At 42.3% G+C, this 267,779-nt stretch overlaps 2 protein-coding genes and 1 long non-coding RNA gene across 4 annotated transcripts; all 3 read left to right on the top strand.

The window, feature by feature from the left end:
* The first annotated feature begins 6,328 nt into the window (after positions 1–6,328).
* CERS3 (ceramide synthase 3) lies at positions 6,329–44,881 on the top strand. Its single transcript, XM_027793977.2, has 10 exons — positions 6,329–7,785; positions 9,348–9,465; positions 11,551–11,669; positions 15,415–15,472; positions 16,349–16,399; positions 17,642–17,734; positions 18,023–18,151; positions 19,889–19,995; positions 21,419–21,575; positions 37,770–44,881. Exons 1-10 carry the CDS (start codon positions 7,493–7,495, stop codon positions 37,899–37,901), a joined length of 1,257 nt encoding a protein of 418 aa, XP_027649778.1. The 5' UTR covers positions 6,329–7,492; the 3' UTR covers positions 37,902–44,881.
* Positions 44,882–56,026: 11,145 nt separating this feature from the next.
* Positions 56,027–248,994, top strand: ADAMTS17 (ADAM metallopeptidase with thrombospondin type 1 motif 17). The gene is made up of 23 exons (XM_055792598.1): positions 56,027–56,193; positions 56,857–57,218; positions 67,327–67,492; positions 83,633–83,805; positions 95,085–95,168; positions 95,770–95,927; positions 102,158–102,201; positions 131,410–131,515; positions 152,179–152,319; positions 153,403–153,553; positions 167,877–167,978; positions 169,684–169,829; positions 174,893–175,059; positions 177,706–177,833; positions 188,220–188,340; positions 196,354–196,434; positions 202,142–202,299; positions 206,216–206,375; positions 208,384–208,519; positions 221,390–221,594; positions 225,195–225,347; positions 241,099–241,276; positions 244,475–248,994. The coding sequence occupies exons 1-23, from the start codon at positions 56,124–56,126 to the stop codon at positions 244,624–244,626; spliced, it is 3,342 nt and encodes a 1,113-aa protein (XP_055648573.1). The 5' UTR covers positions 56,027–56,123; the 3' UTR covers positions 244,627–248,994.
* A 1,812-nt stretch (positions 248,995–250,806) lies between these two features.
* LOC129783657 (uncharacterized) lies at positions 250,807–262,965 on the top strand. Of its 2 annotated transcripts, XR_008745433.1 has the most exons (6): positions 250,807–251,136; positions 251,316–251,426; positions 251,842–252,033; positions 252,637–252,894; positions 253,137–257,534; positions 258,486–262,965. It is a non-coding gene; the product is annotated as an uncharacterized LOC129783657 (long non-coding RNA). The 2 variants fall into 2 exon arrangements; XR_008745432.1 differs by having other exon boundaries at positions 251,842–252,894.
* The last annotated feature ends 4,814 nt before the right edge of the window (positions 262,966–267,779 follow it).

Here is a 267,779-nt window from a genome sequence, read left to right as displayed (position 1 = left end):
GCTTGCTTTTTTTTTTTTTTTTCAAAGAACCATTTTTTTTTTTACCTCAAAATTATTGCAGATATTTGAGTTATTTCATAGGTCTTTATTCAACTTTATCAACATTATGGGGTTTTACAGCTTAACAGCAGACAGTTTGCACTGTAACTGTACAGTGTGAGAACGGTATTTCACTTTCCTCAGCTCCCTGCGATCAGCCAAAACTATTTTAGCTGCTCAAAAATAATTTACCTTTAAGTAGAGAGAGCATAGTAACTTTCACCCAGAAAATGAATTATTTCAAACAGGTCTGGTTCTTCGCTGCCTCTCCCCTCCCTGAGAACAGGGGAAAACTATAAAACTCACTTGCTACCTTAATTGAGATTTATTCAAAGTGCTATTTTAGCCTGGTACAATATCGTAACAGAGTTACAAGGTAATGTGATAGAATAGTAAAAGAAGTAAAATACTCTAATTGCCCTATAACTGCGCACTTAAACTGTTTATAGTTGAGATTTGTACAAGCTAGGGAGTAAATTTGAAGTTAAAGGTCTCATAGCAATCTTAATTCAGCTTTTTTATGTGTGTGGAGTATTTCAGTGTTTCATCATAAGAGCCTCTTAAGTCCAACAGCTCTTTTATTCTGTGCTGCCACTGGTTATATGTGTAGGCTTGGTAAGATGTCATTCACACTGTGGCTTAGGTTATGTGGAATTTAGCTGGAATCATGTTCTCACAAACAAGATGAGTAAAGACAAGATACAAAGAGATGGCAGCATCAATCCAATGTCCTTCATCCAGTTCTTTCCCCCACAAAACATAGTTTAAATCCTTCATACCAATTGGGCGTGAAACACTGCTTGATTAAATGGAGAAAGCAGTGCCAAGAAGTAGGAACAAGCAATGTCTCCAACTGCAGATACCTGCAACAAACAACTGATGCCTGAATGAATGAGTTTGTGTGCAAGAAAACAGTGGTCAGGGTTGCCCTTACTGCCTTAAGGATTAAAAAAATTTTTAGCATTAAAAATTATCAGCGGAGAAGGTAATCTGGTGTAACATCCTGTGATTTCTCAAACTTGCAAGTTGCAAGTATGTCCAGAAGATGTATAAAGCAGCTGTTATACATTTGGAAGTCTGTATGGCACAGTATCAACTGTCAACACTTGCACGAATACTAACCCATTAACAAGTTAGGGTTTGTACATGTGGGCTTTGGGGGATTTTATTAAACTCACTTTTCTGTAGTATTGGGATATTATATTTTTTTTTAACGGTATCTCTTACCTAGTGCTTCTGCTATCCTCAGTAGGAAAAAGACTGCATAACTTTGTCGCTAAAAGTGTAGGTCCTGTATTTTTTTACCTGTTTCGTGGTGGTGATTGCAGTTTGGATTCTTTAAACGATGTGCTATCTGTTCTTAGCAGAACACAAATCTGCTGCTGAAACTTGTGTGTTAACTGTTGCATGTGTTGCTTAGTCTTAAGCAAAAACAAGAACAAAACCTGGTGGTGGTGGATCTGTTCTTCCTTTAGTCTTTTAAACCACTGTGGTTTAATGTTGATGAACAGCCTGGAACAGCTTTGCTATCTCTCTTGATACCTTGATTCTTCTCAATAGTCATTGCACCAGTTTTACCAGTTCTACCAAATGGTGAGAGAAATGGGAGAATTAACTTATTCTTGCTCTTTGCTGATTTCATTCTTCCCATGTTACACCTCTGAAGTCACACTGAGTAGACAGTCTAATAAGATGCTTGGAGAAATTAAGGCTTCTTTCACTTACATGTTTGTGTTAGTGATCCACTGGATTTTCTAATTTATTCAGTACATAAGGATAGGAAATACTCCTAACACATCCTTCAAACCTGGATATCACCTTCTCTTAGTTCTTATTTTGGAAATGTGATTTTTGCAAGCAAGAGCTTTTGTGCAGAGAGCACAATCAAAGCTTTGGCTCTGTTGTTTTATTCATTCCCCAGACTGCAGCAGCCAGAAATTCCACTTCAAAGCAGCTCCTGAATTTGTAGCCACGTAGCTTTTGTCAAACCAAAATTTGGCCTTTTTGGCTTAACAGTATTAAAAATGTGATTTTTATTTTATTTATCTAATGAATCAAGGATTCAAGGAGCAGGGCTTTGAAAGAAACTTCACACTGGTACTTCCCAGCTGTGTAGGGTTACCTTTAATTATAAAGGATGCAGTACCTGAGGTAATCATTCCTGATTTTCCTGTTTTGCACTAGCCCGTATAAAACTAGATTAGGCTACAGAGGAGATCCTTCCTTAGCAATTGATTAGATTTCTTTACTTGGAGTATTTAATTTTCAAGAAGCAGGGGAACTTTCCCATTTTCTAAGATATCTGTATTTTATTGTTAGACTGACTTTTAGGCCCTTCTAGAGCAAGGGCAATGATTCCAGTTTTGTCAATGAAAATAATATTGGTGATGCTGGTGTATGGATAGGAATCTGGGAAGAAGCAGGGCTTTTTTCCCCTCTAGGTTGGGCAGAATGTGGGTCACTCAACTGTTGGCATTTCTCACTCCTCCTTGCTTAGTGCTGTTACAAGCTGTAAGAAGGAAAAAGTTCTGAGCTCAGCACTCGTAGCAATAGGAGGTTCAGGCTGGGTAGACTTTCAAGTTTCTTGTTAGAGCTGGTCCCAAATCAGGACAAGCTGGGCCTTTGCATCCACTGCCAATTCTTTGGAAACAGTGTGTGTGAGGGGAGAATAACAACTTGTGACAGTTCATGCAAACTAAAAAGATCAGCCGCCTTTGAAATCCAGTATCTACAGCCTGATCCCAGCACTGGAACTGGTTGCCACCACTTGTGGTTATACTGGAACATGTCCCTTTGTATGGTAACGAACTCCTGACAAAACTAAGTGTCCTCTAGTTTTAAGCTGATGTACTAGGGAAATGAACCTGGGTCCCAAGGACTGCAGTCATAGCACTTCTCAGAGGTGAAGTTCTCTGCAGCATAAAATGAGCCTGTTGCAAAATACTCCACTCACCCAAGTGATAAGAAGCTGGCTCTCCTGTTTCCCGCCCAGATTTCAGGCACTGTATGAGGAAATGCCTGTCTACCTCACCATCACTGCTCATAGTCCCTGGGTGGCAGAAGGGACAGCTGAAAGACTTCTACCTATTTGTTAGTCCCCTCCACAAGAGAACATGTGGTGGATGCCTTCCCTTTCTCCACTCACACTATGGACACTTGGAAGAGGTGTTCCCAGTGTAAGATTGTATGGCTGAAGGGTTACTGGCCTTCCTAACCTGTTAGGATTTAACAAGCTGCCAAAAATCTTTGTGTTAAACCCCAAACTAATCAGTATAGAAAACATCAGTTAAAATATGTGCAAGCACTCAAGGTTGGTCTACACGTAATATGCCGGAACAATAGCCCTAGTGGGAGCAAACCCCTTTCTCCAGAAAAAGTGGTATGCAAACAATAATAGGAACATTTTCCCCCCTATGGCACTGGCAACGTGCCTTTAACCTGATGTGATCTGAAAGCAGAGTTTGCTCTCTGGCCATTCAATCTCTGCCTGGTGAATTGACACAGATGCGGGATGAAGGGTTCTGAGAAGTTGCTCTGCCACAGTTGTCCCAGGCAGCTGGTAATCGGAAGGAGGAGAGATTGGCAAATGGCAGGTATGTTTTTTTTCTAACAGACAAAGCTTGCTGGAGACAAATGACCTTTGTGCTTTCTGTCTGTCTCCTTTTCTCCATCCTCTGGCCTCTTCTTTCACAATTTGCACAACCATTGTTCAGGGTCAAAAGGATTCAAAGTAAATAATTTAGAATGAAGTGGTCAAGTCATCATGTGGAGAAGGCTGATAATGAGGGTAAGCATTCAGGACTGTGGTTGCTGTAGATATGGTGAGTAAACCATAGAGCTGGATTATTAGTATTGGTGATGCTGTAGGAGCATCGAAATAATCTTTTTGACAGAGGGGATGGGATAATGCATGTATCTTTAAAAGTGTAATTGAGTTCCAATACTAATTTTAATTAAGGTTTCTAGGAAGTAGCAAGTATGTATTTGTGGAGAAGGGGATGATAAATCCAGCACTGAGCTATTCCCAGTTAATTTGCCTTGAGTGGTGCTTCCTGAGATGGAGATTTCTGTCAGGTATCAGCTTCCTTATCATACAGAAAACAAAATAGGTGTGAGTTTCATGGGATATTTCTCAGCAAGCTGAAAGGGCCACAGCTTGTTTGTAGTACAGGAGAAGAGAACCATGCTTGTATATAATGTATGTGACAATATGGTATTTATGGAGTTCCTATATGTTTCAGGATCTCCATGATTGAAGGAGGGATAAAACTACTTAATCGCACAGCCACAACTGTCAGCCATTTAAGAGCAAGAGGGCAGAAAAAGAAACTAAAATGCTCAGGTGTGCTTGGAAGGACTTTCTCACGTTCCAGGTACTCCAGGAAATCTCATGATGAGAACTGAAGATGAAGGGAGGCAGGAAAACAGCCCAACTACTTAAACAGCTGCTATTATTAAGATGGAAATCTCCAAGGCTGCCTGGGGAATGCCCTGATTTGCTGTGGTGAAAATAGTTGGATGTAGGGTGAACGTCCAGTTTAAGGGTAATGAAACATAAGAATAGGCTGCAAACAGCTGTGGAGTGTCATCAACAGTTTTCCAAGAATTACTTGGACAATGTTCATCTGGGTTGATCTAATCCCCTGTGTGCCAGGCAAGACCTGGTACAGATATGGGGATTACAGAAGTTTCAGAGAACCCATCTTCCTATGAGCTTTTGGTGTGGTTTTGGAAGGATTTCTACTGATATCTGTGGCACCAAATCCCAGAATTCCCTTAAATTTTAAGAATAAGCATGTGCATATGAGCTTAGTTTAGTAGGGATGTATTAACTAGTTTAAGACCTGAAAAGGTAGTCATACAGTAAAGCATCCACGTGTGGAAGGAAAGCCTGAACTTGTGGGATCCCAAGAATCCAGTATGATAATGTAGACTACTGGGTTTTTCTAGGCTTTAAGTGTTTTCGGTGCACACTCAGTCATGACCTATCTCCCTGTAATCCAGTTAGTGCTTTCTGCTGTGTTACAATAGACTGGCCTGTTTTTATTACAGTTACAGTTTGTGATAGTTTGCAACGCACAGTCCAGTTTAAAAATACAGATATACTAGGAAGCAGAACTCTGTAATGAGTCTCGCCCCTGGTCTTCGAGGGCAGTTTGTCTGCGAGTCTTTCAGTCTGACCTAAAATGTCATGTTTCAAAGCCCTGCTTCATTATCATGGCGCCTGCTAGCTGTAGTTAAGGGTCTGTTAGCAGCCCCATTATAAATCCCTACTTCCAGGAGTTTATAATTCAGCAGTAAAAAATTGCTCTAGGCTGAAACTTGGCATATAAACCCTCAGCGCTGGAACAATTGTGATTTCCCCCTCTATTTTTGCATTTGCCTGTACATGCACAATTCATTCAGTAGGTTTTTACTGTCCCCTTTCGGCATTTAAAAAGATTAAATGGCTAGGTTATTAATATTTCAATACTGGCTACTGTGCTAGGCCAGTAAATGGATTCACAGTGTCTGTTAATCCAGCACTGTTTGATGGATACGAGTCACTGTTTCATGAGCCTGCTGCAAGGCTTCAGCTTGGTGGAAAGAGCCCAGTGTGGATCACAGCGATAGTTCGGTTAGCTGTCGATTTAAAGTGGGCTTCAGAGCCAGCCAAGTCCGAATCTGGAAAGCCGGCTTGAGTGCAGTAAGCACCGTGTCCTGATCCAGCATGGGTCGAAAGTACGTGTGGCCCCTGCTCAAATATGGAGCAACATGAAAGGGTCTGAACTACTGTTTGTCCTCAGCATGATTTGATCTTATCACTTGATCCTGTACGAATATATCGCTTGAGATCTTCCAGTGGGGCATCTAACGCTATGAGGAGGCTTGCCTGAAATTCTCCCAGCTCAACTGTTTCTTCATTGAAACTAAGTTCAGTGAAATCAGCTATTTCCTTGTATTTCTTTCTGGTTTACAGGAAATTTTAGTATGGAAAAAGTTATTTAAATTTATTATTCCTAGAAATTTTAGAAAAATTACTTATTTCAGCCTTATGGAATACATTTTAGTAACTTATAATATAAAAATAGAATAAAAATAGTTTTATAGGATATATAACATGTTTGTACTGCAAAGTCCCTTACAACTAAATGAGGGATAACAGAAATTTCCATATATATAATGTAGAATGGAAAGGTTAAAAATAAGACTTTTACATGAGTGAAATATTTTTGTGTAAGTGAGATTATTTTTTTTCCTTCAAGGACTAATTTTCGACATTTTGTTCTGATCTAGGATTTGGCCACAGTTAAATTACAGTGTTTTGTGTGAACCCCAAAAAATGCTTTCTGTGCATTGTGCATGATTTTTATACTTGGTCCTATCCAGAGGTGTTTGCAAAATCAGGATCAAGGTATATATTGCTATTAGCATATTAAACAGCAGTAATTCACCAGCAAAATGTCTTCATTATTACAGGACCAAGTCACCCCCTGGACTTCCTCGTTTCTTTTCTGCTCTTCCACCAACTTATATTTAATTTATGAAAGCAGCCTAGGGAAGATCAGTTCTTTTCAGTATCTTTTTTGTATCAGTACGGTAGATTATAAATGATCATTGCAAAAGATTTGACTGGGTACTGAGCAGTCTAGTGTAAATGACTGAAAAGAGACAGCAGATTACCTCCCCCTGCTGCAGATTTCAAAGGTCCTGCATTGGTTTATGCCAGCTCAAAATGTAGCTCATTATTATATCTTCTGCTGGATCATAATCCCACCTGCAGTGCTCTAAACCAAGAGGTTTTCAGCTTCCTGTAAGTACCACCTGCTCCCCCCCTGTCCTTTTTTTTTTTTTTTTTTTCATTCCCTGAGAAAACTGTCTTTGCTGATTTTAGTGTGGGGACACCTGAGCATCTCTACAGTGCTTGCAGGTTCTCTGTGGAGTGCTTCTGTTGAACCCACAATACCAGTGCAACTCATGAAGGCCAGGACAGAATAACAGAATGGTCAGTGCTGGAAGGGCCTTCTGGAGATCATCCAGTCCCACGCCTGCTACAGCAGGTTCCCCTGGAGCAGGTTGCACAGAGTCATGTCCAGGCGTTTGGAATGTCTCCAGGGAAGGAGTCTCCACAGCCTCTCTGGGCAGCCTGTCCCAATGCTCCGTCACCCTCAAAGCAAAGTTTTTCCTCATATTCAGAAGGAACTTCTTGTGTTTCAGTTTGTGCCTGTTGCCCCTGGTCCTGTTGCCTGGCACCACTGAAAAGAGCCTGGCCCTATCCTCTTGCCGCTCACCCTGAAGATATTTGTAGACATTGATAAAATCCTTCTCAGTCTTCTCTTCCCCAGGCTGAACAGGCCCAGTGCTCCCAGCCTTTCATGATATGGGCGATGCTCTAGTCTCCTCATCATCTTTGTAGTAGCCCTTGCTTGTTCTTGTGGGACCTGAGCCTCTGCTTGTACCTTATCTTTAGGAAATGTCCGGCCACTTGGGAACCTCTGTTCCACACAAGTGTTCACTGGTTTATTCCATGCGTTTTCTTTTTAATGTGTCAGAAATAATTTTTATTTATCTCTATTTGCTCAGCATGGCACACGTATTACAGACGCTCAACAGCTGGTTCTGGTGGGAGAATATCTGGATGCCTGTTAATGTCACCTGGGCACATTTTGTAGACCGTGATGGACTTGTCTTTCCAAAACCACATCAATTATATGCCACAATACCATACGCTTTTGTACTGCTGATTATCCGATTCTTAAGTGAAAGGTAAGAAACACAAATGCAATTTCATGCTAACGTTAATCCTCATTAATGCTAAAAGTTTTTGAAAAATAAGCTATCTTTAGATCAATGTTCTTATGTATTATAAAGGAGGATTACTTAATGGTTTGCTAGAAAGATCTAGTGCAGATAATATGGCAGGTGAAAAAAATTGGGAAATATTTTCATTATTAGTAGCACGTGGCTGTGGTCTGATCTAGAAGGAAAATATTTTAATCTAGCTTTTCTAGAACAGCATTTTCATAACTCTAATTATCTCCCTTTGCTGGAGATACAATTAATACAAAACCATTTGTGTTTCCTTTTGCTTTTTCTCCTTTGGTGGAAGGGCAGAGGCGTTTGTCCTCCAAACCAAACCCCTCCTTTTGTTTGGTCCTCCACTGGCACATGTGTATGAGGCTGATAAATCCTAGGTGTGTAGCTGTAGCAAAACTAGGCAGACTGGAGGGACCTCAGTTTCGTGTGAACTTTTTATGCAGATCTAGTAACTCTGATTCCTTTTCATTCTCACTTTGGCACTGAAAGATGGATTGCTTCTGCAGCTGGAATCTTATGGGACAGGCAGAGGTTGGCTCCGCAGAAGAAAGCCACAAATATATCAAGATTTGCAGTCCTTTGATTTATTTATTTGTGCCTTTTTTGCTTGACTTCTTTTTTTTTTTTTTTTTCCCTCTAAAGAATGTGATTAGTAGTTTTTTATAATTATTTCAGGACAGAATGAGGAAATTTGGAATGTCATAAGTTGGACAGACTTAAAACAGAACCAGATAAGATCATTCATGTTAAAGATCAAAAGTAATTTGGATCATATGTTTATAACCATTCACAGTGTCTCCTGAGTAAATGCTTGCCCAGCTGTGTCTCACTGTGCTGCTATTGGAAATTGCTTGTGTGAATAATTAGCCCGCACATCTGGCCTGCAATGAATCTGCCCATGAATGAGGAAAACTGACCGCTGCTATGAGTAATAGAGAATCAATTACTGATATCAGCAGGAATGAGAGGGGCTTTTTCAGAAAAGCCTGCCCAAGTAGAAGAGCTAAACATTTGTTATATTCTGCAACAATTTGTATTGGCAAACAGAAGAGAAAGAGGCTTCTCTTTCTGGGGGAGTTGTTGTGCGCCACAAGGTAGAGGCTGCAAACTGAATGGTGGTGGTAGCCCTGTGCTAGGTGACTATCTGCCACTAGGAGAAAGTATCCCAGTAGAAATCTTTCGGCTCACATGAAGAGAGCATCTGTACTTGTTTCACTCTCCCTTAACTCTGAAAAACGTAAGGATGCAAAAATCAGCACCTTTCCTTTAGTTTTATAGGATTTCATGACCATAAACTTGAGTGCTTGGGTCTGCTTTTTTGCTAAACCACTAATATGCTATGGTTCTTTCTAGGATTAGCTAGGGGGAGATTTCTCTGTCTCACAGTGCACTGTCATATCCCATGGCAGATTAAATTGCTTCAGGTTTATTTTCTTCAAATCCTGGCTTGAGAATAGCTAAGGTCATGTAACTGTTGTATTTTAAAAGTTTTTCATGGTATGTCTTTTCAGATATGTTGCTAGACCTCTAGCAAAAGCCTTAGGTATAAAGAATGTAAGACGTGTGAAGCCACAGCCTAATCCTGTTTTAGAGAGTTATTTCCGGGAGTGCTCGAAACATCCATCCCAAGTAAGGATTCTCATTCATTTAAACTAGTTTTGGTTTTGGAAAATCCCAAGTCTTACTGTTTCAATCAGCTATCAGCAATGACATCATGGGATGAGTGCCAGCTGATTGACAGATGAGTTAATTTATTTGGGGTTTTGTTGCTTTTCTGCTGACAAGGGTATATGGCTTCCAAAACAGAAAATATGTTTAAGATGTTTAATTTTCTGGCATGCTGGTCTAGGCTAGACTGTTGTTAATATTTCCAGTGAAGATCAGTGTTCCATCCTTAACTCATTGTGCCTGGAGAAAACATCAGCTAGCTGACATCTGTTGTTGGAAAGTGATATCATATTTATTGCAAGCAATAATATTGTAACGCTGGCATGGAAGCCCTTTGTTCTGTTATGTTGCTCTGTTCTTAATCCAGGCTTATGTGAGAAAGAAAAGCAATCTTCCTATTACCTTGTTTTTTGTTTTTAAAGTTGAACAAGAAAAAAATAATAGCCCGTGTTTACCATCTCAAAAAATGAGGCAGCTTGCCTTGTTGGTGGGAAAAAGGTACTTTGCTGTGAATGCAGCTTCAGAAAGCTCACTTACCTAACTACAGTTACCAAACAATTGCAATGTTCCTACGCTGTTTCTGAGAAGAAATATGTGCTTTCTAGTAATGAGGGATTTTGATAATTATTGATACGTAGAACTTTGCTTTCTATCCCTAACTCTGCTATTCTCTTACTGTGTCTTTTGCCTGATATCATCAGGAATAGATGTATTGGTGTTCACATACGAGCTCTTCTCTACCTGGGCAAGTATCCCAATCTCTGTTCGTATCTTCCTTCTGCATGAGTACAGTTTGACGCTTAATCTGGGAAAGGAAGCCCAGCATTTTTATACTCATCACTACATCGGAAAGATTCAGGCCGCCTCCTTTAGGTGTCCAGCTTGGGAACAAGTGTGTCTGAGAAAGCATGCAGAGGCCTGGCTGGGGATTGAGGGCATCTAGGCTCCGTTGTCTGTCAAAAACAAACAAACAAACAAAAAAAAAAATCAGCATTCCTGCATGGCAAGTAGAGAGCTCCCCAGCCAGAAGGATAGGCTGAACACAGAGTCTGCTTGCACCCTGCCCTCCCCAGCAGCTGAGGTGCCTTTGCTCACATACCAGAGCTTTCTCTGAGGGTATGAGACAAACTGAACTGAACTTACCTTGGTGGAGGCCACGCTGCTGCTAACCACTATTTGCATGCTAGCCTCGAAGGGAAAGAACTTCTCCAGGGATGAGTCAAACACTACCTCTCTTCCTGCAGCAGCCCCAGTGGAGGTCAGCCCGCACCTTCCACACCTGGGGATGGAGGAGAGGGAGGAAGCCTACAGGCTGCTGCACCTGGAGCACTGAGCACCCAGAAATGCAGGAGTCCCCTGCCTTGTGCTTGGCACATGAGTGGCTGCATGACAGAACCGCTTTGCCGTCAGAGGACACATAAAGCAGAGACACCTGACTGTCGCATTTGAAGGGCTAGATGCATATCCAGGCAGTGCTCTAGCCCTGAATTATTTTCAGGTGTCAGAAGGAGGCAGTCTGGATTTTGCTCAGTAAGATTAGTTGACTTGCCCTGTACCACAGAAGTACATTGGATTTGAGACTAGAGCTCAGGTCACCTTAATTCCAGCCCCTTGTCTAGCCTGGGAGACTCATTTAAATGTAGACAAATATAATTAGGTGAAGTATTAGATACAGTGTCTATGTGTATTGGTACATGGCACTTGCCCCTCCAACCCTCTTTCTTAGCAGTAGAGTTGTGTCTTTGAAACTATCTGAAGCCAGCAGAGTAGATGGACAAGTACACAGATCCTCAAACCGTGCTAGTTTCACGCCAGCATTATTTATATAAATTTAGTGACTTGAAAACCCAGGGTTTCTGTGAGTGTCAGTCAAAAATTAAACGAGGAAGCCTGCAAGGTAAACCCCCCTAGATAGCTAATATTAATAATATTTTTAAATGAGGACCTTGGACCTTGCAACAATGGGAAGCTGATCTGTGAACTGCAAAATAAATGAAAATGACATTGGATTGCATCTTGTTGCTAACACTGTTCCATTTTTTGCAGTCAGAGATTCAAGGCCTTGCCAAAAAGTGCAACTGTACTGTACGTTTGGTGGAAAAGTGGTTTAGGAGACGGCGAAACCTTGAGATCCCAACAGTGCTTCGGAAATTCCAGGAAGCTTTGTAAGAAAAGAGAATACTTTTGATTATTATGGGGTTTACTGTTTTGAAAAAAATTATTGAAGTCCTTAGGTGCCTTTGAAGGGGGACTGATTTCCAGAAAGCTGGGTCTGTCTGATGAGGGTTTTGGTTTGTGCGTACACAAATTGAAAGGACCTAGTAGCATTTCTCAAAATGGTGTGACTTTAAAAGATTAGATTAACAGTTTCTCTTGAAAAGGAACCCTTAAAAATATTGTACAATTTTCTTCATTGTGTAATAATGGACTTATTTTTAGTATCCTGTTACATAGTGCTTAATGAAAACATTCAGAGAACAGGAAAATATTTTTCAGTCTGCCAATAACCACAGGGGAACAAAAATGCTTACTCACTTTGTTTATGTATGTATCCATGCTGTCAATTTGGGATGCTATTGTGTGTGAAGAAGTCTGTTCAAGAGCAGGAGTCATGGCTTCATAACTAAATGATAGGTGTCACAGCTTGAACATGGGGTACTGTGCAAAACATGAGCTCAAATAGGCTGATGAGAGTGAGCGATTTCAAGTGATAACAATGAATATGTAAAAAGTTTCAAAACCTCTTGCATATGATTGACAACTGGAAAAGCACTGAAGCATCTGATTTTTCACAAACGTGCATGAACTTTCCCATACCTGAACATTTTACTATTTAACTGTTCCTGTGTTATCCAAAGTCTCCTACAAATTGTAAAGTCCCCAAACAGGCATGGGTTTGCTCATCCCTTCTGGACACTGAAATTAACTGTACCATTGTAAACAATTTTCCTAATGTCCTGTGTATTTGAATTTTGCCTACCATGCTTACATTGGCAAAAATTCACATGATTATAATATTTAACCTCTTTTTTGTGGATTAGCTTAAGGAGTGAGGGTTAAAAGTACAGCTACAAAGCTCAAAGTTGAGTACTTTGTCAGGATTATTTTTGTCAAGCTTATTTTCAGTGTGAATAAATGTGATGATTTGATGTCTTCTGTTGGGCATAAATCCAGTTGATAGACATAGATGTGTCTCTCTGAAGCCTGGCTGAGTTGAGTGAACTTTCCTGGCAAACCGGCATCGATGGTTTATTTCTGCCGTTGTTCTGTTGATCAGTTAATTTTGTTTTACAAGTGACAATAAGATTTCCTGCTATTGATAGAAGACCTGCCTGCCATGGATGCATATCTCTAGTAATACACAGCTAAAGGCTGAAATTAAAACTTGCTTGGCAGCTTGAGTGAAAATGAAGCAAACAGGTTTCTCTTGTGCAATTTTGTGAACCTTGCTCTGCTCTTTGTCAGTGAATTTAATTGGATATAATTCTCAAGGCAAAAGATGAGGAAGAGAGTTATTCCATGCTAGTAGTCAGTGTTATGAACATTATGAAACTTCTGAAAGGCTGCAATCTCCAGGATCACTTTTCTGAATCACAAGGAAATCTGATGAGCCAGACCTAAACCATACTTAAGCTATTAATGTTCCCAATTAAGCAACGCTGAGGTTTGGAAAGCCCTTTGCCTGAAACCTTCCCTGCCTTAAAAGACTTGCCAGCCTTTAACTTCACTTACTAAATTCTCTGCGTTAGACTCAGCTGAAGAGAAAAGGCTCCTGAAGTTAAATCAGAAAATCCCTTTGCGTAGCTGTTGTTCAGTGCTTTCCCTGGTGGCCAGGTTCAGAGCTTAAAAGGCACTTGGGTAAAATTTGGTGAATTTGGATGAGGTTTACTTCAGGTTTTGTTTGCTGAATTCATAAAGAAGTTTGGCTAAATGCAGAATGAGGTAGTACTCTGGCAGTCTTGCACATATAATGAGTTCATCTGAAGCACTGCGTGTTTATTGCCAGGTGTGTTCAATGTGTATTTGTAGGACTGGGGAGTAGTAGCAGTCATTAGGTGCCCTGTGCTTGGAATCCAATTCAGAAAACTGCTTACACTTTTCAATCAACACAGAATCAGTCCCACTATATCCACTGGACTACTTGCACCTCCCTTCCTTGAAACAAGAGGCGTGAGGGCAGAATCAGCCCCCGTGTAAAGTCTGTCCCATGCCACACTGGTGTTTCTCCTACCATCTCTTGCCTAACTCTGAGCCAGGTGTTACTTGTGGGTTCCACTCTCCCCTTCCATTTGCTTTCTTCATTTCCACCTTATACCTTTGAATCAGTGGATGTTCCAAAGTGTTATTTTCAAATCACCTGAGGAAAGATGCTTTAAAGTTGAAAAGTACAACAATTGTTTATTAACTGTGTATCAAGTGCCAATTTTAAAATTGTTTTCTTGATTTCCTTCACAGGCATGAGACATACTGTCCTGTCTAGCCTCTGCTATTCCATGTCCTTATCTTTGGTTTGTTTGTTACTCTGGTAAAACACTGGCTCAGTCTTTGAACGTCTCCTTCTTTCACATGGCAGATCAGCCTCCAAGTAACATGGGGCTTGGAGAGGAGGGGCTGCTTTTACCAGACAGGTTCTTATCATCTTCTCTTATATGGCACTTCATTAATGTCTGCCAGAGACCACAATCTCACTTTTGTACATCTCTCAATCCATTACTATAGTGGGGGTTTTTGAGACACTCTCTCTTCCTTTTTAGCAAGTTTAGGTTTTCTGGGAGGCTGGCTGCTGCTGTTCTCGGGGATGCCTCTTGTTCTATAGAATTTTCTCACTGGGTTTGGGGCCATGTGCCTGTCCCTGTGATCATGACCTTTCTTAGCATGTGAAGTCTCACGGTGTTTTGCTACTGATCTTGAAGAGCTGCTCTGGGAAAGGTCAGGCTTGTTCCTGCCAAGGGGAAGAGCAATGGAAAACTTCTTCCTTTCCACCTGTAGAGGTGGGAGTGGGAAATCTCTGGCTGAGTCTCCAGCCGCACCCAGTCCCAGGGACAATACCTCCCACACAGGCTCCAGAGTCATTACAACGCTGATTGCTGGCTCCAAATCACAGCATTCTGCTCTGACATATATGAGCAACAACATAGTTCACAAAGATACGCGAGACCTTTTTTCCCTTTGCTGACCTACCAGATTGGTGGTGAAAACCTGACCATTTTGTCTGCCTTGACGGTTATCCTTTAAGACGCAAAAAGCTTAGATTGGGCTAAATGCTGGCAAACCTAGTCAAAGATTGAGGTTTATAGTTAATTCAGATCTCTGTACTAAGACATAAACTAATCCAATAGTTGTTAAAGTTTCATAGGTCTCCTCTGTTTTCAACAATAAGTATTAAGAGACATCAAAAGAAATTAACCCAGCAATTGAAACAAGTCTGTGCTGGAGCTTACAGTGTTTGATCACATTGGGAAGTATATGCCATGTGGCTGAAAGACCTTCTGTAGTCACGGAACTGAGCGATGTTCTTAGCCTAGTGTGAATATTGTAGAGGAACTGATAAGGCAGGAAAGGTTGATGTTATCAAACATTAATTTTTAGGGTATTTACTATGGTTGCTGTGACTGTTCTTTTGATCAGCTCATGCCTGGCTGGAAAATTACTGCTGTAACCACAACCAAGATATCTGTATTGTGAAAATGTAAAATAAGCTACTACTTTAGCAATTACTGAAAGCCCAAGTATTTAATTATTAATAAATTCAGATATTGTTAATATGTAACAACCCATAACATAGAGTTTGAAGGCACATTTATGTGAAGATTGCCTGTGATATACAATGATTTGCAGTAATTCTGGCTCAGGACAAAATCTATAAAAAAATTCATGCTTTGTTCTTATTGTTTCATTTTAATTTTGCAGCTGGCGATTTTCATTCTATCTTACATCCTCCATTGCTGGATTTATATTTCTGTATGATGTAAGTTAATTCTTTGAAGGATTGATATTCTTATATTTTTAACAAAATAAGGACTGATTTCTAGATCTTTTTGAAACCACTGGTTTCAGTGGCTCTTTGAGTTCAGATCTTTTATGTACATAATCTAGATGATAGGCTGCGATATGCACTGAGGTTTTCCTTAATTTTTTAATTATCTTTTGAACTTCTATGGTAATTTGAGTAATCAGTATTTTTAGGGCAAGTTTTAAGAAGTCACACAGATGGTTTTACAGCATGCCTTGTTAACACCTACAAATGCATCACACAGCCATGTTTTTTCTCAAAGGAGGCCATAAACCTTTTCTGCCGGCACTTTGGGGGCCACAACAATGGTGTATTTCATGGCTATTTACTGAGGTGTTGCTGCTGAGTCAGAAGTTGGGAAGAACAGAGAGAGTGCTGTTTGTAACTATATGAACACTGCCTGGGGTGTCATTAATGCTTCTCCTGAGCAGCAGAACAATTCTCAGCGTGTCTACGTTCATCTGGCTCTTCTCCCCAAACACTGTTTATCATCATGAACCAGTGGTGTGTGTGGCTGGTAAACACAGCAAAATCTAATCACTGTGGCAACATATCTTGAGTAATTGTGGTAATAAAACACACACCCACTGCTTTGGATGATGAAACGATGAACTGGAACGTTTCAGGTGTCCTGAAAAGAAGCCAAAAAGCTGGGACCAATATAATAAATCTGAGATGTAAGATCCCTTTAGAAATTGGTGGAGAACAGTTATCAAGCCTATAGCTTCTTAGCCTGGTCCACTTAGAGAAATTTTAAGTATCGAAGATTTTGAGTTAAGATGACTTACTGTTGTTCAGCTGCTAAATCTCTGAATCATCTGTCTTCCCCAGAAACCTTGGTTTTACGACATATGGCAGACGTGGGTTGGCTACCCATTTCAGGTGAGCCTTTTGGCACTGGGCCATTGCCCTTGGGGCATTCCGGGTATTTCCCCATTGGAAGGGGTAATCCATAGGAGCCCTTCTCCCTCCCAGCAACAGGCACCACCTAGAGAGGTGTGGCACCAAAGCCTCTTGCCCTTCTTCCCTACCTCCTGCTGAGCTGCAGGACTTCTCCATGATCTGCCTCTGCTGCAACTCAGCCCTCCAGCCAGACCACTATTATTTTCACCTATCCCAGGTTACTCCTGCGCACAGCAGATGCTACCTGTGTTACAGGTTTCAGTGCAGAACCCCGAAGGTTGTGCCAGGCCTGACGATGCTTGATGCGATGACGAGGCGCTGCAGAACAGCATTACACAGAGGGTTGTGCTGAGCAGCCCGAGTGCTGTGTGCTGCTGGGCCCTATTGCTCAGTGGCACGGGTGGAGGGAGAGCTGCACTGGTTTGGTTTGGCATAATGCGAGTCCCTGCTCTGGGGATCTCTGCTCAGTACTCTGGTTGTTACCAAGGGTCACGAGGCTTTTGTTTCTTCCTAAAATAGTTTACTAACAGTCCCATAACAAATGACGCCAAGCAAGCTGCCTTCTGCCCACCTGCCAGTGGTTTTTGCGTGCCCCTCCCCTCCTATTTTTATAAATCTTTGGCCATCACACTGCCTTCTTATACCTGCCCTAGTCAGGGGCCAAGAATAAAAAGAATCCTGCCTCCTGGCTGGGTTTTCCCTGCTCCTCTTATTCATGGGACCTGATAACCAAGCCTACTGCCTGCCTGCTGGGAAACCAATTTAAACCAAGGGAGCAGCCAAGCTCAGCATCTAGCTCTAAGCAGATGCATAGGATGTTAGCATAAATAGCTGACATTTTATTCATGGAATGTGTGAATGTTTGATATGTTAATTGTTCACCAAAATGGAGGACTTCGTTTATTTGCAGTTGTTTGTAATTAAATGCAGAAGTAGTCTGCATGTAGTTCTCTGACAAAAACATGGAAAAAAGCACGCTGAAATTCAGAGGTGGGGGAGGAACTGCAGAAACTGGGAGTTTAGTCTGAGTAAAGGTTCGAGTATTTGGCTCCCAGAAGATATTTCTTAATGAAGCCCAGAACGGGGATTTAGTTTAGTTTAATTTCTTAAGCAAGACTCAGCAGAGGAGCAAAAGAAGTGAGGAAAGGAAAAAAGAAGTAATTTTAGTTGGCATTCGCTTTTTGCTATTCTAAGAATTAACTGTGTTTTTCTTCATTCCAGACTCTGCTGCCATCCCAATATTGGTACTACATGTCTGAGATTAGTTTTTACTGGTCTCTCTTATTTACACTTGGGATTGACAACAAAAGGAAGGCAAGTGGTCCTGGTTGGTGCTAGAGCCTGGGCTTGGGTGAGGCGGAGGGGGATGTGCCGAAGCGATTTGGTGCAGCCACACGAGGGCAGCAGGAGCCCGTCCCTGGCACACCCGCCCCGCGCCCCGCAGCCACGCTCCTGCCTGCCGGGGCAGCTCGGTGTGCGACAGCTCTTGCTTGTCACTTCATGCATTCAGAGACTCTCAAGGGCTATACTACTTGCTTGGCTCTACCTTTTTTTTTTTTTTTTTTTTTTTCCCTAATTGTTTTGGTTTTCCCCTCTCCACAGGATTTTCTGGCTCATGTCGTTCATCACTTGGCAGCCATTGGGTTGATGAGTGGCTCTTGGTGTGGCAATTACGTGCGTCTTGGAACACTGGTGATGTTTGTGCATGATACTGCAGATTTCTGGCTTGAGGTAACCCTGCCCTTCACTTCTTTTTTTGCCTTTTTTTTTTTTTTTTTTTTTTGTCTTGGGTGTTTTGGTTGGTGTGGTGTTCTGGGGGGTTTTTTTCACTGTTGCCCAGGTTATGTTCAGTGATGTTTTAATCTTTTTGCCACAAGTTTCATACGATCCCTCCCTATCCCCACAGAACAGGACTTCACAGATTCATAAATTCTAAGACAAAAAAAAATGCTTCTAGATAATTTAAGCTGATGCTCTGTTACAGAATCCATTATGAGAAAAGGCAGAAGAGAAGTTTTCAAGTGCAGAACGGGGACTGGAAATACAGCTGCCTCCATGGATTATACTTGTTTCACTGTTAGAATTAGACCAAGTTGGCTAGCCTGTGAACAGCTTGTCATGATACCAATTCTCAAGCAAATTTAGCAGCCAGAATTTTGGCTACTTCTCCAAACTGGCTTAATTTTGTCAGCATTCACACCCCTGTGTTTGACCCAAGGGATAAATCTACACTATAAAGTTCTGGCTGGAGACACTCAAGCTGTGCCTGTACATGATATCACAGGTATCTACTGGCAGAAGAAAAGGTTCTTCCCCTGGATTGAAGGGGAAGTTCCTTCCCTGAACTAAGTATCAATGGTTAGAAATGTTTAACATTACATGTCCTATTCTGCACACAGTACTGTGGTCATAGAGACTTGCTGCTGGGTTTCGGGGAAGACAAACACATGCTGTGTTTTCTTCAGTAGTTATCCTGAGTTTCTAACACCAAGATTGAGAGTGTAGTTTCATCACCTGTTTCGGTGGTAGTGCCAGAGTGAGCAGCCCTTGTAGGCTGTTGTCTGCCGCTGTTTATTTCTGCTCTTGATACTCTATCCATTGTACTGGAACAACTGGTTGTGGGGTCATGCGGTTGGGATTGGTCCAGATTAAATGTTTACACACGGGGTTGGTTTTTTTCTGGGTTACTTTTAACCCTGAACTGATTGGCGGTCCAACTACAATCAGTTGAGCTGACAACCGGTAGGGCAGCACTCAGATGGAAGCTGAAATTGCGTACCAGAATAACTTAAATCAGCCCTGCCACTCAAAAAAAATCCCCCAAAGTTCATCAAACTGCTGTTTAAAACTTAGGCTCAGCACCTGAAGCTTTGTTTGCTGTTGAACAACTGCTTCATTCAACAGTGTCCAGGGTGATTCCTAAATGAAGCATGTTCAGCTAGGGGAGAAGCAGGAATTATAATCTTTATTAGTGGGATAGAGACCAATGCTAGGATATCCACCGCTCTAAAAGGAGAAAAAAGAAGCTGAATTAGGCACAGAGAAGGGTCAGTAACATGCATGCACCAGACTGCCTGTGTATAAGGAGTCGCCGCCGCTCCTGAGCGCACAGGTGTGCCTAGCAGCTTCACTTCGATTCAGCCTGTTTTGAGTCTGGTAGAAGAATGAGGGATTACCTCTGTTGTCAAGAGCACTTTGTGTTTTCATGACACATTTTGATTGGAGAGCTGTTCTTTAGGCCTTTGATGCAGAGTCCTGTCCTTTAAGATGAAAGGAGAAATATAAACAAAGAATCTGTTTTGATACTGCTTTATTAGGTATCAGTAAAATGATTGCTCTACCTGTCAAACAGGGAGGAAATTTTCTTCCTGCGTAGGTGGAAGATGAGTCTTTATTTATGAAAATGCAGAAGGGAACTCTATTTCAGAGAATATTTGTAACGTCTTTAATGTTTTTTATTCAATGCAGGCAGCCAAAATGTTTAACTACGCTCACTGGGAGAAAACCTGCAATGTGCTCTTTATCATCTTTTCTATCGCATTCTTCATCACAAGAATCATCCTGTTCCCCTTCTGGTAAGTGATATTTAATGTAGTCACAGGCTTTTATTTCATTCCCATTTCCTTTGAGAGGTTAGTATTGCTTGTGATGGGAAAAGGAAAGGAATGGATTGTACTTTAAAGAACAGAAGCAGAACTTATTGTTGGCTACTAAAGGCCAGTGAGAAGAGTTGACAAAACCTGTCATTTTCTTTAAAAATTTAAGTAAAAATAATTTTAAATGAGCTTCTTGAAAATATGCTAACATAGAGGCATTTATGTATTATTTCACTTACTTTTGTCAATTGTAGTTAAGCGCTATGAGTCCTGCATTTTTAAGGGGATTGAGCTACATAACTAGGAGAAATATTTTCCTTTCATTCCATCCCTCCTGCTCTATCTACAGAGTACAGGGTAATTCCTATATGATGGTAGTTAATTTTTTGTAGAGCCTTCTTTTTGCTACTTAGTTCTTGGGCAGTGCCTCTCCTCACTCTCTTACACGAAGAGCATTCAGAAAAGTTAAGGTAAAGCAACTAATTTATGAAGTCATTGCAAATAAATCATAATTTGCTAAATATATTGTAATATATTTAATGTTTATTATTCAATGCAGTCAGCCGAAATGTTTAATTGCATGATTTTGGAGTGCTGAGATTTAATCTGCTTTGGAGTATCCACACAGGTGCTTAGTGTGCTTAATGCTTAATATGTTTAGCTTTTTAAAAGTGTTTAATGTGTTTCGCATTCACCGTTTTGTTGACTTGCTCTAGTTTGCCTTCATGCGCTTCCCTGCATGTGGACAAACCCTTAGAGACTCAGGCTGGTTAAATTAATAGTTCTGAACATTGATCAACACAAGGGTTTAATTTCCTGTGCTATTTTCTTTCAGAAATGCTGATGTCTTTTACTTTATTGTTATTTTTTTATTAACTACACAAGTGATCTCCAATCATTTTGCTTCATTGAGTTTCTTGTTCCTGAGCTTGGAAGCAAAACATGATGAGATTAAAGGGACTCAAAAAGCCCCAAATATAATATAAAGTAGTGAAGTTTGAAGATGGACAAAACATATGTTAATTAACAAAAAGCCCTGTTGCAAAGCCTGTAGGATTTTCTTTGGAGTGTGGATTTCAGATTAGAAACAATTTGCATTAAAAAAAAATGACATAGACAAGCTCTGAGTTGCATGGTATCTAGACCACACAGAGAAAAAATGGGATTTTTTTTCTAACCTTATTTAGATTACTTTCATGCAAGACTCTAATTTCTCATCGGAAGTCTAAATTTCAATAGAGATGCATATCTAGTTAAGACAGGACTTGTCTTAATCTGTCACCTTTGCAGAGCTTTTTAGTGTTTTGTGAAAATAATAAATTTTGAATGTGAAATTAGAAGTAGTTATAAATAGCATCGAGTAGATATCTTGCATCATTACAGTGACCTTTATTTTTTTTAGGATTCTTCGTGCCACACTGTATCAGCCTACATACTACTCCACAACTCCTGTCATAGCATATTTTTTATTCAATGGGCAGCTATTGATCCTTCAAGGCTTACACTTGTATTGGGGTTATTTAATTTTCAAGATTTTGAGAAGGTTCATTTGTTTAAAGGTAAGCAGTTTTGCTTCTGCAGGAAGATGTGTGAAGCATCAAACAGATGCTAATAACTTCGATAGATTTACTTAGATTTTCTTAATGTTTTCATGAACTTCCATGTCAGCATTTTCAATAGGGATCTACAAAGTATAGAGATGTTTAAATGTGCTTGCTACCTGTCGTTGTCACGCCAAAGGTCATAGGTCAGAATATCAAAACTTCAGCTAGAACATTTTTTTTTTTTGCCTGTGTCTGATGTTTTGCTTGATAGTAAATGAGAAATGAGCTGTCCCAAAAACTGAAGCCCTAAGATGGTGTGGAACTCTAGAAATTCCTGTGTTTCGAGTGAAAGCTGCCTTTTCTCACTGGACTTTGTAGGCACATACCAAAAAAGGAGAGGAGAGGTGAGTGATGAGATCTTTAAATACTCTAGAAAGCTTGTAGTCCAAGTTCTTCAGGGTTGTCTAAATGTGAGTTCAGCTATACTTGAACGCTGGTTGTTTTGGATTAAGAAAACCATATGAAGCTGATCTGGAATTGTATTATGACACAATGAAATACTGTCATGCTCAACTGAAACAGTGAGACAGTGTAAGTCTGGTGCTGCCATCATCTGCTTTTACCTTGTAGAGAAAACTCATGTGGGAAAAAGCTATAAAGAAAACTGCCATTTAGGTCGTGTTTGGCTGAAGTAGTAACATTTTCACAAGGTCTTTTGTCATGAAGTGTGCAGTGTGGTGTAAATAAAACATTTAGCAAAAAGCATTTAGAAAAGGACTTTGGAGAATGTCTCTCTAGATTTGGCATGAGCATTGACAGGTATATTTTGCTAGTTAAGGTGAAACAAGTTGTGCTATTGAAAAATGGTATTTATTTTGAGGTCAAGATGCAAAAACTTAATTGAGCTGACTCTGTCCTTTTATCTGAGGCAGTTAATGCTGTGAAGCATCTCAACGAAATAGAAATATTCCTTTCTACCTGTATTTAATTATGGTTTGATAACAGAAACCATGCTATGTTTTTTGGATTATTGGATTCCTTCAAAGCTTATGCAAATAGACAGCTGGATATCTTAGAGAGACCCAATATCTTTCCTAGAAGAAAACTGCAGTTACAAACTCAACCCTTGTTAGACAGCAAACAGCTGTACATAAGGGACAAATCTGCAGAAAAAATGGTTTGTGGCATTCTGAACTAAAACGTGCTTCTATGTTCCCTTAAACACTGAAAAACTTGTATTTCTTGCATGTCAGTTACCTCCGTTAGATTAATTACAAAACTAGTTCTGGCCTGGCTTATTGAGCGTTAAAGTGGTTACTTGTAGTTTTCTTTTTTGAGTTTGGCCTTGTCTCTGTGCTGTTCTCACACAACTCTTCTGATGAAATCAAGAGGGACATCCCTCTGCCTTGCAGCCGGGGAACAGAAAAGCTTTGGCATAGTTCTGCATCCACATTGCTTGAGGTTATGAGAGCACAGTGCAAGAAAGTCTGTAGATACAGTGGTGAAGAGGACATTACTAGGCCAGCTATATAAGGCCATCCTGCCCTGCCTGCTTATATGCCTTTGTAAGGGGCAGAAATGTTTTATTTTGAGATAAGAGGATTTTTTGTATTAGTCATTGCTAAAAAATGGGAAAGCATCAAGCCTTCATCTCTACCGTGGATTTTTGATTCCTTATACAGCTCTCTAAGAAGATGGTTTCCAAATAACATTTTTACAGTGGTAGCAGCAGCAGCCCTAGCCCTTTTCAGTCTGTATGACTTCAGCTGGCTTGCATGTGCAGCCTGTTTTCCATAGCGGTGGCAAACTTGGCTGTGAAAGCAGCCAGTGCCTCCAAAGCTGTAAAGGCAAGGTCGAAAAGAGCGGTGTTTGCAAGGCAGCATTTTTATACCCACATATTTGTTATAGACATACTCCACACAAATAGCTGTTGCTATTTTAGTGGAATACCAGTGAGCCATCATCCTTGTGTTAGAAGGGGTTTGTTTCTCTGCCCAAGGCTTTGAAGTTTTCATTCACAAAACAGGCAATTTTTTACATTTTTCTTGAAGCGACGGTTAGCTACTTCAGATGGAAAAATTAAGTCATGATGTAACTGGGAATAGGGATTGATGTTGTTGTTTAACTGAAGGAAGCTCTGAGCATAGAAAGGGTGTAAAGAATTTTCTTTATTGCCCTCTGTGCCTTGAGCCGCCTTGGGTTATCGGGGTCACCAGTGAAAACCAGTACAGTGCAGCCGTTAACAGCTCCTAGCATCCGTCCCAGGCCAGGTGTCTCCTCTGACTGTATCTTTCTGGACCATGTCATCACCCTGTGAGAGTGTCAGTGGGCTTGGATGTATTTATTCTCAATGAGAAGTGCTGTTGTCCCTTATTGAAGGACAGGTATAAAGGACTTGTCTTGGTAAGACATGCAAGGTGGAACTCTGGGGGGGTGATGTAAACAGGAGGGCCCAAGGCTCCAGGATGCCACATACCCGCCAAGCCCCCTTTGGTGTTATTCAAAGGGCCATGCAGAGCTGTGTCACGTCTTGCTTAGAACTGTGGGTCTGGATTCGACACTCCTCTCTGGACTCTGGCAGGAGGCTTTATAAAAAGCAGGAATCCGTACAGAAGTGACACTAAGTACTGCAGCCTCATGAGCTTCTTCCATGCTTTACACTTCCCTGCAGGAAGACATGGCTTTTGTCTGAGACTGTCGGGTCAGAAGCTTTTCATCTTGGATGTCACCTCCCCTCTGCACTAATGAAGGGGACAGTTACCCTCAGTCCTCTGGGATAACTGCTCCACTGACTGACTTGCTTCAGCAAAAAAGAACTTGGACTAAAAACCTTGCAGTTTCTCTCCTCCCAAATACTGCAGCCAGAGGTTAATAAAAATGAGGAAAAAGGAAAGAAGGGGAGGATATGATCTTGCTGTGTCCCTCTGTGTCCTGTTTTCTCAGGCATGGGAGTCTCTGGCACCGAAGCTGGTAGCATGGAGCAGCATTGCTCTCCAGGCTCACGGGACTTGTGCTACCTTTCCCCCAGCCCATTCCTCCAGAAATGCCTTAATAAGGGGGAACCCTGCATGGACAAACTAAGCTGCACTCAGCTACTTTGCATTGAGAAGATTTTTATTTTCAATGGGGATAAACTTGAGGGGACAGGAGTACTAAATTTTTCAAAGCAAAGATTGTTCTTACATCTGGAAAATATGAAAAGAATATCCCAAAAGGAACCCGAACGTCCTTTGTCATATGGCATTTTGTGACCCTGTGTATGAGTAAGATGCACATGCAAGAAAAGCCCTTCAGGGTCAGACCTGTAGCCATGTATCTTAGATCAGTTCTGCTGTGAGAGGAAGGACATTTTTCAGTGTAATTTCTTTTCAAGTTAGGTCAGGCAATTGCAATGTTCGCTGCTGGCTGCCATCTTGATATCCAAGGCCTTTTGTTGCCTTGGAAACTCCGTGTGTTTCTGTAATATTGTTCAATTACATGGTTAAATTACCCACTTGTATCAAGTTTCAAGCACCACTGAAACATGTCTAGTCATCATGTCTGCACATATGAGAATATTTTAGGAAAATTGAAAAAACATATAGAGAAGTATGTACATATGCACCGATTTAAAATATCTCGCCAGGAAAATCCCATGGAGATTAAACATTTTATTTCCAAGGTCAGAAAAAGGGAGCGAATGACAGCAGCTTATAGCCACATTATTATGGCAAATTAAGATGTAAAATATATGTTAAAATCATTACACACTGAGTTAAAGTTTTGAGACTTCAGTGCTTTACATCTTGAAAAATATGTGTGAGTTTGTAGGAAATGGGCATGGTGTCCACATGACTCAGATACTTCAGGGCTGATGCAAAGTCCATCAATGGCAGAAGGTAACGGCAGGTTTTTAACAGACTGTAATATGACCAGAAATGTGTTTTCTTTCTCTTTTAATTCTTTTGTCTCTGTCAGGCTGCCTTCAAGTAAGGTAATGAGCTGCTTACTAACAGTCACTATTATTCAGGAGTCATCAGCTGCAGTTTTTTGATTCACTGTGGTTCTTAGCTTTTCCTGAAGCAGAAAAGACCTTGCAGTGCCGTAGAGCAGGCTTTTGGACTTGTCACTCTAAAGAAAATTAGCTGGTGCCACCTATGTATTCTTCAATATTCCTTTGGTGTTTTGTACTCAGTAAACAGGCTTTGTAAAGATTTTGGTTGGGTGTATCCTTGTCCGTGGTTTGTTCGTTCCTTACTTGGTCCAAATTCCCAAGGGAACAGTGAGAGTTGGCATTCAAAGAATGATTAATGACAGAGTAAGGGTAGCTGAAAACAATAAGAAAATACTATTTTGGGGTTGAAATGAGAGCTGTGAAATACTTGTTATGATATTTTTGCTGTTTCCAGCAATCAATCTTCTACTTCAGCATTTTGTTCTGACTGATGATTGCTCTTGTACTGAGAAATCTCTGCCAGTTCAAGTTAACTTTCTTTCCTTCGTTCTCTCTTATACACTGACGCTGGGATGCCAGTAGAGGCCTTGCCATGAAAAGCGCGTAGCCATATAAAGAGTCCTTAAATCGGTTACTCCCTTTTCTGTATCAAAAGAGGATACATGACTAAAACTGTATCCCTAAAAGCGTGCCCGTGGACTAGAATACTTGATGTGTTTTCATATTAATGTGTAGGCAAGGCCTGGAAGTCCTTTGGAACACAGGCATAGCCTGCCTTTATAAAACATGCCCTCGCTACTTATACTGAAGAATAATGATTTTTTTTACACCTGCAGAGGTGCTGGTCTGTGTTACTTTCTATCTTTCTTTCAGTGACTTTATCTCTTCAGAGACTTGCTATAACCCTTTGTGTAAGTTTTCAGATTAAGTTATACAGTTCCCATTGCTACCTGCTCCTGACAGATGCCTTTAGCTGCGTTAGTCTGAGGCTATTCAGACTTGCCTCAGCTTCTTCAGAACCTTCCTTCCCTGGGATACATTTGTGATTTTTCCTCTTAGTTTTTGTGCTTGATCTGTTTGCATCAAACAAGTCATATTTTTAGTAAATAAGTATTGTAAGTAAATATGATTAATATATATATATATAAAGAAATCTTGTATTTATTTTGTAACCACATGGGTCTGGGGAGTATGGGCTTTCAGTGCAGAACTTGAGCGAGAATTTTCTTGCTCACAAAACACAGGCCTACAGCACGTTCTTCAAAGCAATGGGTATTTTTTGGTTTGTAGGTCCTTAAACATTTCCCCATAGAAGTACAGACTTCTGTGTGACAATTCTAAGGCCCTAGCACTTGCTTGCTTTGCTTTCCTTAGTTACTTATAGAATTAAATCTATGTCCTTTAGAATTAGACCATGAATCCACAGTGCTTAAAATCTGCTGGTTTTCCTTTATTAAAACGGAGTTACTCTTCAGCCGGTGTTCACCCAGGATGCTGTGACTGCGAACGCTTCACTGTTCTGGCAGCTGAGGCAGCACTGACTTTCTCATTGAACTCTGCAATAACTCGAGATATCTAATCCTAATCAGAAATCTTATTCTTAAAACTATAGATAGGAACAAAAAGCTCTGTATAACATGAAAGTATAATGGCCTCTAAAGAGATTACATTTTAAATCTCTTTTGTGGCAAATAGATTTGGATCCAGTGCTCGTGCTTGAGCTGTGTGCTGTTCAGTGTGCACTAGACACACCATAGGTGAGCTGAGCCTGATTGCTCCCAGGTAACAAACTCTGACTCTTAACTGGAGCTGCAAAAGGCCGTCACATGACCCTAATCATGCACAACAGTGCTGTGCTTCCATAGACCATGCAATTACTGGGATGTGAAAATGAAGCATGAAATGTATAGTTGGTTTTGGCATGTACAGCAGTTCATTGGACTCCTAAAAAGGCAGATTTTCAGCTGATTTTTTTTTTTCTTCTTTCCAAAGCAGTAAAAAAGTTATGTTCAGGACATTTACAATCAGAAAATGAAATTTAATAGAATTAACACATTCAGTGAGAAGTCATTCATTTCAGAAAAATGCTGTTCAACAGGAGTTAAGCAGAGGACAGGGTTTGGTTTCCCAAACTAGAGGCATGTAAGTTTTTTGTTTTCTTTTACATAACATGTTTTGTTAAGCCTGTACTGCACCAATGGCTATCAGGGTGCTGATAAAACAGACCGAGAGGTGTATTTGCCTGAATTCCATGTACTTGTTTTAAAAGCAGTTATGTATTTTAGAGGATAATGATAATCTAGTTAGTTACAATTTCATGACTCTGTGGGACTGGGAAGTTGTGGAAAAGCTTTCACTGGAGATTTTGTGGTTACTTTCTGAACTGGGAAGGGCCAGTACACACTCATGTCCTGCTTCAGAGTTCGAGTTTCTGAGTGAAGGTTTAGCACAAACACAGGATGGATTGAACTAGATTAGTAGGGGTTGCCTTTTCCCCATTTTAAAGAAAAATGGGTTATGGAGAAGTTGAATTTGTTGGTTCTTAACAGATAAATATTTATAGCAGGTTTTCTCATGAAGATAGCTTATTAGGGGAAACTAAATAGGACCAATGAAAGTTTTCCCTCTTAGAGATGAAAACCAGTCTATCTGGGAACCTTCCCAGTTGATTCAAATTATTGCCTTTGGGACATGAGCTTTTTAATAGCCTGGAGATGGGAGCTAGCCAGCCAGGTCAGCAGCGTGAAGGCTCATGCCCTAGTAAAGGGAAATTACTTCCTGTTATGACTTTCTTTCATCTGCATATTTCCCATTCTGCTACAGCAATCTAGTTAAGCCCAAAGCCTGGCTACATGTCTCGCTTCAGGCTGCCAAATTCAGTTGAGGGAGGAGGGGTGAGAGGCAGGCAGAAGAAAGCATAAAAGGGTCCGAGGTGCTGGCTGGTATTTACAATGATAGGCAAAAAGGAGAAAAGCCGCTGTGGGCACGCTGTGGAGCTCTGGAGTCCTACCCTTACTGCAGATGTGAAGTCAAAGCTGACCTCAGAAATGTGTATTGTCCAAGTGTGTAGCCCAGCAGGGCCTGTGAAGGACGAAAAGCCACCAGTTGTTCTCTACTGCACAAATGTTACGTGCCAGTCCAAGAGCACTGCCTGGTCTCCTTGGCCTCAACTAGTTAGTTTTCCTGGCACTGGGAGCTAAAAGGCAGATTGCTAGTTAAATTTCACTTTTTACTCCAGATTATAGAAGGGGTTAGCAGCTGGGCAATGGCTTCCAGCAAGGTATGTTACACTATACCCTAAAATATACATCTCGGATTTCAAAACAGTGACAGTGTTCTTTGCTGGAATTTTGATTTTTTTTTTAAATCATTTTTTTAAAATAAACTCACTTAGAATGCTGAGAATTCCACACCACCTTTCACTTTATTATATAAAAATCAGGTAAAGTTTAAAAAACTGAAGTTAAGGACTGTTATGACCATTGTGGAGGAATGAACTAATAAGAAACCGAAGAAAATATTTTCTGGGCATTTCATTGGAATAGATGGGTTTGTGAATGCATGCTGGGGTGGCAGTGAGGACAAAGGACCCTTCCACAGACCTGTTATGCACACACAAGACTATGCAAGAGCAGACTCAATCCTCTGGCCATAGCCCAATAAATTGGGGGTGTGGATGCTCCCTTTGCCTCTCCGATCTTAGCTGTGCCGTGAAGAGGCTGTGCAGGTCCCTTACGTGCTGCAGTAAAAGCCTGCTGTTCCCAAAGCTGCTGACTTTGACTTCGGTAGAAGCTGCAGATGACCGCTGCCTCTAAGAACAGAAAACTGAAGCTATATGTAATTCTGAAAGCAAAGCCTCCTGCCCTGGCCAGTTCAGCAAAGTCTGCGGTGTTGATACAGGGCCAGGTTCTCAGCTGGTATAAATGAGCACGGCTCGACTTGAAGTCAATGCGATTGTGTTAGTTTTCACCAGCAATGGATCTGGCCAAACAAGCACCCCTGCCCCTCTCTCTGCATGTGTGTCTGGCACAGGCCAACTCTACTTCTAGTAAATCCCTGATCTAAATGACTCTTTTTATGTGGAAGTTCCTAATGCAGATGGAAGACAAACGGTAAAGTTTTTGCTTTGCTGTTCACAGAAGGGCAGTTGCTGACAGTTTTTCTGACTTCCCTTGTTAACTGCTCATATCTTTTAATTTTGTAGCAGGACATTTATGAAATAAATGTTCCATTGGTTGCTAGTTTTACATGTATGCACCTATATAAAATCTATACATATATATAGTGTGCATATGTATTTATTTTTTCAATTGCCAAAAATGAATTCACAGAGCAAATCCTAGGCCTTCTACAGAACTTTTGGTGCCTTCATTTACTATTTTTAATATATGCTGCAGAGGTTTGAATTGTGACTTTGTTATGAGGTGAGTAATTCTCATACTGTCAGAGGGGTTCGCAGTACTGCAATCTGCTGAATCGATTAAAAAAAAAAAGCTTGAAATAAATCTAGTTAATGATAGATTAATATCAATTGAGAACGGAAATTGTCCTATCTTATATTTAAAGGAAATGTTTTCCCTAGGAGTACTCTATAATCCTTATTACATGTGAAGAAGGGAAGAAATCTTGAAAGGAGCAGTCTCTCCCCTGTAACACAATTCTAACAACTTTTGACTGGGCACAGCACACTGCAGAGTTCACACCATCAGAGAGCAAACCAACCAACCTCATCAGTCTATCAGTCGAGTCAGGCGGTGATGGGTGTGAAGCGTGTGAGGGTAGGATTTGTCCTGTGTAACTTAAGCTGTGTCTAGGTCAAGTTCAAGGATCCCCGTGTAGTCAGTGGAGGACGAATGGTGTCTCCAGTGAGCAATATTCTGTGTCCAGTGTTCTCACCCCAGCAGCGGTGGGGCAGCTCACGCTCTGGGAAGAGCCATTTCTCGTTCTGTTGGTTATAAAGCAGCCCCAGAGAACAGTCTCTGAACAGATACCTGACTTGCAGCATGCTGAACTTTAGTGAAGAAAAGCCACCACCAAGTGCTTAAGCACACAAGTCTCAAAGACTTCCAATGCTATTTAAGAAAGCGTGCTCATTAGGTACTACTTAAAGTATTTTATATCCAGCCTCAATATATCAGGGTGTTTATAGATACAACGTTGAAATTATTTTAGGTATTGTGATGTGAATGTCAAGTGAAAAGACATTACTTGTTAGGTATGTGACTTGAAAATTGGATTGATAATGTTTAAATAGAAGTAACCTTTAGATACATCACAAAAGGAATGGAATGCCTCCTAACAATGAAAATAGAGAAATGAGCACCTTAATGGACACGTTGGGTAGAAGTGCCTGTCATTTATGTGGTTGTACACTTTGTGGTTTCAGGTTAGTCTAATAGTGCTATAAGGCTTCTGTAGGAATATTCTTTAGCAGCTGTGTTATTTCAAAACATTCATCCTAAGTGCAGTATCATACCTCACTGAGAAAAGTGCAAGTGTCTGATCAGCTGTTTTGTTGCCAAAAAATCGTTTATAAGGTATAAAAGTGCATGTTCTGATAAAAGTTCATACCACTGAACTCCTTGGCTTAATGCAAGTTCTGTCTTAGGGTAAAAAAAAGTTCACTATAGAGAACAGCATCAAATGCCTATTATATTGTTCTTTGTTTCCTTGCCAACTGTGGATTTAAAATTGGAAGAATTCAAAAAGCAGTGGGACATTATGACTCACTCAGTACCTCCTGGGCTTTTGACATTATCGTAAAGCCACATACACTTGAGTGCAAGGTTTAGTTAGTGGATTTCAATAACACAGCTAGCAGACTTTATTGAAACCACAGAGTACCTGATTAACTGTAAACAAAGATTTATTTCTTCTGAACAGCCAGGGTATTATAGCCCCAGTTACAGGTGTGTTATGCTGAGTGACAACACAGGTGATATTTTTTTGAGGTTGAATTTATTCCCTCAATCAAAATCATGGACATGTTATAATAGTAACATCTAGTTTTATGAGACTGTTCTTTTCACTATTTGTGGGGTTAGTGTAACTTTTCTTTTAATCTGTTTTTCATACGTCGTCTTTGAGTTCTCTCTGAAAACTCAGTGGAAAGCTTGGGGAACGGGTATTACATAGAATAGAGAGATTAAATAAGAGGAGTTTTGGCCACAAGATGTCAAACACAATTAACCTAGAAAGTCTGCATCTTCATTTAAAAACTGCAGAAAAGAGTCCAACAGTGCATCTTCCATGGAAGACCAACATTATTTATGTTGCCTAGTGTGTATAAGCCGAAAAGGGAAATATATTTTCCAATAAAATCTTCCAGGCTGGAAATACAGAACAGTATGCCCGAATCCAAATGTATATTGCTTAGTCTCCACAGGAAAGTAAAGATGTATTAAGCCATATGTCAGCTGAGTTGAATTATTGATGTTGAATTAAACATGTTGAACACAGAGATTCATCAACTTTATAGTATTATTTGTTAGAAGAGTACCCGCTTCTATCTATTTGGACTGACTTTTTATTATCTCTCTTGTTTGTTATCTCTTTTATTTGAGTCAGTGGTTGCTGACCTGACTAACAGCTTTCATCTTTGTACTGCAAGCTGTTTCCATATGTGCAGGTGCTGTCAAATTTATTGTCTTTACACTGAAAAATCAAGATCTAGTCAATATGTTTGTAGATACTTAAATGAAAATATTCTTAATTCTACCTTAAGATAGAAGATTTAGGACATTCTGATTTTCATATAAGATACATTTTCAAATATTTATTCTTATCCTAACTTAAATCAGAAAATGTCTAAATTGTAGCAAATCAGAAAACACATAATTAAAATTCCAGAATCAGCTGTGAATTGCTTTTCTGTATCCATACCTGGTAGCAGAAATCCAGTTAACTGTGTGGACATAAATTATGCTTAACCCAGAAGATAGGTTGGTTTTAGTCTTGTCCAGGCAAGAGCAAAACTGAAATCTCCTTATGCTGCTGAGAAGCCTTGAGTCAGTGTTGATCCCACTGGATGAGTTAGGTCTGGTGTATCTCCCACCCACACACGGACACAGTGACACCAGTGAGAAAGAGCTTGAATGATACAGACCGATATTGCCCACTTTTGCCTGTGCTAAGGCACAGCAAGCCTGTGCCGTCCTCTCTTTCAGCTGGACATCTGAAAAAGCAAACAAGCCTCCCCCCACCACTGTACTCCCAACCTTACACCATGAATTTATGAAGCAGACCCTACACTATTGCCTTCATAATGCCAACCGAAGTTATGGTATGCCTCTTAAAAATTATGTGCCTTTATCAGGGTGAACCAGAGAGAAGCTGCATTGGAAGCAGATTCATGAAAAAAAAAATGTAGCAACTGAACTTCACTGCGGAAATGTCTTCAGCTCAGATATCTCTCAGCCATTTTCTTTTTCTCCATGCTGCCCCAGTAGCTATTTCTGTTTTGGAGCATGTCATTATAGTAACGATTTACGTTTTGAGACCTTGACTTGACAACCTGCAGTAAGCCGCATTGACCCAACGATCCATTTGCTATCAAGTGCCTTTCCCTTTCTGAGAAAGCTGAAGGCATGCTGCTAAGGCTTCCTCGCTGTTTATAGGATCAATCCACACTGCCACACTGCTACAATTATTTTTGCTTTTTTTTTTTTTTTTTTTAATATGGCTTGACATTGTCTTTTCCTCTGCTCTTGCACTTCCCACTTCTAACTACTGTGTATCAGATATGAAGCCATGGCTGCATTGCGACCTCAACATGCACATGGACGAAGATGCCATGTACCCAGTAAAGGGGAGCAGGAGAGATGGGTGGTGTCTGCCCGGTCCCGCTTCTCCACCAGTGAGCTTCAGATTGTATCGCCAGCATGTAGAAACAGGAAACCCACTTCCATCTGTCTTCCAGCATAGCCGTGTCCTTCTCCCGATGCTCTCATCAGCTGCAGCAGAAAGAGTGCAGCGCCAAGAACTTGACTAGAGGGAAGTGATTTCTGAGTGCTTTATTGAGAGACAAACTTGCACAATTTGGAGTAAATTCTCTTTTACTTTAGCTGGAGATTTGAATGATGTTTTTTTGCTTACAAGAGGCTGGGAAGCGACCTAGGAAGCTTGCTCATCTCTTAATTTCAAGAAATCTTTTTCCTTGGTGATGTCTCTTGAAGAGCCTTTACTGTTCATGTAATAAGATGTGGTGCTAGTGACTTGAATGATACATGCTCTAACAGCAGTGAAATGCAAGAAGCCAAAACTACCTTAACAAATACGGTTCATTTAACTAAAAGAGGCAGACTGAGCAGCAGGTGGAAGGGTTAAACAAAAGGAAAAAAGATTATAAAAGTTTGCGGCTTTGGCTTCACTATAAATGGCTCTCTTGCAGACTTTATAGCATTAGTGTTGCTTCTCATAAACCTTGAAACCATTCATCCGTTTAGAAAGATTAAATTGGTTAGTCATCCAGAACATAAAATATACACATCCATTTTTGTCTGTTACCCTAAACCATCTGAAGTATAATAAATGCAGTTGATGCCATTAAACCAAAGCAGTGAGTATTAATGACTGCCTCAGTTGTGGTATTTACAGTTTGCCAGCTCTTGTGTTTCTGATAGTAAATTCATCTGTTGTTGCTCAGGGACAGTAAGAGCAGAGTCTTTGAGTTGGAAAACGCAACTATAATATATGATGTGAGGGGCTCAGAGAAAACATCTTGGTATTAAAGCGGGGAAAATCCAAGAAATGTTACTTTTTTTTTTTGTTAGTCTTATGAGGTCAAAGTTAAGATGCACAAACTTTGCTTACGATATCTTAATATATTTATAATGGTCGCTTAAACATTTTGCAAAGACAGGTTTGTTTGTTTTTCTAGTTACAGATGAAGCTATGGCTATTTAAAGTTCTCTTCTGTCACTTAAGCTAGACAAAAATGGCCAGACTCATCTAAATCAAGAACTTGTAGAGGCACTTGGTCAGGAAGCAGGTTTATGATTAAAAAGACAATACAAATTTAGGTTTGATTTAGCAGCATTTTTTCCTGATTAATATTAGAATTTCGAAAGTAGTCCTGTTTCCCAAAATTCAGCAAATTTGCAACGGTTGCTTCATAATACAAAGAAATTTAATTCCCGCTGCTTTGAAATCTGTAAGACATTATCTCAAACGCAGGGATTTCCTGTGTGCCGGAAAAAAACATTTACATGGTTTTTAATTGCTACATACAGTGCCTTTAATCGCAGCATCCAGCTTGACAGCATCAAAACTGGGAAGCGAATCCTATCAAGAGTTTCCAGTTCCATGCTGAAAATGCCAGCTCATTCCTATAGGAAATTAAAAAACGCCCAGGAATCAATGTCACTTATCAGCTATCGTTGAAAGCAAAGCAGAATGCCAGCAATTCTTAAGCATGTGTTTGAGTACCGGCAACTTCTGTGGATGACAATGAGGTACCCAAAATGAAATACGCACTTAGGGGCTTTACTGGCTTAGGCCCCTCCATGAAGCACAAACACGCTCCTCCCACGTCACTCCCCATGTTTGCAGCTTCAGCCAGGGGCTGCTCAGGAAGACGAGGGTATTCCTAGTGAGTCTAGCAGGTTCTGCATCAGACACCGTACATAGGTTTAGTTTGCTTTTTTTTTTTTTCTTTCCCCCCCCTGAAATATTTCTGGCAGCAAAACAGTAACACGCCTCTCCGCACACCCTCAATGTTTGTCTTTTACTGCAAATACAAACTGCAAAACTACCAGGAGTGAGAGAGGTGATCTGAAAGAGGCAGAACCTCATAAATTGTTTGTGTGGGAAAGGCTGTCTTTCCTTTTCTCTAACTGATGGCGTGCCAAGTTTATCTTACAGTTTTTACAGTAAGATTTGTTTGTTTTGATACCCTTTGTATGTTGTTAGGGAAAAGGCAAAAGAAAATCTCCAGGAAGTTTATAGTTTCTGATGAGATGGAGTTTAGGCTCTAATTTTCTTTTTAGTTCTATACATTTTACTCGAAGCGTAATATATAAAGGGATATGAGATTGCAACTGGATGAGTTATTACTAAGCTGTCATTTATTTTCTGTGTATGAATTTGGCGCTTCAGAAAGACCTCAGACCAGCAGGCTAAGAAAGTGAAGTTGTTAGCTCATTCTGAGAGCAGATACAGGATGGGCAGGAACAGCACTGGTTTCTCCTTTCTGCATCTTATCTCTGACTTCGGCACATCAATCTTGGAGCAGGAAGAACATGCAGTCTCTGCCTTTTTAGCTGAGATCCAGAAAGATGACAAAGAGAACAGATTTATCCATGATGGAGTGGTCTCTGGTGTGACTGTACAGGCAGCAGATTGTGCAAGGGCTAACGTGCCTGCCAGCTCCAGCCCACGGCTCTGGAGGCAACGTACTCTGTTAGGAAGGGAAGCCTCAGGGCTCCCTCAGCAGATGGTCCTGCAGGCCAAACACCCCTGCACTACGAATAGACGCCGCGACACCTGCAGTCCTCAACTGAACATTGACAACACTGGCTGTTAAATTTTGGGAGTTCCAGTTAACAAACTAGATACCCTGGTGCTAAGGGGTAAATTGTCAGCCACGGTGTGAGGGCCCAGGTTTTGATCCTCAGCTACGGGGAAACTCCTGGTTTTAAGTGAAAGGTGGTCTATTAAATCATGCGATGCTGGAGAGGGAATAGCTATTGCCCATCTCCTCTGACACAAGAACTAGAGGGCATCAGGTGATTCTATCAGGTGGTATCAGGTCTACCAGTCACCTTCCAAGTAACTGGAAGAGACAACCAGTGGCAGCTGCCATTCACACAGGAAACTGCTGGAAATGGGAAAAGTTTCTTAGGTGCCTGGTTTGATCTCGTTTCCGTTCTCAGCCACTGCTTAGGTAGAAGGAATTTAACTACAGCATCCTACCCTGAGTCTGCAGAGCAGGTCATCGGTTGGTATGGCAAGTCCTTCTAGGGAGGCAGGCACTGCTCTTGTAAGCTTGTTGCACTGAAAGGGACATAGAGGTGTTTGGTTTTAATGTGAAAGCCTCGATTGTTTGAACCAAACTTCTGAACACATCGTAGGGTCTTGGGTTATGGTAGCAGTTGAGAAATAGGAGACTAACGGTGCATTTACGTGCCATGACAAATAGCACAGAATTGTCTTCTCTCTCCCTAACCTTTGCTGTGAAATACTGGGTAGACGCAATGTCTTTTCTCTGTGTGGTGGAAATATTCATTAGTGAGTGTTATGTTTGACTGTCTGGGGATGAAGCATGGTTGCCAATTGTTAGAAGATGTTCCTATAGAGCTGGGAAGGGATTTTTGTAAGGGATTTTATCTGTCTCATTGACGCCCTTTCGTCCCTGGTAATGGACCAGCCATCCCGTCCTCCCTGATAGTTCCCTCAGCAGGATGATATACCCAAGATGTATATGATAGCTGTATAGACACAGCCTCCTCTTTGCAAATGTTGGTGTTATGTATACACCATCAGGCAGCGGAGAATATTTTCGGGTCAGTAAGTCTCTTTAAGCAAAGTTGATAGCAGGAGATGCTGGCACGACTATTCACTGTTTAGTTTACACCTGTCAGAAGCAGGCAGCCTCTCAACTTCTATGTTTGGGCAACTGTATTCATCATACTTAGCTTTTATACAATATTCTTTTCATCTTCCCTGCACTTCACAACTCTTAATTAATCCCACAGCACCTGGGGATTACTAGTAACACTTTACAAGGGAAAGCAGAAACAAGCAATAAGAGGTCAAATGACTGGGCCAAGGTCCTGGACGAAATTTTGTCTAAAGAACATTAGGTTCTGCAAAATTAAAGTGTTGTGAACTGGTCTGTCCTTGGATGTCAGCCTCCATTCTGGGGGGAGGAGGAGTTTCCTGGGACATTTTTGATATTATCTAGTATATTTAGTTTTCCTTACATTTGTTCCCTTTAGCGCTTTTATTTGCTGAGGCAGATGGAAGACAGGGGTGTTTTGTCTTCAGAGGAGGATGGGGAATTTCCAAGAAGGGAGGACGTCTCATGTTCTGGAACTTAAGTGCGCCATCTTTTCGTTTTGCAGCTACAAATGGGGGCACCTGGCTAAATAAATTAATTGGTTATTTTTTCAAGGTCATTGTAAAGATCCAGATACCTATTTCTCTAACAGTAAAAGCCTTGTCTGGCATCTGTAGGGGCTTTTGAAAGGTCGGCACTGATAACAGCAATCTGGTAACTTATCTGACAGTAAATACTGCAAGTACAGAATATGCTCACAGTGCTTTCTTCTCCCTAGGACTTGAAAGATGAACGGAGCGATGAAGAGGAGGAGGATTCTGTAACAGATAATGAAGAGGAGTCCACAAAGAATGGCAACAAGAACAGCTGTGGGTCAAGCAAACATCTCCTAAACAGCAGTCACCAGTAGCCCCTTACTGCCTTGTCTCCTGCAGTGATTTCTGCTCTGTTTTTAACTCAACCTACAGGACAGGATTTAAGTCAAAAGGCTTGTGAGAGACTGTGATTGATTTATTGTTGGCTACTGGACCTGGAAAAATGCCCAGTTTAGAAGGGAGGGGAAAATTGCATAACAAGACAAAATGTGTTAATGGCCCATTTTCTGAATTGTTGCTAAGTGTTTGGAAAATCATTTGGACAAACTGACTGATAGTGCTCAACAAGGTCAAAGCTCAGGAGCATCCCATTGATTCCTAATGTCTGTCAATCTGCTATAAGATATATTTCACCAAACAGTTTAATTCATAGATGTTTTGTGGGTTAAATTAGTGAAATTACCTACTTACCTAGGTAGGTAGGTAGCATGAACTCCATTAGGAACCAAAATTACCCAAGGTGGGAAAAATTTGACAGTGGTGTATCGTGACTAGCATTTTAGTCTTTATTTTTCGTTTAAACCCTCATCAGAATGGCTATTTTTTGAGTTAGATTTCATTTCCTGGAGGCCAGTGGGAGCTAACGTGGAGGAATTCACATTACTTGCCTGTGAAGAGCTGGCTTCACTGCAAAAATAAAGTCTTTCTCCAAAATATGCTGTGTGATAGGCAGCTCAGATACTGTGTTCTTCTAAGATTTACCTGTCAAAGAAGTCACTGTTTAAACAGCAAAACTCAGCCCTGCTTCTCCACTGAGCTCCGGGTTCACAAATTACTTTCATCTCAGTCATTTTGGCCCACTGTTAGAACAGAAGGTGCAGCGGGGAGGGAAGACAGTCAATGAAAATTCGGTCTTCGCACAGGTTTTTTGCACTTCTTATTTGTCTTCAAAACCGCTGAACACTCCCTGCTCCTGACCCATCTACAGCCCAGAAGATTAAAAAGAAATCTCATCCATTCCCTTCCTGTGGGGATTGATGACTGTCTTCTCAGGAGTGAGTCTGATAAATTCTGTTTCAGGGTTCCTGTGTGTTCACTGCATGTATCTGGGCGTTGGGGGAGCATGGAACTGGCAAGCGCTGTCACGTTGTCTGTGCTGCGTATTCATTTGAAAGCAGGATCTGTGTTCCCATCTCTGTTCTTTTTGAAAACCAGGAATCACATCGGCTAGAGCCAAAATTGGATGTATGTGACTTAGGCCACGTACCATTGTTTATGCTGTAAGAAGTGGAGAAACAGTGGATATTTGATCAGCTTCTCTTACCAAAAGTGCCTCTATGCAAAGTTTGTTCTAAGGCTATTGCAGAGTGCAGCAGTGGTTTTAGTCCTGGGACTTTCCAGGAGAGCCTGGGCCTTTTAAACAGGGTGGTACCAGTCTCATTTCCAGATGCATTAGCTCACAAGGTCATAAATGATTTGTGTAATAAGTTTTAGAGGTCAGTGGCTTTCCATGTGGTTCTACGGTAGCTGAGATCATCTGGTGAACTAAACCCAGTAGCTTGATAGAGACCAGGGGGACCACTGCTTGAGCAGCCTTGGTGCAGAGCTTTGGGTTTGGAAAAGCTCTTTTCCCCTTAAGGCTGCTCAGGCAGGAACTTGGTGACCTACGGGAAGCACTGCATGACTGACTTGTTTTCTCAAGATTTCCGTGGCAAAGGGGGATATAATTCAGTGACTGAAGCATTTGAAAGAACGGGAAATGTTTGGGATCTCAGATATGAAGAAAGAAGTGTTTTCTGTGCAGTTACAAGAAACTTGAGGAGTGCTTTGTTACAGGGGCTGGTAGCATGGAAATCCCTATGTATGGTCTGTTGAACTAGGCTGTGTTTAACTTTTTACTTATATTTTGGACCACGTAATACCCCAAACGTTTATGTTTACCACAAAGAGAATTAAGAAAGGATCATGGCCTACAGCTTCTGAAAAGGACGGGAGGTGCGCGGTAGTGGAATGGAACCCCTGAACCAGAGCTTGTAGTTAACTTGTGCTGCTTGGGCTGAGCAGGCAGAATTCCCTCCGTAGTTGTTGTATAGCAGCGTGCTTCCTTACATAGCTGTGGAGAATACCTTAAATACTGCGCTGTGGGTTTATTGGAAGTGTAAGTACTTATTACATCATCTAAAGCAACTGGTGAGTTTGGCAGGGTCACGGTTGTTTATTGGGGCCTGTTTATGACCTACATGAAAAGAACTGGCCCTTCCTAACAAAATGTAGAAACCCGACGTCTTGGAGGCTTTACACTCCCTTTGAGGGCAGTGGAGACAATGATGTTTTCTTCAAGACATAACAGGGTTTTGGGAGATGGCCAGAGTATTATCATTTAATTTTGGTGCCAGAAAGCTTTCCTGCTATGACTAGGAAAGGAATTCAGGAAAGGAAACACGAAGAATGATGTTGTCACAGGAGTGAGCCTCTGAACAACTACCGAGTTTTAAACTGGAATTTATAGTCTCGTTGAGGCCAAATCCTGCCCTTCCTACTTGGACAAGTCTCCCACTGAAGCCAATTAACTCTATTGGAGTCCTGCCTAGGAAAAATTTTGGACTGCAGTTATCCAACCTAATTACAAGACCTGTTGTTTTAAATTGATGTGAAACCAGGGTCTTACAGGAAGAGTAAAAGGTAGATCAAGACGTTCAAACATAGAATATTGAGGCAAATTTTGGACAGGTACAGAAGAATATGGATGAAAATAACATCCTGAAGGTGAAGATTAAGTCTAAGCACAGTAAACAACCGAATAACTACATGACGTTGCATAACTACATAACTACAATGAATAACTACATGATGGAAGGCCCTTCCAGGGGATGACTGTCATGGCCAACCAAAGTGATGAGACCTAAAATTTCTGAACGCAAACCACTAGGCACTGGGGATTAATGCCCACAGCACAGAAAGAAGGGGAACAGACTGTTACAGTGGGACTGGACACGTGTCCTGTGTTAACATCAGATTTGTCGTTCCTGAAGGTACACACATTTCATTTGCCACTTTTTGCTGGTAGAAACCCAGAAACCAGAAGCTGAGGTCATGGGGAACACAATTCATGCCAAAGCATTTGATGTCATGGTGCTTCAAGATTTTTCAGTCTATTCAATGCCCTTAACATTTTTAAAATCTTATTGTGAAAAGAGTCTCAAAATGCAAGTGCAGAACAATTATGCATATGGCACAGACAACAGGCTTTAATACGTTAATTTTACCATTTCACAAAACGAGTCCTGGTTTAATGATTTGACACTGCGCATCTGGCTTTGCTACGTCACTTTGACCATGCCAAAATATTTATGATAGAATTAGACGGAAAATTAAATTTTAGTCCGTTAGGTTCAGCAGAAGCTCTTCTGTTCCATTAAATTTCTCTGAATTTTGTTCAGGTATTCCTGTCCACATATACTGTGCTGGCTCTGTACTTGGTTACTACATAGATTTACCAGTCTACTCTGGATTTGATTCACAGATCTCCTTTACTCCACAGAACTCATGTTGTCAATTTGTACTGTCGGGTACAATTATCTTTGCTTGTTCTTAATGCCACTGAATTTGTCTGGTCAGTTACGCTACACACTAAGTAAATATTTTTTAAAAACAGGTATCTATGTAAGGATTTCCTTGTTTTCCCTGCCTTGCAGTGACCTCCTCTTGCCTTCCCATTCCCTCTCAGCTTTCCAGTGAGGGCCCATTCAGGAACTAATTCCTTAACTCTGTCAAGTTTTTCCCTTCCCTGGAGAAGGCTGGATGACCCACACCCTTCTTAAAGAAGTAACAGCGATTGCTGTAAATGAACTTGGTTTTTCCTGGGTAATTCATGAATGGAGAGGAAGCAAAATGAGTGGGTGCGCCATCCATCATTGTATTATTCAAGACTTATCCTTTGACTAAGGTACTTGAAAGTTGAACTACTGGAAAGTAGGAACTACTCGCTCTAGAATGCTGACACATTTTTTTGTCTGTACTCGGTTGGTTTTTGTTGTGCATATTAGGGCTGCTTCTGAAGTTAGGTGTATTTGGGGAATGACAGAATAATATGCAAATACAGATATAATTATTTTTTTCCCAGGAGTGCTTATGTTTATACATAGACTGAGGGGCTATTGCCCTGTTAGATTTCCGTGGGATTGCTACCTAAATGGCTCATCACTTGAGGCAACTCAGGCATGGATCTGAAGTTGGCAAAAGCAGGGAAGCTTTTCTAAAAACAAGGGAGCTGTGCTGATTTGTGTCAGCTGAAAAGCTGTTCCATATTTCTTATTCTTTCCATTTCTGCCTCCCTAGTTGGGAAGATCACAGAGGTTCTGACTTGCCATCTATTCCCATAGGCAAACAAACACAAGGGAAGGTGTTTCAGCCCAAATAATGAACTGTAGAAGAATACTTTGGTTTTATTATCTGAATTCATTTTTTTAAGCTTATGAGTAAGAATAAAGTAGATGGAAAACAAATTGAACAGGGATATGTGAGTTTTGGCTACAAACAACTTGCAAACTGTGAAGATTTTTAAAAAAATAAAATCTTGCTGATTTAGAAAGAAAAACACCATCTCCACAGGCACTTCCCCCAGCTGTGGGTTTGAAGAACAACAGATAACCAGCGGGCAGAAATGAAAGTCCGTGCTGAGAATTAAGAACGTAGCCTGGTTGTGAAAACGCCGAAGAGAGCTGGTTTGATGGCTGTTAGCTGCCCGAGAGCTGGGCAGCCTTTCTGTACCAAGCAGCAGATGAGCCAGGAACGTACCTCTGAGCTGATTTCATTGGTCATGTTCAAATTCACTGAAAATGTCTGTTCCTTTTTTCCCGTCAGCTTTGTAGGCTCCCTTCTGCTCTGTCTGTGCCATATGGAGCCAGGGGTTTGTTTCTTGCCTATAGAGTTTGAGCTTTGGCTGCCCAAGGTGTGGACCTTGAGGAGGTTAATGCCTCTGACTCGTCACAGGTCGCACAGGACATCTATATTCCCACTGAGAATGTGATTTCTGCTTATGAAATTTATTAAATCTATCTGATGCCCACAGCTTAGAGACTGAGAGTAACCAATGTGTGTCAGAGAGCAAGGTGGCACCGTGAGTGACCAGCGTCAGAGAGAGGAAGCTGACGTCTCCTGCACAGAGCTTCATGAGTAAGAAGAAGAAAAGTCAGCAGAGGGTTTGGCCAACTTGTCGCACAGGTTTTTCTTACAGATGTAGGTGTGAAAAACTCATTTAAAGGCTGTTTTCTCCAGCTTTTTAGTGGGGAGTGTTTTCTCTTACTCCGTCTTCATATTTCCGCATGAAGCTACTTGGTTTATAGAAGTTGCCAAAGTCAGAGCAGCCATCGCTCACTTCTGAGAGCAGCCAGCACCGAAAGGTAGAGAGGTGGATACCGAACCAACAGCCCAGGGTAATCCCTCTCCCACTCCGGTACAAGGCAGAGGTAGGTTTGTACTCTGAAACATGTTTTGGGGGAGGAGGGGTGTTAACCGTGAACATTTTCAGCTCTAGATGTTCTTGCTGCTCCTGCGCACAACAATCAGCTGCTCAGTGCTGCAGGGGTTGGGCACACCTTGAGTGAGGAACTTACTTCAACCTTAGGTTCATTTCTTTGAATTCCCATTGTCCAGCTCGTGTTTGGGTTTGGGTCACCTGCGTTGCTGCTTAAGGCTAATTAGCAGAGATTTCTCCGTGCCCTGTCTTTGCTCCAACCTGTAGTAGCAGCAGTGCTTGCAGGTACTCCTAAGGTAACTCACTTGCCTACTGAAGTGTAAGCTATATCACGCATGAGAGGGGAAGCTTCACAAAGTACTGGGATATAATGGGGGAGAGGGGAAATAAGTGCCCAGAAAACTAGGACTCCTGCAGGAAAACCCCCATGGTTTTATTCTGTCCTGTCATCCATGTGTGTTAAGGTCTTAAGCAGCAGAGAGGAGGTAAAGCTCTGGCATTGATCCTTCGTCGAAGAATGGGATTCCCAGTTGAGGATGCGGAGATGATCAAAGCAATGTAATCTTCACCCTAGCTGACTACAGAGAACTTGAAGTAGGGCTCTGAGAGTTTATTTAACTAAAGTACCCTCTGTGGGATTACTTGAAGTTCCTAGCTTAATAGAAAACGAGGCTGAAAGCACAGGTCTAAGCTTCAACATACAACTCTTCAAATACAAAGTCATAACAACCCATGTAGGATAATGTTGTTGATGTTCCAATAGTCTGAAGATTTATGAAAATATCTTCTATTTACTCAGCTGGAAAGGGCCCTGTTCTTCTGGAGTTTTGTTACCCCATAAAGCATTCAGAGGAGACCCCATAATCATTTCAAAGTCAGAAACATTAAGTGGAATAACAAGTATAAACCCTATCCACAGTAACTTTGAAGTGCAAGAAGCATGTCCTTGTAGCCATAGAATATTACTCTCCTTTGAGCCAGGGTGGGAAGAAACAGCTCCCAGGCAGTTGTTTCAGGTGGTGAAAAGTCCATACTTTTCCTACCACAAAAGAAGCTGGTCTAACTAATAGAGTTGAGCAGTGAAACAGATGATTAGATTTCCACTGAAATTCCCAGGAGCATTTCCCATGGTGCTGATGAGAACTGGATCCAGACCTCAAGCGACCAGCTAAAGTGGTGAGGGCAGCCTGGCACTGCATTCTCCAGCCACCAGGAGCAGGGCACAGCCCTGGGCAAAATCCTCCCCAGGCAAGGAGATCTGTCTGCAGGACACTCGCCTCAGCACAGCTCTGCCTTTGCCCCTGCCCAGGCTGGGCATGTATCTCCTGAATGACATCCCTGGGAAGGCAATCCCTCCACTTTCAAGCCAGAAGCTTCGCTTTCAGCAAGCAGTCTGCTGCCTGTCCTTGGTGCTGTTCGAAACCTCAGCAAAGACTGGGATGCTGAAGCCTGTGATCCAAAGCCAAACTTACCATGAAGAGGCAAACGGCGAGCTGTGGTTACCGCGACCACCTTCATGTGTGAGTGTGTGAGAAGGCAGCTGAGCCAGAGGAGGAAAGGGAGCGGAGAGAAAAACTGGAGGAAAATGGCTGGGGCAACACAGCAGCAGCTTGAAGACAGAACTGACATCACCAAGAATCACAAAGCAAAGCAGGAACAAGGCTAGGAAGAAAAAAGAGCCCCAAGAGAAGAACGAGGAAGAAAAAGATGGTAGTTCAGTAACGCTGGGGGTCAGCCCTTCCCAAGCAGCAGAGGCCAGCTTTGCCTGGACTCTGAGATGAACTCTGTAGCCAGGACAACTCCTTTTCCCCGAGCACCAGCGGTTTCGGATTGAGCCCAGCCGATGAGTTCCCAAGGCAGGAGCAAAGGCAGCAGGATCTGGGAAACACTCCTTTAGAAAGTTCCCAGCATGTGAGTGAGGGGCCAGGGAGGGACTCAGCTGGGGCTGGGCCAGGCTAGCCACAAGTGGAGGCCAGCAGACCCGTAGCTGTGGCAATGACCCCACGTTGTACACAGGAGCAGCAAGAACATCTAGGGCCGAAACTGTTCACTGGTTCACCTCCAGTTGCTGGGTGAGCCTGACTCCCACTTGAATCTCAGCTTTGGTTTTGTGCTTTTCCCGGCTGACTGAGATTCCCCGAGAGCCCTAGAAGAGCTCCTAGAAGATCTGTGTGTTTGCCTTCTACAGCGAAGAGCTGGAGAAAGCTGCTGAAAGGCTTTTCTAGTGCTAACACGTGCGGGTGAGTTTCTTGGTTATGTCATGGGCTGCAGACAATGCAGGAGAAGTCCCAGTATTTCAGGAGAAGAATCTGTGGGAAGCAGGAGCTAAATCTTACCAGGCTGTGCTAAGTCTTCCCAGGCTATGCAAATCCTGCCTAGTTCCTTTGCTATTTCCTTTAGACGAATTATTCAGCAACCAAAGAAGGTTTCATACATTTCCCTAGTGCAAGGAACAGTGAGGTCAGATAGCAGTTGTATGTTTGAAGCTTTTTCCCCCTTTGAATCCTTTGGATCCTGCAAGGATGGCACTTGAGGGATCAGGGAGCAGGACACTAGCAACAGCCCCTTTTGCCTGAAGTGAGGACTGTCCCGTGACCCATACCGTACTGCAGGGCACGCACAGCTTTTATTGAACTTAGACATTGCCCCTCACATCCACTTTTGCACAGCAGTTTCCCCTCCTGTGCCCAGTTGTGATTCTGTTCTGACAAAAAATCCAGGCAAGTGGGAAGCTGGGACGCTTACCCCTTCCCCTGCCCCGGCACGCACGGCTGACACCAGGGGAATTGTAAACCGGCACCGTTGCGTCTCTGCACTGTGGATTGCAAATACGGCTGCTCCATCTCTTGTGAGCAATGATATTCCTTTTTTATCATTGAGCAACTTATCCAAAACCAATGTCAGAGCTTAGCCAGAGCTTGTGAGGTCAGTCCTGCATCCCCAGGGGTCCGCGGGGCCGTGGAGCTGCCAGCCTGCTACTGAGGATCCTTGTTCTGGTCCATGGAAGGGCCATGCTCCTTTCACTGGACGTTAGTGAGAGGAGGACAAATTCCTGCGCTGTAACACAAGGCTGAGAACAGAGAAAACCCAAAGTTTCTCCATTTTATGCATCAGAGAGGGTTTTACTGCCTGCCGAGGGATCGGTGATGCTCTGTGCCGCTGCGCTGCCAGGGTGAGAGGCGCAGCAGGCAGCGGTGCCGGTCCGCGGGCCCGGGGCGATGCCCGGCCTGGGGCAGCACGTGTGCCCGGGCCCGGCCCGGCGGGGCCCTGCGGGAAGCCCCCGCAGCACCGGGAAACCTCCAGCGCCTCCGCCAGGGAGCGGCCCGCGGGTACCGGTCCCCTGGCTATGGCCGCAAGGGGCCGCCAGGCGGCAGTAGCAGGACACGGCTGCCTGCTCGGGCACGGCTCCGTGGAGCGTTCCTGTCCGTCTTTCTGCCCTTCAAAACAAAGAGAGTGTTGAAGACTGGGGTGCAGAAGTGTTTCTTGCAACTGGTAATTTCCACTTGGTGGGTCTCTATCCGTGAAACAAGCGCCTGGTGTGTCGCCGGTGAAGAAGCACTACATGTGCTCCTGGGAGCGGGTGTTCGGTACCGGTGCAGAGGACCAGGGCTCGCATCTACCTGGGTGTCACCAGTGACCCCTTTCCCGGAGGTGCTGCGCTCTCCTGGTGACTCCCCTGGCACCAGAGCTGTGCCGGGGGAATCTGGGGCAAGGGGTGGGTAAGAACAGATGTTAAATCTGCTCTGACTCTGCTTTACTGCTTTTACTTTTTTTGTATTGTCTATTTAAGATACATATTTGTCAAGCCACAGGGTCTGCCACTGCTAGTAAGTGAAGCCCCGTTCTCACCTAGATCTTCAATGCCCATAATGCAAATAGGGATGATAAAACTCTCGGAATAAGGAGGGTTACGCTGCCATCCCACCTTATCTCCACCCCAAGCGTATGAGGTGCCCTGTGTTTTGCACATTGCCAATGGTAAAGCAAAGCTCTAAGGGTAGAAGGGTTTGGGCCAGGCTCAGTGTGTGCATGTGCAAGGGTGGGAGTGGTGGGACATCACCTCCCAAACACAAAAGGAGAAGGAAACTGAGGAGCAGTTGCATCTCGAACTCTTTAAATCCAACAGGGGCTGAGCATCATGGCCAAAGCAACCCAAGGATTTGGGAATGCCAAGAAATGGATTTGTGTAAGAAAAAAGCCCTGTGAGCATGCGCTGGGAGGACACCCTATGCCACGTGCTAACCCTAGCTATGTTCAGCCTGCCTGCCTGGTGCTGTTATCAAGGGAGGATGGGGGGCTCCCTGATGACAGCTTGTCCCCAGAACACAGTCCATCACCGTGCTGCTGAGTAGGTCCACCAGAGAGAGGAGGAACGCCTGTGCTAGTGGGCTGAGGGCTGAGCAGCCCACCTTACATCACCTGGCAACTTCCAACCCTCCAACGACTGCAAGGGCAGGAGGATGAATTAATTGGGTGCTGGCTGTGTGCTGGAAAAGAGAGGTACGAGGCAAACTGCTCAGTGAACGGGGGCTACATCACCCTGGCGGTACAAAGTTCAGGGCAACAGACTGAGCTTTGGGGGTTTTGCACTCCAAGAACCTTGCCCTGAAACACCTCCAAAGCCACCACAGTGCTCTGGCAGGAGGCACCACTGAAAAGCGCTCCCTATGGAAAGCTGCTCTCAGACTTCTGTAATGCAAATGAGTAGCGGTCACTGCAGCCCCAGGTTGAAGCACTTACTAAGCAGCTCTAAATGCTGGACAAACTGAGCTTTTTATAAATGCAGAGCACAGAGACAATTAAGACCAAAATCTAACAGTTCTAGGGGTTTTCCCCCAAAGGACATCGCAGGGTCTGGGGGTGGTGGGCAGTGCATACCTCCTCCTCGTTACTGCTGCTGTGGCTGGTTCCTGCTGGGAGGAAATTTTGGGCTTGGGCTCCATGAAAAGTACGCCAAGGAACCCAGTGGCTCCATAGCTATGTAAACCCTGGCTGAAATGGCCCAGTGAGCCAAGCAAACAGCCTGCGCACTCCCACACTCTCCTCGAGCATCAGCAGGAAAAAGGGATCTGTTGGGCTAAACAAGCTCCTTTAATCCCATTTGGCACAACCCTCATGGTCAGGCTGCGCTCAGCTATAACTGTGTAGAGAGCTCGGAACTGATTTGCTTTGATAGTGGGATGAAGTGTTTCCTTGAGCTCCATGCATGGCTGTAGATGAACAGGAGGCGCTCGGAAGCTGCAGACTGGGTGGCAGCCCCTGCGGTTCCCATCTGACCCCCGCTCTTCCCCAGGTTTCTCTTTCAGAGCCAGGAGGCAGCTGGATTTGACTTGACTGTCCCAGCAGAGATGAAAGCTTCAAGGTTGCCTGTTGGCACTCGCGGCGCATGGGGTTCGCCACGGGCTGGTACCCAGCTGTTGGCACAGTTTCCTGCATCACAGCTCACAGATGGTGCCGGTGGGACTCCTTACTGCCAGCAGGTTAACTGAAACGCATCTCCTCTCGCTCCTTGTGGGTGTCCAGCCCAGAAAGCCTGAAAGCAGGCAGTTATGAGTCCTAGAGTGACGCTAATATTTTGCTTTTATGAACAAATACTTGCAACCAAGCCAAAGTCAATTGCCAGCTCTGTTGGGAGAAAGGATCTAGCATCAGAGGAGGATCCCGATTCTGTTCTTGGTTCACTGTACGACCTTGCAAATAATGACAATATTGGCCCCAAATGGACTGGGATGAGGTATTGGTGGCTGTTGTTGATTAAAGAGCAGGATGTGTTTCAGACTCCAGAAGGGTTGCTCCCTCCAGACCTCGCGCTGGCCCTCCATCTGGCCAGTTCTTACCTTGTGACTCTGAGCAGACTTTGCTGACGTGGGCAGCTGGGTTTCCTTGCTGGCTGTGGAGGAAAAGGCAGCCCTTGCTGTCACTTAGAAAAGCGTGACTTGCGCAACCTGTCATTAAAGTGCACAGCATTACAGATGTGGCCGTGCAACAGTCACAGCACATGCTGCCTGCCCTGCTCCTTTGTCCCCTGAGAACAATGACACTTTTGCTGCTTCAGGTCAGCTTGGGCATCTAAAATGCAGGACTCTTTCCCCAGGTAGGTGCTCCAAGCGACTCTGAGGTTAGACAACTAACATAGACAGGCAACATCAGTTGACCGCATGTCCCAGGTTTGCATCTCCAGGCTGTGGAGTTCATACTAAAAGGCTGTGGGACAGCATGGGCTGGAGGCTCATTGCTCCCAGCTTCCTCCCCGCTGAGGGTGTTTGTCATCCTGGGACAGCACTGGGGAATTTGCTGACTCAACTGGGGGTGATGGGGAGGGAGCATAAAGACTGAGTGGTCCAGAGCGGGTAACTGCAAAGCAGCCAGAACTGGGGAGAAGGCTAGCAAAACTGCTTTGTTAATTTTTAAAAGCTCCAGGCAGTCAGGGGGTCTGGGCTGTGAACTCTGCCCTGCTTCTGACAGCAGCGTTACAGTAACGCTTCTGCACAGCTCTGCATCTAAAATGGGAGCAACCAGGAAAATCTGCGCAAACTTGAGTGAAGGATTGGTCCTGTGGGGAAAAGTAACTCTGAATGCTGTTGCATTGTTGGTCCTATTGCTGCTGCTGGATAAAAGGTGGAGGGTTTTGATCGATGAACTTGTCTAGTAGTTCAAACGGTTTGACAGAGCTTGGAGGGCAGCTTGGGAGCAGCTTGAATCTGAGACAAATGAAGAAGGGTTAGACAACAGAAGTCCAGAGCAACGATTACCTGAGCACATGGGCTTGGGCCTGTTTCACTTCCAGAAGAGCAAAAAAAAGGTCTTTTTAAAGGTCTGCTTTACAGACCCAAGCTGGGGGGCCAGCGAGGCTTGGCCGGGGGGCACAGTCCTTCCTCAGCTTTGTGCCACCATCCAGTGGTGCTCGTGCTGGAGGATAGCCCTTCCCACCTCGGCGCGTCCCCCCCAGCTCATGGCCCTGCAGCTCTGGTGGGCCGTAAGGAGGGGCACGGCAGCCCTGCAGCGCCTGGCTGGGGGCCCCCTCACCGGGAATGGTAGAGGGCCTTGCTGGCTGGAGGAGAGCAGGCTCCTGTGCCATGGCCCACCTCAGAGCCCCCGCCACAGCGCCTGGTGAGGGCCCCTGACCCCCGGCAATCCCTGCTCCTGGGGATATTGAGTTTTCTGTTTGCTTTGCAAGTGTAATTGGCCAAGACGCTGTGAAGGGAGGAGAGAGTGCTCAAGGGAGAGGTGTTAAAGAAATAGGAAAACATTATTAAGAGTGTTTTAAGTCGGCAGTTTCCCTTATTAGTACTTTCATGATGGAAAGAAGCCACTTTAAATCTGTGTAGTTGCAGTGGGCCACCATGTCCAGGCTCCTGTAGACACCCATGCAGACGGCTGTGCTGTCTTGTGCATCCCCTCGGCATCACCTCTGTCTCTCTTCCAAGCCCCACACCACCTTCTTGGCTTGTAAATCCCCTCCCTGGACTTCTTGTAAGTAATATGCAGAAAAGGAGAAGCCTTATGTGAAATACTTGGTTTTGGCACAGGGGAAATCCTCATCCAAGGCAGGTGTTGGATACAGAGGGAGATGCTCGAGAGGAGATGGGGAACACCAGATGTGGGGTATGACCAGCTGAAGGGTAGTGTCAGAGGCAGAGGGAGGTGGTGCCTGCATGAAGGCCTTTGCTATTGTCAGCTCCAAGCATTCAGAACATCTGCCTCCACACCAAAAAAGAAATCAATGGCACCATTTTTTTTGGAGAAAGGATTATTTTAAACAATTCTATGGGAACTACTTTATTTGCTTCCGGGCAATAAGCCTCTAGGCTTCTTGAAGCTCACATTTCCCAGCCTGTCATGGGGTCAAACACAGAGCGATAGGGTTAAATGAGAAATCAGTCTTGTGATTGCAAGAGCCAAGGCCTGGAAAGAAAAAACCCAAACAAACCATAAAACAGAACAAAAGAAAGTGCCAGCTATTCCCAGGTTCCTGATAACATCATCAGAGGTGGCAACACTGGACTTCATAAAAAGCCTCACTGAACTTTAGGGTCAGCCTCAAACAACGACAGCTCTTTCCTTTGTCCATTTGTTCCTGCATGCCTGGGGAGTGACGTGTGGCTGATTATTATTGCCTGGGTGATGGCTATCTATGCACAGCTCCCAGATACCAAGCAGACCCTGGACTAGCCTTGTCTGTGTTTAAAAATCCCAGCAAGGTCTGGATGGAGTTGGTGGTACACTTAACATTTCTGATCTCTCTACACGAAGTGCTGCCTGCACTGGAGGGAGTGGACTCTCCCGGCACCCTGAAGCTGTGTTACTCAATTGGAAGCATGTTCTTTTGTGTTCCTGGCTTTTCTCACCCACAGTGGCATGTGTGCAACGTCATTTTCTGCTCCTGACAGCATTGCACCGTGATCCCTCCAAACATCTGTGCCAAGGCAGCAAGATACCCTGGGAGGTTTGTACAGAATGTAGTTGCATCGGTGTGGGAATGTAGCCAGAACTCCGCTGTCACAGGGGCAGATGTGAAGCGACCTGGGATTTCAGGAGTCCATTCCTCAGCTCCTATCCTACAGGAGTATTTTTCTTCTCTTTTCTCTGTATTCCATGGGAATAGGATGTTTTTCCCCATTGCAGCCGGGTGAAGCTGTGAGGCCCCTGCAGGCAGGCAGAGGGGAAGTGTTTGTGGGGGGAGATGTCTAGGGAACATCTCACGCGATGCACTCACTGTGTGAAACAGACCCATCTCAAAGAAAGCAAACTCCCTCTGACAAAAGGGAATCCTTGTCTGCTCGTGAATAAAGCTTCCTGCTGGAAGAAAGGGATAGGTCTCCTGCTATGAGGAGGTGACCATGATAGGTCTCCACTTACCTTAACTGAAGCAGGCTGCATGCTCCCTTGAGGACACAGGTGTCAGTGGCTTGGCTCTGTCCCTGGACACTTCCAGTGTCACAGTTGGGTTTTTTTCTGCTCCTGATCCCCAGGAACTCATGAACACACTGTCCATTTTCAACCAGACCTGACAGAGATGTCCCAGAGGGAGTTTTTCTCTCACAGGCTCGGGAGAATTCAGAGTGCTGGAAGGGTAAACCTCAGGAGTGCCTCTGCTGGGGCCTGCCTCCACAGTACTAGACACTGGAGACTCCACATGGAATCACAGAATCAGTTAGGTTGGAAGATCGAGGCCAACCGTAAGAAGTGAATCCAACACGGAGCAGTGCAGCCTTAAACACGCTTTATCCAGGGAATAAGCTTTAATTGAACCTCTGGCTCACTGTGAAGAACTGATCTGTAGGAAACCCACTGCTGGCACCTATAAAACTACTTGTATTTATTTGGTTGATTGTTTTAAATTACAAAAGAGCTTTTCTTGGTCCCTACTTATCGTTAAACCCTCTCTGGCTTCTTTGCAGGGGCATTTGCATGGGTAACAGCAGCATCCACCAGGTCTGTGCCCAACCAGCCTGACCAAACCCTGCAGCATTAGGGCAGGCGCAGCCTGCAGCAGGGAAGGAAATCCTGGCTGCCCAAAGACCACAGCCAGGCGAGGAGCTGTGGGGAAGGCATCGGAGTGTCCCGGGCAGGAGAGCATCACCCATGAGGTCTGGATTGTCTGCTTAGGACCAGGACAGGAAGGGTTTGGAGAAGGGTGGCTGGAGAGAAGGGAGAAGGCTGAGTAATGGCCAAGTTAACCCTTCACATGCTGGCATTTTCCAGGCGGCGAGCCAAATGACTGCTTGGGAAGATGTATATAACACATGTCTGCAGTCTCCGAAGGGTTATTAACTGTGCAATAATGGCCATGAAACTTGGCTTCCTCGATGTACACTTAAAATTGCAAAAAAATAAAACATGAGTTTCAGAGGGGGAGAAGGCTTGTCTCCTAGAAACTGCAGGGCCATATCCACTCTCTGTGATGGTGAGAGGAGGAGAAACACCCCCTGCACGCATGGGCTGGGGGCAGGGGAGAAATGCAATCACCACAACAGGACCACAGCCCCCTCCTGCCCCATGCCTTATCCTTATCAGTAACAATTTCAAGGCATTTCTGAAAAGCCCATGTTGTTAAATTAATAAAGAAAGTCTGTGTCTCACTGGAGCTTTGGGATTTGGATTCAATAAAAACACTGCTGCTCCTAAGACGGTTTCCTCTTTTATTGTGTGGGTACCTCTGCAGGGGCTTGTCCCTTGCTCTGGCTCCAGTCCTGGCCAACACCAAGGCCTGTCTGTGACGTTGCCCCTGTCATGGGGTGTTGCAGCCTCTTGGGCCCCTGCCCAGATGCTCTGCAGTCTGCGATGCTCAGCAGGGACTAGTCCTACCCCAATGCAGTCTGTGCTGGCCAGTCCAGGCATTGAGCGAGTCCTTCCATGCAGTAAGTTACAGACTCTTTATTAGTGCCCCTCTTCCCCCACACTATTAAATATATTCTTTCTCTGGTTTTTTTTTAAATTATTATTATTATTTAATATTTTTTTTGGGCAAAGGACTTTGGAAGGTGGGAGAAAGGTTCTACTAAAAAGTTAAGCAAATCAAGCCCCCCTGTTAAACCCGTTTGAAGGAAGAGATGAGGCACCAGCTTTGGTCCCTTAGCAATGAAGACGGCTGGTGGTCTGGGTTTAAACACGGCTGTTCAAGGCTCAGGCCAGATTTGACAGCTCACAAATCAAATTGCCTCTTGGTTCTCGGGAGTGGAGGATTGCCACGGATGGAAGAGCTGTGGGGGAACTGCTGCCCAGAGCTGCTGTGCCAGCCGGGGCCCTGGCCTTGGAGGGAGGCACTCGACTTTTGGTTCATAGCAGGTCAGGAGAGAAATTCAGGCTCTGAGGTTTTGTTTCAACCGTGTTATGTTACACTATTGACATACAGCAAAGCAGTCCTAAACTGAGTTTTCATCTTACTTGAATGGGTTCTGGGTCGGTACTTTTGTTTTGGTAACTTACTTCTTGTTAGAGAGCAGACTGAACCTTGAAAGAGACAGGAAAACACTGAGCTATTAAATCTCACCTGATCTCATGTTAAGAAAGTGAATTTGAGCCATGGGTCTTGGCTTCACTCAGATTTCGTCTGCTGGGAGCTGGTTGTAGGTCCTCGGTTTCGCTCTTGCTGCTGACCGCTGGTAACGTCCTCCAAGTGCCACTGCACTGGAGAGATGAGGAACTTCCCTGAGACCACAGTAGGAGACAGGACATCTGCGTGCACTCATGCCCATCTGGTGCTCCAGATGCCCTGCGCAGGGCAGGTCTTTCGGAGGTGCTACACCAGCCCGCTGTGTGCTGCAGGGTACCCCCTGATGCCTGGGAAAAGCACAGCCAGCGAGGTGAAGAGCTGGAGGCAGCTCTAAGATTCTGGCTCTCAAACAGCCTCTCTACTTGTGACAGGAGCAGACCTCAAAGCAAACATGGTTCTTGTCACCTGTCTAACGCCTGAAAGAAAGAAAACGGTGTTAATCCACTCATCTCCCTTACCAGCCCTTTTCTTAGCTCTACCCCTGTTGCCTGGCCTCGCAGGAGTGAGCATCCAAATCTAATTCCCCTTGCTCGTGGCTCAGAGCTGTTACCACTGTCAGTACAGCTACGGACAATTCTTGTGTAAGTGCTGCGCTGAGATCTGCCAGAGTCATTTGCACTCTTTTATGGGTCTTCCTTTGAATTCTTCTACAATTTCAGGAACAAAGTTGCAGATTTTTGCAGAAGGTTAAACTCTAGGACACTGCTCTGCTGGGCCACAGCAGTCCAAAGCTGCTAACATGTTGGGTCTTTACTGCTTTCCACCATGCAGCCATGCCAGGAGCACAGGATCCGATCCAAAGCCCACCGAATGCAGCGGAAATCTTTCTACTCTTGGAAATTGCCCTTCTGCTTCCAACAGCCCCTGGACAAGCCTGACTTCTCCTGACCCCTGGGCAGCCGAGGACACACAGGACGTGGTCCAGCTACTGGGGGGGAGGCAGCGCTTGTGGCTGCAGGATCTCAGCGCAAAGGGGAATTGGTTGCACCTGGGTCAGGATGAGAGCGTCCTCCGTACATGGAGTGGGAAAGGGAGCTGGCGGGGAGCTTCTTCCTCCTCTTCCTCTCCCAAACAGCCCCCTTAACTGGCTTGAACAGCCCGTCCTCCCTGCTTCAGATTAGTGCTTGCCCCCCCTCTTGTCCACTGCTGTAAAAATCAATTTTTATATCTCCTGAGCTTTATGCACTTGTTTCCATCCATGTGATGAGCGCTTCCAGGAGTACATAAGCTCACTGCCTGAATCTTGGTGCACTCATACATTGCCCACTTCATTTTTTTCCTGGTCTTCCCGGTCCTGGGATCAGTACTTCAGATGGTGGTGGGAAAGGCTGCGGGAGATGAAGGACTGGGTGGCTTTTGCTGTAGCTGCGTCCAAATTGTTGAAGCGGTGAAGCAAAGGATACGCAGCAAGCATGGCGGAGGGGATGGCCAGGCGGCTGCTTTTTGTCAGAGCTTCCGTGCCCCTCGCTGGGCCATCGCTCCCGGCTCCGGGGTCGTCCACCCGTGCTGCCGGGCGGGGAGAACGGGCGGCGGCGGCGCGCGGGGCAGGAGAGGGCGCCCCCTGCCGGCCGCCCCCTCCCACGTGTAGCCCTCCCCGCGCAGCCCGGCCCTCCGCCCAGCGCGTCCAGCTGGCAGCCAATAGGGGAGCGCGGGGCGCGGCCCGCGGGGTGCCCGCGCCAATGGGAGCGCGGGGCCGCGGGGAGGGGCGTGGCCGGGCGCCCACCACGCCGGGTCTGTCGGCGGCGCTGATTACTTTTTCCGAGGGCGGGGAGGGCTCAGTCCGGCCCGGGCTCCCGCCGCCGCCGCCGCCTCCGCTTCGCGCTGGGCCCCCGCCGCTGCCATAAAATGTTTGACGGTTGGCTCCTGCCTCTCGTGTTTCCCTGCCTGCTGCTTTGGGGACTGGACGCCGGCACAGGTAGCGCTTCCCTCCCCGGGCTCCCCGCGCCGGCGTCCCCTTCCCCGGCGGCGCTGACAGCCCTGGCCGCGGGTCCGGCGGGGCGGGCGGTGGGCGCCGGCCGCGGGCGGCAGCGTGCAGGCGCAGACCGCAGGGCATGCACCGGATCCCCTGCGTGGCCGCAGTCCCAGTCTGCAGGATGAATTGCTTCAGGCTTTTGTATTTTCTTTTCCTGTCCTCTCGCTGCTGCTGCTGTAACGTTTCATGTGGAAAGCTGCTGACTGTCCTTGGCTGCGGCTTCGGCTTGCTCTGCTTTTCCCCTTCTCCCTGCAGAATTTTATTGGGGTTGGTGAAATGCGATGCTTGTGTCTGAGCTATATATTTTTTTTTAATGATACAAGTAGCTCTAGCGTTCGCGTGATTCCTCTCTTCCCTGCACATTTTTGCCTCTATGTGTACGTGTATATATATGGAGGGAGAGAAATAAACCCCTTTCCTCCGCCGGCTCCATTGTCTCCGTATCCTGTTCAGTTTCTGCGCTGAAACGCGAGCGCCGGGCTGTCCGCGCCCCGGCGGGACGGGGCGTCCCCGCGGGGAGGGGGGTGCCGGCGGGGCACAAAGCCCCCGGCCGCCCCGTCGGGCCGCGGGTGCGAGCGCCTGAGCCTCTCTCCTTCTCGCCTGCAGCTGGCGGAGCGGAGCTGGAAGTGGTGATCCCGGAGCGAGTGGCGCTGGAGAAGATCCACCTGCTGCCGCCCGCCGTGCGAGGGGATCGCGGCGGCCCCCGGCGCCGGCGGGCGCTGCCGCGGCAGCGGACGGCGGCGGAGGCCCTGCTGCTCCGCCTGCCCACCGCCGGCGCCGAGCTCTACCTGCACCTCCGTCGCGACCTGCGCTTCCTCGCCCGGGGCTTCGTGGTGGAGCAGCGGCGCGGGGAGGCGCGGCGGGCGCCCGGCCCCCGGCGGCCCCCGGCGGAGCGGCTCTGCTTCTACACGGGACACGTGCTGAACCGCAGCGACTCCTTCGCCTCCCTCAGCACCTGCGCCGGGCTGGTACTGCCCCCCCGCCCCGCCTCCCCTCAGCGCGGGCAGCCGACCCCCGGCCTCCCCGCCCCGGGCCGCGGCCAGCCCTTCCGCAGCCCCCGAGGCTTTTTCTGCCAGCCCCGGCCGCTGCCCGGCCCCTGCCCCGCCAAGGCGGGAAGCGGCCGTCGGGCCGTGCCCGCCCCTCCCCTCCCCTCCCCTGGGCGCCCCGCCGCCCGTTGTCACGGCCGTGCCCTCGCCTCCCCGTGCCCCGGCGAGCGTGCCTGCTGTCCCCGGGAGGACCTTCCTGCCAGCCCCGGCCCGGGCGCTGGGAGCTGCCCCAGCCGCCCTGCCCCGCGGGGGCGGGAAGCGGCCGTAGAGCGGCGCCTCACCTGGCCGCGGTGCAGCTCCCGCCCGCGCCTGCTCCTCCGTGGTCCTGCCCGGCCCCTCGCCCCCCGGCCCCGGCGAGCAGTGCCGCTGGGCCGCGGTGGGTTTTCTGTCAGCCCCGGCTGCCCGCTGTGGGAGCTGCCCGGGCCTCAGCCAGGCTGGAGGGGCCGAGGGCCTGAGGCACAGCATTTCAGCTCTGGGTGGGCAGCCGGGCTGGCAGGTGCTGCAGAGGGGCGTCCCAGCTGACAGACCCCTGTCTTGTCACTACTTCCTTCCTCTGTGCTGGCTGGTGGGTCCGGCTGTGGGGAGTTTGGTCATCTGCCTGCCCGGCTCGCCCATCCAGCCGCTGTCCCTGGCCTCAGCACAGCGGGCTCCTCCACCGGCCCTTTCCACCCAGCTCAAGCGATCAGTGTTGGCGTGTGAAGGTGTCTGTGGTGCAGGGATGTCTGGCACCCGCATGGGTGGAGGAACTGTCCCGCTTGGGGATGCTTTTCCCACCTCAGGTGTCCAGGTTTCTCTGCCTGAGGCTGTAGCGTTTGCAGGTGGCTCCGCAGGGCCTGTGTTCTCTGCTAGGTGTCTGGGTAAGAAGCGGCGAGGTGTGGGACAGCCTTGCTATTTCTCAGTGGTGAAGACTGAGATGCTTAAGGTGATGGCTGCATTGTAAATCTTGCCTATAGTTTGAAAGTTCTTAAGAAAGTTACTGGGGCGTTGAGCATAGCTTCCCAGTACAGGGCCCTGGGATGCGTGCTTAAATTCTCGGTACGGACCTGTTGATGGACATTTAGTCTTAAACTATGTAGTAAGAAGCCTGTCATGTGCTTTGCACTTGGGGCTTGGCCCTTCATCATTCCCGGGCCATATGAGGGCGCTGTGCCTCGTGTTTAAAAAAAAAAAAAAAAAAAAAAAAAAAAAGGCTCTGAGGTGCTGAGTGCTTGAGTGGCGCTGTAAATTGAGCTGTATACCACTGAGGGCTTTCTCAGAGTTTAAAACTGTTATCTCTAGTTCGACCTTTAAATCACTACCGGCTCTGTGCTTTTGTCACCAGGCACATTTTGTTAATCCCGTTCATGAAGTGCTGGGCTTCCAAAGCTACCTACTCCAGCACATCTGAAAAGAACAAAAAGGCAGAGAAGAAACCTTTTTAAAAAGAGGAATGTAGTTACAGGCACAATATTAACTGCCTGAGATCAGGGAATGGAGGAGGGGGAATGAAAAAGATTGGCGATATTCCCAGTAGAAAAGTTGGAAAAGAAGCAAGACTAGTTAGTCTTTGTTCATTACTCTGCAAATACGAGCTGCAATGTAGCAGTATCTGTGTGTATCGTATGAATTCTAAGGAACAACTACATTGACATAATGGAGCTAGATGCACTTGGGATCAAAAAGTGGTCAATGTCAAAGCTGCTCGTTTGTGGCACCTTTTGAGGACCAAAGCCCATGCTGCCGCGTGTTAAGTGGCGGTGTTGGTAAAGCTCTGCCTTTGCCTGTGGATCTAGTCCTGGGAGTGCTGAGAGTGGTGTGGGCAGATGTGTTGGGAGATATGTTTCTGCATGTTGGAATACTCCTCTCCTATTAGAGGAATCCATTCATTTACTCTTCATTCAAATAGTCACCAGGAGTGGAAAAAGGGCTAAAAACAGGTGCATACAAATGAGTTAAGGTTTATAATACCCTTGTGGACTGAAAACTAAAGAACAGAAAACTTAAGTGTCTTTAAGATGAACCTAAACTTAAGATGAAACTCAGTAACTTTTGAAATGGTTTCATTAAATTGATCTACATCACCATGTAGATAGACCTTCTTAGTCTAGCTAAATGGACCTTTTGACTTCTTAACTGTTCTTAAACGTGAAACGTAACAGATTTTAGGCTGCCTTCAGTGTTTACGCAGCCTTTTGCAGTGGCCACACTAAATCAGCATACCTGTAGCGAAAGCTATGCAATTTAGCGGTAAGAAGTTTTCTGGGCTCAGAGGAATTAAGAATTTGCCTCAAATTACCTAGGAAGTCTTGAATCTGCCATGAGCAGAACTGAGGTCAGGTGACTAGAGGCCAAATTTTTTGCCTCCTAGTCTGGCAATTTAAAATACTAAGACTATCACTACAGTGGGTGTTGAATTTTCCCATTGCTTCCTTAAGCCCCGTTTGCAGCAGAAAGAATAAGGCTTTGTCCTCATCAGCAGCACAGCCTCACAGGTGGGGATATGGACAGGGCCTGCGTGTCGGGCTAGAAGAAAGACCTTGGTAGCAGAAACCTTGCAGTCTGTTTATCCTGGCATTTGTCTCTTGAGCAGTGCTAGTGCTGCAGTGGGAGATTTCCTGAAATATCCAGTGTGGGAGCGCTTGTTGGACTTGAGCTGGATGATCAAGACATCTCATTCAGAAAAGCTGCTTGCTAAAAAGTAGAGTAGGTAGTAATACTGTATACAGATCTCCAGCTGGCTCAAACTTTGTTGCAATCATATTCCTCAACCATGCCATAAATCACACAAAAAGTGATATAAAATGATCAGGGCAAATGGAGTTCTAATAAAACAAAATCTCTGACACAGTGGCATGAAAACTGAGCTACAACCAGACTGAGCAATTGCTTCCTGGTAATGATATCAGATTCCCAGTGCAGCGTCTAAAGGTTGTGTTTTGTTTTTTAAACTCTGCTCGCAGATGCTGCTGTTAACCAGCATGTGGTCTGCTGTAGTTTCCTGCTACAGCTTGCAATTGCATCAAGAAGGGTGGTTGTGCTCTCGTAGCTACATCAGCCCATAGCACATTTACGTCTGGTGTACCTAAGGTCTTATCTGCACAGTTAAAGTACTGCATGTGAGGATACTCCAACCCTCCTGTTCCTCTTGACAGCCTGGGAATTGCAGTGTAGACAAGAGGTAATATGTTCCTGAAAAGCGCTACCGTTTTCAACTTGGCAGGACTGTATCCTGTCTAGGGAATGCAGTTGTGTAAACACTTGGATTCTGACCACGCTGCAGGACTGAACTGTCCTTTCCTGGTGCTGGGGAGACACAGGCAGGAGCAAAGTTCTGCAACTCATTTGACCAGCACTAGAAGACAGTAGGCAATATAGGAATTTGCCTCTTTTTTGGAAAGTTCCAGCTTTGTAAGGCCACAGGGTGTGTTACCTTTAGTTGTGTAGTGCACTAAGGCCTCTGCTTCAAAGTTTGAGATCAATTCCTAGATGACATGTGTTAGGTCTCCAGCAAGGAAATTTGTGTTTGCTTGATATATCTCAGAACTACTCACCCATTGCATTCAGGTGTGATTTCACAGTCAGGTTTTGACTGTTGCTCTCAGTGTGCTGTCCTCACCCTCTCTAGCAGAGCAGTGTTACCTTCTGTAGAGCTTTTTCAATTGAAGCCTGGAAAGCACCATGTATTTGTGGTGATTACAATGATGCTTTTTCTGAGTCCTAGCAGGGCTTATCAGTCCTGCAGACAAGATAAGAGAGCTAGGCAGGGTCCTGTGCCCTTTGGGAAGACTTCTTCCCCAGCTGTACGTTGCAGAATGCTGCCTCAAGCTATGTGCAAAATGTGGGGTTCCCAAAGACTTAATTTGATGTACTAATGTTTTACCATTTTTTTTTTTTTAATTTTTTTTTACATGCTGAAGTGCTGGACTGCTTTGCAGTTGGTTGGACTGCCACGTCAGTACCTTACAACTGATGAAGGCTTTTCATATTTCTTGTACCTGAATTTCTGAAACAGTTACAGTTTTAAGAAGGTCACAGGTTCATGTTAAAATGAACGTTAGGTTTTGACTTAAAAATGAGCTTGAAAACTCCTGTCTGAAACCACATTGGAAAGCTGAAAATCACTGGGATGCATTTAGAGGCAGAGGTTTAATTCTAAGTAACTTCTCTTCCATTTTGAAATCTAGAATCTGATTCTGGGTTCAGGACTGCTCTTTGGCCTGTCTCTACTTGAAAGTGGATTGTCACTCTCAGTTCAGATAAGAAAAGAGGTTGTGGCTCCCTCCTGTTCAGCTTGTTCATATAACTCTTTCACACCACATTTTTGTCATCTTTGAACTCAGCAAGGCTTCCTTATGCAGACCAGATTGGTGGAAGTGGATGATGCACATTACAAGGGCTCATGGAATAAGAACAGTGATTTTTCTCTTTATAGGATAGAGTAGCTGAAGCTACACCTTGAGAAACGCACACTGGAATTTGGGAAACCTTAAATATTTTGCAGTATTGTCTCATACAATCTACGTAGAGAAGAAGAAGGCTTCTTTTCTTCCAGACTTCATGTATGTTTGCCTCATGTTTGTTAAGTCTCATGCAACTCCTGGTAGGCAAATCTTCCAGCTTGTTAAAATATTTCTGAATGGTGGCTCTTCAGTCTGGTGTGTCACCTTCACTTGGTACCATCCACAAACTTTGTGAGAGCATAGATGTAGACAAGCTTTGGCAAATACAGGCAAGGAGAGATGGTAGAGCATCGATCTGGAGTTCATGTCAGCCAGGTGTTTCCTTTTCTCTGGAAGGCTGGGCAGAGATGCTCTAAGTCTGCTGGAGGTGATAAGGGAAAATGCTGATTATTATGAAGTCATGACTGTGCATTTGAGTACTAAACAGGGTTAAATGCCAGAAATGTATTTCCCAGTTAACTGCAATACCTGGGAAATTGTGCCCCTGCTATTGCCCACGTTGCTGTTCACCAGCGATGTTGTAGGACCAGATGAAAGCACTGTTTGGATGCATTGCTCCTTCTAGGGACTCTGAATGCCCACTGATTTCCCAGCGGGAGTAAGTGCCTACACAGAAACTGGATGTCTCGCTGTGGGTTTGGATCCAATATAGAAGGCCAGTCAGGGCAAAGAGAAGTGAGTAGGTTGGACTGCAGCCCCCAGGGAACAAGCAATAACTCACAGGACTCCTAGTGAAACTGCAAATCTGCTCTGCTCTTGGGAGGAAAAGGAAGAAGAATATAGAAGATGCCACGGCCTGTTGGTTTTAAGCCTGGCTGCTTATCAAGTGGAGAGTGAGTGATAAAGATGAGCACTTCCACTGGTGGTTTGTCCTGTTTCTTAGGTACTTTAGATTGGTGAATTTTCACCTAGGAGGTGTTTGCTTTTCTTCATTGGCTGTAGAGGGAGATGATGCTTGGTTTAGAGCTCGGTCTAGATGCTTGGTCTAAAGCTCGGTGAGCTCAATCCCTGTCCAGTGGTAGTGAGTGTTTTCTGTGTACAGCGGCATGGTGCTGCCCTTCAGGTGACTGAAGAGCCTCTGCTGTTACGGGAACCAGTGCAGTGCAGGCATGCTAAGATTGTAAGATGATACGATTTCCCCTGAGGAAACCTTCAGCTCTGCTGAATTCTCTTGTCTGGGAGAGGAGCTGTCTGGCGTGTGTCCATAGCTGGTCCACGGGCTGAAAAGTAAAACCTCTTAGAATAACCATGCTGGGTTTCTCTGTGCTGGGTTTTTCTTTCCCCTTCCACAGTGGACAAAAGGGAGAGCACGTTGTGGTTTACTTGTTTAGCAGACTCGGAGGCTAGAGCAGGCTGGAACAGAGGTGCAGTCAGACATTCCTGGTTATGATCTGTTCTCATAACTGAGTGTAAACCTGAAATGACGCTGGAGCAAGACCTAATTTAAAGCTTTTGTTTTAAAATTGATTGAATTGCACTGGTAAGAAATAACTAACTGAAAGCCGAAGCATGGTTAATAAGGACAGGACTAAAAGCCATGTGAAGTTTACTAAATTGTGTTTGTGGTGTTTGTTGTTCTTCACTTTAAATATTAACTTTTAACTTTAAGGAAATAGTTAAACTAAGATTTACAGCATAACAATTGAGAAACTGAGAAGCGGTTGGAATTTGTCAGATGTTTAAAACTGTTCTCTTTTGTGCGTGTTCATATGTATGTAACTAATGAACACATAGGAGCAAAAGAAAAATCTGTTAAAGATTCAGCATTTCACAGGTCTCATTCAAAGATGTTGTGAAAATAAAAAGGGCTGGAAAAACAGTGTAACTATTGGAGAGTATTAACGCGTGGGAAGGTCCAGCACCACGAGCAGAGAACATTGAAGATTTGGATTTCTGTCCTGAGTTAGCCCTCGAGCTGCTGTAGCTCCACCAGTACTGCCAGGGGACAGAGGCAGAACAGTGAAGCAGGACGATATGATTACAAACGCTGTTTAAGTGCCAGCATTAACAGTCTCATTACTACCATTGTAATTTCAGTGATATAGTATGAGGACTTTCCTCCTTTCCCTGCTATCATTTAGCCTGAGAAAAGCCCTAGTGGGAAGGAATATAGTGTGTAGAAGAAGAGTGAACTACTGGTAGTGCAAGAGTAGGTTAGAGGGTGAGCGGATTGCTTGAGTGACAAATGTATGTATAAAACTAAGAGTAAGAGCATGTGAGAATATTTTGGTGGTTTGGATAACAGGGCCTTTTTTTGCTAGGGAGCAATGTTGAGCTGACTTCTAAATTAAGGATATTTCATATCCTTAATATGAAAGATATAGCCACTGTTAAGCACAGTGGTGAGTGGGGCTGTAGTGGGAAGTGTGGATTATTGTTTGGTTTAATCAACTTGTCAGTTGGGTTGCCTGCCTTTCCTGTTAGCTGAGCTGTGTGATTCTGTCAGCTATACGGTTCAGTCATACTAACTATAAAATCCAGGCTGGATTAGCAATGTAGATGACGATCAACTTCTACGCCCTTCTGAATTTCTGGGCTCCTGGTGATTCCTGTGTCTCGGGTGCTCTGGGATGGTGAGGCTGGGCAGCGGCTGCTTTCCTGGACACTAAGCAATACTGGGGTCTGGCACAATGGCAGGTCCTGTTTGTACAGGCTCTCCCAGTGGAAGAAGGATGAGAGGGAGTATCCCAGCTTTTGATATGTATCTCCCCAGGCAAACATGAATTGGCAGATCCAAAGCATTTTATTTAATTGGAATGATTTCCAGAGATGTGGGGAAAACAGCTCTGACAGTTGCGTGGTCTTCTGTTTTACTTCTTTATCTTCAAAATCCAGCTTTCTGCAGGCCCTGAACATTAATAGGGACTAGAGAAGAAAAGCACAGAGTGTTTGTCTAGTACTGATGTCTGATATCTCATGCTGAGATTAGAACAGTATAGTATCTGGTAGTTGGAGGATTTGAGGGAGGCAACATGAGGAATGCATTTCTTGTGGAAAAAGCAAAATAAGGACCAGAGTATTCAAGTTACCAGGTCCAAAAGATCTCATGCGGGAACACAGGTTTGAGGACTCTTTAGAACCCAACTGGCAAGTTTGGGGAAAATTTTAACTCCCTAGGAATACTTTACAGGCCCAATCCTGCAAATCCTTCCTGCTTGAAACTCTGCTTGCCTTGTCAGATTAAACTTGAGATGGCGTCTTAACCTATTCCAGGGTGAAGACGCACGCCTCTTTCCCTCTGTAGGTTTCACAATTCCAAAGCAAATGTGAAACATAAGTCCTTTCCAATGGTTTAAATTATTTTCACACTTGATGCCAGAAAGTTGGGATAATGTCGGGTGGTGATGAAACTGACTTCTTCTTACATATTTTTGGCACCAACAAAAATGGTTGGCAGTCTTTCAGGAGCTCTGGTGTGGCTTTTAGTACCATGGCACCAGATTTACAACCCTTCTTCTAAATAATTAAAACCTATATTAAAAAAGGGGGCTGGGGCTACCTCCCAGCTGGAAGATTGGAACAAGGAGGGGAAGTAGTGGAGAACATCGTAAAGGAGGCTGGAAGAATAAGTCACTAGAGCTTTTGCTGTCTCTGAAACAATTCTGACAAAGCCCAACTTGTAATTTAAATGACGAGGCAGCCCTTTTGGAAACTCCTGGGCAGAGTGGGTCTTGTAAATTGGTATGCATTCTGTAGGGCCAAGAAATAATGTCAATTTTTCTTCATAAATGGGAGCCCTTCTGTGAGGTGTCAAGGCATTTTATACTTAATCAGTGACCTAGCCCCAAGGGCATGGTCTCTTTTGAAAAACCTCAAAAGAGGCGTCTCTTGTCTGTTTAGAGACAGGGGACTAATTGTTACCACTGTGCTTTGCAGCCATGGCAAATAGAAACACTGATTATTTTTTTTCTTTTTTTCTTTTTTTCCCCCCCAAGTGCACTTTTGAAATTAGTGACCCTTTCTTAGAGATCCTGGTTTCCCCTGAATGTTCTTTAGTTAGTACGGCTGTCAAAAGGAGAGCTCTCATTTCTGTTAGCAGAAATTCTTCTTGCTGGAAGTACTAGGCCAGAGGGATTTCCTGGGTGTACGTGAGGACTGAGTTTGGCAGGGAGGTGTGGAAACGTACAATATACAGTATGTATGTAATGTATATTATAAATCATATTAGTACAGTCAGCTGTTGAATATATAGTATTTGCATGTACGTGCAGAGCATTTGTTTGGATGGTTGCCTGGCTGGCACAGAATAGGAGGGGGGGAAGCAAAAAAATGTCTGGTCTCCCTTTATATATGTATATAGGATGGGTGTTACAGACATGCAACCTAGCAGGAGGACCCCTTTGTCTGCTACTTTACCTATGAAGTGTACCATAGGCACAATCTGATGCCTCCTGGCAGGCCAGATGAGATGAGGCCTTTTGTTTCTAGCAGGAGAAGTTGGATCAGACCTAGAGGGTTCCCTCGGGACAGGGGGGTATATGGCAAAAAGCTGCATTTCGAGACTTCTAATTGCAATAGAAATAATCATTGGATTAATATAATGAAAAGTAAGAAACCCTCATGGTACATATTCACTTTCTCCCATGATTATAATCTCAGTGTTGATTAAACCTGGAGGCTTTGTTAAGTTTTAAGGTGATACCTTTACTTTCACTCTCTTCTTCTTATGCCAGAGACGGAGTGGAAAAAGCATAACGGAAATAAAAACTCTGGGTTGCAAGCAGAGGAGGGCTCTCCCGGGGCAGAAGCTGCCTTCCAAAGATGTTCTTGCCAGCCCTGGTGTAAGGTCTGGACTTGGTGCAAGAAAGGCAGGGGTTTAGTGCTCTGACCTGCAGCCTATGGAGTCTACTGTTATTTAGACAGGGTCTTTGCCTTCCTTATATTACTTATTCCAGGGATGGTGGAAAAGCTCGTGACGGGGAAGGTACAATAGCCCGTTCCCAGCTCGACCTCTGAAACTCAACCCATGGCTTTCAGGGAGAACAGTGCTTACTGTGTGGCCTCTATTGTAGTCAAGAAGAGGTATTCAGTCCCTGTACAAAAAAACATGGGTGGCTCTGCAACTCCAATTCACTCAGTGTTGTCTGCAAGGGTGATACACATAGGCAATCTCCTGTTTGCAGGCAATCTCACCTTTTTGCTCTGCTGAGATAGTAAATGCCTTTTAATAACAATGCAATTCTAGCTGGCAATTAGGAAGGTGATTATGAAAGAATTTCTGTTAATAGGATTTATTTGTCCTCAAGTGAGCTGAGTGTCTCATAAGACACATGTATCTATGCTTCCAGCTAGAGTGGTGCTCTAGCTGGAGGGAGAGAAAGAAAGGAAAGGAAAGGTGTTGACAAGAACCCCTACCTTTTCTTTGTACATGTACAGCGCACAATGTTTCTTAATAGTGCTCAGTGATAAGTATGAGAAGCAGCTGAAGTTCTTTAGTCAGTATTATGCGGGCTGAACGCTATCATGATCACTTTTCATTTCCTCACCCTGTAAATAATGATTGCAGTGAAATGATCTAGGTTCAGACTGGGTTGATAGACAAGGTTAGGATACCAAACTGATGGGGTTATTTTCTTCTCTTTTGTGAACAGGCTGGCTATATCCAAATTGGATCAGAGCACATGCTAATACAACCAGTGAATACATCAGAGACCTCATTTAGTGGAAAAGAACACTTCATCAGGCGTAGACGATCCACAAAATCAAGCTACCCCATGAAGTCGCACATTCCTGATGAGCACTGCAAGGTTGTAGCAGGTGAGCTTGAAGTGGCTCAAGAGAACAGCCATGAGTATGCAATTATATTTTTAACCGTTGTTCTGCCAGATATGTCTGTATTTTGTAATGCAAATATTCGGCAGCTGGAGATAGTGAAAAATGGCTTACTTTAATCAATCCTTTTGCTACCTGAAGCAGGAGTCCACATCACAAATGTAAAAATTGTTAAGACATGTGCTGTAACATTCAATTTGTGAGAGGATAAACTTTTAAATGGGTCAGAGTAAACTTCTGCCTTAACCATGTGATATGGCCACTGGTCAGGAAGGTATTCACAATGTTTTTAGCCAAGGCCCAGATTTTGAAACTGAAGTCAGTGGTGACTGGTGCTCTTTCACCTCACTTTTCAGCTAGAGTTGTGCCAAGTAGGCATGGATAGAATGGTGATCCTTGCATTTTAGAACACTGAAAGTGTCCCTTCAGATACTTTTGTATAATTTAATCAGAAGTGTCATCTGTGGAGTCCAGCTCCAAGGACCCAGCTCATAACAGGATGAAAAGGTACCTGGAGTGGGGAAGAAATGCACAGTTTCTCTTGTAAAACAACTTATTTTGTTTTTCATCTTCTCACATGTCATCATTTTTACTTCTGTCTAGCAGAGCACACAATCCATAATAAGAGTATATCAGGGTACGTGGTCAAATGGGCAGACTTTGTATTATTTTTTTTTATTGCTTTTGTATGGGATTATGTGCATTTGAAACTGCCAGACGTAGCTCAGCAAGGTAATTTTTTTAACTAGGAACTGGATTTTGCTTTTTCTTTCTGCTATTTGACTTGTCAGGCTTAAGCTCTAGCTATCATGCTATAGGGCTTTTTGTTTCTTTGAGTTGCAACTTTTAAGTTGTTTGCTTAAGGCTTTGTGAGATTAATTAAACTTTTATTTCCTCTTGCCTTGTGTTAGAGGGAATGAGCTCATAAAGATTGCAAAGAAACTTTTAGGGTCTTTGGCTTTCCTTGGAGATCTGTGAACCCAGACTTAAGGTCTGGGAGTCCAAAATGTGATAGCAGCTCATACAGACATCTAGGCTAGACTGGATACTGAAGGAGCTACGACTGTGACAGAAGGGATCTTGTGTGAGTTAGGTGGTGGAGTGCTTGAGCAGTTTTTGTCTGCCATCCTGTTACGCTGGCTGTGGGTACAGTAGCAGCTGAAATGCAGACGTGCCTGTGTGTGTGAAGCTATTCTAGACCAAACAACAACCTCACTAGCAATTCCTAGCACTTTTCTGCTTAAATAGTTCAGCAATATGTAGTATATTGTTTCAGTGGGGTTTCTGTAGTATAACAAGAGTTGGGAGGTGAACCAGCTTCCCGTGAAATGGCAGTGATTTAGTTTTTAATTGTGTGTCTGGCAGTTAATAGTAGACATTCTCTAATGCTCTGGATTCAGTTTCCAGTGTCATGCTGACACACCTTGCCAGTGTTGGGATCCTGGGCTTAAATCCTATGGGTCTCCACAGGTGGTATGAGGTGCTGGTGGCATGTTCCAAACTACCAGTCTTCAGTTGCGACTCAGTGTGACAATATTAAAGTTGTTTTTTAAATTAAAAAAAAAAAGTGATGGTTGTGGATCTGATTTAAGCCCAAGAGTTTCCATTGGAATGGGAGACTAATAGTAAGGAGATCCAGTTCTTCGGTGATGGTCCTCCTGCCAATATTTTTCTCTTGTCTTTCACCTTTCTCCAGTCAAGGCATCACAGAAGGTCAGTAGCTTTACTACATTTTTGCACTTAAGTGTGTGTGCCTGTGAGCTGTTGCAAACCTTGCTGGTGTTCTAATGCTTAGCAGCTGAAACCCTGAAAAGATGCAGCTGTCTCACACCCTTTTCATTTGGGTGGATTTTTTTGTTGTTTGGTGTGAATAAAAAAACAGCTGCTGATATTATTTCCTACTATTTTTCAAGGGAAAATGGCTAACTATTCACTGAACATATCCTGTCTTCTCTGATTTTTAAAGCCAAACACACAGATTGTCAGCTAGTATAAACTGGTCTAGTTTTTGGCTTCTTTGGAGCAATTGAATTTTATCCTTTCTGGAAGTCTCTCTGGGCGGGTTGCATGGAGGGTATTTTTTATGAACTCTGCAAAACCTCTTCTTTAGGTTTCAGTGTGCCTGTATATTCTGTTCCTTTTATTCCTCTTCTGCCCCATTACCCCACCAATATTCCAGGAGCTTCTGCCTTCTACTAGATGGACTGCATACCAAGCGGAGGCAGTGGGTCAAGGCATCTGTGCTGTCTTCTTCTGGGGTGCCAAAGGGACAAAATGGCAAGCAGGACTGGCAGGTTTAATGGGTACATGAGTAAGCCTCTTTGGTATGGGAACAGTTGAGTGGTCAGGAGCAAGTGCTGTTGTTGGATATAAAGGGACAGGGCTGCAGCAGGAGGCACAAAAGGCTTCCTTGTTGGGAACAGCACTGGGAGCAGATGTCTGAATGGACTGACTGGAATAGGCAGCCATGAACTTAAAGTTTGCCTGCATCTCTCAGGTTTTGTTTCTCTCTCTTTTTTTTTTTTTTTTTATTTAACCAAGCCTGTGTACCAGCAGAGATGACGTGTGCTTGTTCATAAGGTTGCCTCCTAGCTGGCACTGCTCGTTGGTAAATCTTGTAGCCAGACCTTTATTTTCTCTTGTGTGAGTTGAGCTCTTAGTAGTTCAGCAGGTTTATCATTCTCATGGGTTCAGTGTAAGCCAATCTTCTTTTGATTCTCTGAGTATGGAATCTTGGTTCTGGTTAGCGTTACAGATCCCCTACATCTCCTTTTAGAGGAAACATCAGAATTCAGCACCGCTCTGATTTCCTAGCCAAGTACTGTAGGTGCTGCAGCACTGGGTTCATAGAAAATGCATTACAAAATTCTTACGCTGTAAAGTAAGACAGCCATTAGTTACAAGCTGGATTGAACCCAAATCAGTCCAGGAAATCTGCCTCATCCTTTTGCCACTGAACCTTTTGACCTTCTGTCTAGGGGCAGGGTGCTGCCTGTCCTTGGCAGAACTGAAATTCCCTCCCTGAGAGGAAGGGCTAAGGGAAATGAAATTGGGGAGATACTGAGTAATTATATGGGATCACAAACGGGAAGAGGAGATGGGTGAGTACCATGGCATCAGAACTGTAAAAATATGACAGTAGAAGGCAATACTGAAAAAAAGTTTCTAGTAGCAGCTACGACTTCTTGCAGTTTTCTGGGGTCCCACTATATGCTGCTCCTCTCTTTGTCCAAAAGGGAATATGGATAGTCCCCATGGTTGCTGGGATCCTCCCTGCAAGCTCTGTCTTCCTCAGGTTGCCCCAGAGGTGACTGACAGGCAGGTCCTGAGCTTGGGGGACCTCATGGCATGGGCTAGGTGGACCCTTGGTCTGATGTGATGTGATTGAACTTAACTCTATGTGTCAGCAAGATTAATTACGTATCTGTTAGATTTCTGATCCACAGACAGTCTGAGGAGCTAGAGTTTCCTACTGCAAGCAAAGTCATTGAAGTTCTTTGTATTTGTTGAGCTAAGAGCACACATGTTCACACATACACATATATGCACACACTACTACCATAGCTCAGCTTGTGCAAAGGTGGTGGCCAGGCCACATGGGCTGAGCGTGTGTCTGAGTTCTGAGGCAGAGGGGATTGACAGTCTGATAAAAAATTTATTTAAGGCTATGGATCTTGTTCTGTGACTGGGGTTTTTTTGCCTGCCTGATGCTAATTGAGGGGCTAAGCATGGGCTGGATGTGGGGAGAGCATGGGCTGTTGCATGTGACCAGGATACCCCCAGCACGTAGATGAGGAAATTCGGGGACTCTGTGATTCCCTGCCCTGCCCTGGGATCACACAGGAGTTTGTGAAACAGCGGGGAACAGATTTTTGTATCCCTCGGGTGCTGATTTTTTGTGTTGACCGCAGGCTGGCTATGCTGAAAAGGGAGCAAAGCACCGGACTGCTGAACAGCGGAGAGTGCTACTTGCTCGTGCAAACAGTCACTGCTTCAAGTAGCCGTGTCGTAAAATAATGAAATGGCTCATGGGTTTTGCCACTTAAAGGCAGACTCCTGAATGTTTTTCATTGTTGCGGGAAAGAAATGTAAGTCATGGCTGTTAATAGGCTTAGCACGTTAACGACCTAATTGACTCCTGTCTGGTTTGGATTAACTTTTGTGCACAAAGAGTTTAGAAACAAAATAATTAATCCTCTCTGACACACAAAAGGTCCATTCCTAATGAAATTGTGTGGAAATGATGATCTAGGGGCACGCTTCCAGAGTTTCTCCTGGGAAAAGGTCTCTTTACTATGGTACTCACCAGTGTCAGCGGACTGAGGGACTGATCAGATTTGTACTAGAGGCTGTTTTTCACTTGCTTGTAATTTGGCTCACCCCGGCTAAAACTTGGCAGGAAAGAATGGAGGTTGTAAATACGGGGTAAATATTCACATGCTAGACATTTTAGATACACATCCTGTATTGTGGAACAACATAGACAGAGAAATACATGTCTGTGTAAATACAATATAAAAAGAGTATTTTTCAAAGCCACAGCATTGCCATGCTTGAGCATTTTCCAGTCCTTTGCTGTTCTTGTATGTTCTGAACTGACAAGAATCACCTCTAAAGATGCCTTCTCCTTAAAATTTCATAATTTAGTGGTACCTGGCATGATCTGGGTTTACTTGGGATTCAAATAAAGCACGAAGCATCAGATGCTGAATTTTTAATGTTAGTTAATGATCATGTCATAAGAATTTAAACGGGGCTAAATTGTTCAATGGTAAATTTATACAGGCATCAATGGACCTGTGACATATGAACTTAATTGATTGTAAAAAAAGATACACAGTGATGTAATGACTTGTGTGTGTATTTGTAGGGGGAGGAGGAAAGCATTTTAGGAAAGCAAAATGAACTTAATCAGAAAGTGGCATGTGTCAGTGCTACCAAGGGGACAGAGAGCATAGCTTTCCAAGGGCATTCCTCTTGTGTTCCACCCAGAAGTGTGGTATTTTACTCGCAAACCCCAGCCATGGGAGAGGGCAACTGAGCTGAATGGTTCCTTGAAGCTAGGTAATGCTAGCAGTCTGGTTTGATAAGAAGTTGTTAAAACCTCTAAAACAACTCCTTTAAGTGGTATAATTTGTCCTACAGCATGCAAAATTATTTTTAGAGCTGCAGGAGAACTTTGTGGGAGCCAAATTTCTCCTGGAATAATCTGTATAAGAGGATTAATCTGGCCGTAGTCAGGAATGGGAAATTACTTAGGGTCTTGCATGACTGGATCTTTGAGATTTGAATTTGAAAGTGCCTACTAATGGGTTAAAAAAAAATCCCGGATCTGTGGATTCAAGGCTGATGTTTTAATTCCTTTGTTTAAATTCTGAAGTGCTCCAGCAGCAAAGGATGGATCCCATCACCTTAGGCCAGGTGCTATTGTTAGTCATATGATATGTGTATACGTATTATTTTTATCACCTGTCATCCAGCAGGAGAAAGAGTTCAAGTCACAATGCACGTTTCTGCTCAGGCATGAACATGAGCCCCTGTGAGGCAAACAGAAAACCTATTAAAAGGTTTCCAGGTGCATATGCTGTGAGGGTGAAGGGAGGAAAGGTTGGGTTTCATTTTCTCTGAAGCATGCCGTCATTAGGAACACGGGAAATAGCTTCACACCAGTGATGTGAAACACTTCTTTGGTTTTCATCTCTAGACACTGGGCTACATCTGGGGTACAAACCTGCTATCATATACACTGTTCTGATTTTAAAAAACAAGTTTGACTTTGTTGTCAAAGGTCCTAGACTTTCTTTCTGGACTTTCTGGAGAGAGAATGGAGTCATAGGGAGTTTTGTTTGTAGGTTTTAATATATATCAGTCAGAATTTCTGTACAGATAAGCCAGATGGGGTGAGAGAGAGATCTCTTTTAATGTATCATACATAATTTTTGCAGTGCTCTCAGATTTGGCCTAGACCTCCATGAATAGACTCTCTAATTTGTTTGTGGGGACAGGAGGTAGCTACAGGGCTAATCTGTGTTTCGGCAGTTATCTGTGGTTCCCACCAATCTCTGACTGCAGAGGAAGAGCTTATGGCAGAGACGAAATAGGCAGACCAGAGGGGACTATGGGGGAACTCTACCTTCTCCTTTATAACTCCCTGTAGCTAAGAATGGGAGTAAAAAAATACCTGAGATGGGGCTTCTTTCATTTCCCTGTCTCTCTGTGACCTTGTAATATATACAACAAAGCTGTTTCCACCTGACAATATCCACACACTCAGCTGCAGTAAATGGATATAGTTATGTTAACTATCATGGAACATAATTTGCTGAGATCTGGTCACATATTTTGTATGTTTCCTATGCCATCAAAGTCTATAGATGGGAAAAAAAAATCAGGTTTTCTTGATGAAACTATCAGTGTTAAAACCAGAATCAAACAATGATACGAAAGCATAGGAATCTCCTCTAACCATGTCATAAAACTTTCTATTTCTTTGGGAAAAGTAAGTTCTGTTATAACTTTTCCAAAGGTCTCCAGTGATGTATTAAAGTCCCCTTACATAGAAGGGATTTGATATAAAATACAGTCCAGGAGCATGAGAGAGAGCAGCTTGTCTTTGGAGGGAAGGTTGTTATTTCATGTTTATGATATAGACCTCATAAATTACTCTTAAATGTGGGTTTGCTCTAAACCCTTTTGTCAGTTTAAATGAACCAGTTTTCGTTTAATGCTAATGTGCTGCATGGAGTGAAGCATATGGTGAAAAAACAGGAAGATCAACATTTTAATCCACAAAAAATGCATTGCTTCTCTGTTTTAACAATTGATCTAAGCTGGTAATAATTTAAACAAGTGCTAGTATGCAGGTATCAAATGTAGGGAACACTTCCCTTAACAGGTATAAATCCTAAACACATGTTACTGCTATGTTGCATTTCCCCATCTTTAATCATTGTCTCTTAGCTGTGTTTTCTCTGCAGGTTTGACTTGGCCTGAAATAGCAGTTGTTAAGGCCAAAAAATGTGCACTAAAAATAGAGAGATGTACTGCAACCTGTATTAGTCCATATTAGGAAGCATCTGTTGAAGAATTAAAGCAAGGATTTCAGCAATGGGCTATGCAGAAGATGTAATGTGATTAAGTGTTTGCAAGCATTGAAGTATTCCCCGTATCAGAAATTCAGCACTTCACCCATGGGAGTGTGTCTCACTTGTGTGGATAAATCCCTTGGTTTTTCCAGGTCCCTGGTCTTCCAAACGGGGAGTCTGGATTTCCCCTGTAAGTGTGTGATTGTTTCCTTATGTCTGATAAACAGCAGCCTATTGGAGCAGTCTACCATTCAGAAGTGTCCTTTTCCATCACATGTGGCAAGTGGAGTTTTATTGCCAGTCTGTTCTGGATGGAGCCATCAGCATGAGGTCAGCATGGATAATGTGGAGCAGGAAGGACTCCAGTTTCTTCTTCCTCTACTGTCAAGGTGCAAAAGAGACATGAAGAGGACATGGCAGATACGCATAGTGTATAGATTTCTTCCCCTTTCAGAGCAGCTGCACGCAGTAGAGCTGTACTGCTTCTTCACTTGGTTCCTTGTAAAACTTAATGCTAGTTTCCACTGGAACATATTGAAGTCTAAACTGGCAGGTGGTAATGAGCTAGGCTGCCTAGTGTACACTGTCCTTGTCTCAGGATGTTCACAGGAATTCTGGTGGTTGTTCTGACTAGAAAGGCAGACAGGTGGCTCCAAGGAAACTAAGGTACATTGCTTACCTTGTAACTGTCTTTGTGTTCTCTGTATTATCATAAATCATAGATGAGGGTTGGAGCCAAGAGTTGGGAATTGGGACTCTGGTCTCAGTTCCTAATGTAGATCCCTTGGGATCTTACCTGTAGAAGTTACCAAGTGTTGGGCCACCTACATGTTTGTGTGGCCAAGATGGGAAAATTTTGGGGCAGGTTTTGCCTCTGTTCAAAAGCTCTAAGTTTCCTAAGTGATAGATGTCCCAAACTGTGAACCCAAGACTGAGGGCACAGAAAATTAGAGGTCATTTAGACTATAACCTCTAACTCTCAAGCAGTTTCTTTATTTACAGATTAGGGCTACTAACTCTGAGCTGGGGATGGTATCGAGAGCCTTTAGATCTGAAAGTTGTATAGATCTGAAAGTTGTATAAACTGACGGTTTCTTTCTCAGCTCATCTGTTCCCTGAGTAGTTTGACATATTTGTATACATTAGGCATTGAAAGTAACTGTTACACTACTTTTTACTTCACTTTGACTTGCTGAGCCAACACTGTTAAGGAAGATGAACCTGTATTCTTTACTGGTTTTTGCAAATCGCCAGAAGTAAATTGCTCAGCTTTCGAGGAGGTCTGTGCCACCTCTCTCAAGGTATAGGTGTAATGATGAGGCCAGACCATAGGTGGGGAGCCCCTGGTTTGGAGAGTCCCTGAGCTCTTCCAACCTCAGAAGTGACTGGAGTTGAGGTGCCAAAGCTCAGGACAGGTTGGTAAGGCTGGCAGTTGTAAAAACATTCTTTGGAAAGTAAGCACGTTCACTGCAGACTTATTAAAATAAAATAAACCTGGAGGCCAGTGATGCCATTTTTCACAGTATAACTTCAGCCAGGCATTTTGTACTCTCCAAAGCCCTGATTTGTGATTGATCTTAGATCTGCTGAGTTTGTGATCAAAACTGAGGAGCCAGAGTTCAAAGTCTTACGTACATGATGCCTTATCACTAGGACCTAATTATATTTGTGTTACAGGATCTTCCCCCATGGCCCCAAGCAAGTTGGGACCTTTGTGCATCTGTCACAAACAAAGGAAATCAATTCAGCTTCAGAGAATTTACAGCTAGTAACAGGGAAAATCAAATACAGGATGAGAAACCGAGGTACAGAAGCTAAGAGGGAGTGACAGAGCAGGTATTGCCATTCCCACTTTAATAGTCTTACCATTAAGTCATGTTTACTGTGCCTGCTTTCTGTACCATTAAATTGTCTTACCTGACTGTCTTGCATGAGTGGGTCCTTGTTTCTAGCTGGATGGAAAGCCTACAGTAAAGGTGTCCTTTTAAAAGGAGATGAGCACACATAGTTCAGGAGGTGGCAATCTTTGAAATCCTGCTGACAAATTGAACCAGTGAGTGGACAGAGATCATAATGCTTATCTTGTGCTGTCTTACAAGCCTGCCATTAAAGACAAAGTCTTGATGTGTTATGTTGATGACTGAGTATGTTTTGCAGAATAAGGTTTTAACTGATGTGTCCAAGCTACAGACTAACTTGGATAAAAATCCTTGCAATAAAATTTCTGTGGTGTTTTAAGATCCAGCCCAGAGTTCATGACTTCTGTCTCAAATTCTTGTTTGCTGCTGTGCCAGACAAATAGTCATGAACTTGTGATTTGTTATGAAAGTGACCATGTTAAAAAAAAAAACAAACAACAAAAAAACAAACACAAAACCAAACCAAAACAAAAACCCCCAACACCTTTGGGAGATGGATTAGGGAACTTTGGACCATTCTGCTATGAAATGATTTTTTTCCTACCAGTTGAAAAAACTAGTCTGCCATGCTAGTCAGAAAGAGGAGGCTCATAACCCTTTTGTAGAACAAGGCATTAAGAATGAGAGGACAGCTTTAGGTCTGTAATCAGCTGGGATTTGAATGAGCAAGCATTTTAATTCCTGAACTTCAGACTACCCACTGGCATCAGCTAGCTGTGGTAAATCTGAAATTCCAAGCTTTTAATGGAGGTATAAAAGACCAGTGAACAGGGACAATTTTATGCTGTGTCCTGACAGAGGTGAAGGGGGGCTCCATGTTCTCATGGCTGGAAATAGATTGGGGGGTGCTGGCTGTGGCAGCAACTCCAATAGTGTCTGCTTTTCTTTGTTTCCTTCTTCAATCCTTGCTTGTGTCTATTCTGAGATGCCATAGGAAAGGTGTCAAGGAAGCAACTGTGTGGAGCAAGGGCCCTGGAGGTGAAGTGTGGGGTTGTGTGTTTTTTTTGTTGTTGTATTTTTTTTTTTCCTCCTTTAGGAGATCAGTGTTTTGAAAAGAACCTCTGTTGTTGTATGGATGGAAACTGCAGCTGCAAGGTAACCAATACACAGAACTTTGGGTGTAAAGCCCAAAGGAGGCAGTGAAGGGATGTTTCTGGTGGTGTCCATGAATTTTGAACTGGCCCCCTTTATGTGCCTGTGGTGATCTCACAGCTCTGAGCTGTCCCAAGATCTATGGTTGCTCTTTTAGCTCAGGCATGTTAGCACATATTCTTCAGTGGGATGACTTCTGCAGCAAACGTGTTGTCATCCTGGAAGTCTCAGATCTCTAAGCCTGTTCAAGTTTGTCTTGCTTCTAAACAGGAGCAACTTGATCCCGAGGCCAAGCAGACAAGGTTGCTGACTTGTACAAGGGCATCCACTGTGCTGATGCTGTGCAGTCAGTCTTTTGAACAAACTGTTCAATGAATGGTTTGGAAGCAGCCCTGCTGTCAGATCTAAACATGAGGAGTAGATTGATTTAACTGTAGAGTATTTTTCTAGGTGTGTTTTTAAATGATAAACTTCCCTGTGTTTCAGCCTACCACCCCTTGATCTTAAAAGGAAGTCTGCCTGTACTCTGTTTAGGTTTTGCTTTTGCTCTGGTTCTGGGATGTAAATGCTGCTGCTGACTTCCACTTTCTGTTTCCCTTCCTTCCTGGCTCCACCATACACCTTGCCTTCTTGATTCAAAATGAAATCAAGTCATTATGCTAGATTTAAAAATTTATTTGAAATTAGTGCAGTGTCTAGATTAAATAGTGATGCTCAAGAGACATAGATGCAGTGTCATGATCTTTTAAACATGGGATTGATAGACTTTTGAGAGGTGTTTGTATCCTGCTACCAGTACCAGAGAAACTTTGTGGCATCCTGTCCCTCTGATAATTCAGCAAACTTGCCCTTCCTTGGACTGACGTGGTTTTAGGTTAACTAGCAAGCATATACCCCAAGTACTTCCTTTCTTTAATTTCTAGGCTTGGTTTGTGTGCAGGATCTCCTTTTGCTTTCTCTCTATTTTGATTTGTGAAAGTGATGATTTTTACTTCTAAGTGAAACTAATAAAACCTGCCTAATGTGAGTATCAGTGAAAGATTCTCTAGAAGCTCCTGGGCCATAGGGAGAACTAATGTTAGTTGTTTGCTCCACTTGCATACTCTCTCCTCCTTTTTGTGCTGCTGAAGTAACAGCATAAAGGAAAACAGAGCTAGCTCTCCACGTCTCCATGTGAGGGTATATAGGGATGTTAAAGGGGTCGTGGGTGGAGGGGAGTTAGCAGCAGGCTTCCTAGGGAAGAACTGGAGAGGATTTTTAAGGCAACAATAGGAAAAAAACTAGGGAGAAATCTGGCCTTGCAGAAAGGACTCTGCTATTTTACTTTCATTTGTGGCTTTTGTTGAACTGCATCCAGAAACTTTCAGTAGATTTAACTAGAATGAGGTAGCTAAAATTACAAAGGGAAAGATTAGGGAGAAAAAAAAGGTTGAAGGCTATAGGAGAAGTTGCTTTTCAGATGAGTCTGGGAAATAGTGTTGGAAGAGAGGTAGGAGGAGCAGGAAAGGACTCTGCAGTTACAGCAAGAATGTGCCAAAACCCAGACAGTGCTAGACAGGGCTTTTGGTGTGTAATAGGAAAAGGTCATTTGGGGCGGTTGCTTTGGAATTGTACATCTGCTGGGTTGCCATAAAAAGCACTGAACATAAGGAGTTTTCTACTGAGGCTTCAGAAGAGCTCTGTTATGCTTCTGATCACAGTAGGGACTATGGGTTTTTGCCATTCTGAGGAAGATTTCAAAGACTACTGGACTGCAGAATGTGATATGATCATGTTGTTTTGCAGCCAAGGAAAGGTAAGACCCTGTAGATAAAAAACAGCTAATGAGCTTGTGAAATGTTACATCCGTTTTACACTGAGGATCTGGGAGTGTATCGCTCTTCTCCTATTACCTAACAGTCCTGAATTTTGTGGTACTTTTGCCCAGATAGACTATGTAACACACTGTCAAAGTGACTGGCAAAAGAATAATGTCCCTTGTGCCTAGTCACCCATAGCATATATGTGCTGTGTTGTAGATTGACTGTTTCAGCTCATATTTCACATGAAATTCTCTGACCTCTTAAGCGGGGAACACCTGACTCCTAAAATAGTGTGCAGCTTGGTTATGTGTGCTCCCCACAATGTAAACTCCTCTGGCAGGCTCCTGCCCGTGTTTTATGGCCTCTTATGCTTTCACGCTAACACTTAACATCTGCACCACAAAATTTGTAACATCAGTTTGTTCAAATAAAGAATCCTCCAAGCATTGTTTTAATGGCTGATGTTTATTTTAGTTTGGGGTTTCGTGTACTTGTGGAGGGATTCTCTGCCCGTAGTCCATAAATCATGCGGGGCAGGAGTGAGACTTCTCCATGCTGGCTTGTTTCTGAAAGTGAGGCTCTAGACATCGGGCTTTTTGGTACCTCCATAAAGTTGACTCACCTCAGGTATGAGTTGCAGATGCATTTAGTGAGGATTTTTACTATTGGCTTTGGATCTTTTCCTCCTCCTTTTCATCAAGTGTCTGTGATATGGGATGTGTGTATTTCTTTGTTCTGTTTGTGATGGTTCATCCGTGCAAATGATAGTTGTTTTCTCCATGTGCTTGATCATGCTGGAAAATTGCTTGCATGTCTGGTAGGCAGAAAGATGCAAATAGAGACCAATGAACTTAGTCCTTTGCAAGGACAAAAAGGACAGAAAGGATAAAGAAAAGTTATCCTGTAAAGGAGCTACAAACTTAAAAAGGGGAAGAAAAGGAGTAAAAAAAGGGGGCACACACACTCGTTCTTCTGTTCAAGTAGCTTGTGCTGCTTTGCCTTACGCCTTCTGTAGTGTATCATCGGTGACCACCTGAGCTCTTTGTAGGATCCCTTGAGTCCATTACGTGTTACCTGTTTTAAGTGCTTGGACAATGTGAGGGAGAGGATAAGAGTAAGAGCCCAGATTCTCTACGTCAGGTCATTTTGGCTGTGTTTCTAGGCAAGCCTGTGGGGTGGTAGTTTTCCACACACAACCTCTAATCCCTACCACCCAGTGGAAAGCAGCCAATCCACAGTTTCAAGTAGAACTCATGGAGGAACAGAGGCCAGAGGCTTTTTGTGAACCAAAGACTACCCAGCAATTTGCCAGGAGTCCCTTTACACTGCTGCTCTCCAGAAATCACACCTTTCAGAGTTCTGTACAGCTGCTTTCTGCAAAGAGGTGCTGAATGGAATTGGCGAAGCCCCGCCAATTCCTTCATCTGCCTCTGGAGGAGGGAGCACGCCAGGCAATCCCATGGCAAATGACCATGGCATGACCTCTTCTCCCTGGAGTGCAAGCTACAGTGTAGCTTAGTGGGTTCCTCCTCTGACACAAGTGGCGGCTTTTCCACCAAAAAGGAGATTTTTGAAGTGAAAACCGAGTACTCTGAATTTATTTTCTTCCACTTAAGCCTTTTTAGACAGCTCATTCAATGCCAGGCCTGGGCTTATTTGAGTCTAGGCTTAGTCCCCCCTAAAGAGCAACTTCTTTAGAGGTAGATTTACCCCAGCTGAAAACTTCCTATGTATTAGGGAATTATCAAAATAAGAATTTGATGGGGAAGTGCTGTTATTTCCGGGAAGGTTCTGACTGCAAGCAGCAAGACCCAAAAGGTCAATGCTCTTGCTGGAATAATTTGCCGCCTTTTCCTTTTTCTCTGCTTTCATCTCTGGTATTTAAATGATAACCTTGTAAGTACTGCAGCTATAGATGCATGGCTATGCAGAAGGAGGGATGGGTAGATGAATGGAATGAAATGAACAAACAAACAAACATGGGAGCTTTTTCACAGATATTTGGTGAAGTCATCTTCATTTCATAGTTGGCAAATTGAAGGTGCATTCATCTTTCCATCTCTGTGGTATAGCCACTCCATTTTGTTTTATTGCCTTTCTAAAGTACTTAGAGCAGGGGATCTCTGTGTTTCTGTGGCAGCTTTGTCATGATTGCATACTCTTCTGTAGCTGTCCTGCAGTCCATGTGAAAACAAACCTTGAAACTTGGCTGTTTTCATCTTTGCTACTGGCACGTAGCTTCCATTATTTATGAGCACCCCAAGTTTTCATTTTTTGCTTGTCTATGGGCTCCTGTCTATCTTGTTAGACCCAGGGGGGTATTTCCAAACCCTTTTAAAAAAAGATTCAAATCAAGTTTCATGGTTGTTTTCTCAATTTAAAATACATACCAAGTGTTGACAGTTGATGCCTTGGGCAGAAAAGCATGTGTAGAGCTCTACTGGATGACTGCTAGACCACTCAGAATAGGGGTATGGGATGGACATGTGTAAATGTGCATATTGACAAGACAGAAAATGTATGAATGAGCAGAAGGCAGGGAATACATTTCAGGTGGACTTTGAGGGTCTTACAGCTGATGGAATTTATTACCCTCAATACAAGAGGGTCAATCAAAGGAAACTGATGATCTGGGTGTGAGTGCATTTACCAGGCTGGGAAAGAGGGGAAATTCAAGCTGAATTATGTAAGGGAGCTGGTAAACAGGCTGTGGAAGAACAGACTCGGTGAACACTGACTCAGATCTGCCTGCTGCAGAATGGTGCTGTGCTAAGAGAGGGTCTCAAGTTAGATCTACAGAAAATTAAGAAGTGATTCTCTGCTCTGGAAAATGTGTAGTTTGACACGAGGTATTTGTCTGATCATCTGTTACGGTCTATCCTGTGTCACTTTTGTTTTGAATGTTACGTTTATGCTGTTTCAGGACTTGTGTGTTCTGCTCCCTTTTTCATTGGAAGAAATCAGCATTAATACCAATGTTAATATCCATAGCATATTGCAGGGTAAGCACTAAGCAGATGTAATTTCAGTGAGTCTTGGCAGTTTGTTTCTTATTGCAAAATAAATTTGACTTTAATGACTTCATTTGCTTTTCTTTCATTTTACAATTGAAAACATGAATACATTTTTTGTGACTGCAATGAAGTGAGTAGATTCAATTTCAGATCTGAACTTAATCTCTCTTGTTCACGCCTCAGCTGCTTTGCACATCTGCCTTTGAGCTGTGAAACACGTTTTACCTTTCAGTTCAGAAGAAGACAAATTCCTAATACATTAGTTCCTTAGTTTGGAGGAAAGAAGGTTTTAATTTTTATGTTCTGTGTTTTAATTTTTGTGTTAATGGTAGCTGACCACCGCTTCACTTTCTAGTGCTTAGAATGGGTCATTTTCATGGGTTCTTGTAACTTAATTTCATGAGTGATCAGTTGGTCTAAGGAGTCCCCTGCTTTTGGTACATGTACCACAATAAAGAGGCATGTGAGCTCTGTACATAGGTGGTCAGTGACTGCAGCTGCTGGTGCTGGTGCTCATGCCAATAGCAATAAATGAGCAAAGAAAGCTTGAGAAGGTCTTATCTAGCCTGACCTTCTGCACTTCTGGGTTTCATCCAGAGACTTCTGCAGTTGGCTAATGATGCATGTTCCAAAACAATCTGACTTAATTTAAAAATTTTGAGACTCTGTCTTGTGTTCTGTTACATTGCTCTAGTAGTGCTGGTAGCAAGCAAAAATGCAACTGACGGAAATATTGAGTCCAGGAATATCTTACAACTTCCCTGGCTAATGAGCACTTGGAGAGTCTAGAGTGTACACTGCATCCCAATGCACGATCTTGTATGCTAAAGTTCTCTTCAACAGATTTTTTCCTTAATTAGCACTTGTTCCATTATAGTGGAATGTTACCCCTTTCACAAGCAAGATTTCCAGTTTCTGAAATTTTTGCAAAAGCGTGACTTCTTGGTTTGAATTACAGTTAATCTTTTTCTTTTCTGGACTTTTCTTTTCCCATCCTCTTTCTTATTTGCATGTAATCTGGTGGTCTCATACAGATCTGCACACTGAGGTACAGATATACTTGTGAAGGAACCCCTCTTGGTTGCTGCTTTTTATCAGCAAAGAACACTTTAATTAAAGGTCATTGCAATTTGAAAGTGCACAAGAGTGTGTTGAAAAGAGTATGAATGCTTTATTATGATCTATCAGCCTTAATAAGCATTTTGATTTTTAGAAAAGAAGAGACAAAAGAAAATGAAATCAACCAGTGACTGGAGGGAGAGAAGAAATGCCATTCGGCTTACCAACGAGTACACAGTAGAAACCCTGGTGGTGGCAGATGCTGATATGGTCCAATACCACGGTGCAGAGGCTGCCCAAAGGTTCATCCTCACAGTTATGAACATGGTAAGTAGGCACTTTACTCTCAAAAGAAGAAGCAGGAGCAAACAGATCATATCCAGGGTAGGTTAAAGCTGACTTCCTTGACAGCAGAAATGGGTAACTGTTTTGACCTTGAGGTATGAGGAAAGGTTTTGGTTTACTTGTGTTACGTGCCTCTTCTCCTCCATCTGTGCAATTCCCTGTATTTGCCTAAGAACATCACAATAAATAAAAAAAAATTGAAATTGAAATGACAAGTTTTCAGTTAAGAAATATTCCATAATTTTTCAGGAGTGGTGTTTTCTACCATATTTTTTGTACTGCTATGGTTTATCTTGGAAAAGAGTATCCCAGAGTAGATAGATGGTCTTCTCTGACATGATTTTTCTTGGGTTTCTAAAGATTTCCATGGCACACCTGTTTCATAAGAGGTATTTCTCTGTGGGTCATTGTCATAGTGGGCAGTCAAAGTGTTATTGAAGACAGCAGTCATATTGATTTCCAGCAGAAAACCTGGCTTTAAGTCAGTTAGAAACACCTTTTATCTCTGGTTTTTACATAATGAACATGGCTTCCTCCCTTGCTATAGAAAACATGGCAAATACCATCAAACTGCCTGCTAATCCCCTTCTCTTTACCCCGGGACCTCTTGTGCTACATGAAGTGGCGCTGATCATACCTCTGAACAGTTGATGGAATTGGGCTTTAGAAGCATTCTAGAGTTCTGCAGAGAATCTGCCAGGAGTGAGGAGAGCCATTTGAAATTGCAAGATCATATGAAGTGTGGGTGTTAATTTGTTAGCTGTCCTAGTATTTAAGCCTTCTGTCTCAGTTGATAAGGGAACACAAAGCCTCTCACAATGAATGCTTGCTCACTTGTTGGCAGTGACAATTAAGAGATAATGGCTGAATTGGATGCAGACACTGAAAACTCTGCTCAGAGATGGCACGATTCCTTCCAGAAGCACAAGGAAGCCTTAGAGGAAGATTGTGTTCCTCTGCCCATACTACTATAACATCCAGGAACAGTTTGTTTTCCTGACTACTGCTCTGTTGTTCGTGAGCAGCAAATTGGCTTGGAAAAAAATAGCAGTTCTAAACAGTAATTAACTGGTCATGCTTCCCAGTGAAGAGCCAAGAGATGGATTCTCAATGTGTAATCCGGCTATGGGGCAACAGCTTTTTAAAAGGCCTGGTATTCCTTTATCAAGCACTGGTATGAGGGAGCTCTACTGTAGTGCAATGCTTTGCTGATTAAGCAGGGAGTTTGTTTAATTAGTCTTTTCTATGTCCCTTCCTCTACCTTTTATTTTGCCTTCTAGCATGCTGTGACAGTAGTCACTTAATAAGGCTTCATTGTGTCTCTACATTTATTTGGATTGGTTTGTAGGAAATGTCTTCTTGCAACAAAATCCATTTATGTCACCATAACTTCAGGGTCTACTTACTGGCTTTCTTGCATTTAAGGATGTGTTTACTGGGGGCACAAGAGCCTTATTCTTCTCATAGCCATGATCCAACTTTAAATTCACGTACCAGTTTTGCAGTGAGCAGCCAGAACATAAGTTGAGCTCTGAACAAATTTGCTTCTCAAGTCACTTTTTGAATTAACAGAAATGCATATTCAGATGTAATGTATGTGTCAAGGCTGAGTTTCTTCCTTATGTCAGATACTTTGGACCTTGAGAGGGGTGATGGATGCTTTTTGCTTGCAGTGGCAGCCCAGGGGCCCTCCTAAAATCTGTTCCGCACTGACTTATCAGTGAGATAATAAAAATTGTGCCATTGTACCCCATAGTTCTGCTAGGGCTGGGACAGGGCATTATGGCTGTGAGAGCTTTTAAAACATGTGCCTTGATGATCCTCATGGCAAAAGGTTAATTATTTCAGTGTAGTCATTAGTGCTTCTCTGTGTTGTGTAGCTTTATCAGCCTGTGAAGATTATTAAGACTGAGTACGCTGATAGACCAAATCCTAAACAAATGATGGCTATGAATACTGTTCTCTGTCCAGGCTGAGGAGTACTGCAAGGATATCTCAGCAATATCTTGCCAGCAATATCTTGCCAGGTGTGAATATATGTGTGTGGAGAGGTGCCGATAGATGGGTTGGGTTCTCTAAACCCATTTACTGAACAAATATTGAAGCTTAGTTTCCAATGGATTTGGCTGATGGACTTTTAAGCTAGGTTCTGATGCTGTAGTGTGAGCTCACCCCTTTATTAGACACTAGAGAGTGCACATGGAAAGAGGACTTTGGCTGAGGAACACATTTATCTGACATCTCCTAAGGTGCAAAGTCCAGCTGAAATGTTTCCCACTGTTAAGTCATTGCTCCTAGGGGCTCACCCATGTGGTTTTTCTGATGTCTGATAGGATTTGAATTTATGTTTCAGCTTTTCAACCTTCAGAGGAGCACTGACAGAGTCTCTCTCCTTTGTCTGGCCACCTACATTTCCACACTTGCAGGAACATAATATCTTTCAGGCCTCTACCTTCCTGAGGAAACTGGTTGTGAGTGGCTGGCAAGATCAGAAGATACCAAGGAATAATAATAGGCAAACATATAGATGGCATCATTTCATAAATCTTTTATTCTGAGGCTATAAAACAGGTGAGATTCAAGGAAATTAAAGGATATTTTAACATTCCATTTGCCATAATGAAAGCTGATTTTCATCCCAGCAAAAGAGGCTGAAGAATGATTCAGAAAAAGTATTTCAGGAAGAGAGATAGGATGGTCATGGGGTTTAGGTAGGCCTTAGCTGAACTCTTCACTCAGCCACTCTTTGGTAGTGCCTGAACCAGCCACGGTGAATCTTTGCATGGTAGTTTCTCATCTGTAAAACCATGGTGTGAGGAATAGCACAGCCCTAAGTCCTTTACATCCTTCTCTGGTGCAGGATATGTTGTGCTCTATGTAGCCAAGCAAATGAAGGCCTCCTGGCTGCTTGGAGTCTTTCTTTCCTGCCTGCCTCGATACAACTTCTGTCAGCCTTCTGTGACTGTTAATTGGGGGACAGGATTTGCCCTGTGATATTAGCCAATGCTTATTCAGCTATACTGCAGCATGGCAGGCTGCCTTTAAAAGAAACCAGAATGTTAATTTTGGCTTGGATGCTTGCATTTAAGCAAATAGAATATTACTAGTCAGGGGTATATTAACTTAACTCCTCTCTGTAAGCCATTACGTTTACTGTCAAACCACAAAACAAGCATTAAGAGGTCTTATTAATGCATTTTATATTTATAGACATTTTAAATAAAGTGATCTGCCTTAAAGTATTTAATATCTATTTATGTTACAAGAATTTTTGAAGGGAAAAAAGTCAGCATTACAAAATACTGTTTTATTGCTCCTTTGGTAAATGAGAATCTTAGGGGGAAAAAAACCCACCACCCTGCTCTAGAATAACAGCTAAGAAACACGGCAAACCCCTTTTGAAACTCAGGAATAATAGGTAGTTCTTCATATAGCAAATGCTGTGTTCTTAATTCGGTATTCTGTAGTTCTGACCATCCTGATCAGAGAATAGATTCACGTTAAAAGTACTTGTTTTTTCTGAATGTCAAATAGACGTGCAAACTCTTCTGTTTACTAAAGTAATATTTGAAGTTGTAAGACAGATTTTTCCAAGATCATGAAATTTCCCTCTAAGGTACTCTGTAATGTATGAGTAGGAACAAGCATGGCTTCAGGGCTTTGAGTTGACTTAATTTTAAGTCACCACCTCTAAAATAAAATCTTTTCTTGTTTTCTGACAAGGGACTTGATTCAGTATGATATTCCTGATGGTTTTGTGATAATGTTAAAAAAATAAGCCGATAAAGAAGTTGTCACCATGTACTTCTGCAGCCTTAGTGAGGCAGTGAGTTTGTAGGCATGCTGGATGTAAGGACATGGACAGGGAGAGATACCAGCGGAATTATAGAAATGCAAACCCAGCTACTTAAATATAGGTGCTGATTTGTTTTTCTAAGTTAAACTCCCTTCTTACTGAGCTTTTATAGGGTGTTGCAGCATTTGCATTTCAGTTCTTGTCTCTTCTTTGCATCTTTTGGCTTGAGTGCATCTTGCATCCATGCCCTTCTTCGGTAGCTGCCAGTCTTTAGAACTTCCTCTAAATTCCAAAACAAAGTGCCTTTGTGGGAAAACATGCTTATTTTGCTCACTCATTCTTAGTCTGCATCTGGCAACTATAATTTCTCATTGCGTTTCACCCATGTGGGGGCTGTTTGGATGAATGTTCTGTTTCTTATGAAGTCCTGTGTTGCTCTTGCGACACTTCATGGCTTCATCTAAACTGAACTTCAGGTTTCTCAGCCAGCAGCTAGAAGATCGAAGCACTGGCTTTCTCTTTTCCTATCCCCTGTGTTTTTGTGTATCTGCTTACAAGAGCTGCCATTTTGGGCTTGGTTCAGGAGCAGGTTCTGAAGCATAAGGCATACACTGCGTTCTTGAAGGAGTTTTATACTTTTGTTTCCTCTTGTGTTTTGTTTTCGTCAAGAGAAATGGCCAGTAAGACAAAAAGGAGAATCTCTGTCCTTTTAGACAGGCAAACTGCACTGGCCTCTACTGTAGCTTGTCTTCATGACTTATGCTTTCAGCTTCCTGGAGAAAATGGATTCAAATGATTCTGAAGCATATGATAAATGAGGTGTGAGACCCTTTGGGAAGTTCTGTCCATGTACATAGTGTTTTTAATGATGAGGAGTGATTGGTTTCAGTTAGTACCTAAACAGCATGTTGCGAATGTTGGCTCCTTGCAGTTGTGCAGAGCTTATTTGCAAACCAAGTCCCACTCAGACTGACGCTCTGAGCATTTACGACAGAGATAACTGAATTTCAAAGACCACAACAGAGGAATTTAAAAGCTGCTTTCTGTGGGTTTGAAAACCTTAAAAAAGACTTGGGTTTTTTTCCTCCCCTATGTGCGGTTTTGGGAGTCTTGGTATTGTGGTTTGATTTTGATGTTGCCTTTTTATGAGAGAATGCATGCAGGGGTAAGTTACTGTACTATGTGTTAGTTCTTCTGCAGCTGTTGCTAAGCCACGCGATTAGTGCAGAAGCTCTTTGCAGGAGCAAGCAGTAACTTGATGTTAGTGATCTTTTGGATGTCATCAAGAGGGAAAATTTTTATGCTGTTCTTTAGGAAAATTACTGGTTTACTCTCTGAAGCCTTACTTTACACCCTGCAGATTGTTTTGCATTTTGGATTTCCCCTTTGAGAGTTTTTTAGATGTTAAAGTAGTAGATTAAATCATTTTATCATGCATGCATTGATGGATTTATGTCTCTGTGCTCTTGGGGGCTGGCACAGAAAGGCTCCGGAGCTGCCACTGATAATCGGCTCCCTTACCCTAATTCGGAATTTTCATGGTGGGAACAGGGATGTAAGGGAAAAGGATATAAGTATTTGATCACTGTCTACAGATTTCTTTTTTTGTTCTAGCAGCCCCAGAAGAAAGAGTTATGTCAACTGTATCTTGTAAAAAGCCATGAATATGTTCTTTTTCATAATGTTTAATGTGGTAATTTGAAAGCTTGGCTTTAGATAGGTGTTAGAAATCCTATAGCACTTTTCAAAACAAGTGAAAGACAACCTCAGTAACCTGACTAATGCTTCTGCTGCCCAAATGTCATCCAGCAGCCAAGCCAATGGGGAAGCTCTTGCTTGAGTGCAGTGTTAGGAAAGAAAAAAGTCAATTTACCCTCAGGGCTGCTGTTCTGAACTCCAAAACATCTGAAATGCACACGTCTCCCTCCCACTGTCCACCTGCAGAGGAAACTCTTGAGAATTGAAAAAAATTAAACTGATGTAGTTTAGTTCCTCTCTTAGCCTGATTCCATGTCTAGGTTGTGCTTTATGCATGCTGGGGCAGGCCTGGACAGCTCATGCTAAAGCTGCATTTATTCTGTCCCTTCCATGTCAAAGCTATAAGGAGAAAGAAAGGCAGGAGGAATGCAAACAGGAGGAGGAGAAGGATGGTTCAGGCTCCAAGCTTTTCTGTTTTCTCTAGGGCATTCTGTGCGTGCAGTAAAGCTCTGTCAGGGAAATGCAGGTGAAGGAGGGAGATGTCAGAGATAGGCTTTATTCTTTTTCTTGTTCCTCTGTGCTTCCCCTTTCATTTTTCTGTCTGTTGTGTATGACTTTACCATACCTATTTCTGCTTCCAGAGCTCACACTCTCTACTTTTGATGACTTCTCACAGAATGGAAGTCAATACAGTGTAGTTGACCTGCAAAAAGGCAACCAATTATCATGACCGTCAGCCACATTGACAACTTCTGACAACTTTTCACATCCCTCAGCCTTTTTCCTCCCCTTCAGCCTAGAGACCAAGAACCTCCATTGCTCTTCCAGCTAAGCTGCTTTCTGACGCTGCGGATGTCCTAAAACAGTAACCTTTGCATTTTGTTCCACAACAGTGTGTTAGTGGGTTTCATGCAGCTGATGCTTGTGTCCAGCTGCCTTATTTTATTAAAAAGGTTCTGAAATACCCCAAAGATTTTTGCTTTTCCCCTGTTGGAAGTGGTCACAGCACCCTCAAGGGTGTGATGTGATTGCAGACTTGAGGGAGGGTGGCCCATGGTATTGCGAGTGGGAGGGGAGGTGTCTGTGAGTCAGTCTTTCTATTAACACATGCTGTCCATGCTGCGGGAAATCTTGAGAACATCTGCGCTAGGAAGTCCCGTTCCTCCTCCCCGGTACCATTTATTTCGGGCACCTCATGCAGCACTGTTAGCTCACGTGGCAGCGATAGCCAGTCGGACATGGTATCTGACAGCTTTGACACGCCAAGCCTGAGGGTGGTGGTTTGCTTGTAGGCTGGGTGAGAAGGGCAGAAGTGGTTGCTGCTCTAATGGAATCGGATTCCTAGCAGGAAAGACCTGTGGATTTGAATTCTTTTATTATAAAGATACCTGGATTCCGTGATAATGCTTCCTTTGGGCACAGCCTGCCATGCACAGGCTGGTTTAACACTGGCTGTGTGCTGCCAAAATGGCTGTGGATAACCTGTAACTCGGTCTCACATTTTTCCATCAAGTCATTTAAGGTCTGGTTGTCTTCTCACTGGGGTTCCTTCTAGCCTTAAAGACTGTGATTTGAGGCAGTTTGGGGTTTCATTTAACAGGAGAGCGCAGTGGCAGTGGGGGGCTGCGGGGGCCTCTCTGAGGAGACCTGCGCAGCTGCCCTGTCGGACACAGCCGGTTCCAGCCGGTTCTGTGGTGGCGCCACCACAGCACACAGCGCAGCCTGTCAGGAAGGCTGTTGGCGCCTCTGTGAAAACATATTCAAGAAAGGGCAAAAGGCTGCACAGGCAGTGAGGAAAATTGTGGGAGGAAAAACCAATGCGAGCACCCAGGTCAGAGCAGGAAGAGATGCTCGTGGAGAGACCGTGGTGGGGCAGGTGGCTGTTCCCTGAAGAACATTGCGGCCTGTGGAGAGGAGCCTGCACTGGAGCAGGTTCTCCCTGACAGGAGCTGCGGCCCATGGAGAGGACCAGTGCTGCAGCAGGGGGAAAGTGTGAGGAGGAAGGAGCAGCAGAGAGGAGCTGTTACGGACTCACCACAGCCCCCATTCCCCATCACCCTGCATGGCTCAGGCTAAGGGGGAAGGAGCTAGAGGAGTCAGGAGTAGAGGACTGAAGTTGAGCCTAGGAAAAAGTGGTGAAATGAGGTGAAGGGAAGGCGTTGTTTTAATTTGTCATTGTTTCTCTCTATGCATATTATTTTAATTGGCAATAAATCAGATTTTCCTCAGATTTTCCCTAAGTCAAGCGTGTTTTGCCCGTGATGGTACTTGGTAAGTGATCTCCCTCTTTTTTTTTTTATCTTGTCCCACGAGCTTTTTCCCCTTCTTTTGTCCCCCTGTCCTGTTGAGGAAGGGTTGTGAGAGAGCAGCTGGGTGGGGTCTGCCAGGCATCTAGTCAGAGGAGCTCCAGTGCCGTGTGGCTGGTTGCCTCTCAAGCTCAGACTCTGTGTCTCCATTTCACAGCCCTATGCCTGGGCTAAATGCAAGGGCAAGTCACTTGTGCAGAGCTGTCTTGCACTCTTTTAACTGAGAAGGTCTTCTCAGTATAGTGATGAGAGTATACATCCTGTACTCAGTCAGTTAATGAATAAGAACTGTTTGGGTGGTGATATTTGCTTGTGCGGACCAATTTGCAGGCACACTTGTAGGTCTGTTTTCTTGCTAAATTGCCTGCAGATGTTAGCTTATTTTGAAAGACAAGTTTATTTGTGGGTGGGTTGTGAACAGTTCCCAGCTAACATCTATGTAGATGTTTCTGTATAAAACTTTACAGAGGGCTTTTTGCTAACAGGAAAAGAAACAGAAAAATCAGTGAAGGCAGATGAAGCTGAACATGTGTCTCCACTCTTCAGCATGATTCGTGAAGGAAGATTAGAAATGGTGCCTGTGATATTTTGACAGTGTCTGCAGTTCCAGTGCTGGGCCATCTTAAATCATAGTGCTAATGTCTTCTTCAGCTGAACTTCTGATCACACTTTAAATCCTGAGAAACAGTGCAGAGTTATATGAAACAAACAAAAAAAATTACTGTTCCTCTGGCAACTGTCTATCCATCTCTGAGAAAAATATTTGAAACTTCTTTAGGAAATTACCCAAACATGTGGGTATTGTTAGCTATCATACTTTCTTGCCTTTTGCCATTAACAAATTGTCTACCTAGAGGTCCACTCTTGTAGTTGAAACAACTCATAAGCATAACCAGAATATGCACTGCTGTTTTTTCTTGCACCACATTTTCAAAATTCAGCACGGTGTCTATCCTAAAACATCAAGAGAAACACTTCTTGCTAATACACCTGGATTTGTGCCATAGCAGCAATAATCAGTAACCTGTCATTATCAGAGTCTGGTAGGACAGCGCTGTGGTGTCAGGCAGGTTACAGTATGTTTTACCTGTACACACATTAAAGTACTGATTGCAGTGCGAAGGAACCAGTCGGACTGCGTTGAAGCAAGCATCTCCCTTTTAATCCGGTCACATCTCATGGACTGAAAAGTGTCATTCAGCCTCTGAGGCAGTCGGAGTGGGGGATGGAAGCACAGCTAGCTGGAGCAGATCTTTGATGAGAAGAGGCCTGTCTCTTCTCTAGGTGGGTTGTATTTGATGCTTTAGTTGTGCTGAAGTAGAACAGTCACTTGTACCAGTCAGGCTTATTTAGCAGAGGGAAAGGTTATTGTTCCTACTAGGCAACAAAAACTACCATCAGTCTGGGGCTTCTTTGGGCTCCATTTAAGAAAATAAGCAAACAAAGCTTGAATAAACAAGCAAAGTAAAGCCTCTTTCATGCCTATTGTCTTTCTGGTTTAGTATCCAGTTGCTGCTGCTGCTAGCTAGGTTGAACTCTTCTGAGATCACTGATGAATGCAAATTCAAATGTAGTCAGTTATCCTTAAGACAAGAGAGCATAAAAGAAAAGGAAGAAAGGCTAACAGCCTTCAAAATGACATGCTAAATTCCCCAGCAGCTCATTCTTGCTATGCAAGTTTTGCCAGTGAATACTGCCTTTTGAAGTCAGTGGTGTCTGGATCTCTCTGTGCTGGGTCTGGAGGCAGACAGCTCATCAGCTGGGACGGAAAGGCAAGCACCATCATCCATTAGGCTTAATGATAAGAACCTGTTTGCTGTACTCTCATTTTATGTGTAGAAACTTCATGGGATGGTCAGAGCTAGCAGTGAGATAGGCAAATCAAAGGCATCCATCACAGACAAATGTTTGTTAGCCTCTGTAGTGGTACATGAGATATTGACTTGATCAGCATGATGCCCCATTGACCCTCTCAGTCCAGTCTCCATTTTCACATAGGTCAACTGTCAGAGCCCTTCTCTGCAAATGTCAAGTTTATCCTTCCAGGACTGTAGTAAGAGGCCTTAGCTACTCTAACAACATACCCCCGAGCTAAGCAAATAGTACCAGCACTTGTATGCATTTGTATACCAGCCGCAGGGAAGAGAAATGGCTTATTGTGCTCATACTGAAGTTCAGTGGGTCAAATACTGAGTAGCGTCTGTCTTGCAGTCTGTGCCTAAATTATAGGAAACATTTACGTGTGTGCTTAAATACAACCCCAAACACTAAAGAGCTTAAGAACACTCTTACACTGAGCACATTCCTGAGTATTTGCACAAATAGGAAAAATACCAAGTGTTGAAAACATAATAATCAAAATGTGTTCATGTCTTGGGTTTGTTGTAAGAAGTTAGCTGAGCCTGTGTGATATTTCTAGCCAAACGAGCTGTGAGTAAGGAATATAGCTTACCTGGGGCCAAATCCTGCCTCCCGTTAGTCAAGAGTGTCTCTTCAGTGGTCTTGATTCTATTTTTTTGACTGAGTAGGGAAGACAATATTCATCCAAAGGTGGTTATTCAATGTTTTACATCTTTTTAAAATAAACCCCTCTCTTAATTTTTTTTGCTGTAGTCTAGTTAAAGTGTGTGTACACTGAGAAATGGGTGGAATAAAATTGTGGCATCAATTAAGATCTTATGTTCTAACCTATAAAAGTGAGGTGAAGTATCTGAGCTGGAATGCAAAATCTGGAGAAAGTAGTAAGGTAGTTTCCGGTGCTATTTTTGTATTTCCTGAGGCTTGTGTCATTATGTGCTCCCTTATTACTATTCTCTTATATAAGATATGAAAATAACAGAGGGAAATTGCTTTTCCATTCTATTTCCTGAAGTCTAAAACACACCATTATTTCATCTTGCATTCAGATATCTCTGATATTTAAAAGCTGAAGATCCATATTAGTTGGATCCTTCATAACGTATGTCCATGTTCTTGAGACTTCGGTTTATGTTTAGAGTTTCTTTGGAATATTTCTTTCTTTCCCTTTGTTGCTCCTTTGTTATTTCTCTTGTTTATTCCAGCTAAAGGTATTTTTCTTTCTGTAATTAGTTTGTGTATTTTTTGTTTTGTTTGGTTTTTTTTTTTTAAGTGTGTTGTCTCTGAATACTGAATTCTGCTCAGATTCATCTGTGACAAATTGGTCAGATGATGAAGCCCAGTGCAGTAGGGTAGAGGCAAACCTACACTGGTTTTGCAAGTGTTTAGCTACACTGTAGTATGTGGAACTGTTAGAGTGGTAGCTCTAGAGAGTAACTCTTAAAAATGCTTTATTTTATTGAGTGTAGTGGCACAACCCATTTGGGTTTGGTTTGGGTTAGTTTTTTGAAGGACAAATGTCTAATCAGTTATCTCCTTCAACTGTTACTAGGTCTTGATATTTTTACTGATACATTGTGGATGTTTTCTTTGCATTTTGACAGGTGTACAACATGTTCCAACATCAAAGTCTTGGAATTAAAGTCAGCATACGAGTGACCAAACTAGTCCTGCTTCGCAACCGTCCTGTGAGTTCTAACTCATTTTTACACTGCTGCTATAATTCTACTGTGGTAGTCTCACAGGCAGAGCAGGATCCCTGTGCTATAGTAGGATGGGGAAATGGGGTATGTCTGGCCATATGATCACAGATTTTAAGTAGTACCTGCCACACTTCACCAGGCAGTATTAAAGATGGGAAGTACAGAGGGCTGTGGGACTGAAAGGAGCTACAGTACTTTTATCCTTCCTAGTAAATCTTTGTCTGCTCATAGTTGTGAGCCAGTCTCAGGAGTTAACAGTTACAAAGATTAAAAATTACATGGCTCTGGTATGAAATATGTAACTTCCAGACTTATGAGGCTTTTAGAATGTAGTGCTGTTTCAGAAGCTTGTGACTGCTGCCAGCTGATGAAGTTTGTTCTGTAGATCAAATGGCAGAAATCAGTGTGGAATTCAGGGTCCCTAGTTCACCTGCTCAGATGAAGCTGGTTTCACACTTCTTGTTTTATCACATCTGTATCTTTGAGCCTCTGATTTTCATCAGAGGTCTAATGCTTTGTTTAAAGGCTGGGACTGATTTTTCTTCTTTTATATCTATCTTTTTTTTTTTTTTTCCCCCAAAAAAAGGCGAAGTTGTCTATTGGGCATCATGGGGAGAGGTCTCTGGAGAGCTTTTGTCAATGGCAAAATGAAGAGTATGGTGGGGCAAAATACCTTGGTAACAACCAGGTTCCTGGCGCAAGGGATGACACCCCACCTGTGGATGCTGCTGTTTTTGTAACCAGGTATAGTAAGGTCTGGTTTATCAGTTTACTTCAACCAATAATGGCCCATAGACAATGATGGGGTTTTCTGGTCTGGCAGTAATCTAAGAAAAAGTGATGATGATGATACATTTGCTACCTACATGCTGTTCAGATGGTTCAGATGCCTCAGATGCAAGTGATTTGTCTTGTTTCTGTGTATACTTAACAAGGTTGTGCAAAAACCTCTCTCCTCTTGAACCAGAGCATTGTTGTAGTCGTGGTCACTATAGCACATTGTAGTTGGGATACAGTCAAGACATGGCCATAGCACAGGTGATATTTTCTCACACCAGCTGGTATAAGTGGAAAAAAGAGATGAGATTTTGGATCATAAGCCCTTCTTCCTGGAAGAAAGAAGCTGTGGAATTGAGAACACAGCTGAGAACAAGTGCTCTGTGCGTAACTAGGTATGAGTCAACTGAACAGTCTGAGAGGAGCCTGGAGTGTGTTAGTAGTGTGGAGGTGATAAGGAAGTTGCCTCCTAAATAAAGTGAGAGATGAATACCATAAACTGAATTAATTCTCTCTCTCTTTCCCCTAGGAAATAACAACTTCAACACTCTTCCTCTATCACAACTGAGATAGATGAGGGGTGTAATTGTGAAGTTGTTTGTATGTTTGAAAACTGCTGCATTTATTTCAGGCGTGAAACAATCTGTGTATGAATACCTAAGGAAAATTCCTTGCCGCCTGCAGCTCTGTACCTATTGGTGTATCAATCACATCAGGGTATGGCCCAAATAAAGTAAGCAAAAAGGGTGTTGTCCCTAGTAACCTATATTCTTTTATCCTCTAACTTCACTACCTGAGCTCAACAATACAATGCCAGTCCCACGTTCCGTTACTATAAATTAAATTCAGTTACCATAAATTTTGAGTAGCAAATCTATGGTCTTTTAAGTTGTTTGCATACTTTAAGATGTAAATGAAGAATATATCGTTATAGAAATGATCTCTGAATAATTAAAGTGAGCACAAAAATATAGTGCAAGATAGATGCTGTATGTGCTAGAAAAACACTGCTTCCTACCCACTTCTTCCCCAGTTTGAGGGAGGAAATGTCTGTACTGCTGTTCAGTATTACTCACCTCTTTCACCCTTTTTTCTCTGCCAACAATGTAAGTAGAAATACATGTTTTTGCATAAGCTGCCATTCTGATTCTAATAATCTATTAACAGTCACATTGCAAACTATCCATGGGATTTTGGTGAGTGTTCAGTAAAATAGCTGGTGAGCAGGGCGTGGGGCCAACAAAGTTCCTAAGAATGCACCTTCACAGACATGCATGCAGTTCTCCTAAATCCTTCTCTCTCCTCTGTATTCAGTGTAGTCCAACCAAGCACTTGAGCAGATACTTAACATTTTAGACAGGGTGAATAGTTCCTTTGAAGTCAACGGGCCGCACATCCTGGTTATAGTTAAGCATGTGCTTCATTGGATGAGGGCCTAAATAAATAACTAACATATTTGTTAAACTCATCTGGGCATCCAGTTGTCCTGCATGACAAGTGAGGCATACAGAATCTCTTCTGATGTGCTCTAAGCATGGGGCAGAAGGAATGAGCAGAGCATTTCATCTGTGCAGTCTCTCTACAGCTTATAAAATTGAATGTGTGATGTCAGGCTAAATGTGTTGAACTAGGACATCTGAAGAAGAACTGGAGAAAGAATTTGGAGGAAGGATTGTTCAATAGATTCGCAGGGTTTTGCAGTCGGAATAGCTGGAGAAGTACAGGTTTGGTTGGGTTAGAAACCAGATTCAGATTTTGTGAGAAAGTTCAGTCCAGAGAGCACACTGCTGTACATAAGAGCAGTATTTTTCCTGTCTGATAGGCCAGCAGTGTGCAGTTGTAGTCTTTTTTCCTTCCTTCTTGCTGTGTCTTGCAGCCTTAACCCATCCTGCTTCTGCTGCATAGAGGATGCTGCTTTGCTTGGAAGACTTCTGGCCCAGCAGCCTGATTCCTGCGTCAGGGAAATGAGGTTTTCTACTCTTGGCTTTGGAAGTGTGTGTGTGTGTGTCCCTGGACCCTCCCCAGACTGTACAGATGGACCAGTGGTAGAGGATATGGGAGCAACAGCATGTCCAGCACAAGCAATAGCGCCAGAAAAAGCAGAAGCTGAATTTTCAGCAGCTGCAGATGTTTTGGGACTAGAAACGGATTCTTTGGGGTCAGCCTCTGAAGAAATCCCTCTGGTTCCAATCTGGCTGTGTTCATTTGAAACACCAGGGTACACTTGCCTTTTGAAACTTCACCTCTAACTGATATTCCTCATAATACTCATTTGTATGCAAAAGTAGATTACCTAGGTGGCAAATATCCCTCCTGTGGGATTTTAGTATTATCTACCTGATTGAGTTCCAGGTAAGAGGCATACTATATCTGTGAAATCAGATGTACCATTGTCCAGCTCTGTAAGTAAATGAGACGGTAGGAATAATCTGATGTAGGCTTGAAGGTCTGAGCATAGTTTTGTGGTCTCTATAATCATCAGACTTCTGTTGTTCACATTCTGGTTTTGAACTTGCAGAAATTCAGATCTCTGGCATGTATGGATAACGCACTTCATATTTTCACGGGCAGCTGACCAGAATAACTTCTGTCTGCAGAATCTGTATCTTAGTGATCTTAGAAGCATGTCTCATTTGAAACACATTCCCCGTCTTGTTCTTCTGTCTTTTGCATGTCGGAGGAAATCTTCAGGCATACTGATGTTCTCCCCATCTCCTGGCTGTAGGTGTTTGGGTCATTTACCATACCAGGTGATGTGTTAGCAGAGCGAAGAATGACACAACACTGATAGGAACAGAATTCAGAGCTGTCATTAAGCAAAGACTTCTTTTTTTCCCGACTTACTGGTGTAGTAATTCCATTTGCAGCTGGCTCCTCCCGCCCATATTTCTTCAGCATCCCCATTAAATGGGCAAATGAAGCAATGCAATGTGCCTCAAGGAAACTGGGCGCATAGTGCTACTAAATGTATGTATGGATATGGAAAGTTTTTTTTGGCAGGTTTTTGAATGTACCAGTTTCCTCTGTCCTTTAGCTTTATGACTCTGCAGGGTTAAACTGGTCAGAAGATGTCATTTGAAGGATGCTGGGAAGTGGCCATTAAACAGCATACTTCTTATTCATGTTGCACAGTTCAACTACTGTCCTCCTTTCTTACAGGAAGGACTTGAATTGCAGAATGTAGCTTAGCACAGTTAGGTATTTTTTTCCAGTTCGTGTGAGCCAGATGGAAGAGTGACTGTAGGAGGAGTTCTGAGCTCTTCTTTTCTGGCTATTTTTATTGAACAAAACAACTGACTTGTTGTCATTTTTTTTAGAAGAATTGTTTAAGTCTGCTAATGGAGACACTCTACACGGTACCGCAAGTGATAACGATTGTGAATTTCACAGTTCCCTAGAAGATGAGAACACATGTCCTGCTTGATTCAGGCAAGGGCTAGATTTGAAGAGTAAAATTACTTCACAGCTACAGGGTGTGATTTCAATATATTATCCAAGACTTCATGTGATAAGGTCAGATCTTGGATTTGAACTGCTCCTCCTGGAGTAAGTTTTATTCCAACATAGCTCTATAAAAGATTCTGCTAACAAAACTGTGTCTCTGTGATAAGAGACCTCTGCACATGCAATGAATATGAAGATACCTTTTTTTATATCCTTGGAATATCATTATAGAATCATTCATGTCAACTTCAAAACATAGATGCAGTCAAGCTCAAAAATGCACCAGAGAGACTTGTGATTGAAACCTTTTTAAAAGCAGATCAGTTTCAGAGCCATGATGGGGCCATCTTACCTCACTGGTGTGACTGATGCACAGCTGAGACAGATCTTTCTAAATGGCTTTTCAGTCTTTGGCTCTCCTCTGATTGCCAGGAAAGGACTGCAGAAGTTTCAGTGTACAGGGTTTGTGATGGGGTGGCTGTTTGCCTTAGGAAGAAGACTGAGTCCCACCAAGCTCATTTGTGACTAAAGGTTTTGATGTGCTTTTCTGTTTGGCCACAGATTTTTGAGGTAAAATGTTTACAGTAGGTACAGATGACTTAAAGCCTAGCATTTTGGTACAAGATCTCTGAGTAGAAGGATGGTATTTCTTTGTTTATGACAATTTAAAAGATGGGCTGAGGAGGTTTCATGCTTGCAGACCCACATGCGGTGAATTGGGCAGCTATGTTCAGTTCTTGCTGACCTGTTTCAAGTCCTTCCCTGACCAGACAGCGTCACAGCACTCTTTACAGACAAGGATTGTTCTACCTCTGTAGGAGAGTCTGAAAGTTGTGTTGGATCATTTACAAGACCATTTATTTCATGCCGTGGTGGTAATTTCTCCAGGGAGCTGCCTGAAAGTGCCAGACACCTTTCAGTGTAGAACAGTGCAAGGAGCAAAATTGCTTTGCTTTGTTTGCAGAGCTGGCCAGCCCCTGAAGAAAGATGCTTTTCTAACAGTGGCCTCCTGCCATCTACTAATAGTTCAGCTATCTGTTGTCACAAGAAAAGCATCTGTGTGATTTACCAGTTTATATAACATAATAAGTCCTTAAATAAACCTCCATCAAGTTGGCTCTGGGAACTCAAGCAAGCACGCTTGTGCCAGCTCCATCAGGAGACTGCCATTAGTCTTCTTTGGAAAGGCTGGAATGCCAAGGTGTCGAGACACAGTAAGGCTGCAGTGAAAAATGAAAGCTGGGGCTGGTGTGTGGTCGTAGCTTCCGACTTTGTTTTGTTCCTGTCTGATTTTTTAACACTTTGATGGTTGTTACGTTTTTTCTGCACTGAAGCATGGTTAGTTTTCAACGTCTGTTTAACAAGAGCTGGTAATAGCTCTTGTTTCTCTCCTTCCAAGCCCTTGACAGCTTCATTTGTGTCTTTCAAAGGAGTTTGGTGTGAAGGATTTGGGTTCATCAGCCACAGTCCTGGGCCTTAAATCCCATTTCCTATAAACCCTAGCTTTGTATTTTTCTTCAAGAAAAAAGTATTTTAAATCTTTCTCTAATATTTTCTTTTTCTGTTTATCTTTCTCTAAGTATTTTTAATCTTCCCCCTGCCAAACTCTTAAACTCAAAATCCTACTGGGGACTCAGGCATTTCAAATGATACACTCCAAATGTACTCTTAAGATTCTCTCACTAGCCTCCCCACAGGGTGAGGAAAACCATAATGATAGAGATTATGGTTGCTCAGCTTCCCTTGTGTTAAGGAACTTCTGAAATGTTTTAGCACGTGTGATGCTTTTCTCCAGCTCCTCTTCATAGCGGATTGCATTGGATAGAGGTCTGGTGAAGATATCTCCTAAAAGTTTAGGTCTAAGTGCTTACTGAAATGTATTCAAACCATTATTTTTCCTCCCACGCTTGTTTTTCTGTCATGAGGAATCTCATTTACAAAATCTTCTTGCATGAAATGTCATCCCTTAGATGGTTTCTGTTTAGTACAGCTCCATGAATCCCTAGTTGATTTGTGGGTGCCAGTGGCATATGTAGTATCTTTTCCAGTCTTGATGAGATTTTGGGAGGCTGAATGAGATGTGGGGGAGTAACAGAGACCCAATTAAGTCTCTTTAACCTCTCTGTGTTAGATTCAAATTATAAAATGGCAAATCTGACTGTAATAAGTTTAGATGAAGCAAATTCACCTAGCTGTTAACCTGACAAGTCCTGAAATTCTCTCTTCTTCCTTGTCAACATCTATCTCTGTTTAGTCCTGCTTCTTTTTTGTCCTTTTCTATTCTAGAAAAAAAACTGAAGAACTGAGACTTTCTGGGTGTACATGATCAGTTCTGTGTCTCCAGGCAGTGTCCCCATATATCTCCTCCTACCACTTTTGATGGTGCTGATGCATCACAGGGTGTCTGCTCCTTTTTGTTAGTCTCTTGTGAAAATAAGAGGTTCAGTTTTAATCCAGTTGCTGAAGTCTGACACCATAGAGTGAGGCAGTACTATTTTATGTGCTAAATCTTAGGTCTATTAAATTGGACCGTAGTATATAGAGCTGATTCACATAATTGCTTGTAATCTTGCAGTAGTAATCAATGCTGCTATCTGTGTTGTCATCATGTAGACTGCACAGCAGTTTTTTTTTAAAAAAAAACAACCAAACCTCAACACCCATGATAGGTGAGTCATTCATCACTGCTTTTTCCCAGCCTAAAGTCTCGAGGCACAGGATACGTTTCACTTCTCTTCTGTTTTTCTTTCTAGGACAGATTTCTGCGTACACAAAGACGAGCCTTGTGACACTGTGGGTAAGTCAAAGAAGTAGGAGAGAGTATTTTGATAGCCAGCTCTATGCTAAGAGGAGCTTTCTGGGCAATCTTTCATACTCTGGTTTGCTGTAATGTTGCTTTTACTATTCTGTATAACTCTGTAATGCAAATATGGTTTAGTTGAGGAGGGTATGAACTACAAATAAGCCATTAAATATTAACCCCTTCTAGGCACTGGAGGTCTCTGAGTTCAGGAAGTAATCTTAAGTATTTCTAGTGCTTTGGATCGGATGTAGAATTAGACAAATGGAGGTTAAGAAACTCTTTTGGTGGGTCTGTGTAATGCTATTTTCAGTGCTCTCTCACCTAAAAAAAAGAATTTGCTAAGTAATGAATGTATTTCCCATTGTAAGAATCTGTGTAACGCTCCTAGATCAAACTGGCACTCAGACACCAGAGAAGAATACCTCATTGTAGGAAAGCCAAGTTAAATCTTCTTTTCTACCTCCTACTCCTCCTACTTCCTAACCACCTTTAATCTTATCCAAACCCTGGATACACAGGGTCCTTACATCCCACACATTAAATACTTTGTTTGTTTATTTATTTATTTAGCTGAGGTAGCAGTAACTTTCACTGTATCTGTTCTCCTGGTATTATTTTTTTTTAATCACCACAGCAGCAGCAGTGTTTGGAGGCATAGCTCAACATTTGGAGGCAAGCTCTATGATGATTGCATGATTTTTTTAGACTTGCCTCAATTTCAAGTGGCCCCTTACCCTACATTCTATGTAAACTTGGAATGGATCTTGATTTTCTGCTGATCTTACACTCCAGTGTTCACTGCAGTATCAGAGAGACGCTTGCAGACCTAGGGGTTGCTGTGCTGGCAATAGCAGGTGATGAAAAGCATAGGGAAAAGTGCCTTCAGCAGGAGCTCTGAAACTATCTACAGAAGTCTCATGTCAGAATGCAGGCTCTTCCCTCTCTGTGTTGTGAAGACTGACCAGGTGAAAGGAGGACATACACAGCTGAAAAATACACACATTTTCTTTTCAAGCATGAGCAAGAACTGGCCTCTACATCCAAGTTTTCTTTCCACTTGAAATCCCTCACAATGCATTTATTCTGTGTCCAATGGAAAACATGCTTCCACACATGAAGGTTTTTATACTGTGTATCTGCATCTGGAGATGGCTGTGGTAAGATACAATAAAGAAGTAAAACAAACAAAAATCCAAAACCAAAACTGAACAAAAAGAGAAGCTGATGGAAGACACATGCTGACTAAGGTCAGATCTCTTTTCATTTTTAAAGATAGTATTGCTGAATATATCTATTCAGGGAATTATATTACGATAGACAGCATGACTAAGGAAATATTTTAATGACTTCTTTTCTGTTCTTACAATACCCAAGTACTTTCTTGTGCTTGTACTGTGACTTGCTGCTGGCTGTGGCTGCACTGGAGAAAGTGGAAGATCAGAGCAATAAAGACTAAAATAATTTGTTACTCTTTCCAGCATAGTTTTTCCAAGACATTTAGAAGGTGTGTGTTCCTGGGACAAAACCAGTCTGGCCACTATGCTTTCTTCAATCCTACTTTTCCTTCCTTCTCCACTGACAGTTTCATTATGTGGCAGCAAAGCACTAGCATCTTCGCTTACACATTTTCTATGCCCCACTGTTCCTGTTGTCTGAATTCGGAGGCAGTGTGCCTTATCCTTGAGTACAGATGAAATCCTCCATCATATGATATGATCTTTTCTTAAATACTGTTGAAATAAGCAAATATTTTGATAACATCAGTTTTCAAGCATTGTTGCCTGTACCCAAATTGGTGAGTTACTGCAGTCGTTTCAGATCATCTACAATTTAGGCCCTTGTCTTTGTGTTGTGTATACTGGCAGCATATTTTGAAAGTTTTCTTCAAAACCATAAACCGAGGAACTATTCTGGTAGGGCTGCAATGTGAATGAAGTCTGCCCAAGTTATACTGCACTCTGATATCTCATCTGTCCCCGTCTTGAGAAATACTTCTTATGCTTAGTGGCTGGAGGTAGAGCCTGAAGAAGATAACTGATTCCTCTGGTCATCAGCTTGTTAAGGAGTAATGCAATGGTGCAATATGAAGTCCAAACACTGGCTTTTGATGGATACCTATCCATAAAACAGATATTTCATGTTTGAGTCCTTATGTGTGTTCTAAGCCCACAGGATAGTATCTGATAATTAGGGACAATGTGTCTGACACCCGGAATATATCATATACTTGTGATTTATATAGTGATCGTCGTCTCTCCTTTAGTGGATGAATATAGCACTGTATTAGCTTCATTCCCCTTTCTCTGCCAAAGGTATTGTATTGCTGATATAACTATGTGATTTTTCTTTAGTGATAAAAATTAGCCCATATGTAATCCATTCATATTACAGATGTTAGACCAGAAGGGAATTTGGCCTTGTTGTGTCATTTGCGTATGTGTCACAGCAGAGGAAGAATAAATTAAGGAATGTACTGCCGTGGCGTACAACTGGTTTGAGAAAATGGTTGGTGTTGGTAGTACTAAATTTTAGCTGTGTGAAAGATTTTCCAGCCTTCCTTCTTCGTCAGAATAGGGAAAAATAAGTGTCAGTTGTAAAGAAGTAGGTTTTTTAACAGCCACCATTCTGTGCCCTGTATATATACATGGGTTATATAAGTAGCAATGTAGCACGGTATTTACTTGGGTTTAATATGAGTGCAACATTCAAAGTAGGCTGATGCCCACTGGTATACCATGCTGGCTTTTGAATTATGTTGATGATTCGGCCTTCTCTGTTGTTGCCAGATTCCTGTTCCTCACTCCAGCTCCCAGAGAGCCCACTCCAAATCAGTAAGATTGTTCGCAAAAGGAAGAAGCTGTTCCAAAGAGTGACATCGCATTTGGTCTTGACGGTGGTGCTGAGGTTATAGCACTCCCCCAAGTTCTCTAGAACAGCAACTTGCTCTCATTTCTTGTCTTATGCTTTGCTATTGTATATGAAGAACATGGCCTCAGCAGAGGCATGTGTTTTTATACCTGCTTATGGATGAAGCTGGCCATTGCAATGTGGTGCACTGCCATCCTGTAAAGGAAGAAACATCTTTCTGTTGAGCAGGCACTCTCCTAAACTAGGAGGCTGAGGCTACTGCTCTTATAAGGCAGAGAATCTGGACTCTAGACTCCTGATTTCTATTCCCAGCTCTGGCATTGACTCATTGTGTGACATTTGGCAAGTCACATTCTGAATGCTTCTGTCTACCTCTATGAAATGAGGATTTTGAGTGCAAAGCTACAGGAGATTGCATGGCTTAAGAAGTTCTCGTATAACGCAGCGTGATGTCCTTGAGTATATGATGCAATACCAGTCCAGAATCAAATGTTGCTTAGTCACGTTTAAGAGACTATAAAGAATCTATTAGATTATGCGTATTGGAATAATAGGACTCAGAGCGCTGTAAGTAATGGGTTTTTTAGTAACAGTGCCTTGATTTTCTTTAAATTGTGAGAAATATGGAAGTAAAACTTTCACTAGTGGAAGTACTGAGGCCCAGCTGTTGTTCGGAAGTGGGATTATGAAGTTTAAATGGCTTATAAGAGGTGATCATTTGTGCTCAAAAAGATTCATATTGAAAAACCTGTCTGGAATCTTTGCCTGCCATGCAGACACAGAGAGAAAACAGCAGCAGGAGGTTTGTATTTGTATTCTGGCAGGGGCCCCTCACTGAAACCAGTTGCTCTGGGGACTTCGTTCAAATTTTCTTGGCCCAGCTGCCAAGATAGTGTGGAAGGTTACATAATGGCTGAAACAAGCTAAAAAATGGTGAAAATATGTAGGTATGTCTTTGTGGGGTGATACCCCACTGGCTGTGTCAAGAAACAGAACCACATTTGTTTAAGAAATAGATTGCTAATGCTCATTGCCTGACTTGCTTGTGTAAGTTAGCCCTAAGAATGAATGAATTCAAAAGGAGGCGGACAGAAGGAAAACAACATGCCTGTGTGCATTTGCAACAATTGTGTTTCAACTGCCCCAGGTGCAGGACCTCTGATAAAACTGTAATTTGAGCAGGGAAGGTTTGCTTTGTGCCACACAGCCTTGTCACACACCCGTCAAAAAGTTTGCAGTCTGCTGCTGCTTCAGACTCATCTCTCGTGATGTGACTCTAACTAGATCTGCCGTTTCCTGCAGAAAAATCTTTGTTCCAATTGAACTGCCTCTAAGCCAGCCAAATTGAGAGTTTAATGTCTAGCTATTAATATCAGGCTGCAGCTTGGAGCCTTGCACGTTGTCAGAATCCAACCTTTCTGTGACATAAGCAGATTGAGAATGCCCCTTTCGTTCAATATTTCCACTGCTAGTGCCAAATAAGCAGCTTTACGGTTAGTTAGGAATGATCCTGCATATTTCAAGGCAAAGCTTGGCCTTGATTTCTCAGTGTACATGTTACCCCAGATCCAAGCTGAAGCTTCCCTGTATTCAGCTAATAATAAAAGTGGGGGCAGTGTGGAATTGGGAAATGGAAAATGAGAATGTGTCTTAAATATCCTTAAATTGCCCTGGTTAAAAATGTCTTTACCTCTGCTGCAGTCACATGTGCTTTTCTGTGGCTTGATGTCGGGGAAAAGAAAGCAGAGTGAAGTGTATATACTGCAGATGGGCAGGTTTAGTTGAAGGAATAGCTGCCTGGAGAAAACTGAATATCAGAGCGGAGATGATTGAGAAACATACTTTTCCAGACTGTTTCCACAAGTGAATCAATGTTTTGTGAAAAACATTCCCATCTCCTGGCTGGCTTTAATTAAAGGCCTTAAAGATAACTTACTGAGAGTCCTGAAGATTATAAATCCTTCCATAATCTGTAATCTTTTTCTTGAGTCTTCCAAACACTGATATGTGGCTGGGGAAACTGGGTTTTGGTTTTGCCACTGCACTGCTGGGTGACTGCACAGATGACAGCCTTCTGCTGTACCAGTGCATTCATATCTTAGTCCTTTCTTTCTTTCAAAAGTGTGTAGAGAGCTATGGGTGAAAAGTGCTATCCTAAGAGAGCTTCTTATTATGGTGCTGTTAGCCAGTTTCCCTCCCTTTGAAGGTACGCTGCTTTCTTCTTATGAATTTATTACAGTAAAGTGTTTCAAAATATGCACAGGTTTTGCAAACAAGACATTTGGTCTGTGTTGCCAAGTAGTTTTCAGCAGTTTTTTATTCCATGTAAAACACCTGAATAAAGGATTGCACATTTTTACCTTTTCCTTGGCCATTTGCTTGCACAATCAGGTGGCCTTCTGTCCACAGCAAGTAACAGGTCAGTCCTCCCTGTACTGTTCATTTAAATCTTCTTCCATTGCAATAATGGTTCCAGTCTCATAGCAGTGTCACAACAGAGAATTAATCCCCAAGGAAAGGGAAAAGACTAGCTGGTTTGCTGTGAGTGGAAAAGAAAAGGAATTCTCACATTAAAAACATTTTCCATAGTGGTTCGTGTTGAATGTTTCTGTATATTCCAGGGCGGGTTTTTATTTGATGCCAGAATAAATAGAAATACCTGCTGCTTAAAACAATTCATTAGAGAAGCAGTGCCTGGCGTTAGCAAAAGCCTTGCTGGGACTGTCCTTTGGACCAAAACTGAACACACTTTAAGGCATAAAAATGAACATACTGTAGGTTAAAACGTCCCTTAAAGAAACACTATCAAGTTGATTTGGTGTTTGTGAAAGAAGGGGAGCTCTCAGCACTGCAAATGCTTATGTCACTTGTGGCTGTGTAGGCAATGGAGAGTGAGGCTGCTGGCTTTATGAAACCATCAGGAGCTGTGGTACAGTGCAGTGGAAGACTTTTTCCCTTGCCTTTTGGTTGCTAGGGAATAAATGCTTGGCTGCACAACCCAGACAGTGCAGAACTGTGCTATTGGGCATATTCATCACTACCATCTCTCAGGCCCCACCCTACCCACAACGGCCTTCCAATTTCTTTTCACCAGCTAGCAATCTCTCCTTTTCCAAATTCCCACTAAAAATTTGTGTGCCAAGTGAGTGTAATATAAGATTGCATAAATTTTAATAGAAGCACTGGGATGAGCACAGCCACTCAAGTAATCAGGAATTGCTGCTGCTGTAACCCTTGCTCTTCCTCACTTCGGTGTCCTGTGTGGGCTTTTCCTTCTTTCTTGTTTCAGGGACATGGCTTCAGACCGGCTGCTTCACATGTGCACAGCTGTTTGCAGGCTCACAGCTAAAAACTAGAGGAAAATCCTTCTTACACTGGAGTCAGTGAGAGTTGTGTTAGTGATTTCCTTAGAGTCAGGATCCTAGTCATGTTCTTATATGTTGTCTGAGACATGCAACCCTCCTTTGAACCTCTGTCAAAAAACTGGCTGAGGCTTTTTCTAGAGAGACAACTTGGTTTGGGGTGCTCGAAACACCTTTGGAAAGCCTGATATCCTGAAGATGGTCCTTTGTACCTTCTAAAAATCAGTTGACATATCTATTAAGATGTCTATTTGAGCATTCAAAATCGCTGACATATTTAAAAGTCTTGCAGAGAAACAATAGTTTGTGAGAGCCAGAAAATGAAACCCAGTAGAAATCAGTGAAGCTGACCAGTCTGCTTTTGGAAAGGCAAGTAAAACAAAATGCAAAGGCCATATATACACAATCTATTCCCTCTGTCCAGTCTGTAAAAAAAAAAAGCTAGGCACGCCAGTTTTAACAGACTACTTATTTATTATTAAATACATCAACTTTCTCATTGATTTAGATGAAAACTTAAAATGTCTGCAGTGTAGTTGGTTGAGTGAAGTGCCAGTATTATTTTATAGAGGCTTATTTTCTGTTTCAATTGTTACAGTAAGTAAAGTATTTGCATTTCATTTGCCTTTGGGTTTGTTTTGCAGCTCAGTAGTCATGTTTAGGTTTGTCTTTATTCATTCCATATACTAAGGGCAGTGGTGGATTCTTGGTCTCCGTAGCTGAGAAATTACTGTCTGTCTGGAAAAGATGCAGTAGCCAAACACAAGATACTGTCCTTAGTTTGGAGTTTATATAGTCCCATTGCAAGGTCTTTTTGTAGAAAAGAGGTGATTGATCAGTCTCTTCTGTTCTTGAAATTTATTAGTTTGTGAGTGCTGTCAACTGAATTTCTAGTTATCTCCACTTTTTTCTTCATCTTCTCAGCTGTTTTGTGTCTTGGGCAAGAATGAAAATGAAAGCGTTTAGTGGAGGGAGGGTTAGCGACAGATTTTCTGTATGTTTGTCTTTGTTCCCTCTTCCGTGTGTTTCCAGTCCCCAGCTCTGAAGTATCACAGACCCTCATTTGCTCTCATGATTAACCCCTTTCCCTTGCCTTTTTGCCAAGGGTCTATTTCTCTTTGGTGGTAGTTCAGAGCTCTTAAAAGCTCTTGCTCAATTTTGTTCCTTCATCTTCTCTTTGTTCAGCTGGGCCTGGACACCAAGAGGCTGCTCTCCCCAGAGAGGCCTGGATGGTCTGTCTTCTGTCATGCTAACCGCATGGCTTGCCCACTGAGGTCATGGAATTTCGCTACGTTTACTACACTTTGTTCTTTGCAAACCTCCAGCAGTTCTTTATTAGTTCTCCTCCATACATCATTCTCCTTTTGTAGCCCTGAAATGTGTTTCAAGCACTTTTATTTTCCAATTATTTATCTGTCTGTCTTCTTAGTAAGCACCCATTCCATGAGGTAAAACAATAGGCTTCACAATGGTGGTGTCTATTTGCTAGCTGTTGTATGTTTGTTGTATGAAGCCAACTTATTCTCAGTAATCTGGAGCTAAACACTGTCAGCAGGGAGGGATAGCACACTTCCTGCTCTGTACCTGGGCCTGCATTTCCTCCACCATCAAACTGCTGTTGGTAGTTAATGCTCATAGATATTTAAGCTAGCTTGCTGAAATATGTACATAGTCTGTCAGCTGTAAGACAGCGTGCCCAAAATCTTCTCACCAACTTACCACCCTGCTTTTGTTTGTTAGCGTATCTTTGCTGATCTTAAATCTTGCTTTTCCTCTTGCTCACTCAAACCCTCCAGTCAGACTTTACGATAGAGCTTTTGTCTTCCTTATTATGGCTTACCCCAAAGTTGGTGCAGGGCATTTAAGCTTGGCTTGCAAACTTTACCTTCTCCCATGGTTCATGGTAATGTGTTTTGGTAAATACAAGAGAACAACTGTCTAAAATACTGTGGAAATGAACCATGGTGTTCCTTTACCAGGCAATATATTTCTGAGTAGATATCCTTCAGGCCATCACATCTTGTTGTTGTACAAGGTGGGTGCTGATTACTATTTGAATGAAAGATATCTTCAGAAAACTCACTGGCTACAAGAACTGTGTTATGGTACTTTCCCATCGGGCATTTAGGACTCCGAACCAAATCCTAGTCTAATGTCAGGTCGGTGTGTAACTAAGCTCCTTTCTGTTGCCTTTATTAAAAGGAGTATGTCATGAGGGAATATATTTGCCATGACTTTGTTGATAGTTATTCTGATACTCTGACTTTTTCCTTTCATTTCAGTTCCATGTCATAACTCACTTTATGTGCTAAATTATTGTGCAGTTTGACTGGTACGAGTGCAAACATGTACTGCATTCCACTCCAGGGCCATTTATGTCTCTGTGAAATTATATAGACATGTACACAAAGCACCTGGGAATTTCAGTCTCCTAGCTTAAAGGGCAGATACCTGCACAAGATGTTCTCTTCCCCATTTTTTTACCCCTCACCCCCTTCCTATGTCTCGGGCTTTGACGTGCAATCATTGTTGGGAAAGGGACTTGTTATTACTGATTAATGAACAGTTTCTAATGAATTTACATGATAGTGTCTGTCGGAAGCAAATCAGTAAATTTGCCTGCTAGCGTGGAGTAAAAAACAATCAGAAATGTGATTTGTTAAAGGTTCTTTTTCTCTCATGCAACAGACAGGTCTTACAGTTTTGTTTCGCCTGAATATACTATGCTAGAACATCTGAATTACAGGTTTATCTCCTAGGCAGTTTTCTGCCTTGATTGTTTTCTAAATTAGAGATGATTTGTGGGACACTGCCTAAGAACCAAGGCTTTGCTTATGGCTAAATACCATCTAATCATGATTTAAAGAAATCTCTGGTGTTTATCTCTGAATGTGGTCATTGTGTTTGCAAACAGACAAGCTGAAAGCAGAAGCCTAATTGATGTCCAGCTAAGCACACCCTGCCAAACAACTGTCAAGAAAAGCTCTGGAACTGCTCCTTGCTACTGTGTGTGTGAAGCTGAGAAGCCTTTGAGGCAGGCATGCACAGAACAATCCCATTGTATTAGGTCTGTGGACAGACCATTTCTTCTGACAGATCATTTTGGGGTATTTCTGCTGTTGTCTCTTGCCTCATCCATGTAAATGGAGACTTGCAGATTTTACATGTTTTCTGCGCTGCTTCACAAGCTTCACACACCAGCTCCATCACTTCCCTTGCTGAGGATTTGTTTCTCTGGGGGATTCTTGCAAGAATGAACATAAAACAAATAAAATCATCTCTTCTGCTTTCGTAGCGCATCCTGCTTCCTCATTTCTCTTTTATAACATAAGGCTGTAGAAAAAGAATAATGTTTGGTTTCTACAGTGTCAAACCTGCTGTCAGTACGCTGTAAATAACCCATCGCTTGCTATTGTCATCTGTGCTAGAAATGCCAGTCCAAGACTCTCTGCAGCAGAAAGCAGGATTTTCTGCTATGACATGCTTCAGACCAGGTGGACAGGGAAAGCATGGGAGTCAAAAGCATTTGCTCATTGTTTCTTATCAAAGAGCAGGGAACAAATTCTGCATATCCTGACTTCCAGTCCAGTGCCTTACCCGTTAATTCATGGTGTCTCCCTGATAGACCTGTGCTATTAAACAGTACATTGAGGGGTTTTTACATTTTTTTTTTTATTTGTAAAAAATAATTTCTTAAGAGGAGAAGGAAATTAATTTGTAAATAGGGCTTTTCGTCAGTAATGTTAAAAGCTTTTTACCAAAGAGATCAGAACTGTTGTTATCCCCATTGTACTGAGTGAGGAAATGAAGCCTAAAGATGTGAAGGGACATGCCAAAGGACAGAGCTGGCTGGGGGCAAAGCCACAGCTCTTGAATCTCAGTCCAGGCCCCTCAGCTGGAGGTAATGCTACCTCTTCTTAGGACTTCCCAGTGGAAGCTCATCTTCTTTGGGCAGCAGCCAGTTCTTCAGGTCAGTAAAATAATGATTCAAACCTTCAACAGGCCAAAGGTTTGTGTTTCTTCCTTCCATGGCTTGGGTCTTTATTTTTACCTGTTTACACATTGCAGCCTAGTCACTTTGCTGCAGACTGCAGCCACATATTGTTTAAGAAAGCTGACACGTTTATAATTGAGAAAACACTGAGATTTTTCTTCCCCTCCTGTCAGACATAGATGGCTTTTATCCAGTTGACTGCTTTATGGTGCCTTTATCCTTTGCTGGCTTGAAAACATTTCAGATAGTTTCTATTGTTTTATAGACCCTGTAGCTAAAAAACCAAGCTGTGTAAAAACATCTGTACATAGCTGTGCAATAGGCTACAGACGTGTAGAGTAATAAGGCATGATTGCATTCATTGTAGCATTTGCTCCACTGGATAATCAAATAGAAGCATTCCAATTGCACACAGGATATGTAAGAGTAAAGGAAGGAAATGAAGGACAGTTGCCTACTGTACTTTTACATTTCTTTGGTCTTGCAGCTGCCAAGACTAAATGCAATTTGAGAACAAATTTTAAATAACATAGAGATGAGATTTTACTAGTGATAACCAAGAAAACAGCACTGGGAAGTGTGTATAAAACTTCCCCTGCCCTGGTCCCCAAGAAGGAAGCTTGACCTGCACTGATTTTCATTTGTGGGTGTTTTTTTTCAGCTGTGGTTAACCATGTGGTAACATGACCTAGTATGATACCTAGCCTATTTTGCAGGGGAAGGATTTTGCTATGCCAGCATGTGTTTACCAGCAGGCTGAAAATACAGTAGGAAGTGTGCTCCAGCTATGATCCAGTACAAGCTGACTTCATGGCTTACATGTTAATGGCAGGTGCTGTGGGAAAGGTAATGAAATTTTGTGCTGACCCAAGAATGCGCAGACCATGGTTTGCCATCACAGAGAGAAGCACCTCCCCTTTGCTGACAAAATCGGTGTTCTACAGCGACATTCTACTTCATAGTTAGATTCGTGCTGAATTCACAGTTCAGCAAAATTGAAAGGCTAAAGAAAATGACTGCTTCATGATCTGTGGTCACAGCTGTATTTCAGGTTCTAAAAATACAGTCTTATTTTTAGAGGTTCTGTCCCATACTTGAGTAATGGTTACAGGGCATCAAAATAATTGTATTTAATTGTTTCCTGACTCGGAGCTGATCAGCTGAGACTGTTTTGCGCTGTCGTTGTAAATGAAAAAGTGAGTAAATTCAGCCTACTTGGAGGTCTTAACTGGGCCATTAGAAGTGTTATAAATGCTCTGTTGCCCATAGTGGAAGTGAATTTAAACTTTAAATGCAAATTTATCTGGATACCCTACACCTTGGAAATCATGCCATGTAAATAAAAATCCAACATATTTCAGCAGGCTGTCATTTTAATCCTTTATATTTGACCATTGGATAAGGATTCTGTATGTCAACACAGAGTCTTGCAGCTTATTAAATGGTAGATCATAAAAAGTGAGTGATCAAGGAGCTAAACTTCCTTCAGTAGCTGTTGCTTTAGAATTGGAGAAGACATTTAAAGAAGCATCTAGGAAGTTGAGAAAGAGGATGAAGCAGTTACAGAAGACTAAGATGATTTACTATATAACTTTGCATTAACATGTAGGATTGTGAACTGTGGCAGTCCAGGGGGATACAGGATGCATTTGCATTGCAGGAATGGCAAATGTCAGGGCCCTCAGTGCTGCCCCAGCCCTCCTGGGAATTTGGCTGCCTGGGCCAGCTTAGGCTATGGTTCAGGTATCTAGCTTTGAGGACAGCATTTCAAGAAAGCTCTGCTAAGAACCTCTCTGCTCACCTCGCTTGGGTGCAGTGGGACTGCAGCTTTGTCAGTGGGGCCACTGCCTCTACCTGCCTTATCATGCCCACCTTCAGCTCCCCTTCCCTTTTGGAACAGCACCTGGCTTAGCTGCTCCGAGAGCAAACTCCAGAGAGGCACGATGCAGGAAACAGGCAGTAATCATGTCAGCCATCCCAGCTGATTCTTTTACTCCACAGGAGACTGTGTCCAAAGGTAAGATGGTAACTTCATAATTTGCTCAGAATTGATGTCTTCGGGATAATTTTAGTCATCTTTTGGCCTCACCTTAGAACATCTGGCATGGAGATAAGGCTCAGCTAAGGACTGGTCTGCTGAATCAGCAAATTCACATTTCTCTGTTCAGTGTCCAGAAAATCCAGAATAATACTTTTAACCTCATTTCTTGGGAAATTTTAAATGGCTAGAGGTGAGCAAATAGGCCTAACAGATAGATAAAAGAAAGCCAGCATGGTTTCTAGGACAGGAAGAAAGATCATGGCTCAGTGACTTGTTGGAATTTTTGAAGACTCTTCCTCCAGAACAGATAAGGAGAAGGGGGAGATGCAATGGGCCTCACATTCCTAGCCTTTTCTGAAAGCTTATGATGGAGTTTCATTGCAGTAGTTAATGCCTGACATTTGTGGTCATGGAGCATAAGAAATAATTGGTTTCAGCTTCCTAAAGTGTAAGGAGGAAAAAGTATTGGTGGAAGGTCGATTATTTTTCTGCCAATTCACAATTTTTTGTCAGATACTGCAGGGAACAAAGATTGCCTTGAGTTTTGTGTCGTTTGAGAAATGAATATGCTGATGAGGTCAAAAATTAGATTTTGCATTTTTTGCACATCCTAGGTATGGAGAACACATTAATAATCAACAGCACTGATATACAGTGAAAGATTTAGATTTTGTAGCATCTCTTGGCTTTTCAACTTTCTTGCAGATTGCATGGGTTTCTAGATGAGAAATTACACCAATCTTCATTAACCCTGAGTGAATACAATGTGGCGTTTGTGATCAGTGGCTCTGAAAGGCTTAACTTTTAGTGTTCTCTTTCGTCTGAGCAATTATTTGTTTTGAAGGGGTGTAATGATTCTCTGAGTTGGGATAGACTAGAGAGAAAGTGCTGCTATTTCTTTATTTTTGCTTCCTCGTTAGATCAGTGCAAAAATATGTGAATATATCTATGTGTGCATGTGTTTGCATTTCTATATCCATTTATTTGAATGTATTTCTCTTTTGATAATGCCCATTCTGGGAAAAAAAAAATACTGTGTCTGAATGCATGGCAGAGTACTTTGAATGTTACATACCTGAATTTGACCAGATGTAGAAAATAGTGGGGTCTTCTTATCATGTTCTTGCCAATTTAGATAGGAAGGTGACTGTAGAGGATGGTGAAATTTTAGCTTAATTCTTGCTGAGTTGTGTGTATATATAGGTAACATATATTATATCTCTCTATATATAGACTATCCTTTGAAACCTTGGAATTTTGTTTGGACGCAGGGGTTCTGCTATATACATTTTTAAATTTCAGGTTCAGAATCCTATAATCTGCAATGTGTTTGTCTGAATTAGTTTGACAAGTCTTTTTACCTTTTAGATCAGCTGATAGAAATATGTTGAACTTATTAAAATTAAAAAAACACAAACAAACCATCCTAAACTCAACTCGTCAAGTATCTTTTTCCTTCTGTACTCTTTCAGCATGATTTGTAGAATGTTAAGGATTTCTGTGTTTGCTTAGCTTGGAATTAGCCTTGTATTTCTACTTTAGTAATCGTGAGCAGTCAGCAGGTTGAAGATATTTGTTGGTTTTGTGTAGTTGTGTCATACATTTTTGTGTAGTCATTTTGCTTGATCTGTTTGCATTAAGGCTCTGCCTGACCATAATTAGACTGCTGGGTACACATTAATGTTCTGCTGAGGATCTCCTTGTTGGTTTAATATTGTCATCCATCAAGCTCTAGCAAGTACAACAATATTTGTGCTGTAGTAGAAAACAGGGTAAACACTGCAGTTATTTATACGAAAACTGGCTATTAAGTGAGGGAACCATGTCTGGATGTTTTTATTTATTGAAAACTTAAACTGGTGCTCTAAAATGAGTCCATCAGTCTACTCATACTTTGTTGAAATGAGAAGTAAAAGATTGAAGTTAGATTTCCATTTAGAATTTATATTTTATATCTCTGTTTAAGAAATCTATAGATTCATGTTTCCTGTCTTCTAGGTACTAGGTTTGTCTGGTTTTCTAGCTATGTCTGTTGGTCAGAGAGAAAGTACTACCTCCACCTTGGTCTTGTCTGGGTCCAAGTATGGATGAAATTCCTGTCTACACCTCTGTCGCCCTATGTCTTGACTCCTGATCAGTTCTGGGGAAGTACTGGTGCTCCTTCGAATCCCTTTGACGACCTCTTACAAGTTTCTGTTGACTTGGACTTCAGAAAAGCAGCACTGCTCGCTGGAGTTGCTCTGTCCTTCCAGATGGTTTTCCCTGTGGTTCCTGCCTGACCTGTATCTGGATACATACTTAAGCAGCATCTGAAGTAGAGATGCCTTCCTGAACCTGGGCCTCAGATCCTGCATGCAAATATATTGCTTAGGCCTATTGAAGTCCTAAGCTTTGTAGTTTTCTTTCAGAGATGTCAGTTGCCTCATGAGAGTCTGATAGCTTAATTATGTTTCAGTTTCATTTCTCTTCCTCCCTGTGGCTCATTTCCTTCTTCCATAATGTTCTCTGATTTGCCCCAGATTTCTTTCTATGTGTTTATGTCTCACTTGGATCTTCCCATTTCCCTTCTCCCTCTGTGGGGCAAAGTGAGGATAAGAGATTCTTGGCACAACCCTCTTGCATGTTTGCATTCTCTGTGATGTCTCTCTGAAACAGAGGAGTGGGGAAGGGTGCGATGCTCTCGGCTGAGAGAAAAGGTCCTGGATTCTGAAAGTATTTAATTGCCCCAACTCCTGACTGCTGCAGTTTTTGTTGCAATGCAGAGGTGTGTTTGCTGTGGTAGTTAGATCCTTGGGATTTTCTCATCTGAATGACAAGATTTAAAAGTGGTAACTTTTGACTGAGTATCTCTGAACAATCCCTCTTATCTATTTTTATCTTTATCTGTGTCTCTTGTTGCATTTTCAAACATAGGAAAACTGTAGTCATATTTGTTCAATGAACTGGCATGTTTACAGAGATACAGAATACCCACTCATGCACCAGTGTTCCTGAGCCGCAACATGGTCTAAACACTGAAGTAAATAAATCTTTTTGGCTTTACACGGAAGTAAAAAAGACAAAGGCCAGTCTTCTGGGTACGGGAACTAAGTAAAAGAAGCCAGGAAGTGGCTTAATCCACCTTCTCCAAAGCCAGTGGTAATACCTCTGTTGGTTTCAGTAAGATTTTGGTCAAGCCTGTGGTGATTACAATAGCTAGTGCAATTAGATCGGGTGTAATACATATTCAGCTTCTTTGCTGTGAATGCTGTGAAGCTGTTTATGCTATCATTAATCAGGTGGCTTTGTTGGGAAATGCATCTCATTACATGGCAGCTGACAGGAGGCCACCACCACTGGGCACCAAAGCAGGCTTGTGCAAAAATACCCGATCTATGTAACTGGAAAGTACAGCTGCTACCGTTGCAAATTCTCTCCATGAGCCACTTACTGAGCGGGGCGTGACAGCTGAGAAAACCCCTACAAACCGTGGTGCAGACTCAACATGTAGTTTTCAGTCAGGGACACAGAGATTTGTTTCAGAAATGGAAATGTCATCCAGTCAGGATACAAATATATAGGTGCTTCTGTACTTCCCAGGGGTGTTTTACTCAGAAGCACGTGAGACTAGAAGAGTCAGTTTTCCTGTTGTTGGTCCTGATACTTTTATCACAAAGACCTAGAGCAATAACATGGACACATGTGCATGAAATGTCCCGCTGGCTTCTGCAGGATACTATGACAGTAAGTTTCATTAGTGCTGCCTGCAGGTGCAGTCCCCCTCCGAGCCTCACGTGCTGTCATTTCTGAATTCAGACTATAAAGGCCTCAGGACTGGGACTGTGCCTTGACTTGTGTCTGTGAGGCACCATGGACTCTTCTGGCTGCTGTCAATCATCGCAAGGAGCTCAGTGGTATTAATCCAAATTTGTGTTTTCTTTCACAGGAGCTCGAGTTTGAACACGAGAGATTTCTTTTTATTAAGTGTGAGGAAAGCTCATGCTGGTCTCTTTCTTAGTGAAAATTTCTCTTTAGCTTGTGTTACTTTAAAGGTGGCAATTTATTTTTGAGTAATTTAGAGAAAGAGGTAGTAAAGAAAATAGATTCATAACATATTAAAAATACCTCCAGGTACGTTACCTCTGAAATGAGCCATTACTTCTCTTCTGTCAGACGGGTGCTGTGACGTGTTTCTGGCTGCACAAAGTACCATGCAGTTTCTTCCCCTCCTGTGGGGTGGAAGTTGAAACAGACAGCTCTGTTTGGGAACCCAGAGGAGGGCCTGTTAGGTTAGCAGTCATTTTAACCTGATTTGGTGAGTGTGTATATGCAATGTGTGTGCTTTGTGCTTATGTCTGTCTGCCCCAATGACAGTCTTTCCCTAACAGCTTTTTAACCCATTGGTAAATTTGAGTCAAATTTGAGAATATGGATCGCAGAGAAATATCAGGCTTTTGGAAATTTTCTGAAAACTAGGAAACTGAGTAGAGGAGAAAGCCTTCTCCCTTTGATGCTACCACTGAGGGAAAGATTGCCTCACTCACATTTACATCAGAAACCCCAAGTGGCAGTGCAACGCGTAGGAAATCAGTTCATTAATTTTGCAGTAAGTTTAGTTTTTTGTCTTTTTCTTCATTGTAATGAACTTCCACCATACTACCATGCTCTGCCAGAATAAAAGTGCTGACTGTGGTACTGGCTGAGGAGAGAAGCAAGCCTATGGGGCCGCCTTGGCCTCCTCTTCCTGCCCACCGATGTGGAAGGACCATTTTCACTCCCTGCTCCTGGCAGCAGATGTAGTAGCCAGTGCTGAGGTATTGGGGACAGGTTTCATTCTCCTGGGTGACACAAGCTCTGCAACCCAAGTTCTGACTCCAACAGAGTAGCTCAACCCTGTTAACGTTATCAGGCACAAACCCCAGGTTTGTCGGTTTTGTCAAGTCAGGCAGGCTGTGAGGTTAAATCAGCACTCAGCAAAGAATTAAAACAGAAGGGCTGAACTAAGAATTGCTAAATAAGTTTATCAGTGCGTGTGTTGGCTGGCAGCTTGACAAAGTGAAGCCAGGAGCTTAGACAGCCCTGTAAGTCAGGATGTAGGAGCTGTAATCGAGAAGTATCACAGAAGCAATTTGGAAAAGCATCTGTTCAAAGTTTGATTACTGTGAATCATCCCGTTCTGTTGGCCTGCTCTGCTAGTCGCCTAAGCTGCTCTTATTTTGCCAAGAGAACAGCTTGACACGCATACAGTGCCTAAAAATAAAATACACTTTAAATATTAACATGTTTCAGAAGTATAGATTCATTCAGTTTTTGAGAGTAACAATTGCTTAGTCATTCTTCAAGAACATGGAAAGAGTTTAATTGAGAGCTGTGGAAGAATGCCATTCATCAGCAGCACAGGTGTTCAGCCGTCTCCAAAACTGTCCCGTTCAGCAGACTGTGCTGAAACTCTCCAGACACTGCAACATTGTTCGTTATACATTGCTGAATGCTCTTTAATGGTTGCAGGACTGATCCTTGCTCATGAACACACCCCCAACCAACATCACGGCAGGCTGAGATAGGTATGCCTCAGTAAAGCTCTTGAAACTGTTAAAAGAATCTTTTAATTTATTTGAATAGCTTCATGAGTTTCTTAGTGTTTGCAATTACGAAAAAAAAAACTGGAACTGAATGCTGGACCCTGACTGTTAGCTCTTAAAGCATATGCTGTTTGGTACAGAGACTCCAAATATTTTTTCTGATTTATTGCCAAGTCTGACCTTGTCTCTTCATTCTGGAAGGGAGATACTGAGGAATTTGAAGGCTCCAGGATCCCTGCTGCTGAATTCCATGTTCCTCTTTGTTTAGCAATCTCATTAAAAGTTCTGATTTGATCTTTTTCTTCATTCCCCTTTATTCCCTCTGAACTCAGGCCCTCTGTTGAAGCACATGGCTCAGATGAGTTGCAGGGACAAACTGACAGATTCAAAACTGCAAGTCACAGAACTCATCTGAAAAAGCAAGATGAAAATAGCCTCAAAGCTGGTTTTGGAACCCTACACAGTTTGTAAAGCTGCAGTTATTGCAGGCAATGCCAGCGATATTTTTCCATTTCTTGGAAGACTATAACCTTCAGATGGGAACACATCCTGAGAACAGCATAGGTGTTAGCAGACTAATAGAGGCACGTGGCAGAGAGGTGAGCATGTGACATGGTAGCCCTCAAGCACTTTCCTTTCTGATGGCAGAGTTGTTTGGGGTTTGTTTTTTTTTCTTATGGTCAGTTATCTATTTGCTGAAAGATGCAGCTTAGGGGACACTGAAGGAATTCTTGAGTTCAGGCCTATTCCACCAAATTGAAGAGGTCAAAGTGAAAATACTGAAATGTTGAAATAATTTTGATTTTTAATAACATCTGAGAAAGTGAAGGGTGAGATTCATGAAGGCTGTTTAGAGAAGGAACAGGTGGAGCATCCTCTTGTCAAGCCACTCAGCTGGTGAGAGGTGTGGATTCATTTCTATCTTGTGTGTCTCAGCTGTAGCCATTGAAGTGAAAGACAGTTATTCACACAGCTCCACAAATCCGGAATCCGGTGCTGTTCCCTTGGTATGTTGCCTGTCTTTTGCATATTATCATGCCAATATTTCTATTCATGTGAGAAGGGAAATCCTACTTAATTCTACAACAGTTTGTAGAAAAGACCAGCAGGTTCATCTCTGCAGTGCCGTCTACATCCACATAAAAAAACTAGTCCAAGAGATTAAAATCCAAACGCCTTTGAGCCCCAGGCAGAGGTGACTTTCAAGAGCCAGAATCCAAATCCTGATTTACAGTTTGTTTCACAGTTACTGGTGATGTTTTCTTTGATTTCATAGTCACATGTTTCTGTCGTCTTTCAAAAGCATCAGATCTCTCCTGACTTCTGCTGGTTCTGATTCCTTTTTGGTATGAGATACCCTTGACCAACCTTGTCCCCTATGCCTGTCTCTTTTCTTTCAATAGCTTATATCCCACTGATTTCCATTGCTTGTTTCTGTACCAGTTCCAGCAACGGTCCTTTCCTTATGCTAAGTGTGTGTTTTCCCAACACTAAGGGGTGGGCCTCCCTGCCTGAAAGCTCCTACCTTTCTTCACGTGAACCCATGATGGCAGAGACATATGACACAAGGCTGTAGATCCATTTTTCTCCAGCAATAAGTACACACAGAAGTTCTCAGAGAGCTCAGCTTCCCTTCTGATCTTATCGCCTGCCCTCCTTGACCACTGCCTCCCACAGAAGTGACTCCCTGCTGCTTTTGAGATCAAAGTCATGTTTCTTCAAGACTTCTGGAAAACTCATCTCCATTTGCTACATTTCTATTCCCGTCTTTCCTCATTCCCTAATCTCTTCCCAGCTGTCTTTCTTCCTTGTTCGCTAAATTTTGAATTATGCCAGGCTTCTGTATACTTCCTGGCATTGTGTTGACTCATCCAGTCCATCAGTCTTTCGACCGAACTGGAGTCCTCTCTCAGATCCACCTAGCTAGCTCTTCCCCTGCCTTTCCGCTTAACAGGAGTACAGCTGTTCTAATACATCGTTGAGTCATTAAGCCCATGTATTTCCATGTGTGCACATGGAGACTTTCAGCACTGTGTAATGATGTCTATAAATAGATGGTGAATTAGCTGCCAGGGTTTGGGAATCTATGTTTGGGAATGGTGGTTTAATTTGGACTAAATATCCAAAACTTCATATTTAACTAGAGAAACTGTAATGCAGAAAGGAACTGTGGTTTTGCCCGTTTGAAATCTGCATTCAGCAGCAGCCCAGCCTCCTGTTGCTGGGGAGTGGGCTGGAGAAGCTCTCAGGAATGTGGCTGTTAGCATATCAAAGTAGAGTAAACATGTAGATGATACTCCAACTCCTCTGCTCCAGTTAATTAAGCCACTCCTCCTGTCACATTAGATGGAGAGGTTTTGTTAATCTGCTGTCATCTAGGGAAGCAGTGGTTTGCTGAAGGGGAGGGGCCATGTTAATGGCACAGAGGATGTCATGCTGAACAAAGAGCGGATGTCAAATAAACAGGGTATTTCTTTTTATCTCCTCCTTTGATGACTCTTAGATCCCAGTGCTTTATTGTAAAAACTTAGAAAATTAGGGCTAGAAAGAACTTCAGATGGCCTTTTAATGCATTGCCTTGCTCCAAGGCAAGATCAGCAGTACCAGTGTCACTCTTGATGGGTATCTGCTCTATGAGGCTAACCAGCATACTTGTTTCCAGCTATCTTTGAATTACTGTGAACGCCATACCTCTTCACAGGTATGGTCAATGGGGGGAATATTTATACATGTGATCACAAATCCTTGTTGAATAACATTGGAAAGGAATGTGGTTTTCAAAGATGCCCATGCCAAACCTCTGAGGGTTCCAAAGGTTATCTGCTCTTTGCTGGCATAATGCAGTGTTAATAGCCTGTCTGGCATATTTTTATAGACCTTGGTTAAAGCCTTCTGTAGACCAAAAATGTGTCAGAACATCTGTAAGCTTTTTTCATCTCGATGCATTTGGTATCTGAAGTGACCTTTTACTAGCTTGGGTGAGGACAATTATCCCTAAAGTCATGAGAGGACTCAATCTCTAGGGCTTTTCAACTGGCTGGGCAGCTGCTTGTATGTTGGGAGAGGCTCTGCTTAAATCAGTGAGTTAGCACAGTGTAAATCCAATGCAAGTAGCATTAGAATAAGGTTCTTTGACATCTTGGGGAATGTCTGTGTGTAGGCAGGTTGGTAAAGGAGCAGATGAATGATTCATCCATTAAACTTAGAAAAACACAGGAGGGTTCCAGGGAAACATAAAAGCCCCACAGAAAGACTGAAAGCCAAAGCTGAGAACTGGCCATGCTGGGGAAGGGAAGGGATTCCACATGTTCTGTTAATTTCTGTCCTGCAGGGTAATTGAACAAAGAGAAAAAGAAGATAGCAAAAGTGCTTCTTAAAGCTCTAATGATTTGCAGAGTCTTGCCTTCTTTGTAGGTTTACAGACATGAAAATGTCTAGCCTCCCAAAGGACTTTTTATCAGAAAGGTATAGAGTAGGGCAATTTGCATAGACAAACCCTGTTTAGATGTCAGTTAATCTGTTTGCAAAGGGGGGCAGTGCATTCCTGCACAGAGTTCACTGGGGGCTGAAAGAGTCAACTGAGAAGTTCTGCCGAGTTTCAGAGGTGTCTAAGACTTTGGTGTATCTGCATGAATCCCAGTCAGTTCACAAAGATTAAGGCATATGGTTGAATCTGGTTCTCACAATTAAGAGTCCTGGTCTTGTGAAACATTACACAGGACAAGTTACTAGAGCCTTGGGTGTCATAGTAATATTTCAGTACCAAGTATAAGTGTTCCCAGTGGTCAGAAAAGTATCCCCTAGAAAAGATACTGTGTATTTCATTCATTTGTGCTATTAGGACCTCATGTTCTGAGGACTATTACACTATCAGCTCTAGAAACATCACAGCTAGTATTGTGAATATTAGGGAGAGATTGTATTTGTTAGTCTTTCAGGGTGTGTGTAATGAAATGAAAAATGAGATTCAGAAAGTAACTATGCTTTGTGTTTCAGCTATTTATTTTTATTGCTGGGCTTTTGGGATTCTGACAGCAGTTGTGTATACTGGAAGTGGCAGTGTTTTCAGAGTTACAAGGAAGAAGAGATTTTATTGGGCACTACAGGACAACAATCAGTCCCACAGGGGAGGTGTCCAGCCACAGAGTACACTGAGTTCTGGGAAAGCATGCTGCATCTCTGCAGGTCATGCTGGATTGGAGGCAAGAAACAGGTTTTATAGAGGTCATGTTGAATTTTAGGATAAGGTAGATTCTCCAGAGAAGAAGATTCTGCAATGATGGGCACATTTGTAACAAGCTGGCTATGTACAGGATGTCAGGGTCTGTTGTGTACTCTCAGAAGTAGTGGTGACTTCGTGTGTGATCTTACCAGTTATTTGAATGTTTTGTCTTAATTAGCTTTTCTGTAAAGCTGGTGTAGTACTTCCCAGTTTCTCAGTGAGGCAGGGAGGAAGATATATTGGGACTTCAATACCAATTTGAAAACCTTGTATAAAACGAAATGTGTGCTGTAGAGTCAGAGGAGTGAATCTCATGTGCCCTTAGCTAGAGGTTTTTTGGGACTCCCAGGAATCCTGATCATCATCTGCCTGCAGAAATGGCATGGGCTTACCAATGCTCAAAAAAAATCAGTGCTGGAAACTACTTCCACTACTTTCCTCCACCGGCTAAAAGTAGGGGTCGTATATGCACAATACACCTACCTGTGTGGTATTTTAGCTTAAATTCTGCAGAATTAAAAACTTCTTTTGAGAACTTTGACTATTCCCGTGTTATCTGAGTGCCTATCCAGTCCTGTGTAGAGGGTTGTATTTGAACCAGTCCTATGTTGCCTTGTTTTCTCAATGCAGTTCAACCAGCGCCCACCTTGGAGGGAATTTAAGCCCTCGGCAGGGAGCTGATGTTCTGCCACTCAACAAGGTCAAGTAAATTGTGAACTGATATCTTTCCTGAACTCATTTTTGTCTCTTATATGGCACTAAGAGAATGAGACAGACAGTGGGTTATATCCTCTGTCCTTTGATTAAGCACAAACAGAGGAAAAATGGTGTTCTCATTATCAGTGTAGATTTATTTCTCAGGCACATAGAAATTGAGTTTATTTCATATCTCACATTCCCTTTAAGGGTAAAGGAATACTTATGGGGAGGCCTATTTGAAGTAGGCTATGGCTGACTTCTTGCAGTGCCTGGGAGCCTGTTCCATCAGAGGCTCCATGGCATCAGAGTTCCCTATATATAAATACTTCATAATATTATGACTTACACTGGGTACAGCACTTGGCATGATTGCTAACTTGTCTTCGTATCTGACTGTAACTGTGTGTTGTGCATTGGAAGGTTGTACTATATAATCCCTGTACTTGTGATTCATAAATGTATTGTTTCCAGCGTGTTTTTCATTAAATACAGTGACAATGAGAATTATTGCTCAGAAAAACAGTTTCTGTACGGGAATATCAGACTCTAATGGAAACCAGGTTGTTACTGCAAGATTAACAGAAATTGGCATCTAGATGACTATCCAGCATTAAGCCAAATTAATCTGTGCCACTAAAATTGCATGTCTGGCTTTGAAATAGCACATTCTCATAAAATGAAGGAACAGCTCACCCTGTTAGCTTCTTCTGGATGATTCCAGTAAACCAAACTTGGAACTGGAGGCTCAGTAGGACAGTGATGATAACAACCTTAGCCTCTCTGAGTTGTACATGTTGGAGAGGGTTCTTCCGTGGATACTGTTGTTTTTCACCTGGATACTGCTGACTTCTTGGGACCTCTATTTATTCAGCTGTAGAACAGGGATTGTGTTATGAGCTATCTTGGAGGCAGTTTAGTGGGTACTTCTTTAATGTTTTTAAATTTTGGAACTTTTTATATGTAGGCTTTATAGAAAGGAAAAGTATTTTTCCTTTTTAAGTATCATAAGCACTGAAAGATTCCCTTGGTGACTGATTTATGTGTAAATACAGGCAGGGCATCTCTGTCAAACATATCATTGCCGTTGAATGGAAAGGCAGAGCATGAATCACTTCTAGGGTTTCCTGAGTTTACTTATGTAGGATGTTAAGAGAGGCTGCAGGAGTGTAATTGATGGCAACGTGTGAGCTGCACAAATTGAAAATCATGGGAGGATGAGAAGAACATCAGCTCAACACCAAACTAGTAATGGTGGGGAATGGGAGGTTTGCTCTGTGCATGTGGGTATGCAGTGAGTCTCCATTTGTGCCAAGGAGACTTCAGGACTTTGAGTTTGGCTCCCTTCCCAAAGCAAATACAGTGAGAAGAGGAAAGCTAGCCAAGTTTTAATCAAGTAGAAGTTCTTTATCCAGAGGTGGCTGGCAAAAGAAGAGATTAAAGTATTAGGAGTGCAATGAAAACAAGACAGTAGAGAGTTGAAAGCTGGAGTACCTGGGCAAACCACTTGCTGAGTGAATATTCTGCAGTTGTCAGAAGGAGGTCCTGGGTGTTTCTAATAGACTGAAATGTGAACCCAGGCACCAGAACTTGTCTTCTTCCAGCTTTGGCTATCACTGTGGCAAGTATGTAATATCCTAATGCCTAGCTGAGCTGGTAGGATAAATGTAATCATTCCCCTTAGAGATACTGCTAGTAGAGGGCTCATTAGCTGGCAGAAAGGCCAACAGCTGCAAACTGTTTATGTATGACAACATTTTGGATAAATCTGAGTTTACACAGTTGCCTGAGTCCTAAGGTTTGCTGTGGAAGTGCAGATAGCTCTGCGCATTCAAACCCAAGCACAGAAGTTATGGACCATAATTATGCAATTTCTCATGAGAGAAAGGAAAAACCCCTCACACTTGGTAATAGTAAAAATAGTAATTAGCTTTCCTTTCCCTCTACTGCTGATACTCCTGCTTGAATTTTTTTGATATTAAAAATTCATTTGTGCTGATTGCTGTCAGTATTGCATCTGCAAAGATACGGTCTTTTTTTCCCTGAAGAAGGCCACTGTCTGTGTATATTTGCATGAACACAGGAGAAGTGTGAGTTGGTTTTTTTAGAAAAAAAACCACTCACCACCCCCCTCAAACAAAAAACCCCAACCAACCAACAGTTCAGCTTTCTTCCCAATTTTTCATTTTCACACACCTGTCTCCCAGACAGGGCCAGAAGCAAAATTACCAAATAAGAGAAGTTCCTCTTATGTTATTCCCGCCTGGTAGAACCACAACCTGCCAGAATTTTCGCAATCATGTCTGAATTAATGAAATGTCTGTCCTAGTTCTGCAGACTTGAAAGGGTCAGATAAAAATCTGGAATTTTAAGAGGCAAACAGCAGTTTCCATTCATCCCAATGATGAAAATAAATCATATTAATGCAGCTACCAAGGCATTGTTCTACTATCAGTGTTGGTTAAAGGCGTATTTTTTCTCTGCATATCAAATATATGGATCATTGTATTGGGTTACAGAAAAGTTGCATTTATCTTAATGGTTTAGATATATTTACTAAAGAACTCTGTTATGTTTGCAGTGCAATAGTGTATTTGCTATTTATGTTCTAAGGAAAGAATTAATAGTAAGGTGTATTAGTCCAAAAGAAAATTATAGTCTTAGGAAACAGTTTGATAGAAAATATATATTTCAAAAACATTTCTGAAGAAAGCTTTTTCAGGCTTAAAATGTTACAACAATTTGTTATAACTGGCGTGCTGTTCTAGAATGACTTTTACTTACAGGCACTCAGCAGTTCATGAGCTGAACTTCTTACTGAGTTAATTTCATGTACTGCAAAGTTTTCTGCTGTCTGCTCTTCTAGGATTGTGTTTCCCTGCCTGTCCACTTCTGTTCCTATGTTGCCAGATCCCTGCGCTCCACTGCAACAGATAATCAATAACTGTAATAATATACTAATTTTAGATGTCTACATTTTTAAATTGTTCATTGTAAATATAAAACGGCCACACAGGATTCACATTAAGCATTGAAAATAACTAATAAAAATATGGTGACTAAGAGTCTGTAACTGAGCCACAGCCACTTCTTTTTCAGCCACGGATGGATATACAAGTCCTTAATCGTTGGTTTCTCACCTTTGAATAATGAGGCTTTTAGCAGAGCACAGTGACAGAGCCAGTCAGTTTCAGTGGGGCTTAGAACCACTAAACAAAGACTTCAGAACAATTACCTTTTGAGGTAATGTATTTGACATTGATATTTAACCACTCTTAATATATTGACAGAACTAGACTATTTTGCTACACTACATCACCCAAACATGGAAATATTGCTCCTTTCCATCTCCAACTGACAGCAAACATTGACTTGGACTCATTTTATGAATTTATCGGAAGGATATTGGCATGAATCATTTCAAGTCAAACTGGTTTGCCTGATTGACCACCAAGCGACTGTTTTGTTACTTCTTAGTTAAAACCTCATGTGTCAGATACACTGACATACATCTTGGCACTGATTAAATGGAAGATAAAGAAGGAATAATCAGGTTTAGTAAGAGGAATTAAACACTTTCAGTAAGAATCCTGCTCTGGTCATTGCAGTTAGCTGTACCTAAAACTGCTGAAAGGTAACCAGAATATCCCTCTGTATCCTGTAGAAGTGTATTTCAGCTGAGTTGGGTCAGTTTGTTACAGAGCTATGTTTTCCTCATCCCCAAAAGGCAGAAAGATCTCCAGGAGTGACTTAGAGGACACCACTATGGGAAGAAGCTGGGCTGGGCATGCTAGGGAGTGAAGGTGAATGCGACAACCCTCACTAGTTTTCCTCTCTCACAGCTGGCGATCAGGATTACCGGCAGTTGATGGATGGGGCATCACAACTTTGTCTCCTGTGACAACACAGTATCTTCCAGCTGAGAGGCAGCTATGGACTGCATTAGCAATTTGGCATGAAACATCCTTCCTCCCAAGTACCCTGTTTCATGTGTGCATGCTGGGAGAGGATTTAAGAAGTCAAAAAGGCAGAAATCTAAAGAAGCAGGGGGTTGGCTAAGTCCCTTAATTGTTCCTTTTCATCTTCAGCTTCTGTGACTCAAATATTAAATTTTTGCTTCCCTTTAACCAAAATCTGGAATTTCCTCTTAATCTCAGACCTTCTGCTATTGGTTTTACAATAAACTAACATTTTCCTAAACAGTTTTTTCCTCCTGCCAACAGTATTCCCAGAAATTGCTGATGCCAAGTAGGGTTGGAAGCAAAAGACTATTATTGGTGAGGGTATTATTTGCAAGTCACCATAAGGGTGCACAGTAGCAGATATAAATCAGGAGAAATATCAACTTCCCTTTCAGAAATCAACCAGAAATGTTTTGTGGTCTTTAAAAGAAACAGAAGGCATATTCATAGCCCAAGACACACTGCAGATGCCTATAGTTGAGATTCTGTTCTGTGGAATCATAGAACCACTTGGAAATAGAGTCTTGGAAAAGACCTGTAAGACCATCAAGTCCAACCTTTTAACCTAGCGCTGCCAAGTCCACCACTAAACCACGGCCCTAAGTACCACATCTATGCATCTTTTAAATACCTCCGGGGATGGTGACTCAGCCACTTCCCTGGGCAGCCTGTTCCAATTCTTGACCCCTTTGTTGAAGAGATTTTTCCTAATACTCAATCTAAACCTCCCCTGGTGCAACTTGAGGCCATTTCTTCTTGTCCCATGTCCCATGACCCATGTATTAGGCTATCAGGTGTGTGGACTGAGGTTGCAATCTCAAAAATCTTTCTCGAAGTAACATAGTGCTTCCTGAGCAGTTCCTTGACATCCTTAGGACTATTCTGCAAGTAAAAAACAAGTCAGTTTAAGAAGAGTGCTGAAATCCAGCCTCCTATGGTCATTGATTTAAAAAGATTAAATCTTGATTTCGTACTTTGCATGTGGTGTGAATCTGGTCTTCCACAGTCAGCGCTTTCAAAGTAAGCAAGTGTTAGTGTCTGATTTCTGCACTGCCTTCATTCTACTGCTAGTGCTGAATTAGAAGGCTATTGCCCATCCCTTCATTCCATCCAGAATCTCCTGGCAACAATATCCGTATCCAAATTGTTATCAAAACCCATAAGAACAGAACTGGACTTTTTCCAGATTTGAAGTTTTACATTTGCACTCTTATAAACACAGCTTTGTCAACTTTGACAGATGGGACAGAAAAAAAACCCGCCCCAGGAGATCGTATCTCCATTGCATGATTGTGGTCTACTCATTAAAGATAGCTAGATCTTAGCTACCCCTCTACAAGTCCAGTATTGCAACAAGGAAATAGATTTCTTGTTTCCTGCTAAATATAAACAAATATATCTGCTGTGAAAAAGTTGAAAGGCATTTCTGGAAGGTCTTTATACCTCCTCTTCTTCCAGCATGGCAGAAGGATGTGTGAAGTGGCAGGATGAACTTGGCATTTAGGTTACTGCATGCTATCTGGAAATCTTGTTTTGTATGCACATTTGAACTGTTTGTGTGGCTTTTGAGAGGTGCTTTTTGACAGTGAAGGACTTGTGTAAATAGAGACATCCTTAGGCTCTGTCTTTAACCTTTGTGCATAACTCCCAATGGCTTAACTGTGGTTTCTAGATGGCAGATGAAACAAAATCTCATCAGCGAATTGTTCTGTGCATGGTCTGTGACGCCATCACAATGTTTCCAAGTACAGTGGTACTTTCTGCAGGGGACAGTCTGAACACAGGAAGGGCGTATGAAGGCTATTGTTTTTCCATAGCGGAAGTTTCATGCCATAACTTCTGAATTCCTTTTTTACTTCAGCCTACAATCATTTGTGGTGCCCACACAAACAGGCCTAGAGAGTACTGTGTAATCTTCCATGGGATCAAATCCTAAATTCCACTAAGTCGTAGAAGAGTTCTGCTACCTACATCGGCTTTGTGACTCACCATCAGGAGTTTGCCTTTGCCAGCTTTTCTGACTCTGCCACTCTTGCTTTCTTTAAGTATGAAAATAAGGGAAAACATAAGATCCTTTAAGAAGGTCTCTGCTTTTACTGTTTTATTCCTTCTCCCCAAGGAGAGAAAACTTTATACTGAAAATTGGGAGAACTGCTTTTAAATGCTTGTTAAGGCTACTTCACTGCATCTTCCAACATTGTTGTAAAGGGCATTAATAGACAAGCTTAGATGAATTTTTGAGTCAGTGAAATATATTTTCTAATGAAAGCAGTGACGGTGAGTGTGCTTAACTTGTTCCCTGTCTGACAAAATTCTAGACTGATTTTTCAATAGGATAATGAACAAAATACTCACGTGATTTTGTGTGCTATCTGCTCTAACATTTTTCACACGGGGTGCATTTTTTTATCATTCTGGTTGAGTTACTGTGGTACATTTTGAATGAATGGGCTGTTTCACTGATTCTGATGGGAACATTCTGTGTTTCTGTTGCAGGAATTGCTTACCTGGGAGGGGTCTGCAGTGCCAAGAGAAAGTGCGTTCTTGCTGAAGACAACGGTCTCAATCTGGCATTTACAATTGCACATGAACTTGGGCACAAGTAAGAACTTGTCCTTCTGTTTCTTTCTTTACTTATGCCACTGTAGCATACTTTTCTTTAAAGCCATACAAGTGAAATTACTAGTGTGGCATGTTTGTTACGATTTCATAAATCTAGCAGATAGATAAAAACTTAATTTTTAGGAGACTTACGTAAACACTTATTTCAGCACACATAAATCTTTCTATTTGATCTTCCCCTATTTCCCACTCTATGTTTTGATTTTGAGTAGCACAAAGAGTCCTCATTCTCTTCAACGATTGATGAAAGTAGTTAAGAGACAAATTCTGCTTTTGTTTATATTGTAGAATAGGTCCACGTAAACGACATCAGCTTCAAAATCTTTACACTTGCTAAATTCTCGCTGAAGTTCACATGTCTATGTCAAGGATTTTAATAGTTAAATACTTTGGTAATGGTTTCATCTCTGCATGTGAAGTAATCTACTGTGGCTGAAATTGTAAGCATCAGTGTTTTGGAAATGCACTTAAGCAGTATTTGATGAACAGAAAGAAATTATATACCTTGATTGATCTGCTCAATCAAGCTAACTAACACACTTTGAACACTACGGGGAAAAAAGCAAAGAACAATATAATTCCTAGTCAGACAGAAATTTGCAGAATAAGATTACAGAGTACTTTCTGCAGGTGACTTTGAAAACTTTTTTAAAGCCCCCTGTAAATATCCCGCGGACTGAGGAAAACAAAATTGACTGGAGGAATCACCTGCATCACCTTAGTGCAGTTAATGAGTTAATGCAAAGGTCAGCATCCAGGTCCACTGCTTTCCAGGCTAAGCGTAATATCCACTTACTCATAATGTTTATGAGCTTTTTCCCTTTCCATTGACATCACTCTGGTTGCACTGCGTCACAGTTAGACTGTGTAAGGTATAGAACTAGAGCAGGGACAAATATACACAGGGGCAAGGGCTGTACCTATGGGATTTTCAGTACTCCTTCCTTTGGACTCTTGGATGGAAGGTGGGAAATCCCACCATTGTTCCTTTAGTAAGAAGTTGTGCATAAGTTTTGTCTGCACCCTCTGGAATCCTACACTTTATGTGTCTGCTGTGTCTTCCTTTCCTACAGTAACAAGTATTTGACAGCTAAGTCAGAGCCAGTATGTTGTGTTCAGATTCTGGCCAATTTCATTCCATGACAAATAATTATTTTATGGCAATATATTTCAAAGTTGCATGGAGGATATTTAGATTGCTACCAAAAATGACAAGATGAAAATATATCTCCTGTTCACCCTCCAGTGACACCAAAGGCAGCTGAGCCAAACCGAGGGTGGTTTCAACAGAAATGAAGGACATTTGGTTTTGGTTTTATTTAAATTGCATGCCAAGATGTTAAACTGAGCCTAAACTTAATAACAAATTAACCTGAGGGTAATGTTAAGGGGAATTCAGCACTCATCTTTGGATGGGCCAAGAGCAAGAGGGAAAAATACTTGAGCTACAGAAAATCCAGCTGTGTAAAAGAGTGAGACTTGTCTGCCTTCGTGTTTGCCAAGTTTCTCAGCAGAGCTGTCAAGCTTCCTTGTAATAATGCCTTGCAAAAAATCTGCAACATAAATAGGGGATGTAATGCTTTGGGATACAGCTCTCCATCTGTGCCGAAAATAGCAAACTCCATTTTCTTTTCGGAGTGCAGTTTTGGTGGTAAGACCATAATGTCCTTTCTTTTCTGGTTTTCTTTCCTTGCCTCTATCTTGGTAACCTATTTTGAGAGTTGGGTATGAGATGTCTAAAGGAGTTAATAAAGCATGGCTTGGGTTCATTACCTTGGAGGACTTGGACAGTGGGTGTGCTATTGTGCAGGGAATCTTCTGCTTCAGGAGAGTCTTAGATCCTGTTGTGGGGAGAGATGGAGAGCTTAAATGATAATTACAGTTGAAGGAGGACAAAAGGCAAAGGAGACTGCATTTTCTAACGAAGCTGCCTCATGAGCCATTTTACTGAGAGCAGAGAGACTAGAACAGGCTCAGGCAAAAGGGACTGGGAAGAGTACTTGGGTACTGGAGAGGTGTGGAGGGTCTGTAAGAGCCAGCCTAGGGACCTAAAGTGTCTGGGTCCGGGGAAGGTAGCTTTCAGAAGACAGATGAACCAGGAAGGCTCCAACTGAAGCAGCCAGCTGGGTTAAGTTAGAGAAGCTGTTGGCACGATTCTGCTGCCACAGGTGTTTTGGGGACATGTTCCAGGTTAGCTTGTTTGACAATGAGTTGCAATTCTCTATCACACACTGAAGCAAGCCCTCCAGCCCTTCTGCCCCCTCTTCCCTTGTTTAAGCCCAGCCGTAAGCATGCATAATCAAACCCTAGCATGCCAAATACAAACAAAGGGGGGGAAATGCCAACTCTCTGTCACCACCCAACCTGAGCATCAAAAACATCCCCCTATACTGTCATCCACCAGTGGTCTTGTTACTTATTTCAAAATCTGGTCAATTTGCTGGTGCCCTTCTGGCCTTGAAGTCAACAGGAGTCTTTTCATTGACCTTAATAGGTATCAGGCCTCTCCTTATTCTCCTGTTTTTGAACTGCAACAGGATGCTCTGAGCAGTCCTGTTTCAGCATGTCTTCTGCAAACAGGATTGTTTGCAGACTTTACCTACAAACTATAGTTTTTAAGTGAAAAAGGAAACGCATTGCAGAGACAGACAAAGAAGCTCACATGAGCTTCAGGTTCAAAAGTGAGAACCGAGGAAAACTAAGTGCAAGTTTCTTAATGGAAAAAAAAAAATCCAATCAGATCTCACATCCATATTGGCAAAAATATAAATTTTGGAGAGCCATAATTGTGAGCTTTATTGAAGGCTGATTTCCTTTATGAGTGTAGAAAAGCTGAGATTTGTTACTTTTGCCCTAAGACTAACAAATGTCAGTGGAGATCACAAGCCCAATTTGGCATTCACAGATACTTTCTGATGTAGACTTTGGAAAAAGTGAATGGATTACTAATTTATGTGTCAGATTCCTAATCTGCCACTAATGTCATTTGGACTCACTGCAAAAAAACATTATTACAAACAGCTGCACTGTGAAAACATGGAGACATCATTAAATAGGTCTGTTAGGGTGAGGCTTAACCGCACCTTATAGGGTGAGGTTAGAGTTCATCTTCAGCGTTCACCTATAGAGTCGTTGTTGCTTGAGGATGGGGTGAGTGATATAACTTTTTAGTGTTTGTTGTATTTATATCTTCAAATCTGGAGCAATAATTTTGGTCCATGGACACAAAGGGAGCATCCATTTGTATTTAGACACAATTTTTCCTTCAGAGAGTCCAAGAGAAGAATTTTGCTGTTACAAAAAAGTAACAGGCAGGGTAGAGACAACTAAATGTGTGATGGGGCTGCAAATCATAAACTTCTTACCACACGACAGGACCCTCAGCAAGTCTTGTTCCTTCGTTTAGCATGATCAATAGTAGATGTCTTTCAAAATAACACACTTTAATGTAACCACAGTTATTTGGTTTTCATCCAAGGATTGCTGGGTGGAGTACTGTGTTCTGATCTACACAAAAGGAAAGACACAGAGATCACAGCGGTCCCCGAAGTCTTAAAAAGTATAAGTCCAAGGTCTTCATATTATAAACAGCTTAATATGCTGAACACTTTCTTACTCTCATGTTTCCTCAACTGGCAGGGCAACTCCATCAGTAAGAGCTTGAAAATGCCCTGCTGTTGTCAATGGGATCCTGAATGGTGATTCCCTCCTCCTCCATGAACTGCACCAGTGAGAACTTGAGCTGAGATTCATACCCCAAAGACTACCCTGAACAACTGTGACTTACTAGAAAAATAGTGCTACTTCCCCCTCCCCTGGTTCTCTTTTTGCCTACAGCAGTGACATTGTTACAATTTTCAAGTAATTCTCCAAAGAAAAAGGCAAATAATTTTTTTAAACAAAAGCTGGGATTCATCCTTATATCCATTATCCCCTCAATGAAGTGAGTGGGCTGTTGCCAGTAGTTTTTCAGGACAACAATGCCAGCTTTGTTGCCATTCCTGTTTCTTTCAACAGCCTTGGCTTTCCTGTTGTGGAATGGGGGGCAGACTTGGGTGAGGAGGGAAGATTCCCATTCATGAGCTAGCGGAACCTGGCACTGCCTAGTTGGTGAGAGAATAGCCGGAGGTGGTATGGCTAGAAGCCACGCTGTGTCAGATGCCCTTAAGAAAGTGAATCAAAATCAACCGACAATAAGCAAAATGCAGTCCCTTGCCAACAGTCTGAAACCGCAAGGCCTCAAACTTGAAGCTGAAACAGATGAGGACAAAAATGAGTCCAAAGGTAAAAAGCCTATAGTGCACAAACCAAACAGCTCTAGATTTGGAATCAGACAAGAGAAGAGTTTAAAACTGGCAGGTTTCTGTCCAGTATGATTATTTGCTTTAGATGTTAAGTATTGATAAATGTAGCTTCTTAAAATTACTTTAGAGTACATAAATATTTGCTGCATAATTAAATATGGCCTTTGTGGTGTGTCTCAAGCAATAGTGGTATTGCAGGTAAAGGAAAAGCACTCTCTAGATGTTGCCTTTGTGGCCTAATATTTATGCTAATAGATGTGTGAATAAACTTACCTCCCTGATCTGTCTAGTGCAGCACCCAGCAGAGAGAGTCTGTCATGCAAACAGTTGTAAGGCAAAATGAAAATATTGCAGGCTGGAGGGGAAAGTGTCTTGAGCAGATCCAAAAGGTACAGAATAATGCCCTGAAGTAAGTGACAACTTACACTGGCAATGCCAGGTAGGTCAGTGTGGTGCAGGCATATAAGCTTAATTCCTAAGAACCAAACAGGAAATTAACAGTCCCCTTTCTCCTGCACCCTGCAATGTATAAAGATTTGGTCAGAATGCATTTTAAAAATGAAAAGTTTCACATGGAAGCGGAGGACCACAGTAGTAAATGGGACCCAGATCTGAGCATTCAGGTAGTGCTGCAGAGTGCCCACTGTGCTAATGTAAAACTGCTTTTTTTTCTTAAGCAGTCTGTTTTGTGATTCCAGTGGAATCATAGTGGTCTGCAAGAGGAGTGGTTCTGGAAATGATATAAAAATGGAGGGACCTTTGCTACAAATTCTCTCGTTTTACCCTGGGATTATAACATTTAGGTGCAGGATGTGGGAGCTAAGAAGCTGTTTTTTTTTAAAAAAAAAAGTAACAACCCTCTCTTTTTTAGAGCAGCTCACCATAGTCTAGCCTTGAATGCATGGCTCTACCAATGTAGGCAGCTGAGTGTAGTTTCTATGCTGGCTGACTTTAAACATTAACCCTATTTTTCAAAAAAGCTCCCACCTGTGCTGCTTCTTCTGTTCAGTGTTGCTCTTTTGACCATCTGCATTTTAGTGATGGCAAATACAAGGATTTCTTTACAGCATTTGTGAAGAGCTGGTTTTCGGAAGTGTAAGCAAAGCAACCAGTAGGTGAGTGTTAAGGTGCTGACAGCGAGATCGGTCAAGAAAAGAAGGCAGACCTTGCAACTGCTGTTTGAAGTGTAGCAGAGGCAAGAGTTAGTCCCACCTTTACCAGGCAGGATCTGATTTCTGTGAAACATTTTCTTCATTGCTATTGCAAAAGTACACCAATTAATGGCCCGGAAGCAATTCCCAGATTACTTCTTACCTCCCAAAAGCATTAAAACCAACTTTACTAAAGCTGCAGAATCAAACATGTAGAAGCACCAAAGTTTCAGGGTTATCTGGACAGCTTCAATTTCAATTTTAACTCTAATCCCTCTGTCCCTCAAATGAGGCTAAACTTCTATAAACAAGGTAGTATTTCATCATGTAGTTAAAGATCCTAACTTAACACATGCTCACACACATCTTATTCACTCCTGTGCATGGAAGTTTTACTAGAGAGAGACCTTGCAAAGAGATGCCCATCTTGTGGGCCTGTAGGGTAGTGTCCAGCTATGTGATGGCTCAGGGTGCAGCCTGTGACTGACAGGATCCGTCTTGTAACTGGATAAACCTCTCCAGTGGCACTGCTGGCAGTTTGGATGTAGATTCTATCTTGTGGTGGAGAGCTATGGCACAGTTCCCTCCATGCTTTTGTAAAAATGCTGTGTGGCTTTTTTGACCATGCTGCAAAAGACAATGTGTTGGAACTCCCATGTCTGCATTTGGAGGGGTTGAGAATCAAGGTCAGTTGGATCTCGAGGAGGACTGGAGCCAGAGGCAATTCCATGCAAGCTTTACTCTAGCAAGCTCAGCTACTAGTCACTGTGTTGCTGCAGCAAGACTTGCTGAGTAGCTGGGTAGTTTGATACAGGCAGTTACTGCCGCAGCTATATTCTACTAGTGCCAGCACTGTCCATTTTAAATCTCACAGGAGCATGTCACTGTTCCAGTGTATTGCAGTCTCAGGGTTACTGGGAATGACTGGCTGCCATGTAGACATACCCTGAGGCTGGCCAAAAATGCTGGCAACAGTCCGTACCCACCCTGGAGTTGCTAATTTTATTTTCTGCCATTTGTGTTGTAAATCTGTTGTGGAATGTCTCTCTCTGTTCCCAGGCTCCCTTTTCTTGTTCCCCTCCTCCCAGGTTTCATTCTTCTTCCACCGATAATTGCAAGCACATTTTCACAGTTAAGTTGCCCTTCTCTGTACAACTCCAAAAGGACGTAATGCAACAATGTCATATATACATTAAAATCAGTATGATCTAGTCAAAGCAGTTACTTAATATCATATTCTGGTACATCAAAATCAGTATGATCTAGTCAAAGCAGTTATTTAATATCATATTCTGGTTTTGAGAGAGAACTGGGTATAGCCTAAAGTTTCAGGACATGCTTCTTCCACTTTTGGTAATACACTGAAGGATCTGTTTTAGACCAAAAAAGAAAAAGTACCTAAGTAGCTTGATATTATTAGCTTGATAATAGCTTTCTGAAAACTGTCCTAAGTTAGTCAAAAGGAAGCAGAGATCAAAGGCAGATATAGATCTAAACATATGTAAATAAGAAAAATCAGTGTAGACTGCAAGCATGGATGGTTTGGCCTGAGGAAGAGGTAGTGATGGAGCACCACTGAACAAAAGGTTTGTTTGCCCAACATAATACAGTACATGATACCTGAGTAAGTTAATTTGAATCCCAGAAGTAAAACATTGCTGTTGTATTAATCTTGTCTGGGCAAGTTGGTTTTGCAATGACAGTAGGATATCACATAGGGGAAAATCACACAGAGGTAAAGAAGATTGGGAAGGAAAAATGGAGAGGTTCGAGTAGTATCATGTGCCAGACTTTGGATAATAGGCCTGTTTTTTCAGATGGGTCTTTTAGTTTTATGTAAAACTGCAAGATATTTACAGGTTACTGTTACAGTTACTGAACCTGCTAATCGTAGCGTGGCGGTGGGGTACTTTCCCTCTTTCTCAGCCTTGTATCTTTCAAGTTGGATAGTTTATTTACAGTATTGGAGTGTGACTACATTGGAACTGGGCGTGGGAATGTCTACCTCCCATTGCTTTCTGGACTATTGTGGCAAGCATTAGTGTGGTTCTGGGCAAGGGTTTCTATGGTTTTACTCTATGCTTTGTGAAGGATGTCTGTGTAATCCCTAGTGAAGCAACATTCTCTTGCAGTCTCTCTAATTTCTTTGTTTTTGACCATCTTGTACAGCTTTAGTTAACATAATAAAACTGCACCAAGCAGGCAAATGACAATCATTTAGAAACTCCCAGACAACACAATTTTCGTTTAATCAATAGCTTTGTGGCTTTGCCAGCCATGTCTTTCTTTTTGAAGACTTATTCTGCTGAGTAAGCCAAGGCCATGTTAAATAGCTGAACCATAATGATTTGGCAAATCTTGCGTATGCTTCTTGCTACAAGGGTTCTGGTTTCATACTTCATTGGCTTTGCTGGCAATAGCCTTGTGCACCCAGTGACCCAAAACACAGGGACAGTAAAAGTCCCCATTGTGCAACCTCTACAGTACACACCAACACAGGAAACATTAGGTTTGCAAGTGCCATTTACCAAATAATCATTTGCTTTAATACAAGGGCAGTGATCTAGCCGAAATATTTACTTTTCCATTAGCAGTTGGGTTCCAATAGTCTGTAACCCATGCTGTCTGCCTGGCCTGCTGAGTTCAGCAGGTTCCAGGTGAAAATGACTGCAGAGCTGGGGAAGGTGATAAATCCCAGACTGTCACTTGGAAAAGCTTTTGGTAGTAACTCAGCAGCAGCAATGCCAGTGGAAAAGTTGTTGCCTCTAGAAATGTGGTTCCCTTTACTGTTATGTCAGTGGAAGGCTGCACTGTAGTGGAACAAGGTTGTTGGCTGCCTTTTGGCCAGCAGGTGTGTGGGGAATAAAATTCAGCAAAAAGTTTACTAGACAAACTAAATAAACAGGTGGTCTTTGTTCTTATAGATCCCTTCCCATTTGCAAAATCCTCCCTACATCAGATGCTGGGCCTCTTTCCATGGTGGGATCCAACCAGCAGGGAGTTTTGTCATCTGTGTCTTTACTTGAACCCCAGTTTCCAAAAAAGAGAAGAATATCCTACAGTATTCTTAGTTTTCTGCTTTTGTTCATCTTTAGGTAAAACAAATCAAAGCAAAAGGAGTCTGATCATAATGCTATATTCTCACTTGCTTGAAAAGTTTCCTTTCTACTGGGCTCTAATTAGCTTAGGCTGTTAAGCCTTAAAAATAAGTGCACTGAGACACTCATTTTGTATACCAGATCTTATCCTCATATAGGACAGTTTGACCTTTCAGAAATTACTGATGTCTGCCCTCTGGCAGCTGCTGTCACGTGCCAGTGAGTCCAAAGCCTGCCTGTCTCTTCCACCTGCCACCAGCTGGGCTCCCTTCCTACCACCCTGCTGTTTGCTGGCATCACTCTGGAGATAGCTAATGAAGTGGCAGGTTTCTAATCTAGTGTTTTCAATATAACTTTTAATTATACACCGTAAAACTAGACAGGATAAAGAAATGCTCCCTAGAAACAGTTTGCTTCTTAGTTTAGGTAGTCTTTATATTAAGGAAAAGTATTTTTCCTTCAAAAGAAAAGCACAGCTTCCTTTCTTCCTCTGGAAAACACAACCGCTAGCACCTTTCAATGGGTGAATTCTTTCCTGTCTAGTGCCTCCTTTATCTCAAGTAAAGCTTTTTGCAATGTAACATGGGATAGATTTAGTCCAAGAGGGCATAACTCTTCCCTAGTACTCATCACGAGGCACCATGGTCATCAATGGACAAATTTTGATAAAATTGCAGATTGCTTTTCTTTGTAATTTCTCTGTAATTTGTCTTCACATTAACATTTCAAGCCAAAGTTATTCAAAGAAAGAGTCTCTTTTCAAGTTGCTTTTTACTTTCTTCATGTGGCATTCTTAGACAATATGAAAGCAAACTTGGCTTCATTAGCCTTGAGGTTTGTAGGCAGCCAGGCACACCCACTACCCAAAGAATTTCACTTCAGTATTGGTCTGAACATATAATTTCCAAATTGTTTTGATACCAAGCCATAATTTGCAACGTTCCTGTTTGGTATCAAGTCTCTCCCTGCTGATCAAATGAGTGAGACTAAGTGAGATAGTGTGCTCAGCTTTTAAAATCATTTATGAACAGCCAAGGCCAGATGGTTCTGGTATTATGAATTATTTTCCCAGCTGCAACATTATAAAAAATCCCAAGAGTTTAGGGAGCTGGTATATAGGAGGAGCATTATGGGAAACAAAGTTTCCATAAGGATGAAGAGCACTCCTGAGTGATGGAAGTGGCTGTGACAAGGATACCACTGAAAATGCCATGTCCTTATAGCAAACATCTTCAGCTGAAGCATGTCTTCAGCTGAACTACTGCAGATTGATCCATTGCTAGATTATATCTGCAACTAATAGAACTGGATCATGCATCTCCTGTGCAACTTTTTTCTAGACAGATTGTGGTTTTTTTTATTTTTCCAAGCAAAAGAGACCACGCAGGTTTGTTACTGTCCACTACAGTCACCCGTCAATCATTGTAAGAGGGTCACATAGGATGGATTTCTTCTTGCACTGTGTCTGCAACCCACAGTGGTTGGCAACATAGACCATGAAAGAAGAATCAAAAAGGCTGAAAAATATTTCTGTGAAAAGGACTTCTGGTCCTCTGGAAACCATAAAGCGTATATCCACTGGCTTGTCTGGGGACGTCAGAAGGCTTGATGCTGGAAGAATTTATATATATTACAGTTACTTCACACCTTTTTTGTCTTTTGATGTTGGTCATCTCCTCATTATCACCTCCAGGAATGGAAAATTCATCTTCCAGCCTGGGGAAGGCAGCCAGCATTCCTGACTCCTACAGTGCATTCCCCAGGCTGCCCTGCTTCCCCCAGTGCTTGAAAGTGGGTGGCTTCCTGATGGGGTAGAGTGTGGGACAGTTGTGGTTACTTGGGTTGCACATATTTGGCAAATGTGCTCCGTCATTTCTCGCTTCTCCTTGCATTTCTTTTAAGGATGTCTTGTCTTGCATCTCTTCATTCAGGTTTGATGCTCCGTCATTAATGTAGTTGACTGGAGGCTTTCACTGGTTTCACAGGAGTTTTGGAAAAGTGCACTCAAGTGATTGCATGCAAGAGCTTCTCCTTAGGTTGCTAACGCTTTGAGTGACAGACCTGTCAGCCGTTCTTACTGAGCTTTTGTCTCTCTTCCCTAGTGGGTGGGAAATCCCACCCAGCTATCCCAGGGTTTTGTCTTTTTTCTACCCTACAATTTATATTCCCTTTTCATCTTCTGAGGAAATGCATGTCACATTTCCTGAGGTCTTGTTCCCATCCACTTCAGGCAGTGCTGAAAGCAAACAGCTTGTTACCCTTCAGCGTGTTACTTCTGTGATGCACCAGGGTGCTTTCTGCATACAAGGAGCTACAGATGGAGCACAGCAGCCTCTGCTCACCAGAAAAAAGAAATGAGCAGTCTTTTCTCTGCCCACCACTGTTTCATTCATAGTCAGTGTGCACCTTCCGCAACAATTCTCTGTTTTCTGAAACCAGACTGAAGCAAGAGAGAGCATTTTTTATGTCCAAGAAGTGGATGAAATCTTCTGGAGGGCAAGGAGACAGCTTAGTGCATACATTTTTGTGGAGACGTTACCCTTTGGCCCTCAGGTAACTTTATTCTTGCTTTAGGGTCATAGCTCAGCTGTGACCATGACAGGCAGCCAGTGTCTCTTCATTGATAGCTTGAGAGAAGTGATTCCCTGTAAAGGGTCACTGATGCATGTTTTACAATGAGTGGTTTTTGATATATCTGTGTTCACCTTTTCCACAGGGATTGGACTGTTAAAGCAAGCCTTCACTCTTACCAATACTGCTGTGTCAGAAACCTGTTGTCTCTGCGTTGTTGCTGGCATGTATCAAAGCATGTGAAAGGGTTTAGAAGTGCTGAGCATCTGGTTGGATGATGTGGAGATAGGGTAGTGCTCTAGGGATGCGAAGGGGCCAGGAATCTACATTTGTGTGATGTTGAGGCCCACAGAGCCAAAAAAACAAAGGCTGGAATGGAAGCCATTGTGTGCTCTGATCACGAAAGATAGTGAAATTGTTACCATAAGCATAACTGTGCTGAGCTCCTGATCCTTTGGGAGGGTGTGAGGGCAGAGAAAGAGCATTTTTAGTCCTGGACAGTCATTCCCATGTGATGTTGGGCAGTAGTCATGTAACTGGATTCATTGCATGAGCCTTTCCCAAATCTCCATTGCCCGTGTAGGCTCAGGTGAGCCCCTGCTGCATCAGCACAATGAGTGGACTGCTGTGGCCACTTTTGAGTCCTTGTGCAGTGGGGGGGTGGGCTGTTGCAGCCATTACACACTCATCCCTGATAACTGAGCGTTGTAACTTAGTTAGGATTCTAAACAGGACAGGACCCCGCCGGTGCTGAGTTGGTACTGAATAGTTTACACTACGCTGTGTAATCCCAGTCCTTTCTGAATCTGAATGTGTATTGCTGGAGCTAGAGGTTGACAGCTCTCATGTTTAAATATTTGCATTAGATACTACATGGGACTTGGAAAGGTGTGAGCATTAAGATCAGAAGGAGGAAGGGTGTTTTCCTGAGGTAATGCTACCTCTTCATTGCAGAGTTTCTGCAAAGTTTATTTGTACATATATTGATCATGTTTAGATTTTTCTAGGACTTTGTATTTGGTGGAGTACTCCTTTTTCTGCCACAAGGTACACCACTCCCCTTGCAGTCTCAGGACCTGCTGATTCTTACCAGAAACACTGAAGCTGTTTCCAGAAAAGGTTGCTATCCTGGGACCACATCCTACAAATCAGATACAGTGGAGACAGACCATCATGTTTGGTTGCATCGCACCTGGCTTCTTTCATCTTACTAAATATCTTGCAATATGTCAAGCAATGCCTGCTCTGCTGTGAATCAGCCACTCTGCAAAAGAGGCAAGGATTTGGGAAAGAGAATCACATGAGGAAATGTCTGCTGGAAAAAGTAGTCAATAGTGTGAGCATGGGATATTATTGCTGGGGAGAAGATCGTAAGATGATTCACCCTGCTCTTCATGGCCTTGGCCCAGCTTTGATCAAGTCATATAAAAGGACTGTCACAGTACCTGAAAGGAGGTTGTAGTGAGGTTAGTGTTGGTCTCTTCTCCCAAGTAACAAGCAATAGAAAAAAGAGGAAATGACTTCAAGTTGCGCCAGGGGAGATTTAAATTGGATATTAGGAAAAAATTCTTCACCGAAAGCGTTGTCAAGCATTGGAACAGGCTGCTCAGGGAGGCAGTTGAGTCACTGTCCCTGGAGGTATTTAAAAGATGTGTAGATGCGGTGTTTAAGGACATGGTTTAATGGTGGACTTGGCAGTGCTGGGTTAAACAGTTGGACTCAATGATCTTAAAGGTCTTTTCCAACCTAAAAGAGTCTATGATTCTGTGATGTCAGTGGGGTTTAGCCAGCTCTGTTACAGGTATCTAGGATCACGCGAGCAGCAAGCTTTTAGACGAAATGTTTGAGTGAGTAAAAGGCCACACTGCCTATTCTCGCCATGCCAGTCTCTCACGTGTGCTATCTGTCCCTTGCGGCACAAACTCATACTTGCTTCCTTCCAGATTCCATGGCAAAAGAACTAATTCTTTTTAAATGAAAACCATATCATAAAGAGCTGGATCTGTCATGCAGCTGAATAAACCACAGCTTTCCACACTGTTATTCACCATAGGCGTTCATGTGTTCTCACTCGCTGTTGTTGACTTCGTGGCTGTTTGATGAGTAGATAACCATATAAAATATCTGGTTACTTCATTATTGGAGAGTGACATAAACTTGGTTATGAAAACAAGAGTCCAGTAGTCATGGCTCCCTTTAAATGTCATCTCTCCTGATAAAAAAAACAACAATACTTCAGCACCCATCCTGAACACCCCTGTTCTGGATAATGTTATGTACACAATGACCATCTTTTTTTTCTTCAAATGCTTTAAATAGGGTCTTCTCCCTGTCTTCATCACAGCTTCCCAAAGTACCTCCTGACAGCTTCTGAAAGAGTCAAGTTATATTTAAGCAACTGCATTTACATGTTTGAAAAGCGCAAGGTGAAAAAGCCTGTTTTCCATTAAGCGAACAGTCTTAGTGACCCTTGTTTTTGTAAGAATGTTACGCAAGCTGTTTCGTTGCCTCCTCCCCAGCTCAGCTCACCTCAGTGTTTCCTCAGCATTTGTTAGTTTGCCCTCCATCCAAGCCTCACTTGGACTGCCTTCCGACCCTTCTGGCTGTCTCTGCCTCTCTTCGGTTGCTTTGCAAATGCATCACCTTCCTAAATCACTCTTAAACTTACTGTCCTCATTTTGCACTGCAGCTCCTATTAAATTTCCAGCTCTAATGAGCAACCCCATTTAACTTCTGCCTCCGTTATGCCTTTATTCTCAACTAGTTGGAAACCTCGTAACTTGCAAGATATCAGCATTTTATATTGAAATGTTAAACATGTTGAACCAGTTCAGAAGTAGGCATCTTTCCAGTGATGCAGCTTCAATTTCAAATGTTAATAAAAATTCCTAACATTGAACTCGATTTGGGACTGGACGGCTCACAGGCTTGATTGTGTGATATACTGTCTCCCGCTTCTAAGTTGCTGGTTCAAATCCAGCCCAAGACAGTAGCTGCTGAGAACTGTTGATGTATGTTCTCTGCTTAGTGACCTATAGTGATTTGAGTTTAATGGCCATGTTTAATGTTCTCAGCTGTCAGCCATGCACCCTGTATAACCTCCTTCCACACCAGCATCTTCCTCTGTGATTGAGATTGGATGAACTATAGAGACAGGACTCCCTTCTCAACCATTCATTGAGACCCAATAGGAAGTGGGAAGGGGGAGAAATTTTGTCCTTCAGTTATGTCCTTCATATGGATAAACAGATGACGTTTGTGCCCACAGCATGTCTAAATAGCAGGCTTTCCATGGGGTACTGTCATCCTGCCCACACTGAAGTGCCAGAGCAGATAAATTACAGCTCCCCTTCTTCCTTCCCTCTCACTCTATGCAAGGATGTTGCCCAGTCCGCCATCTCTTTGCATTTATATTTCTCCAGTGGGGTTTAGAAAGAGATCTTGTGCTAAATCCTGGCTTTGCAGTTCATACTAGATTACCTCTGGGTGAGTCATGGCAAGCTAGGTCTCAAGGAATGACTGTTTTCATATGCTCCTGTGAAAATGCAATTCCTCGTACTGTGTATAGCTCTTAGCAATTCACTGTTGCCTTGCAGAAACAAAGCCTTTTAGAGAACAGCTGCAAGCTAAGGCATCTGTTACAAACACAGGTAGAAAAAACATGTTTTCCAGCAAACAAAGATCAGTCAGGAATGTAAAAACCTTAGTGGCCCCGCTGAGCTTTACACTTGGAGCAAGAGATACTGCTACCTTCTCCTGTCCCCCTCTGTTTTTGTGACATTACTGTAGTGCCCTTTGCTCAGTTCTTTGAGTCCACGTTGTTCTGCAGGCAAGTGGCCCTAAAGGAGCTCATCCTTTTTAAAGTCTTGCTGAGCTTCCACAGTTGCAGCCATTTGTGGGTTGGTTCTTCAGGAAGAGAAAGGGTCTCCCTTTGATGTCCTTCTCTGTAGAAGTGAGAGACAGACCACTGTCATCATTTCCTTCTTGGTATCTGGACAGCCTCACTGTCCTTTGGAGAAATGGTGTCTTTGAGGTTAGTGCCAGTTGTGTGGAGAGCAATCAATTGTGTGTCATGCAGAAGTTTAATAGGCAGCTGGGGTGACAGCCAGGTTGCCTTGGGTAGCATTGCTAGTCCTCACTGTCACTTGTTTCTAAAGTAAACCAGCATCTGACTCACCCTGAATTATTTGCAGACAAATGGAATGGTTTGGCTTTCACAGGGATGTTACGGAGAAACTCCTAGTAACAGCCGGCTGAAGGGTTTATTTGAAACGGAGGGATTGTAGCAGCTCATGGTGTTTCCACTTCTGGGTGTGTTTTTTTCAGGCTTTCCTTCTTCATAATTCTTTCTTACACTTGCTACCCTCTTTCTGCCTTTTTCTGAAGAAAAGCTCTTCTTTTACTGCTGATGGTATTTTCTATCAAACTTGCCTCTTGCCCCTACTTCATAATTTCTCCTCATCAGAGCGGGAGTGGGTGATAGTAATTCTGAGGATTTCTCAAGTGGTCTATTACCAGCCACAAAGTTGCAGCTATTGAAAAAATTTAAAGCATCTCCTAAATCAGTTTCCCTCAGCCCTTGGCACTATCCTTTAACTTGGATTTGGGGCTTTTAATAGGAAACCTGTTGAGAATCATCAGTGGTTCTATGAAGATTTGTGTACATGACCTTGAGAACTTGGAGGTGCAATGCACAGTGCACTGAAGGCAGTAGGAGCCTTTCCACAGGCTTTGGTGCACGTTGGCTCGGGCTTTTAAAGAATAACAGGAAACACTGGAAAACGCACCAAGGATAAACAGAGCAGTTTAGTTGCATTAACTGTCTAGGGGAGAAGCTCCACTAATGACTGAAACAAACAAAGCAAGTGCATTTATTTAGCATTGCTTGGGAAAACAAATGGCTTTTAATTGCATAATTTAGCAAAAAATGCTAAAAAGGGTTACACAAGAAACTGGCCAGCTCAGGCCCAGAGTGTAATTCTGGCATCCTTACCCAGTTCTGATTGCTGCATAGACTCTGACGGAGAATAGTGTCCTGGAAAGGAGCACAGACTTCAGAGAGGCCAGGGCTTTGAGAGACTGCATACTACTTTTTATTCATATCAATGCTACTTTAAAGTTCCATTCTACAAAAAACAGCATCAAAGAGATCTGTTGTTGCTGCCTCCCTGTGAATCCTCATAAAATTTGTCTTGCTGTGATTATGTTAACAGTCAGAAATCAAACTGGTCAGGCAGCTTGTTTCTGGACTCATGTATGATAAGCAACAATGAATATGCTGCAGGACTCTTTTGGTGATGCCTTAGTGTCTTTGACTGATAACCAATGCATTATTTATTTTAGAAAAGAAGCTGGAGTGTGAAACCAGTGTCCCATTGTGCTTACTCTGAATAAACATAGAATGAAAGGAGTTTAAGAGCTGACAATCTTAAGCTGTTCTTACTTGCCTTTGTGGAATCTCACTGTCTTCAGGAGGAGAATGTGATGAACTGAAGGCTGAAATTTACCCTGTTTAGAATGGAGCTAGGGACTGTGGTAGTAACAGCGTAAAGGGAAATCGAGCCTTACTCATCTGTAATGGCTCTGCTGGCTTTGCAGTGTAAAGGGTAACACGGAGCATGTGTTTGTTGCTCCTAATAAAATGGACAGTTATGACTCGGAGAGCACAGGGGGCAGTGGATTTGCAGGGTAACGTGTTGCCTTCGGAGGCATGGCAACCTGGTTCAGGAACGGCACGGCGACCAACCCCAGGCCGCTCGGGCCATCAGCTCACAGACACCAACGTGACGGATGGCAAATGGTGTTTATTGATAAGTGGCGTGGCATTATATAGCTTGGGTTTACAACGTCACTTCCGTCTGCTTACGTCATAAGCTAAACGCTATTGGCTATCTGGAGAGGGGCTCTATATTTCCGTACAGCGCGACATCTTCTGGCCGCCAAGCCCTAACTACCTACAGTAACATAGTGCCATTTTGACATTCCTACTTCTAATCTAAAAGCCATTCTTACGGGCTCTTTTTTCAAGATCTGTTCTTGTAAGAATAGAACTCCTTCCTAAGGCAAAATATTTCAAGGGACTGATTATCTGCTTCTAATTCCATGTGAACTCCTGAATAGCAGGTAAGATTAGATGATCACAAAGAAAATGAAAAATACTGAATCAGGACTTGCACTGCTGTTTAGTACAAACACATAATGCTCTGTCCGATTTATTTCTGTTAAAAGGACGGGGACTATTCATTAGTGAAAAGAATCAGCATGGCATTACATTTACTATGTGTTTAGGAAAAACTGATCCCTTTGATGTAGCTGGAGACCCTTGAACTTCAGAAAAGACTGTGTTAGCATGCTAGGGTATGCCTTAGTCCTGCAGGTTATTTAATCCTTTCCTCAAGTGAGTCATTGTAAGGTAAAGTAGATGCTGGGAAAAGTTCTGCACTGCCAATTAAAACAGGCTCCAAAGGTGTTACTGGTTTCATTCTATCAGAAACTCATCACAGAGAGGCCAGTAGAGGTTGCCTATGTACCTTGAGGCCAGATCCCAAGCTAATATAAACCGGTATAGTTCTTTTGACTTAGCAGAGCTCCTTTGCGTTATACCAATAGCTCAGGCTCAATTCCTTTATGCTTAACTTTTTAAAAGAATTTCTGCTAAGAAATCAGGAATGATTCCAAAAGGTGTCAGTTTTCACACATGTAAGAATTGAATGGATTTTGGAAGAAGCCTGTAAATAACTCTGAGATGTGAGTTCTGACTGTCTTTATAAAGAATACATTCTACATGCCTCAAACACCCCTGCAAAGTCAAAGCTAAGTAATGAATGTTAGCCTCAGCATTTCTCCTAGGCAGATATCTTTCATTAGGTCAGGTTTAAAATAAAGGTAAAGGCAGGAATGTACTTATTAGTAACATTGCCCTTGTTTGCCAACAAAAAAACCCACTTTCAACAAATTTAACAAAGAATAAATGACATTAATCAGAAAGCTAAAGCATTTCTTAATGAACAGCTCTGGACCAAACACTAGCCTTTTCTGGAAGAGATAAAATCAGGGAGCCTAAAACACTTGGAAACTCAGGAAGATGGTTTGTTTTCACCCTTCTTAAGTGGAACAGCTGAAGTGCCGACCAGGAGGCTGTTCAGGAAGCTGCCAGAATGGGAGGGCTGCCAAGTCCCATCTCATAGAAGCCCTGACAGAGCAGAAACCCAAAGGACCCAACTTTGATTCTTAGCATTGTGGCAGTCACAGGGCAGGCAAGCTGAAAGAAACCTTGGAAACCTGCCTTGTTTCCATTAGAAAAGTTAACATGATTGTTGCATGCCCACAAGCCTTCTAAACTGGCATTTCTGGGCAAACTTTCCTCTGGAAGATTTCCAGCAAGCTTACATACCTTGCTTCATGGTACATAGCTCTTCCTTTCCTAACTTTTAGGAATGAGAACTTTAGACGGGCTTATTTGCATTGGAGGAATACTGCTGGAACTTTCTTCCTAGCATGTGAAGTTTTCTCTGTGTGTAGAAACAACATGGGTAAAATATTTGGAGTGAAATCCAGGCTCCATTGAAGTCAGTGGCAAAACTCCCATTCACTTCAGTGGAGCAGGAATTTCACTCTTTACTGTTTTGAAGTTAGAGTTACTAATAGACTGTTAAATTATTCCTGCGTGCATCAAACAAAATGTGCTTGATGTTAATGTTTCTGCTGTGTTCAAAACCCGCAAAGGTTTAAAAACAAGAATAACTATGAACTTCTGAGTCTAAAAATTACGTTAAATGTAGTTTTGCTAGAAATAATAATGTCCCTGGAGATAAACCTAAAATAATAGACTCCACCATATAATCTTCACTTTAAGCTAAAAATAGCATAGATGGTGGTTTAATCTAAGCCGTAATTATCAAACTGCTGAAGCTGGTTTTGGTTCATTGCAACTAGAAATGTATGTCGTGTTTAGGTTTTGAACAGTTGAGTCCCGAAACAGGAGAGAAGCAAAGCCAAGAGCATAGTCAGAAAGCAAACAGGAGCCTCTTATTTGTAGAGAAACAGCATGGATTAAAGAGTCCAACACCATATTTAAAGGGACTGCTCCTGGCTTGCTTAGTCCAGCCAGCTGGAGACCTAGTTAATTCCTATTAATCTGTGCTTTCAGCTCCAAAACTGGTGACTGATATTTTGCTAGAAAGCGACACTGGCCATACCAGGCACCTTTTGTCTGAAAGCCATTTTCCGTTTTCATGTTGGAATTGAAAGAATGTTAATGTTTCAAAATGTTATTATTCCATATGATTTTTAAATATGGTTTTAATGATAATTTCAACGTAGGATGGAAAACCCTTAACTCACTTTTGCTGCCAGGCAGCATGGTATGGTGGGGCCATGTGTACAACTGCCAGTCAAGGTCTTCTGACTTTTCACTGATGTAGCAGGTGAACCTGGTCACATGATTTATCCCTTCTTTGCCACCATGAAGGGTGTTCACAAGGGTTTACCTCCAGCAGAGGAGTCTTGCCTTCATATAGTGGCAACAGAGTTTTATCCTGAATAGTGATTTACTGTAGCAGCCCGATGGCAGACTCCACTAATGATAGGAAGGTCCTGAGTGGGAAGTTGAATGGAGGTTAAAGTAATACTTTTCTATTTCTGAACGTTTTTTGAAATCCTCACTGAATGTGTTTGAATTCCTCCATGTATGTTTATACTACACAACCTGCTGTTTGTTTAGATGGGTTTTTTTGCTGAGCAGGTCACATTCTGTTCTTGCTGAGAGTGGCATGGGACAGTCTCAGTGCTTGTTTGGACAGTGCTTGCAGAAATGAGGGCTTGATTCTGCCTCAGGCTCCTATCTCAGCATTGCTGTTACAGAGCCATAGACTAGTCTAGGTTGGAAGGGCCACCGGAGGTCACCTGATCCAACCCACTGCTGAGAGTAGGATCAGCTTCAAAGTTAAGATGAGAGAGAGATTGTACAATACAACAAATTTTGAGAAATGTTTTTCCTAGCAGTAGAGTTGTTCCAAATTCACACTGACACAACAAAATCGGCCCATCTCTGTTATCAATTTGGTGACTGTTCTCTCAGTATGATTATAAGGACCATATCCTTATATAAATAACCATATTTGGGAAAGCAGTACAAAATTTTCAATAAATATTAGCTTTCATATTCTAGCAGATATCCTTCGGCTGTGCTACATCACTTCTCCAGGTTCACTTCTCATGAACCCTTTAATAGTTATATTTCCTGGTAGGAAAGCTTCCATAAGAAGCACATTTAAATGTTTCAAACACAAATGCTAAAATATTTGTGAAATTAAGTCAGTGGGATAAATGAAAGGAACCTATATTTTGTTCCTGAAAATAAACTGCCCGGAACAGTAAGTGAATGATTCTGTGTTATATGTACAGCCTGTTTTTGTCTTTTTAATTGCTAAGGGTGTCATTACTAAGTCCAATGGGAAATGAGAAACCCACATCATAACTTGATAGCTTTTTTTGTCTTGTTTTGTTTTAATCAAACAGCATGGGAATGAGCCATGATGATGATCATCAACCCTGTGCAGGGAGGTCTCATATTATGTCTGGAGAATGGGTGAAGGGCAGGAACCCAAGTGACCTTTCCTGGTCTTCATGCAGCCGCGATGACCTTGAAAACTTCCTAAAGTAAGGATTGTACTGATTATCAAAAATCCTATCAGGCAAGAATCCAATGTGTTGTATGAAAGTGAAAGTCTAAATAATTTTCCTTAAAAAAGTGTGTGCATGTGTCATTAGCGTGTGAAACTTTGAATCTGTCTCCATTACAGGAGCCACTTTGGAACAGGTTTGCAGAGAGGCAGAAGAATTATGTGCAGCTGTCAATGTACTGATAGCTTCTTAAAAAAAATCCCAGATCACCTTCATTTTACAAAAAATACCCTTCATGTTTGCAATGACAGAAATCTATGTGCAGATGGCCTGAAAAAATCTCTGCTGAAGGATGCTGCCAGCTTTGTGCTGTGGCTTTTACTGTCATTCTTGTTAATAAATAGCTTTTATTTTGTGGCAACTTTACTTTACCTGGAGGTGATTCTGGTGTGTTTTCTAACTCCTCAGTTAGTATTGGTCTTAAACACTTTACTATAAACTTCTTTCCCACTGCATCCGTATTTCAGTTCATCACATTCAGCAGTTCAGGAAGGATTTCTGTCCTGCTGCTTGTTAACTTTCTTGTACTACAGCAAGCACTGAATTGTCTGAACTCAGTAATTGTGGTCTTAAACCTACAGTGCAGCTCTGTGACAAAGTGTCTGACACAGTGGCCAGTGCTTTTGTTGCTAGAAGTGGATTCAGCATGGAAAATTGCCCACTCTGGGGATTAGAGGTGGGAGAGAAAGGAAAATACTGAAAGAAAACAGGATATCTACTGTTACATTAAAGGCATGAAGTTGAAAAAGAAGTTGCCTCTGAACTCACTCTGGTCCCTGATAGAGGAGAGATGACAAATTGATATTCCGATTCATAAAAGAGTGTTGTGAAGGTAAAGGGAAATATCTTTCCTTTATGTCTGTGATGGATAAGAAAAGAAGTCAAGGGCTTAAAATTCAGCTAAGGGGATTCAGGTGAGACATGGTAGAAGGCTGTTTCACATGAGGTCATCAGATTCCCTGTTAAAGAGAGGACAACAGCTTCTCTACAGCAGTGATGTAACACTCCAGGTCAAAGGCGCTTTCCCTTAAAGGCATATTTAATTCTTATACTCCCCAGGTCCAAGGTCAGCACCTGTTTGCTGGTAACAGACCCGCGAAGCCAATACGCGGTGCGACTCCCTCACAAGCTACCTGGAATGCACTACAGTGCCGATGAACAGTGCCAGATACTTTTTGGGACCAATGCTACATTCTGTAAGAATATGGAGGTAAGAGGTTGTGGGGTGGACCTGGAACCAAGGTGGGAAGTGAAAATAAAGCTGTCAGGCACTGGGGAAGAAAAGGACTCTGTACCTAATGGGACAGCTGATATAAAATCAGTAGTCAAACTCCCATTGACCTTCGTGTCAACAGCACATTCTTATGCAGTCGTCCTCCCTCCCCTGCACTGAGTCTTGTTAATCTCCTAGAACAGGCCCAGAAAAACTTTTGTTGGTACTTTATTGCCTTTTGACACTGTTTTGCTGAAGTACTCAGTAGAGATTGTTTTGCTGGAAGTTCAGCTGAGGTGAAAGTCTTCTCACAAGAGTGCTTGCCTACTTCCACAGTCAGCTTAGATGACTGTCTGGATCTTTCAGTAGACATCACCTTCAGACTGCTACAGTGTTCTTAGGAGCTGACTCTGCCAAGGAAATATTAATGACTTCTTGTTTGATGAAGCCAATTTAGAGATTTGTGCAGAGTTAGGCCACTTACTGTGTGTTTGCTAAGCAACATGATGTATAGTCAGGATTTGGCTGCAAAATGGCCTATGCCACATGGTTGGTTGGCAAAGTGAAAACATTGATTTTTGGTGTCTCTAGAAGTAGGTCATATTTGAGATGAGGCTGGCTGACCTGTCCTCTGGAATTTAGACAGCTACACTTTTCCTAAGGTCTTGCTCATAATTAGATGTCTTCATCCTGACCAGAGCTTTCCTGCATCCCGCTTTAGATAGGGACTGGAGAAATGCTTACTTCTAGTGTGGCCTTGGAGATATCCAGAAGAAAGTCATGAAGCACTGTGTCCTGTCACCAGCACCAGCTGGCAGCATTCTGTCCTATATAGACAGGCATGGAGCAGCCAGGTTTCTTGCTGTCATTAACTAGCTCTTTGTGTTTTTATTGTCACTTGTTCCCATTCTGAACAATCTTGGAATCTTAAATCGGTGTTAACAAAGAAAATAATAATCAATGATAACTGAGGTTTCTAAGTGCCAAATTAATAAAACTGTTGAACACATGCAAGTCCTGGGAACATGCTCTTAGTTTCACATTTGCTGTTTTATTTATTTTGGATTTGGAAACTAGCTAATGTAAAACAAAAAGAAAAGAATCTGGGTAGGCTGTATTTTCCAGCTCCATCAAGAAAATGCAGACCACCAGGACTACTGTACTGGAAGCAAAGTATTAGAATATAGGTCTGTAAAGAAAACCCCAGATCTACCCAGGATGATTCAAGTTCTTCCACTTGTGTGGGTGTCACCCAGCTTGACTGCTGTTGGAATAGATATTTGCTATTTCCCTTGTTGTGATAAAAAACATTCTGGATAGTCCGGTGCCTAATGAGAATGTCAGCCTAGTGGTAGGTGGTCAGCATTTCTCATGCAGAAATTGCATGTCCAGTCTGGAATCGCTTCAGGGACAAGTTGCTTGCCAGAATAGTAAGCCAACAGGCACTGTTCTTCTCTGTAAGATACAGAGAGCAGGTGTTTTTGTCTCCCAAGATTTTTCACCAGTCTTATTATTTGACATCTTTAGAACACAGTGAAAACTGTGCTCTTTTCCTCCATCACTGCTTCAGCATCTCCCAAAGAAAAGCATATTTTGTGAGGACTTTAGTACTTTCTAATGAAAAGTCTTGTAGAACTTCAGCAGATTAAAAGCAATTTGCAATTACTTACTTAGAACTATTTTTCTGTTACAGATATGTGTCAAAAGTTAGCATTCACACTGTGAAGCTTTGGGTCAATTATGTCGCACACCATTAATTTAAGTAAATATTTACATCCTGTTATGCTACTGTGAAGTGGCATTTGAAGGCAATGAAATTAAATTCTTTAAAGGAAATGATCAGCTTTAATTTTTAAACCTTCGAAGTTTGTGTTTTTTTCACCTTTGTGTTTCTCATGCCTCTGCTGCAGAATGCTTGTATTGTAAGTCTCAAAGCTGTCTACAAAAATATGAACAAAAAAAAATTGGCACTAGTCATTGGCATTAGCTGTAGAAATTATTGGCAAATACAGCTGTCTCCTCTTTTAGCCAATAGTAATGTGGTATTTTTAATTCAATAAAGTATTAAAAAAATTCAAATGTAAAAGTAATAAACATTTGACAGTAAATATTTGTTACAAAAAGGAAATAAAATTCAGGAAATGAGCCTGCTCGATCTTTTTATGATTACATGCGTCTACTGTCTATTTTCTTATTGAATAAAAGAGTTACATTATAACATTTCACTGGAGATAGTTGAGCTCCATAATTATATCAGGCAAACTAGATGAACTATATTTAAAAATGCCATGCAATTCAGTTGTAGAGCAAATTTCAGAGATTAGATGAATCCAAAATTTCAAAATTTTTGAGAAACAGCAGAAACTTTCTGTGCAGTAAGCTCTTTCCCTTAAAGGAATCAAAGCCCAAATTTTTAGAGGAATGTAATCTTTGCCTTCACAGAGAAATCAGGTACCTAAATGCTTGGCAGTGTCCGGACCTCAGACACTGCTCCAACTAGATATCTAGTCCATGAATATTCAACTTTATCTAGATATTTCAGATTGCATCTCCAAATTTTTTTCGTGTTTTTTTTTAATGATAACTCAGTTGTCCTAGTACAAGGTAGCAACTCCCAGAATTACAGCTTTGCCAAACCAGGTATCCTGCATCTCTTCCCCAGATTTGTAGAATAAAAATGAAAACCTGTGAGGTAGGCTCAGTTTTACATATACTGTACATCTTGATGTTAGTTTTTAATTTGCTTGGACACTGTGTTTACATTTTCCTATACTAAAATTTAAAAAATGAACTAGTTAACAGCATGAGTATATGATAACCAGCTTAATAATAGTCTGTTGTTATAATCTATGACCTCCAAGGTGTATAATTTAGGATCTGGTTCTGTAACATCAACGTTAGGTAAGATTTACTAGTGCATGTCACCTGTTCAAGGAGCTGTGGAATCGTGCTTTTAGGCTGGAGGCTTGTTAGGCAGGGAACAATCAATTTCCATTTATTTGAAAAGCACTGTTTCTATTATGATACTGTATGAATAATAACTGGCAAGATTACCAGCCAGCCCCTTGAGGGAATGCAAATCCATTCTGGTGCATGCTCTGCTTATACTTTTATTGATTTGAGATACATCCAGGTGGCTGGTTTTGGACTAACTTTAACCTGAGTATTAGATGGGTGAATCCTTGCTCATCACCAGGAAAGTAAATGTTTTCATGGCTCTGTGGAAGAATTAGTTTTGGTCTGAGGAACGGAATAAGAAAATAGAAACTGGGCAGTTCTCAAGTGAGGTGATGTCCTTGTGATAATTAATATCTCGAGAACCTTCAGTAGTTCACCCTTCACATCTAAGTAGTTTTCTCTGGTCATATGCAAAGGGATGAAAAGTGCTTTCACATGGTGCTTTCTGTTAATCTTTCCCATTGCAAATGTCTGATCAGTAAGAATGCTTATCTAGTAGGACATACAAATGTGCTTCTGCTATACCAGACATGCTGGTTTTAGGTGGAAGGCTATACAGTCATGTCCCTTGCAGTGCTAGAAGAGCTTCTGGCCCACCTAAGAGTGTGCACAGTGATCTTTATTTTAAGGGAGAAATAACAGAAATTGAATTGATGACTGTGTCATCCTCAAGCTCAGCAAAATCATGATACGAATTGCAGAAAAAACTAAACAGCAATGCATCTTTGACACGGTACAGTGCATTATCAGTGTACCCCCAACACAGAGATCTTTTGGGATTTGGGTTGCTAAATATTGGTATGAGCCCAGGGTTAACAGGCTAGGTTGTGCAAATTGCAGGAAATTCAACTTGTCTGACCTCTGTTCTTCAGATCCACGCTGCACTATGAATCAAGTATTGTGGATTCATTTGACCCCTATGCAAGAGGACGCAAAAAGCTTCACTCTACTCAAGCAACAAAGGCTTCTGCAGAGAGCAGACTTTAACTCTTTGCTATCCCCTTTATTTATCAGTAAAGTCAGTAAGAGGAATAGCACATTTTACGCTGAGTATCTCACAGAGCAGATATTGTGTTTCTCCACCAGAAATACGTAAAATTGCATTGTTCATAACTTAACGTGAAAAGAAGTGGTTTGTTTAATCACAACCCTGGGTTTATTTTACAGACTGGCATGCCTATGAACAGAGGCTTTTGCACTGAAATTATCTTTATGGAAAAAATGTGAATTCTGTTGCTTGTATCCAGTGTTTGGCTTTTTGTTTTCCATGCCTTTTGGCTTATTTATTATTAACACATTTTTGTGGGTTTTTACATAACCATTATCTTTCAGAATTATATTGAGTCAAAGCTGTGCTTAGGCTAAAATGGCACGTGGAAAGAGATTAGCATCTTGCTACAAAGAGATTTTTTCTGAAATAGGGTCACTGTCAACTCAGATCTAACTAACAATGTGTATTTTGACATGACACTGGTTTTAGAAAAATTAAAACAGCTAGAATTGGCTCTACTGTTTTCTTCTTAAGTTCAGGTTGTTTTTTAACAAATATAGGTATCTCCCGGGATCGACAAGCTACAGAGCAGAAGCACAGAACAAGAGGGCAAAGCTGATTGTAAGCCAAGGGAAACTGGCTCTATTTCTGGGCTGAAATGGAAAAGGAGAGGAATGAAAAGCAAAGGGAGAGCAACAATTGTAATAATCAAATGGATTTTGTGCATCCCTTCGGTTTTCATATTTGATGGTATGGTGGTGAATATAATTAAGCAGCTGTGGGTCTCTCTGTGGTCTTGATCTTGCAAAGACACTGATAGAGTGGACTCTTGGACTCTGTGCATGGGAATCAATGGATCTCTGTTTTTTCTTTGCAGTGTCATTTGCAAGATCCAGACAATAATAGTAAGCCCTATTATTTAGTTATGTATAGAATATTTACAAGAACATGTTAATTAGATTGTGAGGTGGTTTATCCTGGAAATAATAGGTTGCATTGTCATTTTCCATACAACCAGGGACTTTGTCTACATAATTTTCCCTTATATACTTTAGCTTTTATGTAAATATTATAATAATAATCATCATCATAATGATAATAATAATCTGGAAGAGGATGGGTCTGGTTTTCTTGAGGCTTGCAGGGTAGAAGCCTGGCAATTCTAAAATAAAATGAGAAGATTTTCTTTTTTAGAAGTAAAGGTAACAATTTACTTAATTGCCATGCTATATTTTATAGTTTTCCTAATGTAGGTTGTTAAGATTCAGACTAATTTCATGTTGCCTGTTTCATATGAAACTGAAGTGTCCTATTTCACTGCTTCTGTATGTTGCAAAAAGACCTTTTTCTCTTTATTTTCAGTGGAAATACTTTTTGTTTAAGGGAGAGAAAGAATGAGAGAGAAGCAGAGTTCCTGCCTGGGCAGCACAGCCCAGTTTACAATTATTGGAATGCTTCAGAAATTTTTGTACGTGTTTCAGTTTGGAAGATGGTCAAAACACATTCTGGTGCAGTGGTTTAAAGAAAAATAAAAAGAGAGAGAGGGGAACCAAAATAAAATTATAAAAATACAGTGTGGAAATTTAAGAATATAAAAATAATAAACTCTTAAAAATAATACAGAGTGCCTATTAAGAATCAAGCACTTGAGCTTGGCAATTCTACGTTTCTTATTAAGACACAAGGGGAGGGAGAAAGAATTAGTGTAGCCTTGTGATGTGGCATCTACAGCTGAAGTCTGTACTAACGAAATTAGCCAAAATACAATTGAGTATCAGCCTGAAAATAGTGTATAACAAGTTTGAAGGGCATTCAGACCTCTCCCGTTGGCCTTCTGGGAACTTCCCATCTGCAAAACACTTCAAGAGAAAACTCCCATAATCTTCACAACCACATCTGAACAGTGTGTGTACATATCTCTATTTATTTTACTGTCCCTTTCTTCTTTCTTCCCATGGCCAAGAAACATTATCCGTGATTTCAGGCTTTTATTTCCCCTTATTTATATATATATATTTTTAATGAACAACACTGCCTGTGTTTAAAAAAAAAAATCAATACTTTTCATATCCTACAATCAGGTGTTAAGGCTTGAGTTGTTCACTGGGAGTTACTGAGTGAGCATTACTCTCAGTGAAGACAATATGAGATGGAAGTGCAAGGTCAGAATTTTAGGCTCTGAGTTGCAGACACATCAGATAGGAGTGATCAGGTTGATTATGAAACTAGCCTGAAGCTCTTGCCCTACCTACATCGTGGACAGATATCTTCTCCTGAGCTAGATTACACCATGATACTGTGAAGTCATAGACCTTCTCTTGGTGGGATACGTTTAGTATGAACCACCGAGCAGAACCATATAACACATGGCACGTACAGTACGATGCTAATGTAACTGCCGTGGTTGTGACATAGTTGATTAGCTACAGCTCTTTTAAGCGTTCTGAGGTACAAATTGGTAATAAGTCCAAGTACAAAATTTCTAACGTTCAATTCAAAGGTGTAACTCTGTTCCAGTGCCTTGTACCACATGTCTCTTTCTTCTTCCAGGTTTGAAGAAACTGAAAAGATTAGTATTTAGCATAGGCTGCTTTGTCATAAAGTTAGTTTGTGGTCTCATTAATGCTGTCTTGCCAATCTCTTTCTTTTGACTATTACTTTAATTCCAGATATGTGAAAAAATGAAATAGAACTAGTGCTTTGCAAAGAAATATTTAAGATAGTGGAGAAGGCATTTAGTTTGTATTGAGAGCACTCTAGCAGAAACTGCTAGAACTAGAGACGATGTTTTTCCGTTTCATTGTTTGCTTCCCAATGTACAATTAAATTAGAAGTGTTTCTTTTGTTTTCTACTCGCTTGTGTCTTCTCTGGCAGTATTGGAGTCTTCCACTGCTTGTCTGGCTGGATCCATTCTTGTTTTTTGAACTCCGTGTGCCCAGCTTCATTACTGGCCCTTCACATTTGCATTTCTGTGCAGTGTCCATGTCATTGCTGCTTTTCTCAGCTTTTATTTCATCCTGATGCTTGTTCAGGAGGTTCAATCATGCCCTACATTTTCAAATGAAGTAATAGGTTTGAATGTGTCTGGTTTTTAGCATCTGGTTTTGAGTCTCAGGAAAGCTGCATAGTTTTCCAGAAGCCCTGAGCTTCTACCAGCTTTGAAAGGTTGCCCTCCTTGAAGTATTTCCAAGTCAGGCATCCCAAACAACTCTTCACTTCTCAAAATACTGGTTTCTTATATCTTCCCCGGATTGGAATAATCTCCAGATACTCCATTGCACGTTTCCAGTATAAAAGTAATTCATTCCAGTTTAACTTTCTCACAGGAAAGGGTGAAGAGCTTGCAGTAAGCCAAACCCCTCTCAGAAGAAGAATTTTTACATTTCTCTGTCGCCTACCATCTATCCCACAGAGCCTTTCATAGAGCCCTAGGAGCAGTTTTACTAGGAGACATGATGGCACACTTGGCAAAAGATCCCTGCAGCATCTGCTCTAGAGAGGTCAGGGCTCATCTTCCTGTCTGTAAGTGCGTTTTGGGCAGCTCTTGAATAGCCTGGTTTTGCTTTTGCTGACATTGTCAAAACATGAGAGCTCTGGATTTTTCTAATCCTTTGGCTTTCATCTGCTGTTAGAAAGGCTGTTTGACTGAAGATTGTAACCAGTTAATTTTATTCAGACCTTAGACATCCAAATCCATCTGTGGCAAGCAGTGTGTCATGGTAAGTTACTGTTTTGGAAGCTGACATATTTTGTCTTTCTCCCTGAAACGTGAAGAGGAAAAATTCTTATGTTTTAATTGTGGATTAGAAAAGCTCTTGATATCACTCCATATATATAAGGGTATGTTTCATATGGGATCCATGTGCTGGTAGCTGGAGTAATGCATGTCAAGCCACCTAGCTCAGAGAACCAAACCCAGTGTGACACACTTTATGTTTGCTGGGTTCAGTTTGTTTTGTTTTCTCTGATACAGAACATTAACAAATCTCGGAAATGACTATACTGAATTTTTTGTACTGTTCTACTAGGAAAAGAGTAGCACTGGAAAGCAGCTAACTCTCAAGGACCATTTCCCTAAGAGTTATTTAAGTGTCAGGGGCCATTTCCGCAAAGTTAAAACAATCTTTTTGGTTTTATACACTTGTATCTGATGCTGGTGACTTTCTAATCACACAAGTATTGATGAAGAGGTCGTTCATTGAGTTAATGCCATTACATTGATGAAAAAACTAATATAAAGGGGAATAAACTCTAGATTTGTTTGTTGGCTCCAGGCAGGGAGGTTATTGGTCCTGTTCATCTAAAAAACATAATACATACGTGTTTCTGTATGTTCTGAAGAAACAAGTTGATCACCAAGTAGTGAAAGTACGGAAACATTTTTTAAGAAACCTTTTCTAGTTGCATCTAAGAAGATATATGGTTACTTTTTTATAATACAGGCTGCGATACTTTCTGTCAAACAGTAAAGAGATCTATTCTTCTCTGTCATAAATGAATAAAATTGCACAATATGAATTTGTAGGACTGTTGCCCAGTTCTGTTAAAATGCGACATTAGTGAATATGAACCATTGCCCAAATATTCTAGGGTAGTCCTGGTGATTCTTTCTCAAGCCTTCCCTTGACTTTTTGGAAGACTTTTTGGTCTGTCATTGGACAGATAGACAGATACCTCTACTATTGGACCTGCCACTTGTTCTTTGGAGTATCAGCTCTAGAGAAAGGTCAGCATCTGGCCATTGATATCCAGCTTCACAGTTATCTTGTCTGGGGCAGCATATGCCTCCTTCTCAGCAGTGCCTTCCAGTTTTACAGGATTATGATTTTGGGCACTTTTCATTTAGTTTTCAACAGCAAGAAGCTCCGTCAATAGCAGTGGCAAACAACAGTGTTTGCCTCCTTTGTGATGCATTGTAGATTGTCAGTTGTTTATGCACCCAGAATTAAAGACAGCGGCAGTGTAGAAATTGGGGACATTCTTTTTCTCACCTTGTTGTGTAAAGGATTCCTCCTCGGAAGCATGCTGTGAGCCTTCAAGAACACATACATAGTATTTTGAACAGGAAAATGAGTGTAAATTGTGTGTTTATTGTACTTAATAGGTGTTAATTAGGATTCTGTTTATACGCATGTTTTCTCTCACAGTTAGCTATATGCCAAGCCATAACCTTGGCAAAATAAGAGAGATCTGATACTTCATTGAAAGCCAGCATATTTATAAGCATGCCTGTGTGTTATGTGGTCTCTTGCTCCTCTTCCTTAAGGATATTTACTCTTTCTAAGTCCTTCATAATCGCCTCATTTTGACAGAAAAATTGGTTTCATGGTGATTTAATTCTGCTGCTAGAAATAAGAGGTTACTCTTTGCAGTGGGCAATAGGCAGCAGGAAGAAGTTCATTCTCAAGAAAAATAAGTGGTGTTTCTTTTTTCGAATGAATCCAAGGTGAGGGAGTGAATGTGTAGGGAATGAACTAGCTTCTGTAGAGTAGTTCACTAGTGGGAAGGACATCTTTATTAATTGGATTTCCTTTATGCTTTGGAGATTTGGAAGCTCCCCCTTGTAGGTAATAATATGAGGCTCTGAGTCAGGGGGGTATTGTGAGCCCTTCTCACTGAGACCATATGAGGTCACTGGGCAGAGTCATGCTGATTTCAGTAACGGTGGTGATGCAATAGCTAACCCAGAAACTAGCAGTCTCTAGACTTACTGCCTGTGGGCAAAGAGCTGGCTGAATTAATTCTGGCTTCTCCTCATTTCCAGCTGCAGCACTGAGTTAAAGAAACTAAAATAGATGACTTCCCTAGAGCTGCGTGTGAGTGCTCATAGTGCTTCACACGCTGTGAGTCTGTGCTGGCACACGTGGGGGATGGAGTTACAAGTAAGGTAAACACTGTCTTCAGAAACAGTATGTCTTGTGAAAAAGTATGAAAAGCTGTGAAAGGTGGGAAGGCCCATAGCCAGACGTGTCCCTGGGAGTATCCCAGGAGTTGTTTCTGGGTTTACCCTGAAGTTTAACTAGGGCAGGCAGTGTGAGCCTGGGCTGTGACACTGAGCAGAGGACTGCAGAGCTCGGAGCAGCGTTTTCACTTGTGTCCCAGCAGGCTTTCAGCAATACACTTAATCCCTTTCTGTTTCTCATCTTCCCACCTATAACAGAGCAATAAAGCTTCCTTTATCTCCAAGCTCCCAGGAGTCTGTTTAGATTGCAAGTTCTTTGAGGAAGAGAAAACACCTGGCACAGTAAGGCCTCTTTCTCAGATAGATGCCATTATAATGCCTGTAATCGGAAGCATCGTTCACCTGCTGAGCAGATATCTCCTAGCCTGGGAGTTTCCGGGCTGCGACCTCTCTCAGGACAGGTTTCTAACAACTGTGCAGACAGCTTTTCCTATCTTCCAGGAGTTATTTGGAATCTAAAATGTGCACCTTTATAAAAATTCCATTTTTATTTTGATTTTTGACTTTATTTTCTCTCTGTATAAATTCTTTAAGGGTTCAGTTGAACAAGCATTTCAATTAAAAAAAAAAAGGAAAATTATTTTTTAATTGAAGTATTACTTTTCAAAACATCTCAATTTTTGTAATTTTGCTTTGCCCTTGGAAATATCTCAGACTGCGAGCTGATCCAAAGATGACCTTTCCCCACAGACAGTTTCAACAAATCAATATTTTCCTAGTGAAAAATATCTATCATCGGAGAATCCTAACTGTTACTTTTTGAAGGCTGAAGGGAAGATTTTGCAGGCAGAGACCTGCTGTCTAAAAGCTGGTTGCTGAGTTTACAATTAGCAGTAACACAGCTCTTTTGATGGCTTCTTCTGTATCAGAGTAAGCTCTGAACTGCCACTCAGATACAAGCAACTTCCTTTCAAGTCCTGCCATTTCTCACTTTGTTATTTCCCCACAAAGCTGGCTGTTTAACTATTAAAAAGTCACTCACTGTGACTGGTTAGCTATAGGACTGTTTAATGGGTTTTTTTGTTTGGGTTTCTATTGTAGCTGAGGAGGATATATGATCTCTTTTGAAATGAGCTATTAACATGATAAAACATCTTGGGAACATACAATACCAAAGATGATGGTTTAATCTTTGCTGGGGTATCTGAATGCTGTATTAAATACAGGGGACTGCACTAACGAGTGTTTCAGCTTTGTAGTGGTATGGCACTAGAACACAGAGTTCTGAAGCGCAGTTACCAGATTTTTCTGTAACTGTTTCCTGAAATATGCTTTGCATTTAGTATTCTGAATCAAACACAGGGATACTATAAAAATCCTATGTTTTCCATACTGCAAAGATGGGAAATTTCAGAAAGGTTGGTGTTGCTAAAGGAGTTTTTTTCTTTATTTATCTTCCTATAAATATATGTGTGTGCACGTGTGTGTGTGTATACATACATATATGCAAACATATACATATATATACACACATACACACATGTATGTGAATATTTGCACCCACTGTACCCATGGGCTGGGCTCAGTTCTGTAGTTCTGCTGGTGCAGACACACCTGTTTGAGGTTATCTGTGTCCATTGCTTCCCCAGGCCATGCGTCATACCTGGGCCTGTTAGCTGGCTTCATCACCTTCCATGTTCTTGTGGGCTATGGAGGAATTCTGGTTGGCAACCAAAATTGTACAAAAAGCTGCTTCATTTTTATGACTTCCTGTTTCCAACCCCCTCTTCCTCCTCCCAGTTTTACATCAAAGAGGACAATTTAACCCTGACTAATTTACATGCAGCTTATGATCCAGGGGCTTGAAGCTGAAGCTTAAAAAATACTGGCCTTGCATAATGCACAGATATTCAGCAATGCTGCTCCTATGTGTCTAGAACAACTTCTTTAGGGCTGTAGTGAATTCCGTTACATCTTCAGCCAGGATGGCTTTCTGACAGAAAGCAGAAGCAGCGGGTTTCCTTCCGGAACCACAGGGCAAAATTTCCATCTGGGTCATTCAAGAGATCAGGCTGGAGGGTTTCTCATCACATTCTGCTCTGAAGCTTTGTGGTTATATGTAAGAGAGGGGCTGAAGCCTGGAAAAGTAGAAATGCTTTGCTATCTGCACCCTTCCTCTCTGGAGCTTCCCTTCATTTTACGTGTCAGTATTCCCCAACCACAATTTGAAAGGAGACATTGCTGGTGGTTCTTTCACAAGATCACTGTCCACAATCATCAGGGGAGAAGAGAGAGACCAGATTGTCAATGAATTTCTGAACTCGGCTTAACAGTAACAACATTTATAGGTCACCAATACAATTACTTTTAATGGCAAAGAAGCTGTTACAGTTTAGCCAGTCTAACATGTTCATGCACTGCATTTAATTGTGTCCTGCAGCTACATGTAGCACGTCCTGCCACTGTGACTAGAACCTCCTATGATAGCTTCTACTTACGTCTCTGACCTAACTTAACATAACTCTATGCTTTTAACATATCTTAACTGTTTTGGAAGCCTATTAAATCATTCATTCATATGTGTACAGGTTTAGTATAAAGAATAACCCATCACCTTTAGATCCTGCTGAGTTAAACCAGATGCAAGGATGCTGTAGCTTTACAACTAGGAAGACAAGCAAGTTTGGCGTTTTGGGGAAAAGCTTTTTCAGGTTAAACTGTTTATTGCCTAGACTGGTGTTCTTTCTGTAACACTTGTGGACAGTTAATTGATGCACTTTTTTATTTTAATCCTCTCTGAGGAAGGCAGGGTTTTGAGAATCTGGGAGTTGCGGTGTGGAACAACTGATTTCTCAGTAAGCTCTGAAATCTCTGGCTTGTCAATTCTTCTGCCTCAGTATACCTATCTGTAAAATACTGTGTGATGTCCTTATGGCTAATTGGTGCTTAAGTGCTTTCAGAGCTGTGGGTAAACCACTAATTAGTCACAGTAATTTAGTCAAAATTACTGGTCTGATATTTTCCCATATGTTCTATTAGTTCGGGGGAAATGTCTTGGAAATTAATTGATTTAGGCTTCCCTGGTGTATTTACTGTTGTTTGGTTTTTTGACAATGATTTTCTGTGTTGTGGTTAATACAGATGTTGCTGGATTTTGCTGTCTGCTTCTAGTTTTTGTGAATGTTCTTTTGGTTTAAATAGTGCAAAATCCTCTTTCCAGAAAGAAATGTGGAAATAAAACAGGATGCAGATACTGCTGCGATAACTATTCTGTTTCAGTATGTTCTACATCATCACTCTTGGTATTGGGATTTATTTCATCTGCACCCTCTGCTGTACAGATCTATTTTATATAGACATACCAACATGCATGTACACAAAACACACATGCACCCACAGTCTCTTACACTACATCGTGAAAGAACCATAAGGTTGAAGCATGTTGACTCAACTATTTAATGAGGTGCAATAAATCTTGACAAGACCAGCTGGCACTAGAGTCAGGCTTCTCATCTTTTTACCATTACATTGAAATGTGAACAATAGTGGAAAGAAATGTAACTCTTCTTTTTCTTTTTTTGGTACTCGGTTCTGTAGCTTTGTATTGAAATCATCCACTTCCATGGAATGCAAAGCACGGTGGATGCTGTGGAAAATGTTAACAATGTAAAGGCCCCTTTTCCTGGTTCTTTTGCTCAAATTCTGAAAACTTATTAATCTGACAGATCATGCAAGTGTGGTCAGCATTAATATCCCTGCAACACACACTGGCTGAGCAGAGCAGCAATGTTGAGTAACGATAGCCAGAACGTGTTTCAAGTCTGGTAGTGAGTTGTGCTGTACCTCTTCCTGCTCTTGCCTTCCAACCTCACTTTTCACCTTCTTTAGCACATTGGACTCTCTCTTTCTAGCAGCTACTTCCCACCACCAAACTTTTACTAACTTTGCCCCTCCCGGTCACCAAGCTCCTCCTACGCTGCATGGCACACCATGAAATCCTTTCCTCTTTCTCATTCTGCCTTAAGGTCATCTTCTCCTAACGGGCATTGCTAGCTGATGACAGCTACCACCAGGTGCAGCAGGGCTGACTGTGTGTTACTTGAGTATCTTTCTAAAAAATACAAGTAATTAAGCAGCTTGGACATCTAAGCATGTGGCATGGTTCCGAAGCACTCATCTTGGCCTCCCATACATGATTCTTTTTTAAGGGACCGGATTTATTATTGTGAAAAGAAATCTGTTTAAATAATGCACTTCTTGTTTTGGGTGGGTTTTATCCATCTATGTGTTTCATGTTTCCAGCCCTGCCACTTAATGCCAATCTATCCTTAAAAAATAATTGCTCCCAAACCAACTAGATGGCTCTGGATTCACTTGAGGAAGACTGCCTGAGCTTTGAAGTGTATCCTGTAATGACAGCTGGCATCTCCAAAAATAGTAACTGCACCTCTTTGCTTTATGGTTACAGCATTTGATGTGTGCTGGGCTCTGGTGCCTGGTGGAAGGAGATACATCCTGTAAAACAAAGTTGGACCCCCCTCTGGATGGCACTGAATGCGGCGCAGACAAGGTAATCAAAATGCTCAGTAGCAATCACTTTGTTTTTTCCAGCATTGTCTGTCAAATAATGCTTCCAAGATGTTCAGTATTTACCATAAACCCATATTTTCTACTGATTCTGTTACAGAAACCACTCAAATTAACAGCTGGATTGGGTTAAGTCTTTCTGATTTTATGTTACGTGTATTTCAGTAGCCTTTGGAGACCTCAGTAGAAAAGTTCTTGTGGTCTAGGCATTCTACAAACACTGCAGGAAACCCCCGTGCTTCACTGCTAAGTGCACAGGCTGAGTACCCTGGCAGTCATGTTGGGTAGTAGCTCACTCCTGTCACTTCTGTTCATTGCTGCCAGTGGTGTTTCATGAGTGAGATGTTTTTCAGTGTAAGATAAGGTAGTAGTGTTCTTGGCTATATTGGAGTTTGAAAGTGTGGAGAGCATTTAGGCTGACATTTGGGGAGTGGAGGAAGATGGGGAAAGAAAAAGAGGCTACTTAAAAACTTCATGGTTTCTCCAAGTAGCTCAAAATGCATTGAGCTCAAATTAAGTTATATTCAGTTATTTTTGAAGTATAATTTCCTGTACTGTATGTATATACTGAGATGACTAAGGCATATATGGAGTTTCCAGAACCCAGGTTGATGTAAAAAACTGTTACAAGAAATACAAAATAAACTCTCAAATTAGTGGATCTCCCTCCAGTGAAAATCACCATTCCAGTAACTGGCTTCAATACCATAAGGGTGAGAGTTACTGAGGCTCAGCTGCTGCCTCCCAGCTGTGACCTGCTGTGCTAACAGAAGTTGACTTAAGTGAACGTTTACCCTCTGAGATGGGCTGTGGTAAATGGTATGTGGTTCATTAACATATGTGGTTGATTAGCCCAGTGCAGCTGATAACCTATTAGGCTACAAAGGAACTTGACTGCTTTGGTAACAGCCAGCCCCTCACTTACTGATTTTGGATTTTAGTATTTTTTGTATGTTGTATGGTTGGGGAGGTAAGATTAATTAAGAAAAAATAAAAAGTTTATTGCTAAAATGAAAGATTAGAGATCTTTTCTTTGCTTGCAAATAAAGGTAAACAATGACAAGAAAAGCTGAGTCCTGGAAAGCACGACAAGGAAATGGAGACAAAAGATTTTGAGATATATGTTTGTCTAACTACAGGAGTCCTGGTGATACTTTCATGAGACTGCTTAGCAGTGCTTATTTATCATATCCTGGACAGAGCAGGAGAATAGGCCAAGTTTGCTGCCTGGTCAGGAGCCAGCACAACCTATTAGAATCAAAGGTTGTTTGGGGCTTTGGCCAAGTTAGGTGCAAAATACCTCAATTATTTTGTACATACTGGGAATACTGCTGATTAAGACATTGCTTTGGGGTGTACTTTCTTGGACTCGGTTTCTGTGAAGAGTGTGGCTTTAAGTCTTAGCACTTAGATTGTTGTCTGCTTTATAAAGCAAGAGGCTCAATTCTGTAATTGCTTCTTTTAATGACAGAAATCCCTTCAGGGGTTCATTGAGGGTGACACTTAAATTTGTGTTTCATGTCCTCTCTTTCCCCTCCTCCCACCTCCATCTCACTGAAGCCTTGAGTCTCTAGAAACTCAAACATGGGCTTATTGTAATCTCAGACATCCTTTTAAGTCCACACATGCAGGAATGTTTGCAATATCAGGACTTCTTTCCAGCCTGGGCTAACGCAATTGCATTTCAGTGGTGCCGTGCTGGAGAGTGTGTCAGTAAAACTCCCATCCCTGAACATGTTGATGGAGACTGGAGCATGTGGAGTCAGTGGAGCATGTGCAGCCGGACATGTGGCACAGGAGTGCGATTCAGACAGCGGAAATGTGACAATCCCCCGTAAGTCTTTACATCATCCTGATTTCTTTTTGTATGTAGCACTTAGACAAGCCTTACTGCAAGAGTACAGGAAAGAAATGGGCAGCAGAGCCCACAAGATTCCTTGTTCATGAGTGGCAAGGAGCAGGCCAATATCCTGGAATGACTCGGAGTGAAGTAGGTTCTGTGGAAGTGGTTTGAAGGGTTACCATTGGAAGCAGCCCATTGCAATGATCCAAACATAGATACAACTGAATTAAAAATGTGCAGTTTGGCAGAAAAAAAGATGCCGTTTTTTCCTGTCCAGCACTGCAGTGAATGAGGGGGGGCTGATCTGGATCTACAGACCAAACTGAGCCAGTATGTCTTGGAGATCAGTTTTGCAGGGAGTGCTGGCTCTGGGCTTGGGAAGTGATAAGAGTGTTGACAGTGGTCATAGTGTCACGTAACTGTGTTGGTAAAGCACCTTGAGATATTCTGTACATCAGGATGTGCTGCATATGAAAAGGAAGGTTTTCGCACACACAAAGTGCAGTGGGTACTGTTTAGCTCCTGCACAGTGACTACAAATAGACCTGTGCTCTCTGCTTGGACTTGGATTTTTTTCTAATTTAGGAAGAAATGTAAGTGTTGTTGTCTCCCATGTGCCATACTTCATCCCTCAGGTCAATTGAGGCACATCTGGAAATTTTTTCTTCTTATGGGAGGCCTGAACAGATTACCATGGTAGCCATTTAACTGACTACCCCTGTTTGTGCGCATTACAACTTCTGAGATGAGTGAGGATGCTTACAGTCTTGAGAGCACCCCTCCAAGTTGTGCATCTCTATTCATATTTTAAGGTTTTTTCCACAGACAAAGCACAGGAAACTTTTCTTTTTAAATAGGGACTGAAATTCTGGCTAGCAATACAGTAACTTTGAAGACATGCCTAGATGATGGATAGGCACACACTGGCTGCTGCTGAGTTGTACTCATGTGAAAGGGATATTTTTGTTTATTCCTCTCCTTAAATAACGCTGAACTGCAATTGCATTTCTGTAATGTCCAGGCTTGATTTTTACCAGCTCATTTTCCTGAACAAGGGACTGAGCTGGTTTCTTTGCTGTCAGCTACAAAAAGTCTTTTTAACCACAGTGCTGACCAAACCTAAATCCATTCATCATTGTTCTTTAAATTACAGGAAATGCTCCCTCCAAGATTGCACACTGATTTTAAAATTCTCTTGCTTATATACATTTTTGGCTGGGGATACACACGTGATCTTCTTTTGCTTCAAATTCCTGGCATCAGCCCACTTCTGCAGCTGGTTTATTCACTGTCCAAAAATACTGGCTAGGGGATTTATCTTTTATTTTATATATATTTGGTCTTGGGATTTTTTTTTTAAACTGGAATCTCTACTCCTGCCAGCTGACTTTTGAGCCTGTGGGACTATCAGTATTTTTAAATCAGTTACTTCACTGTTCGATTTGGTTTTTCGTCTCTGCAATTTCTCTGAGTATTGGCATGCATTGCCTCCAAATGGTTGCAAGGCAGTGTGGCGTGAGCCAGTTTGCACATGAGGACTTTTGAGTTGTACTGCCTTGTGTTCTTACCTAGTCTTTGGATTGTTGTTGTACGGTGTGATTGAGGAGAAAACCACTGGCTTAAACAGAACATCAGAATGAGATCTCTACCCCTTCTCCAGTCCCCTCTTGTCCTGTAAAAGGGTCACAGTAGTATAAATGGGCTTTGATTGCTTCAGTTCCATTAGTGGATGGATTCTCTTAGCATAAATACAGTGGAAGATGGGCATGAAGTTGTCTACCAGGACGTCTCACACAGTCACTGTTTCAGACATATGTCAGGGTGGGCTTGAATTACACTGTTTGTTGGAAATCCCGGACAGTGCTGGAGCCCATATTATACAGGGCTTGGGACCGAGATTACAGGGGTCTTTCCCTTCAGGTTCTTGAAGAGAATCTGATAGAGGTGATGCCAAATTTCTTGACCTCAGCTTTGGAAAGGTGGAAGGGACACAAGGATGAGGCCACTAAAATGGAGTGAAGCAGGGAAAGAAAGGTATATGAATAAGTCCTAGGTAACTATTTGTGGGAGACCAGAGGCAGTGACTGTCATTTTTCTTCGTCTTGCATGATGAAAACCATCAGTATCATGTTTAAACCTGCCAAGAGGCCTGTAATACTTAAATACTATTACAGAAGTCAGTTAAAGATTACTGTCAGTAATTCTGCATTCCCTATCCAAACAGTAACAGAGCAGAACATAACCAACAGGCAGAGCTGTCTTGTCCATTTCTCTAACTGCCTGTCCATGCCTGTTTATCTGCTTGTTCTTGAACCCCTTGAACAGACACTGTATATTTTACGAGTGTTTTACTGGAGTTAGTCTAGGAGAAAGTGGCACCACACTGCCAAATAAAGTATGATGCTGTTGGGCAGAGGGGAGCTGAGGTGGGAAGGTCTGCTTGGGTATATTATTTTTTGTTGGATTACTGGGAGTAGAAACGTCCCCCATGTCTGTAGGATGCTCTGTTACTTTGTGGCTGATGAGTGCATCCAACTCTTTAATTTTGGAAGAAACTGCATCAGGAGGATGCAGTTCATTTTACTCCTTAATTAGAAGGGGAAGACAGGTCAGGATGCTGATGGGCCAAGCAGAAGAGTACAGGCCAAATGGCACTATGTTCCTGCAGCTCCCACTGACTGGGAGTGATGGGTGCTCAGGGAGTCTCTGTCTTCTAATGGATTTGGCTATTACTTTAATATTGCCAATGACCATTATTACCAATAGTGAGAGCTGCTTGCTTCCAGTCTGCATCGGCAAAGTAATAGAAAGTCCCTCACAAGTTAAGGACATCTTAAGATTAAAGCCAAAACAGCTGCTGATGAGCACAGTAAATAACAGTCCTACTGTGTCTTCTGTTCCATGGCCGTCAGATTGACACCCCGCTCTTGGGAGAGCGCTTTGTTACTCTTTGGATATTCTGACTGCTTGCTTTATTTGATTTTTTTCTCCTGTGCATGTACACACAAACATGCAGTCACTTACATTCAATGGCTACATCTCTTTTGCTGTAGCCAAAGAAGTGGTGCTGAAACCAAAGTTCATGTGTCTGATGTCTTTATGTGAGCGCAGGGTTCATGTGGGAGGAAGGCTGTGTCGTGCTCGCAGTCATCTGGATGGAGTGTCTGTCTCATACAGCCTAAGGCAGCAGACACAATCCTCCCAGCAGATTTCTGCATCAGTCTCAGCGCATCTGCTGCCTTGCATGTGTCCGTGGCAGAAAAGAGGTGTTGGCAGCACAAACAGACGTTTGTTTAAGCTGTTATTCTGGTGACTCTGTGGTGTTACCGTGTCATTGGAGATAATCATTTCCATTAAAAAAAAACCCAAAACACTCTTTCTGGGATTAATGGAGCTACTGTAAAAATTTGATCTAGACTGAAATTTGGCATAAAGTTCTTCCATGCAGAGTTGAATGTTTCTGTTGCATCAAATGCTGAATTCATTGAGTCCAGCACAGCTAGGAAATAAAACGCCCTGTCCTATAGCCAGCATGTAACTTGCAACTCTTGCTAGGACCACTGACACAAATAACTGATATACAAGGGCCTTGCTTTCTAATTAGCTGACTGATATAAGCTGATGTTCATTGCTCTTCTGGGAGGGAGGGGGAAAGAGGCTTTTGGAATGAATGCCATACTGCTAAAAACTGGAATTTGGCTGGAGTTACTTTTTATAGCCATCTGTTAAAGAAAAGCAAGAACATTACTTTATCCATCTTTGCTGATTACAGCTGGGAAGATAGGTATGTAACAAATTCAGGAGAGTATCAGCAAGTAGCTAAAGAAATTATCTGTTAGGATGGCTAGGTCTTTTGCTTACTTGGGTTTTTTGCAAAGAAAATGAGGGTTATTGTTGAGAGTTTGAGTTTTCCTTCTTCTCTGGGGAATCATAAATACAATAAATAGATTTTGCAGGTGCTTAATCCTGATGTTGGATTAGTGGCCTTTCCTGCATGTTTAAAAAACAAATATGTAAAATGGCATGTTTTTCATGGATGGAGATGATCTGCTGCACAGATTTGTTTCTGGACACCCTGTGTAAGGTACAGGTTATAGCTACTTCTATGGTGGTTTTGTTTCAAACTGCTGAAGGCAGAACCTTAGAGGACATGTGCTAAAGAGACATTTGCAGTGTCTCAGTAGTTAGGAGTGTTTAAGGTAGGAGGCAAAGCAAATGGTGAGAAGAGAAAGTTGAAACATTCCAGGTTGCTTGCCTTTGCCTTGGGTATTTAGTGTGATCCTGGGCACAGTCATGTCACCTTGGTGCCTGTAGGTTCCCCATTAAGAATATAAATACTTAACATTGGTATTTGTAATGGAACCACAAATTGTCTTCTGAACTGCCTGACTGTGCAAATTTAAATAATACTTAGACTTTAGGTATCATACTCAGTGTACCTTCCAAAGCCTAACTGTCACAGGTCACCAGCAGTTACAAGCGCCTTTACTGAAACTATGTGCTTCCCCCCCCGTCCCACCTTTCTCAGTCATTTGCCTGCTCCATCTGAAAATAGGTTAGGACAGGAATGAGCTGCTGTTGAAGTCAAAGAAAAAATTTAGGTCAGCAGTGCAAAATTAGTCACATCCCTTGGTTTGTGACCAGAATGCAAACAGTTGAACACTGTATCTTCTAAGAAGGCTGCTTAGTGCCCAGAGGTGAATAGCATAATAGCCTTTTGGATTACCTCTTATCTGAGGCATGCAATGAGTAGGCAGCTCCTATTTATTGATCTGTGTATGGGATACTACAAAAGAACATGTTTCTGAAGTACTTCAGTATCTAAGCATCTGTTATGATAAGCCAATTATAGATCCAGAATTTAGCTTGAATAATTTTCTGTCAGAGCCACTGAAAGCAGGATTTGCCCTCTAGCAGGGGACATCTGAGAGGAAGGAATACCTGAATCTTCCTGGTATTTCAAGAGTTGCCTTGGACAGGGAAAGTTAGGCAAAGGCGTGTCTGTGAGAAGCTGTGCTGTTCCTGCTAACCTTGGTTTGTCTTTCCCGTGATAGCCCGGGGCCAGGTGGGAAGAACTGCCGAGGAGCCAGCGTGGAACACACTGTGTGTGAGAACTTACCCTGCCCTAAAGGTGTGCCAAGCTTCAGGGACCAACAGTGCCAGGCCCATGACAGATACACCAACAAGAAGAAAAGCCTCCTGACAGCTGTCATCGTCGATGGTAAATTTTTTCATCTTTCTCTGTAATTCTTTGCTGTTCTTTCACTGCAGCTTATCTCAACCCATCTTGATTTCATCTGCAAGACTCCATTTGTTGGTGAGAAGGCGACAGTATGTTCCCCTTAGCTACAGCTGGAAGACTAATTACAACTAGTTGTTCTTTGTGCTGCCCTGCTGTTCTTTTAGCCACCTTGACAGAAGATGCAGAGATCTCAGTTCTTCGCTCATCTTTTTGTAATGCTGGGAGAGAAGTGCCTTTACTTGATTCCCAGTCTGAACAGGCAGCTATTTGGGAATGGGAGTTTAAACATTAGAAAGTTCAAATTAATTTTGAACTGAAAATAAGGATTCCCTGGGATATTTTTAATATGTGTCAATTCTGGGCATTTCAGCATGATTGCCTATCCTACTTACATTCCTTTAATGCTTCCTTTGCTGGATCTTATTGTTCATCTACTATTCAACCAGATGTTGGGGGGGATATGAAAAAGGATCGTAGTAATGTCCTTTCTGCAGGAACAAATATCTTTCACTGCGCTCTGCTGGAAAACAGACAAGGCTAGTTTCATTTGGTCATCCTAAAGACATGCTTGAACAGAGTAGGGTGGTTTTGGAACTGATACCAGAAGACCAGACACTGGATAAGCCCTTTCCTGTGCTAGCAGTGACAAACTAGGTCTGACTCCAGCATTTACAGTACATGTACAGTCAGCATTTCAGTTCCTGTAGCAGAACCTCCAAGAGTACAATTCCTTCAGACGCCCCAGGAGACAGGCTGGGTTTGCTTGTTGTTCCCATCTGCCCCTCTCCCCAAATAGTGTTGCTGGGTGAATAAACAATGCAGAGCTACTTTCCTGACTAATTTCAATCACAGAAAACTCTCCTAGTTTTTTCCAGGGGTGAGCTGTTTCACTCCTTTCTCCATTTTCAATCAGGAGCTATGGGTTGCTGAGAGTCCTGTAAATAGGAGAGAAAATAAAAAAAACCCTAGATGATTCAGTGATATTCTCTGATCAGTGCTGCCAGAATTAGTAGCATACTGCAGTGGGAACTTCATTCAGCCACAGAATGGGAATAGGATATTTTTTGGCTACTTGAAGACTGAGCAAGCTATTGCTAAAAGATAATAGCCAACATTGTTCCTGCTACACAGCAAAGCCTCGCTCACCTGAGCCATCTTGCCCCAGTTTCCATGAATGCAAATTAGAAACCTCTCCTGCCCTGTTGCAGATCTCACAGCTGCGGAAAGAGAGTCTGTGCAGAGGCAGTCAGACTAGTGGTTTTCTGCACAAGCTGTTCTTTCAACAGCTTTCCCAGCTCCTCTGTTCAGTCTGCAAGTGAAATCAAAATCCAGCCTCTGTGAACTTGCTTTGCATCCGGCACAAGGCAGGGAATTTGAACATCCACAGGATATGCCTGTAGTTCCTCTGTTAAGCAAGACAGATGGACAGAGGGCAGCTGAGCTTCACATCTCAATGTCACTGTTTATCGAAGCATGTTAGAGCACCCCTGCAGTTCTCCAGTACCTTTTTTCAGCATATCAAAGCACCACAATCAGAAGCATTTAAATAGACACAGATCCAAACCAACCTTGAGCTAATCTCCACTGTGCTTGAACTCTACTTAGATGTGTTAGTGAGGTGGGAGTTGATCGCGCTGGAAACTTAGGAAAGGCCTATGCCACTTAGCTTAGTGTATTGGCAAGCCTTCTCTCTTCTGTCTGATGAGTGGACGTACTTGACTATGCAGAACAAAACATGTTTCGATTTGGATGTCTATAGGTTCTCCCTTGGATGAAGTCCGTGAGTAGCAGAGTCAGCTCCAAAGGAAAACCATTATATTGCCTAAATATCTGTTACTAAAACGTATTGCAAATGCAGTCAGCAAATGCTGGCATCTGCTGTATGCTGCCACTTAATAATACAAATCTTTGAAAAAGCTTTTTTTCTTAACTCCTTCTCTAGCTAAACATAATAGTAGCTTTTCCAAAGTAAGGTCTAAATATATACTATAAAAATTACCTCTCGCATGGGTGAAAAATGCAGTCTTTCTCTACTGATATCTTTCAAATTAATTTGGGAGTTCTTTATCTAGATATTCTAGCAGCATAGTTTGCTCACAGAAGTGTTTGTAGGACCACAAATATAAGTTTAAACTGATAACAGTATGTAATAGGTATACAAGAATGCTTTAAATTTATGTATACAAGTGTTCTTACTGGCAAACTGATGCAAGAAGTCAGTTCGTCCAGAGTAGAAATGGACTGGAGAACTTGTTCTTCTAAAACCACTGGCTGTAGCCTGAATTTTGCCTGAGATGCTCACACAGTGAGTTGGTCACTCATATCAGGCTGCTGAATGTTCCCTGTAACAAACATCTTCCGTTCAGAGACAGATACATGGAAGTGTACTGACTAAATGGCTTTCTGTGTCTTAAAAGCCCAATCTCATCAATGTAACCCTTTGAATATCGGTATTTTACAGTGGGGAAATGACAGGCCTAAATTGAAAGGCTTGTGTTCCTTCAAAGATAAGAATATCAACAGATACCTTTCCAGATCCACTCATGTAGAGACTGCACCACTATTTCCTCAAACACTTGTTTGTGCTGTTCCTAAAGGCAGTTGCTTTTGTATTTCTTTTTCCAGACAAACCATGTGAGCTCTTCTGCTCTCCACTGGGGAAGGATTCCCCTGTGCTGGTGACAGACAGGGTCCTTGATGGTACTCCATGCGGGCCTTATGAGACGGACCTCTGTGTACATGGCAAGTGCCAGGTGGTGTAACTTTCTTTTGTTTTATTTCTGGTGTCATGTATAGTCTGGGGCAGCAGTGTATGTCCTAGAAGAACAGGCGTCTGTGTGGGTGGCTGGGAGGCTGTCTGTGAGGTGAAAGGGCAACCCTATTTTATAAGACCCAACCCCATTGCAAGTGCTCCCCAGCCCTGTGTCTTGATCTAAGAATTATAATAAATGCCCAAGGTATGAGATTATTACTGAACAGCTGGGAACATTCAATGATGACATTTGCTTGTGTGTAGTCATCAAATGGCTTGGGTGGGAAGGGACTTACTTCTGTGAGGGGAGGAGATGGGAGTGGAAATCTGGCTTGCTTAACTGCTCCATTTTGGCTATTAGAGGAATCACTGAAAAAACACTGGTGCTGCAAACTGGATCCCAAATTGTCACTAGCCTTTTACAAATATTACATTGCCAGCACCATGATGCTTTTCAGGTCTACCTGGTTCCTGCCTAGAAATACTGAGGAAATGTTTTAATACTAGTTGCTCCTTGGCTGGTGCAGCTGCACAAACCAGTAGCTTCCCCGTGTGCTTTTTGTTGACGGTATTACTATATAGTCGCCAAGGTGAGTTGCTGCTGGTCCCCATCATAACTGTTTGAAAGGCCAGTTTCCCTTACATTAAGAAAAAGGTTCCTTTCCTCCCACAAACTAGGTTTTAAAGTTCCATGCAACAGAGAATATATGTTTAAAGGAGCAGATCCCACAGCCCAAGCCAGTTTTCTTTTGCCTCTCATCTGCATTGTCTTGCTTGGGTTACATAAAGAACAAACCAGAGAGAATGTAGCATAGGATTCCTTCTGCTGTACCACAGTGGGATAATCAGTTTCCCCTTGGTTGTCACCGAATGGACCAGCCAGACCCTGAACTTGCTTGTTTCCTGATGTCTCTGGTCAGACAAGTCAAGAATGGAAATGAAGATGACTCTGTTTGAGAGTCTTCAGATGTAATTCCCTTTACCTGGAGTGAAGATGTGATGGCTTATAACCATTGGAATGATGATTATTTCTCTCTAGGCAAATTACATATGGAATCAAAATTAGGTGTGGGAGATCTTTGATATACAGCTCTTTGTGGTTTGCTGGGCAGTGAGACAGCTTGTAGTGCAGTACATAGAATGCTTAGGGAGGCTGTCTCCTAAAGCTGGTGTTTCAGATTCCTTAAGAATTTAGTGGAGTTGTGTAGACCCATATTAACTGGACATTTAAGGCTGGGACAAGGGAGAAAAGAAAATGTTTATTTAAAGATCATAAATTACAGGAGGTCATTTGGAATGGGTGCTCCTAGCAATGGGTTGCAGTTGGATTCAAGTCATTTGTCACAGACATTATGACAGGACCGGTGCTTATGGTATTTCTCTCTCCTAATCATGTAGCATGTGTTCAAAGTTTGCTGCACATGTTAGTGATGTGAAAGACAGTTGAGTTGGCTACTGCAGCCTTGCCAGTGCTGGATTCTCCCTGGCAGTTCTTCCTCTAAGTTTTATGCTCATCTAAATTTGTATCCTGTGCTTGGAGTTCCTCTTTTCAGTATTAACCAGCCTGTTGTATCCACCAGAACAGCTTTCTAGCAACACTGTTTACTTCCAATAACTTCACTGGAGATATACTGGCTTGCCCTGGGGGGCACAAGGCGCATCAAATTTGTCATTATTTCTGATTTCTATGAGCAGTGATTAGGAACTACCAATTTTTATTGCTTTGAGCCTTCCAGGCAGGGAGATAAATGAGCATGATATTCACCTGGGTATAACAGAGGCTATGGGGACATAATGCAGCTTTACTAATAGCAGTGCAACAATATAAGTGAAAAACCTTTGTCTGGGTTGAATTTTGCACTGCTGCAGGAGACACTTCCCACTGTGTCCTGCCAAATGCTGCTGAAGAGGCATAATTCAGTCATTCTAATTTATTCAGATGAAGAATCTGAATAGCCAATTGCTGGGGAGCCAGCACGAGTTTGATTCTTTACATACTCTTTAATAGAAAGTTCTTTGAATAGAGCCAGGTTCTGGTGCATCCCAAGTTACTTAGTTTTTCCCTGTTTTCAGCTATATCTGAAAAAAACCTAAAAAACCCATTAATAGACTTTTATAGTAAGGCCAGCTGTGTACCTCCAGCTGTGTGCCATTGACCATTATGCTGGGCTGGCCAGCTTTACTGTTCCAAACATTCAGATCAGCCACAAATGGTAAATCAGACGTTATGGCAATGTACATTTTCTTCTTTGAGTGAGGAGCAGTAGCCAGCTCCCCTCCAAATGAAAACCTTTATGAGCACAGAGCTTTGGAGGTACATCATCAAAATCAAATTGCAGTCTAAGTCAGGGGCAACTGCCTTTAACTGTGCAGAGAGGTGATGACAGCTGCAGAACATTCAGTCCATTTGCATCTGGCTGAGAGAAAATGCAAAATGATCAATTCAAGCCGAGCAGATTTGAAAGCTTTGTGAACTCATTTATAATACTCTTCTGCCTTATATGCAATGCAGTGCAGTGCTGAGAATTGCCATATGTGACTGCGTACCCCATTTGCCACAGATACTTGTCTAACTAGCTGCCTATTAAACCAATTTAGTCGGCATCTTTATTTAATTACTCTTCTCCTTATTTCTTTACCCAGCATAGACAAAGCCTGGCAACAAGCATTGCAGGGGACTTGGAGAAGAGAAGAAGTGCTGAAATCAGAGGGTGGTGTTACTGTTATTTATTTTCTTGTGTAATCCTTCTAGTTAAAGGCTCTCAAAGGCAAGAATGACACATTGCCAGTATAACAGACAAATTAGCAGTAACCGTTGCCTGTGAACATCTAGCACAGGAAATGTAATAGCTCTTTTCCCTTCAGCAGGAGATGCTCCTAAATGAAACTCATGCATCGTTGTTGCATGATGAATGAATGTAGATGAACACGGCAAAGAAAAAAACCTGGTTTTGCAAGGAAAGCGGAGTTTTGAGAAGGGAAACAGGAACAGATTATTTGAAGCCTCAAAATACCCTAACTGCTTGTAGACACTAAGGGAGGAGAGTTTTCCTTCAGTTGTACTTTGTGAACTTACTACAATTTCATTTTAAAGCCACGAGCTGAGCTCCAATACAGTGTGAATGAAGCCTTTTGGTGTCAGCTTCACTATACCTGAAGCAAAATCATCATAAGCAACAGTATCCCTGTATTTATCACTTACATCTTAAAGCAGCTGGAGTGAGTAAACTTGCTTAATACTTTGGTTATACATAGAAGCACCAGACAGCAAAGTCAACACTAAATTTAGCATAGGGGTTCCTAAGTCGCCTAGACTTATTATAATCTTTCTCCTGGTCTTTGAGAAAGACATTCAGGAAGTCCTTTGAAATCATAAGGTCTTAATTTGATTTTGTCCTGTCCTTGTTTATTGGAGTGGGTTTTGAGGCTGGAAATTTTGTTCTTGATAGTGATAGAAGTTTTCCAGAAGGAGGACAAAATAAAAGGTTTGTAAAAGCTTCAGGGTTGATCTCAAAAATTGAAGTGTTACAAAGTTACACCTTTAAAAGAAACATTGTAATGACAAATGTGCTTATCCTTACCAACTTGTGGGCAAAATAGATGCCTTGTTCAACATGTATTCAGATTTTTGACTTTTTCTCCTTGAAATGTGCACAGTCTTCTAGCAAGAGGAATTCTTTATATCCTGGGACTTTTCAGAGGCAGAAAATCTGTTAGCAGGCTTGAGAAGGAGAGCTGTCTGATGGATCTGAGGAGAAGGAAGTTGAGAGCTCATCAAGGCTTTGCAGGCTCTGTCTCTTTCCTGCGTCCACAGTTTGCTTTCTGTAGCATGGGAATTGCAGTCGTGGGGAAGATGAGATAGGATGGTGCAACCTGCAGTTCAGATTGCTTTTATCATCTCATATTTCTATTCAAGTGACAAGTGGCTTTCAGAGAGAGGTTTCCCTGATGGTTTTGTTCTTCCTCAAGACTGTTCGGTGTATGTTTCGTGAGTGGAAGCAGTGCATTTACTAAATTACAGTTCTTCACTCCATGCTGCTGATGTTAATATAAAACTGCTGGCAGAAGTAGAGCTACAAAAGGTGTCAGATGTCACACAGCAGTGGTGTGGGGAGAAGACAAGCTGCTCAGCTGACTGTTATGACGCACATGACTTTGTGCTGGCTTTTCTCAAAGGAGGATTTGTCTGAGACTCATGATAGCATGAGAACTTTCCAGTGGGGACTACAGATTGTACTTCAGTATGTAATCTAAGATCTCTTTGAAAAGAGAGACCTCCTGTGTAGCGGAACCGGGCTAGAGATCAAGGGCAATCTTTGCTGTGATTTAACAATTTAAGAGGTGAAAACATTTTTGCTCCATCTACAGCTTTCTCATGAACGTTTTGTCATGTCACATCTACCTTTAATGTGCTGGTGAATCCACAGTACATTCAATGATGGCAAGCCACATATTAGGCTGTCCTGGCACAACAGAAAGATTATATAATGACTTTCTCCCCAAAGCAGTTGTTATACAGTATGAAAGGGGAGCACAAATTTGAAAATGGACACATTTTCAAAAATAGCTCTTGCAGATTGGATAGGCAGTGTCAGGAGAGGGCCACAGGTGGCGGAGGATAAATTGCAGTTGTCTACTGGACCTGTTGCTGGCAAACAGTCTTCTGCATACTCAATACCCACTTTTTGCATTTGATTGATGCATGCAGTTCTGGCTTTGCCTCCTCACTTGAGTATTTTCCATGTATTATTCATATTCTTGCATTACAAACTGTGGTACAAGATGTTCCAGACTGGGTAGCTTGTCTCTATACTTGGCTTAGCACTGTACTTTGATAAATTATTTAGTGTATGTGCACAAAATCCAGGATTGTTTGAACTACAGAAACCTGTTGTATAATTGCCGCCTTTTTTTTTTTTTTTTTTTTTCAATTTCTGTGTCTGTAGCAATGCAATCTGAGTCATAGAAAGAGTATTAAAGCTTTCGGTGAGTAAGGCATAGTGACAAAACCCAAGTTTGTTGATATCTTAATACTTTATAGTGTACTTTACAGTGAGATATGAAAAAAAATGCTTTTCCCCACTATTTTTCTTCTACATTAACCCACAGAAAGCATTTAATAGACAATTAATTGTGTTATCTACCTTGGAGGCTTTAGATTTTGCTTGTGGCTTGAGCAGCCAAGAATTGACTGGAAGAGAGGCTACAGATATATCATATACTGATAAATATATTTTATTTTCAAATCCAGAACTGATATGATAGATGCCTCTTTTAAAGAATGGGCACTTGATAGAAAATCCTCTGTTATCTGCAGCCTCTTGGCACTTGTACAAATGAGGGCAGAGACAAGGTGGAATCAGGTCGGAGGTCTCAATTCAGATGAAGCTGGTTTGGAAGGATCAGAAAGGGTTAGCTACAGAAAGCAACTAAAGAACAGAAGCAAAGGAGTTCCCTGGACAGGAAAAGGCTTTGTATTATTTGCATGTTTGCTCATATAGCCTGTTCTGCTGCCAGAACACAGGACTTTTGACGCATAACGTTTACGCTCCATATGTAAAACAATGGTTATCAAGAATAATTGTATCTAGTATCCCCATTAACTGCTGAGGGATCTAAGCACAAAGTCCATGGGCAAGTGTAATTGTATATCTAATGCAGATAAGATAACGCTAATTTTAAATAGGCAGTGCATATCTCCTATTTCAGCAGAGCTGTTCTGATTCAGATAAAATCTGAAGGCTTGGGAAATGACAGGAGGATGTTTGCTGAACTAACTTCTGTGTGGACTTCTATTCATCACACAGATTTTGTTGTGGAACAGAAAAAGAAGTAACTTACAGATGAACTGCTTGATTAGGGATGCAGGCTCACCTTCTTGTACAAACCCTGACAGAGACCCATAATCCTCCACAAGAGCAGTCCTGTTTAAAACAAAGAAACAAGAATTCTCCTACCCTCGGATCTAAATGTCAGTTGCTCACATATGTACATTCCTTTTTCATGTGGCCCATCCCTGGAGGTATCAACGGACATTAGATATTATGGGCAAAAAATTGGCAGGGTAGATGAATCTGTCATAACCAGCATGCTCTGTACATGATTAATTTGTAAAATGGTACATGTTGCATCAATATTTGTATTTGATCCATTGAGACAGCTAGTTAGTTCGGCATATGGGAAGCATTATAGTTTTGTGAGCCTACAATGTCATTTCTTACACAGGGTGGGTGTATATAACAAAAATAATTGTGTTTATGTAGCAAAACATACTCACACAGGCTGTATCAATTGAGTTCTTGCACAGCCATTGAAAATACAAATAAAAATATAATTTAAAAATATCCAAGCAATATAGAAAACAGTTAACACAGAAGAATCCAAATTACGTGTATTCAGAAGAAAAGAGGAGTTTTCCTATGCTGGAGTCAGCAATGACTGAAGCTGGAAATACCACCCAGCAAGCAGTATTTTCAGATGTTTAATTATAAAAAGAGAAGAAGGAGGAGGGTGAGAAGGAAGGGTGGACTGAGATAACAGCTCAGACATAGTGAATTTCAGGCCTTTGGCTCAGCAAATGTGCTGTTACCTGCCAATTTAAACGTCAATGGGTAGTTCCAAAACACAATGTCGGAGTAGGAGAGTGCCTGGGTTGAAGATCATTAAGAAATCTGTGGGTATAGTTGTGACTGGCTGTGCTGGGGACTTGAAGCCCCAAAAGACTTTTAAAGTTTTTTGCCAGCAATCTGATGTTTTAATATGGGCAAGGGACTGTCTTTGGTTAAAATTGGTTCCTTTTTGTCCAATTGATGTTAATAGCACTGCAGGTTTTCAACAGCTAGTACATGCAGGAGGTGGAATTCCTGGATGGTGGCAACATCAGTCTCTTTGCCAAAGTTATGGATATTCCATGTTGGATGGTACAGGGAACCTCTAAGAGTAGAAGAACAGGGCTGACAGTGGCAAATGCTCCCACAGACTACTAAACATGGTGGTTACACCAGGCTGGCTTCTTAGTTTTTGTTCTTCCTTCTGAACACAGATAAACTCCAAGTGCTCTGCTCACTCTTTAAAGGATCATCTTGGTAAGAAAACAAAACTCCTTCCCTTCTCACTAGTCCATTCAAGACTGATGGAACTGAAACTATCCAGCTATCACTGGACAGGCTGGTCCGTGGACTCAGTCTGCTCACCTGCAGGATAACTCTTGGGTCAGAAAACATACAAGATGGTGTTTATGAGGTCTTCTTTTCTTCAAAATGTAAAGCTTCCTCTTTCTGCTTCTTAATTAAAAAAAAAAGACTGTACCTTCGTTGGTATGCTGGCCTGTACAGGAAGCAGCACAAAACAAGTTAGAGATGATAAAGATCAAATAACTCCCTTGAACTATTTGGGTTTTAAGGGATTGTTTCTGCATTATGAAAACCTGACTTTTGAGCAGTTAAACTTGCATTTTCTCTTTGCATAGAGTAAATTAAGCCCTCACTTTTTTGAAAGCTTTATGCAGGTTGAGGACAGCTATATCTATTTTAAAATTGACAGTATAATACATACGTTTCCTTCAGATCCATGTTACATTCCCTGTTAAGGTCCTGATCTGAAGCATACAGAAAAATGTCAGTGAGAAGCTGATGATGTACAGGCTCGATAGGTCTTCCCCCTGGTCTGATGGGGCTCAGGCATCAGCTTCTGGCCCCCAGTGCTGGAATCTCAGGGACTTTCTTACCTTGGAGAAAGGTGGACATATCTCTCAATTAACAGTCCAAGGACTGCTGGTGGATACTTTCCTCCCAGGAAGGGTGATGCTCGCTGTTTTGCCCCCTCACCCTTCCAGCCCTGTCTCTTCCCCTTTGCACTTGTTTTAAAAGTGGCAATATTTTCAATGTGGGGAGTTTCCAAAGGATCTGAGTGACTGAGGTAATCACTGTAATGTATTTCTAAATTACTTTGCACCTTTTGGAATCTGTTGTCAAATCTTAACAAAAGCTGTTTCATTATGTACTGTTATTAAATACACTTTTAGTTTGGAAATTATTGAAAGGATTGGAGAGGGGGAAATGGGCTCTAATGTTTATGCAGACAAGAGTAAAGTGCTTCCAAGGTATTTTTCTCCCATAAAGTAACAAGAATGCAGCAATTTTCATGATGAAGCCAAGAAAGAAAACTGTTCTATTCTCTTAAAGACTTCCCTTTGTAAAAAGCCATTTTCTGGCCCAAATCTGATGAGGGCTTTAATCCTCAAACCCTGGATTGAAGGGAAAGTCTGCCCTGTGGATGGGAGGGATAGTGCCATTAAAGGGAAGGCTGCAAGGGCCATTCCCAGTTCCTCCACTCCCAGGAAGTTAGGGTGAAGATGAAAGGTAAAAAATCACAACATTTTTGGAAGGTATATTTGTGGATTCAGTGGGTGCTCTTTCCATGCCTTCAAAGAGGGTCTCTCAAGTCAAAGCACGTCAATGACCTTGTAGATTTGGGAGGAAATGGCTTGTCTTGAAACCTAGTGTCAGAAAAAGGGGGGAACTTATTCTTTCAGAGGCTTTGCTGGCTTGCACTGGTTTACATTATCTGGGAAACTACAGCATAAATGCAAAGCATGTGATTGCTAACTCCCCATTCTTTGCCTGCCTCCGTTATAGCCCAACAGACTCCTCATGTAGCATTGGGAATAAGTGTGGTTCAACACTCATTATATTCCCTTTATTCATTTGTGTGCTCACATAGTGCTAATAACAATGCAGTACAATAAAAGATAGCACTAGAGTCTTAAATTAAATGCAGCCTTTCCAGTATCTCAGCAGGGTGGCAGGCAGGCATATATTTCCAGCTGCCTTTCAGCAACCCCATTAATAAATCATATTTATTTTCCTGGAAGGAGAACTGCTGGGACATCCTTCTGTTTTGGGGGCAGAATCACATTCAGTATCCAAAAATTATTTGTTGGGCATGGGTGTCAAGTTTAAACTTGAGAATTGCAACTGCCAGAAACTCCAGAGTCCTCTTCCTACCTTCCTTTAACTCCCATTTATACGTTTTTTTTCTTGTAGTTCTTGTCCACCAACTTACATGCTGTTCTAGTTAATGAGCAGCATTTCCCTTGTATGTGTTCAGGATGATAATTTTTTTCTCAGCATGTGTCTGTCTGTAATGATTTACCCAGACAAACACTGCATCAGAACACGTCTGAATGCTGGCAATCTTTGATCCCTCTAATACATCTGGACTTAGGCCGTGGCCAGTGTCTTCTGAAACAAGGGGAATGTTGGAGTTCAGGTCCAAATTGCATTGCTTACCCGCAGACAGTCTCAGATAAACAGCCCAAGTTCTATTAATATTTCCCTGCTTACCCTGTTTTCCAAAGTGTTTGTTGTTTTGATTGTTCCCTAAGATATCTCTCCAACTTTCCTCTGGCTTTATTTAAGAAGGCAAGGAAAGGAGAGACCTAACAGCTTTATTCAAATAAGTCTTATTAGTGGCAGGCCTGCTAACTCATTTGCCAAGAAACTGTTTTCCTACAGAGGATAAATCTTTAACTAATTTTTAATAGTAGAGTCTCCACTAATAACTTGTATAATGACAACTCTTATTTCGGTAGAAACTGATATTTTGGGAGTGCATTGGATTTTTATTTTTTTTCACAATTGAATGTCTAAGCTTAATACTGTGCAAGCCTATGGAAAATTTCATGTTGTGTAAACAATCTTATCATACAGATTGGCCAGATATGAACCTGACCTGCTTCCGCTGAACTACTTTTGTACTGCAGGTATTTAAGCCATCTGATTAATGAGGTCTTTTTTCAGATATTGCACAAGTGTAATCAGAACTGAATGTTACGTTCCCTGTTAAGGTCCTGATCTGAAGCAGAGCTCATTCAGTGAGAAGCACACTGGAACCTGTGACAGCACTCTTGAGTTTTTGTGTGGTGAAGGGCTATGACCGGGATTCTGGTTACATGGGTTAATTTTCATTCAAGAAAATGGCATTTTTCTCCTCTCTAGACTAAGTATCACAGTAGCAGTCCATTTCTCTGGGGTGTCCTTGAGGTCCTCAGATGGAAGTTGCTATACAAACATGAAACGTTTCAATCTGTTGTGTTTGAAGGAGGTTAAAAGTGGTACAAAATCTATGATGATATCTGGAATAACTATTGTTTCTGAAACTCTCTTCAGTTAAATCTTCTGAATCAAAGGTCATGCTCTTAGTGTTAGAGAAGGGAGTTGCTGAATAACCAACTCAATGGCATTCCAAATGAGAGCTCCCTTGATTCACAGTGTTCTCTTCCCGTTCAGGTTTTCAGTCAGATGACCATCTTAGTCTTGACCTCAATGTCTAGAGATACTTTAAGTTTGCAAACAAAATAATGGGGACCTTTGGTTGTTGTCATTAGAAAATTGGCTGCGATGGAATCATTGGCTCAGCTGCCAAAGAGGATCGCTGTGGAATCTGCAGTGGTGATGGCAAAACCTGTAAAGTGGTGAAAGGCGACTTCAACCACACCAAGGGGATGGGTGAGTAACCCTCAGTAGCATTTGAGTGGAGTGGAGGTTCTCTTAACTGCTTGAGGAGAGTTAGAGTGGTAGCAATAGCTCTTCTTGGATAGCATTGGACCCATCTACTCTAGTAAACAATAAGAAACACAAAACAAAACCCAAGTCAATTCCAATATGATATTCTCTCTACTTCTTAGTTGCCCAGATAGCAGCCATTGCCTGTCTGAAGTTCAGAATGAAGTCATGTTTCTCATTTTTAATGCTGTTGATTTTAAATAAGAGACAAAATCACAGTATGTTTTCCAGCAGGAGGGAAGTCTGATTTCAACAGCATCTTTGAGCTTTTTGAGAACTCAGAATGATGCGTGTTGCAGATGACTCATGTTAGAATCAGGATATCTCAGCTAAATGAAAGAGCACTCCCCTCTGAATATTTTTACTGATTTCCTGCCAGCCATAGTATCCAGTATAGGATACAAGAGCTTCTGGTCAGAATTAAGACTTTCCCCTCTCTTGTTAAACGTTAATGTATATGCAGCTTGGTGTCTGAATTAGTCTTTGTTCCAGAGTTTCTGTATTGCAATTCTGAGAAACTTATCACACATCCTAATCAGGCAAAGAGAGGGAAAGCCAAATCAGGACTTGCAAGCTGCTCCAAGAGGAAGGAATTGTCCAGAAAAAAATTATTTTACATTCAGTGAATACAGAATTGCCATTTCTGTAAGGAGAAACTCATTTAACACATGCTACTCCAGGACAGAGTTCAGCAAAGCATACAAAGATTCCTTTTAAGCACACATTTCAATTCTGTCTAACTAAAGCAGCACCAGGGCTTAGACCCTTAATCAAAGTCTCAGCACTGAAGTTTGAGGCTCTGATTTTGTATGTGGACCTCTTCCTCTGCACCCTTCTCCTCCTCACCTTCCTCTGCGGAACCAGCTGTGATCTGTCAACTCCTCTGAGACGCAGGTAGGATTTCCCACCTGCCCCACATCTTTCTGGAGCACACTTATGCTGTTGTATTGCCAGGCCAACCTGTTGAATGATTTCCTGCATTACTGCCTTTGACTCTTTTGTTCCAGATATTTTCTACCTACTTGTGTCAAGGCGTTTGCATTAGATGCAAATGGTGGGAAAAGTTTCTCACTTCCATTGAAAAAAACTGTTCTCCATTCTTGCAGCAGAGTTTATAGCTGTGCAGGAACTTCTTAACTGCTCCTGAAGAGTAACTATCTTTTATCTTTTCCAATGAGACTCCAAAACATCTTGTGCAGATAAATAAGAAATTTCTGGGTCACTGCCAGGAGGTTGCACCCGTTTCCAACTAGACTACTTGAGGGTGGTAACTTTACAAGGCTGTAGGAACAGAACAGTTTCAGCCTTAACTGGTTGTCTGGCTGCCAGGACACTATAGGAGGCTTTCACCCCCAGCACCCTGTAACCTAATAAGAGGAGATGGCTGACTGAATCATGGTCAGTGTTCAAGCATTTATTGATCCTTATTCTTTGCTGATCATCTCAGAAGTGCAAACTTGTCAAAATATTGCTTTGTCAGTGCATTGTTTCCACCTTTACCCACCTCACATAATCTAGAACTTGTTTTTACAATTATAATCTCATAAACATTTATCATAAGTTTTGATTTATTAATTTGAAAGGGAAATACATTTTATGTGGGAATAGTTCTAAAAAGTGACATCCACGGTATGCCAGACAGTCTTCTTCTGGTTTGAAAATAATCTTTGCTTTTCATTTTTTTAAATTATGCTCTTTTAACGAGCATTCTAGCCTACTGAAATGGAAAGAATATTTACAGTCTTTTAATTGTTCAGTGTTAATGTTTTCCTGCTTTTGGATTTCTTTTATGTTAGACACTGAAAACAGACTTGTTGTTTTCACTTATGATTCCCAGCCTCAATTCTGCAAACATTTTTTGCATTGTGAGTTACTTCCATCAATTTCTATTCATATACTGCTGTTTTGAAGAATCAGGTCCTCAGGTTAACTTACTGAATCTCTCCAGGAATGGTTCTGAGGTATCACAATTGAACATGACGTTACTCAAGAAAAAAAACGGCCTTTTTTCTTTAAATTGACATTTAAGTAAATATGTATAAAAATGTGACAAAAGTTTGGGCAAAGGAGAGTACACAATATGACTACAGTAACAGAATCAGGGTTTGGATATGTAAATGATTGCACAGGTCAGTGGCAAATCCCCACGAACTTGCTGCGATCCAAGTCAAGGCCAACGCACTGACTCAAGTATGCTGATTTATTATATCAGAAGAGAATAGACTTCAAACATCAAGACATTGATTGTTTTGGAGTGGTATCTGTTTTGGGATTTGCAGCTGCAACGTTTGGGCCAGATCCTCAGCTGCTCTGCACATGGGACTCCCTTGACTGCAGGATTGGTCCCTATATGTCCTGTGATTACAAATTATGTTGTCAAGCCCTGTGTTAACTGAATTAAATCCATGCCAAATCCTTTCTGTTTCTTAGTAACCAATAGTCATTGTAAGAAGGTTTCCACATGTGTGATGGCAAAAGCAAAGGCTGTTCCCAAGTGTTTCTCATGTAAGATACTTGAATGCTGTTTGCAGTGTCAGGGGGTGTTGGTGACATCCTTTGGTGTTGGTTCTTTGTCTTCTTTTGGTTGGATTAGATGGGGAGATTGGTATCAAACGCCATGGATAAACTTCAAGTCCTTTTACTATTTAGCTTGGTTTGTCAAAGATATCAAGTAGAGATCCTTTCCTTTCAGAAAACCTATCTACATGAAAGAAAGCCAAAATTTCATTAACCAAGTAAAAAGACTCAGGCCTATTTCTTTTTTTTTTTTTTTTTTCCCAACCTTAATGTCACAGGTAAGGTTCTGCCACTCTGGAGGGGCATGATGGTGGAACAGTCAAAGTGTGTTATAGGAGGTCCAGCAGTTCAGATCTTGCCACCTGTTATCCAGGGTGATCCAACTGGAAATAGATTCCATTTCTCTTTTGTGGAGGTCGAAAGCCTTTATTTGATGCTAAACACCACGCACACTTGTGTGCAGCTGGCTGTCTTCAGTAGGCCAACTGAATGCACTTTTTAGACTGAGGTTTACTTTTGATTGGCAGCACGCCCTGTACCTATTTCTACAAAATAATTTTCCATAAACAAACACAGACTTGTTCTGAAGTCGATCTCTGTCTCCCTGCCGCTATACAGGGGTCCTAGAAATAAGGACAGCTCTTTGACTCGTATCTGTTGGGTAGCTGATTTATCACTGACTTCTGCCCAGACTCCAAGGCTGTGCCTGTAATGCTGAAACTTGTGTTGAGAGTGAGACCTGCATCCGTCACTCTTGATTTCTCTCAGCCATATTAAGATTTTTAATGCTGCCCCTTTGCTTGTTATCCTAAAGAAGCACCACAGTTATTTGGATTTCTTTTAATGGCAGAATGTAATAAGGTGAGATATGCCAGCTGTTGTAACTATCATTTTGGGAAATGTATAGTGTATTTTTGCTAGCAATTTTTTCTTTTTAAGACAGTGAAAAAGCAGGCTTTTTATTGTGTACACTACTTGTCCAGCATATATTTAAAAGAAAGAACGGATATTTGAACAGTAGTGCTGTAGTGCTGGCTAGGAGTGTCTTTAGCCAACACTAGAAACTCTTTTTTTTGACAGCGGAGTGTACATCTACATTATGAGAAGACAGAACCCTAGGGCTAACTGGGATCTCTTGTAAGGGTTTAAGAAGAACATGCAAGATAGATATCCCGGCAACCAGCTTCACAGCAATAGTAGGAGGCTATGAAATCTATCCATGGCTCTCCAGTGAAATGATTTTCTTCCAAATGAACTATCCCATGGCTGGAAGTGGACAGGTGCCGATGGAGGAATTACTCTCGAGCTAATAGCACGTGAGAATCATCATAGCTATTTAGAAAATGGACACATAGTTACCACTGACTGGATGTATTTCCACTCGACTGCAGCAACTAGCACTCAGCAAAAGGTGCAAAATGGGGAAGGGTCTTGGAAACTGAGATGTCCAGCTGGTACCCCAAAATGTTACAGAATCTGTGCTGACCATGACCAGCAGATAGGCAGGGCACTCTGATTTCCTTGGCTTCCACCCTGAGATCTTGGTTCAAAGCACTTTTGGAAAATTTGGTAATGTGATGAGCACTGTTGACTTTCTCATACCTAATTTTCATGTGTATACAGGGTTAAGATATGAAGGTACAGTGCCCAGAGATCAGTACTTTCAGCCATGGGATAATTTTTGCTTTACCTCGGAGTCCGTCTTTCATTGCAATGTGAACCAGAAGGATAGTTTTATAGTAGATCAGTGACATTCTGAAGTTCATGCTAAACTTTCTGTTCTTTCTGGTAGTAATAACAATGGCTAACAATGGATTTTCCTGTGTGAGCTGCTTTCCTCTTGCAAATCTCTCCAGCATTTAAATGAAGATACAGTAGCCACTGTTCACATATTAATCTCCTTGATGACAAAGCCACCTCTTTGTTCTGGTGTCTCTCCTAATACGAGTTACACCATATAATTTGTATCTAGGATTTGCTTCAATCACAGTCTTACATTCCTGAGACACTGATGTAATGCAGATTATCCAGAAAGATTGGTGCGTGCCAAAGTAACTGTTCCCAAGGTGGAGTATACTACATCCAGCACTATAAATTATCAAATAATGAAGTTCTCCTGTTGTACTTTCAAAGCTTCATCTTAAAAGGCTGATTTATGGGTGAAATTACTAGAAATACTGCCTGATAGTTGCCAAATCTCATCAGTCTTTAACCAGTTCCTCATTTAAAGCAGAACTTTAAGCCCAACCTTGCAAACCCCTGTGTTGCAGACAATTATCCTAAGACCTAACAGATCTTTGAGAGTCATTGACTCGGGGCCAATTCTGAGACTTTTTTTGATCTTATTAGCTGACACTTGATAATCTTTCTGGCAATCTGCAGTTACAGTTTGCTTAATAAAATGTGCCTGGAAAACAGAGGAGGTGTTTTCTGGTGCACTTATCGCAAAGATCAGGAATAGTCTGTGACCAGAAGCCTCACATTAGCTCTAAGGACCAGACTGGACTGGTGGTAGCAATCTGAGTTTGTACCTGTGGCAAATTTGCATGGATGATACATAGTGTGTTTGCAGTAGGATTTGACCACTAACTCACACAATATGGCTGGAAATAATGAATGAGAGTGTCAAGACACTCCCAGTGGGACATGCCCAAGAATTCTGCTTCATCTCTGAGAGGACAGGTCCGATTCATACAACTACAAAATGATTCGCAGTTCACTAACAGAAAAGTGAAGGTCAGCAGTCAGGTTTGTGCCACATGATCTCAGTGAGTTAGCACAATATGTTTCTTCTTATTCGGGAGCTGTGAATACAACCCCCTAAAGCCATCAATCAGGATTAGAAATTACATGAGGAGAAAAATCTGGTATAAACCCAAACTAAACAGTCTCCAGAACTAATATGCTATTAATAGCTTACACTCCACTATTTACTATTGTAAAAAGTAACATAAAAGTCAATTTTTCCACGTGGTGTTTCTCTCATGGCACAGTGATGAAATGCGAGCGTATTTATGGCACTAGCTGAACCTCAAGCACAGCACCACAGCTCGCTCACCTCTAAAGCAGTGTGACACACTCCTGGCTGCTGCTAGGTCAGGGGATGGATCCAAACTTCACTGAAGTTAGGGACTGGCTTTCCACTAAATTCGGTGGAACTTTGTATCCCACTCCTGCATGATTTAGCTCTGGGCATTGTATCTGGCATGTGATTTTAAAAATAAATAAGTAAATAATCCCTCAGTAAGTACACTAATTACCTGAAACTTGGGCATGTTCCAAACTGGCTTCCTAACAGGGCTGTTGAGGTGTGTCATAGGGCCTGTTTCCCCATGACGGACTGTCATTAATCACACCTTTGCTGTGTGCTCGTGTTTGGTGGTAATTGTCAATTGGGCTTATATGCAGATGCATGGGGTGCAGTGAGGATGTTTGATTCCTGATACACTCTGGTTTGACTGTAATTTGGTATCTCAGCTGATGAAAAAACAGCTCCTGGTAACGTCTAGAATAAAATCCAGCATCTGTTTGCTTTGATTTCATAATGGATTTCAGTATTGCCTTAAAAAAATTGACCCTGGAAGTAATGATTTTTCCCAGTGAAACCCACTCTGTAATAGCAGATGGGAAAGCCACTGCTCTGGCTTCTGTACACAGACATGGTTTGCAGCTTGGCTGTCCCTTTTTCTGTTTTTCCTGCAAGGAATGACTGACTGTTTCTGAGTGTCCTGAGTAAGGGAGAAGTAAGGAGGAAAAAGTGCAAAAAGAACTGAGCAGAAGGGTCACAGGGAGAGTGTCATTCAGATACAGTGATCAGGGAAAAAGGGAGTGTGTCTGGCCTAGATCAGCTACCCATCCAATGCACCTCTCAAAACTCAAGAGCTCAAGCTTTATTCATAGCGCAACAAAGGGACAGGTAGAAATGAATCCACAGTCTGAGACCCAAAATCCCTGTCTGTCTTGCTCTGTGTCATAGTAGTAAGAGAATCACTTAGTCCTCAGATGCATGAGGCCGTCAGCATCCTCCTTTGAGGCCCCCAGTGTCAGCATAGCAGAAGCATGGCCATACAGCTGCACTAGTCCCTAAAATATCTCCCGAACTGAATGCCAGAGGAGTCACTGTTCCGTATGCCAACACTTCTCCAACCCGTTGCTCTAGACGTCCCACAATTTCCATGAAGGCATGGCTGACACAGAACAGTTTCACACAGCCCTTTAAAACAAAAGAGGGGATGAGGGAACAGACAGGATAAGCAGCTTAACATCTGAAAGAAAGGGGAGAGCAATAACCCACAAGAGGTGCCAAGTTATACACTGCAAAGTAAACTAGGTGGCCAATTAGAAGGGATCAAGTCATGGTTGTGATGAGATTAGTGTCATTTACAGGGGCTTGATTCAGAGCCCAACAAAACCAGTGGAAAAACTCTGCCTAGCTCCCAGACCTTTGACATGGGCCCTAATGTTCCTCAGCTTTATAGTTTAAAGGCACCACTTCCACCCCATGGAACAAGTCTGTAGCTTCACATGGCTCCATGGTGGGGGAAAATAGGCTACGTTTCCTTGTAGCTCCTGACTATTCTTACTGTTATTCTGTTAGTCAAAAGTGGTGTAATTGTGTCACATTGCTAGTTGTTGAAGGAAACATGAAAAGGCCAAGAGAGTTTCAGAAAGATAGAAACCAAGAGAATTTCCCACCATGTCAGATGCTCAGATGGTCTAATTTGGCATGTGCGTCTGTTGGCAGTTTTTAGTGGTGACTTTCAGCTCTGTTGTTGCATTAAATCTGAACTGTAGAATTCTGTTCAGCAGCCCAGTGCAAGGAGACCATTACAATTATATTCTCCAGGTTTTTTGTATAAAGCTGAAGTTTAAGTGAAAACAATTTCTTTTCCCCCCCGTTGTCCCACTAATTCCTGCTGTTCAGTTTTAACATTGTCAAAATGTTCTGTGGAAGTGAGTCCTTTCTGATACTGATCACAGCCTTAGGCAGGGGTTTTTTTGGAGGGGGAAGCAGGAACATCTATTGGAAACTTCATTTCAAATCACAGATGTCTGTGCTGTTATGTGCAATGTTGCTCCTGACAGTGAGGCTTTGCATCAGCTCAGGAACAGTCTGCATGCATCCCTGTCAGGACCACAGGAGAGCCAGGGTGAGTTCAAGGGAGCAAATCTATTTAGGTCCAAGCATAAGCCTTAAGTCACAATTAAGCAGCACACGTGGATTTCTCTCCCTCTTCTCAGGCTGAAATAATGTTAGTCGTAACCATGCATGTCACAGCAGCAAAACTTGGCTGCCAATGCAGGGATCTCATTTGAAGTGTTTCCTACCCATTCCGCAACCTGTGCAGGAGTTGATTTTTTCATAGTGAGATACTGAATGATTGATGCCTCTGGCCGGCTGTGGCATGCTCTCATCCATCTGCTCTTTTGTTGCCATAGGTTACATCGAAGCAGCTGTGATCCCTGCAGGTGCCCGGCGGATCAGGGTGGTTGAGGATAAACCTGCTCACAGTTTTCTGGGTAAAAAGACAAAAGAAAAAAATGTTTTCATTCAAAACTCACCTCTGTTTTCTGTTAAAATGGCCCTCATCTAAATGACCTGTAAGATGATAAGTTTGTTGTTGCCTGGAAGTGGCTGTTGATTTCATTCTTGTTGCAGTCTCTCTCTGCTCTTGTGGGCTTGGTTTCATGATGTTTGCTTGATGTGATACTGTGGGACATTTACAGGCCCTGTGCAAGCTGAAAGAACCAGAGAATACTTTTGTATGGACAGAAGGGTTCCTGAACAAAATTTGGCACTGGGTTGAATATAGCCGCCAGGAGCACACAACACTTTGAGAAGGAGTGGGACAGAGAACAGTGCATTTAGAGAGAGGAATGACAGAGATGCAGATAGGAGGGCACGCAGCTCAGAGTGAAGCAGGGGCAGGACAGGGCGGCTGATATCCCTCAATAAACTGACCGTGAGGTTCCCTGTGCCATTTCCTGCAGTGGCAGGTTTTCACTTGATGCTGTACTCAAGACCTAATCCTGCACTCCGACATGGGCTAGCTGCAGCCTCTAGTCTACTTACCTCTATTTTCTCAGGCCAAACAATTTGTATAATCCTCTTCTTATTTGTACTTGTGCATTCCTTTTGAGGGAAACAGGCTTTGTCTCCTCTTTTCCCTGTTGGAAACAAAGTTTTAGATGCGGGTGATGGGTCAAATTTGTATGTGAGGTTGTAGGGCCAAGTCTGTCAACAAATGCGTTGTTCAGTTACTAATCACTTAGATAGAAGTTTGGAAGGACTTTGGCAAAGTGCAACCATATCAGACAGATATACATCTGTCAGTCTGGTATTCTAGCTCTTCTCTCCAACATTAGGGGTGTTTCTTTTTGTGTCATGACTGTGCAATAGATGAAGGGCTTTATCTCCCATCTACTCCAAGTCACAGAAATGCTAATGCCTCATTGTCCTGAATTCACACAGGAAGCAGGGAGTTGAAGGAAAATCGTCCAAGGCCCAAAAGAGCACCTAGCACACTGAAAAATCCTTTGCACGCTGAGAGCTGCATGACCATGCATAAATGGGTGAATTAAATTCTTTATGCTGTGTGGGAAAACAAAAGGAGAAGAGAAAATCCCAGACTTCCTCCTTTGTTCAGTGAACTGTTGCAGCTTGTAAGTCCCTGCACTGTCAAACCCAAACTCTTCTTGCTGTTGATGAGCTTATTAACACATGATTTCTGTCCTTCCATATCAGTGTTTCAGCCCTTCTCCATGCTGATATTCTCATTGCAGTGGTTGGAACAGATGCATCTTCCTTAGCCTGTCCTTCCCTGTCCTTTAGCCTGGGAAGTATTAGGTACTGTTATCACTTGTGCGTGTTCTGGTTCTCTCAAAGTGACATTCTCAGAGTGGAGACACTGCAAGATTTTAGGATAGAAAAGCACTCTGAAAGATGGAATTGCTTCCAGAAATAGATAAAGCCTGTGGTAGGGACTCTGAGATGATTATGAAGCTTGTTGCTGTCTGTTTGGCAGAAGGGGAAACTGATGTGTTGCACTTTGCTCATGGCTATGCAGGGAGTCAGTAGCAAAGCTCGGACTAGGACCCTTGGTTTCTGATTTCCATGTCCTCTGCTTATAATCCTCCATCTCCACAGCCAAAAGGAGACATTAATAGCCAGTACTAAGTTATAGGATGCTGCTGAAAACATTTACATCGTGATTGTGTCTTAGGATTTCAGGTGTAGCGCCATTGGTTTTCTGTCTTGAGGTGCTACCAAAGTTAGCAGTATCACTAGGAAAGACGCTTTTGTTTTCTGACTTTCATTCCAAGTTCAGGGGGAAAAAAGAGGGCAAATCATGTTGTTCAGCTGCCCTTAGGTCAAAAGCATTGGCACTTGTGCCACTTCTTGGTAGGAAGCATGTATCACTACTGCTAGTATTTCCACTAATGCTGCAGCCAACTTGCTGGGAGAGGATTACGCCTACACGTAAGATGTTTGACATAGCAAAGCACTGGTGGAACAATGAAAGCCAGTGTTTCCTTGGGTTTTGCAAATACTCTGCCTTCTGGAAGCCAGCCTTTTTGTTTGTCTTGGTGGGATTTGCACAGGGTATTTGTCCGGGGTTTAGGCTTTGGCAGATAGCTGCAGCACTGCGAGTCTTACATGGAGCTAACAACTGCCCTTCATTATGACTACATAACCTTGACTAAAGCAGATATTTCCCCACTGGGTGGTGAAGATTACTATTGTGTATATTTGGGAGCAGTACTTGGCCCTGTGTGCATCACAAAGATAGATAAAAATCTGGCTATTTTAAAGCTTCTAAGTGCTTTTAGCTATTTGGTTCATGGTCAGGAGCCAGGAGAACCTCTCTAAGATTTCCAGAGTTTTCTCTTTCAAGGAACACTGGACACAAAGAAAAAGTACCCAATGTCTTGCTAACCTAAGCTGAAGAATAGCAGCAGGAGTGTTCCAATAGGACAAAAAAGATGACCAAGAAAACAAAATCCAATCACTCTGATAGGCCCCATAATGCATTGTAAAGCCAGGTCTGAGTATGGAAGGATTTTCTATTTCAATTACACTGACAAAGTTGAGTCCAATCAGGTCCTATTTCTACTCAGAACCGGGTACAGCACTTTGGAAATGAGCCCAGCATAATTTGGAATCATTATTCCATGTGCTGGGAGCAGTGCCTGAAGAATTTCCCTCCACCTACAGGCAACCCACGCTGGCTGCCTTGCCTGGCTGTAATGTTTAAAAACCACCTTGAACAGGAAATGCCTCGGCAGTTTGTATCCACAGGCTGGGAAGCAAGCTGGAGGGACCCAAGGTGGAAATAAAGATCTGACTAGATGCCAGGTTTAGAAATAGATTGGTCAGTTCCTGTCTTCCAGCCAGCAAGAAAAGAAGTTACGCGTTGTTGCTGGGGTTCCTTTTCCTTTCACTCTTCTACTGTACAACTTTGAGCCAGGAAAAGCTTTGAGATGTAACAGTGGATTCTTGCTACTGCCTGAATGCACCCACAGTGTGGAAAAGAGAAAGAGCTGTGCTTCACTACCCGATTTGAGGCATAGGATCCCAGGAGGGCTGCAGCCAGCTGTCCAAGGCAGAATAAATCCTGTGGGTGCTAGCTTAAATCAGTGAGGACTGCTGGCATTCGGTAAGGGCAAAGGGCCCCGTTCACCCCACTGAATTTAGTACTGTCATCTCTGGGGCTAGGCAGAGCCAGGCCTGCGATAATTGCGTGTGACAAAAGCCATTGGGGAAAGAGCAGTACTCTGTCTAAGAGACATGGAGGTTTTATAGCTGCAGTGTTGATCCCTACTGATAGGGCACTTGCATGCAATGAAGACAACCAGCGACAAAAACACTTTGGCCAAAATACTCTGCTGAGTCGCCACTGCAATTCCTGCAATCCTCAAGGAGCATTTTTGGAAACGGGGCTGTTTCCAAACACTTTCTCCTCAGCCACTAAGGGAGCAGTGCCTGAAGCAATCAAAATCAAACCTTAACCAGAAAAGAGGTCCACAAAGATGAAACATTTTGTTTTTCATCAGCAAGCTATCTTTCTTTGATGATGAGCTGGAACCGAAGCACAGTTACAGTCATTCAAGCTCTTATACACTGTTTTGAGCACATGCCCTGATATCTTTACTAGTCAGCCATACTGCATGGAGATAGTTTTATCTCATCCACAGCTTTGATTATTCATGTTCACAGTTCCTTGAGGCCGGTGTGATGGCTGCTTTGATCTGCCTGGAGGCCACCAGGCTTTGGCAGAGGAAAGCAGTCCTGCTGCAGAATTGTGTCTGAAGTTTGCAGAAGGTACTTTGTAGATTGAGGAACAAAGCAGGAAGAAAAGTAAGCTGCCAACAGAGTTGTATTGCTGTAGAATGCAAATACCAGGACATCATCATGCTTTTAGTCTGTGTGCCAAAAAGGACTTCCCTCAGAAAAAAACATTCCCCCACATACCTCCCACTCCTCCTGGGGAAACCATACTTGGCAGTTTCCCTTCACCCTGATTTTGGAGCCTCTAATGGGACCATGAGAGCTGTCAGAAAGGTTGTGTCCAGGACAGAAAGTTATTTCACCTTTCTCCAGTAACTCCCTGGGATGCAGATCCTCAGAAAGGCACACACAGCTGCAGAGGACGTTGTGACCTTCCCTTGCCTCAGACTTCCCCAGAGGTTAGATGCTGCAAATGATGCTCAGTCAGTAAATTGAATGAAAAATCTTCATATGGGTATCAACACAGACATTTGATGGATATTTTTCTCAAGGAGGGCTTAGGAAAATATGGTTTCTAAAGCTGGTTCTGCTTGGAAACTAAAAAAAGATTATGCAGAGTTGTCTTGCTGCATTTGGCAGGGGAGTTTAGAGATAAATGATCTATACATTTTATGTTAATGCTAGAAGATTAGAAATGGTTTCCTTATATACTGTCTGAATGAGAATCTCTGAACCCAGCTGCTGCCAGACTTTAAGCTGTCTCAGGCTGGGCAGTCTACATAACAGCACACAGATCTTGCCTTGCAAACCAGGCTTCGGTTTACAGCCACTGGTGCTCTCATAGTTTCACCCCAAGTACCAGTTTTAATAGCTGTAAGAGTATAACACTGCAAGTATATAAGGGTTTTACCAGAAGTATCTTCAGGTTATACCCAAGCAGCTATTCGGTGGTATTAGATTCTTACATCATGTCTGCCAATTTGGTATATTTGTCCAAATTTATGGTACCATCCATTTTTCTAAGATTAAAATCTAAATAGTTCGATTTGAAAAAAATCTTTAAAGTTATCTACATGTTAATTTTCAATGTACCAGATATTCCAGGCATGTTCATTTTACATGCATGCCTACATGTTTCTCATGTAACCTTTGACAAATAATATTGAGATTATTCCAGGAAGAATTATGGCTCTAACTGGTTGTTCTCTAATTATGCTCTCTGCTTACAATCTGCACTCTGCCTAGCTTGGTTAAAGAAAATGGGCTAGTAAGTTTTGCACTTTCCTAGTCAGTCACTTCTGCTTTGTGGTTCTTTCTTATTAGTACAATGCTGTAGTATTTTAATATTAGTTTCAAATCCAAGTTAAATTTCTTTTCGCTGAAAAACATTTCAGTTGTGCAAGATTTCCTTTGCAAAAGCAGGGCTGTATATGTAACTGAATTCAACAATATGCCATAAGTATGTGTAGGTTTTGGACATGCTCCTGAAACAGGTCAAACTATGGAAGATTTCTACAATTTAGTCCTAAATTAGTAGAATTTTTTCAAGGACAGTGGGTAGTTATATTTCCTTCTTTTTAGTTCCTTTGTAGCTCCTTCTGCACACTCTTTTTTTCTTCCCTTTAAATTTTCTGGCAGTGGAATGGCACAGAGGATGCCTCAGAGTTTTGAAACGGAGAACATTGCTTATTTGGAAAGCATAACGTAACAATTTTAGGTAGTAAAACTTTTGCAAGACCAGTTTATATGACATTACTGTTACTTAATAGCAATTCTAATATAACTAGAAATGCCTTCATCAACTGAAATACAGAATATGTCCAAGTTAGAAGCATTATGATGAGTCAGCTAGAAGTATACTTTTTTTCTTTTAAACTCATGTCCATTACAAGGCTACTGCATCTTGTACTTCAGGTGGGCTGAGAAAGAAGCTTAATAGTTTATATTGTAATTACAAATTTGCTTACATTTCATTCCATGGTGTTTGATTCATTCCAGCTTTAAAAGATTCCAGTAAGAGATCCATTAACAGCGACTGGAAAATTGAGCTTCCTGGTGAGTTTCAGATCGCAGGCACTACTGTCCGGTACGTGCGAAGGGGTCTGTGGGAGAAAATCTCTGCCAAAGGACCAACTAAAATACCACTGCACTTGATGGTAACTTTATATCCTTTGTTTGTGTTTCTTAAGTGATGCAACATAAAGGGCTTATATCCTAGCTGAAAGTTAAATTTTGATTGTTTGCTTCCTCACCAGAGTTTTTTAAAGGTATGCTGTAGTGCTTCTCTTTACATTCTTTTGCAGCATGGCAAGGGCTGGAAAAACCCAGCTCCCTACTTAAAAATAAATGATGCTCTTATTCTGGGAGAACATGCAGTGTCCCAGTAAGTCAGTCCGCTGTAATGTGTCACAGACAATGTGATAGGTCTATTCTAGAGGATGTAGGTTTTCAGACACCTTCTTTATTTCATGGACATACCCACTCACACACATGAAAGGATATCTGCCAAAATATCTTCTCAGTTTATGCCAGAATGTATTCTGTATTTAAATACACCATTTCTCTGACAGAAGAGATGAAGTTTTGGCATGTACAGATGATAGATGTCAATTTTATCCTCTGTAGTGACTTAGTCACACACAGAAATGTACCTTGGTTTCTTTATGTTGTTTTTTCTATTTTATGTATTTTAAAGTGTTCTTGAAAGTTTTCCTAATGTTCAGCATAATCCTTTTGTTAACCAAGCATGTCATTTTATATACAGTCGTATGGCTGCTGTATGAGAACATGAATGAGAAGTCCACAAGGGTGAGAGGAACAGGATTGTAGTCTCAGTCCTGTCACTAATGGGTGATGGGGTGACTCATGGGCCAGTCCCTTAATGTTGGTGGTAACCTTAATGTTTCTATCTGTGAGACAGCTGTAATAATGCCTGTCTCATATATGTGTTACTAGTTGAAAGTCTGCAGAAAGCTTTACAGTTTCTATAGCAAGGTTTGCGTAGAAATATAGAGTATTTTAATGTATGCATTGTTTCCTGTAACTTTTTTAATCCAGTTATATTTGTGTGATATTTCTTTTCCTTGCGACTTTTTGCCGTGTTTGTTCACTGAAGGCTATCTGCGAGTACTGCTAAAAATCAGAAGTCTTTCCTTTTTATCACCTGAATTTTTGCTCATTGTGCAACATTTCATGGCCCAGTTTGAAAAGCTCAAATGTTGCTTCAACTTTTCACACAGACACAAAAATTTGTAATACTACTCCACTTTGTCAGTACTTTCTCTGTGTCAAAATATGCTGCATAGGAACATGAGGTGTTTTGTCTTTGCTTTCTCAGGCAGATGAGTGAGTTTACCAGGTTCACGTACTGACTGGTGTAAAGCTGAATTCAAAGAGGTTATTATTGGAATTGTAGTGCAGGTTTGGGCACACTAGCACCTTCCTGACTCAGCCACGTAATTCAAGGTCTGCCCACACAAAACAGGTGTATACGGGAGCCTTCATCATCAGAAAAATCAGCTTCTGCTTGACTTTGGCCTTAACACAAGTCTTCCTCCTGAAACCAGGACTCTGACAAAGTGTCTTGTACTGCCAAGGTCTTCCTAACCTCATGTAAGAAAAAGGAGTTGCACAGGTACCGTTTGTGAAGATGCTGTGCAGGGTTCCTTTGCCAGCTCTTGGAAACTTCCAGAGGACTATTTGGTTGAGATGCACTGCAGTAAAAACTAGTAGAAGCATTTTGTGAACTTCAGCATCAGCAGAGCTTTGTTTTTAAAGAAATTGTCATTTCCCTCTCATTAAGCAGTAGGTAACGTAAAAAACTAGTGATTGTGAAGGTCTCTGTGAGTATCCTCTCCAGCTACAGACTGGCATTTTCAGCAGATACAAGAGGAGGAAATTTCCTCCTCTCAATGAAAAGCAATGAAAGCAATGAAGAGGAGGTTTCCTTCTTCACCTTCCCTCCCAGAAATAATTAAAAAGGAGGAAACTAAAAGTTACCAGACCATTAAAAAAATAGTGGCTTAAAATCACTGCCAGTCGTAAACAAAGCAGACATGAAGTCTTTTCTTCAAATCAGATATTAATCTTTTCCTTCATACAGGGTAGTGGGTTTCATTCTTTCAACGCAAGACATGTAGGATGGTTACCAGTAACCTCTAAATAGAAAACTGTTGTTCAAACAGTGGTGGAATACACTGGACTGACAAAGAGCCAGAAGCTTCAGTCAATCCATTGTGACCTGCATTTGAAACCAATTATACACACATATACACACACAGCCCAATTATATATGGCTACGAAATTGCATGAAATTGGTTTCATATGGGCCTTTAGATTCACTAGTCTTGCACCCATATTGAGATAATAAGAATTTCTTTTTAGAAGCTGGTTTTTAATACTTGAGGCATTTCTTCAAGTGAATTGCTGTAAGTGTATTTCTTGGAGAAATTAATGTTTGTGTAACTAGGCCTGTGCTAGACCTCCTCTCAGCAGCGGAGGACAACCAAACACTCCCAGAGTGTAAAGATCCTTTAGACAAGACTGATTGATCAATTTTGTAGAACATGCTGTTCGTATCTTGTGCACTTAAAAGAAAGCCAGAGCAGAACTTGAGTTCTCTGCCCCTGACTGCCTGGTATTTTGACTTGTGTTTAGAAAAAGATAATCATCTTTGAAACTGTAATGATGGCTGGCTAGTTTCAAGCTTGATATTCAGTTCCAGTAGTAAGGCTCCCTCTGTAGCTGAAGCAAAATCATATCTTTGTTCCCCACATCTTCTGGAAGACACTTTTCTGCCCAGGATTATGCCCTGTGCAGAGCAACTCATAGGTGCTGAGTTTGTGTAGCCCTACGGTGTTCATTGCACAGACCTCCAGGATGTCAGTGGCTACAAGCTGACCTTTTCTTTCAGCACATGTTATTTTTTTGGTTAAATGAGCTTGTGACAGCTTTAGTGAGATTACTGGTTAAGTACGAGTGATTTCTGCAAATTTGAATGGGAAAATTATTTTTTTGTGAAAATAGCATTTGCAAATTTGCTTTTTTTAATTGGGCAGCTGCTTGCTTCACTTATGATAGCCCTGCTTAAAATATCTCATTTGATAAGGTGCTGCTCCTATTTCAGTAGGTGACAAGAGCCAGCAGAGTTCTCCTAACGCCGCTGAGATTATGGGTTAATAAGTATAAGTAAGTCTAAAGCCATACTATCAGCATTACAGTAGTACTTCTATGATATTTGTTAATAGTGTGGTAACTCAGATTCCATGGACCTCATACTTCATGGGGTATCTTCTACTCACTTCTGACCAAGCCAGTGGAAGTGAGAGCTAAATGAAACCCAACACGTAAATCAAAACAGTACCAGAACTGTCGTCTGCCTGTGGTGAAAAAATAAGCAGTTTTCCCTATTCCTCTTTCCGTAAATTCTGCAGCTTACAGAATCACAGAATGGTTGAAGTTGAAAGGGACCTCTGGAGGTTGTCTCATCCACCCCCACTGCTCAGGCAGGGTAGCGTAGAGCAGGCTGTCCAGGACCGTGATCCATAAACAGCACAGCGTTAACCCAGAGCTCCCCATTCTCTACAGTGGTCCCCAGCCATAAGCCTGAGTCTCTGCATAAGGCTTGCCGACAGCTTGCTTTCTAGAAAAGAAGGGTAGAACAGACACGATGAGTGACTTTTTGACTCTAGATGCTCATTAAAATAGTTGTTACATGAAAACTGCTGGTGTAATGCTTCCTGTTGTCTTATATTTCTCTTTAGATAGCTAGTGGCCTGCTGATCACATTTAAGGTTTAAACAAAGTTATGCACCATATTTCAGGTTTAAACGTCTCCATGACTGTTTTGAATAGTCACAAATCATAAGCAGTTGTTGCTCCTGCAGATGCCTTGTTTTACCAATACCACTGTAATTTCAGGTTTCTAGATAAAGATTTTGTTGCCTTTCACGAGGTGCTTATATTTCAGAAATTTTGGCCAGAGACAGCATTTCCAGCATTACTGTCTCTGCAGTCTGTGGCTTTCCCAGTACACAGTGTGTTGTAACAGGCTTTCTTTTCCTGCCGAACCAGGTGCTGTTATTTCATGACCAGAATTATGGAATTCATTATGAATACACCATTCCTGTAAACTATACTGCTGAAAACAGAAGCGAGCCAGAAAAGCAACAGGATTCTTTGTACATCTGGACGCACAGCGGATGGGAAGGATGCAGCGTGCAGTGTGGAGGGGGTAAGGCTATTTGGAAGCTTGGTGGGACTTGCTGTTTGGTGTTTGCAGACACCAGGCATTAGAGAGGTGCCTGCAGAAGGCAGTGTTGCCAAAGCATGAAGAAAACTGGCCATGGGAATGAATGTTGCCATAATGAACTCAAAGGAGAGCTCATTCTCACCAGCTCTCCCAGCTATCATCCACATCCCCACAGTTAATTTTCACCCAGCGTTTTGGCAGGGACACTGCTTTGTCGGCTCGTTACCCGTAGGCTGGGACTGCACCTGGATTAGTGCTCCACAGATGACTCAAGGCGCCGTGTGCAGCCCCATATCTCAAGCCTCCGTCACATTCTTGGAGCAGAGTTTTCACAGGTGTTCAGGCATGTTCACTGAAAGACACTTGGTTCCCCAGGGATGAAACAGGGGGGGTGGTGCTGTGACAATTCCTGAAGATTGCATCAGACGCTCTTAATGTGGGGTAGACTTTCTGGGAGTACACATGGCAAATCACACTTTTCAGATGATCCCTAGGATGTGCTGGGACAGATTTGCTGAAACCCTGGGGGAAAATGATGCCTGTGAAACCAGAGAATGGTTTGTCAGCCACTGTCCATTGAATTTTCAGTGCTGGAAGAAGTCGGATTTCCCTGAGAAAACAGATCATTTCCATGCATTCTGGCCAGTCTTTCTTCACCAGCAATTAAAAAAACCACCCAATTATTTATCATATGATGTGACAGAAGGAAAGAGTGCTCATCTTCACGTTGTCAAGCTTACTGCCCTCACTGTACTGAAATCATGGATTTGTTTTTTTCCTGTAAATAGAACTCCATTTAAAGTGGACACTTTTACTCATATATTTAAACAGTAATTTCTTAGAGCCATTACACCATCACATGAGTGAGTAGGAAATTTGTTTGTGGCTCTTTGGATTTGTGTTTCTAGCCTGCCACATAATTAAATCAGTACCTGGCAACATGGCACCCACCAGTAGTAGCTTGGATGTCAATTCACCTCTTATATTTTGCTTGTTAGATGCTTTTACTACTTATCCAAGCTGAAAAGGGCCTTCTTCCTTCCATACAGACTTTCATAATTCATTAACAGGATTTGAGTTGTTTTTTATTATCTGCTGCAGATCATGAATAAACTCAATTTGATGCAGACTCAGGGTTAAAAGAGGATCTTAAGAAACCAAAATAATTAGTGGTAAGGCAAAAAGTACACGGTGGGGGAATGGCATTTTCCTTGTCACAACTGGTCATTGTCATGCTCTGTCATGCCCCCCTGAGGCACAGCTTTTCTGATGTCACACAGCAGAAGGCTGAAACCTGAGGGCCACGCTGCTGCCATTCCTGAATCTCCTGATGCACAGACAGTTTGTGTGAGAAATGCTGACTACTCCTAAGATGTCTCCTGCTGGCAGGGGTTTTAAAGTAGTACATCTGGAGAACAAGGAGATGAGAAATAACTTTTTTTGGTGGCTTAATTTCACCGCTTTGTGAAATATGAACAAGCTCAGTCTATCACTCTTGAACCCTGGTCACTCCTTTTCAAACTGACTCTTCCTGAATGGAGAGCAGCAAGAGGCAGCTGTCCTGTCATTACAGTCACTGAGGGGTAGATGGTTGTGTAGTTTCAGCTTACATAGTTGGCACATCTGTCCTAGGTGATTACAGGGCACAGCTACATGTGGAAGAGGAACCAGAAATGAAAGCAAATTGTTTCCAAGATTGTTTCCACATTAAATACTAGAAAGAGAAAGCCTAATGTGTTGTTCCTGCATAGCAGTCAATTTCACAATTATTGGGGAAAGATTTGTAGCTGTTCTGAAAAAAAACCAGAACACTACAAAGGTAAAACAGAAGTGGGAAATAAGATTGCATGCAGAGGTGGTAGGTCTGTGTACATTACATCTTGTAGAGATAGTAGGTTGCTCCTAGCTTTTAAGTTTTGGTTGAGTTGATATGGTTTTGTTCTTAGCCACTGGTTTCCTTACTCAGAGTTGTTTTTTATTTGACTTGTAGGTGAACGGAAAACCATTGTGTCTTGTACTCGAATTATTAACAAGACCATGACACTGGTGAATGACAGTGACTGCCAACGAGTGAATCGCCCCGAGCCCCAGGTCAGGAAATGTAACACACACCCCTGCCAGTCACGGTAAGGAGTTAAAAAATAATAAAACCCAATATCCTTTTCCTTAACAAATTGCCCATTTCCAAAGCCTCCATCTGGTGAACCTGGTGAAAATGTCTAAAAGTATTGGGAAACATTGTTAACCATAGTAACCAGCTGTAATATTAATTTCCTTTTGTTGAGCAGGTCAGATTTTCATTACCTTCGAGTCCATTTAATGTATGGCCATTAAGGCCAGATTCCATGCAAGCCACCCTCATGCATTGTTTAGGGATGGTTTTCTTTTCCCCTTGGCTGCCTCCTGGGTGACAGAGCAACATGCACTATAAAGTTAGACAAGAGTGCAGTGACTGCATATCCAAACGTGGTTTTGGTGTTTTTAATCAGCACAGAGTAGGATCTGATCAGTTGTGAAACAGTGCTACAAAAAAACCTCGCAGGCATCTCCCAGCCTTTAAGCACTGTAGCTGACCTGCTGTGTTGCATGCCTGATCTGTATTAGCATAGTTCAGACTGGGAGTCTGTAGGTGAAGAGTGTCTCTTCCTCATGTGAAGTTTGTGCCATGTTTAGCAACAGCTGCATAGGTTTGGAATCTTGCTGTACCTTGCTGAAGTCAAGAAATGATGACGAAACACATTTCAGATGCTTTCCTCAGTAAGGGAGCTTTTCTGCATCAGTAGCAATAATTAGAGATCTAATAGTAATAAGTTCTAAAAGTAATAAATAGCACTCTTTTTAATTTGGCAAGCACTTTTTGCTGAATCAGTTTTGATCTGCATTGTATAAAAAAAGATATTTCTGGCCAAAATGGCAAAACACAGGAAGGCAAATGAATTTGTTCCATTTATTTACTAAAAAAAAAGTTCACTCTTGGTCTGCAGTAAAGTTTATCAAAACTATCCAGTTTTCATAGTATATAGAACATAAAACCCATTTAGGACAAAGCTCAACAATATCTAAAAAAGTGTATTCAAAACAACCTGCTAGGTGTTGCATCTTTTATAATCAGACAAGCCAGGGAAACATACCTACAAAGCTAATCGTGCTGGCAGAAACAATAGAGAAAATGAGAAACAGCACGGTTCCCTCTAATTAGACCTGCACTCTGATTAAAGTGCCCTGAAGCAGTGAAATCCAGTGTCAGGTAATCCATCAATAAGGCTAGTCTGTTTCATTTTCTGTCTGCACTGCCTGTTATTGCTGCTGTACAATATTGTGGCCATACAACTTTCAGGGGTACTGAAAGGTGTAACGAGATACCCCACGTGCTTCTAGGTGTGTAAGGAGAGCCAGACTCCCAATGACTTCAAAGAAGCAACTGTCATTTCCATGAGGAAGTTCCCTAAATTCAGTGATGCTGGGATTTCCGTCATATCATTCTTTCAGAAAGACAGAAACAGGGAACATCTGCTTGTGTTTCTACCCTGGCATGAAATATTTCATCCCTAGACCTTTTGTGAAGCCATTGGGAGGAGACTGGAGTGAGCCCAGGCAGGTACACGGAGGTGTTCCAGGTGGTAGAGGTGAGGAAAATCAGCATACGAAGCTGTGGAAGAAGTGGACAGCTTCTGCCTCTACTAGCTGAGAGCAACAAAGGGCAGTCTTGGCCATCAGGTCTATTAGAGCCATAAGACCCACAGTGCTGTTTCTCAGTGGGTTTCTCCGTGACCCAGAGCCCTTGTTGAAGTCTCCTCCTTGTTGCACGCTGTCTCCATGACATTGCTGCCTGCCCAGGGTTGCCTGTGGGTTAGGTTAAATCACACAAAACCTCCTGGGAAAGGAATACTCTGTTCCTGTATCCGGACTGTGTTCCTTTGGGGATTCAGGTCCAACCCTTAATGTTATTCCAGGGTATCCTTTCTTTTGTGTGAAGTTACCAGGCAATTTATAGCCACAATTCAACACAGTTCTCTGCAGGAGCAATTAGCACTGGTACAGTGACACCCTCATTGGTCCATTTTTTTCAGAGCAATGACAGCAAACACCAAATGTGCTTAGTACCCGGAAAGGCCACAAAATCCTTGCTGATGATCTGATAGACCACACTGCCTCACTCCCTCCATGTAGACTACACTTTCACACTTAACATGCTTTTAACTGGAAACATTTTCAGAAGCACATTCTCTGTGCCTCTGTAGAATTTAAATTTCCACTTGCGTTTGCCCACCCAGATATTAGAAATGCATGCTTAGCATATTCTCTGACCAAGAACATCTTAAAGAAACCATTCTCTTTCACCATGTCAATGCTTTTTTTTATGAGTCTTGAATTTGTTTTAGGGTTTCAAGTAAAATTATTGTAGCATCTTGTTACAATAAGGTCCTTTCCCGTTTCCACTCAGACCTAAACCCTTTACCTGAGGTCAGAAGAAGAAACAATGCTTTCCTTTCTGTAGCAAACCTGCTCTGTTTTGTGCGTTTTGAGCTACATTTACACTTCTACTCAAAATTTAAGAGAATCGCCTCTCTAGAGAAGGGTCTTATGGCCAGCACAAAACTGGGTCATAGGGTACTCGGTCTGTTTCTCTTTTGGATGTGCTGTGTGACTTTAATTCACTGTTCCTTTACTTCCTTTTTCAACCCATGTATAATCTGGATTGCAAACTCTTTGGGATGGGGTGAAATCATGTTGTATAAATGGAGGAAGAGGATGAGGCTATTGCTGTTGAGATTGTAATAAAAATTAAAGAAAACAATTATAACCCACATGTATATATATATATATATATATATAAAGTGATCTGGAGGAGAAAAGGGTATGATACTAATAACAGTGCCTTTTTTCCAGCACGATTCCGAAGTGCTTTGCAAATTAGATACCCCTTTGAACTTCAGCCACCTCTTGGGAGAGGCAAATAACTTGGGGCAGGGGACAGTAGTTTCATGAGGCCAAGGAGAAGATTAGAACTCTGCAACCCAGCATCTGAAAAAAACAAAGCATGATTGAAAAAAGGATTGGATACACTGACATGTTTTAAAATTAAACGTCAGAGAAGAGAATTTTCTTAAGGATTTTGTTGAAACTGGCAAAAGTAAAAGAATCTTTCATTCTTTATTATTGTTACTCTTTCACCTTTTAAAAAAATGCCTCTTTTTCTTCCTATTTTATTTTTTATGTTCCTTGACCCTCTTTTTCCATTAAATTCTTTACAGCTTCCTTTCCTGTCCCAACTGCACCCTATTAGCACCTCTTTATTCTAATCCTTTGCCTAGCTCTTTAGATATTTTTTACAAAACCCTGCTGTAACCAGATGGAATCTGGATTCTTGCATGCGGTGCGTATGGGTTGTTTCCAGCACACTGAGCACCAACCCAAATATATAGGCAAACCCAGCACTCATGTTGGCACAGGACTCAGAAATCACAGATCACATCAGCTGTTATTACTGAAAACATAGGTCGGCCAGTGGCCACACACTTCAGCATGCATGGTTGGGTCTATGAATATGAAACTGCTCCCCTCTAATGCAGGAAAAGAACCAAAACCACATGAAATTTCCCAACTGTTAGACTTGTAATGGCCTGTATGCAAACACTGTTAATTTTCCTCCTCTTTGCTGTAATAGATATTAATAGAGGTTGAGTTCTTTCAGGGACCTGCTAAATATGTGGTGTTCCTACACAGATGCTTAACAACAGCATAAAAACCAGAAATCCCTGCCTTCGTCTACAGAAAGCCACAGGAGACCTGAGCCCTTATTTTCACTGTTTAAGACTTGAAAGTATCTCCTGAGTCCAAGGCTTAGTTTTCTGCTACTACTAGCAGCATATCGTAGACTCCTTTCCGTAAACTGATTTAGCTCCACAGTCTCCTTCCCTCACTGGAAGGCTCTCCTGTGACCTTGCTGTTCATGTGGGTCAAGATCTTTTACTTCCAGCCTTAATTATTCATTGTCATTCTTCAGTCATTTGTTCTTGCCTCTGCTCTGTTCCTTTGCTTACACAGTGTTTTCCCTCCCTAGTTCTTTGCCTTGGGCTAAGTGCCATATGATACAGCAAATCAGCGTTATCGCGTCCTTCCATCATTTTGCTGAGCTAATCCATTACTTTTCTTTAACTTCCTATTGGGTCAGAGACCATGCATCAATTCTTCATTCCCTTGGTCACCTTCTTTACTAGTGCTCTAATTTACAATATTTATATTCGTAATTTGAGTGCATAGGTGACAGGAATTGTATGGAGAATTCCAGTCTCAGTCCATTCTAACTCTTACACATTCACATTCTCCTGTCTTCATCGGCAGTAACTCTCCTGATACATGCTTTGCTTTTTTCATGGCTGCATAATAGTTGTGGCTTACAGTCATGCTAGATATATTCCCCCTTATTTGTTTCAACATATGAATCTTACTTTAACACAGAAATGCTTGGGTTTAGTCCCTAAGCACACAACCTTGCACTGTATGCTATTAATTTGCATCCTCTCTGTTATTGCGGTAGTCAAGGTTATTCAGTTTTCTGTATGACATCCTAATCCTCTGTTGCATTGACAATGCTTCTAGACTTTGTATTGTCAGCATTTTTGCCCATTTTTCAGCAGTTTTCTTCTTTTTGTGCCAAGGTCATGAATGAACATCCTAAATTAGATTGAATGCAAGACAGATCTTTCAGGAAGTCCACTGGTAACTAACCTAAATTCCTTTCATGCCTGATATTCCTTTATAGCACTACACTGTGGCCAGCTCTCACCTACCATACAAATTGCACATTGATATCCATGTTTCCCAGCATATCACCGGTTTATCCAACGTATGTAAGCATTCCAGCTCAGCAAAAGGATTTCTTTACTGATAATCAAATAGATTAAATCTACCACATTTCCTTTGTCTGAAAAATCAGTTATTTTAATCAGAGAGAACCAGTAAGTCTTGCCTGGAGGAAACCCATGTTGCATCCATTTACCACTACATCCTCGTCTGCTCTAAAAACTGGCGTGCTGCTGAGAATGCTGAATTCTACAGGGATCATTTCTTTCTTTCTTCCTTCTATCCTCCTTTCACTTTTCCATCATGGACTGGAATCCAACACTGTGCTCTCCAAGGGCTCACTCACCACAGTGGTGCCCGCTGGGGAAAAAATGAAGCCAGTTATAAGACTCAGCCAAGGCCCCAGCTGGCTCAGCACCTCTCCAACCTGCCTGAAAGGCTAGTGACTGCTCAAAGCATGGTGCCTCAGTGTGCGATGGTGGATAGTGCCCTTTGCTTTGATTCCTGGTCTGATTTAAGCTCATGCTGCTTATCTGTATGACCTTTGCTGCCTAAGAGTCCACCTCTCCCTTTAGACTCCACCTGTGACCATGCTCTGCTTAACAGTCCAAGAATACAGAAATCAGTTTGTCTCCCTGATTCTGGCCTGTTTGCACCATGTTTATTTGTGTTATCATCACAGGTAGATAGGGAGCAGAACAGTTTTGAATTTATTTTGTGAGGTAGAAGTCTTGCAAATAGTAGAATTTAGGGGGTAACAGTATGATGGAAATCTCCTTGGGAATGTTAGCAAATTACTTGCAGGGCTGTATGGAAATTATACTAAATTGGAGGGACATATTGGGAGTGTCTGTTAACTGAAGGGACTGAGCTAGACATTTAATGGTTCCAAATGATTATGTTCTGTCATTAATGCAGTCAGACTCTTTTGGAACCTGTACAGATGTTTATCATCCACAAGGGTCAATGGCAACAAGTTCAAAACCTTATCTGTTCCTTGTAGTAAGAAACATCTCCTTTGGTGTGTTTTGAATTTGGTTACATGAAAAAAAAGAAAAGAAGGAACAGCCGTAAGGAGGGTTTCAAATCATTTTAGCCTGGAAATCTGGCATAAATAGCAATGTTAGCACCCTCTGATCCAAGGAGGCACCACGTAAGAGCTCATTTTGAAGTACTTCCCAAAACTGGAGTTGGGATCTCTAGAATCAGTTTGAGCTTAATGAATTTGCCAGGACTGTGCTGGACACTGTGCAAGACGCGGTGGCTGCAGGCGGCTGAGCGAGGGGGCAATGCTGCGCTCTGGTGGCTGCTCTTCGAGGACACCAGCCCGGGCTGCCGGCCCTGGGCAGCTGCAGCAGGTCTCCGGCAGGTCTTGCAGGAGTAGAAGCCAAATGCTGCAGACCAGAAAGCCCGAGACACTTCTAGGAGGCACCTTTGTGACTGTGAGCTGATGTCCTGTTGTGGGCGCTTCTGGTTGTCACCATCCACTAGAAGGAGACAAAATCACACTTATTCCGGTTGTAGGCAGCAACAGGCAATCGGTAATTAATTAACTACTGAAGGACAAAAAGATATTTTCAAGCCAATCCAGCAACTCAACTCAGCAGAGCAATTCTGGAAAAGGAGAGAAGGCTTGGGAACAGGGAGAGAGTAGAATGAGCAGAGCTTGTTAGCTACTGCTGAATGCATTTATATCAAATAATTGAAGATGACTTGTTAGAGCAGAAGTTAATTTGGCATTAGTTTTCACATGGAGTCATGAGACAGGTTTCTTAGCTTTGGTGTAAACACCCAGGCTGGCTTACATCACAGTTTTTCCCATTATAATGTTTGACTCAACAACCTTATAGTTGAACATTGCCCTGTTTTAAAATGTTAAATGATCTGTGTTTCTTTGGTTTGAGGCTCTTCAGGCCAAGCACACTCTTTACCCACAAAGAAGGATTAGCAGGATAATCTAGCAAAATATTTAATTGTGAAATTCACTCCTACTGCTGCCTGCTGTAATGCTCTTCACACTGTTTGCAACCTGTGGTGTGAGCTGAGGAAAAGGCACTGCCTACCTTGAAAGGCAGGGAATGGAGCTGGACACCAGTTGCCCTATCAAAGGTAAACCAGCTGTGGATCAGGGTAGGGGTAACTCGCAGCAAAAGGGCTCTGAGAGTGCTGATATTCTGTGCCTTAGTGTACTCAGGCAGCTGCCAGCAAGAAGGACACCAACACCACACTGAGTCCTCCAAAATTGAGCCATCTGCTCATTTTCGAGGAGGGAGGAGGGAGAATACAATGTCTTCCATTTAAAAAAAAAAAAACAACTTCCCAAGGTGCTTGTAAATTATAAAACATTGTCTTGTGGCTGATCTTATAATTGGTGAGAAATTAAAAAAAATAAAGCTGTCAAAATGATAATCACTAAAGAAAAAAAGAAACCTGTGTGAGTGAAAGTTGGCAAGTCCGTTAGCAGAATGACTACTGTACTGGAAAATTACTGAGCACTGTTTATAAAGGCAATCAGACAGGAATGTTAGTCTTGGAGTCCTACTTTCGACATCAGCAGCTGTATTATTCTACTAGATTCCTTGTACTTTTTTCCAAAAAAAACCCCCCAACTTCTAGTGACCGGGTGTGGCACAACCTGTTCCCAAAATCAAGATTCACCTGATTATTTTGACCCCAGTATAACAGAGATACAGTGAAGAGTTTTCGAAGTGTGTAGGGAGAGAAAGATACAATAGTAGAGTGTGCGTGTTCCATGGAAATCATGAGTCCATTTGTAAACAGTGTTTTCTTGCTTCTGCATATTCAAACATGAACTTAGTTTGATAGCTGTAAGCAAAAAATATCTGACTGTCAATTCCACGTGACTGATTCTCAGAAATCTTTTCCAATTGTCCTTGTTAAAATTATCCAGTGTGAAATCCTGGCCCCACTGCAAGCTGGTCTGAGTTTTGCCTAACATCAGTAGAGCCACAATTTCACCCAGGTGCCTCAGAAAACTGAGCAACTTCAACACGATTTTGCATCACAAACTGGTGTTAAAGACAAAACTAGACATGTGCTAACTAGACATGGAGTTACCCTTACATGTACATTAGTGCAACAGTGTATGTTAAACCAAAAGGTATGCAATAAAATCTATTAGAAATAGAAGCCTCACGTTACAGTGCTTTAGATTAGTTTCTGTCACAAGTGCTTATTCAGACCAGCTATGTCTTGTTTGGTAGTAAATTCCTCTGTTACTTTGTTCAGCAGTAGTACAGGCTCATAACTAGTTGTAGTTAAGAGCCAGTTCTAAAGAACCAGGTTTAATAAAAACAGAAACATTTGTGTTATTGCAAATGTGCCTTTGATCACATCCAAGCTATTACTGTGAAAGCAGGAAAATTAATTTCACTGTAGCATTGGGGAGGGAACAAAAGTAATGCAATCCCTGTAGATAGTGAGTGCATGTGTGAATATGTCATGGATGTTTAGTTAGCAGAACAGTACCAGCTTGCAGGCACCGGTCTTCTGTGGGGCTCAAGACAGATATAACTAGGTGAAATTTAATGGGCTGCAATATTTACCCTAGAACATGTAATGGCTTTATGTTATAAAAGGCTACAGATCTCTGAAAGTGGCCTCAGGTCTTTTAATTGCGCTCCTCCATTCCATCCTTCAGCCTTGACTCATTTTATCTTCATGGCACTTTCTCCCAAATCCTTAGCTACAAGTCTTCATTTGCAGACATTCATCTCCCCTGGGTTTATGTGCATAGTGCTGTAGACAATTTTTTTCCTAGAAAATGTGGGAGTCTTAGGCAAGTAGGTAGAGTGGATAATTCAAGGTTAATGACTAATCCAGACCATAGAAAGATCAAATGATGAACTGAACCTCCAAAAGATATTTCAAGTTTGCTCCAGGGGCCTGCCAGATGAGTGTTGCCAAAGCAGATTAGAAGAAGAACTCCCAATTCCTCAGCAGAGATACTGAGAGGTCAGAGGTTGAGTGAGACTCAGAAGACAGATTTAAAACAGCCCTCTCAGATTGCATGTCCTGCCCATCCCAGCTTTTTGAGGCTATAGAAAAACACACCCTTGTGGGCATTTTTTAGCTAGAAAGACAGCCACTGACTGGGTAGAAAAATCTGCGCTAAAAAGCTCGTCACTTTCTTCCTAAATCTAACCACCAGCAGGGATCATCTGGCTCTTGAGTCTTCTATAGAGGTAGGATTACAAAAAATAATGCCAAGGATAAAGCCATCCCAGTGGTTGTGAGAAAAAGGAGTGTGTTTGTCACATAAATCAGTGCTTGTTGGAAAAAGACAAGCTCTCCAGAGACTCCAGCTAGAGCACTCGCATGGTCCAACAGAACATAGGTTGTAACCTAGGAGGGAAAGACCAAACTGAAAAGAACTGTGGTGTCAAGCAATCCCTAAGATCAGTTTACAGGCTTAAAATGTAACTGGAAGCCAAATGCTCTGTATGATATACACGGGGCTTAGTGTATAACAGTTAATTGGCTTAGTTAATAGTACAGAGCTAGCTTGGTGTTTTGAGTTAGAACAATGGAATTATTTTTACATTTTCATAAGAAAAAATACTTACTGTTTTTTAAAAAAATGAAAAGTAACTCTTATTCTTAAACATATCCAGGTGTGTCCAAAAGGTGTAATGACAGATAGAGAGGAAAATCTGTCTGTAGTATAATTTAATAGTAACCATAATGTGATACTACTTGTACATCACATTTTTCTTCCCTGTATGTATATTACTTGCAGATAGTAATTATGCTAATACCTTGCTGCACATGCCTTTTCCAAATATGAACTGGCAGGAATTTTCATATTTAACCACTTTATCCATACATCCCTTATCTTTCCACTTTGGTTGTGAATGATGTGGTTGAAATACAGTTGCAGTGATTCTGTGTCAGAGGCACTAAAATATATTTTCAGCTGCTTATGAAGGGAGCTTTGGGAGAACTGTGGAGGAACATCAGCATGCTGCCAGTGCTGCACATACGACTCGCATTTACTTGTTTGCCAGATCATTTTACAAGCCATTGAACCAAGCAGAGATTTTACTGAGAGGTTGAAGTTTTGTGGTCAAAGTGATCATCCCCTTGATGCCTTTGAAAATAGCCTACTTTACTGATATTATTATTCTTCTTCAAATATTTAATCTGCCACTTGTCTCTTGGGTATGAAACTAAAACCACCACTTTCAAACAGCCTTTAATTTCTAAGTATTTTGATTCCATGTAAGCAGCCGTTGTCACCAGTCAGACAGAGTGAGCTGTGAGGTTTCAGTGATCCTTCACATCATTGCCCCACCTTGTTGTAACCACTGGGCTTGGACCAGGGGTGGATGTAGTCGATCGGTAGCTGAAGCTGGCCATACAGATGCCACTCTGACAAAAAAGCTGGAGACTGCATTTTCACCACAGGCACAGCTTTATATTGATTCCCTGGGGTTTGGCTCATGCCCTGTGCAATCATTCTTCTCATGATGATGATAATATTTGGGTTTTCTGTGCCAGTTTCCCAGTTACACTGTGTCATATCTGTGCTAGAGCAACACTAACTAGAGAACACCAAACACGGTAGAAACGAGGTGATTTCTCCCATCCAACAACCAAAAAAATATATATGAAAAAGGCATTTTTTTTCCTGAAAGGAAAGTCATAACCTTACTTCTTAAGGCACCTTGGAAATAGTCGGCACGCTGCGTGCTGCCCATCCTAAATGCAAGCTCACAGACGGCCTCTGCCAAGAATGTATTTTTATCTTTCTGCTTTGCTTTCAGTCCCTTTTTCTTTTGCCAGTAGCTGTAGATCACAGTGGGAGTACAGTGCTGAAGTGAATATTAGTTCAGCAGAGCCTGTACAGAAACCGTTCCCGGCCCGGTGACTCACGTTCAGCTCATAAAGCAAAGTCACTCTTGCCCCCTCCATGCATGCCCTTGCTGAGCGGTTCCTTCACCCAGATAGATAACTCCCTCCACATTTGCTCTGACAAGGCAGAGCCCAGCTGATATCAAGGGAGCCTGGCTATTAATTTTCATGAACACTAATTTCTGCACTTCAAGGCTATTTTTGTCAGCTTTTCAGCCCTAGTAGTCGATTACTCAGCTGGCATTTTCCCATTCTGTAAGTAAAATACTAAGCACTCAGCCACAGAGATGCACCAAAACTACTGTCTAGAGAAACACGTTTGGTGTCTTGCCAGCTGTTTTAGCCAACAGAAATTCACAGATGTGTCAACTGCTTTAATGCACAGGAACATTTGAGCGGGGCCCTGTTCCACAAAAGACAGATGGCCAGCCTGCCCGATCCCATCCTGCTCAAACCAAATGGCTTCTGCCTTCACTGTCAATGCAGTCGTCAGTGCTGTCACACCAGGTCATCAGTCATAGCATTTGGCAAATGAATGCCTGACAATTGCACCAAGTGAAGATGTTTCTACAAAGTGTGCTGAATGATTTTTCCCTGTTCAGGAATGGGAAGATGGAAAATGGTTGTTTTATTTGTTTAGGAGAAGTTTACACAGCAATTTCAAAGGAAATTTGGTTAATAAGTTGGCACATATGGTGCTCTACCTGAAATATGGGACCCTTCAGCAAAATCACATAGTATTTCTGAGCAGACTTGTTTTTGAGAAGTCTTATTTGAGCCACTTATCATAAGAGACAACCCAGGACTGGGTGACAAGTAAAAGATTCATGGTGTAAGGATACTAATTTTGATGACAGTCCTAAATAACAGACCAGAAGGTTAATTACCTGGTGAGAAAGGCATGATAGCCTTCCGGTGCACAGTGCCTGCACAGTTATTGTTCCAGTCTTTCACTTCATACAGGAATGCCTGTAATTACAGAGAACATGTTCCTCATTGACAGATTGCAGGAAGCATAAATATCGGTGCTGTTTGTCTTTAGGAAAAGAATTGTCCCTCCGTACATACTTCCTAATTCAGATTCTTCGCAGACATTTTATTCACTTCCTCCTAGCCCAGCTCTAACCACAGTGGTGCTTACAGCACTCGCTGGAGTCAGTGGGAGCCTTTCGGTTGGCCGTATGCTGGGCTGGAAGGCAGCAGGGTGTGAGTGCCTCGTTTCCCTTGCGTGCCCACAGCTGGGACTGCTCATAGCAGCCATGCGTTCCTTACTTTGGAGGAACCCTGACACCTCACAACCTTGTGCTGGGTGTTTGCCAAAGAGCCTTTAAAGACATAACAAAGCAAACAACAACAACAACAAAGGCCATGTATTTGTTCCCAGCACCCTTTGATCAAAGGGGAAGGAAATGGCAACTGAAATGTGCTTACAAAGTAAATGAATCCCAAAGGCTCAGAGAAATGCTCCCATCCAGGCTGCGTTATGGCACATCCTTGTGAGCTACGGCACCTCTGAAACAACATTGTAGGATCCTTTCTCTAAGGAAAGTCTTGGGTTTTTGAGTGCTTCTTGAGCCTTAGCAATTAAATTCAATTCAAGCTTTTTAAGAATGAACGTGGCCAGTTATTCTCCATTTTTGAGGCCCCTAATGCCATGAACTTCAAACAGATGAGATTCCGATTAAACATCCTGGAAGGCCCAACTGTGAAAAGTGAAATTTCATCAGCGGCCGTGAAAGGCAGGAGCTGTCTTTGCCTCCCAATAGTCTGGGATGTAGAGGATATATATGCTTTGAGCTCATATAATGGCAGGCTAGAGAGGGAGTGGAGGAAAGCCAGGCTGGGCTAGGTGTCTGGCTGTAGCATCATCCCTGTTTGTACGCAGTAAGTATAGGTTCTCTGCACAGCTCCACTGCACAGCGAAGATGTGCATGAGATGTACGAGCCGTTTTTCCAGGTATCTCTCAAAGGCTACAATATTTGTGGGATAGGGTAATCTGCAGACAAGTCTGTCTTTAATTGAGGTGAAAAATGCAGCCACATTGTAGAGACTGGGGGTTAAAGGGAACTACGAAGAGTTTGTGTTTCTGTCTAACATGGAGAGAGGAGTGGATATTCACTTGTATACCAGCAATTTTCTGCTTCACACACTTCATCTCCCAAAGGTGATCAGATGATCTCAGCACGACAGCAATATAGCATCATCAAAGGACCCAGAAATCTAGGAAGAGTTGTCCATTTGTCACTGCTTTTAAGTGAAGCTTAATGTTTTATCCCACCAGTTTTTAAACATTTCTTCTCTGGCTTCTTCCCAGCTGGGTGACTGGCCATTGGAGTCCCTGCTCTGCTACCTGTGAGAAAGGTGTCCAGCACCGGGAAGTAACTTGTGTTTATCAGCTGCAAAATGGCACCTACGTTAACACGAGAGACCTCTACTGCCTTGGCAACAAACCAACAACAGTACAAAGCTGTGAAGGACGGGACTGCCTTTCTATCTGGGAAGCATCGGAGTGGTCAAAGGTAGGAACTTGAATCAAGAAAGGAGCCAGACTCCACACAGCTCTGGATACACTGGCCATAATCCAGCGAAGTGCTTAAAATTAAGCACGTTCTCACAGTCAGCATACTCGGTGCCTCATAGTGTTGGGGCACTGGGTAGGATTGTCATTTGTTGAGATGGTCAGTTTGGTGCTGAGGTTTGTATTCCATACCAGATGAGTTATTAAGGCAGGTTTTAGATATCATGCTATAGTAACTGTATCTTTCTATCTGAAAACTCTGACCAGCAGGAACAAACATTTCACTGACCTGAGGCCAAAAGTATAGTAACCCACCAGGGCTTCTGGCTCCATTTAAATGTGGTCTGAAACAAATACCAGATTTATCAACCATCTGCATGTTACAGAGAATGTACAATCTTTGGGTGTTATCCAACTTCTTTTGTGTAATTCCAGGAACATGGAAAAGCTGGTTATACTTTGTATAAAAGATGCATCTCCACACAGTTTCAGAATTAATAAATTATTCTCAGATATTATAAATGCATTTCAGATACAAATGATGTGTGGTCTAGGCATCCTGTGTTTGTTTAGCAACAGAGTGAACCGGGAGTATGCCTACAGTTCATGACTAGAACTCAGCTAATACAGAGCAACTTTGTACTTTGTGAGTAGCAGTCCTAAGGGGATGTCCATGTTAATTTTGGTAATTGTATCTGTTAGGCTCATCTGAACAATGAGATAATACTCTTGGCGCAGTACTTACAGCTCTACCAGTCTCATTCCAGACTGACTGTGTTATGGGACTGTCCACCAACAGTCATTTCTGTGGGACGGATCTTTCCTTGTTACTTATCTCTATTTTGAAACAGTGAGCTCCTGTTTAAAGCATTGTGAAAGAGCTTTTGCAAAATATTATTGTTAGAAGTGTGCTTAAAAAGTTGCAGAAGCTCAGGATACAAAGGATCTTGCACTGAGAAACAGCGTCTCTTAACAAACACAACATGGCTCCATTGTCCACCTTTTGAACAGGAAATCTTTGTTTGGCAAGTGAGATGATAGTTAAGTGAGAGTACTGTTTCCTTTCAGTAGGACACGGTACCTGTTCACTAATGCATGAGATTTGTTTTCTTTCTGAGTTCTTTCATTTCAAAAGATGTGGAGAAACACATCAAAGTTTTAATATGTTATCTGATAAGTCTTTTGTACGTTGTATAGGAGTAACCCTTTTCAGATGGTGCCCTCTTTATTTCTCATAGCTGGACCAGCTGAAATGTTTATAGCTGAGACTATTCTTACAGTTCCTACCTGGTTTATATGGGGATTTTTTACTTGGGTCTTTTGTTGACAGTCCCAGGCCACTTCTCTCTCCTTTTTATGAAACAGAGTAAGTCAAGTTACAAGACTTTTTCCAGAGTGGAAATCCTCCATATTTCTGACCACATAATACGTTTGCAAATACATCATATTTTTAGATCATATTTTCAGTAACTGGCTTACTTTTTATTTGATAAATTTATTTACCTTTTGTCGTGCCTGTAATAGCCCACTCCTGATTTTAAATTGGTTCTTGTTCTGGCACATTTCTGCTATTATGTAGCACAGTTGACTCCAGGACACTTCTGATGCTTTGCCAGTTTGAACACTTCTCATAACTAGGACTTTCTTCAGTGGTAATCACTTTAATCCTTAACATTTTAATCTGATGTTGTGGAGTAAATATCACAGTAGTGGTATCATTTTATAAATCATTTTCTCATGTATGTTTTTGAACTTTTTGGTTATACAACAAAAAACAGTTGACCACATTGATGTCTGGTCCCCAACCAAAAATGTGTGTTTTTAAAGCAAATTCCAATGCAATCTTTGTTGTGGAAAAAATTAAGTTCCCCTTTTGTTGCCAAAAACTTGAGGTTGTTTTGGACAAAACACTGCTGAACCCGTTTGTAATGACAAAAATACTGTCAGAAAAACGTGAATGTTTCTACTGTTAGGGAACTAGAGTAGAAAAAAAATATAGATTTCTTTCAAATAAAGGAGCTGTGTCTTAACTGCAAAGTTGTGTTGGTCCTTCACAAAACCTTGTGGGATTTGACTAAGTGATTTGTTAATAAAATAAGACCTAATGATCTCAGCAGGACACTCAGGGACTGCGCTCATTAATTTGTAGACTGCTCTGTTGTGGAATCTCTGTAAAATCTATATGTTAAGCAATTCTTCATGAAAACAGAGGACTTGGGGAAAGAAAAAAACTCTTAAAGAGGGTGATTTATATGTGACCACCAAAGATCTGTTGGAAACTTTTTGCAAATGCTGTTTTGTCTAGGAAAGTATATGCAGTATTAATCTGTGAATTACTTAAAAGCTTGTGGGAAGAACAAACAGTTGGTGTTTTTCCCAGACTTGCTTGTAAAACCCACCTAGAGATTTCTCCTACTGTGAAAAATACTCCCACTTCAGTTTGATTTACTTTGAGTAAATTGCACCATTTGAAAGATTTTATATATTGTGCTTTGTAGTTTGAGATGAACGAGTGCAACCCTGAGGAGTCCACCCTGAGGGCTGAGGAAAATGATATATAATTTGGGAAAGTCTATACAACTTGGGGCAAATTCATGGCTTTAAGGTACCATTTAGGGAGATCCAGCTTGGGATCTCTGGCAAGTCTTGTGCTCTGAGAAGTCCAGCAAAGCAATTTCTGGAATTCTGCAAAGCCTGAAAGAATTCATCCCTGTATCTAGCAGAACTATACAATTGTGCTTGTTACAAAGATGTTACATCCGTAAGGAGGTCACGCCATGAGCAGCACATAGTAAATTAAGTGGAAGGTTTCCCAGATTTTCAAGAAGTCACTTTGTAGTGCTCTGATGTATTTAAAGGCATGTCTGTTTGCTTGCCAGCTCATAAACGCTTGTCATTCATGTCCTTAACAAGGCCAGCAGGTCAGAACTGCCTGGATTGTATTTTTAAGATGGTTAGACAGGCATGCTGAGATTTGTCCATTTGATGTAATTTATATCAAGCTGATGCTTGTTTCCAGCATAGACCCCCTGGATGGAGAAGCTTCTTGGAATACGTTCAAAAGACCTCACAGAATATCTCATATCTTCACTATTTATTCAGTGTCAAATCAACTGTTTTTTCCATGCTGATCCCCTGAAGGGGAGAACTTGACATGCTAGAGGAGGTTAGTTTTTATCTCACTTGGTACATATATCATTTTTCCACCCATCTGTCCCCAGTGGGTTTTCAAGAAAATTTCTCACTCTTAACCACTGCAGTGGCATGAAGAGCAGAGAGACTAGTTATGCTGGTTTGTAGTGGCATGCATTTAGATGGCTGTGACAGCATCAGCAGATCTGTTATTCTGTTACTGAACTGGTTCTTTGAAACAGAAATTCTTTGTCAGTTCATGCCAGTGTCCTTTACCCACCTAGCAGTCAATGAAATCAAGACCAATTCCCCAGTAAAACATCATTTCCAGCCAACCCTTGGCAAAGATAACACATGGGTGACCAGATATCCTGCTCTTTGGAAGCTACTTGCATAGGGCCCAGAAAAAAAAAAAAGTTATCATTTCTAGGCATCATGTAACAGAAGACAAATACCTGTTGTTTTGCAGTGTTCGGCAGACTGTGGCAAGGGTATTCAGAAAAGAACAGTGACATGCACAAATTCTCAAGGAAAATGTGATGCAGCCACAAGGCCAAGAGATGAGGAAGAGTGTGAAGATCACACAGGCTGTTATGAATGGAAAACAGGCGATTGGTCTAAGGTAACAGTGAACACTACATGGTATTCTTTGTAAGTGCAAAGATGTTCTGTGCTATGCTTCTGTGTGCTGTCTGCATTAATTTGAAGTTTAAATATTTGGAAAGGAAGGGTTTAACTGATTTTAATTGGAGGTTTTGCTGGGTTTTAAACTTTTCCTCTTATGCCATTTATAAATCAAACATTGCAACACAGGCTTGTGGATATGACCCAGCAAGTTTTAGAGAAGTGTATTCCAAGCAGGACAGAAATGAGTATTAATGACAGTTTAAACATCCAAAGGCAAAACCTACACAAGATTCCCACCACAGGTGGACTCTCTTGTCAAAAAGCTACTTCATAAATGATGCTCAAACTGCTTTCCATATTTCAAGAAGCAAACTCTTAACAGTTCTGGTAGAATTCTACAGAAAAGAGCTTATTAACATTATCTTCCAGGAGTGTAGGAAACTAAAGAGGTGTCCCATGCCCAGCCTGGGCAAGCTAAAAAGAAAATAGAAGGTTGGTTTCCTTGAGTGTAAATATATGTTAAAAATTTGTACTTTGAGTTACGAACCTAGTCGCTGAGAAAAAGGGAAATCTCGCAAGGGAGCTGTGGTGAGAGTTTTGTCTCCCTTAAAGCATCATAATGGAGTTGAGAAGAGAGCTGGACCTTAGTCTTCACATCCCACAAGTCATAAATCTGAAGTTTTGGGAGAATTGTTGTTAAGCTGAATACTACTGGGGGGAAGCACAGGGAGGCCTTAACAGACACACAGAAACAGAGGGTAACAGAGCACTCACAGCTGAGTTCCCTTCCTCTGCCTCATGCAGGTCCTGCATGCAGAGCCAGACAGTATACTGTTTTATTACCACAGATGCAAGACTAGAGCTGCGCAGCTGAATTTCATGCTGGTCTGGGACCTACACAGCATAGTCCAGTCCTAGACTTACTCCAGCCACCTGAAATGAAAGCAAGCCATGATTTTAAAGGCAGAGCCAAAACCATCAGTCCCTTCCTCAGGGCTGGATTTTACCTTCACTTAGGCCTGCCTGAATTTAGTTTCTCCAGTGACATCAGTGGAATTAATTCCGGAATGCAGTGGCCTAAACCAGAGCAGACTCTGATCTGTATTTGCGCTCTGATCTTAAAGTAATAGGTAGTTTTGCTTGGGAAGGAGCCTGGCAATGTGAGAAACTCAGCTTTTGCCAGTGTTGTTCATAAAGCATCCTTTACATTACTGACTTCATGTTTGCATAAAGAACTAAAATTTCCCAGGAATATTATATTCCAGCTTGGTTTTATCTTATCTTTGCAACTGTACTGTTCTTTAAACAGAAAGCCTACTTCGTGTTCTGGAATGTACGGCATGTGCAGAAACCACTGGGATACAGTAGTTGCATTTTGCTTTCCAAAAACCCAAACTCCAGCAAGCAAAATCCACTGAAATAGAGGCCCACGATGGGCAAATTGGCTTATCTGCAATTGCTTTTTTTTTCACATTGTGATTAGGAATTACAAATATTTTCAGATCTACTCTGTCATAGATACATGAACTTAATGGTGTCAGTGCTGGAGAATGCATTAAGAACCAATACATTAAGAATGTATTAAGAAATACAAAAGGTTTGCATTTACGCTGAGCCAGGAATTTGTATCACAGAACGTTTAGAGTAATGAACATTATTTTATTCATAACCTGGCACATGGAGTCTATGCAAGCTGGCCAAAACAAACAGTTCCTGTGTGTTAACAGGTGAAATAATATTATTTATTTATTTATTTATTTGTGGGCTGACAAAACATTTTGGCATGCAAATTGACCAGGATTCTCTTTATAGAGAGGAATATGAAATAATTGTGTATTTTCTGATTACATGGATTGAAAGTTCAGTATTGTATGAATGGTTCCAATCTGATAAAGATGTTGGCTCACTGCTAGAAAGGCTGCAATCATACATTGGTCACAGTAAATAGTGTTGTTGATGGATTTAGTGTCTGCATGTGAGCAGGACAGAATAAGTGCAAAATCACTTGTTATTTGCAATTCTTAACTCAGGATCAGAATCCTCCCTGTGTAAAAGGGCACAAAAGCTTATGTGCTGCGTATGTGGCCTGCTTCTGTCTGCAGAGAGCTTGTGCCAGCTCTCTGCTTCCCAGGAATTTCACCCCATGTGAGTCCAGCAGGATGTTCTTGGACTTTGATTTGGTTTCTAATGAGCGTTTAAAATTCTAGACATATTGGTTAATTCTGACTGGACACTTAGGTCACACAATTAGATTCTTATTCTCTGAGTAGAGGGGTAAACAGAAGGCACCACTGGATTGCTAGAAAAGGATATGGGTAGATACAGTTCTCTGAAGAAAATTTATTGTCCCAGCAACTCAGATAGCTGAAATGTTTGGTATGGAATTCAATTCATCACAAATCCTGAGCAAAGGATTTTCATCATGAGGATGCAGAAGCTTTAATGCAGGGCTTAGACTTTGAGGGAGAGCCTTTACAGCTATCAGTGACTCCTCTTTGGTGGTGTCTGGCTTAAAACACTTCCTCCTTTAAGGAGAAACAGAGTCTGCAGCAGTTAGATTATAGTGAACTCTAAAATTCACACTTCCAGCGCAAAATTCCATTGTAAAACATTTGTTCCCAGTGCTGTAAAAATTGCTTTGAGAGAGTTTTGTGCTGACTAAGATGGAAACTTTTTCTATTAATACAAATTGATCTCAGAACAAGCAACAACTTTCTGCAATTAATGCATTGTGAGTTTGTTACTGATTGTTAAGAATCATCAGGGAAGCAAGATTTAACTAACAGTAGTAATTATCACAGACTAAAATAAGGGGCTTTGATGCTTTATGTGCAAACAGCTTGCATGATGACTTGGCCTCCAATCCTTAATTTCGCAAACTAAAATCTTTTGAAGATACTAGGAAGTCATGCAAGAAAAAGGCAAAACCTCACTGAAAAAGTCAAGTCCAGATAAAACTTGTAAATAGAACAATCTGCTTGGGTGGTAATGACAGACTGTTATTTTTATATTAGTAGTAGTATTTATAGAATACGTGGACTCTGTGCATGAGAAGACAGGTCAGTTCCCTAAGGAACTCCCAGCCCTATATGTTTAACTCGCCTCACATCTGACAGCAGTGAGTATGGTTATGCTATAGAAGATCTTGGATCCTGTTGCATTCAGAAAGCACAAGAGTGGGCAGCAGTAAAATCTCCAAATCTATGCCAGGAAGGTTGTGGGTTTATGTTCTCAAACCCTGGATCCACTTCTGTGTAGAAGAGGTGAGGGCTGGAGGCATGGCCATGCTGATCTTTAACCTGCACCTCATCCACTGGCCTTAGTAACAGCTCTGCAGCCAATGCCTGTCCACGTTCTGAAGAAGAGGAATTTTATTGCATTTTCTGTCAGGTTTATTAGCAGATGATCCTTACTGCATATTATAGCTGTGGAAAGCATTTGGAGCTAATTGAGCAGATCCAGCAAGCAGTCTTGGCTGTGATATTTGTATATTCCTAGTGTATTTGCAGCGTATTTCAAGTGTTGCATGAGGAAATGATAAATGTAGTTCGCTTTGCAAACACATAGGGCCAGGTCTGCAAAGTTGTTTTAAATGTCTTTCTTAGTCCTGTAATTCTAAAGTATTTCTTAGTCCTGTAATTCTAAAGACAGAGTATTCTTCTGTTACTAGTAACCATGTGTAACATCTATTACCAGTGCTATTAAACTTGCAACTTCCCTGCACTACTGCAACTTCTCTTTTAAACCCCTTATCTCAAACGGATATAATTATTTTTAGCATTTAACACAAATGGAGCATTGGTATTATGAGTTAGGTAACTAAACTGTTCCTGACCTGAGAGTCTTTGAACGTAGTAGAAAGATAGATTGCACAGTAAGAGACCCGTTGAAGGTGTTAACCTCAAATATTTTTTTAATTTTTTTATTCTTGCCTAGATTCTTCAGAATTGCAATTCATTATATCATCCTTTTTTATATATGATGCAATATACAAATGGGAATCCAAGCCATTCAATTGTTTCTTCCAAAAGGAAATTCCACATCCAGTTTGCATTCAGTTAAAGAAACAAACATCTCATACACGCTTTCTACTTTGAGATAGTTCCTCCTTGTTTGAAATCTGAGCTGTTAAATGTTCTAGCGGTGGAAGCATTTTTACATTTTTGTTGTAGCTGTGCTAGTCAAAAGAACAAACACAGGTTGCTCAGTTTCCCAACACTCGCCTCAGACACCTAGGCTGCTGAAAATGTGCCTCTTGATGCTTTAGCAAGACAGCAGTTCGTTCTTTCATGATGAATTGTATTTTGCTGACAAACTTTATGTCAAGGATTACATTCCTGTGAAGAACGCAGGCAACTCGTGAACTGAACGTGTCTTTCCATATGTGGCTGTCCAGGAAGCTTAGCAGGGCGCACAGCCTGAGTCCGTGCCACCCGCCTGCTTTAGGCTGCACTTGAAGGGAGCAGCTGCAGGACTTGGACTTCACGCTGAAGTCTGCCTTGACTCACGCAGTTGAAAACATGTCCCAGATGATGTGGGGGCGCACTGCTGGCCTGCTGCAGGGAGATGCAGGCTTCATTTATTGGCTGGCTATGGTGGTGACAGAGGTCAGTTGTGCTTGAAGGTGAACAGCACTAGGGACTGCTTTTTAGCTACCCAAGGCTCCCCGTGTGCCCTCAGCTCTCACCCCTTCTGCTCTAGTAGTAATGTAGCACGGAAAGCACTTGGGTGCAAATGTACAGGCCAAGGCTGTATTTTTTGAGTTCCTTTTCTCCAGTTGGCTCCTAGACTCTTCTAGGGTATAACTGAAACAGCAAGATCATATAGCAGGAGCAATCCTCCACAAGATTTTTATGGATTTTTCTTCATTTCCAGTTTCACTTAATTGTTTCACTATTTTATATGCCTCAACATACTCTATTTCTGTCCTGTGACTGAAGTACTGTATTTCGAGCCAATAGCACAGAATGCTTCAGGGTTCCCAGTTTTTTTTTTTTTTACTGTTCTCCTTTTAACTGGTATTATATCAAGGAAGGTAGAATGGCAAGCAAGATACGCTGCTCCATCGTTAGTGCTGACTTTCACAAGGCTGCATTTTCAGCTTTGTGGATAGAAGTTTAAACATGCAACTTCTGTCCCTCAGGCAACAATTTAGCTCATTAACCTATTATATTACATAGACCAATAAAAAGATTTTTAGAAGAAGAAAGATACATAGAAGCCTTGTAATATATGGGGTTTGCCATATTTTTTCTTTGCAGTTACAGTAGGTGCTCTGTAAATACCAAGGCCTATATTAATCTCAGATAACCCAATGTAAAGCCAGGGTAACTGTCTTTCATTCTTCCCTACAACCCACTGGCCGCAAGCCAAGGATCTCACTCAGCACAGTGGGTCAGATATCAGTCTCTCTTACATTAGTGTAAATCCAGATTAATTCAGCCACTTAAGTTAATGTAAGCTTATGCCAATGCCATGCAGATCAGCATCTGAGCTGATGGCTTGTACAAGATCTTTGGGTCTTGTGTAGGAACCATCACAGATGCATGCTCTCAGGTGAAAACAGAAATATATGATGTCAAGCTGGGGTTCAACTAGGAGAGAAGGTAGGGGAGAAATCTTTTTCTACCACTTTACATCTTGTATAACCACCTGGCACAACTTTCACTGGATTCAGAAAGATTATACACTCCAGAAACTGGAAAGGATCAGCTTGGCAAAGCGTTATGTTAAACAATATTCTTGTTGCCAAATAGTGTCAGTAGTGATAAAGCACATCTGAAAAATTACCTATAGCTGTCTGCCTTCCCTGGACATCAATAGTTGCCAATTTTTTTACAGTATTTTGCTCAGCCTATGAAATGCTAGCTATAGGAGAATATTAACAATAGGGAGGAAAAAAATCTAATTTCCTATGAGAAAAATACCGGTTTTGTGCCAGACATCAAGGTGTTTCATACTGAAGATCGGCAGTCATTCATCACAATGGGTGGTAACAAGGATTTTATAATTATAAATTAATTGTTTTGGCAGGCTTCCAAATATCTAAGAGATAAAACCTCTAGCCTTGCAGTACGCCATAAAACATGTTGGAGTTGGTTTTGATTTTGGGTTGTTGTTTTGGTTTTTTGGGGAAAGGAGGGGGGTGGTGTCCAAAAAACACTCTACAGTCTTGCAGTGCCAGGAAGGCATGTTTTCTGAGTTCCAAATGTTTGGGAACATGAACAAAATCCTCTATACGCCTCATTTTTAATGATTAATTCACATTACATGATAAGAAGAGTAAATCAAGGACAGCTGTGTTATAAATATAGAAGCAAACGGTCCTTTGTTCTAACATTCATTACAAATTCATGGCTTGACCCACCATCTGTTTATGATAAACTATGGACAACTTGTTAATTCTTCATAAAGGTCATAAATAAGTTCAGCTTCTTCTACCTTGGAGAAAATAACTTCTCTTGTTGAATTGAGAGAAAACTTCACAGGAGGGATGATCGCTTAAAACTGCAGTTTCACATCACCGCTGGCACAACCTTTCCTGCCACTTACTTTGGCTTAGCAAACAACTTAATGATTTATGGCTGCTTGTGCGCATTCAGCACCATAGCTAGAAACTGATGTTGGAAGGGTGTCTACAGGCCTCACTGGTGCAAATCAGTTGTTCTCCAGAAGGTGATAGAGCTGGATATGACAGGAGAGGACCCAACAAGCTTTAGTATTTAAATCCTCTGCTTCTCTGGTCTTAGGCATGACTAGGACCCAGAGCATCAGAATGTCTTAAACCTAACTCCTGCCCATATGGACTGCTCTTAGTTGTACTGCTGGCTGTGGCTCCTCATGGTTCGTTCCTCTGGTGTGTGATCACTGATGTGCAAACCACAACCTTTCTTGCCAACGCGTAATCTCAAAATACCTCTTACTACAGAAGATGAGAACAAATGGCCCAAAAGTGGTTATACCAGGGACACTCCTCAATTTGGGAAAGTTGTTTCTAGTATCCTAGTAAAAATGTCATGCAGGCCTTTAGAAAGGAATATGGAAAGCCGTTGCTCTGCATTTCTGAAGTAGAATGGTACCCTTCTGAGTTTTGATGAGCTAAACCCACCCATCATCTTTAGTTTAACCTCCATTGAGGAAATGCACAAAATAAAGAAGATCTCTATGTGAGAGAAAGCTAGTGTTTGTTTTACAAAGCAGAAACCACTTCTCTCTTCTGCTGCAGTGAAATCAGTTTTGTTTCTAATACCATGGGTCATGTCACTGACCCACCAAAATCAATGGCCAGCTCCCAATGACTTCAACGAGTTAAGGATTTCAGCATAAAATTAAGAATTCTGGCACGTGGCTTGCACTTTACATATGACAAAACTCAGGGCTATTGTTTTGGGGTTTTTTGTTGTCTTCACCGTCAGTGCAAGGCATGCTAGACTTTCCTCTGTTCCCTTTATTATTTTATTCCATAAATTTAGGTAGAAGAGAAATGAACCGTCTTTAATCCAAAATAAGGGTTCTGAGAAAAGGGCTTGGGTCACTGAAGTAAAAGCTTCAGGCGGGGAGATATCTCCACGTTCCTGCTGCCATTTCACAAATCTGTCACCTTGGGCTGCTTAAAGCCCAGCCTAAGGCCCTTCTACTGCCGTGTACCACCAAGTAGAACTGATTGCTCTGTTGTGGACAAACTTAGAAATGTTTCATGCCTCCACTGGAAATATGCATTTTAGGAAAAAAAGGAAAGTTCATATGAGTTTAGCTCATATTAACTGCAGACTTTTGTCTGATCATGGGTCCATCACTTAAGTGAATTCAATTCACTGAGTCCCCTAGCCATCTGTCAGTTACCTTGTTTAGGGTAGTTGGTTAGCCTCCATTTACAGTCACTGTAAGACAGGCAGTTCCAGGTAGGAGTTTTATCTCCTTTGCTGACTTGCCTTTTGAAGAGGTAATCTCTCTGCTGACTGCAAAGAACCTAAACAGAACTGGTTCAGTAGGACGAATCCCACCCCTTTTGCTCTTTGATTCTGTGTCTCCACATCTATGAAATGTCTTTAGCTATGGTCAGAGGTGTAAATATTGTATAATGGCCGTGAAACAAGGTTTACTATCTGTACTTGTGCTAATTGCTGGCACCAGTCAGTGCAGCTGTAGTTGGAAACCTAGGCATGGAAAGTGAAGAGATGCCGACTACAGGGCTGGCTGGCCATCGCATTCCCATGTAAGCTACAGAAACAGCTACAGAAACCAAGTCCTGTTCGTGCCTTTGAGGCAATGACTGCTCCTTGCTTGCACAACATTTGCACAGCTCATCTCTGCTGGAGTTTCTGGGAACATCCATAATACAAATTATTTAGATGGTTCCTTAGTAAAGGAGAATGTGCTACAAAAAGCCCATATTAATCAGTGTTTTGTTTGAAGTGGAGCATGTTCTGTCACAATGTTATTGTCTCATGTTCCAATATAGCCTCCAGTGATCCTATTAATTGGAAGAATAACTTTTCCTTTTTTATATTTTTTATTTAAAAGCCTAGATCATTAAGTGCAATTTTTTTTGATGGAGAATTAAAGCCTCCCACCAAGATCAGTGGATTGGAAATGGAATTCCATCGTAACTATTATACTCTTTCTTGTTTTTAATGTGAAAAAGAAGAAAGCATGAAAGACAAGCCTGTTCAAATATTGCTATTCATTTTCGCTGAGTTACTCTAAGATGTTACAATGTCTAGCACCACATTTTTAAAAATATGAACAGTAGGTAATTCACCATTTAAAGTTTATACTACTCATCTGAAGAGGCTTTTGTCCCTTGAATCCTTACGACACACAATATGTATCACTGGCAGGGATTGCTATAATTTTGCAGTCTTTCCAACAGTATTTTGAGATTTATAATGACTACTGAGGCTTTAAGATGCCAGACTTCCAGAACATCTTTAAAGAGCAATTAGTATCAGCCTGCTGGTGATCTTTTGTTTGACTGTGCAAAGAGATGAAATGCAGCGTTAATTCAGCATCATACATTTCAAAGCTGAGTAGCTTCCTGTCTAGAGAATGTTCTGGCAGGACTGAGATGGCAGAGATGAGCAGCCTTTTGCTGAAATAATCCTAGTGGAGTCCTTAATTATTTTATTTTTTTTTAATAAATTGCATTTAAGTAACACTGATCATTAACTGATGAAAAACTAAAATATGTGTTCAGTGGAGCTTCAGTTCCCAAGATATTCTTTCAGGCTAACATCTGTGACAGGAGTCAGTGTGGGACTATAGCTCATATAGCCCATAAAAACATTGCTCAGCATTAGCAGCACCCACTGCTGCAGAAGCAGGTCAGCCCAAGTTGAGTTATGTGATGCCATGGTTATATAGTTGTCCATTACTATCTAGTTAACTTAAGATTAGCTTGATTATACCTTTTACATAAGGTGTTTTTCAGCATAATTTCCTTGCAGTTTTTTCAGGTGGAATAAGCAATGGAGTGTTTCCACTTTATACTTGTCACAGATCAAAACATTAAACACGCACTATAGGTGGCATGCTAGAATATGGTACCCTATAGGCAATACCATATTGTTTCACATCAATGGCTTGATCCTGTTCTTTAAATCCAGTTTGAAAACTTGTGAGGAGTAAATTCGTCCTGGTTGGTATAATGAATTAAATTACATTTCCTCATTAGCATTCACCTGGGCTGCACCGCACAAGTATTTAGAGGCACTGTCACTACCCAGAATATTCATGCATTCAGCTCTTAATCTCTGACCTCTCTGTATACAATGGAACTTTTCAGAATAGCCAAGTCAAGCTTAGTTACGCAGTGAGACATGCTGGATGTACTGGTCAGGTCTTGTTCCTTAGGGTCATGCAGTTTGAAAACACAGCTGTAGGCAGTTTGCAAAGATTGCTTCTCTCTTTTCCTTCGAAGATACTGTCAGATCAGCCATGAGCATTTTCTGCTGTAATTTATTGTTTCTTCCCATACTGAGTCAGAAGGGTATGCATTTTTTCTTGGCTAAATTAAACAAATCAGTCATTTCACAAAAGTTTCCAAATGAAAGATTGTTGTAAGCAAGACCAGATATGTTCTTTTTACAGAGCTGGGGTTCAAAAAGAAGAAAAAAGAAAGAAAAGAAAGAAAGAAAGAGAAAGAAAGAAGGAAAGAAAGAAAAGAACAAGGAAGCTTGAAAAATAGCTTACAGTTTGCTTTGGGCTAGTTAGATCTTATCAGTGAAAAGACAAAAATTTCTTTCTTTAGCATGGTGCTGTGGTGAAAGTTGACCTGGTATCTATGAAAGCATATTGCACGCTGCTTTTCAGCTAGAACTATAGAGTTTAAGTTAGCGATACTTGTAAAAAGCCTGATGTTAAGGTGTGCGGACCACTGACTTCGAGAGCACACACATGTATACTATTAAGGTCTCAGGAACGGGGCAATTACAGGACATTTGTCATTCATCTCGGATGCCGTGTTAGAATGTTATTAATAGGAACTTGTCTTGCTTTCTTTCTGACTTTCATAGAGGCAAGAAACAAGACCCCTGGGGGGAAAAACACTCTACCCTATCCTAGTGCCTTGAAATACTTGAACTCTGAAGTCAGTAAAGCATGACTCTATCTCTGAATATTGGAGCTTTAGCCATAGTGTTATCCTTGGCTTCAGCAACTTTCAGAAAACTGGGGACAAACCAATATCTTTAAACATCAGACGACTGCAAACTGATGAGTAAAGAGTAAAACCATCTTGCCTTCAGCTCAGTTATGACAGTCTTCTTGAACTATATTTCCCTCCAACAGATCAGCCTTCTAGATATTGGAGTGTGTTCAGGATTGGCTGAAGGGGTGCTATGACCTTCTGCTGGAAAAAGCAAGTCTTTTACAAAAAAGGCTAACATCTCTTAGAGGTTAGGAAAGGGACATTTTTAAAGGTGGCGTGTGGCGTGAATGTGCCCCTGCCTAGCCAGCAGCCCTCAGCTGAGGTTGCATTATCCTGGTCAGTCCTGAACAGATCACCGCCTGTCCTCTGTAGTGGTAAATCTGTACCTTTTTCTGTTCCCCTTAAACCTCAACACAGGGATTCTTTGGACTGGTCTCTCTTATGCATTCCTCCAGCTGCCCAGCAGCAGCTCTGTCCTGGCTTCATTCATTCTTACTCCTCTCTCTTTCTCTGGCTATCTTTTGTAGATCCGGAGTTGATGAAGCCCCTGACAGATCTCAGCACTTACTGTAAATTCATTCTATTTTAATACCCAATATTCTCCTGAGGCATTTTCTTTCAAAGCAATTAGACATCTGTCTGCACCTTTGGTGATTTCAAGCTTTCATATCAGTATCCTAAGGTGGAAATAGCATTCCAGTTGAAAAATCATAGCTTGGTCTTAAGGTTGGAGTTTTTCAGTGAGTAAATCTTCTTTAAGCTGATGAATACAGCTGCTGCCTTGACAATTTGTGAGTTTATTTCCTTCTGGATATCCCCACTGGCTTGCATGTTACTGCCAAAGAATGTGAATGGAGGCATTTTTGTATTCCTTTTGCCTTCTCAAGCAGTGTTTGAACTGGGAGTTACAAGGGCTCTCATTAGGTTCACTTTTTGTAACTGTTCATTAACCCTCTCTTTTTTACAGTGCTGAACAGTCCTTTGATCTTTGCATGTGGGTGGATTTCCAATTTACAATGGCTATATTGTCAGTTTAGTGAATTATGGTTAACCTACAGCAGTTTTACATATGCATTTTTCTGATAGTGATATCACTGGCAATGCCTGGTGGAAGGGAAAAAACACTTCTTTGTTTGACATGGCGTCTCTATTCAACGACTTGTCCGAGTCCCCAGCTTCCCAAGAGTAGGCAAGTTGCTTGTGGGTTTTCTCTCAGTACTTACGTAGCAGCTCACGTGCAGGCAGAGATCCATGCATCTTCGAACCAGGTTCCAAGTCCAGTCCTCCACATGCACAGATCGCTTTATTCCATCATGGCATCAAAACGTGTGTTTCTTGAGAGTTACATCAATGCTTATAAAGGCTTTTCCAATTTTCAGAGTATGTTTCTTAATAGCACTGTAAGAACTCAGTATTTGCCAAAAAAGTCCAGTGTCCATCAACAGCATTCTGACTACAATCAGTGCCGTTATGCTGTGCAGCACTGGAGCCTCCCTGCACTCTGCACAGTGGAACTCTCTACGGGAGCTGGATCAGGTGCTGGGCTGTAACGGTGCTTTTGCCCCTGCAGCACAGGCCACACTCTGCCACAAGCAATATGCTCTTTCTGGGCAGCTGTTGGCTGCCTGGAAGTTTCTCTGTTTGCCAGAAGGCCACAGCACCTTTCCTTAGTCAAATTCCTCATAACCTGTATCCAAGTCTGAGGATCCTGTATCAAGAGGGGCACAGAGTGAATCTAGCCCTGAATATTTTTCTGTGAATATGCTTACTTGCTTCATAAATATTTGGGAACAGAGGGACTGTAGCAATGCATTTAGCTGTCCAGAGTAGGAGAGAAGGTATTTATGGGAATTTGCTGTTCGGTTGGAGTGTGATTTTTATGCCTCTTTTAATGATGTCCTCTTTTCATAGTGCAGCATAAGTAACAATTCCCCCTTTGTATGTATTTTGTATCTATTCCTATTTCCTATTGAAATTCCTAGGAAAGAGACTATCCAAGTACAGAGTTGAAAATTTCGCCTTAAAATAAGCCAGATGTCCAACCTTCCTTTAGCTGCCAAGCCCAAAAGAGTTCAAGAAAGATGTTAAAATCTGTCTTCCTGGCTGTGAAAAACTAATTGCATAGCATAGGTGATGATCCCAGTCTCCCAGGAGAAGGAATAAAACTGCTTCGGGCAAAAACTCTGCTGTTATTTGTCTAAGGATTGGAGTTGGCAGTGTCTGTGGAAAAAGTTTCATTGCTTGCCCTCCTTGCTGGTTAACAAATGCAGAGACAGGAACACAAAGGTAGGTGAGTGTTTGTACGTTGGTATCTGAAAACCTTACTCACCTTATGAGAAAAATGCTTTTTTCTTTCTTTTTTTCCTTCTTTCTTTCCCCCTCCCCACCTCTGTTAAGAGCACTCATAAGCACAGGGAGTGCCTAAAAGCCAGAGTCAGAGGTCTGAGACTCACTATATTACAGTCATGTGAAGGGAACCCATGCCCTAGACAGGTTATTTTATGCCTTTGTGGTAGCAGCTATTCTATTTGTAAAATGGATGTACAATTCATTCCCTTTGCAAAGAGTTTTGTGAGGATTAAGATTAGTAAAGCACTCTGAAGACTAAAAGTGCCATTGAAATCCTGAGGATTAGAGGTTGCATGTGACTAGTGAAGTGGAAGGGCCTAATAGTTGCATTTATCGGGATAAAAATTGTCAACTTTAAATCCAAATGTAATAGCTATGCCTGACTGGCTTCCAGACTGGTAGAAGTCACTGAGGGCACACAGTGCTGGGGAGGAGAGGGTCACCCAGGAGTAATGAAATGTCTAGATCTCACTGCAGAAGCTCACGTTATAAATGGGTCTTAAATCAGGGAATTTAACAGTTGGTTTTTGGAATAGCTTACTATAGGGCGTGCAAGGGAAGGGCTCATTCAGCATAGTCCTAAATACCATAACCATTATTAAGGTATTAATAGACAGTGACTGAATTCTGATGTAAATTCAACATCTGAAAATCTAAGTGAAAAAAAAATCTGTCGTAAATGAGTGTGCTGACCCTAAATTGAAATAAGAAAGATGTAAAGGAAGAAACCCTTTTTTAATTATTATTTTATTATTTTCCAAAATACATGTTAACTTTTAATATAGCACAACTGCTGCCTTCAGAATACAATAATCAGGTCCTGGAGGGGGTTGCATAGCTGGAGACACAGGGGTTAAGCTGCACATGAGGATGACTTAATGGCAAAGTCCAGAACAGATCTGAGCCAGAGGTTGTTTCGAATGGAGAAATTCAGTCCTAGAGAAAGGCACTGGGAGAAAGAACAGGAATAAAGAGCAGGTGGGATATATGGGGGAAATTAAGTAAAAAGCAAATACAAATTCAGTGAGTACACCAAATACTAGAAACCTGTTTAATGAACAGTCATTAATAAAAATTATTTAGTCACTCATGACTAAAGAAGAAAATCAGATAAAGCATCTATGTTATTTCTGAAAACAGGCTTCACTGATTCTACAACTCCTCCTGCCCAGAACTAAATTGTTCACATCATGTAAATGTATTTCTGCACTAGGTGTTGGACAGGACGCCATCAGCTCTATTTTACGTGGCCCTATTAATCTGAGGCTGTTTTTTCTTAGGCCTTTCACTGATCCACACAGGAAGGAAAAGCCCTCTGTGCTCCACCCAGAACAAAGCTACACTTCTTGTATCAGTCTTTGAGAAGCAGCAGGGGTTTCTTGTGATACTTCTAGAGCAAAATGACCACAGCTTTGTGGTACTGTCCCCCACAGATGGGAAAGGTGGAGGCCTACGCGCATCCATGTGTTCTTTTGCCCCTGGGTCCTAGTCTTAGAAGCATCCACACTGCACACACATCCTTCGTACCCAGACATCAGTCCAGCCTCAGTGGTGCCCATCTTTTGAGCCTCTCCAGTGTTTGACATGTTGGTTTTAAGAATTACCGCTCTGAGGTGATAGTGTTTTTCAGGGAGAGAGCTCCAGTGCCCTAACTTTGTTCAGAAACAGCAAAGGACAAGAACATGATCTTTTTTTTACATCACCCTAATTATACCTCCTGAGTTTTCCCTCACCTCCTCCTCTCCCTCACCAGTTGCTTGTGTGTGGCTTTAGCAGAAATAGGAATCTTACCAAAGTCCTGCAACCCATTGTTTCTTTATTTTAAATACAAGGTTATTTTATTAACTCCAGCTGGTGCACCTCACTATGCTCACTGTGTTTGCTTTATTAAAGTTGAACAGCGTGCAAGTAGGACATTGTAAATCACAAGTGACTGGGCCAGAGGAAGAGGGAGGGAGAGCTAGGGACTCCAACTGTATGACAACAAAGACAGCATATAAACAGGCTGGGCCTCCTGGCTAATAGGAGCCAAAACTCGTGGAGTACAATTTGCAATTGCTCCCAAGAGGACAGACAAGTGCCAGACAGTTAGCAGGGATAAATGAGAATGAATACTTGAATACCTGATGTGTTCTCTTGTATGCTGGAACAGAGCTTCTCTAGAGGTCTGGGCATGCAGTAGGAGCTGCCTGCCTCTGCTGTAATCCTTGGGTTTATCTTCTATCAGTGCCTGGCAGTGGTCATCTTGTCTGTGGAGGAAGCCTTGTTAGACCATCCAAGTCTGGGAGAGGGCTTGTAAACCAGTACCACAGGGTCCCTCATGGAGAGGGAGGTGGAAGCTGCTCCTCCTTAATTAAGCAATATGTGTTTTCCAGCTTTGCCTCTTGGTGGCTAGTGGAGGGAATTGCATCTTTGTCTGCTTGAACCTCATGGGCATCCACAGGGACAGTCAGTGGAGATGGACTCAGAGCAAGTCCAGACAGAAACACAACAGCTTCCTTCCCTGTGCCAGGGCAGTTCCTCTGCTTACAGTACCCCCTGGAGCTGCGAGCGCATCATGGACAAATGCAACAGCTGTATGAAGGGTCCCTGGCTAACACGGTGATCCTGTTGTTGAGTCCCCAACGCTATAGTAAGCTGCCAGTCTGCTGCACACTTCAGATCTGGCAGTCATTTTTCTGGTGTTTGTGTGTATGTGATTTGGAAGCTGCTCTGCTTGGACTATGTCTCAGTGCCTTCTCTCCTCCAGTGCTCCTCAACCTGCGGGAAAGGCCTCCAGTCGCGTGTGGTCCAGTGTATGCACAAAGTCACCGGGCGCCATGGCAATGAGTGCCCTGTCCTGTCCAAGCCAGCGGCCTATAGGCAGTGCCACCAGGAGGTCTGCAACGAGAAGATAAATGTCAACACAATTACCTCGCCCAGACTTGGTGAGTGAGGGGTGTTGGGGGGAAGATGCCACCTTGCAAAGGACCAAAGGTCCCAGGTGTCCAGGGTCCACCCAGGGTACCCCCAGGGTCCCAGTGTACCAATGTGATAAAAGTGGAGCTTCAGAGGATTGCCCAGGGCCAGAAATTAGGAAAGGGCCCCCCAGTCAAAATCTAGACTAAAAGTCTGGTGTGGATAGGTGCTCTCTATCCATCGATCTCTGCCTCAGACTTTGCCCAAGGTGGAACATTCAGCAGTGGACAGACCTGAGAAACCAACAGGAGCACACAAATGGTGGGTGATTGATTGACTGATCACAGAAGTGAGGGAGCTGTCAGGCATATCTTTCTCCATCACAAACACCTTCATACCTTGCTTTTGCTGCGGTGAGTGTAAAGTATGATAATTTATTCATCCGTGCCCCAAGAAAAGTACATGACCTTGACAAGTAAAGCATTGCTTGTTTTTTTTCTTTTCATTTGTTGCCACAAGAATGTGGTTTGGTGAGATAATTTGCCCAGGAAGGCAAGAGAACATCCAGCCTCTTTTTGTGAACCTTTTGATTTTCTGTCACTGTCCTCCTCACCCTCCCCACATCCCCTGTGTACCTGGCTGAGATGAGAATATGGGGATAAGCCATCTGTTTTCTGAAACACCTTAACACTGTATTTAAGAAATGTCTCTAAGAATGCCCCTGTTAAGACAAAATCGTGGGAACCCATGATTTCCCACATCATATTTGCTTGCGTTATAAGAGGATAAAAATACATTTTTCCAAACTTCAGCCCTGTGTGTTCAGCCACAGCTCCAAAACCCAAGCTGGTTTCTTTACATTTCACACATCATCACCAGTAAGATGAAGCTAAACTAAGCCATCAGCTACACTGACACAGCCTCATCGGTGCCTCCCATAACTTTTCAGTACAAGAGGCTGGGTTGTAAACAATGCTGCTAAGATCTTACCAGAAAGAGCAGCCTCCACCCTCTCAGCAGAGCTAGTCTTGTAGCCTAAGAAGCCTCCAAAACACATGTAAAGGCAGAGCTGCTAAGTAATAGAGAACCATTGTCTAATAGCACTGTCCCGTATTAAATAACACTTAAACTAGGGCTGGACTTGAAGCTTCTGAACTGAAATTTGTTTCCCAAAAGTTTAACAGATGTTTAAAAGAATAAGGGAAATTTTAGTCTTGCAAATGCAGTCATGCTGAGGAGCTTTAACCTCTTTTGTTTAAGAACATATGAGAGTACTTCCCAGATATTTTAGCACTAAGAGCATAGTGAAAGGAAAACATTTCATTTAAGAAGTAAGCCCTTGATACACTGATGAGACAAGAAATCCATCCTAATTCACATTTTAGGACAAAGCAATAAAAAGCTCACTTCTTTAGAAGAAAACTGAGGAGGCTCAGGTCCCTGCTGAAAGTAATCTGCAAGTAATTTGGGATGCTTTTGTTTCTAAACCAGGCTTGGAATCACCAGAGGCAGAAACAATGATGTTTGATATTAGCAGAAAGATATATCATTGAGTGTTTTGCTCTTCCTGCTTATAAACAATTCTCATTGGGTTATCTTTAAACAAAATTTTCCGCTTTTTGCAATGGAAACCTCACAAAAAAAAATTATACAGAAAAAAATTCCAGTAGTCTACAAAACCCATACTGCCTTGTCCCCACGCCGGAATGTTTTTCATTCCGGGTAACATTTTCAGAAGTATCTAAGTGTGGAGATCACCTCACCTGACTTTTACATCTGTGTCCAGTGTCCTTCAGAGGGGGCTCGTTCTGTCCCTCAGGCACCTGACCTGTGTTGCTTCCTCAGCCCTATGAGGGACTTTGGACCTCTAGAATATTAGAGTCCTAGCCTTGTTTGTAGCTCAGTGTCTCACTGTTATAGAAAGTCTCCCATCTCAGATTCCTAAGGTCTCTCTCAGATGTTCTTGCAAGATGTGTAATTTATTCAGTTACATCACATTTTCTGTGCCTGGTTGGAACCATAGCTAGTGGGGAGCGCTGCAGATCCAAGCCCCCCAGAAGGCCCCTCCACTGCTGGCAGACTCAGAAACGGCTCTACCCTCCTGCTTGGGATGGTCACTCCCACTCAGATTTTTTTCTCACAATAAGGTTTTTTTAAATTGGCTTAATGTTCCTTTTTTTTTATGGGACAGTGCAACTTCATTTCATCAAGTTCTGTCAGACTTTTGCTTCTTGTCCAACTGAATGAAGCTTTAGTGATAAACATTCCTACCAGTTTTGCTGCCATTGTTTGCTGGTGCTTGGCACTGAGACTCACAGCTGAATGTGGGATAAGAGCCTTTCCTTGTTTCATCCAGCAGAGACGAGGAACAAGGGACTCAAGATGCTGTTGGCTCAACACCTTTTGACGTTCTTTAATTAGACCATTTTCTCACAACTGCAGAGCACCACAATATTCATTTAGAAGATTTTCCAATCATCACAGAATTTGTAAGAATACAACATGCAATTTATAAACCACATACCATAAAAAGCACTCACTGTATCTGTGCATTTTTATCAAGTGCACAATTTCGTTACCACTGCCTGTTTATAAAAGCACATGTGGTCCTTTAATGACATTGCCAACAGATTCAGCAACAGTGTCTTCGTGCAGCTTTCCCCCCTGCACAAACCTTTTGTCAGTCTGAGAGAGTTTCTGCTTTCCGTTCCCCCCTCCCAACAGCTAACTGTCTTACTGGTTTTATTACACTAAGAAGTATTATTTTTACTTCCTATAATTTTACCTATACATCCATCAAAGTGGATTTGATTTTGCTCTCTGTAAAAATGTTTTCCACTGAGAGGATGATGGCCGCTCCTGAAAGCATGCCTTAGCAAAGCACTCTCCCTGGGAGCACACAGCTTCCCATTGATGGCTGTGCAGTGTTCGTAAGCTTAAACCTAGGCCAAGGCTTTAGATGTTTTGTTCATCCAGGCCGATTTGTCACTGAGATAAAATAGGTACAACGTGAGGAGGCTTGCACTCCCCAGTCATGTCCAGCTACACCCTTGCAGTGAACACTTCCAAGAGCCTGGTGTTTTAGTAGGAAGACCATCCATCATCTGATCTCCAGTACTGACAGGAGGATTAGCCCTTTCTTCCCTCATGTGCAGTGATTTTGATCACACCTGCAATGCTGTTCTCCGGCTAATCTTCTAGTTTCTCCTTTCTTTTCTTGTCCAAAGCTGCTCTCACGTACAAGTGCACAGGCGACCAGTGGACAGTGTACTGCAGGGTGATCCGGGAGAAGAATCTGTGCCAAGACATGCGGTGGTATCAGCGCTGTTGCCAGACTTGCAGAGACTTTTATGCAAACAAGATGCAGCAGAAGAGTTAATGAACCTGTGCTACTTCTTAGAGTGTTACAGCTATTTGTATGTAAATCACGGACTAATAGGTCTGAGTACTGGAACTTCATGAGTTGCTACAATGTGGTGGATTCCAAAGCATACCTAATAAGACTTGAAACTAATTCTACAGACTGGATACCAAAGTAATCCACTCATCCACCCTAAAGAAAAACAAACAAACAGAAAAAGTCATCTCAAGGAGCCAATCATTTTATCGTATTTTGACATTCTTACATTTTTCATTAATGCTTTTTACTTTAATATATTAAATCACCAGCCACTGGATGGCTTGCTACCATTAAAGAAAAGGACAAGAGTTGCAAAGTGATCACATTGACTAAGGTTATAAGTACCTCCATGGAGGAAGGCCTCTGGCAAAATAATTCAGCAAAGGTAGAGACATTACTTAATCTTTTAATCTTAGCTTTCATCTGATGTTTTCAATTCCCAACAGTCATCCCACTGTGGAGTGGGCTTGGAGGGACACACATAAATGAAAGGCTTAATTTAAAGAGAGGATTTGCTGTAAAAGCTTGTGAAAACTGATAGCAGAGGATGGACATCTCTGAAATTCCTGCAGAAAACTCAGTACAATTATAGCCAGCATTCAGTCATAGGGACTGCTCTTCTTTCTAATTTTAAAAAACAATCCCCTCTCTCTTTTCCTCAGAATAATATAGTTTCTTTTATGAAACTATATTTTATTAAACTAATTTTTCGCTGAGCTTAATGAAGCCTATTAACAGCCATAGATGGTTATTTTTAATCAAGAACCATTTACATGAGATGGGAGAAGCCAGAAATCATTTCATCCAGTAGAGCTCACTGAGGGATTGTTTGGCCTTATCTCTACCCATTTTTTAGAAGTCAATCAGATAATGAGACTGAATGTTTTTTTCTAAGAGGACCGTGAAACTGGATAGGGTTGGTACAGAAACTGGATTTGGAACAACCGTTGTGTGAAGGACGGAGAGCAGAACAGGTGTTTCCTATCTGGGCTTGTCTCTACATCTGAGGTTACGATGTAGCCTTTAAAGTCAAAAGTAGTCAGGGATACAAGACATCCAAAGTGTAATCTTGAGCTTGTTGAAGCCGTAAGGCTAGGACTCCCATTGCCTTCAGTAAGCGTCAGGATTTTACTCACTGTATTTTAATGCTTCCTGTATTATTTTTGTGGTGCTATCAGGTTTGGTGCTATCAGATTGGTGCTACGGGAGCACTTAGCAGGTGCTGCATATACGATACTCTCTTCCATGTCTCTGCACTTTAAACCAAACTCCTCTCTGAGATGTGAGACTTGAAACAGGAGTTCTACCCAGGGCAGAGTTTGTCCCCTCCGTTAGTCATATAGACCAATGTCTCCCTGCCATATCTTGCTCCAACATGTATCATTTCCCTTGCCAGGGTCCAAAGGCAGTTGTGCAGTGGTTAAGTTACAGCCCACTCTTCATGACATGAACACAGCCGTTTAGATGAATTGCAGCTTTGTACTCGCTCTAGAACTGCGTGTCACTGTTTTATTCTTTAGAGATGAGTGCAGAACTAAGCCCAGCTACTACCCCGAGTCCCTGGGCCAGTCTGGATTGCAGCTCACACCTGTCCTCAAGTTGTCTTTGTTGCTGTTGTCTCTTTATTTCAATACAAGGAGGAATAAAGACTCTTAGTGATCTTTAAAGCAACTTTTTCTTCCTTATTGCAACCCCTTCAATATCCAGGACCTCACTGGAATAACTCATTAGCATTTTATTAAGGGCTAAGTTTTTTAAGCACAGGGAGCTGATGTTCATCAACAGACCTGGGCTTTACATTCTCATCTGTGCTTATTAGTGCAAATGAGCGTGTGTGCACACAAGGGCTGGCCTGTATGCACAAAAGCACATTTGCACACAAGTTTTTTTCTCAAGTGCCTGCCTCAAACAGATCTGCTTTCCCCAGATGATTTTCTCTATCAGGGAAATGATTCCAACTTGCTTTTCATTATACTGGATGTTCTTTAGGCATCCTATAGTCAGAATCAGACATCCTTCTGTTATTCCCACCCTCTAGCCCTAAGGCAGAGGTTTTGTAACTACTTAGCAAGTCATCAATGGAAAACGTTGCTGGCAGGGGTGACAGAAGATTTAGGCAATACCACGGTGATGTTCACTTAGGCAAATTAATAGGTAGATGAACTGCTAATGAGAAAGTTCCAAGAGATCAGACAGAGCCCAGAGGACCTGATTTATATTAGCAATTCCAGCGGGAGTTTTCTCCCTTGTCTGCAGTAACAGCCCTGCCTGTACAGCCGGGCAGTGACTGCCTTCTCTGCCTCCCTGCCACCACAGCCACCTCACAGCAGCTGAGCTGAGATGGGGCCCCTTACATCCTTCACTTGGCTTGGAGTTTGCCGTTTTTCTTTTAACGGGCAACATTTGCCCATGAAGTGACCTGGCCCAATAAACACCCCCTTGCTGATCATTTTTGGCACTCATGTTGGGCTGCTGAAGGATTTGTCATGGGGCTTCTCTGTTATCTTGGAAGAACAGCGTATGCATTTATTATTAATGAGAATCAAAGGTGCTTTTAAATAGCAGGGGTCATTTTTCCATTCGGTGCTGATTTGTCACCCTCTCTAGGCAAAAGGTGGGGTCCTAGAAAGGTACATGGCAGAGGAAGGATTTTAATTCTTATGTTTTTTCCCCTAATGATTCACTGCTGGCCACTGTCCAGAACAGGATACTAGGCTAGTTAGACCTGTGGCCTGTCCCAGTATGCTAGGTCCTGGACTTCAAAGGACATTTGGGTCCAAGTTCTGAGTCCTTCCTAAGGAAACATGAATTTACAAAGAATTCTTTCGAATGTCTGAGCACTGAAAAAACCACCTCACTTGCTCTCACAGCCCACAGATTAGCGTGCGTCAACCTTTTTTTTTTATAATCAGAAGCCAACATTAATTAAAAACTGATGGCACAACACAGCTTCATTTTATTGCATTCTCTTACTTCATATGGTGACAACCTTCCCATTTTATAATAGCCAGAAAAATAATAATAAAAAAGTTTAATTCTGTTCAATACTCCTGCACTTCTGTTTTGTATCATTTTATAGGAGCTTTATTATGAATTTACAGCTATGCTCTGCCCTCAGTTACTACATACTGGTAAAAAGAAAGCTGTTTGTTTCAGTGTATCTATGACAATACTTTTTTTAGTTGTTCATAAGAGATCGACGCTCTTTTGATTACAGTGGTGGTATTTCCATATTGTAAACAATACTCTGTACTGTTACTAAAGTACTGTACATTTCTAGTTGCACAATTGTGTTATTGAGTGTAGATTCTCACTATCTCATGTATGGTGCTATTTTTTGTTGGTGGAAAAGAATCTTAGCAGTCGATTATTGCTTGATATTTTATTATAATACAGGGATATATTCTCCATGGCAATAATATCATTTAAGTTTTTCATTACAGAGTGAAATGTATATATTTTTCCATTAGCTAATTTGCATATGTACTGTATCCATGGTAATTTTCTTTTTGGTGCTGGTTATAAATAGAAAAGATAAAAACAGTCAAACTGAATGGAACCAGTTATAAATGAAAACCAAAAAAAAAAAAAAAAGAAAAAAGAAAAAAGAAGAGAGGATCATTCCATTTTGAAAAAATTGAGTATGTTGAATAATAAATTTATTTTTTCCCTAACAACTTTAATAAGGGTTCTGAACTTGAAAGAAGTACAAAGGAAACCAAACAGCTAGCATGAAAATCAAGAGAAAGAAGTGAAGCTGTAAGTAGTACATTATGCATCGTGTCTAATACTGGACTGAGACTGCGATTCGGTTTAGTCTAAGCCAACTTTTTAATAGCTGTGGTAGGTGTAAAAGGTCATTTGTCAGTAAAATTCTGGCATCTCAGAGTTCTCAGTGTGCTAACAAATCAAGAAACAATGGGTCTTGACCCAGTCAGGTTGCAAAATAAAGCACAGGGAATGTTAATACCTGATTAATGCCTTGCAAGGTCTGTGGTCAGTGACACAACAGTAGAAAACGCCTGTCTGGAAAAAGAGAGCCAGGCTCCGTTTGGGGTATCGCTGTGTATGCCTGAGCAGGCTGCGGGGAAGCTACAGCTTATGCATGGGGGAGGGACATTTTGCAAGTGCTTTTGAGAAAGGTTGCTTTCAATGTATGTTGGAGTGGAGATGAAGTGGCAGCTTGCTGAATGTTTAATGGTAGCTGCTCCACAGACGCAACCTGATAATGAAACTGCTGAGCATATGGAAATTTATATTGGAGCAAAACTATCCCATCCATTGGAAAGGTATCTACATAACCTAGCTGCACACTTCCCTGGTGTGAAATAAACAGAATTACTTCAGTGCCAAGTGTTTTGGATGTCTTTGTTGTAGGCACTAGCCAGAACCTCTGTACTATTTAACTCCCTCCTCAGCATGGTGAAGATGTTTTTTGCAGACAGCTGCACACAGATGTGCCAGTAGGATCCTCTCCCATCCTGTCTTACAAAGATGCTATCATCCGTATCCCATTCCAGCTCAACTCTTGTTAAAAGGACATGTCTTGGATATGGCAGCAGCACCTTTCTAAAGCAGCCTTAAAAACAAACCCAAGTACTGTTGATGTATCCCAAAATGATTTCCAGAAATGGAGTTTATACTGATATTAAAAATAGAGCTCACTGACTGATCTCACGCTGGCTTCTTGGTAATGGCACAACACTGACAGGCTTCCTAGTTTTCAGAGGTAGCCTTAGGAGATACCAGCCCAGCTGCCATCATACATATGACTGTTAACAGCAGCAAAACTGTAGGAACTCCATCCAAGTGTTGCTGTATATTAACACATCATTGTGTTTGTGTGTTGCCTGGAGTCAACATATGATTGCAATTGTTGACCTGTTTAAACAATAAAACATAGCTATAAGCCTTTGGAAGCCAAAAGGCTTTACATTAAGCTGGGATATGGCAATGGGTGGGAGGGGTGTAAGGAATGCTGTCATACATTTGGCTTGAAATTTTCTTGGTACATGCCAATATCTCTTCTATAAATCCAGTAGGCTTATATACTTAGTTTGCCTATTTTGCATGTAGCAGTTTGCTGTTTTTCTCTTATTCCTAATCCCCATCTTCTAACCAAGAAACCAGACGGTTTGAAGCCATTGTCCTTCCCTGTGATCTCAGTTGTCTTTTTATTTAAGATGCCTCTGCCAAGATCATTTAAAGGCAGGTGGGGTCAGATGGCTCTGGTACTCTGGCATTAAAGTACCAGAAGAAAAGTATAATCTCTCCTCAGCTGCTTGGAGCTCAGCTCTGCCTCCACCAACTCCACCTGCTTCCTTCACTCTCTTGTAAATCCTAGTGTACACGGCAGCCTTAGCTGTCTCTTGGTCCCTTGCAGCAAGCTGGTGGGACCCTGCTTTCTCTGGAAGGAAATTTCTTTCCCAGAAGCTCAGTATGGATCACCTTACCCTGACATCATCCCCGTGCATCACCAAGTGGACTACTGCTGGAGGACCTTGCTCTGTTCATAGAGTGAAAACTGCATGTTCCTTTGTGCTTTCCCCAGCAGTACATGGTCCATTGGGAAAGGTGTTTTCTTCTTCTTGAAGAGTGTCAGCACAAACACCAATGTGCTGTGGAGTTCCAGGCAGAGAAGAACTGTGCCAGATGCACTCACATTCAATTCACTCACACTTCCAACGGTGTGAAAAAAGAAGCCCTGGTAATCTACTTGCTGGCAAGTTACTTGCCTCACTTGTCCTGCTGCAGTATGAACATAGCACACCCAGAAACAGGAAGGCTGTGGGACCTGCTCCTGAACAGCATTTCTTCTTTGAGTACTTGGGCCTGTGCTGAACATGTTTGATAATACTTCTCCATACCACTTGCACTTCAGCATCCTTCTGTTCGTCATGATTTGGAGGCAGGTCAGGAGGAAGACAGGAGTTCCTCAAACGCTGCTAGTGCACAAAGACCAGTTATATTTTCTGTGTGCGGTTTTTTTTTGGTCCTTTTATCATGTCTCTGGCTTCTCTTCACACTCTAGAAATGGGCTGGTCTTCCTCAAGAGGGACTTTCCAACAGCATGACTGTCTTGGACAAGCAGAACTGAGGCGTCTTCACTTTGGATGGGAAGAACTGTCTTTTTATAAAAGGAGAATGTAAACGAGAGAGTATATAAGCAGAGAGGGACTACAAACTCCCCTTAGCAGTAACTACCCAGAAGGTAATCTGAGAGTCTCCAAAGCTGACCTCCATGTGTCTTGCATTGCCTCGTCTCCTTTCATGCCACTTTCATGTGACAGACCCCACGAAGAACGCCTGGAGGCTGCACTGTACCACATTTATTATTTTGTCAGAGCTGCCGTGTCTGCCAAATGGTGGCCAGACACTCAGACAGACTTTAGCAATTAGCAGAGTCCTGCAGCTGATGTCTGGGGCTTGCATATGTGTTCCCTGTGTGTTACCACAGCCGAGATGCTGGCTGGGCCCACATGGCCTGGGGTAGGTATCTGCCTCGGCTGCTGGGGAGAAGCAGCTGGGCTTTCTTGAAAGGTGTGGTTTCCCTTGGCTCCTCTTGTTTGGCTGTGAAAGGCTCCTGTTTGGGTGTTTCATCCTTTCATCCCTCTGTGGCCTGGGTGGAGCTGGAGCCTCCAGTGTGACTTGTCTGGGTCATGTCACAGGCCTTGGCATCCTCCTCGACCTCGGGGGAGAGTGACTCTGCACGCTCACCACGGGGGAGCCCACAGGACATCAGCGTGTGGGGCCACCTCCTGGCACAACTCAGTCTCCAGGTAAGCCCTTGTATCCTCAGCGTCTCCAGCCTCTCCTAAGCCTCAGGGTCTCACTGCAGTCTCGGTGTAGCTCCAGAGGTGTTTGCCTTGTCCTTCCTCCTCTGTTTCCCAGGCACACTTCATGGCCTCGCCCTCCCTGCATGATCATTGTCCCTTTCCCCTTCTGCTCTGCCAGCAAATGCTCTATCCCCCACAAACTTGCTTTGCACCCACCAGAAACTTTGCCAGCTTTGCAATCTATACCAAACACCTTCCCTCATCTGCCCAAGTGTATTTAATCTGCTCCCTCAGTCCTTTGAAGAAAACTGTTTTTCTCATCGTACTCCTGTAGTAGCCTTATGACTCCCCTTGCTGTTGCTTTCTGGATGACTTTTGTTCTGAGGAGTTTTATAATGATTCAATGTTCTTTGTGCAGCAGCACTTAGAATCTACACCCAGACATGTGGATGCTGGAAGGCTATGCCCAAAGAAGAGGTCCTTCTCTCAAGAGCTTGCAGACCACAGGTGGTCCTGGGGAAAAGGCAGATTCCGAAAGCAGCTAGCTGGGATTATTGGCAGCAACAACCTGAAAAGGCATCGAGATGAGCATAGGCAGCTTCTGACTCAAGTGAGGGAGCCTGTACTGTGGTTACCACACTGGCAGGGGAGGGAAAGGGATATTCCCCACCGGTTTTGTACCCTCAGACACATTTTTTGGTATTGGAAATAGTGAAGGGTAAGATTCACATCTCTTCAGAGATGCCCCTTAGAGAAATTGGGCTGCAAGTTCCGGCCCCAAGCCTGGATACTGCTCAAAATGTGGGCTGGCAGAGAGGGAAATGCTCATTTGTTCAGCAGGAGGAGAGTGCTGGTAGCACGCCAGGCTGTATGGCTGGCTTCACTACCCCAAAAAGCATCAGCTGTTGAAAGATCACTGACAGTTTTCTGTAAGGTCACTGCATACTACAACATCATTGTGCAGCCATCCTGGAGACAGGCAGTGAAACTATTCAGACTGTCGATGAATTGGTGAAAAAGGGATATCCTCTAACAGGATCTTCAGGTTGCACCAAGATCAGTGCAACCACAGCCTGGCCAGCAAAGCCAGACAAGCCATTCTTGGGTTTTTTTTCATTTTCTTGGAAAAGATGTTATTTGAACATTTTGCAGCTTCCATTTATTTCCCCAGCTCTGTATTTTTCCCCTTGATTTTGTCTCTAATGGCAAAAAGACCCAACCAGACTGCAGCTTTGTTTGGCACCAAACTTTCCTCCTGAGATGTTCGCACAAGAAGTCTTTTATCACTTCAGCGGCTCTGAGCCAGAGCTGCTTGTGGTGGAAGTTGCCGGGACTGTAACCCCGGGCTGTCGTGGGACGAGAGTCAAGCTCAGGCTGTCAGCAAAGCGAGTTGCAGCAGTCGGAGCCCCTGCCAGGACACGTCAGTACTTCTGAGCGTGCTTCCCCCGGTGCTGCTGTCATTAAGGAAAAGGTATGAAATCCACATCTACATTGAATTAGTCCTTAAAAAAAAAATTAAGTGTTGTTTGAAATATAAATCCTGTCCAGAATCATGGTCTAATTCCTTAGGAAATCACTATAAATTGAACCTCCCCTATTCCCCACTACCTAATAACAACATGTCATATCTCAGTTTTCTCACAGAGCTGATTCACCTTCTGTGCCACTTGTGCTGCGCTGGCTTCAGCACCATCACCTCTGCTTTATGCCCAGGTTTGTGCCAAGGAAGGAGGGCCCTGCTGAACTACCGGACTGCTGCTCTCTTCAGGCATCGGCAGGCCCCCAGAGCTGCCAGCCGCTCTTCCTTGTGGCTTCTGTGACACTGTGCACAAGAAATGCTGTCAAGTCACATTTCCCAGAGGGTAAGGAAGATTCCTGCTGGGTTTTTTTCCCAGCTATGTTTTGCTGAAGAAATAATTTTAAAGGGGAAAAAGAAAAACCACATTATTGTGTAAGCAAGATGGAAAACAGCTTTCTGCGGGTTCCCAGGTATTTATGTGCCATTCTCTCTGGAACGTTATTAGCAACAACATTGCCTGTGGCTGGCTGACTATTAAGTATGGATGGTTTTGCAATAGCTGTGTGCACACTACCTTCCTTCGCAAGCAACGCCTTTTCCTTAGCTGTCCTCATGGCTCAATTTATTTGTACACAAGGCAACTGTGAGGTTATCAAGGCTTTCTATCAGCTGTACAAACTCACAGCAGAATCAGCTCTGTCTGTGTGTCCCTTTCTGAGAATTACAGGTTTTGAGTAGCAGGCTCTTGGGCAGCTCTTAGGAGAGATCTCGTCTTTCTTATGTATCTCTCTGTAGCAATTGCTGCCTATGCTTATACTAGAAGCTATGAGTATTTATAGCCATATGTGTAAGAAAGAAAAAGTATATTTGCTTGTTTGTTTTCCAGCCTCCCCATAGAATGGTTCTGAAAGCAGAAGTAGCTTTCACTGTGGAAAAAAATTGACAAAAACATCCTCATTTTTCTCAGATTTTCTTAGATGTTTTTCAGAGTATCGCTAAGACTTGCCAGGCACCTCCCCTTTCCTCCTCTGCCTTACCCCAAATACTTCTCTTTTTGGCTAAAAAATCTCAAGTTTGGGATTTTTTTGACCAACAATGTCAGCCAAAACCCAGACCTTTTCTGTAATTTTTCCACTTAATTTTTAAACTGTCTTCTGGCAAAACAGAAATATTGTTTTGATGGAAAATTCTCAACCAGCTCGGCTCATTAGCTTCTGCCAACAGTCATACAGGCAAAACAGTGCATCCTCCAAGAGAGGAGACTGTCTGAAGGTCCGAACATGAGGCAGGCGATGACTAATGCTTCTCTCCCTAGCTCCGTGCCCCAGCCAGCACTGTGCTCTTTTGCAGGCCTCAGCCCCTAATGAGAGCCATCTTTCTAGAGGTGTCTCCAGCTTAAACCTCTCTTGGCAAGCCAGCTTAGTAATTCAGGTACTTTGCCAGGTTAAAGGAAGATGTGGGTGGCACAGAAGGATCTTCTCTGACCAAAGGACCATGGGACTCCTCAGAGGAGCCCTGTTGTGCATCTCTTGTCTGCCTTCACAAATAGTTGGACCCCTCCAGGCAAGCACCAGTTGGCAGGGAAGGGTGGGGAGATGGGGATACTCCAGCTTACTTTCAAAGCAAGCTTTGGTGTGGTGCTGTTAACTGAAATGTTTAGATACACCAACAGCTGAGCCATGCACAGTACACCATGTAACCCCAAGGGCCTGCAGGGACAAGATCCCAAAGTGGCTGATGGGCTGAAATGACACCAGTCACATCACTGCTGTATGTCTATTACCCATCTGTCCGTGAGGAGGGGGTTTTCACATTGAATCTGGAGCGTGAATTCAAGGGTAATCCAGCTCCTCTCATTTCCTGGGTTCCTGTTATGAACTGGGAGACAAAGAAGGAAGATGTTGTTGCAGAGCAGGCCAGAAGTCAAATTTCAGTGTTTGGCCTCTGCAGCCAAAGCAGTATCTGCCCATTGCCTACATGAGCAGCCTCCTCAGGGCAAGCCTCCTCAGGGCACAGCCATCCCTCGGGAGTCCCTAATATTTGCAAAGTGCTCTGAGGTCTTTCAGTGGAAGACCTTTTAGATGTGCAAAAGTTTATAGCCCTTCTCTGACCATTGCTGATTTTAGAGGGTTAAGTTAGGAACAGGAAATAGAGCGACTAAAGGAAAGCCATTAATATTAAATTCTGCCCTTTGCTAGATAGTCTTGTGTTATCTTTGCTCTTTCATGAAATATTTTCTAGTTTTCCTTGCAGGGCATTCTTTACAGGGGTAGCAACTGAGAAGCTGTAACTTGGCACATCTCCACCTGCTTTTCTCTAGCAGTGAACATTTGTGCTCTGGGATTTGAAGAATTTCCTTTGCCTCCACAACTGATATGCAAACAGTCAGCTGTACAGACATCAATCTATCCAGTAGACATGCTGCATGACCTAAGAAATAATACAGGTGGTCAGCACCATGCTGGTGACTCCAGAATTTCTGGAGCAGACAGACTCATTTTACTATGCCTAGAAGATGGGAGGTCCTGTATACACCCTCCAGTAACGTAATCTGCTGTGCTTGACTGATCACAAAACACCCACCAAGATTTCCCTAACAAAATTCTTGATTTTTGCCAAGGAAAGCAAAGATTTGCAGGAAATGAGAGCCGTGACCTTGCCACCTCACAAATAGCTTGGAGTTCTCAAGATGCTCATCTCAGCAGAGAGATGCTTGTGCCAGAGCATACATAGAGTCCTGTGTGGACAGCGCACAGCTCATCCAGCATCCCTTTCTTTACCACCTCTAATAGGCATCAACTCTGTTGTGATAAAAGCAGAAATGGACCAACTTAATCTTCTCCTGCCTGTTTGCTGTGTTGCTGTAAGTCACACTACATATAGGTACAGCTATGTGAGCAGGTATGGAATGAGGGATGTTAGGACTGGGAGAGGTGAGTGTTTCTAGCTGCATGACCCAGCTCATTCTCCCACCAGTGATTTCATCACAGCCAAAAGCTGTGTGCTTGAGCTGCCGTGCACCCTTTGGGCAGTTAAAGCCTAAGGGAAAAAAATCAGAGAGAAAGAAAGGGGGCTCCAGAGTGCCCCTTAGCTCTAAGCAAGTTGTTCTCTAGGGCAATCACCATTTCTGTTAAAAAGAAGTCTTTCATTTCCCATTGATACTTCTCAGGTTGCAAGGAAAGCCATTCTTCTGCTCCTGAAGGCCTTAGCTGCAGACACAGCCTTGGAAGGGAAGCTTGCTCTCATGGCTACGGCAAAGGAATGGGAAGCACGAGATCTGGCATGAAGTCCTGCTCCCATTGAAGCCAGTGGGATATTTGCCATTGGCTTCAGGGGAAGCCAAGATTTCAGTCTGCAGCCAGGTTTGCTGGTGTGTTGAGCTATGCTGAGAGCAAGACCCAGAAGGGTTCTTGGTTTCCTGATAAAGCTGTTGCTGCCTCTGCTGCAGATAGCTGGTTTCTCACCTCACATTGCCCCCTGCTCACTTTCATGTTTTCAAATCTTGTACTTCGGCCAGAAACTCTTCGAGGAAGAGACTGGTTGCATGGTTTATGCCTGTTGTATTGTTCCATGACTGGAGCTCCGAGACATCCCCACCCACAAAATTACCCCCTCCATTGTGGATTACGGACAGTGCAAGCAAATGGCATAAAACAATAGCATAGGGATGGGGTAAGTGGCTTAAACTCAGAAAAACGTGGGATTTGCTCAAGGTAAAAATAACTGTGCCATTTCCTTCAGGCAGCAGCTTGAATCGGCTCTGGAATTAACTCTGAGTGGTTCAAGAGAGCCTAAGAAGATTGTAAAGGTGGTTCATCATTGGGCTTCTCTGCTTCACACCTTCACACCAACATGAATTGTTGGGAATCTTGATATTATAAGCACACCTTTTTCTCATCTCCTCTCTTTCAAGGTTAGGTGGAAGCCAAATTGTGTTAGAGGCGAGCCATGATACTCATAAGCCTGATAGTAAACCTTTCCGAATTGTTATTGTTTCCCCTGCTAGTAAGCCAACTCAGAGGTTGCCACGCTGCTGTGGTGACATGTGTTAAGCAGTGCATTGTATAGTGCTCCCCGATGCATTGCACACCCTTGTGCCAGCTCTTGCAACCCACACAGCATCCACCTTTGTGCAGTTAGTGCCATCCTCCGAAAAGCAGGTGAAGAGAGTGATCTCAGAGTGGACTGAAATTATTGTGTTATACCAAGCAGTCCCACTTTGGTCCCGTTGTTTTTATTTGCATGGACACATGGAGGAACCTCTGTATGCCAAGGAAAAGAAACATTGCAAATAATTCTTGCTCTTTATATTTCTTCCTGATCAGGACATCTCTTTCTATTCATTGTATGAGTTAGGTCTCTACCGCCCCTTTCTGGAAACATCTGTAAATGCATCATATCGATTAAAAAAGGCATGAAGGTTTATCTTCTGGACCAAGAAGCTGCCCTGGCTTTCCTCACCTCTCCAGATGCCACATTTGACAGCATCTTCTCCTCCTGGCTAGCCATAGCTTGTGTTCTCTGGCCACCTGGGACTTGATGTCATTCCTTTGACATTTCCACAAAGAGTAACTGGTGGGAGCAGCTTTCTGGTAAGTTGAAACCATTGCAGTATATTTTTTCCCCACAAGCAAGGATTTTGTAAGTGTACATACTTAAAGCTGAGGTAATGTGATCATATAGCGATCCATAGCTAATAGTTTTACTATGCTTTTCTCCAGCAAGTTGAAGCAAAGCTACCCAGCAGTTCAGCACTGGTGCAGGAGCGCACCCCAGTGTTACCTCTTCAGGCATAACGATTTTTACAGGCAACGATATCTTTCTTCTAGTATTAAATGGGGTGAATGGGGAGGAAACCAAAGAAAAAAAACCCAGATGATGCACTGTTCTCTCCTGATTGCTTAGCCTGGCTCTGCAGCACAATTTCCCATCTATCTTTCACATCTTTCTGAGATTGCTCCCTGAGACTGTCTTATCAATAGTAGTTACTGCCTCTGAGCCAGCTATTTTTTCTGGTTCAGTGACTGACATAATGTTTGCATGAACTCTAAACTATCAACTTGTTGCTCTTCTATTTTCTTTGCTAATATGATCCCTGCTAGCTCTCATGTTTCCTAGGGCAAGCACAATCAAACAAAATGAATAACGGAGAGAATTAGTCCTCATTCTTTCTTAACAACATGCCTGTAAATTTTTTTCTCCATTAGCAGATCAAATCCAGGTACTTTTGCACATGTTAATTTACTGTAGCTGCTATCCACAGGCTTTGGGTTACACGTAATGATGATGAGATGAGGGGTCAGTGATTTGCTTTTACCAAGACCGCAGCATTTGTGTGTTTTGAATTTTAAGGAAGGGGTTGGGGTTGGGGGTGTGTTACCTGATCCACTGTTGCCTGGTTCTGTGTGGTATTCATTCTGATGTTGGTAAAGTCCTACCTGGGAGCACAAAAGAAAGATGACACTTTGTACCTTTCATCTGCTCATTTGTCACTTCGATTCTCCTAATAGTTCCTCTTCCCCTTTCTTTTTTCCTTCTTGTAGTTGCTCTGAGTTTAGCACTCCAAGAGGCATCAAAGGGTCCTGGCACAGCTTCCCCAGGATCCCTGCAGATTTAAAGCCAAGCATCATGGGCAACATGCTCCCATGCACCCACATGCCACGCTGACTGTCTCCTCATGGGCACGACCCCGGAACCAACTCCTCATGGAGGGGGCCGTGGTGAAATTCCCTTCTGGCATCCAGGCCTTGGACCTACAAAGTCTTGCCTGCACGGCTGGTGTCTGCCTGGTGAGACGTGACCCTGGCCCCCACCCTGGCAGCTCCCCAGGCTGCCTGCCCACCACCTGTGTGGGCGTGCAAAGGGCGAGGGCTCCTGCAGCCACAAAGGGTCAGCTCTGTCCCCGAGCCCTTTGTCCCAGCCTGCTGGCTGCCGGAGCATTGTGCCTGGGCCGGAGGCTGGCTGCAGGACAGCACACAGCTCAGCTCTCTGCAGAGGGCTGCTCGCTTGCGCAGAGTGGGGTACACACAGGCACGTACTGCAGGACGGGGCCTTTCTGTCATATGTGGGATGTGAGCTGTGCTTGCAGCTGGCAACTGCTTTGACTTTGACCCATTCCCTGGAACTATTTATTTAAGAGAAAGATCAGCATTTGACCCTTGGCTTTTAGTAAGACACTCCTAGAACTAGCCTCAGAACAAGTGGAAACACTGCCCCTTCCCCCCCGCTTTGGGCGAGAACGCTATGCCAGAACAAGGGCTATGGGTGGGTTTTTCTGCTTGTGAAGCTTTTGTTGTGTCTTTTTTTTCTCTTATCATCTGAGAAGGTCCCTGGCACTACAGTAAAAGCCCGCACTGTCCATTGGGGCTACTCTCCTTGTGGTGAAAGTGGTCCAGAGACAAGGTGAAGGTTTCCCTAGAAACATATACTCATTCCATGGCTCCAGTTAGAGAAGATTTGTCTGTGTTTATTGCTAACAATGTTTCCTTGCATTCGGCTCAGCTGGGAGCCTGATTAGTGACTTCTCAGTGGCCTTGAAGCCCAAGACCCAGGTTTCTTTAATTTTGTCCAATCTGCTGGATACTTAGGGAAATGGCTGGAAATATTATGAAGCAGCTTCTGGCAGTGAAGAGTTGCAGCAAAGGATTGTATAGACTCCTGGTAATTTTAATTAGCCTGTCCACCTAAGGCCTGCCTGTGCAGGGAGCTGCAGCATTAACCAGCAGGGTCACAGCCCACATAGTAAAAGACATTGTTCTGCTCTTCTTCCTTTTCCTTGCAAGAAACTGATTTGACTAGCTGTGCTCTGTTTGGTACCTGGTGATCATGCTGCTAGTGTTTGTGTCACTTTGCTACTGTTCACAGTTTGCAGTTGCAGCTTTTCTAAGTCTTTATGGACAGCCAGACACGTTTTCTCATTGCTTAATGCATGCTGGCCCCAGCTTCCCAGAGAGCTGGGATCTAGGCTGCGCTGACATGCCAACGTGTTGTGCAGCCTTGGGTGAATCAGTTCACTTCCCTGTAACTCAGGGAACCACTGTGCAATAGCAGAGGGACCACTGTAGCATTGCTTGGCTGCGGCTTTATAAAGCACTTTGAGCTCCTGGGAAGAAGAAGGGTAAGTGCAAACCTCTCCTGTTACTGTGGTTAAAGGTTGGCTGAGATTATGGTTTGAAACGAATAGAAAACAACAGCCAACAGAGCAGCTCATATGTCCTTAATGGTGGTCAGTTTGGGGGCTGGGCATTTTCAGGGGCTACTTCACAGCCCAGTTACTGAAAGGGCAGAGCTGGCTTGGGGCTGGGACCCCTCTATTGGGCTATGTGCAAGACAGGAGGAGCTGTGTGAGGGCCATGCTTAGCCTTAGCTTTTGCTGTAACAATTACAATGATAAAGTCTCAGTTTTCCCGATTTTCCTCCCTGCAAGTTGGTTTAAAGGGAATGAAGGCAGATCCTGCTATAGCTTAGTACATTACTAGCCAACTCAAATGACTCCCCACTGTCTTTTCATCTACATAAGACTCTAAGTGTCCTAAGTCTTTGCATGTCCTGGCACTCAGCCCAATTGAAGCATGTGCTCCAACAGAAGTTTTAAATTTAAAGCTGTTCTTTTGGCTTCAGAAATTTGCAGATTGAAGCTGAGAGATGCGATTCAGCTGTTTACTTGCAGATCTGCAACAGCCCTGCTGTGCTATTGCACTCACCTCAGTCAGACAGTTGTGTTAACAGCACTTTCCAATTAAAGTAGTAGCCTCAGTTACAGAAAATGCTTTTCCTATCTGGGAATTTATCTGATTTATTTTTTTTAATTACTTATGGAGCACAGGGATGTTTTGTTTCCCATCCCTTATTATAATTAATCCATTATCACTTCTGGCGACAGGGCTGGCTTTTGCTGGCTTTTTATTTCTTGCCATTTCCAGCATCAGCATGGGCCAATACCACTCAGACACCACATTACCCACATGATGGGAAGCACTGATACAAGCAATCAGGCAAATATCAGGTGCACAAGTAACTCCTGAAGTTCTGCTCACTCAGAACAGGAAAAAAGAAACCCTGGAAATAGCCCTGCCAGAAAATCCCAGAGCCTGAACTGAAATGCTCCTACTCTGAGAACTTGGCTTTTATGACCTTCACCGCCAAGATCAAGGCTTTTCCTCATTACCTGAACATTCAGTCTCTGAGAGAATAAATGGTATAGCATGAACCCAGCATCTTTCTTCATGGTGCAGTCAGGCAAGAGCATCTTTTTTTCCTTTCGCCTCACTGAAAGAAACGTGCTGGGCTCCATCCTGCCTGCAGTGCAACTATCTCAGCAAGGGTTGTCCAGTGGGATGCAGTGGCATCTGAACTGAGACCTGGGATTCTGACTCCAGCCATATTTGCCATGCAGCAATGTGGTAACTGTCCACCGGTTTAATGCGCTTTGTAACGTGAGTGCAGAACTGCTTAGGCTGGGACTGCAGGAACTGGAGAAGGACCAGATAACAATGACAAACCCACAGGCTGCAGCGCTGACATCCTGTCCCATAAGGCCACAAAGCCCCTCTGTCCCACGACATGCTTTTCCCATAGCTTCAGCAGCTGTAGCTGTCACTCTGGGCTTGTGCCCAGCACAGTGACCCTCAAATCTTGGAGCACCTCAGTTCTGCAAGGCCCTTGCAAGGCTGCTGCAACCACAGACTCCCAGACTGACGAGAAAGCAGAGGCGGCTGCTGCCCCCATGTGTTACTGCTCATTATTGTTGCCATGCTCCAGTAAAGACGTGGGAACCCTATTGGCAAGCATGAAGGGGAGCCGGGCTAAGCACAGCACGGCCTCTCAGCCACCGAGGTGAAAGATTTTGCTTTGGAAGGCTCTTCCATTCCTCCTACAAGCTCAGGGCCTTCCCATGGGCACCTTATATTCGAAAAAATTGCAAAGTCAGATTGGACATGTTTGGAAGTAAGACGAGCTGGAGACAGCATGGAGGCATGCGATAGGCAGCCAAGCACAGAGGTGGCATCATCCTGTTCTGAAAGGATGCACACGCTACATTCGGAGACTGCCATGCAATGCCGAACCATATTAGATATCAGCACAGCGTGTTCAGGCTTGTTGGCTCAGACCACAAGGAGCACAGAGCGAGAGACAGCTCTTGGCAGGCTGAGCTCACATGATAAGGTCATTGGAAAGACAAGTGATGCTTTCAGCAGCCTGCCTTTCCCCAGTATCAGCACCAGCTTGAGCAAGGACTCACTTTGTGTAATACACTGTGCTCCGCATAGTGCCAAGGACAAAAGCTTCCTCACAAATACATTGAAGCTGTGCTTTTCCAACCTGTCTCAGCCTCCAGCTCCCATCCTTCTTGGCCTCGTTAGGTTCCAGTTTTGAACCTCTTGGAAGAGTTGCATTCCCTTTGGATCAGTGGCATCTCTCAAGCAGAAGGGAGAACAGGCTGTAGTTACTGGCTATCTATCTGCTTCTTCCCAACAGTTATAATTTACTTTTTGCACATTCATTAGTGATCTCATGGTTTTGTCCTTGTCTGTTGAGCAGTACTTTGTTGGGGCTGCACACGCTAATTATTCTAGACAGCATCAGTCCCACACGCTGCCTGAAGCCTGGGGTGATAGTTTGGTAGCAGCAGCCAAACTTTCACTGGCCCAAATCAAGCCAGTTTGTGGCTCAAGGGGGTCACGCAGCCCAATGGTTCTGGCCACCACTAACACAGCTTCTTGGAAAGGTAGGGTTGGCTGTTTGCCGTCCTTTCACCAAGAGCCTTTTTGGCCCTGGCACCATTAACAGATGGGCCAAGGAGCAATGCCTCAGCTAAACATTGTCTACAGACTACCCTGGACACTGCCTAGAGCTCCCTGAGAACATCTGAAGGGAACAACATGCGCTGGCAGGGCTTATGTGCTCCAGCAATTGGGAATTGCAAACACATGCTTCAGCTATGCAAGAAATCTTTGACTTGTTCTGAATGTGATTCTGCCTGGGTTTCTTCCCAGGAACATTCCTGCTCTTCACAATTTACCAGTTGCGGGAAGGGAAAAGGGAGGGGGAGGGATTTTAAGAGTAAGGGAGGGGAAAGGGAACAAATCTTACAGTGCTTTCCCTAGCCAAATTCCTCCAGAAGGACAGGGTGTGGCGTATGGACTCCAGAATCTGGCACAATCCCAAGAAAATATGAACTGCAAAATTAAAACCACTTTTAATTAGTCATTTTTTTAAATATAAAAAATAATCCCGTGTTTTTCTGAAGTAATTCAGTGTCTGCTATCACACAAACCAGGCAGCCCCTGCCAAATGGTGCTGTGTGATAGAAGGCAAACACAGAACTAGGTCTCTGAGCAAAGACGCGTTATCTCCTCCAGGAGACGGCAGTGCTATTTAGATCTGCATTCTGGTTCCCAAGATAAAAGTCTCATTCCTAAGAGTCAAAGCATACATGAGAGAGTTGCAAATATGGTCCTCGTAGGTGGGAGTAATTTGATGTCTGAGCTGGAGCTGAATGATGAAGCTGGGTCTTTATTATAACACCTGCTACGTTCCAAACAGGAGAAAAAGCTTGTGAGGGTGGAGGCGAGAGCTGTGCTGCTGCCCTGGAAGAAGTCAGAGCTACAGGGTGCCCAGCACCTCACACCCTGACTCAGAGGGGTGACAAATCCCTCATCTCATTGCCAGCAACAGCAGGGTCCTACCTGGGGAGGGCCACAGGCCACTGTCCGCATGCTGCTGGGCTGGGTGTCACACTGCTACTGGGTGTACCCTTGCATAAGGAAGGTGTAGGCTGTATCCAGGCTGGGTCACCCCTGAGCCAGGGATGTCCCTGCAGTTAAGGTGTGAAGCTGGCTGGCAGCCAGGTCTCGGGGCTGCTCCTGCACAGCAGCACAGGCGCAGGCTTTGTGCTTCTTTCCAGATGCAGCCACCTAAACCATCAGCTTGTTCCTGAGAGTGAATTTCAGCCCAAGATGCTTCCAGGGCGGTCAACGACAGGAGTAGCGCTCCTATGTGGAGTTGCCCATGGCTAAGCTGGGAACCTGCTGAGCTAGACAAGCGCTTCCAACAGGAGAAACCATTAACAGAGGCAAGATGTAACCCAATGCTACCAAACATGCACTCAGAGTAACCTCCATAGCTCAATTAACTATATTATGTATATACCTATAATTAATTTAATTTAACTGAGGTTTTATTCCCTGTGTTGTATGCCTACTGTATCAACCTCTCAAACTTATTGTTGTGTATATAATTAAATCAAATGTATGTACAGTACCCACATATACTTAGTCACTGCAGACACCAGGGAGAGTATTATTTTGTTGTATTTGGCTCATACTTCTGGCTTAACAGAGGGGGTAACTTCACTGAAATCAGTTATGCTACATTAGTCCAAAACCAGAGCAAAGCCCAGCATTTATAAATTATTTGCAATAGAAGCATGATAATTTCTGTAGTGCCACGTCCTGAAGATGGATGTGATTTGCTACAGCTGCCTTCCCAGTCTCCCACTAGTAAACAATGAAATAAAAATAGGAATACCCTCTTTTTTTTTTTTTTTGGGGGGGGGGGGGGCAGGGGGTTGTTTTGTTTTTATAATTCAGTGATATCAGAAATTACAAAAGATTCTTTTGCCTCACAATGCTGTATAGGAGCCTTCCCCTGTATATGCTAAACAGGAATAATTGGTCGATGTTAAGATGCAAACGCTCAAGAGGTATGTCTTTAACTTGTGCTGTACTTAGTGTCAGGATGGTACTTCACTACTTGTGAGGGTCCCCGCCTTCATCTTTTATTGACTGTACATTCTACATTTTTATTGTTAATAGCCCATACGGTGAAAGAAACAGGTGAATGATTTCACTCTGACTTGCTTTTATTAATTCCAAATTATGGATCAAGTCACAATGATGGCCCTGGTGATTTATAAATTGCAATTTTTACTTCTGCTAGTTGGAAACCATCAGATGCCAGCCTGAGCAGCTGTGTAGCCTGAGCATCAGTTAGCACCGGTGAGCAACATGTGCATGGATGTATGAAACGTCCCATCTCTGGGCAGGCGAGTTAATTGAATACCAGCGCAAGAGATACTGGAGCTGCTTTCTGCGAGTTGCACGTTAAGTTATTAGTTTCCCAGTGGTGGAAAACAGACTATCACTGAGAGATCTGAAATCCAAAGAATAGATTTTATTGCAGAGCTTAGAAGGCTGCTTAAAGAGAAGCAGAGACAGACACAAGGGATATGTGTCTGACAGTTCTGATGCTTCTGAAGTGAGCCTGAAAAAAGAGGAAGAAAACCAAAGTGATGAAGAGAACAGCAATTCAGGATCCAAGCAAGAGCTTACAGCAGTCACAGGGACAGAAGAGGAGAGCCCTCTTCTGGGTTATGCTCTCTTTGGAAAGCCCCAGCCAAGGCCTTCATTCAAGTTTTGATTCTCTATCGCAAACTGATTGCCTCTGACACCCCCCGGGAAGGAGCTTGCATTGATGTGAATGCGGGCTGTTGCCCAGCATCACGGATGCATTGCTACTTTGGATTAAGTGAAAGACTTTCTCGGTTCTGTTGCCCTCTGCATTGACATGTCAGGGGTAGGAGGATTTCCTCCTGAAATTCAGGGGATGTATGACCCTTATGTTGGTTGTATGTGTATGACGACTGAACCATTCAGCTCTCAGACAGATGTCACTTGTTTGTGGCTTTGCAGCTCTCACAATCTATCTGCTAACAACAAAAATATTCCAATTATTTGGAATGGTGACATCATCCACACAGTTGGCCCAGAGCCAACATCAGCACTCCTACAAAAGAGACAGTTATTTCTTGTTAAGCATTAACATATTCTTCATACTGACCACAGTTTGCATCAGCTGAGCTGCAGCGTGGCGAGGCCACTGGGAAGCAGTAACATTTGCAGTAACAAAGCTGCTCAGCAGGCGCATCCCTCAGTTCACTAGGCGGAGTCTGAAATGATGTATCTGCTCACCCTGAAAAAGCCTGGAAAAAGCAGATAGGTATCTAAAACATTCTGAAAAGCCTCCAGTCGTGGTGCGTTTTTCGGTGTAATAAAACCTTGTTGCATAAATTACCTAATAGTGAAATTATCCCACTCTGCTAGAGGCAGATTTCTTGCTGAAGTGAGAACAAGTATAGTATTTCAAGGTAAAATACGATAGTTGAGTGTCTCAGAGGGTAGAAGGGGCAGGGCTGCGCTCAAAACGGACACTAATTCTCTGCCATTTCCCTATTCAGGCCTGGTAAAACCCATCATATCTGTCATTTGAATTTTAGGCCACAATGAAAGGAATCTTGTAAAGCCCTCTAGCTCAAGAACGCTGCGCATTTAAAGCAGTAATTCACACAGGGGCCATGATCCTTTTGCAGCATCAGTTTATTGCAGACAGACTGCTGGGAGGGAAAGCAGTGTCATTACCTGGGACCACAGCAGCAGCAGGTACCTGGGGTCCTGCTCATGCCGGCAAACAGTGCTGCCACACTGCTGAGGTGGTTTATGTCTGTGGGATGCCTTAAGTCAAGAAACCACCAGAGAACGGACTGGGACCAAGTCCTGCTTAAAATGAATTTGTCAAGATCCATCCAAATCCTATGTAGATACCACTAGAGTTGTTTGTCAGGTTCCTTGAAGTAAGCAAGATGAAGGACCTTTCCATGAACTAGTGCGGAGTTGGTCCCTGCAGAATCTTCCATAGAGGGTTAGAAAAGAAATCCTGAACTGTTTTGATTTCCCATAAAAGACAGGAAGCAAACTGGCAATGTAAGTGCCTACGAAGGCAAACAAAGAACTGAAATAGGCCTTTCTTCTGTCCTTTCCACTTGATAATGAAGGCCTGAAAGACTCTAAATTGGTGTGGTTTGTTCTAAGGCTTTAATTCTTTCTCCATTAGGACTGCTGGAAGACTTTCTGGACAGACAGAAAAGGGGTCAGTATGTATCAGAGACAGTAGGAAACCTGCAGATTGGTCTGTGTGGGATGTTTAGATCTCGGTGATAGATAACCTGTTATGTTGTGCTCCGTAGTCTGGACACTGCACACATTTCTTCCAGGACAGGACCACAAGCAAATGTCCAGCTCAGCCTGTACCAATGCACGAATGAGCTTGAATTATTTGCAGTCAATTGACACCAGTTGAATACTTCTGTGTTTCCATGTTTATGACTTGTGTAGACAAATCCAAAAAGGGAAGTGATTTTGAGTCTGATTCTTAAAAGCTTTTTTGCTTGATTTTCTTAACAGCTGTTTCATCCCAACAGTTGGGAGAAACCCACTTTTTCATAGGGAATCTGTAAGGATCTTTCAGTTGGAGGATGAAGCAATTTCCCATCTACATTTCCTGCTGTTTTTCCACGAGATCAATGAATAGTTCTTCCTGATATTTTAAAAGTTAGGAAAACAAGAAGCAGTAAATGGCAAGTTAAGGACAAGTAAGCCAACCTGGAGTTAGCTTTGTCAGCAAAGTCTGGTTTTTTCCCCCATGTTTCCAGATGAATGTAGCAGTTGGCTGCATTTTGGCACATCTCATCTAGTCCCCACACTTGCAGAGCCCTCTCCAGCACACAGAATCCATCATCCATTGGGTCAGAAAAGGATGTAAGCTGGCTGAGCTTCAAAATCATCTGCTCATGAGACAAGCTGGCCCAGGGATGGAGGGAAGGAAATTCCAATACCTGCTGGGAGATGGGGTGCTGGCTCGCTGCTCGGAGGAGCCGGGCTCAGCTGCAGTCCTGCCTGGCCACTCTCCCACCACCCTTCCAGCCCGGCCGAAACCACTCAGCCCCACAAAGATGTGTGGGCAAGTGAGCCGTGAGGAAGTAATGGCTGTTGCTGAAAAAA

Source organism: Falco peregrinus, chromosome 1, assembly GCF_023634155.1.
Source record: "Falco peregrinus isolate bFalPer1 chromosome 1, bFalPer1.pri, whole genome shotgun sequence".
NCBI classification, from domain to species: domain Eukaryota; kingdom Metazoa; phylum Chordata; class Aves; order Falconiformes; family Falconidae; genus Falco; species Falco peregrinus.
This window is presented reverse-complemented; position numbering and strand designations above follow the sequence as displayed.

Excerpts from the sequence above, each read along its gene's own strand:
- CERS3 (XM_027793977.2), top strand. The coding sequence starts at position 7,493 with ATGTCCGGCCACTTGGGAACCTCTGTTCCACACAAGTGTTCACTGGTT. Across the intron at positions 9,466-11,550 it reads GCTCGAAACATCCATCCCAA|TCAGAGATTCAAGGCCTTGC; the intron begins GTAAGGATTCTC and ends CATTTTTTGCAG. Across the intron at positions 11,670-15,414 it reads CGGAAATTCCAGGAAGCTTT|CTGGCGATTTTCATTCTATC; the intron begins GTAAGAAAAGAG and ends TTAATTTTGCAG.
- ADAMTS17 (XM_055792598.1), top strand. The coding sequence starts at position 56,124 with ATGTTTGACGGTTGGCTCCTGCCTCTCGTGTTTCCCTGCCTGCTGCTT. Across the intron at positions 153,554-167,876 it reads CATTCTGTAAGAATATGGAG|CATTTGATGTGTGCTGGGCT; the intron begins GTAAGAGGTTGT and ends TTATGGTTACAG. Across the intron at positions 206,376-208,383 it reads CAGCGTGCAGTGTGGAGGGG|GTGAACGGAAAACCATTGTG; the intron begins GTAAGGCTATTT and ends TTTGACTTGTAG.